The 231,668-nt window shown below is 46.7% G+C and overlaps 3 protein-coding genes across 14 annotated transcripts; 2 read left to right on the forward strand and 1 right to left on the reverse strand.

The window, feature by feature from the left end:
* Window positions 1-218: 218 nt before the first annotated feature.
* PRR14L (proline rich 14 like) lies at window positions 219-57,497 on the reverse strand. 6 transcript variants are annotated; one of them, XM_060028410.1, is made up of 10 exons: window positions 57,372-57,497; window positions 49,548-50,071; window positions 37,771-37,843; window positions 27,291-27,347; window positions 22,172-27,035; window positions 18,770-18,841; window positions 17,969-18,140; window positions 17,327-17,433; window positions 5,755-5,826; window positions 219-4,533 (listed from the first exon to the last, which is right to left on the reverse strand). In XM_060028410.1, exons 2-10 carry the CDS (start codon window positions 50,019-50,021, stop codon window positions 4,254-4,256), a joined length of 6,171 nt encoding a protein of 2,056 aa, XP_059884393.1. In that variant the 5' UTR covers window positions 50,022-50,071; window positions 57,372-57,497; the 3' UTR covers window positions 219-4,253. The 6 variants fall into 6 exon arrangements, with proteins under 6 accessions (XP_059884393.1, XP_059884391.1, XP_059884390.1 ...); XM_060028408.1 differs by having other exon boundaries at window positions 219-2,784; window positions 4,242-4,533; window positions 22,172-27,347; XM_060028407.1 differs by having other exon boundaries at window positions 22,172-27,347.
* A 3,340-nt stretch (window positions 57,498-60,837) lies between these two features.
* DEPDC5 (DEP domain containing 5, GATOR1 subcomplex subunit) lies at window positions 60,838-153,302 on the forward strand. Of its 7 annotated transcripts, none has more exons than XM_060028416.1 (43): window positions 60,838-60,975; window positions 61,665-61,782; window positions 65,196-65,283; window positions 65,678-65,724; window positions 67,195-67,280; window positions 67,952-68,035; window positions 69,599-69,648; window positions 72,939-73,008; window positions 76,952-77,030; window positions 77,904-77,965; window positions 80,563-80,632; window positions 80,979-81,051; window positions 85,019-85,122; window positions 85,778-85,852; window positions 87,350-87,484; window positions 88,279-88,340; window positions 88,482-88,555; window positions 89,338-89,407; window positions 89,602-89,638; window positions 90,510-90,630; window positions 93,119-93,339; window positions 96,954-97,157; window positions 99,013-99,148; window positions 100,144-100,241; window positions 108,377-108,442; window positions 111,801-111,984; window positions 112,178-112,338; window positions 115,453-115,570; window positions 116,044-116,211; window positions 118,127-118,346; window positions 119,881-120,014; window positions 125,309-125,417; window positions 128,277-128,342; window positions 134,300-134,454; window positions 136,666-136,743; window positions 137,216-137,348; window positions 138,446-138,554; window positions 139,933-140,157; window positions 144,728-144,897; window positions 147,779-147,950; window positions 150,728-150,788; window positions 152,750-152,832; window positions 152,979-153,302. In XM_060028416.1, exons 2-43 carry the CDS (start codon window positions 61,725-61,727, stop codon window positions 153,269-153,271), a joined length of 4,809 nt encoding a protein of 1,602 aa, XP_059884399.1. In that variant the 5' UTR covers window positions 60,838-60,975; window positions 61,665-61,724; the 3' UTR covers window positions 153,272-153,302. The 7 variants fall into 7 exon arrangements, with proteins under 7 accessions (XP_059884399.1, XP_059884397.1, XP_059884400.1 ...); XM_060028414.1 differs by lacking the exon at window positions 128,277-128,342 and adding an exon at window positions 128,343-128,486; XM_060028417.1 differs by having other exon boundaries at window positions 111,828-111,984.
* A 27,755-nt stretch (window positions 153,303-181,057) lies between these two features.
* On the forward strand, window positions 181,058-192,529 carry YWHAH (tyrosine 3-monooxygenase/tryptophan 5-monooxygenase activation protein eta). The gene is made up of 2 exons (XM_060028422.1): window positions 181,058-181,376; window positions 191,089-192,529. The coding sequence occupies exons 1-2, from the start codon at window positions 181,290-181,292 to the stop codon at window positions 191,740-191,742; spliced, it is 741 nt and encodes a 246-aa protein (XP_059884405.1). The 5' UTR covers window positions 181,058-181,289; the 3' UTR covers window positions 191,743-192,529.
* The last annotated feature ends 39,139 nt before the right edge of the window (window positions 192,530-231,668 follow it).

Genomic DNA, 231,668 nt, shown 5'->3' on the forward strand with positions numbered 1-231,668 from the left:
CCACCCAGAGGTGGAGCTCTACACATGTTCTGAGCACAGCGCCGTCCTCAGAAAATGGTGACCACTTTGGAAGAGAAAATGCTTGTGGGATTATATATGTAACTTTGGAATGTTTTATTAAAAACCAACAACAGCAACCTCATGATATTACAGGTAGAATTTTAACTTATTATGAAGCCATAAGAATAAAGTAACAGCCTTGAGAGTTATTTGAAAGGTTTTCCAAAAAAAATTCCTTTTTATTTTCATAAATTAACACACATAACAGTGGGAATTTTAGAGTCACAAACTACCAAACAGAAAAGGAACTGCAGGGGCATCATGTATGCCAATGTTACCAAAAATGTACAAATTTCACTGAACTATTGACCATGATAATATACAAACACTTCAGGCAGCTATTTACTGGCCTAGACCAGCCCAAGGAAATGATGCTGAGGCCTCTTGCCAAGAATTAAAATCCGATTCAGCACCAGAGAGGGGCTCGTGGAGACACACAATGAACAAACATCCAATCTGAGAGAGTGCTGTGCTAGATGGCAGGCTATGTGGGGGCCCTCACTTCACAATAAAAATAAATAGCCTTTGCTGATCAATTTGTGGCTAGATAATAGTACTAAACTTTGATTTCAGTAAATCAAGCCTTCTTCCCGGCCAGCTTTTTATACAGGAAGTTCAGTCGTGGCAAGGAGCCCTTCCCTCGCATGAATCCAGGAAAGGATACTCCGCACCTCTGGCCAACTACTTAAAGACTTTGGATACAGCCACCCATGATGTGGTGTTTCAGAGGTCCTTTCCATGATACCGGGGTGAGGGAAGCTTACAGAAACAAAACACAAGGGAATTAAAGAAAGCACCAACTGCATACTCTGCCCCCAGGGAATGGGAGAAAAGTACCACCGTCTAAAAGTTCGTCTTTCGCGGATCTTGATGTACATTGATTATGAGATGAAATCCCAGCCTGGAGACGGAGCACTGGCTCTGCATTCCATCAGGCCGCACCAAGCCTTGGACCGGCAGCCCCAGTCCTGCACTCTGTGCAGCCCTTAGCCTGGCAGACAGGGAACCAGCCACAGGGGTAGGATCATGCCCAGAGGGTGGGATCTGGAATCTACCTCAGGTTGGCTCTGGCACTCGCACAAAGACCCTTTCAGGCAAAGTTGTGACAAAGCGTCATGTTTTTCACAGCTCTTGGAGGAGCGCTGTTTCAGGATTCACAGCATGAGTTTCTGAGCTCTTCAGGCTCCGAGTAAGGCAAACGCTGTATGTCTCTCCACTGTACCTCCCTCAGCTGTAGCTCTTAGAATAAGGTCAGTAAAAAAAAGTGGACATAATCTGCTTGAACAGGTGATGAGGTACATTTAAATTAATAGAGAAATGAAACCAAAAGAAAAGAGGAGGGGGAAGGTGGGGGGGCAAATATAGCTATAAACTGACAGATGGAAAACACTATAGTTGAAAGTTTCAGTGAAAAGCTGACGTGCAGAACCCTGATTGGACCTGAGATTTCTCCTCTCTTTCCCATATTAAAAACACTAAGTGTCTTTGGGTGGTAAGTCCCCATACTCAGAAACTGTACCAAGTCCCACCCCAGAACCAGACCTCCTGTAGCTATGGGCAGGTGGCTGGCTCCGAGGACCACAGACAGCACTGCAGCTGGCTAGGCCAATGGTAAAAATGGATGTTAAGACAGGTATTGCTGAGCACGGCTAGAACACGATGTGGCAACTTCAGGTACGCAATTTCAAGTTTGCAGTGGGGGCCCCTTCTTAACTTTGGAATGAGGAAGGGCCTCGGCCAGATGCATGCCAAGAATTACAAGGAGAGGGTTGGCCTCAGCGGAGCTTTTTCCTATGTTCCCAGGACAAGGAAGGAACCCAGGTCTCCACTTCCCCCAAGCCCCCATTCCAAACGCCAATGTTCCAAATCATTGCTCCTGGCCCTGACAAGTGCCACTCCTGCAACGGGCAAACTTGAAATTGTATCTCCGTAATGTTGGTGATGCCACAGCTGCACCCACGTCAACTTCAGTCTGCCACGCTTGCCACGTTGCAGACCCATCTACACTGGCAATGGAGCTGGCAAACAGGGCTCTGTAGATTTGCTGGGAGTTTGCAAGCTGTGCGGCAGAAGATTCCTAAAAACGTTTGTACAAGGGCACAAATTCATCTCACTCCCTTAAGCAAAAAGACAGAGAAAAGCATTTGTGTCTAAGGACCCTGTCCCAGGAAGGGAGAGGTACTGAGGGGAAACACAGGTCGTGTCTACACAGTCTGGGCAAAGCGAATGCACGATGGCAGCATCTGGTTTGCACTGTTCAGAGCTGGTGCGGAAGCCAGGCTCCCCTCTAATGCTACGTGGCTGTGGCCTTAGAAGCCTCCATGGATCACCAGGTGTGTATTTCACTTACTAAATGCTCTGTCTGAGGCATTGGACCTACAAGACAGACGTGGCACTTCGTTTTTCTCGCACTGTCAGTTTTTCTGCTCCAGTGTGGCACAGACTGTCAACCTGCAAAGGAAAGGCACATAGAAACCCCCACCCCCACCCCATCCTCCCATCCCCTGACAGACAGGGAAACCAAAGGGACCCAGGAGACATGATCCAGGACGGCACCACTCACTCCTCTCACAGACTGACTCGAAAATGTCTCTGGAGCTTTGACAGTTCCCATTGGTGCTGCTCCACGGCAGTGGCTCCTGGGAGGATGGGAGAGGTGACCAATGTCCTGAGGCTGGGCTTAGCATCCCACTCACCAGCCAAGGAATGTTAATTCTCTGCACTCTTGTTTTGAGAGAGAGAGAGAGAGAGAGAGAGAGAGAGAAAAGATAAAACACAAGGGAAGGGGAGGAGGGGAAGCAAGGCAAGGGCACATAGGCCTTAAGTGGGAAAGGAATGAAACTTCCGGGCTTGTGGCCTCACACAGCACGCTTCTGGTCCTCTGCCCACAGACTGCTGCAGGCAGAAACGGAGAAACCCAGAGACCTTTGTCTGGCATTCTACCAAACTTACAGTAGGTCTGACGCAGGAGCCCAAAGTACAGTGAGCTGCCCTCCAAGAGGGCTGGCCATGGAACTTCGTGACCCCAGACTGTCCTCCTCCCCACTATGGAGCGGGCTGCTCTGGCAGCTGCAAACGCTCTGGGTTGGCTTAATCACCACCTGAGCCATCGTGGATGCCTCTGTCATGGACCACCACTTCAGATGAAACCCACTAAGACCACACCCAAGCTTCCAACTTTTTAAATGACTGGGGGAGAGACCTGCTCTTACGTCCGTCATTAAAATAAATACAACTACTTAAGCAAGAATGAGAACCCAGATGAGAAATGAGTCGCACTAGGAGCTGGAGGCGGGGAAGGGGCTGCCTGAACACGTCAACGGGAAAACGGCTCTCGGCCGCCCCACACCACGCACCGACAAACCAGGTCAAATGCCTGTCATGTGTTCTGAAGACGTGTACTGTCTTTCTCCTTGATGTCTTAAAAAACTGCTTTAAAATCACATTTAAAGGCTCCAAACATGCAGCAATAATTAAAACAAAAAAAGGGAAATAAAACAAATGAAAATAATCAACACTACCACATTAAAAAGTGCAACTTACTTCGAATGGGGCCTGGACGGGCTCCTCTGGCACTAGTGACCCACAGTCACAGAGGGGAGAAAATGATGGGGAAAAGCCACACACACACACACACACACACACACACACACACACACACACTCACTCACTCACACACACACACACACACAACCTGGTTCTGGACAGATGGGCTCAAAGGATTAGAAAACACAGCAGCTCATCTTTCCTCAACTACTGAAATGAGCCGGTGAGACATGGGACAGGACGCCAGGTCCCCCTCCCTAGGCCACATGTCTAAATAACCTTGGTCTAGCACCACCGTAAACAACGCGGAACTTTCACATGGACGTGCAAATGCTGTGAGTCCTTGGAAACCTAGTGTTACTGAAGGTATGTGGTGTCCTCCTCCGTGGATGGCAGAGAGTGTGGGGAGGAGGCCGACATCATTCAGGACCATTTCCAGGAGAAAGGGAGCGTTCCTGAGGTTCTATACTCAGCAGTACAAGTTAGAGGACCCTCTTTCACCAGTTCCTAAAAAGGCTGCACCTTGAAATAGGTAAAAATCCATAGTCTGCATTTTGAGTGGTTTGGGCAGTAGGGCAAAATTAGGCAACCTCTTCCAAGGAGGCCGGGAAAGTCTAAAGTTGAGACCCCCCCACCTGAATCGCTTCTCAACAACCGGATGACCGCTCCTGCTCCTCCTCTTCCTTGGCAAAGAAGGTCTCCAGTTCCATCAGTTTCTGTATCAACAGAGCATCCAGCTCTTGACTCTGCAGCGCCGCCTTCTGGGCCCGGGTAAAGCTGCCTGCCACCTTGACCTTACCGCGAGCCCTCCTCTTTCGTGGGACTGTGAAATCCTGAAACTCCAGAACTCGCTTCCTCTTCTGTTGGCTGATTGAGATGAGCGTACCATTCCGTTCCTTAGGTTCCTCAAAGATGGTCTCTAAACACCTAAGGGTGGAGCACAAAACAGAATCACCAACATGCTCACCCTGGGGGCCACCAACCCTCCCAGTCAATGGGCGCTAAAGGCTAACTGCTCCTGACAGCTCTTTCCTCTGGTCTGCAGCTATTTTTTGATGACAAAACACATATATCTATGAATATGTAGTACAAGCAACATAGTGAAGAAATTTAAACTGGACAGGAGGGTAAAGAATAAAAGTAAGAAGAACCCCCCCCCACTCCCCACCCCGGCAACAGCAGCAACAGTGTTTTGTGTATCCTCCCAAAGTCACTCAACGTACAGATGTGCATAGGTAAGCATGTATCATCAGAGGTCAGCCCTTTTGGGTAAAGGGCCAGGTAGTAAACATCTTAAAATTAACGAGGCACACAAGTCTCTGCTATATATTCTTTTTTGTTTTTTAAACAACCCTTTAAAAGAATAAAAACCATTCTTAGCTCACAGGGCTGGAAAAAAAGAAAGAAAGAAAATGGGTTGCTGGTTGGACCCGGCCTGTAGTTTGCTGACCCATAGCATCTATGGTTTCTTCTTTACTCAAATGGCAGCAAACTACATGCACTGGCCTATGCATTGTGCCACTCTGACCTATCAATAACGTTTAAGATTGCCCCAGCTGGGTACACAGGTATCTGATTCATTCTTTTAAATGGCTATGCAGTGTATCCCATTACAAGGATGGACTATAATTTAATGAGAACCCTATTAATGGATATTTTAAGTTGTTTCCAATCCTTTCCTATTATTTAGCAATGCTGTAATGAATAGTCTTATATCAATGCCTCAGAGTTTTATCTCTAGGATAAAACTCTCCTGCTACATCCTGGACGCTACAGGAATTTAATAAATGTTCAATGACTTGAACTGATTTAGACGCAAAGGTAGCCAAGTGAAATGCCTTCTGTACCTGGGTTTGGAGTCATATCTGAAGATCAGTGCTTATTGGTCCTGAAGACAGCCGGCATATTTGCTAAAAACCAAGTACAAACGAAAAGGAGACTACCTAACCTGACACACATCTCTTTCCCATCCTACCACTGACCCCAATTCAAGTGCTGGGAACTAAAAATACCAATTCTAGTTATTTTCAAGACACCGGTATTGGAAGAACTGAACATAAAACCCCTTCCAAAGCACAAGGATTGGAGATTTACATCGATCATTTCGGAAGCCCCCCAATCTATTATTTCCTGCTCATAGGTACTTACCTGTTTGCAGGAGGAGATTTATAATTCTTGTTGGTATATATTTCTTCTAAACTAAACTCCTTTTTCTTTAACCTGAAAAGAGAAAAAAATAAATTCTTCATGGTCTCGTAAGAGAGACAAGATTGGTTTCCCAACTCTATGTTTTCCATTCTTTTACTTTCCAAGAGTAAAAGACGAGTCCTAGATGTGTCTCATGAGAACAATGAGTACGGGATCTTCTTTTCCAGGGCATCAATCTTCAACTTTGTGAGATTTGGTCCAGTTATACTTACTTGGAGGGATATAACTGGATTTGTACCTATTATCTTAGTTTACAGCTTCTTCTGGTCCTACTTTTTCAATGTTTCTTCTGCTTAATTGACTGCTCTTTTTATATTCTCCTCTCCTGGCTCGAAATTTATACATATTCTGTTCTTTTAGTGGTTGGCAAAAATTTTAATGAGCATATTTAACTTATAAACCCTTCTCTCAAACAACACAAAGTCCCTGGAACCTCTAAGTCTGATCAATACTGTCCCAATTTATGTTAGTAGTGTCCTATTTTGCCTTTTTATTTTGTAAATTTTTGTGTAAGAAATCAGGTCATTTAGTCTGTGGCTTCCCCAGTCTAGATTTTCTTGATTACATCCCACTGATGTCATTTAACATGCGCCTCTGACCCAAACATATGGACAATACTACAGGTATTTCCTATGGACTGGTAATTAAATAGAGAGGTATGATCAGATTTAGGTGTTCTGGGTTTTCTGATAGACTTCTAGGTGTCCATCACGAGGGACATGATACCCAGCTGTCACCCTTTTTGTGTATTAGCAGCCAGCCACTGATAAACATTGAATATATTTATTAGTTCTTTAGGATTGTACATGGTGACAGTCTATCATTCTTCTGGGAGAATTCTTCCATCTAAAGAAAACTTCATGCTCATCCATGCTTTGGTAACCCTGACGTACCGTTTGCACAGGAAAAGTGGGTTGTATGCTTGGTTCTTTCCCTTTATTTACCAGTTTACAAAACAATGAATTGTTTCCCTATTATCATCCAAATACAGCCAGAGTTGTGAACTCATTCATTATGAACTATTGGACTGAAACATATCTCATGTGCTTCAATCTACTGCAGTTATTATTCCTTTTGATGCTCAGACAGTCTCATCTGTGGCAGTTGAGAGTCTCTTCAAACTGGTTCCTGTGTCTCTCCAACATGACCCCAGTCGCCTCTTGAGAGCTCATCACTTTCTGGCACAAGACAGTCTATACTCATGCATTTCCTGCCCTAGACCTGTAGCCAGTCTTCAAGGAGCCCTGGTTCACATATCATAAAATTCACCAATTTATTCATTCATTCATTTATTTATTTATTTTGCAGTGCACAGGCCTCTCACTGTTGTGGCCTCTCCCGTTACGGAGCACAGGCTCCGGCCGCGCAGGCTCAGCGGCCATGGCTCACGGGCCTAGCTGCTCCGCGGCATGTGGGATCTTCCCGGACCGGGGCACGAACCCGTGTCCCCTGCATCGGCAGGTGGACTCTCAACCACTGCGCCACCAGGGAAGCCACCCTATTATTTATTTTTATGAGTGTGCTCAATCTGTTTGTTCACTCTTAGTTTTTGGTACTATGTAGAAGATAATAGCTTCAACCTTCAGGCCACCACTCTTAGTAGAAACTTATTTTCAGACAGCACAATACCTTTATTACAAAAGAGCAAATTATTATAAAGTTTCTGTGCTTTAAACCTTTTTCAGATAAGTTAAGGAGTGACTGAACAGCACAGCAATAAACTTTTCAGCATTGTGCTTTAGTTTCTTCCCGGCTTTTTGAAAATCTTAATTGAGGTTCAGTTTGGTTCAATTCCAATTCAGCAAAGAACACACTTGTGGAAAAAATACATAAATAATAGCATGGATACGATTTTTCACAGGGATTTCCAACAAACAACTGTTACTTTGCTTCTTAACGACAGCAATAGCTACGTTAGATTAAGGATGTCGGATGGGTAGTTGGAAAGTGAAAGATTAGGCTTCTGACAGTCATTCTGACGAGCAAATCAGGGTAGTGTGCACCCATGTCCAGTTTCTGAGCTGAGGTGACTGCTGAAGCGCCAAGTTCAGCTTCTGGGACTCCTAGGCTCTCAACAAGCTTTGCCTTCCTCAGAGGGGCTTCACTCACTGGAGGTGGTGGGATGTGTAGATGTCCTCAAAAGTAGACACTTCCTGTGCAGATGCCACTTTGCCCAGAGTGGCTCTGGCAAGAGTCTACGCTCGAGCATCTTCTGTCTGGTGGTTCCTTGCTCCCTCCGCCTCTTGATCTGTTTTTACGACTTGATTTCCCCCTGGTAAAGAAGCATCTTGACACAATTCTGAAGCAAGGCTGTGCTATTCTAGTGTTGACAAAACTGAGGCTCTGAGGGGCTCGCTCGGGGGTCAAGCCCTGGTCCCAGGGGTCTCCTGTGAGGACCATGCCACTGTGACCCCCAAAGCACATTGCTGTGCTCATGCCGTGGCAGATCTGGCTCCTGGAAAGATGTGGCGGGGCCTGGTGGTCAGTGGGTGCAGCGCCCCCGATCCTGTGCTGGAGCACCTATAGGCTCTCCTCACAGCCAGGTGATGGTGGCCCTAAAATTCACCCTTTAAAGTTACGGTTCAGTGGATTTCCGTAGAGGCATAATGTGATTCATCACCACTAATTCCAGAACATTTTCACAACCCACAGAAGAAACCCTGGACCAACGAGCAGTCACACCCACCCTCTCCTACCCCAGCACCTGGCAACCACGTATCTACTTTCTGCCCCTATGGTTCTGCCTATTCTGGACACTTCATACAAATGGAATCATACAGTATGTGCTCTTTGGAGTCGGTCTTCTCTCACTTAGCACACTGTTTCCACGGTTCATTCATGGTGTAGCATGTCTCAGTATTTCATTTTAACATTCTATGGATAGACCACCTTTTCTTAATCTATTCATCAACTGATGGACATTTGGATTGTTTCTACTTTTTAGCTGTTATGAAGAATATTGCTATGAACATCCATGTACAAGATTCTGTGTGAACATGTTTTCAATTCCCCTTGGACATATACCTAGAAGTAGTGATATAGTAACTCTAACATTCTGAGGAACTGCCAAACTATTTCCCACAGTGGCTACACTATTTTAGATTCCCACAAGCAATGTATGAAGGTTCCAATTTCTACCCATCCTCAATGCAAACACTTATTTTGTTGTTTTTATTTGTAAAAAAATTACTGCCATCTTAGTGGTGAGAGCCATCTTGTGGTTTTGATTTGCAGTTCCCTAATGACTAATGATGCTGAGCAAAATTTTTTGGCCATTCGTCTGCATCTTCTTTGGAGAAATGCCTGTTCAGAATCTTTGCCTACTTTAAAAAATTGCATTGCTGTCACTTTGTTGTTGAGTTGTAAGAAGTCTTTATATATTGTGCATACTAGAGCCCTATCAGATATATGACTTGCAAACACTTTTTCTGATTCTGTGGGTTATCTGTTATCATAAAAAAACAAAACAAAACAAAAAAGACTTATTTAGAGCAGTTTTTGTTCATAGCAAAACTGAGTGGACAGAGTTCTCATAAACACCCTGCCTGGAAGCCCCTGCAACTCCCCTACTAAGCACAGCAACCCCTATTATCAACAGCCTGCACCAGAGTGGAACATTTGTCACAACTGATGAACCTGCAATGACACATCATAATCACCCACAGTCGATGGTTTACATTAGGGTTCACTCTTAGTGTTGCACATTCTGTGGGTTTGGAGAAATGTATGATGACATGTATCTACTATTACAGTATCATTCAGAATCATTTTCACTGCCCTAAAAATTACTGTACTCGCCTATTCCTCCTTCCCTCCTCCCTATTCCATGGCAACTATTGATTCATTGACAGTGTCCATAGTTTTGCCTTTTTCCAGAATGTCACATAGCTGGAATCATACAGTATGTAGCTTATTCAGACTGGCTTTTCACTTAGTAGTATTTCAGTAAGGTTTCTCCATGTCCTCTTCATGGCTTAAGAGCTCATTTCTTTTTAGCATTGAATAATATTCCATTGTCTGGATGTACCATGATTTAGTATCCATTCACCTACTGAAGGACATCTTGGTTGCTTGCAAATTCTAGCAATTATGAATTAACCTGCTGTAAATATTTCTGTGCAGGTTTTTATATGAATATAAGTTTTCAACTCATTTGGTTAATACCAAGAATGATTGCTGGATCGTATGGTATGAGTATGATTAGTTTTATAAGAAACCACCAAACGCTTCCATTCCATTGGTTTACTTTTTATTTTTTTGGCTACACCACATGGCTTGGCTTATGGGATCTTAGTTTCCCAAACAGGGATTGAACCCGGGCCCTTGGCAGTGAAAGCATGGAGACCCTAACCACTGGAGCGTCAGGGAATTCCCTATTCCATTTTTTAAAAATAAATTTATTTTATTTAGTTTATTTTTGGCTGCGTTGGGTATTCGTTGCTGCGCGCAGGCTTCGTTGCAGTGCGTGGGCCTCTCTTGTTGTGGAGCATGGGCTCTAGGCACGCGGGCTTCAGTAGTTGTGGCACGCGGGCTTCAGTAGTTGTGGCACGCGGGCTTCAGTAGTTGTGGCACGCGGGCTTCAGTAGTTGTGGCACGCGGGCTCAGCAGTTGTGGCTCTCGGGCTCTAGAGTGAAGGCTTAGTAGTTGTGGTGCATGGGCTTAGTTGCTCAGCGGCATGGGGGATCTTCCTGGACCAGGGCTCGAACCTGTGTCCCCTGCATTGGTAGGCAGATTCTTAACCACTGCGCCACCAGGGAAGTCCCCTCCGTTGGTTTTATGTCAATCCTTACACATCACCACACTGTTTTGATTACTGAAGCTTTGTACTAAGTTTGTGTTTTGTTTTTTTTTTACTGTGGTAAAATATACAAAACAATTTCAATTATTATTATTATTTATATTTTAGTTTTTGCGGTACGCAGACCTCTCACTGTTGTGGCCTCTCCCGCTGCGGAGCCCAGGCTCCGGATGCGCAGGCTCAGCGGCAATGGCTCACGGGCCTAGCCGCTCTGTGGCATGTAGGATCTTCCCGGACCGGGGCACGAACCCGTGTCCCCTGAATCGGCAGGCGGACTCTCAGCTGCTGCGCCACCAGGGAAGCCCTCAATTATTTTTAACTGTGCATGTAGTAAGTTTTGAAATGGGTTAGTGTGAGTCTTCCACTTTGTTCCTCTTTTTCAAGGTTGTTTTGCCTATTCTGGGCCACTTGTATTTTCAGGATTTTTAGGATCAGCTTGTCAATTTCTGCAAAAAAAGGTAGTCGACATTTTATAATACGATTGCAGTAAGCTGTAGGTTGCCTTGGGTAGTACTAACTTCTTGACAGCATTAAGTAGCCCAATCTATGAATGGATGTCTTTCCATTTATTCAGATCTTTAATTTCTTTCAACAGTAGTTGGTAGTTTGTAGTGTTTACTGAACAAGCCTTACACTTCGTTTGTTAAATTCATCCCTAGGTTTTTTTTTTTGATGCTACAGTAAATGATGCTACAGTAAATGATGCTACAGAACTGTTTTCTTAATTTCATTTTCAGATTGCTCATTGCTAATGTACAGAAATACAATTATTTTTCTTTTTCTTGTATCTTGATCTTATATCCTACAAACTTGCTGAATTCATTCACTAGCTCTAATAGTGGATTCTTTAGGGTTTTCTATATACAAGATACTGAAAAGATAGTTTTACTTCCTTTCTGAGTGCTATCTCATTTTCTTGCTTAATTGCCCTGTCTAGAACCTCTAGCAGAATGTTAAATAGAAATGGCTAGACTGAATATCCTTGTCTTGTTTCTGATCTTAGGGGACATCTTTCAGTCTTTTACAATTAAGTAGGATTTCTGCTTCGGGTTTTCCGGTAGATGCCCTTTATTCATTTGAGGAAGTTCTTACTTCTCTCTCTCTCTCCCTTTTTAAAAAATATTAATTTGGCTGCACCAGGTCTTAGTTGCGGCACGTGGGATCTTCGCTGCTATGTGTGGGATCCTCGCTGGGGCATGCGAACTCTTAGTTCCAGCATGTGGGATCTAGTTCCCTGACCAGGGATCGAACCCAGGCCCCCTGCATTGGGAGCTCGGAGTCTTAGCCACTGGACAACCAGGGAAGTCCCTCTTATTTATTCTGAAGTTCATGGAGTGTTTTTATCATGAAAGTGTGTTGGATTTTGTCCAATGCCTTTTCTGCATCTAATGAGATAATCATGTGCTTTCCCCCCTTTATTCTATTAATGTGGTATACTCCACTGATTAATTTCCTGTGTTCAACTAACCTTGCATTCCTGGCATAAATCCCACTTGGTCACATGTATAATCATTTTTTAATACGTTGCTGGATTCCATTTGCTATTATTTTGAAGATTTTGATGTATACATTTATAAGGTTCCCTGGCTTCTTTTAAGGTTATCTCTTTGTCTTTGGAAGTCTGAAGTTTTCATACTTAACTTCTTTCTGAAGTTAGGTATGAAATTCTTTTATTGATCCTGTATGGGATCAGTATCGTTTTTTGCCAGTATACTAAAACACACGGAATTACACAGTATGTGAACTATTTCTCAATAAAGCTGTTTAAAATTTTTCATTTAGATGCTGCTTTACTGAGGTGTAACTGACACACAGAACTGTAAGACATTTCAAGTGTACATTGTGATGACCTGATATATGTATACACTGTGAGAGGATTCTTCCTATCTAGTTAATTAAGAGTTTGTGTTTTGACTTTGTTTATAGTTGGTTTCTTTTTTTCCCAGCAGAAGTGATAGATTTTTATGACATATTTTTCAGGTTTTTACTTTATGGCTCTGAATTTTGTGTTATACTTAACCATTTCCTACAGTTTCTTCAATTATTCTTACGGCTTCATTTGTTTACATTTAAGTCTGATTTTATTTGGAAGACATTCTGATGAAAGGTCTAAGGTAGAGATCCAGCTTTCTTCTTCTTTTTAATATTTATTTATTTATTAATTTTGGTCGCGCCAGGTCTTAGTTGGGGCATATGGACTCTTAGTTGCGGCATGCAGGATCTAGTTCCTGGACCAGGGATCAAACCTGTGTCACCTGCAGTGGAAGCGCACAGTCTTACCCACTGGACCACCAGGGAAGTCCCCCAGCTTTATTACTCCTAGAATGGCCATCCAGCTGTCCCAGTAGCATTTTACTGAATAGTCCATCTTTTCACCACTGATTGGAGGGGACACCTTTGTCACATACTAAATTTCTCTATGTATTTGTATCTAATTATGGACTTTGCTTTACCAATTTGTATATTTATGCTCTGGCATCATACTGTCTTAATTACTGAGACGACAATATATTTTAAGATCTCTTAAGACTAGTACTCTTATTTCACTCCTTTTCTGAATTTTCCAGGCTATTCTTGCTTCTTTATTTCTATAACTGTGTTAAATACATTCCTTTCCATTTATTCATATCTCTTCCTAAAAGAACAGTTCTTGGTCAAGTGAATGTGTTTAAATTTTTACCGTTTACTGGAATGTACCAGTTATCTAATTACTGCTTCTCAGCTCAGAATGCACCCTCAGTACCTGCTCTGTGACAATGGCATCTTGGACTCCTAATGCATTTCTTCTTCACAGTGAGTTGGTGCTGAGCTTCGGCAGAAGGAGGCACTGGAGGACACTGGAGGAGCAAAGGAGCTTTTCTTCTTGCTGCTGCCACATGGCCCATCATGGGTGCACATGTACTGGGATGTCTGGGGCGGGGCTGGATGGGGACAGTTGCCCCAGCTGTATAGCCAGAGCGTGGAGCCCTCCCCAATGCCCCTGCAGCACTAACCTGGTGACCACCACACCACAGATGGGGCATTCGGGGACTGAAGCCCATAGTGGGACCCCAACATCCTGAGGGTTGTTTCCTGTGACTCTCCTGGAGCAAACGCCACATGCCCCAGACCACACACCTGCAGCAGCACCCTGATACCCCGGGTGCCTGCCCTCCAGCCTCAGCTCAAGCCCTGGAAGGCTACTGTTGTTGTTTCCTGCTCGCCCAGCTCTGGCATTAGCAACCTGGCTATCCGATGGGCTGCAACCACACCTTCTCCAACAAAGTCAGACTCCAATCTTGGGGAGAGGGCCCCCTTCTCCCTTGGCCCTAGGATGCCCTTCAGAATTCCCAGTACACCTTAACAGTTACTCTCCTGTTATACTTTAACACTTTAAACTTCCCCTGTTTAAAATACTGTGTGGTTTCCATCTCCTGACTGGACCTAGACTAATAACATGATACTAAGGTAAAAGCCCTAAGGTTTTGCTAGACCAGGGGTCCTCACACCAGTGTACTAGAAGACTTTCCACAGACACACTGAAACCCAGCTCTAGGGTAATCAATCTCCTGATCTTTAAACTCCTGCACGTGACACACCTGAGAAGTGTCCTTACACTCATGTAAACGTCTCCATTCCCACAAATTCTTTTTTTTTTTTTTTGGCCACGCCACACGGCACGCAGGATCTTAGTTCCCCAATCAGGGATCAAACTCATGCCCTCTGCAGTGGAAGCGCAGAGTCTTAACCACTGGACCACCAGGGAAGTCCCCTCACAAATTCTTTTAGAACAGCCCCTATCCACCCTGAATTCTACTTTGGTATCTGAATAAAATCACTGATCTCACTAGGCCCTCCTCAGATATTAATGAAATCACCGTAAACGTGTTTTGGACGTGTCTTTCCCCACCTTACACACGGTTCCGCTAAGAGAAGAGCGGCTTTAGCAAGAGGGGACTCAGCCTAATTTCAGATATGGTGTGGAATGGGGCTGTCAGAGGGACTTGGCCTCACTCACCTCCTGACTATCATCAAACAATGCCTACTTAAGAAAGAGAGCTTCAGGCTTCCCTGGTGGTGCAGTGGTTGAGAGTCCGCCTGCCGATGCAGGGGACGCAGGTTCGTGCCCCGGTCCAGGAGGATCCCACATGCCACAGAGCGGCTGGGCCTGTGAGCCATGGCTGCTGAGCCCGCACGTCCGGAGCCTGTGCTCCGGCAGCGGGAGAGAGGCCACAGCAGTGAGAGGCCCGTGTACCGCAAAAAAAAAAAAAAAGAGAGCTTCAAACACCAAAAATAGCTTGGTCATGTATTTAACCGTACACAATGTCTTTTCAAACTATTCTCAACTCTCATGCACAGTCTGTTATCACTTAGAAGAACATTAATCAAATCATATAAGGAAATATTTAAGTCAATCATTCATCTTACAAAATATTATAACTTCTACTTCCTGTTAACAACAAAAATTATATGAGCTGCCATGCCAATTGGTTTGCAGTGATACACTTTTCTCCTACATTAAATATTGAAGCAATCATGAGATTTACATAAATTGATGGATTTATTTCTGATTTTTTACATGATTCTTAACTGTTCCTAAAAGTCTAATAATGAGTATTCATGCATGTATACACATTTACTGAAGCAATATCATGCTTTCTAACATACTCACTTCATAATTTATTATTTTAGCTATAAATTACATTGCTTTATTACAAATTCAAAAAATGGGAAATTCTTATACATAACTTTAATTTTGACTTACGGCTTTTAGAAATCTACGTTACAAAAAGTGTACCATAATTTATTTTTCAATGGTCTGTATGATTTTCTTGAAGGTAAATATTAACATATTTACTGTTTCATACCCACAGACATGGAGGGGAGGCTGTATTCATTGTACCAGGTCATTTTAGGTAAGAGACTTGAGCATCTGTGGATTTTGGTATCGGGGGGTCTCCTGGAACCAATTCCCCGAGGATACTGAGGGATGACTATATTATAATTGGAAGGCAGAAAAGTTAGGAAGTAAGAATGATTTGGCCAATGGGCTTGAATAATAAAAACTGCCTTCACCAAGTAAGCTGTATTTCAAAAATTTTCCATAAATTTAATGCCCTAAATCGGCACCTTCAAAGTGTCTATACAAAAGTGTATTTGAAGTAATAAAAGCATTTTACCAAGATGTCTTAGGTAAAGATTTATTGAAGATCTTGTATTTTTCAACCCTTTCATTATATAGGATTAAATAAAGTGCCCTTAAGTGAGAAAGTAACATAGAATTCTTAGGTATCTGAAACTGGTCAGATCCTCTCGGTGCACGTCCCATAAACTGAGCCACTGCTGGCCTCCAAAGGCTGGGTGACAGAACCCAAGTGAGTCAGCACTGTTTGATTCTTTGCTTTCAAAAAAGATTAGGTGATAAATCATTAAATATGATTTGATGATAGATCACTCTGTGATTTTTTGATATTACTTGACAGAAGTTGAAAGGATTGAATGTCATTGTTCTATTAAAACTCTTTGCACTCCCAACTACCTATCTTTATTAATAAGGTTTTCCAGAACTTCTATCTACACAAAAATTCAAGAGAGAATACCATGATTCTGAACCCTATTTCATTCTAGTAAAAAGTACTATTCAACCCAGGACATCTGAAATACTTTAAAAATTTCTCTTGAAAAGACATGGTAGGATGATCAATAAAAGAACTATAGTATAAAAACACAACACGTTAAGATAAGAACCACGTGGGAAAAGTGGAACGTAAATCATAGTAACAGTTAACTATCACATTTGTGTTGTGTGAAGCAATAAAATAGATACAGTGCACATTTTTTTCTCAACTGGACTGTACAGCAATCTTAAGTGTTGGGAATTCTTACTCACATTCTACAGGTAAGTCCTTGAAGCTCAGGAAGGTGAAATAACTTACCTTGGGTTAATCAAGGGACACAGGCTTCCATTTGCTGATGAGAAATTAAGGAGTGAAATCCATCACAAGAAAACATAACTCTGGAGATCTTTTAAAAATGTTTATATCTTCATAGTATCTGTGTAATATACATCATCCCCAAACTGGAATCATGTCAAATACACAATTTGGAATCACGCCCAACCAATATATAATTTAGTAATCTTTTTCTTTCCACTTCACTTCATAGGAATTAGCAATCAGCTTTGTCATAAAAATCTTTAGAATCCAAATTTTTAAAGGCTATACTATGGACCATAACATGGATCTAGCATTTTCTTGGGAAAAAAAAAAAAAAAAAGACATCTTTCCTTCATGATGCGTAGGTCCCTTCCCAGTTTTGTGCACAGAATGTTGTGAGCCTGGGCTGTGGGGTCGGGTAAGACCTGTGAGAGACAGGAACTACCTGTTCTGTCATGAGGGACACTCAGGCCTAACACAGATTTCTCAGCTACTGAGCCTTGGCACCGTCACCTAAACCTGGGGACGACGGCTGTGCCTACCTTCCAGCACCCTTGGAGGATGAACTGGGACTGTGTACACAGAGCGACAGCACCCGGCATAGAGAGCTCAGGAAAAGTGATCGAGAACGCGTTCAAATATCCCTGCACACAAATCTCTGGCCACAGTACCGATGAATTCTTTTGGATAAATTCCTAGAAGTATAACAAAAGCTCAGAGTATATGATCATTCAAAAGGTCATTATATTCTGCCAACTTCCAAAAAAGTGCACACATGCATGTTAGAGGAGGCGCTCACCTTTTGGGTCGAGGAAGGCCCATGGGGGTAAGGTTAGGGTCTGGCTTAGGAATGGTTTTCCGGATGCGAATCTGTGAGACCTTCTTTGGCCTCTTCTCCGGCTCAGTCTATTTTTAAGAAGAAAGATGGTCAGGTTGTAAGACATTCTAAATATATGAAGTCCCCTTTCCTGACACCCATCGCATTGCTTCCTCAGTGTACAGATGACTTCAGGAAGTAGTTTATGACAAAGCTCCCACCCCCCGCCGCCCCCACTCCTGACAACAGCGTTTTCAGCAACCACCCCCTTTATGTTACTGTACATGCAGTTCAGATACTGAGATTATCAATATGAAAATTTGCAACTGTTGGAGATAGCAGATACTGCAAAACTGAAGCACACCATTGTTCACTCGTCTCTGAATGCATGAAGCTTCTCGCTCTGTGGTTCGGTTCTCTAAACACTGTTAAATGTGTCATCAAGAGAAAAGGGTCTGGAAGGCGACGAGGAAGAAGAGATTCAAGGTATCCTTTAGTGTCTTGCTAACCTCCCGTACTCAGCTGAAGGTAAGGTGGTAGCAAAGAGACTCAGGGGCCCATCTGTACCTGTCACATCATCTGTGGTGCTACCGCCACCTGACCCCACAGGCACTTTAAATTTACCTCTTTCTGTCCTGGGGGGCTGCTCTGTGGTCGGGGGCACGGGGCTGTCACACCATCCAGCTCATCAAATCCAGGAACCGGGAACTCGGAGGCTGAAAGCAGGAGCTTGCTGACAGCTGAGTCTGTTACCAAGCGAGACTTTGGTACCAAGGCAGGGAATGGAGGCTCTAGCCTAGCACCACGGAGAGAGAGACAGAGAAGAACGACATGGGATGGGTTCACCTTCTATGTTGGCACATTCGTCTTAACATCCAGACAAGAGCTGAATGACGTTCCCAGTAAACCTGTCCTCCTGACACTTCTGGACACACCTGTGTCTATACATGTAAAAAACGACGAGAATGTGGTCAATCCACTTCACTGTGATGGAATAACGAACAAGGAAGATGCAGTGAATAAGGAAAAACGTAAAAAGGAACAGGTTTTTTGTGGGAAGAAGACATTTAGTGAACTGAACAAAGGGACTGTGCTCAGACGACATCAATCCCATCCGGGCACTGAAATCGGCTAAATGACTGAGCAGTATCTTAAGGGGACTTGTGGTACAATGAGCTGGCTAGGGATTTTGACGTTTTTCATAAATGGGATTGATCACACAACTTTAGTTACACAGGTTGAACCTCAGATTGTTCATCTGAGAGATGTAGATCAGGCTTAGAAGGAGAACAAGACGTCAGAATTATACCATGCCCGACCCACACCAGCCACCAGTGCCCTCGTCCCCCACTTCTCTCTCTCTCTCACTCACACACACACTGCAAACCACAAGCCCTCACGTGCCAGGCGCCACTGGAGCCTCACCTCATATGACTGCCGCTGGTGCTGTAAGCAGCTTCCAGGTCCGGAAGAGGCACGGACGGTAACGCGGTGTGGCTGAAGTGGAGCAAAAGTACACGAGAGGCAGGTTAGGGCAGTGGGATGGCAGGAGAGGCTCTGGTGTACCGTGGGTTTGGAAGGATGCTCAATCAGAGCCCAAGGAAGACGAGAAGTGTCAGTCACCCAGGAAGACGAAAACCTCCCTCCCAGGCATGAGAATTGCATGTACGTGCCCATCACTGGAATGGAGGCAGGCTGACAGGAGGATTATATTCTAACTTAAATGGAAAGAAGGCAGGGAGAGATATACAGAGGACAGTAAGAGAAAGGAGGAGGACAAGAATACCCTTAACCTTATACCTTTTAATCAAGTTGTTGAACGTGTATGTTAAAGTTTTTAAAAAGTAATTTAAAGATAAAAATACACTCCTCACTTCTGTATTAACCGTATTAAAATAAAATCTGCCAATTTCTATAAACTTACAAAAAATTGTGAAGAAACCTTATTATCTTTAAAGCCGAGTTCCATGTAAAACATGGCCATGTAGATGAAAACTGTTCACAGGGCTAGTTCCTTTATAATTAAGCTTTGATTTTTATAGATGAAAAATGGTATTAATCACTTATAGATACATTAATATGCATTGATGGAGAGCTTTTGGTACCCCTCAAAGTAAAGCTTGTATCCATTTCTACTGAATTTAGACACAGTACAGGTTTAATTAATCAGATGTTTATATAATGACCATATAATCCATCTCCTCTGGGAAGTTAGAGAAATTTGTTCAATGGCTGAAACACAGATAAATCAGATTGTTAGAGAGCTTAGCACCAATCTGGAATACTGCGAAAAGGGCTGACCAAATCAGAGGCCTCATCTGGGTCTAGCTCAGCTGACACAGCAACCAGCTGAGTGACCCAAGTTAGAAAAAACCATGTGCCTCAGTCTCATCATCTATAAAAAAAAGGCAAAAAAGATGTCTGTTTGACCCATATTACGGAGTGCTGGAGGATGAGGTTCAAATGAGAAAACGCTGTGGAAACATAAGTTAATTTAATCTTGGTTAAGTCTTGCTTTCTGCGGCTCCCCAATTTATCACGCTTAACATTTCTAAGTGTGTCTACAAACACAGCAAACTTCTAAGCTCTAAGCCAAGGATATATATGATGTTAAGGCACTTTTAGAGCCAATGAGAAAAAAAGTTCCCACAAACACCACCCCTACCACTTCAATTAAAAAATAGGGACTTCCCTGGTGGCGCAGTGGTTAAGAATCTGCCTGTCAACAATGCAGGGGACATGGGTTTGATCCCTGGTCCAGGAGGGTCCGACATGCCGCATAGCAAGTGGGCCTGTGCACCACAACTACTGAGCCTGCACTCTAAAGCCTGCGAGCCACAACTACTAAGCCCGCGTGCCACAACTACTGAAGCCCGTGCACCTAGAGCCCGTGCTCCACAACAGGAGAGGCCACCGCAATGAGAGGGCCGCGCACCGCAACAAGGAGTGGCCCCCACTCGCCGCAAATAGAAAAAGCCTGCGCACAGCAACAAGGACCCAACGCAGCCAAAAATAAATATATTTAAAAAAAAATTAAATCTTTAAAATACAGGGACTTCCCTGGTGGCGCAGTGGTTAAGAATCCGCCTGCCAATGCAGGAGACATGGGTTCGATCCCTGGTCCGGGAAGATCCCACATGCCACGGAGCAACAAAGCCTGTGCGCCACAACTACTGAGCCTGTGCTCTAGAGCCCGTGAGCCACAACTACTGAGCCCACATGCCACAACTACTGAAGCCCACACGCCTAGAGCCCGTGCTCCGCAACAAGAGAAGCCACCGCAATGAGAAGCCCGCGCACCGCAATGAAGAATAGCCCCCACTCGCCGCAACTAAAGAAAGCCCGCGTGCAGCAACAAAGACCCAACGCAGCCAAAAATAAGTAAATAAATTTTAAAAAATAATAAAAAAATAAAATACATATATATACACACATATATGTAATTAAATTAAAAGTAAACTAAAAAATAAAATAAATGAAATGTCAGATACAGGATCTAAGGGAGAGAGAAAATATTCCCCACCAGAAAACAGAAAAGTCAGGTGGGAAAGAGTTCTGGAAGAGGGAAAAGGGTCATAGGGTCATTCACCTTCACAGGGTGAAATGAATAACTACCCTCCATGCTACCTTAGGACTGGACATAGTTTAAAGAAGATAACATGATTTAAAACTGAGTGTTACAGACACAGAGCAGAGTTTGTTGTAGAGGCAAACAAACTACGCAACAGAAGCAGTGCACCATCATTTAAAACAATTTGATTCATCCTGTTTTATTTTTATGGCTGCCTGATAAGAAGTGAACATTTTCCTGTTTTCCTACAGGACAAGACTCACAATCAGCCACATTCAGGTTCTGGGGTGCCTTTCTGAAGCTCTTTTATTTAGTTAGTTTTCTGCTAAGATGCTGGGTAACTTCACAGTATGCCCCAGAAGCTTTTCAATGACAGAATGATTCTGCATGAGAGACTCTGCCCAGACACACAAACAACAAGGCCTCTCCCAGGCCGTTTGGAATTTTAAGGCTTTTTTGGTGTTGAAGTTTTAAACTACAGCAATGATAAGGGCAAACCAAATGATGTTTAAAGTTTCTGTTTATCTAGAGGATTACAAATAGGAGGATTTAACTATTATGCCTAAAGCAGATCTTCAGGGATGTAACTCCCAAATTCTTTTTCTTCTCTCATTTCCTATTAGAAGGTAAAATGATATTGGTGAAATTATTTTCAACTATTCTCAGTGGTCAAACCACAAGAACTCTTTTCCAGTTCACTTAAAATTCTATAAATTCTATAGCTATTAATATGTAAACACCAATCTCTGAAGCTTCCCTGCTCCAGAAAGAAACACATAGATTCCTAAACTAGATTTGGTGATGCCTATGTAATTAATTAGTTTATTTAAAAAGTATTTCTTCTGTATCCTTTACACACCAACCACTGAGTTAGGTGCAGGCTGTTATAATACCTTGTGAACAAGTAATAGTTACAAGTCACAAGTCACTACTTATAGTAATGGGATATGTTCTTTGCAAGGTGAGAGCAAGAGGAGAAAAGGAGAGATTCAAGATTTAATGGTTCACAGAATTAAATGGACAGAACAAAGGAAGGTACAAAATAAAGGGTTCTGCAAGAAATCTAGACCCTTCAGGAAAATTAGAGGGGGCTACACTTCAGAATTACTGCTGCATGTTCCTAGCAGAGATTGGGCAATAAACAGGAAATGGCAGGCACAGACTCTGTGCCCTGAATTTTCAGGAGCGCCCTTTCCTCCCCCCAATGGTAGGATGCAAACATGGGACTTCAGCAAAGAACAGGGGACGGATTTTACCTGCTCATGGTGCCCAGAGGTGGCTGCCGCTTGCTGTGAGAGGAATCAAGAGCAGAGATTTCGAAGGGGCAGGCAGAAGGCCCGTGCTGGCTCCAAATGGACAGGACTCGGCCCACCGAGTAGGGCAGAGAACAGAAGACCTTGTCTGCTATGGAGGTGGGAGACCGTAACCCTTTCAGACCCTGGGTAAACTGGGTCAGGAAGAGCCTCTGCATGGTGGGCATGTGGCTAGAGCAGCTCCGTTTTTTGGTCCAGATTCGGTAACATCCTGGGGAACAAAGTGCTAGGAGTGTGTGAAGGCCAAGGACGGAGCAGCCCGCTCTGGTCTGGACTATGGTGGTGGCTCCATGGTCTTGGAGGGGAACTGGAGGCTGCAGTGGAGGCTGGGCGCCTGCTTGACAGTACAGGCCAGGGTCTTCCCTGAACATGGCCACCCCAGGGCAGTCGTGGGCCAAGAAGAAAGAGAAGGTCCACTTGGGAGGTGAAGACGGGCACCGGCGGGCCTCTCCTAAGGCGAGCCTCGCGGGTGCACAGTGCTCGGGAAAAGTCCTTGGGGACTCGGTCCCGCACTCGGAGCCCGACTTCACGTGAAAGGATACTGGGAAGATTTCGGAACCAAACAACAGGGATGGCATCTTGTCGCTCAAATCTATGAAGCTCATTTTGATGGCTTCGAGCGAATAAAGCGTCAAGGGTTTACTGTTAGGCCTCCTGTCCCAATCACCATGTGCCAACCATGGATTCAGCTGTGTTGTGCTGTAGGAAAACCCATCCAGGAGCCTTTTGTATCTGAGCCGCTTGTAGCTTTTAGCCACTGGAAGAAGGTCAGAGGAACACCGCCGATACCGCAGCTTCTGGGTCTTCGTGGCTGGGGCCAGTCTGGAGGCAAGGATGGACAGCTTGCTGAATAAGGCTGATTCTTTGGTAGGCTTCCGAACATTCAGGCTACGCGAGGGCTGGCCTGGAGTGGCCTTCTGCTTTGGTACGTGGCTAACAAGGCTCCTGGCAGGGGCTGTTTCAGGTTCCAGTTGCGTGGGTGCAGACACAGTATGTGAACTGAGAAATCTGTATGCGTTTGTGGGGATGGTTTCAGAGGAGCTCCTTAAAAATGTAGAATTTCTGATTTTACTTATTTTCCTCCCCATGTTGACTAGCTCCTGGCAGGAAACTTTCTTACACGTTCGGTGGGGCTGCTTCTTTAAGGGAAGCACTCCTTTCTGATGTGAAGTGTTCCCAAAGGCACCGTGTAGTTCATCACGCCCAGCGGAGTTGGGGTCTTGTGCTTTCCGGGGGACATCATGGAGGCAAGGGCCTGCGCAGGACTCAATGTCCTTTTTTGATGGGCGACACAAGCTTTCCTCCTTTGGGTCTTTCAGCTTCTGAAACCCTGCAGCAGTGTCGCCGCCTGTGGCTGGCTTTGCTAGGGTGATATTTTTCACCACGGTGGGCTCAGCTTTGCAATCCTTAGGTTGGCTCTTACTTTGCGCCTCATCTGACAACATATTAGATGATGTGCATCGTTCCAAAGCTGCATGTGCTTCTTTTTGATGCATCTGTTCCTCTTCCTTGTAGTCCGAAACCTTCTGGCTCTGTTGGTCCTCAGCAACACGCAGCACCCTCGGGGGTTTAAGATGGGTCTGAGACACCTGGCTCATGTTATCACCATGAACACCTTCTCTGACAGTCATCTCTTCGGACTCCTCCACAGCAGGAAACTGACCCCGTGGTCCCCTCTGGTGTTCTGTAGTTTCTTCTCTTTTCACTTCGGTTTCTGTTTCCATCGTCAAAGGCGAACTTTCCGCAATGAGGGCTGTGCCGCTTTCTTTGCTAGGATTACTCTTATCCCTTGGTGCTCTTCCTTTCATCTCAGGCAGGACCATGCAGTCCTTTACATTCTCACAGGGCATTTCACCATCTTTTGGTTTAAAAAGGTTTTTCAGGTCAGTTTCCTCACTATTCATAATTGTTTCTGATTTTTCTTGAGACAACGGATACAAAGGAATTATCTCAGTGGATTTCAGGCTTCCCGGGGGAACAGAGTTCTCATCTTGGTGTCCAGAAGATGTCAGTTCTTCTGAGGAAATTCCAATGGCATTTCCCTTGTCGTGCTCAGAATTTATTTCTAGTCTTGATCCTTCAATCATTCCTTGTGTTTCTCTCAGAGATGCTTCTTTAGCTTGCTGTTCAAGATGAATATAATTTAAAGACACATTTATTCTATCCAATACTCTTACATTTGGTTTATGATCTGCCACAGACCCTGTCTCAGGGGCACAAGAGTCTGGACACACTTCCATTTCACAGTCTTTTAACAATCTGCATACTTTCTCTTCACGTGATTTTTTAAGTTCGAGAGAGTCTGCTGTCGAGGAAGCAGCATCTTGGGAATCTGAATCCTGGTCCATCCTTCCCATAAATGCAGCAATAGGCTCTCCTCTTTGTGACAGCACACTCCTTGAGGTTTCCTTTAACACTGGCCCATCCTGCCTTGCACCCCCATCAAGAGTACTAGACGCCCTTATGTCCAGAACGCCTTCTGTGTCCTTAACACTACAGCCTGTGGAGACCATGTCTGCCATACCGTCTATGGGCTCCTCACAACCAGAAATCCTTTCAAAGGCCCCTTTCTTCAGGCTTCCACCAGACGATGAGCTGTTATTGCCTGAACCAACTGGCAGATCCTTCAGGCTATGGCTCACCTCTCCATTAGGTATTGCGACCACCTCTCTCTGGTCGCTGCCTAGTGTCTCCTTAGCTGGGTTATCTTCACTTCTGCATTCATTGGATCTGTTTGGGTTACTCTGGCAGCCGAGGGCTTCATCTGCCTTCTGCTCAGGAGTTTCAGCTGCTTGGTTCATGTTTTTAACACTGGGGAACATAACAGTAGGAAACTGGTCCAACAATTTTTCAGGACTTGGAATGTTTGCAGGTTGGTTTAATTCCTGTGCGGCACAATCACAGATGTTATGTTTACAAAACACAGTCTCTTTGGGTGTGTCCTGTTCTTCTTCTTCTAGCCCTTCCTCGCTGGGATGGATGTGACAGGTGGAGTGGATGGTCCTGTTTGGAGCTTCACTATTTAACATGCCTGCCGTCATTTCGTTTCTGATCTTACCTCCTGGAAGCCTGCCTTCAGTTTCTCCCCCATCTGGCTCACTTTCCGCCGATGTACAACTCACTTTATGGATGCAACTTTCCACGGAGGCTTCTCTCCCTTGGGGGCGGTGATCGCTGTGCTGAAATGCATTTTCATACTTGGTTATCAGACAGTTCTCAACTCCCAGGATGGTTTCGCTGGGCTCCAGGGCAGCATGGGCAGAACACGCGCTCTCCTCTGGGACGTTTTTTCTTACACAAGGGCAGCTAGAGAGATCCCGAGATTGAATGCTTTGACATTCCATGGCAGAGACCTCTTGAGGCAAGCCTGCTGCTTCTTTCTGATTTGAGAGAAGTCTGGAATGCAGACCTTCTGCTCCTGAATCAGCTGTTTCAGTTTTTCTTTCTAGGCTTTCTGATTTGCTGTTTAAGGTGGGATTGTTTGAAGAGGCACCACAGGTTCTGTCACCTGGTGGAGAGATGTCTTTCATTTTTGTCTTTACAGGAACAGTCTGGGTACCAGCAGTGACATCTGCTCCATCCTCTGACGGAGGGTGCTGGCTCTGTCGGGAGCCCACGCTCGCTGCTACAGGCATCTCTTTGTCAGTTGGCAACTTCGCATGGTTTTGAGAATTAAGGGACACTTGATTTAAAACACATTCACTTCCTATTTTGTTTACAACTAGTTCGTTGGCATAAGGAAGTTCATCCACCTCCCATGCAGCGCTCTGTTTCTCTAAATGGGGACCATCGTCCTGGGAGTTCTGTACAGCTATTTCTGACTCAGGTCTGTCATCAAATTCTAGGGCTGGCAGTAACGGAGCAATGTCTTTCTTGGGTTTCAACACCTCATTTATAGAACTTATCTGGTCCTCTGGCATTAAACTCACAGGGGATTTTCTTTCAATCAGAAATCCATCATGTGATGCTTCATTTAACTGGGTGCTGCCTTCCAGATTTCTCTGGGTGCTGACTAAGGAGTCAGAGTCTTTACTGTAAATCTTTTCCCTTAACATACCAGGCTCTATAGTGGTTGTCTGTTCTGGCTCTTCAATCTGCATCGAGAAGGAAAAATGGTTCTCTTCAGAGTGTGTGCCTGGATAGCTTATATTAGCTAAAGTTCCTCTATGGTCCTCATGATTTGCCAAGTTATCTTGAATGTCTAAAGTGATTTTTAAATCATTTTTTTTAAACATTATTTCCGTGGCTTCAGTAAAAGAATTGGGCATTAAAGAACTAGAGCAGTCTGTACGGATACTGCCGTGAGGGCAGTAGTGATCGTGGATATTTTCTTTGGGGAAGTCAACAGCCTCTTTTTTTCCAGAATAGTGACCACTAGCATCCTCTTCTGCTTGCCTGGCATTAACAAGAAACAGTTCCTCTCTTTCACTCCTGGGGTTCAAAGGCTGTTCATTTTCTTCTCTAGAAGCCAAGTTCTTGCTTTGATCGTCCCCATCAAAACAGGAACTGTCTGTCTTTTTAGCAGATCCCTTTGGCAAGCTATCACCATCAAAACCACACTTTTCTGAGGATGTTGTTCTGGATTCTGGACCAGACAAACATGATGTGAAATGTGAAACTTCAGAATTTTCTTCTAAGGGTTCTACAATAACCACCTTTCTCATGGCTTTGGGACTACCATGTGCAGAACTGTGTCTCTCACTATGGTGGCCAGGAACCTGTTGGCGATTGTCATCTGCTTCACAGACAAGTTTTAATGTACACAACTCTTTCTTTCCATCGTCCACTTTGGAAATGGCACTCTTCCCTGGTAATAATGACAACCAAGGAGGACAGGTTTTTAGTTCTTCACATTCTTTTTCTTTAGTTGCTTCTATTAATCCAGGGTCCACAGAGTTTAAAGGCTCTAGGGAAACTAATGTGCTAGTCTCTGAAACCTCACCACTGGTCGTGATTTTGTCTATTTCTGGGTATCCGCTGCACCCAGCTGAGAGACCTTTACTTACATGGCCATTCTCATGTCCTTCATTATTATCCGTCTTAGTCCCACTGACCTTCATACCTTGTACTTCCTCAGTAGATTTTAGCAGAGTTTCAGCTGTAATTTGTACATTTCCTTCTGCACAAGAGAAAGAAATCCAAATCAATATGTAATCATTAAAAGAAACAAACCATTTGCTATATCATCATAAATTTAATCATGCACCAAACGGCAGCAACAAAAAAGACCCAACTCACAAAGAGAATTGCAAAGTTAGTGTTACAATACCATTGGCCTGTTCTTCTCTGCAAAATATGACAGAGGGCCAAAAGAGTACCTGGAAGAAAGAGGTTACTCTGAACAAATGCTTTTCTTTAAATGTTACTTACTTAAATGCACTTACCTAGCTGGACAAATGAATATAATGGGGAGACATATGCCTAATTCAGATCTTAGGAAGCTTCCATCCTAAAGCATTAATAAAGTAGACTCACAATAAAATAGCTTATATTACTAAATGACCATCTTCTTAATACTTGAGTAAACAATAGATAAAATTATCTCTTTGACAAAGAACAGTTATACATAAAACCTATGTAAAAGAGATTACTCTTTAAGTTGAATATTAGTCTTGAACCCAATTACCTGCAACGCTTGCCTCCCTACAGGACTGGTCATTAGTTGGTAATTATTGAAGGTAAGTGATAGGTACACAGCGGTTTAATACATTCTCCTTTCCACTGCTGAATAAATGTGAAATTTTCCGTTACAAAATGTTAAAAAACAAACAAAAAACCTTTCTAAGCAGAATATAAACACATTCATAAAGAAGGAGTTTACTGCACAGAGTTTCTCTGAAATTCTAGGCACACGATGTAATATAAAGAAGTTCCCCAAACGTGCTAATCTACAAAAGATTTTTCATCCTTCTCTCTTTACAGAAAACAAACCCGAAGCTATTCACATTAACGTAAATGTAAATGTGTACATGCATGTGCGTATACATGCATGTACATAACAGGACACCTGCATTAAGCAGATAAAGCAAAATGCAAATCCATCTACAAATCTAATTCCCACTAGAACATAAACTCCACGAGGGGAAAGATCAAGTTTGTTTTAGTCTCTCCACCTCCCTACTGTCTAGCATAATACCTGGTATGTAATAGCACTCAATAAATATTTGTGAAGTTAATAAATGACTACAGTTGGGTGACATCAGCAAATGCTATTAATAATGTCTTCCTAGGGCTTCCCTGGCCATTTCTTAACTAGTTCTGAGAGCAGCAATTTTGAGAGAAAGAGCAGTGACTCTGAAGGCAAGCCAGCTGGGCTCTGTGATGTCACCCACCTCTCTGAGTCTCCTTTGTAAAAAGAGGGTAAGTATACTTACCTCAGTGTTACTCTGAGGATTAAATTAAATGATACATATAAAATACCACCTGGGGGCTTCCCTGGTAGCGCAGTGGTTGAGAGTCCACCTGCCGATGCAGGGGACACGGGTTCGTGCCCCGGTCCGGGAAGATCCCACATGCCACGGAGCAGCTGGGCCCATGAGCCATGGCCGCTGAGCCTGCGTGTCCGGAGCCTGTGCTCCGCAACGGGAGAGGCCACACAGTGAGAGGCCCGCGTCCCGCAAAACAAACAAACAAACAAACCACCTGGTACAGTGCCTGCCATATAAAGGAGAAGTGTTTTTCCTTTGTTCTGCTCTCTCTGATTCTTATTTTACTGAATCTGAGAATAGCTTAAATGATAAACTTAATAACTAGGCTAGGACACAGCATTTAGAAATACTCAGAGTCACCAAATACTAGATACATAAATGTGTGCTGCATTCCATAAGTGTGCAAAGCTACCAATCACTGACAAAAGGCAGCCTTGAAATCCTAATGGTCCACTGAGTATTTATCTTTGAAACTGACCCACTTTCCATATCATAGCAGACAATTCTAACCTATTCATGAATTTCTAAGCAAAATACTCCAAATGGTTTTACTATGTCTCTCTGCTGGACGCAGCAGCATTCATGAAACCGGTCATGTATATTCTGGCCCCTCCCCCACTCCCCTCACCACACTAGTCCTATCCCTCACTATATCTACTCAGGAAAACACTAAAACTCTTCATCCAACCCCAAACCATTTACTGTGCAAGGCACTTAAGGCAAGATTCACGCTTAGAGCCCCCACCTGCTGGAAGACCGCCTGTTTTCCACACGTCCAGTCTTAGTGGGGAGGCCGGGGAGCAGCTACTTCCCAGGTGGTGAGCAGAGGGGCAGGTGGGGAAGAGGGGTTGTGGACAGCACGAAAGCAAAATGATACTCTGCCTACTCTTTTGGCTTGTTTTTAATCACATTTATTGTGAAATCACAAAGAACTTTAAAGGAGCCTTTCAGAAAGTTTTCTATTTATTAGTAAGTTTTCAAAAGGCCATGGAACACTGACCTGGGTACTCATCTGTAATGTGGGAGAAAAGGAGTATCCACATCACAGGACTTGTAAAGATTAGATGAGTCGGTGACCTGTCCGTTACTTCTGACAGGTAAAACTGTCAGAAGTGCCAGACGGAGTCCACGCTTAGTGAGTGCGAACCACTCCCCTGGAACTTCACTCCCTTGTACAACATCTCTATCAAAGCCTCTGTAAGGCTGTTTCTCAATTATGTGTCTCATTTATCCGCTCCATGAGACTGGAGGTATGTGAGGGCAGAAACTGGATCTTAATGATCGCTGTGTACTCAGTACCCAACCGTGACCCTGGAGACTAGCAGGTACATACAGATGTTAGCAGAAAGAAGAATTAAATGAGGGAAGGTGTTAGAAGTATTCGGTACACTGGAGGGTGAAATGTGTATTCTGTGAGGTATGTGCCCACTTAAGAAGCACAGGAGTTTCATGACCTCAGCTGAAGATCCTGGATTTGTAGTTCTATGATAACTGCTTAATGGTGCTTGTGTTCTCAGAAATTGACAAACATCCTAAAACTGGTATGAAAATGCAACGGACACGTAACAGCCAAAACAATCTTGAAGAACAAAGCTGGAAGACTCATAATTCCTGCTTTAAAAACTTAACTACAGGGCTTCCCTGGTGGCGCAGTGGTTGAGAGTCTGCCTGCCGATGCAGGGGACACGGGTTCGTGCCCTGGTCCGGGAAGATCCCACATGCCGTGGAGCGGCTGGGCCTGTGAGCCATGGCTGCTGAGCCTGCGCATCCGGAGCCTGTGCTCCGCAGCGGGAGAGGCCATAACAGTGAGAGGTCCGCGTACCGCAAAAAAAAAAAAAACAAAAAAAAAACCCCGACTTACTACAAAGCTACAATAATCAAGTCCGTGTGGCCCTGGCGCTGGGGAGACATAAAGATCAATGCAGCAGAACCCCGGGTCCAGAAACAAACTCTAACATTTATAGTCAGTTAACTGATTTCTGACAAAGGGACCAAAAAGAATACCTTTCCAACAAATGGTCCTGGAAAAAGTGGATATCCACATGCAAAAGAATAAATTTGAACCCTAGCTCACATCACACGAAATAATCAACTCAAAGTTGATCATAAACTTAAATGTAAGAGCTGAAACTATAATAAACTCTTACAAGCAAAACACAAGAGTAAATCTTCATGACTTTGTGTTAGATAATGATTTCTTTCTTTCTTTTTTAAAAATTTATTTATTTATTTATATTTTTGGCTGCCTTGGGTCTTTGTTGCTGCATGTGGGCTTTTCTCTAGTCATGGCGATTCACGGGCTTCTCATTGGGTGGCTTCTCTTGTTGCAGAGCGTGGGCTCTAGGCGCACAGGCTTCAGTAGTTGTGGCACTCGGGCTCAGTAGTTGTGGCTCAAGGGCTCTAGAGCACAGGCTCAGTAGTTGTGGTGCATGGGTTTAGCTGCTCCGCAGCATGTGGGATCTTCCCAGACCAGGGCTCGAACCCGTGTCCCCTGCATTGGTAGGCAGATTCTCAACCACTGTGCCACCAGGGAAGTCCCAGGTAATGATTTCTTAGCTAAGAAACCAAAAGCACAAGTGATTAAAAAAAGGAAGACTGATAAGCTGGACTCCATCAAAACTAAAAACTTTTTATACTTGAAACTAAAATAATATTGTAAATCAACTAGACCTCAATTTTTTTAAAAAAAAGTTAAATTAATCAATTTAAAAAAATTTAAAACTTTTGTGCTTTTTAAACATTTTTTTTTAATTAAAAAAAAATTTTTGGCCGTGCCATGTGGCATGTGGGATCTTAATTCCCCGACCAAGGATTGAACCCACACCCCCTGCAGTGGAACTGAAATCTTAACCACTGGATCGCCAGGGAAGTCCCAAAACTTTTGTGCTTCTAAGGACAACATCAAGAAGCAAAAAGACAAACCACTGGTGGGGAGAAAATATTTGCAAATCAACCATCTGATAAGGGATTTGTACTTAATATATATAAAGAAGTCTTACAACTAATTTAAAAATAGGCAGAGGGAGCAGAGCTCCCCATTTCTCAAGTGTTGTCTGTACATAGTGACTTCCTTCCAAAGAGCTGACAGTATGGAAAGGGGGAGGGGGAGTAACCTTACAAACACCACTTCACGTTTATAGTAAGTACCCTTGATATGTGATGAAAGTGGCACTTTACCTGTGGGAGTTTCCTCTCCCAAACCCATAAATAACCCTAGTCTTAATGAGAAAAACATCCGACAAACCCCAATGGAGAGGCATTCTACAATACACTCGACCAGCATTCTTCAAAACTCTCAGCATCACCCAAAATAAGAAAGTGTGAGAAACCATCATAGCCAAGAGGAGCCTAAGGGGTTAAGAGGACTAAATGTGAGGTGGGATCCTAGATGGGACCCTAGAACAGAAAGAGGACATTAGGGAAAAACTAAGGGAATCAGAATAAACTATGAACTGTATAACAACACTGGTTCATGAGCTGTAACAAATATACAATACTGATACGTTAACAATAGGGGAAACGGCGGGGGGGGGGGCGTGGGAGGGCGTGGGGTGGGGAGGGGAGTGAAGGTTGGGATGGAAACCCTCTGTGTCATCTGCTCAATTTCTCTGTAAATCCTACACTGCTTTACAAATAAAATTATTAGTTTTTTAAAAAAGAAAAACAAAAGGGAAAAGGACTTGAATAAGCATTTTCCCAAAGACATATGAACGGTAATGGGCACACAAGAAGATGCTCAACATCATTAGTCATAAGAGCAATGAAGATCAAAACCACAATGAGATGTCAATTCACACCCATTAAAATGGCTATTATTCAAAAGAAAACAAAAGATAACTGTTGGGGGCTTCCCTGGTGGCACAGTGGTTAAAGAATCCGGTTGCCAATGCAGGGGACACAGGTTCAAGCCCTAGCCTGGAAAGATCCCACATGCTGCAGAGCAGCTAAGCCCATGCACCACAACTACTGAGCCCGCATGCCACAACTACTGAAGCCCATGAGCCTGGAGCCTGTGCTCCGCAACAAGAGAAGCCACTGCAATGAGAAGCCCGCACATCACACGGAATAGTAGCCCCCGCTCGCCACAACTAGAGAAAGCCCGCGTGCAGTAACCAAGACCCGATGCAGCCAAAAATAAATAAAATATAACTGATAAAGGATGTGGAGAAATTGGAACATTTTGGGAATTCCCTGGTGGTCCAGTGGTTAGGACTCGGCACTTTCACTGCTGGGGTCCGGGTTCGATCCCTAGTCAGGGAACTAAGATCCTGCAAGTTGCAGGATGCAGCCAAAACAAAACAAAACCAAAAAGACCATATGTTGTAAGGTCTCATTTATACAGTGTCCAGAACAGGCATATCTACAGAGACACAAGTAGATTAGTGACTGGAGGAGGCTGGGGGTATGTGGGGATGGGGAATGACTGCTAACAGGTACAAGGTTTCCTTGGGAAGTGATAAAAATTAAATTATTGAAGTATACACTTTAAATGGGTGAAAATTATTGTCTATAAATTATATCTCCATGAAATTGTTTTTTCAAAAAGTGCTCATACTCCAATTATAATAAAAGTTACATCAGAAAACTCAGACACCTTTTTGGTGTTATCTCCAAATGACCCTACTTCAGGATAGACATGCTGGAGGTTGACAAAGATTCAATAGCATTTCCATGACAACATTTTCCTGGATCAAAATTTAAGTGGCTAGACATGGAAACTAAATATGACGTAAGTTTTGGTTTATCCTGCATCTTGTCCTTGGAAAGATGTGTAATGGGTTAGCAATGTTGAAATGCCTTATAAAAGGAAGCTCTCTGATGGAGGTTCACAAAGGCTGCCTACTGGTGGTAGGATTGCGGCAGAGAGCCCTATAAGTTCCGTCACCTCCTATGCTTGTACTGCCCACTGGACACCTGGCTTTCTGAATTCCAGATAAGTCAACAAACAATGAGATAGCATTCAACTCCTCACCTGGAACTCTTATATATTGCTGGTGGGAATAAAAAATGGTACAAGCACCCCGGAAAACAGTTTGGTAATTTCTTGTAAAATTAAACACATACTTCCCAAATGACCCAGGAGTCCCAAGCCTAGGTATTTGCCCAGGTGAAATGACAACTCAAGTTCACACAAAAACTTGTACAAGGGACTTCCCTGGTGGTCCAGTGGGTAAGACTCCATGCTCCTAGTGCAGGGGGCCCGGCCAGGGAACTAGATCCTGCATGCATGCTGCAACTAAGAAGTCTGCATGTCACAACTAAGACCCAGCGCAGCCAAAATAAACTAAAAATAAATAAATAAATGAAAGTAAATTAAAAAAAAAAAAACTTGTATGAAAGTGTTTACCGCAGCATTATGCATAATTACCAAAACTGGAAACAACTCAAATTTCCCTCGAATGAGAAGCAGATAAATTGTGATACAACTAGACGACAGGATACCTTTCAGATGTAAGAAGCAATGAGCTACGATACACACAGCACTGTGGATTAATTGTAAATGCACTACACTAAATGAACAAAGTCAGGCTCACAGACTTCCCCCGCATGATTACGTGTATAGGGCATTCTAGAAAAGTCAAAACGATAGGGAAATAACATGGATAAGTGGTTGCCAAGGGCTGGGGGTGGCAAGGACCGACTATGAAAGGGGCCTGCAAGAGATTGCTGCATGATGGAAATGTTCTATTTCTTGATTGTGCTGGTACAGTTGTGATTACACAATTGTATGTATTTTTCAAAACTCACAGAACCATATACACACCCAAAACAAGGGTGAATTTCAGTATATGTAAGTTATACCTTAATTTTTTTTTAAATGAAAAACTAGTTCCCCAAATGTCTACACCTCCTCGTTGTAGCCTATTAAATGGGTGTGGTACTGGCTGATTTTTCAACTTTCCACTCCCCAAAATGTAAATTATAGGAGCATAATGACATAAACAGGGAATACAAAACATGAGATAGTAATTCCAAACTATACAAACAGATCAGTAAACTCCAAGAATCTGGATGCATATACCACCTAAGGGCTTTATTGATAGGTTCATTCCATCTCCTTAAAATGCTTAATTTATTCACATAATAGAAATAGAGGCTATGAAAAGATTGTTTCAACTTTAGTTATTCTAAATAATTTAAACTATCTAGTTCCAAAAATTATATAAGGTAGCTTTTCCCTCCTTGATGCTTTCACCTCTGCATCAAAGTTTACTTCCTCAACACTCTTCCAATTTCTGGTGACCCTACTATTTCAGAGGATTCCCACATAAGCCTTAACGGAGACTGTTACTATGGGAACTAAGTCTCACAGTAATTAGTGGGAACTAATATTTGTATTTTTCCTGGAGCCCATTCCATCTTTCTTACGCAACCTTCCCAATCAAGCCCAGTTACAAGGAAAAAAGAATTGATAACATTAGTTTTATAAAATATTGAACAGAAAATTATGGTGAAACAGCCAGGTTAACACTCAGAACAGCAGGGAGGGAGAGGCACAGTCAGAGGGCCTGATGGGACATTCTTCCCTTGTGAAATGGCCTCTTGACTAACACCCAGCACTGGTCCCCATGCCCGCTTCTCTCGGATCTGCCTTACGGCAATCAAGAAATAGGGAATGATATGCAAAATAGCATTCTACAAATTAAAGACTCCTTTTGGTTAACACAAAGGTCCTTTTTATTAAAGAGTCAATCGTGTTCTCATTTTACTTCACTGAACCACAGCAGACAGAACGACTGTAAAGAGCCTCAAAAGCCTGGAATCCCATGTGAACCTGGGAGTGTGCTGTGAACGGGACATTTATAGAGAGAAGGAAAAACAACACAGAGAAGGGAGCTGTAAGAGGGTCACTTACTAGATAGCTCAGTACGGGGGACCCAAATTCACCCCTCAGCAAATTTATAAATTATTACAGAACACTGACCTCAGAGGTGCCCCCATTTCAGAATAAGCAAAACTTAGTATAAACAAAACTATGTATAGCAATTTGCACAGTGCTCAACGGTACAAACGCTCACAACAAAGGTAGCAAGGATCCATTAGATTTCCATCAGGAAAACTTAAAATATCTAACATGTCTAAAACTAGGAGCTACAATCCGCGGCAGAGTGAAAATTTTGGCCGCTGGGGCCCCTGGAGAGACAGTACAACCAGATTTCCAAGAAACATCATTTACTTCTCAATTCTGTAGTAAATGGTAAGTTAGTAAATGTTTGACCTTGACCTTGGCAAAGCAAGCTGAAATGCTGGTCACAAGACAGTAGAGCATGTGCATCTGTTTAACTCAAATCCGTGGTGGCAGCTGCACGGCCTGCTCGCACTCCCAGGGCTCAATTCCTGCGGAGACCTGCCTGCTTAGAACCCTCCTTTCTGCCTGGCCATGCCTGCCTGGGACACTGGACAGCCGAGCTGGTTCCCGCAAGTGTAACACAGGGCCAACTTGCAAGGTTCTCGGGGGCTGCATGGAAGAACGTCTCACAGTCGGGCACTAGGCCATCGCTGCTAAAAGTCAGGCAGAGCTGCCATTTCCAGGCTCCCCCACATCAACCTGAGAACCTTCCCTATGGCTTGGGAGGAAAACAATTTCATTTTACCAACTTAAGTCACTAAAGAAGAATGGCATTAGGACAGGAAGAAAAGTGCCACAGAGCAGTTTATCTAAGAACACTTTTCAGAAGAGCTCAACTTACCCAGGTCCAGTGGGGACCAGCTTTTTAGGTGGAGAGTACCCAGGTAAGTCTGAGAATGCAGATTTCGTCATAGAAAATAACTCTGGTTCTCTTGTTTAAAAGGTCCATTCAGTGGTTAAATGAAAGTAGTTAAATGTAGTTCATAACATACACAGTGAATTTTGTGATAAGATGTGGGTGAAAATACACCAACACACCTACGACTCAGTATACCAGTACTGGAGCCCCACTAAAAAGATCCAGGTGGGGGCTTCCCTGGTGGCGCAATGGTTGAGAGTCCGCCTGCCGATGCAGGGGACACGGGTTCGTGCCCCGGTCCGGGAAGATCCCACATGCCGCGGAGCGGCTGGGCCTGTGAGCCATGGCCACCGATCCTGGGTGTCCGGAGCCTGTGCTCCGCAACGGGAGAGGCCACAACAGTGAGAGGCCCGCGTACCGCCAAAAAAGAAAAAAAAAGATCCAGGCGGGTACAGGTGATGGCACTAAACTGCATCCCTAGTAAAGCCCTGAGACTGGGTGAGACATGCACAAAGCGACATTTCTCATCTTCAGAACTTTACTCTCTACTGGACAGCCAAGGCTTTGAGCCACAGAGAGAATCTCCAGCAGCAGGAAGCAGGGTGATAAACTGGGACAAGCGTCCTTTCTCATAGGGATGGTCTGTGCTTCCTTTTCTGTCCAGGCTGCCAAGAAGCAGAGTCAAATCTGACGTTGTATCACAGTAACAAAATGTTCACACAAACATATTTGCTGAATTTTTTTTTTGCAGTTTTGATTATTCTACATTGTTAACCTTAATTATAAAATAGATACACAGAGTCCTCGCTAAAGTTGCCTAAGATTATTTTCAGCCTGGGGCAGTGGGAGAAGAATCTTGGCTCAGCACTCTTCTGGGCCTCGGCTTCTTCCTCAATCAAATCAATCAAGCAATCAATCAATCAAATTAAAGGCAGTATCTCAGATGCCCATATTCAACAATGGTTTTGAGGAGTAAACGAGGTAACGGAAGTGAGAAACTGTTCTGCAAACTCTCATGGTGACCGGGAGTGGACACGCCGTCCACGAGAACAGAGCAGGATGCCCTACACAGCCAGCGGTGGTTCCTCCCCGTCCACATGAACCCTTCCACACAGCAGTGCAGCTTTATAAAGTCAAATGAAAGATTTCACACCAGCATTAAGGTTCAACTCACAGTCAATGGGGACTCATTATAGAAAAAGTGGGAAGCAAACTTTTGTCACAAATGAGGCATCGCTCTATCATACCAGGGGCCTCCGAGTACGTCCGTGGGCAATGATATCAAGAGCTGCTACAGTGAAGTCCATCTGGCAAGGCAGGGACCTAAAATCCTCACGTTCCCAGTGTGAACTAAAATTGTGTGTTTAATAATGGAAGAAGGAAAAGATGTGAGAGAAATAAATACCTTTGTTCCTCAGACCATCTTCAGGGAGGTCCGTGCATAGATGTTCTTTGCTTGCCTGCATCAGGAGGTCCTCCTGCGGTAAGAAAATCCAGCCGTCAGGGAGGATCCAGAGACACCCGAGCTCACCAATGCCAATGATTCTCTGAGAGTCTTCTTTCCAACTCCTGGAAATTTGCTAGCAGTCACAAGGACTGGGAACTGAAGCAAACCTCAAATTCAAATTAATATAATCAATAAAACTTCCACTTCTCTAGAATTTGAGCTTGAAAAGCCAAGTCTCCCAAGGTCTGGACAATAACAGAGGTTGAGAATGCTGGGCTGCAGATCCAAACAAAACCCTGTAAGTATCCTCCGAATCAAGAAACACACTGATGCAATGTGATCTTAATTAAGTGAAAATCTGAATGGAAACTATCAGGAAGTTGAATGTAACTCAGTCCCTAACCATTCTCAGCATCACATACTCATTTTTTTCTCAAACTTCCTGGAAGGGCTATTTTTCCTTTTCATCCCTGTTCACTGGAGGAGGGTATAAGGAGGAACACCATCAATGACAACCTACAGAGGGACTTCAGGAAAATGGGAAGGGGCAGCAGCAGCAGCGCATGTGTGGCATGGGGCCCCGTGAGGAAAGGGTCCGACCAGGCTGACCAGCTGGAGACACTGACAGACCAATGATGGCTGCTCACATCAAAGTTTCCTTCTGGGTCACCTTTTTCTCTGTCCGAAGATTTTTTTTTTCACATGGATTTAACTGGTAAGTAAAAGATTCTGACACAGCACTCACTTAAACTGACAGATGGTAAAATCACTGCTACAATGCTTGATAACTTTTACAGCACTTAAAAAAAAATCACTGCCCACATTCTCCACCAAAAAAAATCCCCCCCCAAAAACCCCAAAACAAAAACAAGAACAAGGCTTCCCTGGTGGCACAGTGGTTGAGAGTCCGCCTGCCGATGCAGGGGACACGGGTTCGTGCCCTGGTCCGGGAAGATCCCACATGCCACGGAGCGGCTGGGCCCGTGAGCCATGGCTGCTGAGCCTGCGCGTCCGGAGCCTGTGCTCCGCAACGGGAGAGGCCACGGCAGTGAGAGGCCCGCATACCAAAAAAAAACAAACAACAACAACAACAAACAAGCAAAACCATTTCATTTCTAAGCAAAGTTCTGTGGTGGAAACAGAAGATCAAAGTGATGGCAAATACAGGAGGACACAGGAGGAAATAAAGCATCATCACTGGAAGTGAGAGAAGAGGCCTGGCGTGGAGTGTCATGTACAAAGCTGGACTGTTCCTTCACTTTCTATTGCAACTTCAGCGTGGAATGCTTTTGCACAGCATGAACTTAAAACAACCATCTCCCACAGAACTTACGTGTTACCACGTTTGGCCAAAAGAGTATAAATTCTAGCGTGATGCCAGGTCCAATTTATTTGTAAATGGGGAGAAGAAAAGCTCTTACTTACTGTAGAAGGAATGATGGAATTAGAAAATCACCATTTGGCAACCATCACAGTGATAATTATCTCAAGAATCATCAATGGATGTTAAAACTAGTTGCTAAAAGTTTGAATGAGAAACAGAAATATTACATAGTTTCAAAATATCTCCCCACGAGATACTTAATAATTATGAAGGGGAAAATAGTACCTTCACAGTGGAGAAGCCTGGCAGACCCCACCTGAACCAGGTGATGGCAGTTCCCCTGACCAGGAATGAGGCACCTCAATGCCAGGCGCTTGCTGAGAGGATGCACAGGAAGAACCACATCACTTCTGTGGGGTTCCTGCCCCCCAAATGCACAACCAGGATCTAATCATGAGGAAACATCAGACAAACCCAAACTGAGGAAAATTCTACAAAATAAATGGCCTGTACTCTTTCACGTGCCAAGGTCATGAGCTGAGAAAATGTTACAGATTAAATGAGACTAAACAAACATGACAACTGAATGCCACAAATGATCCTGGACTTTTCCTAGACCAAGAAAGCATTTTCTTTTCTTTTGCTACAAAAGACTTCAGTGGGACAATTGGCCAAATGTACTCTGATCAGTGTTAATTTCTTGATTTTGATTAGGGTACTGTGGTCACCTGACAGAATGCCGTTGTTTGCTAGGAAATACACAGTCAAGTATTTAGGCATCACGTCTGCAACTATACGCTCAAATTATTCAGAAGGGAAAAAAAGCAAATGTGGTAAAATGTTAACATGTGAGGAATACACGTGAAGGGTAATGGGAATTCTTCACACTACTTTTGCAACTTTTCTGTAAGTCTCAAATTATTTCAAAATAAGAGGTTAAGAAAACATCATTATTTGTAGTTACCTTTGATCCTTTCTCCAAAATGATACTACCCTCCACACTTCCAGTTCTCAGACTGAATGTCTGAAGTGTTAGATTAGATGCTATTTAGAGTATTTCTTCAGGTTAATACTTTATGGGAAAGGCCGGGTGCTGGAGCAAAAGCCAAGGGGTGAGGAGTCAGATGCAGCTCTGTTCCAGCCGCAGGACTCCCACCTGCTAGCTTTGCTGCACAGAATGCATGCTTACACGTGGTTTTATAAATGGGGACCACAGACACCTCGCAAGATGCCCCGTCAGGACGGGTGCTCCATGAGCAGAAGCTCTCACCATCCAGTAGACCTTAGACCTTAGATCTCACTTTCCTGTGAGAAAAGCCAATAGGACTGTCACCAACAGAGCCCAGTGTCATCTGGAGTGACCACCCTAAGCTCTTCTGGGCCTAAAAGAGACTGCAGTGAGAGCTGACCTGCCAGCAGCATACAGGTCCCCTCAGATTCCCATGGACTCTGGTGAGCTCATATGATGAACCCTAAGGGCTCCGGCTCCTGGAGGGACTGCTGGGATTTTAGTCTGGCCCCACCTGCTGCTCTAAGGAGGTGTCTTAGCTGGAGCCTGCACACACCCTGGTGGAGTGCCTACCTGACTGCTTCAAGCCATCCCCCCCGCCCCCCCGCCGCCGTCTCCCTGCTTAGCCACGACTCCTAACAGTGAAAGGGAGCAGCAGAAACCAGGAGTGACAGACTCCTCTCTCCCCCTGCCTTGCTGACTTCTCCTGAAAGGTTCTGAGTTATGAAAAACAAGTTTCCCCTCACAGAGGGCTGTGGACCCTACAAAGTTTTAAGTCTAGATATGATCAGGAATTGACAGGGTTGAAAAACAGTGTGAGGCTGAGTTCAGATGTGAGGGACCCCCAACCACCAGCACCACGGCAGTGGGTGATCTTCAGATCAGGTGGGAGCTCAACCAGCCTTGGGTCCCAAACGCAGATGAAGGAACAGAACAGACCACTTGCGAGCAATGGCCGTGTAGCGTAAGCATCCTGTGTGCAACTAACTCCCTCCATCCCCTCGAGCCAACCGACCATGTAAGAAACACTTGCAGAAATTTATCAGACACAATGTCCGTTTCCTACAATATTTTATCAGCTAAGTGTTCTAAGTTTCAGGATTCCTAGAGGTAAAGTCCTAAACACTTCTCTCTACCATCTAGATTTTACTAAATCTTGACATCTGATCGTTAATATCCTAACATTCCTTGCAAAATCTGTTTCCAAGATAAAAGTTCATGTGGATGCCTCTTGCAAAATCAAATGAGATAACTGCAGTAGTTTGCAGCATTATATAAACTATATAAAATACGAAATGCCACGTAATAGTGCAATTTGTCAAACTGACAGCAAATTCTCTGCCTCAGCCTGGCACAGCCAACATGTCATCCTCTTGCCCACTGCTTGGAATCAAAACCAACTTAAAATACTTCTCCAAAGTTTAGGCAGATTTTAGGAGGGTCTTGAAAACCATTCTTACTGTTCGTCTATAATCTTATTTCCCATTAAAAGCTGACTGTGGGGCTTCCCTGGTGGCGCAGTGGTTGAGAATCTGCCTGCCAATGCAGGGGACACGGGTTTGAGCCCTGGTCTGGGAAGATCCCACATGCCGTGGAGCAACTAGGCCCGTGAGCCACAACTACTGAGCTTGTGCGTCTGGAGCTTGTGCTCCGCAACAAGAGAGGCCGCGACAGTGAGAGGCCCGCACACCGCGATGAAGAGTGGCCCCCGCTCGCCGCAACTAGAGAAAGCCCTCGCACAGAAACGAAGACCCAATACAGCCAAAAATAAATAAATAAAATTAAATAAAATAATAATAATTAAAAAAAAGCTGGCTGTTTATCCTGGAAAAGACGCAATACTGATTCATTCCTATGAGGCTAGTATTGAGCCAGAAAAAAAAAACCCACAAATATCTTTAGGAGGGAAATGAACATGCACCAGGTCCTTCAGCTTTTATAAGCAGGGTAGTTATAAGCTCCTCAGGGCCTGAGGTACACCTGAGCCATGAGCCCTGGTTGTAAGCAGATCTCGCCGACCGCCTCCAAGACTGAGCTTCCTAAGCTGGAGCAGTGGTGGTCCCAGCTTCAGGTGGGACTGCCGACACACTGAACACACAATAGGGCCCCAACACAGAGCAAATGAGATACCTCCTATTTCCTGGCACTTGTGGGAACAGCAGTGATCATGTTCACAGTGAAGAACACTGAAAATAAACAAGATGTTGGATCTCTAGATGGACCTTTCAGTTTCTTACGCTTGCACATCTAGGAAGGAAGAGCTGTAGGACAGTAACTTTAAATCTTTACTGAGCCTAAAAAGGAATTTTCCTCCATGTATCTCAATTCAGAGAAACTTTAAATGAGGCACCAATCACGTTAGCTGGGTAAGGCATTTAGTAACAGTCCGCCACAAGGATTTATCTAAGAGAACTGCTAAACTAATGAGGAGAAAGTTCCACCTTAAGTCCCAGCAGTATGTGAATGGTGCTTTGGGCACTTGTTTGTCACACACTTTTAACAATATGAGCTGAGAACCACGGCAAACCATCACTGTGGGGACCATGGTACCCTGGCAGACCGGGAGAACACCTTATGGCCACCAACTGTACTACTGAGAGTGTGAAGTTCAGATTTTTTCACCTTTAAATCACTGAAAATGAGTTATTTCCAACAAGATTTCCTTTTAAGCAAACAGCAAGCTGCTTCACACTATTGCAAATTTCCCTTAGGATCAGAGACGCTTAGGGTGATGAGGAAGGAAGCTTAATGGGCATTTAGCATAACAGCCTTTCCCTTAAGTAAAGTCACATAAATTGCACAAGATTGGGTCTTTTCTGAACATGCCATTAAATAAGAAGTTTCTCCAATAGCATAACATGCCTCGGGTGATCAACTGCGATTGTGCTTCCTGACTTGATGTCTCCTGTCCATATGCTTTCAAATATCTGTCAAAAGATGCATACTGAGTCTTCATATGTTTCCGCTAACAGACAATTCAGAACTTTTTCTGTGTCTGTGTTGAGCATGAATGATGTATCTTGAAGCCAAAGCTTTTACAACACGTTCACCCCGGCAGATCTACCCCTGTGTACAGCTTACATCTAAGCACCAAGAAAAACAAACAAAGCATGGTATAAAGAGTTTTCACAGATACAAGGATGTAACGTTCAGCACAGGGAATGTAACCAATATTTTGTAATAACCTTAAATGAAGTATAACCTATAAAAATGTCAAAAATCACTACATTGGGCAATTCCCTGATGACCTAGTGGTTAGATTCCAGGCTTTTGCTGCCATGGCCTGGGTTCAATCCCTGGTCAGGGAACTGAGATTCCACAAACTGCGCAGCCAAGAAAACAAAAATGAAATCACTACGTTGTACACCAGAAACTAATATAACGTTGTAAACCAACTATACTTCAGTTAAAAAAAAGAAAAAGAAAGTTGGTTGTTCAAATCAGGAAAAAAAAAGTTTTCAATGTCAAATCACCTGTGTGGGATGTCGCATACCCGTCTTTCCACTTTATTCTTAAATAAGACCAGTCTTTTCCGTATCCTGGTCCGTAACCTCTGTGTGCACCGTAGTTCTTGACCTTCCTCCTGTGAGTGCAGAGGTCACAGCTGAACGGTTCTTTCACCACTCAGCGTGGCTCCTGCAGCTGTCCCTTCCACGCATCTGTTCCCAGACTCTTTCCCCTTCTTGTTTTTGCCTTTCTTCTCCCCTCCCGATAACAGAATATCCCAGATCAAAGGACAAAAGTACCAGTTACAGGTCCTTATAACTTTTTGACACAATCATAAGGCAGGAAAGAATGATTTTTTTGCTGGTTTAACTTTTCATGATTGAAATATTTCATGGCTGGAATATTTATTTTAACTGTTTAAGTGGATCTTTATTTTTTTATTTTTTATTAAATTTTTAAAAAAATATTTTGGCTGCACCACACAGCATGCAGGATCTTAGTTCCCCAACCAGGGATTGAACCCTTGCCCCCTGCAGTGGAAGCGCAGAGTCTTAACCACTGGATCATCAGGGAAGCCCCACGTGGATCTTTAAAGAAAATGTCAAGTACAGTCACAAAAGGACAAAGACTGTATGATTGCACTTGTATGAGGTCCCTAGAGCAGACAAATTCATAGAAAGGTGGCGAACGGGGGTTACCAGGGGCTGGGGGAGAGCATATGGGGAGTTATTGTTTAATGGGGACAGAGTTCCAATTTGGGAATATAAAAAGAGTTCTGGAGATGGATGGTGGTGATGGTTACACAACAATGTGAATGTACTTAATGTCACTGAAGCGTTACAAATAATAAAAATGGTAAATGTTATATGTATTTTACCACAGTAAAAAAAGCCAAAAAAAAAAGTTGAGACCAACATTTAAAAATAAGTTGCTTCATAAAATAACATGTACTTTGTTTTTCTTTTACAACAACAACCAAAAAAAAACCAGAAAAACAAAAACACAACTAATAATGACCTTGAGAGGTTAAATGAGTGAATGAAATGAATATTTAACAAAAACAGTTTAGGCTTCATCAGGGCCCAAGGTACAAAAAAGCGTAAACTTCTAATTCTAAATATTGGTGCTGTTCTTCTCCATGAACTGGGAAATTCACCAAGCAGACTTAACTTCATTAAATTCATTTAATTCATGCAATCCACGCCGGAAAGTGTAGGTGGCCGTCCTTCACAACCACAGCAAGTTCTTATTCCTGGAGCCGAGCTCTGTTGAAGTCAGTACCCTTCCGCCTCGACTGATTTTGGTTCAGAGGGAACAGAGAAGAGTGGGTTAAGTGATAACCTCTGAGTACTTTTCCCCAAACTGGAGCCAGTGCACGATTGTGGGCCCCTTTGTTGGTTTGAGACGAACAACAGCTGAAGGAAAAAGCTTTGTGGAATGCTGCTAAAGGCAAATCAACTATTAGAACAAAATCACAGAATGTCAGCATGGAAAAGAACACCTCTGAGGTTGCTTGTCTGAGTTAGAATCCCCTTTGCTATATTCCTGACAAACAGTCACTGAGCCTCTTCATAAATAGGACTTCCCCGAGTAACCTAAGCCATGTCTAGACTGGTCTAGCTGTTAAAAAGCACCTCTCATACTGAGTTAAATTCTGTCTCCCTCTATCAAGAAGAGGTTTTTGTTTTGTTTTTTAATTGTTATAATATTTTTAAAGTTTTTAAACATTTGATTTAGAAATATCTTTTACATACACCAAAAACTTGCAAATATTGATCAAAAAAATTTCTTGTATAGTCTTCATCCAGCTTTCCCTAATGTTAACATCTTAAATAACCACAGTATAGTTATTAACACTAATAAAATACTAACTAGTCTTAAGACCTTATTCAAATCTTGTTAATGGCTCCATAACACCCTTTTTCGGGACCAGGATCCAATCCAGGCTCCCAGAATGCATTTAGTCATCATGCCTCCTCAGTCTCCTTTCAACTGAGAGGGTTCCATACGTATTCATCTTTCATAACTTTTGGAAAGAAAGTCCCTTGGTTTGGGTTTCTCAGATGTTTCCTCATGATTAGATCCTGGTTGTGCATCTGGGGGGCAGGAACCCCACAGAAGTGACATGGTTCTTCTCTGGCTCATCCCTCCTGTGTGTACACATGTGTGTGTTTTATACAAATGAGCATATACTTGTACACTTGCTTATTTCCCCTTCTTTCATGCATGAAAGGGAGGATACTGTAGAAAGTCCTTCACAGTTTGCTCTTTTCACTTAGTATATCCTCCTTTGCAGAAGAGTTAACAGCAGCAGGCCTAACTGTTATTCTAAGAAAGGCATGCTTACAAGGGTAGCCTTGGCTAGCATCTGGGAACTTAGATTGCAGGAGAGTCTCCACTATTTCCTAAATGATCAGAGTGGCTCATGACACCTATACAACAACGTGATTCATAGGGAACCCCTGCTTTCCTCCTGTGACGTGTGGGATTTTGGTATGTGCCAGCCAGAGGATGCCCATGTGACCAGCCTGAACTCTAACAAGCTTCTATGGTAGACATTTCACGTGTATGAGCAGAATTTGTTCCCAGAGGAAGTGAAGTGTGTGTGACTACACTCGGAGAGGAGTCCTGGGAGCCTGTGCGTGATTTCCTCTAGACATTGCCCCCATGCCCCTCTTCCCTTTGCTGATTGTTTTGTCCTTACACTGTAATTAATCTTAGCTGTGAATATGACCATGTGCAGTGTCCTGTGAATTCCAGAGAATCACCAAACACAGAAGCGGTCTAGGGGACACCTGTACCTGTACATGGAGATCTCCATTCTTTTTTTTTTTTTTTTTTTTTTTTTTTTGCGGTACGCGGGCCTCTCACCGCTGTGGCCTCTCCCGTCGCGGAGCACAGGCTCCGGACGCGCAGGCTCAGCGGCCATGGCTCACAGGCGCAGTCGCTCCGCGGCACGTGGGATCTTCCCGGACCGGGGCACGAACCCGCGTCCCCTGCATCGGCAGGCGGACTCTCAACCACTGCGCCACCAGGGAAGCCCGAGATCTTCATTCTTTATTACAGTTGCACAGGGCTCCAGGGAAGGATGTTTATATACCATAGTTTATTCAACCTGTCTCCTATATGTGGGCATTTAGGTTGCTTCCAACATTTTGCAATAATAAACTACGCTTCAAACAATACCCTTGTGTATACATATTTTTATGCTGTGGGAGGTGTATCTTCAGGGTAGATACTCTCTAGAAATGAGAGTTCTGGGTCAACAGGTCAGGGCATAGTTTTGTTAAGAGTAGCCCAATTCCTCTTCTGCAAGGTTGTATCAGTATGCGTTCCCACCAGCCATGTGTGAGAACAGCCCTTTTCCTCACAGCCTTGCCGACCAGGTGTGTTGTCCTAATTCTTCATGTTCACCAATCTGATAGGTTTCATAAAAGTAGTATCATGGGTTGTTTAAATTTGCATCTCTAATTATGAGTGAGGTTGGCCATCTTCATGTGTTTAAACACAATACACACACACAAACACACATGCACGCAGTGACTTATCTACTCAAGTGTCTCCTCCATTTTTCTATTGGGTTTTTTCATTCCCCAATTTAAGAGGTCTTTATACATTAGAGATATAAGCCCATTATCCATGATATACGTTGCAAATATGTCCTACCAATGTGTCAGTTGTCTTTTGACTATGTTTGTGGTGTTTTTGCCATCTAGCAAGAGTTAACCTGGGGTCCAAAGATGTCTGGAGTCTGCAGACCTGCCGGGATGGCATGTCTGCTTTTCTGAGAGGCCTGCAGCATTCATCCAGATTTCCAATGGTGCTGTGACCTAAGAATGTCAGGAGCTGCCACCATCCCACCCGTCTTCCCCTGAGCTTAACTGTGCCCAACAGAACTGCTCTGCTCAACCCTCCAAAGTTGCAAAGGCTTCTCTCATTCCTCCTGATTTTTCAGGAAGACCCAGCAACTCGGCTTCCAATGGGGTATTTTCACGTTGTGTCCTTAGTGTGAATTCTTATCCATGAATACATTCCTCCCACATGACCCCAGGCTCAATGTGAAAAGGAAGGGACAGGCTCTGCTTTGGCCAGGAACCCCAATACTGACTCATTCCTTGCTTCCCCTCTGCTCCCCACCCCATCCTCCCTGTATCTTGAGCTCATCTGAATGCTGGGGCGGGTAGGGGAGAGAGAACCATGAGGATGATACTCTAGGTACAGGCGAGCCAGCACACAAGCACACAACCACCACCTCTGTCCAGGCAACACATTTTGTTAATGTATATTAAGAGCAAACTGGCTTTTCTTGGCAGCTACAGAGTCAATTCTAATTAACCAGTTAAAACGTGTAGGGCTTCTGTTTTTCACTTCTGTTTTCCACTTGTGTGTAGTTCCCTTTATGAAAACCAAGTACAAAATCTTGCATTTATATCTATTAAATTTCATTTTGCTTTACACAATTCAAAATAGAATTTACCTCTGGTGGAGTTAAAAGGGAGAAAGGGAATGGTTTAGAAAAGGAATAGGGAGACAGTAATCTTCTAGTTCTCGAGTTGGGTGGTACGTATATATGTATGTATATACATGTACTAATATAAGTATGTTGTGTTCATTTATATACTCATAATTTCATTTTATATCAAATTCTACACGAAGAAAACTTTCCATCTTGTTAGATGCAGCCCACCATAGCAAGGAGTAAGGAACTTTGGGTCTGTTACCTTGCTCATTTAACTATATTTTTAAGGATAGGGCATCACAGCATAAAATCTGGTATTTTTTTCAACTATTACTTCACGCTTTATCTATTCTTAATTATGGTTAATATACGCAGCCTACTAATGACAGTCAATTGCCCTGCAACCTGTGTAAAGAAATGATGTATTTTTATCAGGTGGGGAATGGGCTTCCTAGCCCAGGAAGCCCAGAGAATACGAATTTATTAGTACATAGAGCAGGGGTTGACAAACTACAGCCTGTGCTTATAGACAACACTTTACTGGAATACAGCCACACTAATTTTTGTAAGAATCACCTATGCCTGCTTTCAAGCAACAATGGCAGAGTTGAGTAGTTTCAACAGAGGCCATATGGCCTGCAAAGCCTAAAATATTTACTTTACGACCCTTTACACAGAAAGTTTACTAACTCTTGATCTAAGGCACCATCCAGGGCAAAGAGTAAGCTTTCTAGTCCACTTGGCAGGTAAAACTTCCTTTAGGAATTGGGGTCCATCAGGCTACCTTAGCTCACTAACCATTAGTCTCACCTAACTAATCCCTCTTATTCCAATATCAAATTCACAGAGATGCGATTTTCCATGCCACACCAAGCAGTGATTCCACTTTTCACTGTGTATTAGTTAAAGAACTGGCTTTCTGATTTAAGCTTCAACCTCTCATGAAGGGGGGTAGCTTGGATCAGTCTTTTGGAGATCATCACCTCTGACGTACAAAAGATATAAGTCAAGTTTCTAGACCTGCAAAGCTTAGGACTTACTTCTGAAATATGGAGACCCTGCGAGGGTATCCATCCTATGAAGCCCTAGCTGGGTCAACAGCCTCCCTCAAAGATACCCCTGTGACACCTCACTCTATCCTAACCATGACGCTACCAAAACCCAAGGAACGAGTACACATCGTTCCTTAACATCAGACACAGAAATCCCACACGACCATCACAAAGAGACTCAACATTCCATATACAGTAGCTGTGTCAGAGGACTGACACGTTTTCATGAGATAAGCACTTCCTCTCCTCAAGTGTCTGATGCGACACGAATGTTTTTAAAAATCATCAAAAGAAAGTTAACATCAAAATCAACATTTTGGAAATGCTTCAAGAATAAATCATAAGCTACCTGTCAGACTCTGTACTTTATTCTAAGAAGTGTTAGTCCAGTTGGAAAGATGCCATTCCCACTCAACTGATCTGCATCAAGATCTCATTTCTTACCTGGCTGGGGCAGAGCTTCTCTTCAGCAGCTGTGGAATATTGACGTGTGTCTTCCTTTGCTCCCTCACAGGGGTCTCTTACACTCTCCGCCTGGTCCCCTCCATCTCTGAAGACCTTTTGCTCCATGCTGTTGGCTTTCACTTCCCTATCCAAGATCCCAGAAGCCACAGAACCTTCTGCTGTGGGGTCCACCAGCCCACACCGCCCAGGCTCACCCCCATGGTCCAAGGTCTCAGGGGTTTCTTCGCGACAACTTTCCACAGGAGTCCTCTGCAGCTCCAAGGGCACTGCCCTACTCTGACTTATACGAGAGCTTGAGGCTCCAGGTTTTACATCTGGAATCGCACTTGGCTCAGGGTCAGCATGAAGCTCTTTGGAGACACTCACTGGGAGTTCAGAGTATAATTCCTGCACCTCGGCAGACATGGAGGAATCGAGTGGAACGGGCTGGGTCTCTACGCCGGATGACAGCATGGGGGCAGATGCAGATATGGAGTCAAGTCTTTTACACCAAACGGCTCACCCTGACACAAATCAAAGGAAGGGATAAAAGTTTAAAACCTTGCACGGTAGTAGAAAGCTGTCTCAGCTTAAACTGGCTAAAACAAAGGCAAAAAATTCTAACTCAAATGCCAACATTATCTGGCACCAAAAAATTCTCTGTAAGAGACTGAGTTTGAGGAAAATAAATACCTTAAACCTTTAATAGACATGTCTAATTCCAATGCAAATACTGCCTTGTGAACAATTCTTAGTATAAATCTGGATTTAAGTGAGATCTCATCAAATGTAGATGAGAATAAGACATGTCTAAGTCCAAGGATAGACCCAATGTAAATAAGAAAATAAAGATTGTTTTTGAATTGTTTTCAGGTTGTGAACCTTGCGCGTTTTGTTCGCTGCTATATCCCTGTTGCCTGGAATAGTTGTTTCACACATAGAAGGTACTCAGAAAATATTTGCTGAATTAACATATACTGAGGGACTCTGAAGAATTCGATTCACTGACTTTTCTTCATTAAGAATTCTCTTTGGAAGAAGATATAGAGAAAAGTGCTCACTAAACACCTGAGCTGTGTCTACGCAGGCTGGCACCCAACACGACTAAATCAGCTCTTGGGCAAATCCCTCCTGACTTCAACTCAGCACCTCGAGATTTTCCAAGTGCCTTCACAGACACCACTCATTTGATTCTCATAACAACCCAGTGAGCTAAGCAGGGCGGCTGTTGTCTTCCTCTTACAGGTTCTAACACCACACCTGAAGAGGGTAAAGGTGACCTGCCTAAAACATTACATGGTTAACTGAGGGATGGAGGGGGGACACCCAGGGCTTCCACTGTGTTGGTCATGTTTCACTTCTCACATTGGGTAATGGGAACATGGGTTATTTGCTAAAATGTACATATTTAAGTTAGTTCATGATACTGTATTATTAAAGTAATCAAAACAAACACACACAGATTGGGAATGGTACACCCAAAACCAGGGTCTCCTGGCCGGTAACTTTTCCATTTTAGTCTACCAAACGCATGTGGTTTCCACCACAAAATCCACTTGACCTGACCAAGGCGGAAATGATAACCAAATGAGATACTGCACACTTTCGTTCTTGATGTTTTCCTTAACCCTAAACAGGAGGAGAGAGAAGATGAGAAATCTTTGGAATCTCCGAGTTCATAACAAGAATTTATCGGAAGTACCCACAGCAGATTCCTTTGGCCGATATGTACATAGGAAAGGATGTTTCAGATGTACTCTCACCACTTCCTAATGTCCATCTTTCTCCAAAATAAACATGTTACATACAAGTAATACCCAGAGCTTGCTACTGAACTGTTTTGACTGTTAGGCTGTCTCACCGTCTCTCCACCGACCACGATCAGATTTTTAACCATGAGGGACTCTCCGAGACACCACGTAACTAAACTCCCTCCTTACGACCCAGCGGCCCTGGGCCCTGTCTGTTTGTACCCTGATTGTAGGGGAAAGTCCACCGATGCCGCTTACACAAAGGCACACGCTCTGCCTCCCCCGTCAATGAGCAGCCCGCTCCTTGAGCACTCCTGGGTTGACGACTGTTCCTCCTTGACAGAAGGTCCCCTACACTGGCTTGTGCTGTCTTGACTGGAGCTGGGGCTGAGGAAGGGCAGATGACAGGTCCTCTCATTCCAGACCATTCTGCCCTCCTCCTGGTTTTCCAACCTGTGGTGGCTGGTTTACTCACGTCCCTATGCTCTCATCTGCTGAGCGAGCGCCTTAGTGTTTTCAAGGAACCCTACTCAAAGGTGAAAGGACATAACGCAATACACTAACTTAAATACGAATACTAGAAATTACAGGAAAGCTGACTGCTGGTCCATAAGGTTGAGGTAACACAGGAGGGCTGGTGAAGAAACTTGAATCCAAAGGAGAAGCAAGGAGAGATGCACTGGCGTGCAAAGGAGTGAGGTGAGACTCACAGGGGACTTTCATAAACCGTGCTGACAAAGGCATCCTTTCTGGAGCTAGTCTTCCCCTTTCTCCTCTAGCTCCTGGATTTCTAGGGGTACTTTAGATTTTAAGCCATTTTGTGTGTGTGTGTGTGTGTGTGTGTGTATACGTGGGGGTTAAGGGATAAAGTGAAATTGCTATTTGATGCCCCCGCTCCCAAAAGGCTGGAAGTGCTCCATTTTAATTTGGTTCAGTTTCCCTTTCCCATCGACAGATAACAATCCAGCTTTTAGTTGTCACACCACATATGCACCAAAAGAGTAACTGCAGGAAAGACTACTGTAGAAGAGAAGGTGGAGACGAGCTCCGTGGGTCTCCCTGCCTGCCAGGGTGCGGGTGTTCTCAAGTTCAACCCTCGATATACCTCCCTTCCCAGGATTCACTTTTTTGATGACCTCACCTTTTCGTGCAGCTTCTCTGCTAACAGGATGACTCAAAACTGTCCCTTTAAGCACAGAGTAACCACATGATCCAGCGACTCCACTCTGAGGAACATGTGCAAAAACCACCTGCCCACACAAAAACTTGTACACGGATGTTCACCGCAGAACTGTTCACAAGAGCCAAAAAGTGGAAACAAATCAAAATGTCCATCAACTGATGAATGGATCAACAAAATGTGGTCTATCCACACAATGGAGTATTACTTAACTATGAAAAGAAATGATGTGCTGATTCATGACACAACATGGATGAACCTTGAAAACCTTATGTAAGTAAAAGAAGCCAGGCACAAAAGACCACGAAAGATCTCACTTACACGAAATGTACAGAGCAGGCAAATCTGGAGTCAGAAAGTGGATTAGTGACCACTTACTGCTGGAAGAGTTGGAGAAACAGGGAGTGGCTGATGGACAGTTTTTCCTTTGGGGGCAATAAAAGTGTTCTAAAATTGATTGTGGTGATGGCTGCACAACTCAGACTATGCCAAACACTACTGAATTGTACAATTTAAGTTGATGAATTACAAGTTATATGAATTACATCTTAATACAGCTGATTTTTTTTAAAAGAAAGAAATCTGTCCCTAGCCCCAACTTTTTCTCAAGCTGTGACCTACGTTTCACTCACAAGGATGGCACCCCCCCCAAACGTAACAAGCCTAAAATAGAACCCATTCAACGCAGTGAATAATCAAGTATTGCTACATGCAAGCAGCTATGAGAAACAGGATGAGTAAGAGGCTCTCGGTAGCATTATATGCTTATTTTTGATCCCACTGCCTCTCTTAGTAATGGCACCCGTTACCCCAGAGCTCAGACTTGAATCCTCAGACGTAATCATGTCTGACCATCCACATGCCGTTCAATTAGCGCTTGTACCAACGGTCCCAACTCCAGCTGTGTCTCTAACAAATCTCACTCCTTTCCAACCCCACAGTCCTAACTCAAGATTTTGTTCTGAACACAAAATCACGCACAAATACATGCTTCCTAAGCAGATGCTTATCACAAAGAGGCAATGTTGATAATCACATACAATGGCTCAAAATATTCCTCAGGAGAAACAGTGCCATTACCTTTCCTACACCTCCATCTATGTTGTAAACTGGTGTGGACCAAAACAGAATTGTAAAGCTTGGTCACCAAAAGATAACTTCCAATATACAAAAGCCAAACGCCACAAAACTACCATCTCTTGATACGTTTGTTTGGTAGAGACATAATTATAAGACTTTTCAACCTGTAAAACAACTAGGCACGTCGGCTGTCGAAGCAAAACAGACACTCCCTCCTTTTTGCAGCATGATTCTGGTCCTCAAGTTTCTCAGCAGTATGTGAAGTGGAGTCACCAAGAACAGCTAAGTGCCTCAGCTGGAACCCTCAGAGGTGAAGTCATATTTAGATGCAAGCCTAGAGCAGCAGTTTACAATTATTCTCAACTCACTAGCTCGCATCACTAAACTGTCCTCTCAACTTTCTCCCTCTATCAAGACATTGGTAATGCCACAAGACTGCAGAAACGACAGAATTCTACCATTCAAGTTCTTTAAATTTCTGAATGCAATGGAGCAATTAAAAATGATGGTACAGAAATATACCTCTCCATAGAAAGCTGCCTGAGATGTCTTATCAAGCTAGATAAATATTAGGATTCTTTTATTTTGGAAAAATATATATCCATATAGGAAAATTGTTTTAAATACTATAAGCCAGATATTAACAGTGTTACCCTGGGTGATGGGACCATGGATAACTTATCTGCATGCTGTACTTTTTTTTTTTTTAACAATGAGCGTCTATCACACGTGTTAAAATTTTTTTAAAACGTTATATCTCAAGATCCAAATATGAAGCAATAAAGAATAACCGGTAAGTATATTATCCCTTTATCAGTATCTTTCCAAATGTCAGCTCTCTCCCTCAATCATAAAAGTTTTTACACTAAAGTGTTAAATAAACTTGAAGTAAGCGGAAAGAGTAACACATGCTTATAAAATGTAGACAGGGATTTATGGCTTAATCCTTACTAATGATTTATAACCAAGCTACTGGGTGAAGACACAATTACCTAGTTTGAGGTGTAAGCAGAAAATAACCCATAAATTCACAAACAACTCTCTCCTGCTGCTATTAGCTTGTCATATTTACCATTAACACAAATAAGAATTACATTGTTTAGGGGATGGATTTATCCCAGGGGTGGGGATGGGGGTGAAGACTAACGTTTATAAGGAGTATTCAGTATAATTATTCCAATAAAAGAAGAAAGCCCTTTGAATTGAGAATTATCATCTCCCAGTCTTTCTGCTTCAAATGCAGAATCAGTGCTGGGAAGCAGTCTAGTTGTTGGTCTCCAAGCTGGGAGATCAGGGTCCCTATCCTGCCTCTCGCTTACTAGCTGCACGGCCTTGAGTGTGTCACTGAACTTTCCTGGGCTTGTTTTTCACATGCAAAATGGACAAATTCAACAAAATAATCGCAAAACATTGTGTTACCCGTAAAAATCCCAAGACTCTAAATAACTTTTCTATTCCAGTTTGTTTCAGCACAGCAGACCTACAGACACCAACAAAAGTGGTACAGAGCTCAGACTAATCCCCACTGCAAGTACTCAAGGGCAAACGAGGTAATTTAAGAACACTTTACATACGAAAAAGATAGAAAGCTGTTCTTCAGTGTGTCTTCAGGCAATCTGGAAGTGTTAATTCCCATCCCACCAAATAACAAAAGCCAAGGGGAGGATGGGGAAACTACGAATGAAAGATTAACATTGTAGCTCTCAGCCTCATTAGAATACATTTTATAATACTAAAAACCTGACAAAGGGGCAACTTTCGTCATTCAAACATGCCCCAAAACAAAAGTTCTGGGGGTACAAAGTTTACAGCAGTAAGCAAAAGAAGAAAAAAAACCAAACAAAGAAAACAACAGAACAGAAAGCCATGTGCCCCAATAATCCCATCTGATGGTCTCCCTTCCCTTTAATTCCAAAAGCAAAGGGGCTGCTCTTAACCAAACGAAGCAGTTAATAACACTAGGCACTACCACACTTGTGACAAGGGACAATACTCACAATAACGATCAGGCCCTCAGAAGTTCACCACACTCCTTTCACCTTGAGAAAGGGGCTTTCTTTTCCAAAGATTCGGACACTGTAGCCAATCCCTCCCTGAGGGAATTCGGAGAAGGGGGCCTCTTCTTGAGTAACAGATAAAGAAGAATCTTTGAAGAAGATCTCTAGACAAACTGAAAGTGGGGCAGGGAAGTCCATATACCGAACAGGGCCTGGCTCTTCCCCACGGAGTGCACAAGAAATCTCAATAGCATCAAGCACGGCTTCCCCCATTCCTCCCTTTATCAGCATGCAGAAAAAGGATCCCTCTGTCTCCACATGGGGAGTGAAACAGTGAAAATGCTCCTGATTTCTACTGACAAAGAGTCTGCATAAAAGATTTTCATTCCTTTTTCAAAGGAAGGGGAGAAAAGAAACCATCTGTGCCACTCCAAATATACAGCAGGAAAGCGTCCTTCTCTCATAGGTCTAGAGTCTTATTTTTCTTGGGAGAGCAAGAGAAAGAAGTTGGAATCTCCATCTTGGGTGTAGGGGGGTGTGCACATCAGATAGAAGGAAGCTTTTTCGTCACTAGAGCAAGTAGGGGGAGTGGGAGAGGGCATCTCTAACCAGTCGGGAAGGAGTGATAGCTTCTGTGGACAAAGGAAAGGTTGGCTTCTCCTATCAGGTCTCCCTCTTGGAGTACAGACCTGCTTCCAAAAGCAGTCTTTTTTGCAGATTATTCTAACTGAGGCCCTCTTTGTTAATTTGGGAAGTGTGGTCGGATCTAAGACAGTACAAGTGTCTCTCTGCCCCGGGGAAATGCCTCCTCAGAAAGTGATGGGGGTGGGGAGGGATGAGAGGAAGAGACATGCATGGAAAAATCTGTGTTTCTCTGTGGAAGATACTAGTTTCCTTTAAAAAAAAAATTAAGTAACAGTAATAGCAACAGTTTTCCAAAAGGTTACTATGTACTAAGCACTTACACAAAATTTCCTTTAGCCCTTAGGACAATTCTTTGAAGAGTACTGTACCCAAATTAGAGATGGGAGGACTGACAAAAGGTTAAGAAATGAGTCAAGGTCACAAAGGTGGGAAGTGGGACACACGCGGGCTTGCATCCATCACACTTCAAACGCCACGCTCTTCACTGTGCGAGGGAAAAGAGCTCCAGGCACACCAAGAAGCTCGGGGGCGGAGAAGCGAGGCTCCCTCTGTGGACACGACTGGGGGAGGGGAGAAAGGCTGACTAACACCATAAAGTAAATTCAGGGTCTTCCTCCCTCTGTATCAGGGTAAAGATAAAAAATAAATAAGGGAAGATAAATCTATCTTTTAAGGGAAGGAAGAGCCCCCTGTCACTTTTAGGCAACTTGAGTCTTCCTCTCCACCTGGGGGGCGCTGACCAAATCGAGAGCGATCTTATCCCTCCTGAAAATAAGTTCAGAATCGCCCTCTCGCACCCCGGGAGCGAGTCTCCCTCTGCTGACAAGAGCGCCGCAGCCGGAGAAGCGCGTTCGCCCACGACGAGGGGCGTCGCCCGCCCCGAGGAGAGAAGTTGGGGGTCCCCCGCCGTATCGAGGTCGAAGAGGAATCGTTCTCCCCCGCCGGAGCCATGACTCGGAGAAGCCGTTTTCCCCTCGCGACGCGGGGCCTGGTCTCCTCCCTCTCCCCGGGTCGCTCCGCGCCCGCAGCGCAGCCTGCGTTCCCTTCGGCGCCCCGAGAGGGCGGGGGGCCCGGGCTCCCCTTCAGCCTGCACCGCCCGGCGAAGGGTCCACTCAGACTGGAGTGCGGCGGGGCGGCTACGCCCGAAGCCTTCCCGCCCCCGGCCTCTTACCCTCAGGTCGGCTCCGCGGCCCGCGCTCGCCCCGCCAGCCCAGCCTCTGCAGCCACTGCCCCGTAGCCTCCAAGTCTACCTGAGCCTGCGGAGCCGAGAGCCCGGGGGCGCTCCGGCCGCCGCCGCCTCTTCGTCTCTATGGTCGCCCCGCACTTCCTCATCCGGGGCCCCGAGCTAGCCATGCGGACTCGCCCAGGTCCCGCCCCCGCACTGCGCGCGCGCTCTCCTGGGGCGGCTCTTCCCGCGTGGAGCCTCCCGCCCTCGGCTAGCTCCAGCGGCCTCTGCCCCGCCCCTGCGGCCAGGACTCTTAAAGGGGAACACATCTTTTGACTCCGCTCCTGCTGAGCTTCAGGTCCAGTGTCTGACTCCACTGAGACCACTCTGGTCCAGTCTCTTTTCTGGCCCGAACGGCTGCAACTCTCCGGGCCTCCCGGCTTCTACCCTGGCAGCCCAAGATATCTTTTTATACCTGGAATCAGTATTTTAGATCATGTCACTCCCCTGATACATCTCCTTTCTGGCATCTTGTTTTAATTTCTTCATAGCTTTAACAGTAGCCAAAATTGCCATTTCATGTTTATCGACTTGTTTATCATCTGTCCCTCGCGCCCTTGTCTGTTTTGTTCATCATTCTTTGCTCAGCACCTAGAGCAGTGTCCTGCACAAGCAGGCACTCAACAGATATTTGAAGGAAGGAAAAGAACGTTTATTCAAGAGAGAATTGAGACGGTCCAGAGAATGCAATCAATCCCCAAATCACACAGCCCTGTATTAAACAGAAATCTGTTGTCTCTTGGAGCTTATCAACTTGGCTGAGTAGAGAGCTAGAGGTTTGGTGGTTTGTGGGAGATTTTAACTTTCTCCTCTCTAATCAACGTATCCTTGAACCAGTCAACATGTGGACCATTTTATCTAAGACAGTGGTTTTCCCAGCTTTAGTTAGGGCTGGAGATATACACACCTAAAGGCCAACCCTATTGTTTACAGCCTGTAAGTCCATCCATCGTCTATATACATACACAGTTCACATACAGGCTACCACAGATGCTATTGGGATGAATTAACTAGAAATTCACTTTAGAACATTTCTACACTTATAGTAGCCAAGTCCTCAAGTTCTTTCTCAGGCAACTATGTGCCTATAAAAGAGGATCTGAGAAACTCAGTATTACTGGTTTGTCTTTTCCCTCAGGATCTAATATTACTGCACAGCACCATTATTGATCTCGTCTTTAAAAATGTGATATTTTGTTCAACGTGGATTTTTTGTATTCTTTTTTTAAAAACAAAAATCACATTATTTACATTGCTGAGTTTTTTGGGACCCCCTTAGCATTTTGTGCTCTAAATAAGGCAAGTGTCTCATTAGCCCCACCTACCACACCCTAGTCCCAGTCTTGCTCCTAGCTCTGTGTTAAGCACAAAGGGACCCCAAAGAAGCATCATATATATATAATTCAATCCCCTAAAAGTCGAGAAGAGCCAATTTCCTGACAAATTCCATGCTTTTGGTGACATTTACTTGGCACTTTAAGTTCTTCTAATTTCAAAGACTTAACATGTCCCTCACCTTGCTTGGCCCTCAAACACCTTGTGAAGGAGGAAGAACACGTACTTTTTATTCCCATCTGTCAGGGGAGAAATTTGAGGAAAGAGAAGTATCCTGTGCAAAGCCACACAGCTAAAAACAGGCAATCCTCCATGTGGTTGTAGCACAGTGATTGTACATTGTAGAACGAAGGCCATTGGCTCTCCAGTCTGGGAGCTACCCCCTCCAGCCTTCCCTAACCCCTAACTTTGACCAGCTTTAGACTTTTTTGGCCACATGGCTTGTGGGATCTTAGTTCCCTCACCAGGGACTGAACCCATGCCCTCGGCAGTGAGATCATGGAGTCCTAACCACTGGACCACCAGGGAATTCCCTAGGCAATTTTTTAAAATCTCAAAACTCGTCAAGGTTTTTTACAAATTTTTGCCAAATTAAAAAGTGAAATATTTGTATTTCCAAGATACGACACACCAATCTCTCAGGAGACGGAATCAAATTCCCCTGAGGGCCAGGGACAGCGAGTCCCCTAAACTCTGGGATGGAAGGACTTCAGCTACTGAAAAACAGCCTGGGGGATCTGGGTGTGCCCCCCGAATTGGCAACATAAACATGTATTTTATATTTAACATTTTATCCTTGACAGGTTTTGCAACTGTTGCAGTCTGCTTGATTACATGTTTTTCTTTACTATTAAAAAATTACAATTAGATCTTCCCTGGTGGCGCAGTGGTTGAGAGTCCGCCTGCCGATGCAGGGGACATGGGTTCGTGCCCGGTCCGGGAAGATCCCACATGCCGCGGAGCGGCTGGGCCCGTGAGCCATGGCCGCTGAGCCTGCGCGTCCGGAGCCTGCGCTCCACAACGGGAGAGGCCACAACAGTGAGAGCCCCGCGTACCGCAAAAATAAATAAATAAAAAAATAAAAAATTGCAATTATTTAAGAGTTAACTTCCGAATCGAATCCTTCACTCACTCCCTAGTCCTTCTGTGGTATGTGATGCTTTTTTTATTTCAACATTCAGAAAATTTCTGAAAACGGTTGGTCAATTAGATGGAGCTGGCAACTTGCCAGCAGCCCTTGGCCAGCTTCAGGCACTGCCCACACAGCTCTGATTTTTAACTGGAGAAGAGAAAGATGTCCCAACAGATAAGGGCTTAGGCTGAACCCTTGGGTGAGACACGAGGTTGCTGGTTAAACGCTCAGCCTTCGGAGCCAAGTTGGACTCCACTGGGTCAAGATCTGTCCTTGAAGGAGTTTGGTGTCCTCAGCCTGTTCCCCTGTCTGTGAAATGAGATAGTATATGCCACCTAAAAGAGATGTGACGATTACATAAGAATGTCTGTGACAGCTCTGGTAGCTATTGTTAACAACCAGAGAAGCACGGAACACCACTTGGGGTTTGGAAGGATTTGAAAAGCCCCTCAAGTGGATACTTCCCAGCAGGGGCCATCGCACGTGCTTAGCCCTTTGCATTTTACAAACGTTCTCCCAGAAACTCTATTTTGTGCCTCTCAATAGCCCTGAGAGGCCTGGTGGGGGTCCATAACATCGTTTACAGATCCGGGGACATTCGCCCGAGTTTGCCCTGTTGAGGAAATCACTAGGTCGGAAGAGAACCGCTTGTGCTCGGATCTATTTCGGAACGTCTGGAGGAAAAGGACTTCCTTTCCCGGGACGACGGCCCTCAGGCTCGGGAGCGGGAAACGCAGGTGGGCAGCCCGACCTACAGGCCTCACGCGAGGCCCCGCCCCCGGCACGAGCCCCGGATGGGGAAGTGGCGCGGACACCGAGACGAGGCGGAGGCCCGGCCAGAGCGGCCCAGGGCGGGTGGGCGGGAAGGGGGCGGTGCCCCGGGGCGGAGCCACCGGAGCCGCGCGGCTTCTCAGGTGAGCGCTTGGTGGCCGGGGCGGGGCGGCTGGCGCCTGCAGCTCTGGCTCGGGATCTGCACAGGCTCTGCGGGCGTAGGCGGGGCGTCCCGAGGAGGCGCGGGGGCCCTGGCCAGGGTCCGGACCCCGGAACCCCGGCCTCAAGCGGGAAGGGGCTCCGGAGCTGCGGGTGAGTGGAGCTGCCCGCCCGGGGCCCGGGTTTGGGGAGCAGGAGGAAAGGGGCCGGGGCCCAGGTTCGAAACCTGGCCCCACCCCCAACCCCCTGTGTGACCTTAGGCAAGTCTCTCTCCGTCTCTGAGCCTCCTTGGCTTCAGCTATGAAATGGGGGTGGAGGGTGCGGGGAGGAACCACTGAGAGTTTGTGCAGATGGAGGTTTGGGTAATGAGCCTTCCTCTGTTTACACTCTTCTTGCCCAGGACATCGATGGCGAAACGTGAGCAGTGGGAATGCCTCTCTGTCTCAGAGACCTTGGGCAAGTCCCTTGCGCTGGCTCTCACTTTCCTCATCTACAGATTGTGTGCCTAATCTCTCTTAAGATCTCTTTAATATTTGGGTGTTATTGGTTTATATAGAGGCAAGGTAATGAATGCCTCATTCACTCCAAGTTTTCCCTTTAGGGTGTGATAAAATATCTTCTTGGAGGTTGGACTAGACCCTGGCCCGAATTCCCTTTCGTTTCCAGATTCACTGGTTCTGTTTGTTCAACGTCTCTCCTGGTAATTGGAGGAGTGATTTCATCCGAGGGTTGGTGCCACCTCTCAGCTGAGCAAGGGCAGTATTTTCACTGCCCTGAAATCAAAGAGCAGTTACAAAGAAAAGTCTGACATTCCAGCCTTTTTGTTTGTGTTTCACTGGCAGGGAGGCAAGATGATTTCTCTCCCCCAAGCTTGGAACAGCTGAAGGAAACAACAGTACAAGATGAGAACAACAAAGGTCTACAAACTTGTCATCCACAAGAAGGGCTTTGGGGGCAGTGGTCAGTATTGATTGGTCTTAGGGGGGTTGCGTAAGTTGGCCGAGGTTCTGATGTGTCCGGTGCCTTGAAATTTTCAAACTGACTCGTGACAATCGAGGCTAAGCAGGTAGCTTAACTGAGTGAAGCAGCAAGTGATACTGTAGTGGGGAGAGTAGCAGGCCCCTTCTAGAAGCATTTGCATCCTGCATTTTAACAAACTTTGTGAATATTGCCAGCTTACTACTCTTCATTTGTTTTTGTTTTTTAAATGTTTTTATTAATGTATAGTTAATTTACAGTGTTGTGTTTCAGATATATAGCAAAGTGATTCAGATATATAGATATATATACCTATATATAGATTTTTTTTTTTAGATATTCTTTTCCATTACAGGTTATTACAAGATATTGAATATAGTTCTCTGTGCTAGGTCCTTGTTGATTTGTTTGTATCTTTTTATTACTTATTTACTGTGTATGTTCTGCAAAATTCCAGTATGCACTGGTTTGGCAGATAAGAGAAACTTATGTTTAATGAAAGAAGTAGTGGATGTGCATAAGACAGGTATGATCAAAGCATGAACCTTTGCCTGGCTCTGAAGCACGGTGAGATGGGGCAGGACACAGCATCTTGTCCTGTGTTAAACATGAATCCGGGTATCAGCTCTGCCTCTAACTTTCCCTGTGACCTCAGGCAAGCCCCTAGTTTACCTTAACTACAAATTCCAGCTCTTTAGAATAATTTCTCCATTTCTCTTAGCACCTTGAGTCTATAAACCTGTAGAATAGGAAAGCACCTACTCATATGATTTTTTTTTCTTTCGTAAAGGAATAAATTTCCCTCTGTCCTAACAACCTTATTTACTTCAGAAATTAGAATTAACAACACAGTGAGTGTTTTTAAAATTGTATTTTAGTATGTATTTGCTCCTGTGTTATATATGTATAAGCCACCCAAAGGCCAGGACTGCCAAAAAGGGAAAATAATAGTTTCTATATCATAAGGTCTTACGGGAATAAAGTAAAATGATGTATGTATAGTATTTAGTAGAGTACCAGGCTCCTTCTACCTGCTTAATAAATGTAACCATTGTAATTACCAGGAAGGATATACTAAGCATTGCTATATTTAAAACACTATTTCTGCTAAAACCACAGTCTGTTGTTAACACTGTACTTTGTATGCAGCTGAAGCTGCCTAAACGTTTGTGGAGCAGAATTGAACGCACAACAGAAATAACTTTTGACAGAGGAGGGAAAGATACAAGGCTACAGTATATACAGTGTATATACAATGTATGCGAGTCTTCTTTTTCACGTGTACAAGACAAAGGTAGCTCTGTGCTGTACCCAGTCTGCTGCAGGACTATAAAGAAAAATAAATAAATAAAATACATCCAGCAATATTACTCAGTCATAAAAAAGAATGAAATACTGCCATTTGTAGCAACATGGATGGAAGTAGAGAATATTATGCTTAGTGAAATAAGTTAGACAAAGACAAATACTATATTATATCACTTATGTGTGAAATCTAAAAAATAATACAAATGAATGTACATGTAAAACAGAAACAGGGCTTCCCTGGTGGCGCAGTCGTTAAGGATCCACCTGCCAATGCAGGGAACAGGGCTTTGACCCCTGGTCCGGGAAGATCCCACATGCTGCGGTGCAACTAAGCCCATGCGCTACAACTACTGAGCCTGTGCTCTAGACCCCAAGAGCCACAACTACTGAGCCTGAGAGCCACAACTGCTGAGCCCGCGTGCCACAACTACCGAAGCCTGCACACCTAGAGCCTGTGCTCCGCAACAAGAGAAGCCAACGCGATGAGAAGCCCACGCCTGCAAGGAAGAGTAGCCCCCACTCACCACAACTAGAGAAAGCTTGCACGCAGCAACAAAGACCCAATGCAGCCATAAATAAATAAATAAATAAATTTATTAAAAAAAACAAACAGAAACAGACTCACAGACATAGAAAACAAACCTGTGGTTACTGAAGTGGGGAGGGACAATTAAGTGTATGGGATTAACAGATATAAACTACTATATATAGATAAGCAACAAGGATATACTACATAGCACAGGGAATACACTTGTTATCTTGTAATAACCTATAATGGAATATATTCTGCAAAAATACTGAATCACTAGGCTGAACAACTGAAAACTAACACAATATTGTAAATCAACTGTATTTCTATGAGTACAGTAAAAATCAAATTTAAAAAATACATCCAAAAAAAAAATACATCCCACAAGTATTTATTAAGTACATACCTGTACCAAACATAAAGATTTTGAATATGACAAGGTCCCTTCTCCCTACGGAGCTTTCAGCTTGATGAGACAGACATGCAAAAAGGAAATGATAAAATGGAGCAGGAAGGAATATGTGTTCAGGGAGCTTAATTCAGACTGTGGAAGTTAGGGGAAGACTTCATAGAGGATTTGGTATACATCTGTCAATGGAAACAATATACAAAAAAAGCAACTGTGGGATTAACCCAGTACTTCGCTTTCCTAGGCTGAATTTTTGTTGGGTCTGATTATATTTGAAATCTGGACATACTTATTTGTCATGGTTTTAGCATAACTGAAGGCCATGTCTTTCCCTAAAAGCTAAAACAGAAAAAAAAAAAAAAAAAATCACCCTATCTTTATGATCCTGAGTTTGTTATATTTGAAAGAATTCTCCCCCACCCCCAGTGGGGGGCAGGGGTAGATAAACATATGAAATCACATTCTCCTTATATTTTAAGGGTCTCATTGGACTCTAATGTGAACTGATATATGAAGTTTTCCCCTGATCAGGTGCTGCCCTCCAAAGTCCAGGGTGTTTTCTCTGGCTTGATTTTCATGTGTGAGAGGTGGTTTGTTTAGGAACCCTGGACTAGTAACCAGTCCTGGTGTACTGTTACTAGCTATCTACCCTTTGGCAAGTTGCTTTATCTCCTAGGTCATTTCCTTGCTTCTGCTAGATCCAAATATTTATTGTGAGGGTCACATTCAGACAGTATTTTTAGAAGTTCTGCGAACACTGTAAATAGAAAGGATTTTGCTGTATGTGGGACCCCGGCTGTTTTGTTCCTGGCATATGCCAGATACATGCTATTTGAGGGAGTCAAGGATTGCCGCAGAGACCTAATTCCCAAAGAAGAGTTACCCTCTCCTTGGGAGCAGTGGGCTAGTAGGAAAAGCTCTGGAGACAAAGGTCCCTGAACACCGGCCCCCTCAACTACTCACTAGCTCTGGATTCCTGTGCAAATCCTTCAGTTGAGCTAAATCTCAATTTTAAATGGAACTTCATCTTGCGAGATGGGGTCATAATACCAAATGATGGGGTTGTAAGGACCCCGCGTGAAAACATACACAGCAACCTGCTGCCCAAGTGAGTTCTTTGCTGCCTGAGATGGCTGAATTGTCTTTCAGATGATGAGCTAGTCGTGAACCCCAAAGTGTTTCCTTACATCAAGCTTGGAGACATTGTGGAGATTGCTCACCCCAACGATGAGTACAGGTGAGCTTCCGACAGGAGCAGGGAACTAACTGGGCAGCCCTCTCTTTCCAGGTGATATTGTGTCTAAGGGGATTGAAGGGGAAGATGGCTCTTTGCCTTTGGATAAAAATGCTCCTGCCCTCCAGGATTTGATAAACCAATCATCTTTTAAAAAGTGGTCCATTCTTTTTGTTTTTAAAGCTGAGATGACAACACTGAACAATTCTGTAGCATTTATCCATTTCCTTTAATACAAGTGCAGGGTTTGTTTTCTAAGGGAACTTTCTCCAATTGTTGTGCTGCCAGTTAGAATATGTCCAGAGTGATCTGTTTGTGTTTTGTGGGTGGTGAAGAAAGCTGGTTAGTTACTGCTGACAACATCCCTTCTCTCTGTTGCTTTTCTTTTTTTCCCCAGCCCTCTGCTTTTGCAGGTCAAGTCACTTAAGGAGGATTTGCAGAAAGGTAAAAATTCCGTCTCGCTTCTCTAAGATTTTTACACTTTACTGTTTGAGAAACTGTAAGAAACCCCTCTTCACAATCTCTGGGAATGAGGGCACAGTACTTCTCTCCTTATCAAATTGTGTTCCTGCTAAAAAAAAATATTGTCAGATATCAAAATTGCCAAGGAATCTCATTTGTTAGCATCTTGAGGGCACTGAAAAAACTATATTTAGAGTCAAGAGGACGGTTAATCTGAATAGGTGAAGGTTTACACTTAAAGATTGTTGGCAAAGCATGCTTTTCTCAATATTATATTTTCTTCACAAAATATTTAAGTACCTACTTTGGGTTGGGGCAGGGGAGGAACATATATTGTTGATTACCTGCCACTTGTGCAAGGCACTGTGCTGGGAGCTGTTTGTCATTTTTTTTTTAAAATTAATTTTTTTTTTTTTTGCTGTGTTGGGTCATCGTTTCTGTGCGAGGGCTTTCTCTAGTTGTGGCAAGCGGGGGCCACTCCTCATCGCGGTGCGCGGGCCTCTCACTATTGCGGCCTCTCTTGTTGCGGAGCACAGGCTCCAGACGCGCAGGCTCAGTAGTTGTGGCTCACGGGCCTAGTTGCTCCGCGGCATGTGGGATCCTCCCAGATCAGGGCTCGAACCCGTGTCCCCTGCATTAGCAGGCAGATTCTCAAGCAATGCGCCACAAGGGAAACCCTGTTTGTCATTTATCTTTCTTGATTTTCCCACCAACTCTTGAGAGAGTGAGGAAGCTTTGTCTTACCGGTATGAGTGGGCTTGCCTGGAGTCAGTAAGTGAAGGAGCCAGAGCAGTGATTCTACTTATTCATTCTGGATCCAAATCCTTTCTTTTTTCCTCTAATGACTATACCGTACTGATCAAGGAACTAAAATGTTTATTGATAGCTAATAAAGTATTTCCTTAACTGGCACTTAAAAGAAAAGGAAAAACTTTTAATTTGCTCTAAAGGATTTTGGTGTCAACCACTTCTTTTGTTATTTTTTAACTTGTTGGGAAAACAGTCAGTAAAATCTAGACCCTGAGTGTCCTTCTTACTCTTACCTCATCTCCTGCCACCTGTTAAGTTTCCTACTTACCAGACTTAAGGGCTCATTGAAAAGTTTATTTCTTCCTTAACTACCCCTGCTACTTTCATTCCAAAAGAATGATTTCCTCTTCTGAATTTTCACAACCCTTCGAACTTTCTTATGTTGCTTCTTAATTTCTTTCCTTTCTCTCTCTCTGTCTGTCTCTATCTCTGTCTCTTTGTATTATTTGTTTGTCTCTCTCATTTTTTAATTGCTTGGGTTCAGGTCTTATTTCACCTGAAAAGCAGAGAACTCTCTAAGTTTTAAGCTGTTGAAGGCTGACAACATGTCTTGCCCTTGGCAAAGGATGTTGTTTGTTGAATGTCTGAGCAGTTATGGATTCAAATATATTTACCTGATCCAGGTTCCTTCTCCCGTTTCAGAAACTATCAGTGTGGACCAGACGGTGACTCAAGTGTTTCGGCTAAGACCTTATCAAGATGTGTATGTGAATGTCGTAGACCCTAAGGTGTGTCTTTGTTCTGGATTTGAATATCTTTTGAGGAATGATTAACACCCTTCCTCAAGATTAGGTCTCTAAGGAAATAATGAGTTACTTAAGTATAGTGTTAGGCTATTAAATATGTGGTCATACATAGGTCATTTAGATTATAGGTAGAATGTAGGTTGCATTTAAAATCCTCACCCCTTTTTAAAAATCTTGTCCTAAAAAGATTCTGTATGTATATCTGTGTTTGTGAAGCTAAATGTAAAATTATCTATAAAAATACTAACATTTCTTTATGTGTTCTTTTTTTTCTTTGAGAAATGATGCTATAAAATTAAGAGGTAAAAATCATTGTCCAAAAGATATTGTTGACATTATCTAGGGAAATAAAGCCCACAGTTCAATGTTGTGTTTGTGTGCCAGAATCAAGACTAAAACACAGAATCACTACTCTGGTGCCCTTTGCACTTAACCACACATGATACAGCAGCTATAGTATCTGTTGGAGACTTACCTGTCCTCCAAAGCCTTCTTGGGCAGGGTAAAATTCTGTTTGTCAGGGTTCTACTACTGAATGGTCTTCCAGTAGTTGTCCTTTTGTCAAAAGGTTTCTCCGTGGTGAGTGAGTGTTATCTTAGACTATAAAGTATGGCAGAGAAAAGCAGAGACATATATTTGATTATCCCTTTTAGGATGTGACCCTTGACCTAGTGGAATTAACCTTTAAGGATCAATATATTGGCCGTGGGGATATGTGGCGACTGAAGAAAAGTTTGGTAAGATATTATTTTTTAAAAAGTGTGTTACTTTTTCCATTATGTTAATAATCCATGTCACCAGGGAGATGTAGATCTGGTATGGAGAAGAGTATAAAATCCTTTCTGATTCCAGCATCACAGACAATTACTGTAAACATGTTGTATGTCTCCTCCCATTCTCTTTTCATGGTTTTTATAAGCTTTGTTTTGCTTGTTTGTTATCAGAGAGTTTTAACTCTGCATTTTTGGTTTGAATGGGGAGAGTGTAATATTATTTTACATTTGAACTTTGGTTTTCAGGTTTTCACTTGATCTCTTTTGCTCCTCGCATCTCCTCTTGTGGACAGGCATTTATTATCCTGAATTTATAGATGTGAAAACTGAGATTGAGGAGTTAAGATGAGAAAGCTAGTAAGCAATTGACTCTGGGCTGGAACCCAGATCTTTTTAATTTTTTTTTAACATTTTTAAAAATTAACTTATTTATTTTGTTTATTTATCTTTGGCTGCATTGGGTCTTCGTTGCTGCACGCGGGCTTTCTCTAGTCGCGGCAAGCAGGGGCTACTTTTCATTGCGGTGCGCGGGCTTCTCATTGCGGTGGCTTCTTTTGTTGTGGAGCATGGGCTCGAAGCGTGTGGGCTTCAGTAGTTGTGGCACACAGGCTCAGTAGTTGTGGCTTGCGGGCTCTAGAGCGCAGGTTCAGTAGTTGTGGTGCACAGGCTCTTCCCGTACCAGGGCTCGAATCCGTGTCCCCTGCATTGGCAGGCGGATTCTTAACCACTGCGCCACCAGGGAAGTCCCTGGAACCCAGATCTTGTTCCTTCCAGGTTAGACTGCTTTTTTGCTTTATCCTCCTTCCATTTTCCTTGTGTATTTATTTATTTATTTATTTATTTGCGGTACGCGGGCCTCTCACTGTTGTGGCCTCTCCCGTTGTGGAGCACGGGCTTCAGCGGCCATGGCTCACGGGCCTAGCCACTCCGCGCATGTGGGATCTTCCCGGACCGGGGCACAAACCCGTGTCCCCTGCATCGGCAGGCGGACTCTCAACCACTGCGCCACCAGGGAAGCCCTTGTTTATTTATTTTTAATGGACATTTTCCGCTGAACATGATCAGTTCATCAGAATTGTGAGCTGCTGCTGAAAATTCTCCTTTTGGACTTTTTGACTATTATGAAACAACAAATCATAGGTAGAATGTCCATACAGTGTATATTTTCAGAAAGAGATATCTTTGCTCATGTTTTATTTGGTGGGAGAAGGTTCCATTTTCTAAACTGAGAAATAAATGTTCCATATGTAAATGTACATATGTATGCAAGTGTGTGTGAACATAAGTATATTACTGAAGCTGGCCACTTATTATCCACTTGGTCTTTACTATTGTCTATACTTGCCAAACCCGTGAGAACCTACTGTTATACCTGCCCCAACACGTTTTCCTATGGGATAAATCTGTTACTCCCATGTTAATTGAACTTTGGGTTAATAGAAGAGATTCGAAAGCCAGGAGATGTTCTTTGTGACCTTTCATGGCCTTGATGTATTGTTGAATCTCTCTCTCTCTCTTTTCCCTTAGGTCAGCACATGTGCCTATATCACTCAGAAGGTGGAATTTGCTGGCATCAGGTAGATACTATGTCACTCTTGATTTATTAGCTTGTAACTGGGAATAGCATGTAGTGCAGTAACTGCTACATACAACCTTTGAGGCATGAGGACATCCTTATAATAAAATACACAATAGCTTAAAACGTTAGATTGTGGTAGCTAAAACAATCCAAAAGACCCCGAAATGCACTATAGTAGTTTTAAGATGGGTGGATGTTGCTGAAGCCGCCTTGTATTCTGAACAAAGGAGGGATAGACTCACAAGTTTAGAACTGGAAAAAGCCTTAGATGAACATATTTCATCAAACTTTCTTGTTTTACAGTTTAAGAAACAGGTTTGGAGACATAAAATGACTAGCACAATAGTTCCTGACTTGCTGCCTTTTTAGAGATATCACACTGCTCTTGATTTATTAAAATGATTTCTGTATTTCAGTTTGTGAAGAAGAGAGAAAAGGGGACTTTTTGAAACCCCCTCTAAATTCAAAAATCAAAATATCCACATAGTGAAGGCTTAACAGCACCAAAAAAGTGTGTTAGAAATATGTCCTTTTCCCTAGAGGAAACTGTGTCTTTCTTGAAATTTACTGTATATACTCAAGCATATTTACATCTGGTTGACTCACTTTTAATGTGAGATTGACCACTGGATTCTGGTGATGCAGCCTGGTCCCCTGTTATGAAATTCCCCATCAGGTTTTCACAGAATGGTTTCATCTGTTGATGATTATTGCAAGATGTTGATTTTCTAATTCAGCCATTCCTCCTACCTTTATTGTCCAGAATCCTTTTGTAAAGACCTTTCACCAGCAATGAGGGCTATTTGGTTAGTCTGAATTACTGATCCTGAAAGAAAGAAAGGATAAAAGATTCATTTTTTTCTTTCCGAAAGGGGATGTTTTAGAAGTTGTTATAAGGTCAAAAATTCTTTGAAAAAATTTTAGCAACTAAAGCACAGTTCAAGAAGTGATGAAGTCTCAAGCAGAACAAGAAATGCAACCTATTTATGCCATCAAATACAAGCTGGTCTCTCCCAGGTGGTGGGCCAGGAGTCAGGAAACCTGTATTCCATCCTGCAGCACCAGTGGTTAGCAGGGTGATGCTGTACAGCTCAGGGAGTCTCTGCATCTGTTCCTCTGCAAAATGAAGTGGTAGGTTTAGGATCTTTTTCTGTAAAGGACCAGATAGTAAATATTTTAGACTTTGGGCCACGTGAGTCTCAGGTCTCTGTTGCAATTTTTTTTTTTTTTTTTAACATTTAAAAATGTAAAATCTACTCTTAGCTGTGGGCCATACGAAAACAGGAGATGGGCTGGATTTGGTCTGCAGGCTACAGTTTGATGAGTCCTGGTTTAGAAACCCTCTCAGAATCCCTTTCATAATTAAATTCCTTGTTTCTCCATGTAAGTGCCTTCATACACCCTGACATAATGTCAGTTTTAGACTTTTCAAGATCTGTCCTAATATTTTGCTCATTCATGGTTAAATGTAAACCACAAAATCTTCTATCATTTTTCCAAAAAATTTATAGTCTTTCTACATTGAATCAAAAGTCACTTTCTTTTCCAAAAAAAAAAAAAGTGTTCTGGGCCTCATATGAGAAAATAAAATCAAATCATAATAAATTATTAGAGAATTTCCCTGTAATTTAGCCTTTTAATCTGGTAATTTAGTCAACAGTTAAGGACGTAGTTTTATTACCTTGAGACCCTACCTTTGAAATGTTATTTTTCCTTAAAGGTAAACATTTTGTTTTGCTCTCAGTAAATTCACAATGTATTCTTTAAAAAAAAAACAAAAAAACTTCAAAATCAGTATTTTAAAAAATTGAAGAAAAATTTTAAAGAAAAATATTGCACTAAAATCTATCTCCTAACAGCACTCTGCTTTTTTAAAATATTGAACTTAGATGAAATAAGTCAGACAGAGAAAGACAAATACTGTGTGATATCACTTATATGAGGAATCTAAAAAATACAACAAACTAGTGAATATAACAAAAAGGAAGCAGACTCACAGGTATAGAGAACAAACTAGTGGTTACCAGTGAGGAGAGGGAAGTGGGGAAGGGCATTATAGGCTGGGGGGGAGTGGGAGGTACAAACTATTAGGTGTAAAATAAGCTACAAGGATATATCATACAACGGGGGGAATATAGCCAATATTTTATAATAACTATAAATGGAGTATAACCTTTAAAAATTGTGAATCAGTATACTATATACCTGTAACATATAGTATTGTACAGCAACTATACTTCAGTAAAAAAATAAATATCTTTTAAAAATTGAACTTAGAAACCTAGTCTATTTGATCTTATTGTGAAGAGATACCATTTTCCCAGATATAATTTTGGAGATTACTGACTAGCTGCCTACTTTTTTTAACTTAAAAAAAATTTTTTTTGTTGTTTTTTTCTAACTCACACGCCAGAGGGAGCAACACTGAATAATTTCTGGCCCTGACTTCCCAGCTGTCCTGGGGCAGACAGATCTGTTTGAGAGTCATACTTAAAGCCCATTGGAACATCCAGTTTGGGTGTTTTCCTGCTAGATCTGCCCCACTGCAGAGGATCTTCTGGGATCTTCTCTGACTTGAGCTCTGATTCTATGGTGTCAAGTCTCAACACACCTGTCCTGATTATAGAATTAATACTGTCAAGTACCACTTGTTCAGCACATGCTATGTGTCAGGCCTATGCTAAGTATTTTTACATACAGTGCTTGCTCATTGTAGACAATATGAAAAACAGAATAAAGAAGCAGGGGGAAAAGACATAATATTACATTACTGAATATTGACATAAAAATTTTTCAGCAAAATGGCCTTCATTGAATAGGGACCCTGTCCCTTTGTGCCCCCTGACTTCTTTCTTATCTTCTAATTTGATACTGCAGTGGATCTTGTTTTTTTTGAAACTCATTGACTCAAAGCTGGGGTTAGCAAATTTGTTCATCAGTGCCTCTTAACTGTTTTTGTGACGTGTGCCCTTTTGAGGTTTGCCAGAAGGTACCATTCTGTGCTCAGGAAAGTTTGCATCATTTCAGAAGGTTCATGGGTTCCCCGAAGCCCTTCCTTAGACCCACATGTTGTCTGCAGACCCCCAAATTAAGAGCTCCTGTTGTACAGATTCAGCGTACTCTGAGAATTCTTTATGTTGTGTAATCTGTTCATGGCCCTCTGGAAATCTGTAACTGGCCAGGTCATTTGGGTGTAAATGATAGAGTAGAGAGAGACACCCCAAAGGCACCCCTGTTTCTTCTCGGTTTATGTAGGACTCGTAATAACGCGTGTGCCTCTCCTTTCAGGGCGCAGGCCGGGGAGCTGTGGGTCAAGAATGAGAAGGTCATGTGTGGTTATATAAGCGAAGATACCAGGGTAAGGGTGATAAAGTGCTTTTTTCGGTTTGTTTCCCCGTGGTATTATGTCTATAAGTTGTGAAATCAAAAAACAAAACAGAAACCAGCAAAAACTTGATCTCATGATCAAGCTGGTGACCAGCTACTATCTGCTCAGCTGGATAATATTGTAATATAGTTGGGGACTCCTGAAATTCTAGTGTTTTACAGTTGGATCTCTCCAGTTTGGGGTTGATCTTCATTTTCTTCCGTTTAATATCAGATGTAGAGATGGAACATCTAGCTTGCAGGTTTCTGTGCCCACTAATACATAGCGAAAGTTAAATTCAGTTTACTTCAGAAAGTTAAAAAAGTTAAAAACTTCAGAAAGTTAAAAAAGATTGTGTTGGTAAACACGAAGAAAGACCTTTGCCAAGGAATCTCCTCCTGTGACTCTGTTCCAGTTGGAAAAATCCAAACTGAACAGCTGTGAACGTTACCCACGCTGGTGAAAGCACCTGTCTTCTCTTCCGTGTTCCTATCCCCCAGCCTCCCTTTGGTTCTCAACCCAGGGGTGATCCTGCCTCCCCAGGGGTCTTTTGACAAAGTCTGGAGACATCTTTGGTCGTCACAACTGGGGTTATGTGGAGGATGCTGCTGAACGCACTACAGTGTAAAGGACAGCCCTCCAGAGCAAAGGGTCACCTGGGCCCCAAGGGCAGTAACATTGTGCGGAACTGTCCTGTGCATTGTGGGGTGTTCAGCATCCCTGGCTTCTACTCACTAAGTGCTAGTAGCGCCCATCCCCACCCCTTGCAAGTCATAACCACCAGAAATGTCGCCAGACATTACCAGATGTCCCCTGGGCAAGCAAAATAGTTGAGAACTTGGGGCCATTTTTAGAGGTAACCACTATCTGAATTTTATTTTTGTAATTCCCTTGTTTACATAGTGATAATACATATGTATTTTACCCTACACAGTATATTATTTGTTTTGCTCATGTTTAAGTTTTATTAAAGTGGATTAAAATGTATTCTCTTCCCCCCCCCCCCCACTTTAGCTATCTCGTTTGTACTCACTATATTTTTCATCATTGATTAGGAGTATATTTGTTGGGTCATAGGTTCTACTCTGTAAGGTAATGCCAAATTATTTTTCAAACTCTTTGGACCATTTTAAACTCCTAGTAGCCATATATAAAATCTTGTTTTTCACTTTTTACAACACCAGGTCTTAGATTTTGAAAGTTTTTGCCACTCTACTGGGCATACATTGGTATTTTACAGTGATCTTTCCCCCAGTTTTCTGGGAATTGACTCTTAAGTATGGCTTATAAAGACCATGATAAGTTGGCACATGCTTACCCACTGAGCGGCTTGTGGGATCTTAGTACCATGACCAGGGATTGAACCCCGGGGCCATGGCGGTGAGAGCGCCAAGTCCTAGCCACTGGACCGCCAGGGAATTCCCCATTGAAGGATTTTAAGTGGGGGAATGATACCTGAATTACGCTTTTAAGAGATCACTTATTCATTCAGTGGATTTTGTTGAACAAAACTCCCAGAGTGGGCTTCCCTGGTGGCGCAGTGGTTAAAGAATCCTCCTGCCAATGCAGGGGACACGGGTTTGAGCCCTGGTCCGGGAAGATCCCACATGCTGCGAAGCAACTAAGCCCGTGTACCACAAGTACTGAGCCTGCACTCTGGAGCCTGCAAGCCACAACTACTAAGCCCGCGCTCTGCAACAAGAAAAGCCACCGCAATGAGAAGCCCGAGCACCGCAACGAAGAGTAGCCCTCACTCGCCACAACTAGAGGAAGCCCGCATGCAGCAACGAAGACCCAATGCAGCCAAAAATAAATAAATTTATTTAAAAAAATAATACTGTATAAAAAAAATAAACTCCCAGAGTTACGGTGGCAAATTGATACTTAAAGGTCAGCTTTATTCTCTCATATAAAAGAAGTCCATGGGTACGCAAATTATGGCTGGTGTGACAGCGTCACAGTTACTGGTGGTCTAAGGCCCCTTCTGCCTTCCTTTTCTGCCTATCAGGATTGGGCTTCCGTGGTCTGGCTGGAGCTGCTGTGACCACATCCATATGCCAGGCAGAGGAGGGAAGAAGGGAAGAAAGACAACAACGGGGCACGCTCCAGCCGAGTCAGCTTCCTTTCAGGACACACTTCCATTTATACCTTACTGACCAGGGTTGAGTCATGTGGAACTGCTCAGCATGCCTGGAGGTCTGGTCTCTTGGCGGGTCCCTTGCCTCCCAGAATAGAATCAGCTTCCTCTGACTTAGAAAGGAAGGATGTTGGCTAGGCGTCCACAGTACCCGCTGCAGCCCCTCTGGCTCTGGAGCAGAGAGTTGATTGTCGGGGCAAGAGTGGAAGCAGAGAGATGAGTTAGGAAGTTAGAAGGTGGTGGCGTGGGCTAGGCTGGGCACTGGAGCAGGGGAGAGATGGGCAGATTGGTGAAACATTCTGGGGTCGAGTCCATAGAACTTGCTAATGTGTTGGGTGTGAAGAGTGAAGAAAGGAATAATTGAGCAGCTGGTGGAGAGATGGCGGTGCCATTTATCATATGGAGAAGGCCAGGGAGGAGTCGTTCAGGGGAACTTCAGTTTGTGAGATGTCTGGACAGCCGAGTGGAAAAATCAGGGGAGGCAGTTGAGTCTGGAGCTAATCTGTCACTTCTCCCATGTAGCCCCCCATCCCATCCAGCCACGGGAACCGCTCACCATCCCTCCAACATGGCAGCGTGCTCTCTTGCCTCCGTGTCTTTTTGCGTGCTGCTCTCTCCCGCCTGCGGTGCTTGCTCCTCGCCTTCCCCCTTTCCCAAGCCTCTCATCCATCCCTCAGCACTAGTCTCAGGCTTCCCTGCTCCTGGAAAGCCTCCCTGGATGCACCAGGCTGGAAGTGCCCCCGTGGCACCTGGGACATATATCTATATCAGCACTTGTCACACTCCGGTGAATGCGTTTCTTACCTGCCTTGCCACCAGACTGCAAGCGCTTTGAGGGCAAGGACTGTGTCTTTTACCTTTATATCCCAAAGTTGTCTGGCATACCTCCTGGCACTTAATGTCCCAAGGCTCTTTTACTTGAGATAATCTTTATAATCAGTTCAATTACCTGGCACACAAAAGATTCGAAGGAGCAAATGTAAAAGGAAAGGGAGTATTGATGCCTGCAACTTACACATTTTATACATTTTGCTTTCCCACCAAAGCTCTTTAAAGTCTGCTGGAGGAGGGAAGGGCTGGGTAAAGAAAGGGCTTTGTGGTAAAGCACACAGGCCAGGGAAACCACTAGGGCTTTTCCTGGAGGCATTCTGGGTATGGAGAGGGGTATGATGTGGATTAGTTATTAGATCAACAACTCATCAACTGGTGCATCTTAGCCCAAGTTCTCCTTCTGTAATGAGGTCTCATCGACTTTCCCAGTAGATTCACTGCCCCTTCTCCAACGTTTCTTGTGGGAAGCTTCAAGGAATGTTTGTATATAGTTGCAATGTTTTGCATGTCTTTATCCTCTGCCGTGAGCTCCTAGAGGGTAGGGACAGAATCTTCCCCTCATGGCCTGTGATGCCAGGGATGGAGCTTGCTTTTAGAAGTTCCATGTCTCACAATTAAGAGAAATCTTCCAGCATTGCTTTTTTTTTTTTTTTTTTTTGTAAAAAACATGTACAATTTAGCTTTTTTTTTTTTTTTCCCTGGGCTGTGCTACGCAGCTTACAGCATCTTAGTTCCCTGACCAGGGATTGAACCCGGGCCCCAGCAGTGAAAGCACCTTGTCCTAACCACTGGACTGCCAGGGAAGTCCTAAAATATAGCATCTTATCCATTTTTAAATATACAGTTCAGCAGTTTTAAGTATATTTACATCATTGTGAAACAGATCTGCAGAACTTTTTCATTTTGCAGAACTGAAATTCTATCCATCATTGCTTTTTAATGCAATTATGTCTTTGTTTCTTTCAGGTGGTATTCCGTTCTACGTCAGCTATGGTTTACATATTTATTCAGATGAGCTGTGAAATGTGGGATTTTGATATTTATGGTACTGTTCCTAAGTGCGGGTCATAACTGCTAATGGGGAGAAGTTTCTGGTTTCCCCCAAGTTGGTATCATTTACAGCAATCTCTTAGCATTCTCTGAAGATATGTCCTGAGATCTTAACAAATCCTCAAATGCTAAAATAGATAAATATTTTATATATCTAGTGAATTGCATGAAATGTAGTAAAGCATTAATGAAAAATCTGAATTCTCATATCTTCAATTATTCTATAAGCATAGATCAAAAGTCATAGAGGGAGTGACTCTATGGCCAGGAACCAGCACTTCTTTGATATCTTTCATCTTATGTCCTATCACTCACAGAAATCACCAAGTTTGTCTCATTTTATTAGAATTACTACACAATAAGTGGAGTACAGTAAAGCTGCTATGAGGTGTGGACACTGTGCCCGACACACCAGCCTCATGGTGCATGCAGTTCTAATTTGTGTTTAGCAAAATTACAAATTAATTTTTGATGTAGGGCATCTTGGATACTCAAGAACAGCAGAAACTGCAAATGGTAATTTAGTGAAGGCCCAGGGGCTACCAGATCACCTTCAAACAAACTGGAAGCGTCACTGTGAGAATAATTATATTTAAAAGTTAGACGGTTCTCTCATTTTGAAGATACACTGTCTTTTTCAATCATCAAAGCTTTTCAATCTTGTATTTTACCTTGAAGCTATGACCTCTTACTGAGTGAGGTAAATATTAAATTTGGCTCCATAGAAAGTCTAGGTTGAAAATGCTTTTAGGATGTAGCAGTACCACCTTCTCTTTGACTAGTCCTATTCCTGTTAATTTACTGAGAGAAGAAAATGTAAGCAAGAAATAAAGATAATTCCCACCTTCTTTCTATTGTTTCTTTTCAGGGGATCTGTATTTTGAGAAAGCTGTGAATGGTTTCCTTGCTGATCTCTTTACCAAATGGAAGGTACGTTTCTTCTCATGCACTAAATCTCATTGCGTAAACATTATTCAATTCAGATTTTAAAAACTTACTCTTTCTATTAAGCTGAATTTAATTGAGGTACCTTAGCTAAAGTCTAAATTGATAAGACTCTAGATTTAAATTACCTTCATCACCTCAACATGGTCAAGTATATTTATGAAGAACACACAGCTAACATCATACTCAATGGTGAAAGACCGAAAATGTTCCACCTTAAGAATATCAGGAACAAGATAAGGATGTTTGCTTTCACCACTGGTATTCATCCTTTTACTGAAAATTCTAGCCAAAGCAAGTAGGAAAGAAAAAAGGAAGAAAAAAGAAAGAAAGAAAGGAAGGAAGGGAGGGAGGGAGGGAGGAAGGAGGGAAAGAGGAAAGAAGGAAAGGAGGAAAGGAAGAAAGAAAAGAGAAAAGAAATAGCATCCATATTGATTGGAAGAGCAAAAGCAAAACTATCTTTCTTCACAGATGACATCCTGTATGTAGAAAACCCCAAATATCCATAAAAAAACAAAAACAAAAACTATTAGAGCTAATAAATTCAGCAGAGTTGCAGGATACAAAATCAACACATAAGATCATTTGTGTTTCATCAGCAGTGAACAATCTGATCAGGAAATTAAAACAAGGAATAAAAAATTTTAAAGGGAATTAAATTAAAAAACAATTCCATTTACAAGAACATCAGAGAGAATAAAATACTTTGGAATAATTTACCCAAGGAAGGGCAAGGTTTATGCACTAAAATCTATAAAACATAGCTGAAAGAAATGAATGAAGACCTAAATAAATGAAAAATAACTCGTGTTCATGGATTAGAAGACTTAATATTGTTAAAATATTCTAAAATTTATGTGGAATTGCAAGGGATCCTAAAGAGCCAAAACAATCTTGAAAAAGAAGAAGAAAGTTGGAGGACTCTCACTTTCTAATTTCAAAGCTTATTACAAAGCCAAAGTAGTCAAAACAGTGTGGTACTGGCATAAAGGTATCTATGTAAATCAATGGAATAGAATTGAGAGTACAAAAATCAACCCATACATCTATGGTCAGTTGATTTTAGATGAGAATGTGCAGTCCACTCAATGAGGGAAATAATAGCTTCTTCCACAAATGGATTCAAGACAATTGAATATCCATATGCCAAAGAATGAATTTTGAGTCTTACCTCACATGATACACAAAAATTAACTCAAAGTGAATCAGAGACCTAAATATAAGAGCACATACCAGGTATTGTGGGAAGTGTTTTACCCTCCTTATCTCACTTCATCCTCTTGTCACTCTTACACAGGTAGGGAAAGTACAGCTGAAAGAGGTTAGGTAACTTGCCTGTGATCGATAGCCCGAAAAAGCAGAGCGAGGATTCTAATCCAGTTCCATCCATTCATCCAGTGCTCACCTGAGGTCGTAACTCCTGGCCCGTCCTGTTTGTTTCTGTAATCCTGAGTCACGTCACCACTGTTGTATGTTACCTCCTCCATTAAACATGAGTTGAGAGGCTCTCATGCCCACACCAGCCCACTGTCAGGCACTTTTCCTGTGTAAAACTTACACCAAAATCAGATGAGTTTGGAGCTGTGTTTGGAGCACTAGGCGTCCAATAAATTAGTTGGTGGCTAGTGAAGGTCTGCTCTTGGTACTGTGGCTTGTATTTAGGAATTTCTGTCTACTTGAGAGATATCGGTGGAAGAATATAAGGTGACATGTTATGTTCATTATGTTGTTTTATACGGTGAATGCTGAATTATGTGGTTAGTAAGTTCAGTTCGAGATGGGGTTGGTCAGTATAGGCTGTTGTCTTCAAAGACCCAGGAGGAACTGAAACTGAGCTTTCTGGCTCACTGGTGCAAGCCAAATTTCATGCCGTCTGTAAACACCCTACTTGTAGAATGTTGAACTCCAGACTGCATGGAAATGTGTATTCTCACTCGTCCCCATCGCAGTCCAAAGGTAATTACCTTGGTTTCAACCTGTGCATCTTGAGCAGCACCCAGTCCTCGTCCTATGGCCCTGGCAGTAGGTGGGAGTGTCTGGTGCTTACATCCACCACCATGGGTTCCATTCTTCCCTAAACCACAGTCCTGAAGAAATTAAAAAACACCATGAAGCAGGTACAAATACCATGATCCTCTGACAATGGGCTGATCTATTTTATGCCAAATCAAGAGCTGGGAGACAGCACCCCCAACTTATTGGTGATTTGCAGGGTTTTGTTTGTTTTAATGGCCGTGCTGTGCGACATTCAGGATCTTAGTTCCCTGACCAGGGATGGAACCCACGCCCCCAGCAGTGGAAGCATGGAGTCTTAACCACTGGACCGCCAGGGAAGTCCCGTGATTTGCAGTTTTCAAAACACCTTCCACATTCCTAGGACTTTAGATAACTTGCCCAAGGTCATGTAGTGGTAGTTTCAGAGGCAGGAGTCAGTCCCAGCCTTCTGACTCTGGCAGAGCTGTGTCTACTGCATTACGCAGTCTACAATTACATGATGCTACCCAATGCCTGAGCCCCCAAGCCTCCCAGAATTGAAGTAAATGGAATAAACTTGAGTCCTCTTTTTCTCTACTCATCCCTAGGAGAAGAACTGTAGTCATGAAGTGACAGTGGTCCTATTTTCTAGGACTTTCTATGATGCAAAATCTCTTGGTGCGTAAGTCTCCTACAGTTATTTTTTTGTTAAGCTTTCCACACGCCCATCCCAATTCATTCCTTATCATTTTCTTTCCTTTGGCACTGCTCCATCTGTCCCATCTTTTCTGTTAGAGGGTAAGGTAGAGTGGAAAATGACACAGTCCATTAGCAGATTCAAGGAGTCTGTGGGCTGTGATTCATCTTAAAACCAACTTAACAGATACATAATTGTGTGTGTGTGTGTGTGTGTGTGTGTGTGTGTGTGTGTGTGTGATGTGACTCTTCAACCCAGAAGGGGGAAACGGAGAAACTGAATTTCTCTTTTTAATCTGATCTGTATATGTTGTTTTCTCTATTTCAGATGAATTTCCTGAAATAAACCGAGCCTCAATTAGGCAGGATCACAAGGGGCGATTCTATGAAGACTTCTATAAGTATGTTTGGGTTGCTTTTGCCTTTTGTTTTCCCTTGGTTGTTTCTTCCCTAACTTAGAAAAAAAAGATTAACCTTTTTACTTTGGAATCATTTTAGGTTTACAGAGAAGTAGCAAAGATAGTACAGAGAGTTCCCATATACCCTTCACCCAGTTTCCTCTGTGAATATTTCCTAACCAAGGTACATCTATCAAAACTACGAGATGAGGACTGGTACATTGCTATGAACTAAATATCAGACTTTTCTCAGATTCATCAGTTTTTCCGCTTATGTACCTTTTTTGTTCCAGGATCCAATGCAGGATACCACATTGCAATTAGACTTTCCAAACTTTTTATTGTGAAAAGTTTCAAACTCACAGAAAAGAATAATGAATTAATATAATGAACCCATATACCCAATTCCTGGATTAAACAGTTATTATCATGCCATATTTGTTTCATTTTTTTAAAAAAATTATTTATTTATTTTTGGCTACATTGGGTCTTCGTTGCTATGCGCGGGCTCTCTAGTTGCAGAGAGCGGAGGCTATTCGTTGCAGTGCGCGGACTTCTCATTGTGGTGGCTTCTCTTGTTGTGGAGCACAGGCTCTAGGAGCGCTGGCTTCAGTAGTTGCAGCACGCAGGCTCAGTAGTTGTGGCTCGCAGGCTCTAGAGTGCAGGCTCAGTAGTTGTGGCACACGGGCTTAGATGCTCTGTGGCATGTGGGATCTTCCCAGACCAGGGCTCGAGCCCGTGTCCCCTGCATTGGCAGGCGGATTCTTAACCACTGCGCCACCAGGGAAGCCCCGCTTCATTTGGTTTTTGGCTATATTTTACTTAAGAGCAAACTATAGATATTAAAACATTTTGTTCCTAAAGAATAAGGGCAACCATGGACTTTCAGTGATTATGGTGTGTCACTGTAGGTTTATTAATTTCAACAAATGTACCACTCTGGTGAGGAATGTGGATAATTGGGTGAGGGGGGCATGAAACATGTGTTAAGGGAGGGAGTATATGGGAAATCTCTGTACCTTCCTCTCAATTTTGCTGTGAAATTAAAACTGCTCTAAAAAAAGTCTGAATTAAAAAAAAAAAGCAGGAAACACTCAGGGATGCATAACTGTGTATCTGTCTCTCACAGTGACATATAATTTTAAAAATTAGAAAAAAATTAAATATCAAACAATAAAGAATTAAATTATGGTAGAATTTCAGACTGACAAAATATTATACAGCCATCCCATTAAAAATGACGTAATCCTCTTTGATAATTGTTGGATATGAGTGGTAGGTACATGCAGGCTCACAGTGCTATTTTCTCTACCAAAGTATATTTGATTTTATTAAAAACAAAAATTTAAAAAGAGGAACGTCCAATTTTAAAACAGGCTAAACTGAAAAGGGTCTGGAGAAACACATATCATAGTGTTAAAAGTACTTCCCTTTGGATTGCAAAGTCAGACCAGGGGTAAGACCCAAAACAAACAAGATGAAAAAATGGGCTTCTTGGTGGTGTATATTCACTGCGTTTGGACAAATGAATAATGACAGGTCTCCATCGTTATAGTATCTTACAGGGTATTTCCACTGCCCTAAAAATCCTCTGTTCTCCACTTACTCATTCCTTCCTCCACCCGCAACCCCTGGAACTATTGATCTTTTTACAGTCTCCATAATTTTGCCTTTTCCAGAGTGTCATATGGTTGGAATCATATAATATGTAATTTTTTCCTATTGGCTTCTTTCACTTAGTAGTATGCATTTAAGGTTCCTTCATGTCTTTTCATGGCTCGATAGCTCATTTCTCTTTAGCGTTCAATAATGGACCTTTGTCTGGCTGTACTATCCACCCCTTGAAGGAGTCTTGGTTGCTTCCAAATTTTGGCAGTTATAAATAAGGCTTCTGTAAACATCCATGTGCACGTTTTTGTGTAGACATAAGTTTTCACCTCATTTGCATAAATAACAAGGAGCACAATTGCTGGATTATATGATAAGAATTCTGTAAGAAACCACCAAACTGTCTTCCAAAATGGCTGCACCAGTTTGCATTCCCACCAGCAACAGATGAAAGTTCCTGTTGCTCCACATCCTTGTCAGCATTTGGTGTTGTCAGTGTTCTGGATTTTGGCCTTTCTAATAGGTATATAGTGTTGTCTCATTGTTGTTTTAATTTGTATTTCCCTGATGGCGTATGAGGTGGAGCATCATTTCATCTGCTTATTTGCCATCCGTCTATCTTCTTTGGAGAGGTGTCTGTTCAGGTCTGTTGCCCACTTTTTTTTTTTTTTTTTTTTTTTTTTTTTGCGGTACGCGGGCCTCTCACTGTTGTGGCCTCTCCTGTTGTGGAGCGTGGGCTCTGGACGCACAGGCTCAGTGGCCATGGCTCACAGGCCCAGCCGCTCCGGGGCACGAACCCGTGTCCCCTGCATCGGCAGGCGGACTCTCAACCACTGCGCCACCAGGGAAGCCCTGTTGCCCACTTTTTAATTGTATTGTTTGTTTTCTTATTGTAAAGTTTTAAGGGTCCATTGTATATTTTGGATGATAGTCATTTATTCAGATGTGTCTTTTGCAAGTCTTTTCTCCCAGTCTGTGGCTTGTCTTCTCATTCTCTTGACACTGTCTTTTGCAGAGCAGAAATTTCTTAATTTTAATGAAGTGCAGCTTATCAATTTTTCTTTCATGGATTGTGCGTTTGGTATTGAATCTAAAAAGTCATCACCATACCCAGGGTCATCTAGGTTTTCTCCTGTGTTATCTTCCAGAGTCTTATAGTTTTATGTTTTGTATTTAGGTCTGTGATCCATTTTGAGTTAATTTTTATGCAGGCTGTAAGGTCTGTGTCTAGATTTTTTTTTTTTTTTGTAGAGAGTATGTTAAATATCAGCTCAGTAGAGTTATTTATAAAGCACCTTTTTAGTGTTTGTGGTCCACTGTACTAGTGCTTCTAAAACCGCTGTGTACAAATGAATCCCTGGGAATTTGTTAAAATGTAGGTTCTGATTCAGTAAGTTCTGGGATGGATCCTGAGAGTTTGATGATCCCAATGCTGTTGATTGGTAGACTGCAAGTAGATTTTTTTCTTTCTTCCCCTTTCTTTTTTTCTTTCTTCCTTCCTGCCTTCCTTGTTCCTTCCTTCCTTCCTTTTTTTTTTTTTTTTTAAGTGGACGGCCAGTTGTTCCAGCACCAGTTGAAAAGACTATCTTTGCTCCATTGTATTGTCTTTCTCATTTGGCAAAGATCAGTTGACTATATTTGTGTGGGTCTATTTCTGGCTCCATTCTGTTCCATTGATCTATTTGTTCATTCACAATATCACATTGTCTTGATTACTGTAACTTCATATAAGTCTTGAAGTTGGATAGTGTCCGTCCTCCAACTTTGTTCTTCTTCAGTACTGTGTTGGCTATTCTGGATCCTGTGTGTTTCTTTAGGATAAATTCCTAACATTAAATGGAAATGTATCTTTCTCTTCTTCAATTTAAATTTTACTTATTTTTTGGAATACATTCACATGGTTCAAAATTTTAAAGGTTCAGAGGTATACAGTAAGCAGATTCCCACCCATCCTTTTCCACTGATCTAGTTCCCTGACCTAGATATGTTTATTGGCTGTCTGTGTAAAAACACATATATGGATGTTTTCATTTAAGGCTTTTCGTATATGCTATCTAATTGTAATTCAGTCTGTAAGAATGTTCATTTCCCTGCACAGCACTGGGCATTTATATAATCTCTAGGCAATTTTGAAATGTTTTTATATTTTTTGTTTTCAATTTTTAATTTTCACTCTCTTGATGCAATTACATTTCTTTGTTAACGTTTGTTAAAGGCATTCGACTTTACTACATATTGCTGTATGATAAATGACCCCAGCTCCAGGCGTCCCCTCTTCTCCTTTCCTTGAACCCAGTAAGGGACCCTATGTCCTGTGTGTCATCACTGCTCGATACCTATTTTGTGATCGTGCTCCTTTCAGGGTGGTGGTGCAGAATGAGAGGAGAGAAGAGTGGACCTCCCTCCTCGTGACCATTAAAAAGCTCTTCATCCAGTATCCAGTGCTGGTGCGACTGGAACAGGCAGGTACTGCATTTATGTGCTGGAAGGTGCGGCAGGGGAGGAGGTGTCAGATGGAGGCTGGGGGACCAAGAGGTTCCTGCTTGCTTCCCTTCCAGTGTTGAGTATGGCTTCTGCTTCTGGCCGGGTTTCTATGTCTGGTTGGGTCCCGCTGGTCATTGCATGTGCAGTAAGTTCAGTCACGTCCCTTCTGCAGGGGGAGGGGCCTGTGGATCAAGGCACCTTCCACTTGTTTCTTTTTTTTTTATATATAAATTTATTTATTTTATTTTTGGCTGCGTTGGGTCTTCGTTGCTGTGCTTGGGCTTTCTCTAGTTGAGGCGAGCAGGGGCTACTCTTCGTTGTGGTGTGCGGGCTTCTCATGGCGGAGGCTTCTCTTGTTGTGGAGCACGGGCTCTAGGTGCGTGAGCTTCAGAAGTTGTGGCGCATGGGCTCAATAGTTGTGACTCGTGGGCTCTAGAGTGCAGGCTCAGTAATGTGGCGCACAGGCTTAGTTGATCTGCGGCATGTGGGATCTTCCTGGTCCAGGGATCGAACCTGTTTCCCCTGCACTGGCAGGCAGATTCTTAACCACTGCGCCACCAGAGAAATCCCCCCACTTGCTTCTTACGAGTCCATCTTTCATGAGATGTTGTTCCTTCTCTTGTGTCTTTTGCTTCAGAGGGCTTTCCTCAAGGAGACAATTCTACCTCAGCACAAGGAAACTACCTAGAGGCCATCAATCTGTCATTCAATGGTGAGTAAGGGCGCCAGCCACAGTGAGCGGATGTCTTGCTGACCACATGGCTGTGACCTTCTTTTTACTAATGTGCAGAGACCCAGACCTAGCTGGTGATGCCCCCACCTACCTACCCCCCAGATTAACTGAAAGCAGTAACTTCTGTTTGGATGGTTTTAATGGCCACCATGTAGCTCTTGGGTTTTCTGTTGGGAATCAACTTCCTCTTCTCATCTGCTTCTCATGGTGATCCAAGAGTAAAGAGCTGGAGAAAGTCCTCCTTGGGCCCTTTGTTTTCCTAAAAACTGCGTTCTTATTATTTTCCACTCCATCCTTCAGTTGCTTCCAGGTAATTTTTTTTAATTTACTTTTTTTTTTTTTTAAATTACAGAAGGAGCCCATTGTTCCTAGAATTCAAATACTAGAGAAGTATATCAAGTACAATGAAAATCTCCCCCTTCCCTCCACTGTCAGACCCTTCCAAGAGGGACCATTGTTAACAGCGTGATGTGATTTCTTCCAAACGTTTCTCCCTGCATTTATGTGTTAGCTGAGATACTTTGTTTGCAGATAACAGAAACCTACTGAATTCAAACAAAAAAGGAAGCTTACTCTAAGGATACAGGGGCTCTTGGGGCAGCCAGAAAAGGCTTGAACACCTTGTTGAGGAAGGTGGGAATGAGGGTGGCTCTGGGAACCGCAGCAGCAGGAATTCCTAGACACGAGTTCAGCTCCCAGTGACCCTGTCTCTGCTCTCTGGTTAGAATTCCATATTCCCAGCTCTGGTTAGGTGTCTGTCCATCACTGGCAACTGACAGAAGAGATGGTGTGTGGTCACTTTACTGTGTGTATCGCCTGCCCCTGTGTCTGTACTCAGGTGCTAGGGATTCTAGAGCATGGGGTCTTTTATTAGTAAGCCTTTTTGTCACATTTGAATGGCACTAAATTTCCATAGTAAAAACCGCACAGCTCAGGAATAAGAATTAGGGAATTCCCTGGCGGTCCAGTGGTTAGGACTCTCTGCTTTCATTGCTGAGGGCACAAGTTCAATCCCTGGTCAGGGAACTGAGATTCTGCAAACTGCGTGGCATGGCACGGCCAAAAAAAAAAACAAGAAGTAAGAATTAACTTGCCAAATTTAAAAAGTCATCACAAGATTCTGGTCAACTCTCTCAAATATTGTCTTAAATCAATATTTGATTCTTCTAAGTTTCAATACAGATCCATTTATGGATGGTTTAAATTAGCGACATGAAATTTGGATATTTAAGGCTACACAAGGCAAGTATTCAGCCTTGAAGAAGGGTATTAACAAAGGCAACAGGGACATAGACCTGTATTCAAGCAGTTCTTACTGTAGAAGGGGAAGGACAGAAGTGAATTCAGGCCGGGAGGTGACAACTGCTCTAACAGAAACATGGACGAAATGGTCCGAGAGCATGGAGACGCTTGCCACTGGCTGGTTTCTGATAAGCTGTAGCATCTTCACAGGAGGACTTTTTACTTTGTTTCAAGTGTTTGACAAGCACTACATCAACCGCAACTTTGACCGAACTGGGCAGATGTCTGTGGTGATCACGCCCGGGGTGGGTGTGTTCGAAGTGGACCGGCTACTCATGATCCTGACCAAGCAGCGGATGATAGATAACGGTAATGCTTCCAGGGCGCTGCTGTGTTTATAGCCTGATTTACCCTTACCCATCGGGATCTGGGGACATGAGTAATGTCAGGTGACAAAAAAGAGTTCCATGGTCAGTCGACTTGGGACATGCTGGGTCATGCACAGTTCGGCACAGTTCCTAATTGCCAGTTTGAATATGTTAGTGTATCTTGTTTATCTCTAGAGGACATAACTGGCACTCTGACTTTCCCAAACATACTTGACGCTGGAGAACCCCTTTGGGGGATTGTTTCCGGGATCCAGCGTCCATCAGCCCATCCTGGGAAGCGCCACAGGATCATCCAGTCCTCCCTCTGTGATGTGCCGTGCGTCTCCGACTTGCACCCCCTCCCCCTATTTGATTTGTGTTCTAACAACAAGATGGAGTTGGGAACGTAAATCCCGGTGGCCAGTAAAGAAACTCTGTTGAATGATGTGGATTATTTTGCTTTTTACTGAGATGACAAGGTTCCCTTTCCTTTCGGGCCTTGAAACTGTAGTCATGGAGGCCTGGCGGTCTGTTTGACAAATCACGATCTGCAAGGCCGTCAAAAGCTGTCAAGCACTGATTAGTGGCAGATGCGGTGGGACTTGGTAAAGAGGACACAGACAAAATGCACCTATTTACTTCTTAACCACGTGGGCAGAGCTGGTGAGGAGAATAAGTCAGCTGTGCCTTGTACCCTGACCCACTTAAATCACACGGCTAATAGATTGGGCTACGTATCTCTACACTGCCTGCCCCCCCCCCCCCCACCAACTCTTTCTGTCTTTCCTTTTTTAGGAATCGGTGTGGACTTGGTGTGCATGGGGGAGCAGCCACTGCATGCTGTCCCGTTGTTCAAGGTGATTGATTTTGCAGTGCTCACTAAAAGCCAGGTTCCAGTGCAGGGTGATCTTGAGAATAGTTAGAATCAGAGAAGCTGGAACAGTTCCGGGCCCTACCTGCTTTCCAGCTGACCTGGGCCCTGCCTTTTTCCCTTTCAGCTGCACAATCGGAGCGGCCCTCGCGACTCTCGCCTGGGTGACGACTACAATATCCCTCACTGGATAAACCACAGGTGGGTGAGATCTGGATTCGCCGTAGAGGATCAGGGATTCCATTAGCTTCCTTGCCATTTTTTTGTTCAAACCTGTTAAGTTCTTACTACAAAATCTTTTGTGACGAGAATGTGGAAACCAAAGTTCTAACATTTGTTTAAAGCATCTCTATATGCAAAGCCATGGCTGTGACATAAGAACAGTCTATGGCGAAAAACATAAAAACAAGTTTGAAGGACTTATTTCCACAACTATTCCCAATTCCCCCTGTTCCCAACTCACGCAGACCATAGTGGACCAGCACAGGGCCTGGGCCTCTCCATTTGTAGAAAAATCCCCATGCCTCCTCTTCGCATGAGACCAGGCCTCAGTGTTCCTGCTAATTTCAGCTCAAGGAGGAGGTTCTAATCCAGTTAGGAATCAGGACTAGCGCACATGAGACAATTTATAGGAAAAAAAGGAATAGAACAATATTTTAAAACATAATTAATGTTTTGTAGTAATTACAAAAGAAAGAATTGGGAAGATCAGTGAGGCCTGAGACAAAGGTGTTCCTGGGAGGGCTGATCCATGGCTGGGATTCCAGCTGTGTCTTGAGGTTTAAAATGAAAGGGGTTTAGGGACTTCCTCAGCGGTCCAGTGGTTAAGACTGCACGCTTCCGCTGCAGGGGACACAGGTTCGATCCCTGGTCGGGGAACTAAGATCCCGCATGCCGTGTGGCATGACCAAAAAAAAAAATTAATTAAAAAAAAAAAGAAAGAAAGGGGTTTAGATGAATGACCCTGTCTGTTTCTTTTGCAGTTTCTACACATCCAAAAGCCAGCTCTTTTGTAATAGTTTCACCCCACGAATAAAACTGGCCGGAAAGAAGGTAGGTTTCACCCACCAGCAGAGCCTTTAGGGACTGTCACTGATGTTGTTATTTTGGGCCTAAGAAACCTCCTATCCCCCAGTGGTCATGAATAGCATTTGAGAAATTTGTCTTAGTACTTTATAGTTTTCTGCATTAAATAAATAAACAACAAAGCAAATCCCAGGAGTGATAAACTCTATTTAATTTTGCAGCCTGCCTCTGAGAAAGCAAAAAATGGCCGTGATACGTGTGAGTATTTTTTTCTCCTTTCATCACTTTTAGAAAGAGTCACCTAACCCATAGGCAACAAGATTTTGTGAGGTTGCTTAAAAAATTCACAGCCAAGTTTGGGAGACCAGAGTTCCCCTTGTGTGATCTTTGGAAGGTCCCTTAGTGATCCTGTATATTTTTGTCCTGTCAGCTGCAAAATGGGTGATAACAAAACCTTATTTTTCTTTTCCATAGGTCAATTGTAGGGATCGGGTGGAAAGTTTTAAAGGACTAAATATACACATTAAGATGATATTTTTATTTTTTTAAAATTAATTAATTTATTTTTGGCTGCGTTGGGTCTTTGTTGCTGTTCGCGGGCTTTCTCTAGTTGCAGTGAGCGGGGGCTACTCTGTTGTGGTGCGCGAGCTTCTTAACGCGGTGGTTTCTCTTGTTGCGGAGCACGGGCTCTAGGTGTGCAGGCTTCAGCAGTTGTGGCTCACAGGCTGTAGAGCGCAGGCTCAGTAGTTGTGGCGCACGGGCTTCGTTGCTCCGTGGCATGTGGGATCTTCCCGGACCAGGGCTCAAACCCGTGTCCCCTGCATTGGCAGGTGGGTTCTTAACCACTGCGCCACCAGGGAAGCCCAAGATGATATTTTTAAAGTGGGATCACAGAAGGAAATGCTGCCATCATCTTGCCTTTACTTAATGCTAGTAAATAGTAATCTCTATATCGCTTTGACATATAAATCATTTAATCTTAGTAACCTGACGAATGGGTTATTATCCCATTTTTTTCAGGGGGAGATGGTGATGATGACCTATATCTTGCAGATTTTCATGAAGACCATCCGAAGGCCTCTTGTTGAAATGTGTTTTGAGGACAGTTTGTATTATTTGTGTGTTTCAGCTCTGGGGACTCCCAAAGAATCTGAGAACACCCTTCCCATCCAAGTGGATTACGATGCTTATGACGCGCAAGTCTTCAGGCTGCCAGGCCCATCCCGGGCTCAGCGCCTCGCCACCTGCAGGTTTTCTGCCAGATGCACTTTGGGGTGGATGTAGAAGCTGATTAGGAAAACCTGAGGCCCAGTAGGGACCTGCATGAGAGCAACCTTGAAAACATCTTAAATTAAAATTAGCCAAGTGGAAGCCATAGTATGTGGATCATTAGGGAGTCTGTTTTCTGGTTCTCTGGCCCAGCCATTTTGTTAGCTATGTTTGCTATGAAGTATTGTCCCCTCATAAGGAGAGCATTCTGCTTTTTCTAGCCAAGAGAAGCAATTCGTGAATTCTGGAATTTTCATTTCACTGGGAGGCCACTAATGATAGATAGATAGATAGATAGATAGATAGGCAGCCACTAATAAATAATAGATAGATAGGTAAATAGATAGATTGATCAACCGATCGATCCCAGGGCCCAGAGTTTCTTTTAGGTTTATTATTCCCAGAGGGCGAGAGACTTTTCTTTCTTTATTCCTGTTTTTAAAATTTGCTCCATGGTATTTTGGTCATGTAGTAGTTTTTCATTGTGATATAGTCAGATTTACCAACATACTCATTTCTGGGTCTTGTGTAAGAAAGCCATCCCCACTCCAAGGTTAGAAACGTGTCTTTTGTATTTTCTTCCAATACTTTTTCGGTCTTGGTTTTTATACTTAGTTCTTTATATAGAATTTTTTTTTTTAATGAAATGTGAAACAGAGCTCTAGCTTATTTTTTTCCCTAGTTGACCAAGTACCGCGAGTCCATTTTCCACATTTCTTAGACATGGAAAGTGTGCTTTGATTGGAAGAATCACTGATTGGAGGAATATTCCGTCTCTTCACATTGTGACAAATGGGCTTAGAGTGGCCACGTGCTCTTCTTCTGTCCTTTCCCCTCATCCCATCCTGATGTCTGGTCCCGAGAATGCTTAGAGCTCACAGTGAGTGCTGTTAACAGCAGCTCCCCTGCACATAGATGCTGCCTAGGGCCTCGGCGGTGCTTTTCTTCTGAGTGTCTAAGAACCCTTTCATGGTCCAAGATCCTTGGTTTTCTTTCTTCTGATCAAAGACGGCAAGACCTGGTGTCTCAGAGACTCAGGCTGTGTTCCTTGAGGGCACAGACTGTGCCCTAATCTGTGCTCTATCCCCACGCTGGGCTGAGCATATGCTGGCGCTTAAATATTTACTGTTGAAATAATGAAAAGTGTAGTCAGCCCATGGGATCTATTTTCATGTTCCATTTAAGCTCTCCCTTAAAATCCTTCCAGGTGGAAAGAGAACAGCTCTGATGCCAGAGCGGTGGCCCTATCGGCGGTTGCTGACTCTTCCATTCTGAAATTTTGTACCCCATTGGGCTCCTCTTCTGCTGATCCTTCTTCCTGCTGTTTCCAGAGGTTTTCCCCTCAGGGAGTTTCATGTTTTAATAAGGGCATACGTTTTTTAAAATTTTTATTAAGGAAACATTCAAACAGACCAGTGAAATGAACAGTTATCAGTGTGTTGTCAATCTTGTTTTATCACTTCTCCCACATTTGAAATTTCGCTTGAGTATTCTAAAACAGATATCAGGTATCCTTTTCTTTTTTTTGCGGTACACGGGCCTCTCACTGTTGTGGCCTCTCCCGTTGCGGAGCACAGGCTCCGGACGCGCGGGCTCAGCGGCCATGGCTCACGGGCCCAGCCGCTCCGCAGCATGTGGGATCTTCCCGGACCGGGGCACGAACCCGTGTCCCTTGCATCGGCAGGCGGACTCTCAACCACTGCGCCACCAGGGAAGCCCCCTTTTCTTTTTTTTTAAACCTGTAAGTATTTCAGCATGTGTCTCTCTAACAAATAAGAAATAAAACAAAAAAAATCTGATCACAGTACCGTTGTCACTGGTAACAAAATTCACACTAATTCCTTAATATCCCTGATAGCCAGTCCCTCTGTAGATTTCCCAATGGTCTCAAAACTGTGATTTTTACAGTTACTTAGTTTGAGTTGGGATCTGAAGAAGATGCACATGTTGCATTTTCTCTTATGTCATTTTCTGTGACTGCAGAGTGTCTTGCTTTCTTCCTTTGTTTATTTCCATATGACATTTAACTTTTCCTGTTGTCTCTGAATCTGCTGTAAACTGGCAATTATCTCTAGAGGCTTGGTTAGATTTAGATTCAATTTTTGATGCCGGAAGACATCTCAGGCTGTGCTGTGTGTTTCCTCTTGGGTGACATCGGTTCACAACCCCATTCTCAGTGACACGAGCTTGATGGTGGGATGAGGTGGGGTCAGGCTGAGCAATTGCTTCTTTACAACTCTGATCCTGGGACTCCGGCCATTGGATGACTGTCAGTCATCTCCCCTGTTTCTTCCACGACGTCTCCAGCTGCTCAGGGCAGAGTCCCTCCTACATTACCTCCTCGGAGATCCCATTGGGGGTTTTCGTTATTGGCCTCCCATGTAGCCCAGGCTGGGGATCCATTTGGGAGTTGTAACTCTAGGTCGGACAGCACCCGCCGCTTGGTGTGACTTGGTCTCTACCCACCAGGTCCGTGCGAGAGCGGGAGAGTCACAGTCGGAAGAGCGCCAGCTCCTGTGATGTCTCATCCAGCCCTTCCCTGCCTGGCCAGCCGCTGCCCACAGAGGAGGTGAGGAGCCAGGCTTCTGACGACAGTTCCCTGGGCAGGAGCGCCAACATCCTGATGATCCCTCACCCCCACCTGCACCAGTATGAAGTCAGCAGCTCCTTGGGCTACACCAGCACTCGAGGTCAGAGGGCAGGGCTGGGCAGGGTGGGGATAGCCGCCTTCCTGTAGCGGGGATGGGCGGGACTATGGATAGGTGTGGGCTGTAAGTCCCATGTGTTAATTATTTCCATGCAGGTGCAGTGAGTACGAATGGCCTTAGCTGTTTGTGTGTGTGTGTGTGTTATACTATTTTCATCTTTGCCCTTTCTTCTCTCTTCCCTATAAATGTCTACCTTTCCATATGTTAAGGTAGAGCTTTTCTTAGGCCTAAGGTTAAAGTGTTTACTTATTTCCTTAGCATTTCCATTCGAGCCACACTTAAAACAGCCTCTTTCCTCTATTCCACTTCAAGTGACCTGTTAACTTGGCATGGCCCAGGGAGCACAGGTGCTGCTTTTCCTATATCTTATCTTACCCATCCAGTGGCATCTGCAACTCAAGTATACAGCCCCCTCCTGCCTGTTTGGAAAACTTTCTGTTGTGAAATAATTATGGATTTATAGGAAATGCCCCAAAAAAAAAATCCAGGGAGGTCTTGTGTAGCTTTCACTCATTTTCCCCAGTGATAACATCTCGCATAACTAGTACAGTATTAAAACCAGGAACATGACCTTTGTACAATCCACAGAGCTTATTCGGAGCTCACTGGTCGTACATGCATTTGTGGGTGTGTGTGGGTGTGTGTGTGTCTGTGAAGTTTTAGCACATGTGTAGACATATGTAACCACACCACAATTAAGATATTCCATCCTCACGGCCTCTCTTCTGCTACCCCTCTAGAGCCATACCCTCCCACTAATCATTCTCCTCCATAATTTTGATATTTCAAGAATGTTTTCTAAATGGAGGAGTAGCCCTCCTGACTTTTAATCACTGATTTAGGACTGTTGTGTGCACACAGCTGCCTCCTGTTGCCCTGGAAGGATTCCCAAAGGGTGAGGGGTGTTTCCCAGCACTTTGAAGGGGAAGCTGGTGACTCCTGGGGCCTGAGGACCGAGGAGCAGGGCGCTTTCATCTTTCATTCATTAGGCACCATAGACACTGAGCCAACAGCCAGAAATCTTTTGACTGCTGAAAAAAGTTTTTTTTTTTTAAACTGGTTCAAAGTATAAAAAGGAAATTCTGAAAGAGAAAGGAGATATTTAATTACACAACTATAGAATATAACCTATGTCACCTACATTAATTAGGGTTAGTATTCAAAAGAATTTTAATACATTTGAAGATTTCTAGGAATTCCCCGACTCCACGCTTTCACTGCTAAGGGCTCGGGTTCAAACCCTGGTTGGTGAACTAAGATCCCACAAACTCTGCGGCCAAAAAAAAAAAAAATTCTAGGTTAGCTTTTTCCCACCTTCTGGAAATTTCTGAGTTTGCATGACAGTTATATTCCCATTCTGTTAAACATATTCTTAGAAGGGTCTGTAGTAAAAGTTAAACTACACATTAATCCTTTAAAAACCTTTGTTATTCTAAAAGCCAGTTCTCCTCTGAGGAGATAAATTTGCTCTTAATCCAAGTAGCTTTTTATTTTTTTAAATTATATATATATATATTTATTTATTTATGGCTGCATTGGGTCTTCGTTGCTGCATGTGTGCTTTCTCTAGTTGCGGTGAGCGGGGGCTACTCTTCGTTGTGATGCGCGGGCTTCTTATTGCGTTGGCTTCTCTTGTTGTGGAGCATGGTCTCTAGGTGTGCGAGCTTCAGTAGTTGTGGCACGTGGGCTTCAGTAGTTGTGGCTCATGGGCTCTAGAGTGCAGGCTCAGTAGTTGTGGCGCACAGGCTTAGTTGCTTGGCGGCATGTGGGATCTTCCCGGACCAGGGTTCAAACCCGTGTCCTCTGCATTGGCAGGCGGATTCTTAACCACTGCGCCAGCAGGGAAGTCCCAATCCAAGTAGCTTTGAAAACAAGTATTTCTTTTTTTGCGGTGCAAGGGCCCCTCACTGCTGTGGCCTCTCCCGCTGCGGAGCACAGGCTCCGGATGTGCAGGCTCAGTGGCCATGGCTTACTGGCCCAGCCGCTCCGTGGCATGTGGCATCTTCCCGGACCGGGGCACGAACCCATGTCCCTTGCATCGGCAGGCGGACTCTCAACCACTGCGCCACCAGGGAAGCCCCTGAAAACAAGTTTTCTTAAAAGTTATCTGAATGGTAGAATTGATTTCAACATCCTTAATGATATGTGAGAGTTTATTGGAAAAGCCAAAAAGCAATTCACTGGAACGGTGTCAGGCAATGCCATCCACATGGCCTTTGTTTCCAGTTTCTCTGTTATATTTAGGGCTTCTCACCCATCCACCTACCCAGTGTAGCATAGGAAACATTTCCCCTTTCCTCTACCCATATTTTTGACCCATTTTAGCCCTTAGTCCTATTTCTTATCCTTTTCAAAGTGTGTACTCACATTTTTTAAAGTTGAGTTCTCTCCTTTTATTTCCATGATAACTAACTAGACTGTATTCTTTCTTATTTGATAAATTGGACCATCAATTTCATTAATTTACAGTGAAAAATACAGTTTTCATGGAGAACTGAATGTTCTCTTCTTGCATGCACAATGGCTTGAGGAATTAAATATTACTATGTACCACGTTCTTTGGTAGGAATTGGGTAGATAATGGTGGACAAGACATTCCTTGATGCCATGGAATTTGTATCTGCTGGACCCACTTTCTAACCTGGGTGTTTGCTTAGTAAACATGGGATGCTCACCAACAGAGTTGGTTGTAGGTTTCAGCTCTTTGATCTACTCAGGTTAGGGACCTGTCTGCCATTGAATGGGACAGGTTGAGTCTAAATATCATGCCATCTCCTTACCTGGTCAAGGCTGGATGCATCCATTTCTTCATTCTTTTCTCCCAAGAATTTAGTTTTTTTAACACAGTAATGTTTGATTGCTTACTCATGTTCCAGGCCACTGCATTAATGGGAGGGGGTTCTGATCCACCCAGTCACTCAGGGCCCCATGGTCCTTCCATCCCGGGATGCCATGGTCATCAACACTGGTCTCCAAAGTTTCCACAGCAGGGCAGAGGAGAATGGAGATCATACGTGGAGAGGTTTGTGGTCCAGGCCTTCGGGTGGAGCATGTCACTTCTGCCTGTGTTCTCTTGGCTGGAACTCAGTTATTTGGCCCCAGTGCAAAGGGACTGGAAACTACAGTCTCCTTGTGTGTCTCAGAGGAAAATCAAACAGGTCTAGTGAACACATGGGCTATCTCTGCTAGGGTCTGCCCTTCTGGTCACCAAATATCTACATGTATTGTTCCTCCCACATGCAGAATGCACCCGCCCCATCCCCAAAGGGAGACAACTCAAGACCCACTATTGAGTCATTGCATCCAGCTCAACATCTAAGGTCTCCAGGCAATGTGTGGTCCTCCCCATCAGGTTTGGGTGTGGCTTCACTGGGCCAGTAATTTAGGAACCAGAACCCCCTTCTCCCAGGTATTTAAAAAGTAAACCCATTATTTCATTCCTTTATAGTTTGGCGATTTCACTCATTTCCCTCGTTCCCTAACATGTACGCTCTCCAAGGTCCTTGTCAGCCTCCGCAGATTGTCCTCCTAGTTCTGCTTTCACCGTGATCCTGTGCTTTCTCTCTGTGCCTCCCCCACCCCACGGTAACTGGCAGATGTCCTGGAGAACATGATGGAGCCACCACAGCGGGACTCCAGTGCGCCGGGGAGGTTCCACGTGGGCAGCGCAGAGTCCATGCTGCACTTTCGACCTGGGGGATACATGCCCCAGCGGGCACTGATCAACCCCTTTGCACCCTCGCGGATGCCCATGAAGCTTACGTCCAACAGGAGGCGCTGGATGCACACTTTTCCTGTGGGTAAGTTGGGCGCTCGGGAAAGAGCCCTGACTGGGAACTCCTAGTCCTGGCGTCCCCTGAGTGGCCTTGGTCAAGGGTGTCATCTTCTCTGCACCTGTGGTGCCCCACCTGGAAGATGGGGTGGCCACGCCCACTTTGTCTGTCCCAGGGCTCTTGTGAGGATCCTTGAGGACTTTGTAGCTAGCCAGCTGTGTAGACCCAAGGGCTCCTTTTTCTGTTTGACAGGGACTGTGCTTTGCCACCTGCTTTCTTTCCTGAGACGAATGTCCCTCTTCTTGTTCACTCCTTCCTTTCCTTACTCTCTGGATGTCAGTGTTACAGTCTTGGTTACACGGAGTTATGTTACTTTGTTTCCTCTCAGGGTCTCTGACAGCAGAAAAAAAAATTTTTTTTTTTTTGAGAAATGGGTGAACAATTTCTTTTTTTTCTTTTTCTCTTTTTTAGTTTAAATAAATTGGGGGAAAAAAAGCTTAAAATAAACGAGTTCTATTTTTTATAATGGGAAGCTGAAATAAAAACAAACTACAGCCATATTCCAAACCATGTTTAAATTTACAAACATAATGAAAGAAGCCTGCCATAAAAGTGTACTTTCTGTATGATACCATTTAAATAAAGTTCAAAACCAATCAAAACTAAAAAATAAATTTTTTTTTTTCAAATTCACTGTTTCTCCGAGCTCATCCTTTTTGATCTGTGTTCTGTCCTAAAGAAGATGACAGTAAGGTTTTATAAAGCTGTGGCTAAAATTAAACTTCAGCTTGATGGGCTGTTACTGGGCTGGGGAGGAACAGGTACATTAACCTCCTGGGTGTTTTCATGAAGCCATCCTGCTGAATGCTTGCAAGTGTCTAGTTATTTTCTTTGGTATTTGCTTTCGGAGTTACAAGTTAAATAAGTGAGCAATGAATCTGGTTCTTCTGGCTGTAATTGGGGGTCATTCCCAACCCCCTTTTTGCCCCTCTTATCTCTATCCTAATCTGTCACCTTACCTGTTTCTTTCTGGTGTCCCTTCCTCCCCATCATCATCCCCACCGGCTCCCTTCAAGTTCTCTTACGAGAACTATTGATGTTTCTTCCATGACCGTCAGCTCTTCCTGCTTCTGTGCTTCCCCCCACCCCCATCACCCATGCTTTGCTAAAGCTAAATGCGTTTACTAAATACTCTGCCCACCTGGCCCTCTAAGAGCCGAGGCCCTCCTCTGCCAGGCTCCCCACCTCCCGCCTCCTCACCCCCATCCTCAGAGGTTTTTCTCTTTCCCAAGCGAGTTTGTGGCCTCCAGCTTGTGTTTTGCCTCTTCCACGTTTGGGGTTTGCCCAAATACCCTCTTCTTCAATCCCCGCTAACCTGGTTGGACAGTCAGCTCTGAAACCTATCATTCTCCAGGAAGCATGTTTCCGTAGACGCAACTAATTCTCACTTAGCTCCTGCTCGATGTCCGTTTTGCCCTTGTGCGTCCTCTGCTCTTGAAGTAGGAGCTGTTATCATCTCAGGTACTAACAGAGTCATCGGTGTTTCTCTCGTGTGTCCCTTCTCGTTTCGCCCATGTTGACCCTCCTGGGAGGGACCCTTGTCTCCCATACTGTTATCTTTCTTTACTGTGTCTCAGTTGACATGTGCGAGACAGAGGACCCCAAAATATTTTTAGACTGAAGCCTCACAGGAGGATGAGCCTTGCTTGGAAGAGGCGATGTCCCATCTGGGAGCCAGAGGGTCACAGACAGGACATGCCTCTGTGGTGTGGTCGCCTTTCAATCACCCGCGTCCCAGCAGCGGGAAGGAAGGAAGGTTGAGGTGAAGTACACAGCACTGGCTGTCGGGGGAATGATGCTCAGTGGATCTTTGTCTGGGCAGGACCATCTGGAGAGGCCATCCAGATCCATCACCAGACCCGACAGAACATGGCAGAGCTGCAGGGCAGCGGGCAGAGGGACCCGACCCACTCCTCTGCAGAGCTGCTGGAGTTGGCATACCATGAAGCCACTGGAAGGTGAGGCCGGGCACGGGGTACTGGGTGGGAGGTACTGCGAGAACGCGCTCGGGCACCCAGGGCAACAGCAGAATAGACTGCCCGCGAAACGTCACGTCACGTTCGTGAGACTCGGAGACACCGTGTGCACGCGTGCGGGCCTTTCCTTTGTCAGCGTCGTCCCTGCCACCAGGCCAGTGCACAGCAAATAGCCTGAGATGCTTTTGCCAGAGATGTTCCCCAGGCCCTGCTTTAGCTTCTGCTTTAAGTCAAAACACGCTTTGTCAACCTCAGACATGAGTTTCTCCTAATCCTCAGTCATGGGAGAAAACGAGTTCCAAGGCAGGTGGTTCCGGCTGTGTGTTTTGGGCAGTCAGTCTATGACTTTTGTCATTTTGGTCATTGAGGAATTCCACTGTTGGGTTTAGAAGAAGTTGATGCTAAAAGCAATGGAAACCAAGGCCTGTGTTTATAGAAACAAGTCTTTTCAAACCAGGATCCTGAATGTGTTACAAGGCATCCGAGGAGAGTCAGCCTAGGAAGAAAGTCATTTAAGCCTTGACATGCTCGAGTCCATGCTACACTACCCGCTGTTGCTGTGATCTGTTACCTTTGCAAAGAGCAATCTTTGATCCCTTTTCAGTCATCCCAACATCCCATGGGATGGATGAGGGATACAGGCAGGGCATAACCTCTTTCCCAGGTTAACTTGGTACCTCTATTCAAGCACCTCACGTTGTCCTGTGGGTATCAGCAAGGGGAGGCTTAGGACGGAGGGGGCAGGCATCTGACGTGGCAGTGGGGAAGCAGCTGGGGTGCCAGGACAGGAGACCAGAGCTGGCACACACTCCAAGCCCCGCAGCCTGGCGGCCGTGGTATGGGTCTTAGTGTTTGCCAGCCTGTGTGGCCAAATGTTCAGGCCTGGTTTTGATGAAAACCCCCTGGAGACAGGGTGAGCAGGATAAAAGAGGTGATGATCCACATTAAGCCAGGCGGCTGGGCTCTGTTCTCTGCAGGCACAGCGCTTCCCACCAGCCTGGCGATGGCACATCCTTCTTGAACTTCACTGGAACAGAAGAGCTTCCTGTCAGCCTGCTCAGCAGCAGTGGTGCAGGTAAGCAACCCAAGAGGTAACAGAGTGGGGATGCTCAGAGCAGGCCCACACCTAGAAGCGAGGTGGGAACCAGAAAAGCAGGGCCATGTCTATTTCCGGATCATTTCAGCCACAATTTCGGGTGACCTATTTAGAAGCAGTGCTGTATAATGCATGGAATTATAAATGGGCTGCACTTTACGTTTTTAGCCGAGAACGTGTTGGTCAAGAACACATTTATCATTGGACTGTCAGTGAGTCATGATTGAGGGCTGCTTATGAGATCACTGTAGTGGGCAACACCAGGCCTGAGAGCTTTAAATTACATGTGTGTGTGTGTGGGCAAACCCACCCCCATAAAAACAATCAGGAGAGACCCAGAGGGAGCAGTGTGGTTCCACCTACGAGTTCAGAGAAGAGAAGGGTGACGTTGTTGCCTACAGAAGTGGGCACGCATCTCAGACGCGAAGGGGTAGAATTTGGTCAGGAGGAGAGTGAGAAGGTAAGGGATTCTAAGTGGAGGGAGAGTAGGAACTTGTATTAATACAGGGTTTATGCTTTTTGGAAGCACTTGTATATCTGTTATCTTACGCGATCATCCCAGTAGGGAGTAGGTTATTAAGTATATTTTACATATATGGCAGCATAGCACCCAGAGGTGTGGAGATGTTACACTAATCGCTCAAGCCAGTAGCCAGGTGTCCTGCTGTTTCTGATTTCAGCAGCAGTGTTCAGAGAGCCTTTACAGGGGTAGGGGAACATGAATTTGGATGGGTGGGGGGCAGATTTTGGAAAGCCTCAAAGGGCAGATAATTATACAAAATGAATATGAAAAACATTAAAACTGAAAGAAAAAATGGTGCTGCTACTCTGTGTCTTAGTTTTCTATCAGTTAACCTGCATTTGTGGAACTTGGCTTAAGGAAGGCGTAATGAAAGTGAAGTTGTGTTAAGTTGGTGAATGAAGTTTTCCTCCATTCACGGGTGGATTCAGCCAGCGACGTTTCTAGAGGCCTATAGCTAAGGCTCGGAAACTGGACTGGCAGTGAGAGAATTACTAAAGGATTATACTTATTTCCTTCCTATTTCTAGTGCATCTTTTCTGTCATTATTTTGAATGAGAAAACAAATTGAATAAAAATTTGGGGGTGAGTAAGATACTTTTTATCCCTGTACTCAGGGGGCTAAAAATGTTACTTGTCTACCAGACTCTTTTAAAGTACCTTCAGAATATGCTAAAGGCAACGTTTCTATTGTTTTGCTAAAAGAAGGAGCCATTTTATAGGAACCCAGAGTTTGACCTTCCTGGCTGTTTGGGGTCAGGTTGTACCAAGGAGGGCTGCTCTGGGGCTCATGGGACCACACTTTGAGCGAGTTTCCTGGTGACCTGAAGCTGGGGAACCATGGGCTCAGGTGGTAACAGCACCAGGATTTGCCCACAGTGGTCGTGGAGTGCTTCCGGGCCTGGGGTGGGTAGCTCACGTAGACCAGATGATTCCTCAGAAGACGAGTCTTGGAACTTTACAATCTAGTCTGGGGAAAAGCAGGAAGTTGCAAAGAATCCTTATTCAGCGATTGGTGTGGAAGATCCTCAAATGACACCATCCTAGAGGCCTCTGAGCTTAAGTTCCCTGGTGCACATGCATTGGGAAAGCGGTTGCTGCCCCCTGCACCTCGGGCTCACCTTCTCCCTGTTGGGCTCCTGAGTCATAGATCCATCTACCTGACGGGCCTCCCCACCTGGATGACCCCCGGCTACCTCATCCTTAATTACCGGCAGCTGAGCTCACGTCTTGCTGTCCCCCCCCGCCTGCCCACCTGCCCCTCCTTTTCTGACTCTGGGCCACATTCTCCATTCTCACCACCGTTGCTTTGTTTCAGACCCGTGTCATTTCTGGCCACGATTGTCACCGTAGCCTTCAAATCATCCTCCTGCTCTGTTCGTGTCCCCTCCGATCCATCTCCTGTACTGTCACCAATGGGCCATTTCCAAATGCGGGTCTGGTCTGATCACCCTCTCTGTCCCACATATGAACCGTTTATTGGTTCTTCACAGCTTGTAACGCCTGTCGTCACCTGGGCCCCACCTGCCTTTACACCTTCACCTGCCTCTACTCCCACATAGCCCTGCATGTGGGAAGAACACAGGCTCTGGAATCTTAGGACATGAGTCCTGACTCCACCTCTAAAGAGCGGCGAGGCCCTTGGGCCAGGTACTTAACTGCTCTGTACCTCGGTTTCTTCATCTGTGAGGAGGGTTGAGTATTAAGTGTGATAATAATCCACGCAAAGCGCTAAGGACAGTGCCTGGCACGCATGGTGAGCACTCAGCAAACGAGAGCTGTTGTTGTCATTACTCTTATTAGATGAACACAGTTTATATTCCAGCTGTTGTGCCTTCTCAGAAGATCTTTGTCCTGATGTTTCTGTGCATAGACTAGTCCGTCTACAGAATATGCTTTTTCCTTTATCTTCAACCCCTGATTCTGCCTTGTAAACATCCACTTGGTCTTTATGGATCAGCTCCAACACCACCTCCTCCTTGGAGCCCTCCCTGGTGGTTTTGCTTCCTCCCAGGAGGTGTGAGGCACATTTCCACGTAACTCCAGATGCAGTTGTACACTTGGCATATCCTGGGCCCACTGTTTGTTTCTGCGTCTGCTTCTCCACTAGACTGAAAGAGCTTATCTTTATTTATCTTCTCCTCACAGTGTTTAGTGTGTTTATTGACAAAGACATTTATACTTCTAAAACCAAGCTGCCAGAATGACAGCATTTGAACAACCCACATAATTATTCTGTTTAATTGGTATACGAGCTATCAATTCGTAAATATGTCCTACAGTGTTTAGCTTCTTAGAGCAGGTGTCGGCTCCTTGGGTTCTTTCTCCAGTCAGGGTGATATAGTTAAATAGGGTCATCCTTACCCTTGCCCAGTCCCTTTGTGACCAGGAGCATGTGTTTTCTAAGGGGCCAGGGTTGGGACTTCCCTGGTGGCACAGTGGTTAAGAATCCACCTGCCAATGCAGGGGACACGGGTTCGAGCCCTGGTCTGGGAAGATCCCACATGCCACGGAGCAACTAAGCCCGTGCACCACAACTACTGAGCCTGTGCTCTAGAGCCCATGCTCCTCAGCAAGAGAATCCACCGCAATGAGAAGCCTGCACACCGCAACGAGAAGCCTGCACACCGCAACAAAGAGTAGCCCCCACTCGCCACAACTGGAGAAAGCCCGTGTGCAGCAACGAAGACCCAACGCAGCCAAAGAAAAATAAATTAATAATTAATTTAAAAAATTAAGGGGCCGGGGCTCGTGAGGAGGTGGTCTAGCACTGGCCTCGCGTGGGAACTGACTCTAGTCTTTGCTCCTGTACTTTTTCTTTTTTTTTTTTTTGCGGTATGCGGGCCTCCCACTGTTGTGTCCTCTCCCGTTGCAGAGCACAGGCTCTGGACGCACAGGCTTAGCGGCCATGGCTCACGGGCCCAGCCGCTCTGCGGCATGTGGGATCTTCCCGGACCGGGGCACGAACCTGTGTCCCCTGTATCGGCAGGCAGAATCTCAACCACTGCGCCACCAGGGAAGCCTGCTCTTGTACTTCTTGATCAATTATGTCAGCTAGCCACAGAGAGAAATTAGGGAAAATCATTCTAATTTGTATTACCGTGTGCAATGACCAGTTACTGTCAGATCTACCTTCAGGTATATCCAGAATCTTAGCATGTCTCATCACTCCACCAGTCATAGCCCAACCCAAGAGGCCTTCATCTTTCACCTGGATTGTTGCAGTGGCCTGCTAACTGGTCTCTCAGCCTCCTCCCTTTGCCCTGCCGTAGAGTTTATTTTCAGCACAGTGGTTCAGAGTGACCCTTGGAAAATAGAAGTTAGATCATGAAATGGACATAAAGATCTTCACCTGCCTGCCTGCCTCACAGAGTTGTTGAAGGACCAGAAGTAGATCGGGTTCCTTCAGGGCAAAATTATCACACTGGGTCCTTGTCTGGGGACAAAGTGGGGGCCGAAACAAAACTAGTGAACATTTCCCTCATTAAAAAATGGAAGAGAAACGGGAAAACCTCATCTGTGACCCACCTCTGCCTTCTGGCCTTGGCGGTTTGCACCATGAGCAGGCATGCAGGCGTGACTCCGATTTCGCCTGCATTTGGACCTGACTCATAGGTGAGTTGTGATTCACAGGGCTGGCATCTCTGCGGGTTTCCCTCCTGGCCCTGTGCTGCCCAGCAGGAACCAGGTTGTTGGTTGGTCTGGGCAGGCAGCGTTTATCCCTCTGTTTCTTTAACTGGGCACCCGTTTATAAGACTCGTCAGTGTCATCCCGCTGATGGGGGTAACTGTGCTAGAGAATTTTGATAAAGAAAATCAGTGGACGCCAAGTTTTCTTTCTCTTTACTGTCGGGACTCTGAATCTGCAACTTGGTGTTTGTGTTGAGTTTTAGATACGTGCAGCAGATTTGGACCGCGAGCTACCAGGCAAAGTAAATCAGAGCGCACAGTTACTCACCCAGGCCAGGCTGGGTGTTTGTGGGGAAGTACCATCTCTGTAGCCCAGAGAGAAGAAGTGACTCGCCCCAGGCACAGGTGTCCCCTGGAAGCAGCCCCAAAGGCCCCACACGGATTACCTTTTTTGGCCAAACGTTAGCAACCAGAGAACACATTCACACTGCTTGACTCCGAACAGCTGTGAAAAGAGACAGAGCTGAGTTGGCTCTTCTGAGCATTGGCTCCCCGAGCGGTGCGTCTGGCTTTCAACTTTGAGAGTGAGGTTCATTCCCAAATGTTGGGTTGGAGCAGAGCCGCCCGCCCAGGAGGTCTCCCCCCGCCCCGCCCTCCCAGGTCGTTGGGTTCTTCACATGCCAGTGGTGAGTCTGCGGGCCTAAAGCTGAGCCTCAGAGGCAGAGCTGCAGGGAGAGGCTGTGTGCTGGGCTTGAGCTGCAAGGAAACTGTGAAAGTAGCTTCGAAGAAGCCTTTAAAATATTTATTTCTTCTAATTCTTTTCATTAAATTCTTTTCATTTCTTTCAAATAAAATGTGTTTGGGGATGGAAGACAGGGGAGGCACAAAAGGCTGAACATGCTTTATCCCTTAGAGATGGGCAGGTCTGCTCTGGGCCTAGAAGCCAGAGGTGCTCCGAGAACCCTTTGATGGGTTGCCTCTTTGAACTCAAACAATTGCTCACACAATTCTTAAGTTGAACTGTTTCTTTATGAGGGTAAGAATTTCAGTTCTTGTAGACAAAGTCTGGATTGGGTTAAAAAAAAAAAAAAAGGGTGCTCTGATGATGAAATTTAGAATCCAAACCCATGAGGCGATGTATTAGTAATTCTCCTATTGCTCGCATCGCTCGGAGAATGCCGGTTTTATAATTGCCTTCATACCAGTTCTCAGGCCAGACAAGAAAAACCACCCCATTGCTTCCTTGTTATGCTTTGTGTTTGTGTGAAAATGGATGCTGTCAGTCAGGCTAGCTTTTTCAGAAAATTTAGCTACAAATGGCTTTTGGCTGTTGGCAGAGAACAGATAACGTTTTCAGTAGATGAAAACTGGTGACCCATTTGGATAGTCAGGAAATAAAGCATCTGTGGAGTTGCACAGAAAGAGTCTAAATGCAGGTGTCACTTCCTTACTGTGTGATCTTCAGTTACTTACTTAACTTCTCTGTGCCTCAGTTTCTTTATCTGTGGAAAAGGGATAACACCTACCTCACATTTGCCTCAGTGTGGGTTTGAATAAAATGAAGCACTGTTATTTTTCTGACTTAATAGATTGTATCTTCTTATTATGATGGCTAGTAATTTTTAAAAATCTACTGAAGGCAGCTCCAAAAAAGAAGTTCTAAAATTGTTTTGGCCAAGTGACATCATCTTTCTGAATTAAAAAAATGTATATTTACTTTTAATTTACATACAGTAAAATTCACTCTGTTTAGTGTACAGTTCTATGAGTTTTGACAAATGCATAGAGTCATAAGCACCAACAAAAACATCAAGATACAGAACATTTCCATTACCCCTCAGATTCTTTGTGCTGCTTCTTTGTACTCAATCCCTCCCTCCTCCCCTGGCAACCACCGATCTGTTCTCTGTCCCTTTAGTCTCTCCCAGCAAGTCTTGCACATGGAATCATACAACTTGAAGCCTTCTGAGTCTGGCTTCTTTCACTGAGCATAATTCGAGATTCATCCAAGTTGTTGCCGGCATCCCCAGTCGTGTTCAGTACTTTTTATTGCCATATCTTATTCCATTGTATAGATGTATTAGTTTATCCCTTCACCAGGTGGAAGACATTTGGGTTGTGAATAAAGCCACACTTACATAACTTACATAACAGGTTTTTGTGTAAGCATCAATCTTCATTTCTCTTAGGTGAATTTCTAGGAGTGGGATTGCTGGGTCAAATGGTCAATATATGTTTAACCTTTAAAGAAAGTGCAAAACCGTTTTCCAAAGTGTTGTGCCATTTTGTATTCCTACAGTCAGTGGATCAGGGTTTCCGTTGCTGCACATCCTGGTCAGCACTTGGCTTGAGCAGTCCTTCTAGCCATCCCCAGAGACCCGGGTGCAGCGGTATCCCACCGAACTTCTGATTTGCCATTTCTCTAATGACTAATGACATTGAGCATCTTTTCACGTGCCTTCTGTATGTGTGTCCATATCTTTTGCCCATTTCCTCATCAGGTTGTTCTCCTGCTCTGGAGTTTTTAGAGTTCTTTATGTGTTCTGGATACATGTCCTCTGCCAGAGGTGCGATTTGCAAATACTTTCTCACAGGTCGTAGCTTGTCCTTTCAAAAATTTCACAAGGGATTTGTAAGTATTTGTTCTTGTTAGAAAAGATTCAGCTGACACGAAAGTATTTACAGTAAAAAGCCAAAGATCTCCTTTCCCTCCCACCACTTCCTCCAGCTTTCTTCCAGGAGATAGCCACTGTTGACAGTTTTGTGAGGATCTTTCCAGTCCTATCCTAATTTTCTAGTAAATGTAAACGTGCGGCTTTCGGGATCTTAGTTCCCCAACCAGGGATTGAACCCCTGCCCTTGGCAGTGAAAACGCGGTGTCCTCACCACTGGACCGACAGGGAATTCCCTAGTAAATGTGTTTTGAAAGGGACATTTGATTTTTTAATTTTTATTTATTTTTGGCTGCGTTGGGTCTTTGTTGCTGCAGGCGGGCTTTCTCTAGTTGCGGCGAGAGGGGGCTACTCTTCATTGCGGTGGCTTCTCTTGTTGCGGAGCACGGGCTCCAGAGCGCAGGCTCAGTAGTTGTGGCGCACGGGCTTAGTTGCTCCGTGGCATGTGGGACCTTCCCGGGCCAGGGCTCGAACCTGTGTCCCCTGCACTGGCAGGCGGATTCTTAACCGCTGCGCTACCAGGGAAGCCCTGAAAGGGACATTTAAATATTGAAATGTGTGTTTTGAAATTAGTTCTATTACTTTTCAGTCAATAAGTTGCATTGAAATGCATTGCATTTCAATGCATAAGTCATATTCCAGGAAGCCATGATTCAGGAAAGAAAATTTCAGAGGATGACTGTTAAGTGGACTAAATTTAAATAGGTCATCCTGTGTTTGCTAAAGGTTGCTCTAATTAGTTGAAATTACTTTGAAATTCATCCTGTTTCTGTTTTTTTTTCTTTTTTTTTTTTTTTTTTGCGGTACACGGGCCTCTCACTGTTGTGGCCTCTCCCGTTGAGGAGCACAGGCTCCAGACGCGCAGGCTCAGCGGCCATGGCTCACAGGCCCAGCCGCTCCGCGGCATGTGGGATCTTCCCGGACCGGGGCACGAACCCGTGTCCCCTGTGTCGGCAGGCAGACTCTCAACCACTGCACCACCAGGGAAGCCCCGTCCCGTTTCTTATTCTAAGTGGTGGGTTGCTGTTTGCTTTTGTGCATGTGCCCTAAAGGTCCCATTAGGCGAACGGTATTGATAACCTCAGAGTAAAGTTCTGGCTCCTTCCCGAACTTTAGATTGCTCGTTTTTCTTTGATGGATTCTTTTGTGCTGTTGGAGATACTCAACACAGAATTTGTACTTGGTTTTTTATTTTTAGCTACAGTTTGGGGCTTTTTTTTAAAACCATAACTGGTCAGAACTTTTATTGCAGAATGAGTCTCACTGACACAGATTCTTTTCATCTTTCCACAGGTATGAATCCTAGGACCCAGAATAAGGATTCTTTAGAGGACAGTGTTTCTACCTCTCCAGACCCAAGTAAGAGGGGCCTGCTGACGGGGGAAGGTGGCAGGGAGGTGGGGGCGTGGGGGTGGATGGTCAAGGCACTGGGGGAGCAAGAGGGAGCCCTTTGGGAAGAGAATGGTCTGGAAGTTCACATGTCTCTGGGTGGTGAGGGGAGAGGGGAGACTCTGCAGCCTCTCCGATGGAACATGAGTGGCAGGGAGGCCAAATGACCTGTTCTGGAATGTGATTCGGGGCCACACAGGAAGGGTAGCGGAATTCCCAGAGCTGGCCTTGGCTCTCAAATGCTTAATGATGGCTCTGGGGAGAAGTCGGAAGGAATAAGACCTGAAACTGTTTACATCCCTGTAGTTGGAAGTGTTTGTCTGGGTTGCATTTGCTTTGATCATCCTCGTCTATTGAAATAGCTGAATATCTAAATATCAACAACAGCAAAAGAGCAGAAAAAAAAAATTCTACTGCTTGGTCGATTTTGCTTTACTTCACTGTGACCAGTGGATATATGTACATCACCAAGTCTTTTTATCCCCACTTTTAAGGAACTTAACAATCATTTCACTACTTCTCCAGGTCCGGCATACTGGTCATTTTTCATGGCAATATCAAACACATTATTAAATCGTGCTTTGGATAATCATGTCTTAATGGTGGCCATTCGGGTGATTTCTAGTTTTTTAGCATATAATGCATGGTGCAGTGGGTGTGTTTTTTTCTCTTGGTTCAGATCCTCGGAATGTATTCCAAAGAATAGTTGGCAGATTGATTGTTTTCTAGAAAGCTGCCGGCCCTGAATAGATGAGCCTGTTTCTTCTCTACAACCCCAGCACTGGATTTTGTCACCTGTGTTTATTACTGTTAACTGAATGATTCTGAGGTGGGACCTCCTCAGAGGCCTCTGCAGGGCCTGAAGATACTGGAGGTAGAAAAGAGGCCACACAGACCTTTTACCCATGAAAAGAACATCATCAAGCTAAGAATCGGGAGCTTTTCTCACCACGGGGTTTGAATTCTCCGTATCTCAGTGTGTGCCCGCAGACACCATTTCTAAAAGGTTTTTATAATCTTGAGGGTCAGGAAGCTGGTGACGGCCAGAACGATGTAAGAAGGCACAGTGATAGAGTGTCTTCTGTTTCTGGCCTCCCCACGGGGGCTGCATTGTGTGCCCACCTTCTGCTGCTGGTTCTAACCAAGAAATGTGAACAAATTCATCCCTCGTCTGCCCTATGGGGAATTGGGGTGTTAACTAGGTTATCGTGGGCTGTGTCGTTTTTTAAAAAAATTTATTTATTTTTTAATTGAAGTCTAGTTGATTTACAACATTGTGCCAATCTCTGCTGTACAGCAAAGTGACTCGGTTATACACATATAGACTTTTTTTTTCCGTATTCTTTTGCATTATGGTTTATCACAGGAGACTGAGTATAGTTCCCTGTGCTATACATTAGGACCTTGTCGTTTATCCGTCCTAAATGTAATAGTTTGCATCTACCAACCCCAAACTCCCAGTCCATCCCTCTCCCTCCCCCCTTCCCCCTTGGCTGTGTTTTGAGTTCTTGAAGTATTAAGGAGTTAACAAGACCTGTATAGAGTCAAACGCATAGACTCAGAGAGTGGAGTGGTGATTGCCTGGGGCCTGTGGGGAGGTGGGCAGTAGGGGGGGTGTTGCTGATTGGTGGGCGTAAAGCTTCAGTCCTGGGAGATGAGTAAGTTCTGGAGACCTGCTGCTCGGCACTGTCCTCAGTTAACAATACTGAATTGGACACTTACAAATTTTGTTGTTGTTGTTTGTTTTTTTAAATTTTATTTATTTTTATTTATTATACAGCAGGTTCTTATTAGTTATCTATTTTATACATATTAGTGTATATATGTCAATCCCATTCTCCCAATTCATCCCACCCTGCCTCACCCTACCCTCCACTACACTTAAAAATTTGCTAAGATGGTAGATCTCACGCTAAGTGTTCTTACCACAATAAAATAAAATTCAAACCAACCAACCAAAAGTCAGCCCAGGACCTGGAGTGGAGACGGTGGAGTTAGGCCTGTTGCAGGTCAAGTCATCTTCCCCAAAGCAGGGCTGCCACACAGGGCATGTTTCCTGCTGGGACTCAGGGTGCAATCCCCTTCTTGTCCCTAACTCCGGGCTCAGGGAGGCTCTGTTGCCCTGGGTGGTGTGTGTCGGTCACTGAATGGAGGAAAGATCCCTGAGCAGAGTGACTTCTGGCCCTGTGACCTGTGGTGGGTTCGGCTCGGCCAGGTGTTTAAAGGGGCCTATGATGCCTCCACACCTGCTCGGAGGAGGTGATGTGAGGGGGTACAGCACACGGTAAGTCACAGGGCACCACGAGAAGTGAGGTGCGTGAGGGTCTCACTGGGAATGCAGAGGCAGAGGCGCGGAGTGTTTCTGTTGCTCGTTGCTCCCTCGCATGGAGATTTGACAAATAATTTTCACTTAAATGACTTAAGAGAGAATACCGCCCCATTACTTTAACTCTGATTCTCAACCGGGGAATATTTTGCACTTCAGGGCACATTTGGTCATGTCTACAGACATTTTTGGTTTTCACAACCGGAAGATGTCACTGGCATCTAGTGAGTAGGGACCAGGGATGCTGCTCACATCCTACAATGCCCAGGACAGCCCCCACAGCAAAGAGTTATCTGGTCTAGAATAGCCTTCATGCCCCGAGGTGGAGAAACCCTGCTTTACCCAAAGAGCAGGAGGTTTTGGACAGACCCCTGTGGTCGGGCCCACTCTGCTGATGGCAGCTTTCATTTCTAGATTGTTAAACTCTGTCTCCTAAAGTTCCGGCCTTGTAACTCCCAGACATCCTTCCTTGATTCCTCTTCCTACCCTTTTGGATCTGTGACTTATTTTTGCCATCCTGAAAGCGTTCCTGAATTCTGCTCCCGTGTGCTATTCGCTCCAAAATCCAGCTCCAAAATCCGGCTGCGCTCTCCTCCTCTCCCCACCCAGCCTCTCCATCAGCCCAGGGGAGGCTTCCAGCTCGAGCCTCTCTTCCGGTCTCGGAATGTTGATTTGCTTCGATGTGTAACTGCCTGGCCTGGCCTGCCCTGCGGTAACCTCACTGGCATCGCGGCTGTAGCTCATGATCAGCAGAAAATGAAAAGTATCGGCTGTGCATCCCATTTGCATGATGGGATTGGATAAGCACTGCGTTGTCTAACAGCCTCTGTTTCTCTCTCTTTCTCCCCCCCCCACCCCTTTCCTGGCAATTTTATCACCTGTCACCACCTACTTTCTCCTTCCCCCTCCCTTCGTCCCTCCCCCTGTCCCCCACCCCCCACCCCGCCATCCTACACCTGCCTGGTGACTACACGTACCTTCCTCCCTGTTCACACGAGGCAGTTCTGACGCTGTCTGCTCCCCCTGTAGTGCCAGGCTTCTGTTGCACAGTTGGCGTGGACTGGAAGTCTCTCACTACTCCGGCGTGCCTTCCCCTCACCACGGACTACTTCCCCGACCGCCAGGGCCTGCAGAATGACTACACAGAGGGCTGCTACGATCTCCTCCCAGAGGCCGACATCGACAGGTTGGTGGCAGAGGAAAGGCGCGCAGCTTTTGTTTCTCCCAAGACTGGTTTACAAATCGTTAGTTTCACTTAACCACCACAGAAGGGTCATCAGGGCTGGCTCATGGGGATGAAGCCAAGGACCGGGGGACTCTATGAGTGTCACACGGCCCTGGGCCAGGCACGTCCTGTGAACAGCCGTCTGTCTTTTCAGGAGGGACGAGGAAGGTGTGCAGATGACGGCTCAGCAGGTGTTTGAGGAGTTTGTCTGCCAGCGGCTCATGCAGGGCTACCAGATCATCGTGCAGCCCAGGGCACAGCAGCCCAGCCCCGCTGGCCCGCCCCCGCTCAGCAGCAGCCCGCTCTATGGCCGTGGTGAGCTGTCCTCTTTGGATTGTAGTTTCTCTTCTCTACTAAGTTTGTGCAAGCAGGTTCTCAAGATAGTAGGGAATACATACATTTAGGAGTCATTGTTTTTCAACACACACTTTTTTTCCCTCTAAATCTAACTTTACATGAGAATTAAACTCTCCACTGGGTTCGGAGTTATGTTAAAACTCTCCTTTTAAGGTAGAGGGTATGACCAAGTTCAGGAAGTTCCAGCCTGGCTTGAGCAGTACCTCGGGGTCCCAGGCAGCCAAGCAGGGGCTGAGCTGTCAAACTACAGGGTGAATATTCCAGACCCAGGAGCCTGGGTTTATGTCTCACACAGGGCCTGACACAGTAGGTCTTCTCGTGTTACCTGAATCTCAAGTTTATACTTGTTGTTTTTTGGGTTTTTTTCCTATTCTGGATTCATGTTCTCTTGTTTGTCACTGCAGCTCAGTGACTTGAAGCCGGGATGGTTTGTCCCTGAGTGGCAGAGGCTAGTGAGTGGCGGAGACTCAGTGGCACCGGCTGAGTCAGAGCTGGGCTCTGGAGGGCTCCTCTGAAACAAGTCAGGCAGCGAGAATTACATGCAGGGGCCTGGAACCACACAGCGGCGGTCACTTCCTGGAACCATCACTGAGCATCTGATAGTCCCCTGCTTCCTCCTTGTAGATAATGAGCTCCCCTCCTCCCTAACCAGCCAGCACCAAACCTCAGGCCATCTTTGGCTTCATTAAAGTTCCTCTGGGGACTCCCCTGGTGGCGCAGTAGTTAGGAATCTGCCTGCCAATGCAGGGGACACGTGTTCGAGCCTGGTCCGGGAAGATCCCACATGCCACGGAGCAGCTAGGCCCATGTGCCACAGCTACTGAGCCTGCGCTCTAGAGCCCGGAGCCACAACTACTGAGCCTGCGTGATGAAACTACTGAAGCCCACTTGCCTAGAGCCTGTGCTCCGCAACAAGAGAAGCCACTGCAATGAGAAGCCCGCACACCGCAACTAGAGAAAAGCCCGTGCGCAGCAGTGAAGACCCAAAGCAACCAAAAATTTAAAAAAAATCTCCTCTGGTTAGAGGATCAAAGAAGCGTGGACCTGTTAATGGGAGCTTAGCAGTCCTCCGGTCCAGGTCCTGTTGTTCACGACAAAGCTTTGGATTCCCTCTGGATTTTCTCTAAAAGCCCCTTGTGATATGTATCACGTGATGCCTTTTTCGCACATTATAGACTGTACTGAATAGTAACCTTTCTGAGTGCCAGGATGATTTCAGCTGCATCTTGTTGTCCTCCACCACGAAAACCACTGTGCCTGGTGTACGACAGTGTGCCTTGATGAATATATGACTGTGTTCATTCATTCGTTCATTAGTATTTTTTCTTTTGGCTCTGTTGGGTCTTCATTGCTGCGTGCGGGCTTTCTCTAGTTGTGGCGAGCAGGGGCTACTCTTTGTTGCGGTGCACCGGCTTCTCATTGCGGTGGCTTCTCTTGTTGTGGAGCACGGGCCCTAGAGTGAGTGGGCTTCAGTAGTTGTGGCACGTGAGCTCTAGAGCGCAGGCTCAGTAGTTGTGGCGCACGGGCTTAGTTGCTCCGCCACATGTGGGATCTTCCTGGTCCAGGGATCGAACCCGTGTCCCCTGCACTGGCAGGCAGATTCTTAACCACTGCGCCACCAGGGAAGTCCTCATTAGTTTTTTTTTTTGCGGTACGCGGGCCTCTCACTGTTGTGGCCTCTCCCGTTGCGGAGCATAGGCTCCGGACGCGCAGGCTCAGCGGCCATGGCTCATGGACCCAGCCGCTCCGTGGCATGTGGGATCTTCCCGGACCGGGGCACGAACCCGTGTCCCCTGCGTTGGCAGGTGGACTCTCAACCACTGCGCCACCAGGGAAGCCCCTCATTAATATTTTTGAAGCTCCTGCTCTGTGGGGGAAAATAACATTAGTCAAACTATGATATACAATTCCACGTTGCAATAAAGACTGTGAGGGGAAAATCAGAGGGCTGCGAGAATATTTAATACAGGACCTGATCTGGTCTGGAGAGTCAGGGGCGGCTTCTTTGAGGAGTTGATGTTTGAGCTGCTGCTGTACCTGAAACACATGCAGGAGTTTTTAGTGAGAGAGGAGTGGAGGGCAGGAACAGGTGGGCCAAGCATGCCAGGCAGCAGGGTTAGTATGTGCAAAGGCCCTGTTGGCTGGAAGACCTCATGAGACTTTCTAGGCACCCGAAAGAAGACTGGCGTGGAGAGCACTGGGAATAAGCCAGCAATGTGGCCGGAGATGTCAGGAGACCCAGTCTGCACAGGCCCACGTGAAGGATTTTGTTCTTATCCCAAGAGCAGTGGGATGAATCTGCTTTTCGTGTCAGTGGCTCCATCCAGGTTGCCTACTTCCTTTTCTGTGAAATAGCACTTTATCAGGTGCTACTGAAAATACAAAGACGAACAAGATTTGGGTCCTGGCCTCCTGGAACTTTTGGTTTGTCAGGGTGTGAGACAGAGGCACACAAAGAGCTACATCCAGGGTAGAATTCACCGCTGATAGGGTCTGATAGCTTTCTGGAGGAAGTAGCATTTGATGGTGACCTTAAATGATCCCTAGGATTTCGACAGTCGCCCAGGAAGAGAAGGCAGAAGAAGCAACAGGAGCAAATGTTTGGAGAAGGAAATTCGAGCAAATAAGTCTGAAACGTGGTGCAGCAGTGTGGGCGTCATGGGGGCTGAGGGCCGAAAGCTAGGTTGGCCACCCCCGCGGTTGAGGGCCTCAGATGCCGGGTGGCAGCTTGTGCCTGAGGGGAGTGGAGTTCCATTTTAGCCAATTAACATCTACTCCGGAACTTTCCTTCACAGAGGACGAGGCATTGGGCTGTTCGGCCAGCTGTTGTAGGCACCCCCAGGCTCTAACCTCCTGCTGGCTGGTTCAGTAACGGAAAAATCTGCCCACTTCAGGACTTTTTTTTTTTTTTTTAAACCAAGAGTATTTCTTTTCCATGAAACTGCCCCTGGAAAGAAAGTGTTGCCTCTTTTGTTTCTCCTTTTCTAAATCTATATGGAAGAGAAGCAATTGCCTGTTAAAGGAATGACCCTCAACCAGATGGAGGAAATTATTTATTTTTTTCCCTATTAGGCCTTGTGTCCCGAAACCGCCCTGAGGAGGAAGACCAGTACTGGCTGAGCATGGGCAGAACTTTCCACAAAGTCACACTGAAGGATAAGATGATCACAGTGACACGATACCTTCCCAAGTGAGTCCTTGGGTATTTAAAGTTTCCAGCTCTGTCCTAAATTATGTCAAACTACTAAGTTATGTTTCTAACACATACTGTCCACATACTGAATTATGTGTATAACATGTAATTCAAACCAAGGAGGTTGAGTAATTGGTTTTTCTTTCAGAGTTACTGTTTTGCTCTCTAGGGTTGTATTTTATGGTTGTAGCTCACCTACTTCCAAAAGGGATTTGATCCAGCTTATAATGTTTAGCATGAGTCTTAACATGCCAATTAAAAATAAAGAGTATGAGGCTAGAAGAATGAGAAAGTTTAAGAAGAACTGAGACATCTCCATTACCAGTTCCCTGGGATGAGTTTTGGTTACTGTGGTCGAGGGTTGAGTGCCAAGGATACTGCTAAGTGTCTTGAGACAGAAAAGGTACAGGAGACTTGGGGGGAGGGGGGGATCCTTGTTTGGACCTCAGGCCACACCCTTTGTTTTTCAGGTACCCTTACGAATCTGCCCAGATCCACTACACCTACAGCCTCTGCCCCTCCCACTCAGACTCGGAGTTTGTCTCCTGTTGGGTGGAATTCTCGCACGAGCGGCTGGAGGAGTACAAGTGGAATTACTTAGACCAGTACATCTGCTCTGCCGGCTCCGAGGACTTCAGGTCAGAGACCCCGATTTCACTTTCCATCCTCGCCGCCTTGTGTGTGTCCGTATTTTAATGTCTCTGTCCTTTCTCCTGATTGCAAAATGATGCCTGTTTTAGAAGAAAAAAAAGAAAAAGAAAATGGAGGGAAATAGCACATCTGCATTGGGTTAAAAACTCAGTGCTGAGATGGACGTGGCTGGTTGTGCAACAGTGTGAATGTACTGAATGCTGCTGCATTGTGCACTTAGAGATCATTAAAGTGGTAAATTTGTTATGTATATTTTACCGCATGAAACAACAAACAACAGCAAAAAACCTGGTGAAGATGTGCTCTTTCTTTAAAAAATATTTATTTATTTATTTGGTTGCACCGGCTCTTAGTTGCAGCAGGTGGGCTCCTTAGTTGTGGTTCATGGGCTCCTTAGTTGCAGCAGACGGGCTTCTTTAGTTGAAGCACATGAGCTCCTTAGTTGTGGCTCTCTGGGTCCATAGTTGCCACACACAGTCTCCTTAGTTGTGGCATGTGAACTCTTAGTTGCGGCATGCATGTGGGATCTAGTTCCCTGACCGGGGATCGAACCTGGGCCCCTGCAATGGGAGTGCGGAGTTTTAACCACTGTGCCACAAGGGAAGTCCCAAGATGTGCTCTTTGGTGGAATGTCAGTGCTCTTCACATTTTCCTGACTGCTTGTGACATCTTTTTTTTTTTTAATTGAAGTCTAGTTGATTTACAATGTTATGTTAATTTCTGCTGTCGAGCAAAGTGGTTCCGTTATACACATATATACATTCTTTTTTTTTTTGTATTCTTTTCCATTATGGTTTATCATAGGATTTTTTAAAAATCGTTTTTCAGCTTTATTGAGGTATAACTGACAAAAATTGTACATATTTAAGGTGTACAATGTGATGGTTTCATATAAATATAGATTTTTTCTTTCTTTTTATTGGAGCATAGTTGATTTACAATGTTGTGTTAGCTTCTTCTGTACAGCAAAGTGAATCAGTTATACATATACATATACCCACTCTTTTTTAGATTCTGTTACCATGTAGGTCATTACAGAGTACTGAATAGAGTTCCCTGTGCTATATAATAGGTTCTTATTAGTTATCTGTTTTATATATAGTAGTGTGTATATGTCAATCCCCGTCTCCCAATTTGTCCCTCCCCGCCCCTTTCCCCCTTGGTAACCATAAGTTTGTTTTCTACATCTGTGACTCAATTTCTATTTTATAAATAGGTCCATTTGTACCATGTTTTTTTTTAGATTCCACATATAAGTGATATCATATGATATTTGTCTTTCTCTGACTTACTTCATTCAGTATGACTATCTCTAGGGCCATCCATATCCCTGCAAATAGCATTATTTCACTGTTTTTTTATTATTATAGGATATTGAATATAGTTCTCTGTGCTATACAGTAGGACCTTGTTGTTTATCCATTCTATATATAAAAGCTTTGTGACCTCTTGTTTTTATTTTATTTTATTTTATTTTTTTGGCCATGCTACGAGGCATGCAGGATCTTAGTTCCCTGACCGGGGATTGAACCTGGGCGCACAGCAGTGGAAGTGCCGAGTCCTAACCAGTGGACCACCAGGGAATTCCCTGTGACATCTTGTTTTTAATTTTTCATTTTTACGCATGATTTATGGTTGTGATGATAAAAGGCCACAGCGGCACTGGGCCTGGGTGCACAGAAGCATTCTGACGTCTCTGGGATAGAAAGTAAAAGCAGCCTTGGAGTTCTTACCTCTCAGCCTGCGTGAAATGCAGCATCAGATGAGCACGTGCTCCTGGGCAGATGGACGCTTGCACCCTCACTCCTGGGGGCGTGGGCGTTGAGATGGGATGCTTACTGGGGTGCTTTTATCATCTACTTTTTCTCACCACCACCCCTTTTCCCCTCTGGCCCTCTGTAGCTTAATTGAGTCTCTGAAGTTCTGGAGGACCCGCTTCCTGCTGCTGCCAGCCTGTGTCACCGCCACCAAGCGCATCACAGAGGGGGAGGCCCACTGTGACATCTACGGGGACAGGCCTCGGGCAGACGAGGAGGAGTGGCAGCTCCTGGATGGCTTCATCCGATTCGTGGAGGGCCTAAACCGGATCCGCCGGCGGCACCGCTCCGATCGCATGATGCGGGTGAGGCACCACGGACCCCTTGGGGGCTGGGCCCGGTCTGGGATGCAGGGACCGTCTCCTCCTGTGTCTGAGGCCTCTCGCCGGCCAGTTTCTTTACTCCACAGCTGCCCAGCGTTTATCTTCAGTCCAAAGAAGTGGGTTCTCCTCCAGAGCAGGGTGAAGCAGGGTACACAGCCAGCCACCGGGCTGGGGCCACGCATCTGACCCGAGGATACAGCCCTTTGTGAGCTCCCCACTGGGGACCCGGCGTCAGGCACAGCTGCTTATGTGACTGGATTGCTGGTGCTGGATTGCTGGATAGAAACTCGCTCAAGAGGGTGACAGCGGCAATGTCACTTGTAGTGTTTCCTGCACCCTTGGGCCTTCATTCAACCACTCACTCCCCAGTGAGGATGCTGAGGCTCGTGGGGGTGATGGGATGTGTCTGAGGACACCGAGCTAATAAAGGGCTGATCTGGGATGATTCAGAGTGTGTGTGTGTGTGTGTGTGTGTGTGTGTGTGTGTGTACACATACCGCTCTGTGAATTTTACAAATGTATAGATTCACATAACCACCCCCACCACCACAATCAGGACATGGAATAGTTCCATCAGTGCAAAAAAACTCTCACACTACCCTTCAGAGTCACACTGTCCCCCATCTCTAACCCCTGGCAGCCACTGGTCTGTCCTCCATCACTATACTGTTGTCTTTTCCAAATGTCCTATAAGTGAAATCATACGATACGTAACCTTTCGAGGCTGCTTTCTTTCACTCAGCATAATGCCTTTCGGGTTCATCCAACTTGTCGCTGAAATCCACGGTTCATTCCTTTCCATTGCTGAGTAGTGTTCCATCATCAGCCGTGTTTTTATTTTTTGTTTTTAACCTCAAGTTCAGTGTTCTTTAACCCAGGCCAGCTGCCTCTCGTACACAGCATCATTTCTGGGAGAGCTTATGTAGTGGAAAGAACCTTAGTTTTTTTTTTTTTTTTTGCGGTACGCGGGCCTCTCACTGTTGTCGCCTCTCCCGTTGTGGAGCACAGGCTCCGGACGCGCAGGCTCAGTGGCCATGGCTCACGGGCCCAGCCGCTCTGCGGCATGTGGGATCCTCCCGGACCGGGGCACGAACCCGTGTCCCCTGCATCGGCAGGTGGACTCTCAACCCCTGCGCCACCAAGGAAGCCCAGACCTTGGTTTTGAAGTCAGTTAACTGGAGTTTGAATTCCAGCTGCCGTGCGATTTGGGATAAGTTACTTCACTTCTCTGAGACTTAGCTTCTTTTTCCATAAATTAGATGTGATGTTATTTACAAGGAAATCCTTGAGCCATTGATTGAGAATAAAATGAGATGCTATACGTAAACCGCCTCAAGGAGGCAGTGTGTTTTGAGTCCACAGCTATTTGGGACCTTCAGTTCAAGCAAAAAGCCGTTTCCTGGCATTTCCTGATCCTGAGACCCCATCTTCCCCAACTGCACTGATGGGCTCCCAGAGCCTGAGGCACAGCAGACGCAGCAGCATCTGATGGCCTGTCTCCTCCTCTATGCTTTAGAAAGGGGCCGCCATGAAAGGCTTGCAGATGGCTGGGCCCATCCCTACCCACTCCCTCGAGTCGACCGGCCCCCCGGTTGGGAAGAAGGGAACCTCAGCTCTGTCTGCCCTGCTGGAAATGGAAGCCACTCAGAAGTAAGTACCTGGTGGACAGAGACTCGTTCCCATCCCCCAGGCCCCAGTGCGGTGAAATGTGACTTCTGTCTACCAAGGAGCCAGTAACTGACAAAAAGACACATATGTGAAAAGAAAGCTAGGTTAATACCTGGTAAGTGTCGAATGTCATGAAGTAGGTCAGAAGTTAAAAACTTGCAGTCTGGGACTTGATTTGAACTACAGATACAGTTGGTTTGGTCCACAAGGTGTTTTTTTGTTGGTTGGTTGGGCTTTTGTTTGTTTTGTATTTTTAATAGACTTTCTTTTTTAGGGCAGTTTTAGGTTCAAGGCAAAACTGAATGGAAGGTACAGAGAGTTCCCATCTACACCCTGTCCCTGCACATTATCCACATCCCTCACTGAACGGTACATTTGTTGCAATCGATGGACCTGCATTAACACATCGTAGTCACCCAAAGAGCACAGTTTATTTACATCAGGGTTCACTCTTGGTGTTTCACATTCTATGGGTTTAGACAAACTTATAATGACATGTAGCCACCGTTATAGAGTAGTTAACATTGCCCTAAAAACACAAAATACTTTTTAAATATTTGAGCCAAATTTTTTCGTTTGAAGATTTCATATAAAAATCTTGATTTCTTAATGAATTCTTACATGAAAAAATATATAACATGGTTATATTGTATAAAAAATATAGATAATGTAATACGAAATTATATTATGGGTAATATGTAACATCCAACTTTGCTCTAAGTGGTGGAGGCTCAGTTACCACTGGGTCCACGTTCAAGCCCAGCCACGACGGGCTGGCACTTTAGGTGGACTAGTGCCCCTGGTTTACTGTAGAACCAGCACGCCGTCTGCTCTTGGACTTGTCTTGGCCCCTCAGACAAGGGCCACCTGACCAGCTTCTCTAGGCATTTGAGTGTGTGGTCCCTTTGTAAACAGTAGGTGCTGCAGCTCTTAGGACCCCCGTGGGACCACATCTTGCTTTGGGAGGGCAGGGACGGCGTCACAGGAGGTAGGATTTAAGATGTCCTTGTAGAAAGGGATGCATTTATATGGGGGGTAGGGGGAGGACTTGGGGAAAAGGAGAAAACATTGCCACGAGCAGGTGGGACCTACTCTGGGAGGTCTTCCCTGCCCCCTCCAGCCTTCCAGCCAGATCAGATCCCTGCTGTACTTCCTGGTGTCTGTCTGGTGAGGGGGTCCGTGCCATGCCCACAGGAGCCCAAATATGTTAAGCTTTCAGAAGGTAACATGAGTGAGCCCGAGGCCCAGTGGGAGATGCAGTTGCAAAGACAGCATGGGAAATCGGATTCCAGGCTCTTCTTACACATTCTCATAGCAAGAGCGACCCTTTGAAAGTTTATTTTAATGGAAAATTTCAAACAGATTAAAAAAAAGTAGACTCGTGTATTAAATCCCTGTTTACCCATCACCCAGCTTCAATGATTATCAACTCACGGCCAATCTTGTTTCATTTATATCCTGCTTGCTCATATCTTCCTTTTTATTTCTTATGAAATCCCAGACATCACACCCCTTTGTCTATAATATTTCAGTGTGCATCTCTGAAAGATAAGTACTCCTAAAGCAAAACTGTAATACCATAATTTACCTCAAAAGTCACAGCAGTTCCTTAATATCATGTAATATTCATTCAGCATCTCTGGCAGAAGTGGTGTTTGCAGAGATGGGTCCTGTGTACAGGAAGGCCTGGTGGGTGGGCCCAGGAGGCAGAGGCCTCACTAGTCCAGGCGAGAGGCAGAAGAGGCTAGAGGGTGAGGATGGGATGGAGAGGAAGGGATGCGGGGAGAGAAGGGAAGAGCGTGGCCATGGTGACAGGGGAGCAGATGAGAGGAGGAGAGCTGGGGTAGGTCGGGCTCATTACTGAGGGCGCTGGGGCCTCCAGAAAATACCTTTATCTGACCAAGGAAAGACCCCAGAACTCCACCTGGCAGGTTGTCCCTGTAGCTAATCACAGACCTTTCCTGCTGGAAAAAAGAACAAGGAACATATGTTGCTGGGAGGGGTGTGAAGTTGGGGGCAGGGGAATCTTATTTTAATGTGTCAGTGAGTCATCGTTCAGTGCACCCCAAGGAGCCTCTTTCTGCTCAGACTTGAAGAGGACGGGTACTTTGGGGTGGCAGTCTCCCTGGGTGTGTGTGGGGAGCTCAGCTGACCCCACAGCAGGAGGCAGGACAGATGACCGCTCCTAGGTGATGTGGTGTGATTTCTCAGAGCCGGAGGCCGAGCAGAGGGAGCGAGACCTTTACATGACGTTTGCTCACACAGCATTTTTTACTTTGTGTTTTTCTTTATTGTTTTGCTACACCAAGCAGATCCAATTTTATTATGGAAAACTGTTATAGCCATACGAAGAAGAGTTTCAGAAGTTTCACCCGTAGTCCTGTCATCTTACCACGCGTGTCTGTTTCCTCCATTTCCCCTGGGTCTTTACCTGGAGGCGTGCACCTGTTGTCAGGCTCTCGTGGGAGGCAGGGGCCCTAGGAGCGTGGCTGTGGGCAGTCTGGGCTGCAGGTGCCAGTCCGCAGCTCTGCGGCTCCTGTTAGTTGGGGATAAACTGATGTCAGGGAGTCAGAGCAGGGAGAGAGCCCACGTGGCAATTGTCGCGGCCTCTGGGAAGAAGGCAGCGTGCCCCATGCGTGTTCTCACGTGTGGGCTTGCACAGTACAGCTAGTCCTTTTGTGACATCCCCCTCCTGAGCCGTGAGACAAGGAACCTCCAAGGGCAAGGACGGGTCCTACTTGTCTCTGAATCCCCGACTCCTAGTCCACGGGTCAGCACGTAGATGGCAGCTCAGTACATGGGGGTTGTCATGTGCATCAGACGAGGGGACCCTGCGGGGCAACCGAGGCTTCCTGCCACCACCGTCGCAGCCACGGGCTAGGCCACAGCCCCCAGGAGGCGCAGGAGAGCGTCCCAGTGTGTGTTTGCGGATGAGGCCCAGAGGAGCACACCACGATGTGGTGCAGAGACAGTGCACTGTACGTGGACCAGGTAGAGTCAGGCTTTTAGTCTGCTTTTCTTATATGAATTACACCTCTGAGTACCCAAGTGATTGGTGCAGGAGGTGTCTCTCTCCAATATTCCAGCTAATGGGTCCAGAAGGAGCGCTGGAACATTACCACATGTGGGCTCTGATGCGCTCACGGACCTAGCAGAGATCACCAGTGACCGCTCACATCGCCAGATGCTGTGGGCCTCCATGTAGAAGCACACAACACACTGAGGAAGAATTACTGCCCCATCAAACCTAAATGTGCTCAAACCTCTAAATATAATTTCTAGTGCTCAGGAAGTATGGGGCGCAGAGGAACACGATAAACAATAAAGGGATATGATCAGCATATCCAGACTGTAAATTTACAGGACGAGTGAGCTACTTTCTTCCACAAATAAATTGCAGGGAGATGGAGGGATGAGTGGAGCTTTTAGCTTAAAGAATACTTGAGAGACATAACTGACTGCATGTAGGGATTTTAACTGAATCCTGTTTTGAACAAACACACAGTAAAATCTTTTTTTAAAAAAATTTATTTATTTGGCTGCGTTGGGTCTTCGTTGCTGCATGCGGGCTTTCTCTAGTTGCAGTGCGTGGGCTTCTCATTGCGGTGGCTTCTCTTGTTGCAGAGCACGGGATCTAGGTGCACCGGCTTCAGTAGTTGTGACTCGCGGGCTCTAGAATGCAGGCTCTGTAGTTGTGGCACACAGGCTTAGTTGCTCTCTGGCATGTGGGATCTTCCTGGACCAGGGATTGAACCCGTGTCCCCTGCATTGGCAGGTGGATTCTTAACCACTGCGCCCCCAGGGAAGTCCTAAAATCTTTTAAAGATACAATATATACTAAAGTGTTTGTGGATGAAGTAATAGCATGTGTGAGTTTTGCTTCCAAATAATCGGGTGGATAGGGATAGATGAAACAAGATTGGCTCTATCAATAAATAATTCTGGGGTCCAGGTAGATAAGAGTTCGATTACATTATCCTCCTTATTTTCATATGGGTTTGAAAATTTTCCATGACAAAAACCAAAAAGGGAGAGTGTAACAGGTTACTATGGAAACTGATTTTTAATCTCCGATATGAGGTTACTTCACCATCAGTAAGAGATGTGTCAGGCTTTAAGATGAGGGAAATGTCACAAATTGGCTTCCCGGGGAAACGGATGGAGACAGAATTTAGTCGTGGGCTCAGCCCCCGTGGGAGGGAGGGGGCGGAAGGCGGAGGGGACAGAGGGAGAAGCTGAGATGCAGGAAAGCCCAGTGACGGCCTCGGGCAACTCCCTCAAGCCCTGGAGCTAGAGCCACCTTCGGAGATGAGCCGGGTTGGACCAACAGGGCCAGGCCTTTACACCCCTTGGTGATGTTCACTGTCCACAGGCAGCCCAGGGAGGGGCTCGGGCTCTGCAGCTGGGCCGTCTCTGGAGGGGGACAACATGCCCAGTTCCCGTGTCAGCAGGGCCACGGCAGAGGGTCTGGGTGGCGCCTCGAAGTTCCCACCACGAGAAGTGTGTGTTATGGTAACAATGAAGCACTTTAGACTGTAATGTGAGTCTCCTGGAACTTACCAAATAAAAATTCAATGGTATATTAAAACAGTCTAATTTGGGGGTAGCATTTACGTTACCATAGTTCATGGCTTATCTTAGTACGGAAAAAAAAATTAGGAAAATATATGTGAAAGTAGGCATTTATGGATACCAGAACTGAGATGGGAGGAGATGTCATAAGAAAACCATAGTTGTCTTGTGTCTGAGATAAATGCCTGTTAGATTAGTGTGTGGCATTTTTTTGGGGGGTGGGGAGGGCTCAAGTGTGTGCATTTGCAAGATTAACGGATCTTCAAAATGTATAAAGAGTCGACACATTTCACCCTGTTTAGTTAATGCGGAATGGTAACGCAGCCCTAACGTTCAGAATGTGCTTCTGCTGGTATATTTAATAAAAACTGAGAAAAAGTTTCTCCCAGAGAGTTAAAAAAATGGTGTTCATGGACAGAGTCACTCAAACCATGTCACTTGCCTTTTCAAAGTAATACATAAGCCCAGGTGCTGCCAAGAGGCTTTTAAAATTGAGCTGTTTTCTGATTTTCCGTGGCAGCTGGTGATTGTTCAGGACAATGAATGAAATTAAGGGCACCACGTAGGGCCTGAGGATTAACAAAGCGGAAGAGCGTGTTTCGAAGGTGTTGGCAACAGAGCTGCCTTCGCTTCGTTGTGGTTAACATGGGTCCTTCCCCAGGGGGCTCTGAGCAAGGACCGCCCTGTGTTTTCCCCCCTTTCAGGTGCCTGGGAGAACAGCAGGTGGCGGTGCATGGGGGCAAGAGCTCCGCCCCCCCAGCCGAGAGCAGCGGCGTAGCCATGACTCCCACCTACGTGGACAGCCCACGAAAGGTAAAGGAGCCCCTCCAGTGGGGGGGCTGGCGTGTGCGCTCAGGGACCCAGTATGGAGGGTAACACGCAGCCCATGAGTCCAGGACTAAGTGTGCTGAGGATTTGGAGGAATCCTTTGCAGCACTGCTATTTTGATGCAGGGACTTGCCTGCTCACGGTTGTAAGGACGCTAACTGCTAGATGAAAGCAGATGTAAATCAGTCAAGCTAAACTCTATCTATCCGAGATCTGGCTCAAGCTGTGACACTGGCCTCTGGTTTTCCTTCAGCCCCATCTTCAGCCCTCCTGGTGGCGGGAGGGAGGTAGAAAATGACTGAAGCAGCTTCTGGGAGAGCTCACTCTTTGGTGAATGAAATTCCCATCAGTTTGCTTAGACTCCTAAGAAGTAGTCAGACGGGAGCATCCTGGGAGATGGAAACCAAAACCTGAGGCTTTGGCCTCTATACGGAATAACAAGTACAGTAGAGGAGCTGAAAGCTCCACAGGTCAGGCTTGTTGTAGCTTTTAAGACCAATAGATGTGTCTCTGCCAACTCCTTCTCCTTGGAAATTCAGAATCTGATATCGTTCTGATGTGGCAGGGTGAGCTGGCTACACATTCTCTTACTTGGTTTCTCTCACTCGGAAATGAAGGAGATTCAATAGATGTATTTTATTTTTCAACATTATGGTCAGCTTGTATATCCATCTGCATATTTATTTATTTTACTTTCACATAGTGAAAATTTCCCCATGTCATTATTTCTCCAAAGTTTGATTTTAAAAAATAACTATATAATATTTCATCGTATGATTAGACCTTTGTTTATAACTTCATTTTTTGTTAAAAAAATGGTGGTTTCAGATTTTTAAAAATAGTTTTTGGCAATTATTCCATAAGTTTGTATAATTATTCTGCAGTGTATCACAATTACAAGTAATACTGCAAACATCCTTGCACATAATTATTTGATCACATCTCTGATTGTTTCTACAGGGTAAGTTCCTAGAATTAGACTTCTAGGATGGAGGGATTAAAATCTGAGAAAAAGTAGCAACTGAGGCTGCAGGCAGTGTGTGGCATCCATAGGCCAGAGACAGCAAACCTCAATAAATATTTTAGGCTTTGTGGGCTGAGAGGGAAGATCAAGGCTATTGTGTGGGCTCTTCTGTAACCATTTAAAATCTTAATGGTTCTCAGCTCACAGGCTGGAATAACCAGGTGACTGGATTAGGCTGTAGGCTGTCGTTTCCGCAAACCCAGCTCTAAGGCAGTGACTCTAGGTACAGTCCCAAGGATAGTCTGTGCGTCAAGAATGACCTGTTGGTGAAGAAAGTCTTTTCACCTGTCCTCACTCACGGGTACATCATCTCAGCAGCGTGAGCACCTCTGCTTCTGTATGTTCTGGCAGAGAAGGGACGCAAATAGAACGTGAGAACACACAAGTGCCTGTGTGCTGTTCACTAGCTGTTACGTCCACCCACTGCCATCTTTGAGGATTAGAAACAGTGCGGGGGACAGTACTGAGAAGTACAGAAATTACAGAACCACAAGCATTATGGTTAAAATACACCAACAGCCAAATAGGAGATCGTGGTCTAGAACACTCCCTTCATCTTCCAGCTGGACACTGAAATCCATGTGGATAGCCATCGGTCTGCTGGGTGTAGATTCCCAAGTGGTCCAGGAGAAGCAGAGGTGTTAGGAGATGGCCCAGCACTCTCCAGGCAGCAGCTGTGTCAGGATGTGTAGAGGGTACCCGAGTGTGCATCTCCGCAGACATGTGTTTCCTCAGCTTGTTACTTGAGCTCGTAGTGGCTGATGGGCGTGGCAGCAGTCCTGGTAAAATGGACACCGAGATACTTCAGTGATTCTACTTTTAGAATTTAAAAAGTTTTAGGAAAGCAGGGACCTTCAGGTGTATCAAGTGGCATTTCCGAATTTCAGTGATAATAAAGCATAGAAAGTAAAAAGATTTTGAAGGGACAAGAGGACACTTCTTGACCTTAAGAAAGAGGGAGGGAGTGGGTCTTTGGAAAAGTTCTCTCTGTCATTTATGTTTCAAGTACACGGCAGCTTGAACCCCACAAGAATAGGGTGGGGAGGGGAAAGCTGCTTCAGGAGCCCCTCCTGGGGACTGCATATGATTTTGTTACACAACCAGTGGGGGAGAAGGTATTGCTGCTCCTGTGTTCCCAGGTTGCTCAGAAAATTAAACAAGAACTTTTCCTGCATAATGTATCCAAAATATCATCACTTTCAATATATGATCTATATAGAAAATTAAAAAAAAAAAAAAAAACTTTTCCTGCAGTGAATCCTCTTCTCCCATCTGGCTGCCATGTTACAGGCGGAAACGCAAACGTCAGGCCTCCGTGCGTCTCCCAGAGGCCTGCTGGTCACCCAGCCAGGCGGGAGGCCAGGACGCTGCCCCCAATCCTGCCCCATGCCCCCCTCTGCAAGCTGCCCTGCGGCCTTCTCCTCCCTTCGACATAGGTCTGAGGATGTTCAGAGCTATGTGGAAGGACGCAAGCAGCCAAGCCAGGCTCTGATGAGATCTGAGGCGCTTGGACACACCTTCTCCCCCAGGTGCTGGCTCCCACACCACTGGGATATTCTGCCCAGGAAGGTGTGAGTTTCTGCTAATGCTTCGCATTTGGATATTTTCCTCCTGGGTGGATCTCTCTCTCTCTTTCTCTCTCTCTCTCCCTCTCTTTTTTTTTTCCCTTTCCCCTCATGTGCCCTTCTTTCTCTCCTTCCCTCCTTGTTTTTGTTTTTTGCTCTCGTCCCCCCCTCCTTCCCCGATGGTTCGCTGCTGGGCCACGTTCCGTCCCTCTGCCCCCTCGCACCTGCTGCCGCTTCCTGCCGCTCTGACCTCAGGACGGGGCCTTCTTTATGGAGTTTGTTCGCAGCCCACGCACAGCATCGTCCACCTTCTACCCGCAGGTCAGTCCAACCCCAGGGCCCCGAGGCCCGTGCATGCCTGTCCGTCGCAGAAGCCGCGACCTGGCCTTCAGCTCGGCTCTGAACGCGTGGAATTGGGCCGAAGCCGAGTTTGAGGGGCAGTTGAAACTGAATTCAGTCTCAGAGGTGCATTTCCTTTCTTGGTGTTTGTGGTGACACAGGGGGATGAGGAGATTAACGTCAGAAAACATGCTGGCACGTGTGGCTTAATGTGTTCCCGTCTTTGTCATGTGCTGCCACTGACTCTTGGCCACGGGGCAGCATCTTCCTATTTAGGTGTTTTTGGCCATATGACATAAGCAACATGATACATGCTGACTTAAGGACAGAACTCTTATTTTTTTCTTCCTAGTACAAGCAGATAAATTTATAGCAGTGCGGCAGGAAGTGGGGAAGAACAGAGCAAGCAATTACTACCAGGCATGTGCTTTGTCATAGACTGAGGGTGTGCGTCCCTGGGCAGCTTGCCTCTGGACTGTCCTGAACTCACGTGTCACATAAAGGGTTTGGACCCACCTCAAGGGGCTTCCAAGCCTTAAAACTCTTCACTTACTATGTGCCAGGCTCATAGTATTATTTCAGCTCATCCTCACAGCGTAGCCTATGAGTTAAGCAGAAGTTTTATCCCAGTTCTACAGATGGAGAAATTGAGGGCCAAAGAACTGTGCTTCACACAGTACAGGGTTGAGCTGGGATTTAAATCAAGACCAAGATGCTTGATTCACTACCCCCACCCCATAATTAGCATCGGTCATTGCTGTGCTGACAGATCTTGGTGAAGAGAACCTGGGCTCCCTGCCCTTTATTGAGGCCCCTGAGTATATGTGATTGACCTGGTCACAGAGATTTGAAAGGGAGGAGAGGGTTTGTGCAGAGCAGGGCAGGCTCAGGAGGACGGACGTGGGAGGTTCAGGGCAAAGGTTTAGGAACCCTTATTTGATGGAAGTGAGAAAACCAACATGGATTGAGGACCTGCTCTGCCAGCTACTGTGCAAAGGGCTTTGCAAACAGCCTGTGAGTCCATGAGGTACATATACTATCACCCCATTTTCCAGATGAAGAAACTGAGGCTTAAGTATGTTGCCTGGTCAAAGGGCCCGGAACTAGCAAGTGGCAGAGCCCCTCCACTGTTCTGTAGTTCACACTGGTGTCTTCCCTTTCTTGGGAGGCCAGAGGGCATCTTGGGTCTGTGCTGGGCTCTTCCCAGTGAAAGCGCGACCCTGGGCAGGTCCCCGTTGGGGCCTCTGAGTCCTAATCCAGCAATCACCATCCGTAGGAGGCAACCTGCCCTTGTGGTTTAAAACAGACTCCGGTTGGAGTTTTTAACCTTTTACTTTCTAACAATAGACCCTCTTGTGAAAAGCTTCAGACTTAGATTAGAACTTAACCTAAGATAAATCAACAGAGCGGGAGAGAATTGTTTTATACATCCTATAATACTCCACACAGGTTCACGTGGTGGAGTTCACCGGAAGAACAGAAGTGGATAAGTTCCTGGAATTGGAAACAGCAAACAGAGATGAGGAGTTTATGTTACCCACCATTAAAAAAAAAAATGATCCTGTGTAAGATGTAGTAAGGGAGCGCTCTGTACTGATATGAAATTAAATTGAGCTGTGCTGAGTGCCGTGGGAGATACAGGGATGAACACGACACCCTGTGGTTGTTGCTTGTTTGATGTCTGTTCCCCCCTCCTCACCCCCAGAGGGTGAGCACCGTGAGGGCAGGGGAAGTTTGTTTTTTGGGGGTTTTTTTTTGTTTGTTTATTTAACATTTTATTTTATATTGAAGTATAGCTGATTAACAATGTTGTGTTACTTTCAGGTGAACAGCAAAGTGATTCAGTTATACATATACATGCATCTATTCTTTTTCAAATTCTTTTCCCATTTAGGTTGTTACATAATATTGAGCAGAGTTCCCTGTGCTATACAATAGGTCCTTGTTGGTTATCTATTTTAAATATAACAGTGTGTACATGTCAATCGCAAACTGCAAGGGAGGGTTTTGATGAGGGGTGATATTCCTTCCTTCTCTGATGATATAAACCTTGGAAAACATCCTGGCTGTGGGGCTGGGGTTATTCTCCAGCTCTGCAAGGTATATGGGATTCCGTCATGAGTGCTTTTACGAGGCCTCTCTGTGCCCGGATGGTGCTGGGTGGCTGGAGGCCAGGAGCCCTGCTTAACCCACCTCGTCTCCAGGTGGGACACTGGCCTCAATGCACAGTTGAGGGCTGGGCTGGCGGGTCCTGCTGTGTCCTGGTGGCTGGTTGTCCTCCAGCAGGAGCAAGTAGGGCTCTGACAGGCATGGGGTTGGGGGCCATGCGGGCACGTGTTGTGGTTGATGCTCATCTCAGAGGCGTCCTTGGGAAAGCCCCCTCCCTCAGCTTCTCCCACAGCTTTGGGCGTGTGGGAAGGTGGGAGGAGAAGGGGTTGGTGTTGCTGCTGAGGGTTGTTGGTTTGTTTGTTTAATTAACTAAATGCCAAACTTTATTTGGATTTCACTGGTTTTTCTGTGAACGTCCTCTCTGTTCCAGGGTCCAATCCGGGGCACCATGTTGCATTTAGCTGCCATGTCTCCCCAGTCTCCTCTGGTCTGTGACATTTTGTCAGTCTTTTCTTGTTATTTGGGTTGGTTTTTTTTTTTTTTTTTTTTTAATGACCTTGATGGTCTGGATGAGTCCTGGCCAGATATCCTGTAGAAAGTCTCCAAATCTGGGTTGGTTTGATGTTTTTCTCATGGCGAGACGGGAGTTATAGGTTTTTGAAAAGAATCCTCAGAGGTGAAGTACCCATCTCATCACATCCCATGGAGGCCCACAAGGTCCACACAACATCATTGGTGACGTGAACCGTCATCGCTTGGTGATGTGGTACTTGCCAGCTGTCTCCACTGTGAAGCTGCTGTTTCCCCTTTCTTTCTATACTCTGGAAGCAGGTCACTAAATCTAGCCCACTCCAAAGAGGAGACAGGAGATTAAACTCACCTCTGGAAGGTCCCATCTGCACAGGTTTAATGGGGTCCTTCTGTAAGGAAGGTTTTGAATGAGGTTCCTAATACAAAACCCATCCCAGACCAAGCACCTCCCTCTGATTGGCTCTTTTCAGCTCTCCGTGTGAGACAACGGCGGTTCTGTCCATCTCTTTGTCTGTCTTTTCCCACTGGTCTTATTCTAAAAAGTTTCTTCGGGTGGATTATGGAAATAAATGCAACCTCCAGAATAAAAATGTGACTAGATGGGGAAATTCAGGAAAAGAAAAAATAAGACAGGACATCCTACGAGGTCTTATAACGTACTTAGAGTTTCCTGCTAAATTCAGCTCTGCACTTCCTGGTAGCCAAAGAAAAGTGGGAAACATCTGTTCCAGGATTCAGAGTGGTCATGAGATAAAGACAAACCAGTTGTTGGGGAGAAGCATAACTTTTCCTGGTATTAAGATCTGAGCAAAATGCCTTTCTCTGTGGCCTCTTTTTTATTTTTTAAATATTTGTTTATATAGGCTGCACTGGGTCTTAGTTGTGGCACACAGGATCTTCATTGAGGCATGTTTAGTTGCAGCATGCAGGCTCTTAGTTGTGGTATGCATGTGGGATCTAGTTCCCCGACCAGGGATTGAACCTGGGCCCCCTGCATTGGGAGTGCAGAGTCTTACCCACTGGACCACCAGAGCAGTCCCATCTGAGCAGCCTCTTGAAACATGGATGTTGTGTGATATGGAGCAGGGGTGGGGCAAATCTGGCCCACCATCTGCTTTTGTCAATAAAGTTTTATCAGGACAAAGCCACACCCCCTTCATTTACATCATTGATGGCTGCTTTTGTGCTTTTTCACTTATACAGAAACTGTATAAGTTTCAACAGGCTTTATAGCCCACAAAGCCTAAAATAATTACCATCTGGTCCTTGACAGAAAATATTTGCCAATTTCTGATTTAGAGGATAATTCTTAACCACTTCCTGGCTCAGGCTGGTGGGGCAATTCTCAGGGGCAGTAGACGAGAGATGACCCCACCAGAGAGGCAGCACCTAGAGGCTTCTGTGCCTGAGAACTGAATCTAGTCCCCTCCTTTAGCTTCTAACTTAATTTTTCGGTGTAGCATCTATTCCTAAGTCTTACTGGTTGGGGGCAGGTGGTGGCTGGTAATTGCAAACTGCTTCTTGCTGCATTTCTCAGTATTTATGGTGCTGGCAAAGACTTAGTGGTCCTTTTTTTTTGGCAGTTCATTGAACCTGATGTAGGAGAGCCAATTGGTTCTTTTAGAACCAGGGGTGATTTTGTCTCCTAGGGGACGATTGATAATACCTGGAAACATTGTTATTTGTCACAGCTGGAGCAGAGGGCGATGATAAGGGGGTCATTACTAGCATCTGGTGAGTAGGAGCCAGGGAGCTGCTCAGCACCCGAGGATGCACAGGACGGTCCCCACAACAAAGGCTTATCTGGCCCCTAACGGCGATAATGCCGTGGTTGAGATGCCCTGTTTTATTTATTTTATTATTATTATTTTTTACCGTTTATTTATTTGGTTGAGCTGTGTCGTAGTTGCAGCAGGTAGGTGGGTTCCTTACTTGTGGTTCTCCAGGTCCTTAGTTGTGGCATGTGAACTCTTAGTTGCAGCATGCATGTGGGATCTAGTTCCCTGGCTAGGGATCAAACCCGGGGCCGCTGCATTGGGAGTGTGGAGTCTTAACCACTGCGCCACCAGAGAAGTCCCGAGATACCCTGTTTTAGAAGGAGTGATTTTTCCATCATCCGATAGAGTATCTGATAATATAAGGCTCCATTCTGGAAGTACTCTAGAACCCCATGTAAGAGGGACTAGGAGTCTTAGATTTTTCCAAAAGTGCTCTGGAAGGGTTGCTGTTCTCTCCAGATGTTTGCTGTGGGGTGCAGCCTCTCTAGGTGGGCAGGTCATAGTCCTGCCCTCCAGGCCGTTTAAAGGGAATGAGACAGATAGAAAACCATGACATGAAGCAAAACCTGGCAGCTCCCAGGCAGGGGTCAGAGACCCAAAGTAGAGAGACAGTTTCTGTTTGGGGATGGGGGCAGAGTGAGTCAGGGAATGTTTTACTAAGGGAGCAGCATTTGAAACACAGCGTTTGTAGCCTGTGGTGGTGGGGAAGGGCGTCCCAGGTTGGTGGGGCACACAGACAGTTTTAAACACACAGGGTTGACTCGGCTGGAAACAGAGCCGTGGGTGAGCGTGGATGGGGCAGTTTGAGCCAGAGCTCCGGTGCCGCAAGTCGGTTCTCAGTTCGGTAGCTTGTGGGGAGGCTTGAAAGATTTCAGAGTAACGGAGTGATGAGATTGGAGCTATCCTTTAGGAAGATGAAGCTGGAGTGCTCACAGGTAGGGTGTGTGTGAGGTGGGGGGGTCAGTGGGAGCCAGGCGGTGGGGCAGGCACGCCTGAGGGGTCGTGGGAGTCGGCAGACGGGAGGCCACAGGACGAGGCCTCTAGAGGTGAAGCTGGAGAAGGGAGCTTCAGATGCACCTGAGCTGTGAACCTGGGCAAATGGGAAGACTGATTGCACCTGCGACAGGCGCGAGTGAGGAAGACTGGGGGCCAGGAGAGCTGCTTGTCTCTAACCGTGCTCTCTCCCTTCTCCCAGCCCTGAGGAATGATGTTGACTTCTTTACTCCCTTGGTGGGGGTTTTCTTTAGTGTAAATCTTGTGGTTTGAGTCAGGTCCTGGTCCCAGGGGTTCACTGTGCACCTTGGCCTCCCGTGGCCTCAGTTTGCGGCACAGGAATCCCCCCCGCCACTGGCTCCGATAGAAGGGGGCACACGCCAGCAGGGTGGTCCCTGGACTCCTTTAGCTCCTCAACCAGGGACTAGTGGGGACTGGGAATGAGAGGAATGGGTAGGACCGTGCGTGTGAATAGCCTGAAAGATTTTTTTTTTTTCCCTTTGGTGTTAACTTTTAAATCTCCTACAGGTGTCTGTGGACCAGACGGCCACCCCGATGTCGGACAGCACCAGTCTGGGGGTGAGCACAGGCCAGTCCGTGGACAGAGGCAACAGCCAGACCTTTGGGAACTCGCAGAGCTCAGGGGAACAGGGCTTCCCCTCTGCAAACTCCAGTGACAGCAGGTGAGACCCAGAAAGGCCAAACTCATGCTCCTGGGCAGTGAGGCTGGTCTGACCTCAAAGGCTGCAGAGACCAGGGGTCCAGATCCCAGGCCCGAGGTCTGACTCGGCCAAAAGTTATATCTGGGAGCCCAGACAGTCGGTCCTCACCAGCACCTTTCGACAGGGCTAGTGGTCAGTGCCCTGCCTTCCTCACAGGACAGCTAAGAGGTTGCCGCAGAGACACAGAGAAGCAGCAGGCACTGTGCAGGAGTGGGCTTCGGGAAGGGGGCCCAGAGCGAACCCGTCCTGCTGCACGGGGCGCCCATGGCCCAATGCCTTGCCTATGTCAGGTGCAGTCAGTCCACGCCACCTGAGGAAATGGACGAACAGTGAATGGGTCGATTATCGTGCCCCAATGTGGCTCTTTTCTTTTCTTTCTTTTTTTTTTTATTTTGGCCGCGCTGTGTGGGATGTGGGATTTTAGTTCCCTAACCAGGTATGGAAACCGTGCTCCCTGCAGTGGAAGCGCAGAGTCCTAACCACTCGACTGCCAGGGAAGTCCCTCCGTGACTCTTTTCTTGTTCCTGAATAACCAGGGGGAAAAGAAGCTGCTTGGAGCTCACTTGCTGGAGGAAGTGCCCAGCTTTTAATGCTGTTGTCAAATCTGAGAAACTTCTTTTTTATATCCTTCCCAGCTGCGTTTGGTTTATCGTAATTCTGTCCAGTCTGCTCTTGTTCCCTCACTGCACTGACTGAGTGGTCCTCAGCTAAATGGTCTAAGAGACATGACTTTGGACCTTTCACCTGAGCGCAGAAGGTCATCTGAGGCAGCTCACCTGGCTGGTCCCCGTCAGCGGCCACGCAGTTTCCTTTGCACGTCACACATCCTGTGCTGGATTTACCTGCATCTCGTCTATACTGGCTGGTAGAGGTGGTCAGTTTGGAGGCGGCCGCAGGCCTGACCTTGTCTGGCCTCTGTCGTCTCCCCAGGCCCACGTCCCTGCCAAGTCTGGCAGACGCTTCGGCTCCGGCAGCCCAGGGCACAGGAAAGGCGTGCACTTCTCTGCTTCCTTGTTGCTCACGTGGCAGGTTCTCTTCTGCTTTTGGAAGAGGAACTGGGAATGTTTAGGCTGGAGATGAGAAGGCCAAAAACAACACGAATCAGGACCAATGACTGAATTACAGAGAACACACTCCATCTCACGATAAAGAGCTCCCAAGCAGCTGGTTCTGCCACTGAAGATGTTCACACAGTGGAGCGGCCTCTGTCCAGACTCTTGTCGCGAGGACTCAGGCATTAGTTCACTTCCAGGGTCTTTAAAGTCTTCTTTAACCCTGAGATTCTGAAATGCTCCAGTGGGTCCTGGACCTGCCTAGTAGGAAGAGGAGGCTGGGACTGAGGAATGGGAGGGGTTTAAGGAGCTTCCGGATAAGCCCCAGGTTTGGTGTGATGGGTGGCCCTGTGTGTCCCATGCCCAGTAATCTGGGCTCGGTCGCTGAGTATTAAGCATGTTTAAGGGACCATAGTACCATCGAGGAAGAACTCGGGCAGCAGGTGACTGAAAGATCTGGGCGCTGGAGCAGACAGACGGGATTCAAATGATGACCCTGACGCTTCCCAGCTCTGACCTTCACCAGCTCCTTTTACATCTCCAAGTTCCAAAGGGTGGATGGTACTGTTACTGTGTTTAGTATGGTCTACCATTTTGGACTTTGTGGGTGTCAGTCCCATGCACAGTATTTTACACACACTAACCTCACAGCAACCCTGGAAGACAGGAACAGTATCATTCCCAGTTTTCAGATGGGGAAACTTAGGCCAAGAAAAACCAGAGGCCCTCCAGCTGATGGTGATGATCCTGGGATTCTGCCCCCTGTGCTCTGACCATGTTACCTAGCGTTCTTTGGTGAGATTAAATGATGTGATGTGTGAAAGGCCCAGAGCATTCTTCTAGAGAGATTTCTTGGAAGGGGTCAAGCCTGACATATTATTCAGAGGGGAGATGCTTATTAAAGGAAGCAAGTTTGGACAGAAAACCACTTTGAATCCTTTTTTTTTTTAAATGTATACATTTTGGAAGCAGGAACCCCCCTGTGAGATATCTCCAGGATGTAACTGTCCAGAATTTGCTTGAATGCCTTCAGTGTCCATATCAGCCTGGTTTCCAGCTCTGTAAGAAGCAAAGCAAGAGGGTCAAGACTCGGGAATTTCACTCTGCTTCTCTGTTACAGCTCTCAGCAGTTGGCGGCCAGCTCCTTGACGTCCTCCTCCACCCTGGTGGAGATCCTGGAGGCCATGAAGCACCCCTCGTAAGTGGCTTCTCTCATGAATGAGTGCAGGGGTGGGAGGATCCCGTGGCCCAAGCTGGGGTGGTGCTCAGGCAGCGTGGTTTGGTGGATTTATACCTGACTACTGCTCAGCAGCTGTGAGACCTTGGGTGAGTTACTTGATCTCTCTGAGCCTCTGTTACCTTGTTTGTAAAGTGGGATTATAATGGTTGATTCACAGGATCGATGTGAGGATTGAATGAAATAATCATGTAAATTACCCAGTTTGATGCCTGACCAGCATAGGTGTTCTCTGAAGGCCAGGTTCTCTCCTCCCCCTTCTCCTTTTCCCCTGTAACACCTTCTTTTGTCCTGTCACAGGGATTTCTCTGAGTCTAGGATTAATGTGGAGAAATTGAGCTGTGGGGATCCTCACTTCAGATATCAAATGTTTTAGTAGGGGTCCCTTCTTTTTTAACCTTCTCTTTCTGCTTGTTGCCGCCTTGGAACTCAGGACAGGAGTCCAGCTGCTCCCTGAGCAGAAGGGCCTCTCACCGTGCTGCTTCATCAGTGCGGAAGTGGTACACTGGCTGGTGAACAACGTGGATGGGGTGCAGACGCAGGCCATGGCCATCGACATCATGCAGGTAAGACCACAGAGCGGGGGCCCTCACCAGTAACGAGGTCACCAGGTGGAGTAAGAGTCTGTTTTTAGTCAATGTGAGGCCTGTCTGGGATCAACAAATCATAGAGCAGGTCTTGGTTCGAAAGGCACTACTTTACCTTGACTTAAACATCGGGCATAATCTGCCACCGGAATTGAAATGTTTTGGGCAGAATCTGTGCTTTTGAACCTTGGGGGAGTCTCTGTGAAGGATCCCCAGGCAGTGCCCTCCCTCTGCCTCAGCATCTTCCTGGCACCCCGCGCGTCCTCTGTCGAGCACTGGGCACAGCAGAGTGGGGTCCACATCTCATTCGTCCTCCGCCCTGACCAGGCCCCCCGAGCGCAGGCCATCCCTTACTGTGCGTTTCCACATCACCAGTGCCCGCCGTGTTGCTTGGCACATGGTAGGCACTGAGCAAGCACTCGCTGAATTTAATGACACTGTTCTGAACTGGAATTAAACTCGAGAGAAGGGGAAAGGGAGAGGTCGGTTCACACCGTACTGTCCACACAGAGGCCCCCATGGGGAATCAGTGCTGTTTGATCAATACTTGTCTATATAATAAAATTATTAAAAACATGCTTGAGAATTACATTTCGCTAACCATTTATTTCTGGAGAGAGAGGAAGGGGAGTGAGACATGGGAGACTCCATAGAGATTTTTTAATTTTTATTTTATTTTATTTGGCCACGCTGCACAGCTTGCGGGATCTTAGTTCCCTGACCAGGGATCGAACCCACACCCTTGGCAGTGAAAGTCCTAACCACTGGATTGCCAAGGAATTCCCGAGATTTTTTTTTTTTAAACAAAAATCTCTGAAGTCTGTATAGCAAAAAGTTAAATTAGTTGAATTTAGCTGATGGCATGACCTGGATTTTCTTTATACTTTTCTGTATGTTTGAAATATCTGATGATACTGTATTATGCATTTGCATTTTATAATATAATTTACACCAGGCACAGCATTTAACACAGCGCAGTCGTCACCGCTGATGGGGGTGGAGAGTGGGGTTTGAGGGCTGCACCTCTGAGATGTTCCCCTGCAGGAATTTCAGAGCTTCGTTGTCTCTCCTTCTAGAAAATGCTGGAAGAGCAGCTCATCACACACGCCTCTGGTGAAGTCTGGCGGACCTTCATATATGGCTTCTATTTCTACAAGATAGTGATGGACAGAGAGCCTGAGCGAGGTGAGGCGAACTGTTGCCCGTGGGGCAGGTGTTTCCTGGTGACATGCTCCGTTAAATGACGGTGCTTCTCGAGCTCCTCGTGTGATGCTGTCCCCTAAGTTGACGGATCCGTCAGCCTCCTTGAGCATCTGTACTTACTTTGAGCATCACCAGAGTGACGAAGGGTTTCTTAAAGCCACAGTACATTCTTGGTGAGCACAGTGTGGATGGAAGATAAGCCTAAAAGAGGCTGAGGGAAATGATGAGGAAATGCCCGCGGCTCATTTGCTGGTCACTGTTTTTACTCACGGCGCCCCCGACCCCCACCCAGTGCAGGTGGGTCTGAGTATAACATGACAGCTCTCATCTGAGAGCACTTTTTACTTGCTGGGCCTTCAGACTCCATCTCTTCCTCCAGGAAGACTAGCAAGCTTTCCAAGATAAATTTCAAGTATTTTGTTTTTTAATGAATAAAAGGAATTCCCAGAAGGGGAGCAATTTCCAGCCTGGTCAGAGCTGCAGGCACCCAGGGTTCCGACCAGCATCTCCAGTCCCTCCCGAGCACACAGGGACCTTGGAGGGGAGTGACTCCCACCCTTCAGACAGACAGCTTCTCGGCCTCTGGGCTTCGGGAATACTCCATCAGATGAAGCGGCTGGTGCCACTCACTGGCGCTCTTATCCAAGCATGTATTAGAAGTGGATCCGTCTAGGTTTTTTCCTCGTAGACACCAAGTGTGTCCATCACCCCTCTTCGCTTAAATTCTGAGTTTGACCAGTAGACACCCACCTTACCTTCAAGGTGAAAAACCCCCAGTTACTGTCACATGCTCTGAAATTAGAGGTCTGAAACTGGGGATAAAATATTTTTTTAATTGAAGGAGAGGTTGCATAACATAAAACTAACCATTTTACCATTTTAGTTATTTATTTATTTGGCTTTTTTTTTTTTTTTTGGCCGTGGGGCACGGCTTGCGGGATCTTGGTTGAATCTGGCTGGGCCACTGCAGTGAAAGCACTGAGTCCTAACCACTGGACCACCAAGGAGTTCCCAAAACTAACCATTTTAAAAGGCAGTGGCATGGAGTATTCTAAGTGTCATGCAACCACCACCTCTATCTGGTTCCAGACCTCTTCCATCGCCCTGAAAGGAAACCCCGTCCTCATTAGGGCTCCCTCCAAAACTCCTCTTCCCCCAGGCCCTGGCCACCACCAGCCAGCTTTCTGTCTCTGAAGACGGGCCTGTTCTGGACATTTCACCCAAGCGGGCTCACACACTCTGTGGTCTTTTGTGTCTGGCTCGCTAGCGTTGTGTTTTCAGGTTCACCCGTGTTGGGCGTGAACCGGTGAGCACACGAGAGCTTGTGCTGAGGGCTCCCCCTCCCCTCTGCCCTTCCCAGTGGCCGTGCAGCAGCCCACTGCCTGGCACACGACGGCGGTGGACGACTTCGCCAGCTTCCAGCGCAAGTGGTTTGAGGTGGCCTTCGTGGCCGAGGAGCTCTTGCACTCGGAGATCCCTGCCTTCCTGTTGCCCTGGCTGCCCAGCCGGCCAGCCTCGTACGCCAGCAGGCACAGCTCCTTCAGCCGCAGCTTCGGGGGCCGGAGCCAGGCGGCTGCGCTTTTAGGTAGGTGCCCAAGCAGATGGAGCCCGGGGACACACTGGCGGGTGGCTGAGCAGAGGGGCAGCCAAAGGGGCGGTGCCACGGGAACCAGGGTTAGGGCCCCCGTGGCTGTCACACTGTAACTGTTAGCACCGCGGCTCCTGTGTGGCTTTCACCAGCCTAGTGGGTCGAGCTCATCATTGTCCCAACAAACCAACAGGGCTCAGCAGTTGTCAGATCAGGGCAGGACACTAATCTTCTATGGATAGGAGAGGACAGACAGTGTGGTCACTTTTCCCAAGAGGCTCAGGACACAGGGGACGTGAGCTGGTGCTCACTGCTGGTTTAGCTCTTGCCAGAGGCTGTCCCATGACTACAACATCCTAGGACCTCAGAAGAAGAAGGGACCTCAGAGGTGGTCCACTCCAGGCACTCACCCTGTGCGTGACCCTCCTCTCTGCCCTCCCTCCCCAAATGTGCTTACCCCATCAAGGGATGCACACCGGGATTCTTCTTTCCCTTCCTCGGTTCCTGCAGCCCTAAGATGGGGTGAGCACCTGCTTATTGAACAGTGGTGACCTCTGCTCTCAAGGACCGGACTGATGGGTCGAGATGTGAGCGTCTTTAGAAAATGCGTGCTCTAGGCAGGGCGTCGTGAGATTTCCCTCAAAGGCAGGTTGGAGAGACCCTCAAAACCCTCTGGATGGAGGGAAGCAAACGTAACATAGGCCAAACTCCAGGGAAATTCCCCATTCTACTTGGTTAGCCCAGAAGTGCCCGGCTAATTGGAATGCTTGCCTAGCTGGTGGAATGGAAACGTTACAAGTCGTCACAGTTTCCAGATTCTCAGAGTTGCTCAGGGCCAGTGTGGCCAGTGCTTTGTGCGAGAGGCAGGGGACAGACCACCGCTTCTCACCAAGTTCTCCACGGGGGTGTGTGCAGGGTCCCAGCCCGTGTGCTGCACTTACCCCTTGGTTAGGGTTACTGCTTCTGGGAAATGCGTCATCATTTTGGTTCTGGAGGCTATCTTGACAGTCTCTCTAGGGACATCCTCATTTCCAAAGTCTTCTCCCGCAGCCGCTGGTACAACCCTCTCGTGACTGCCATCATCTGAAGCTCAGGATGAGATTTGTGTCATTTGGTTTAGCTTTGGTTCTTAGTTACTTCAAAAAGTGTGGTCAAAAAGGAAAAGCATATGGGAAAATATGTCCAAAAAAGAGGAAGAGTAGGGGCAAAGAGACTTATGTCTACAGCAGGTAGTTTATCAACCTGGGGTATTCTTCACCCTGTGCCGGGGTGTCAGGAGGGTCGGTGGTTCTGAAACAAGGCAGAATCTTTCATATGTGCATGTTTTCTGGGAAAACATCCACTTACTAGGTTTTCAATGGCTCCCATGATTGTTATAGTGGAATTTTACTCCATCAGCTTCCTTTCCCACCACCCCTCCCACAGGAAGTGGGTTTCTTTTCCTTTTAAACCCAACACGGCATTATTACAGCTACTTCTCTCCAGTAACACCCTTCCCACCTCTGTGTTAGGACATGAGATCCTTCTTCCCAGCATTTTTTCAGGTTAGAATATAGACTTTTACTGTATTGTTTACTTAAGTGAAATTGGTCTATCTATAGTGTTGAGTCTTTTTCTCAGAAAAAAATCAAAATGACATAGAAGGGGAAGAAGGCCTTTGTATCATTTATGACCTGCTCCCTTTTTCGTTCATTCAGTTTGATGTGTTCCTTTTTAGACATTCCTAATTCTCAGTTGGAAGTTAGCAGCAGAAAACTGATTTGAAATGCCTGACGGTGGCACATGGTCCTGTCTGGCTTGGTCTGTGGTAGCTCCACTTCCCCACCCCTGTCATCTTGTGTCACTGAGCCGTGAAGCTCAGGGGATCCGAGACCCCGGAAGAGGCAGCGCTGCATCCCTTGAGCCAGTCCCATGCCTTTTACTTCTCAGCCTTCTCTTGTAGCCCACTGGATCTCAGGCTCAGAAGGGACTGTAGGGCACCTCGGTCCAAACCCTGATGTTTGAATGTCTTCCACAGCAGCCCTGAGGAGTGGGGAGCCAGCCGCTCTTTGAAAACTCCCACCCACGTGGCACTCACTCCCGAGATCGCTCGTTCTGTCGATGGGCAGAGCTGGTTGTTACCTTTACCTTCACTCCCCTCCCTGAGATGCTGTTCTTTCTCCTCCTGTGACACCGATCCCCTCCTCAGGTCTTTGGCAACCCGTCTCTGTCACACGGGTGAAGGATGCTCAGCCTGGTTTGTCCTTATTCACTGGCCTCGCTATATCTCCCTATCCCAAGGGGAACAAGCCGGTCCTCATGGAAGTCGAGAAGAGATGCAGAGAATTGGCCAGGGGCTGCACCTCAGCTGGGCTCACACCACTGTCAGCATCCTCAGCCCGCAGTGTCTGCACTGTCACCTCCCCTACTGAGGGGTGAAGCCAGTGGTATCTTGAGCCCGTAACCACTAGGCTGAACAGTGCGCTTCCTCTGGCTTCCTCAGACCAGCCTGTTCTGAACTTGACGTGCCACATGGGAGAGGAGACATGTGCAAGGTCACTGCTGGTGTTTTCTGAGTGCCCTTTCTTTTGTGACTGGGGCTTTTCACCTACAGAGAACACACTGTCCAAGCCCAGAGAGCAAACTTCCTTCCTTGAGTTTGGGCTGTTCAGTAAAGGGTTCCTCTGGTGGTGTCAGGAGTCAGGAACACGAGGCAGAGACAGAAACTCGTTTTGATGAGACTTTTAGCACCAGAGCCACCTAGTTCTTTAGGCTTAAGCAGCGTCCATGGGAGTCTTAGGCAGACCTCTGATGGAGCAGTGGTGATAAGCCCGTGGCTTAAACTGGGAGGAAGGAGTAACAGGAGGAGGAGGAAAGGAGGAGAGTCACAAGGGAGGGTGGCCAGAGGAGAAGGCAGGAGGGGGGTCCGAGAGCCCTTCTCATCCATGTTTCACTTGACCCTCCCCTCTTCTCTGCAGAGCAGCTGGACGGGCGCCCTCTCAGTTTGCAGACGAGGAGCCAAACCAGGAGGGGTGGAGCAATGTTCTCAGGGGTGCAGGGCTTGGACGGCAGGGCTTAGGTCTTCCCAGTCCAAGTCGACAGTGTCTCCCACTTTGCACGTTCTGGTTTTTTTTTTTTTTTTTTTTTGCACGTTCTGGTTTTGAGAGAATGACAAGCTGTGTACCTCGCAGCTGAGTGTTGGTCTGCCCAGGTCCCGTTCAGCGTCCGAGCGGCAGCTCCACTGCCCCCCCAGCACAAGTTCATTCAAATTGCTGACTCAAGAGCCGTTACTTGTGTGTGATAAAAGCCACTCGGGGCTTCTACCTGCAGAACCCAGAACTAAGCTGACTGCCGCAGAGAAATGTCACTGGGTTCAAGGGGGCAGGGGAGAAAGAGGGTCCGATCGTAGTCTGCGGAAGCCCCACGTGTGTCAGTGCCCAGCCAGGCGGAGCAGAGCCCTGATCTTACTTCTGAGCCAGCTTTGGGCCTTTAGTCTGGTCAGGAACTTGACAGTCTGACCCGTCTCTAAAACACCCCTGTCTTGGTTGAGAAGGATTTCTGAGCAGGAGCCCAGATTGCATGAGCCACTTTGGCACTGACCTGACATCCTTGGGCAGCACACGGTTGTTGGGACAGAGCGTTAGCCTTCATTAAGAGGTTTCATTTCTTGAGAAACGATTATAGAACTATTGCCTTCCTGGGTTGAAACCAGAAAAGCAAGACCTTCTCCTCACTGTGGTCCGGGCTGTGTGTCCCATCATGTCCCTTCGTGGTCACTGGAATTGGAAGATCTGGGGCTCAGCCTGGCTGAGGTTCTGACTCTGATCTTGGCCAAGACGTTTTTCCTCCATGGGTTGCTGTTTCCTCATCTGTAAATCAGGAATTGGATTAGATTAGGGGAAGCGAACTATGGTTTAACCAGCCACATCTGGCCTGTCACCTGTTTGTTCATTTGTTTGTTTTATAATAAACTTTATTTTTAGAGCACTTTCAGGTTCACAGCAAAACTGAGCAGAAAGTACAGTTTCCATATACTCCCTGCCCCGCCCCGCACAACCTGCACACATGCACAGCCTCCCCTGCTATCAGCGTCACCACTGGAGTGGGATATTTGTTACAATCGACAACCCTACACTGACACATCATTATCACCCAAAGCCCATGGTTTCCCTTAGGGTTCACTCTGGGTGCTGTGCATTTTATGGGTTTTGACAAATGTATAATGACATGTATTCACCATTATTGTATCACACAGAGTAGCCTGACTGCCCTAAAAATCCATTTGTTTTTGTAAAGTTTTACTGGAACACAGCTGCGCCCACTCGTTTAGGTAATACCTGAGGCTGCTTTTGCACTGTAACGGCAGCATTGAATAGTTGAAACAGAGACCTTGTAGCCTGCAAAACCTAAAATATTTACTACGTGGACATTTATGGAAAGCATTTGCCGAGCCCTGGACTAGCTGATTTCCAGGAAGCATCTGGAATCTGCAGTTTCACATCTGGATGCTCAGTTGTTTTCTCTTCCTCCTCACCCCCTGCCTTCCTTTCCCTCCCCCCGGCCACCAACCTCCCCCCCTGCCATGTAGCTGCCACTGTCCCAGAGCAGAGGACCGTGACCCTGGACGTGGATGTGAACAACCGCACAGACCGACTGGAGTGGTGCAGCTGTTACTACCACGGCAACTTCTCACTGAACGCGGCCTTCGAGATCAAGCTGCACTGGATGGCGGTGACCGCCGCTGTGCTCTTTGAGATGGTGAGACCCCCTTATGTGCGGTCAGGCCTGGGCTCACCTGGCAGACGGGCACGCGGGTGCTCGGTAGAGATTCACGTCACTCAAAAAATGGTTTTCACTTCAGGCTCCTATTACCTTCACGTGGACCGTTGGATTAGCCTCTTTCAAAAAATTAAGCATAGTGAAAAATTCAAACAGTCGAAAAGGGTGTGTAGATCAGGGTTTCTGACCCTTGGTGTGCTACTGACACGTAGGGCCGATGGTCCTGTCATGGGGGGGCCTGGCCTGTGCATTGTAGGATGTTGAACAACATCCCTGGCCTCTACCCACCAAATACCAGTAGCATACCCTCCTGTGACAACCAAAAATGTCTCCAGATATTGCGGATGTCCCCAGGGAGGGGAGGCATTGCCCCCAGCTGAGAATCACTGGTGCAGAGCAGAATGTAACCCTCTCTCCCACCCTCACCCTGTTCCCTGGGACTTCCATCTACTGCCCTGCCACTTTGCTGGTACTTGAAGAGAGATTCTGTGCATATAGAGGCCCTGTTACTTTTACTTTTTTTTTTTTTTTTTAACAGACATAGTAGCTCAGAATATTTACTATTCATGTTGTGCTTTTCCTATCACCTATATATCTTCTGTATCAATATAAATAAGTCGGCTTCGCTGTAGTTGTTTTTTAATTTGTTTTGCCTCATTTGGGGGGAAAGTTTTTAAAATAACATTTGTTTCTTAAAAGTTAACATGTGCGTAATAGGAAACTAAAAAACACAAGAAGTAAAAAATCAAAGTCATCCGTAATCACAAGTATTTTATACATCATGAATATTTACCATTTCAAATTTCCAAAGCTACCTGAGTATTTTGGTAACCAAGAACACACTACATCAGCTCAATTTGGAAGACATTGCCTCATTATTTTTAAGGGCTGCAGAATACTCTGTTGCTTGTTTGTATCATAGTTTATCTACACAATCCTCTGTTCGTGAATATCACTGCTATTAACTGGTTCTCTACAGGGGTGGGGGAGGTGTGTGGTTGTGACCTGTTAGGAGCATTTGGCATATCTGGAGACATTTTTACTTGCCCCAAATGGTGGGGGTGCCCCTGGGGTCTAGCGGGTGATGGGGAGACCAGGGATGTAGCCCATCATCCTATAGCACAGAGCACAACACAGCCTCTACGGCAAAGAATCCCCCAGCCCCAGTGTCTCAAGTGCCAAAGCTGAGAAGCCCTGTTTCAGTTGGTCTCCTGACTGTTTCTGCTTCTCGTCCACCGTGGTCCAGCTGCCTCATCAGGTCACTCATTGCTCCTGGCCACCCCCCATCCCAGGCTGTGTGTCTAAAATAAATGCTCCTTAGCCGAGCTGTCAGTGTCTTCCAGGAGCCTTCGTGAGCCATCTTTACGGTCTCCTACCCTTTTTTATATGCTCTCTCCTTCAGCCCCAAAGAGTATTTCTCTGTGGCTTCAACTGAATCCCACGCCCCTCCAACACTGGTCCAAACATCTCATTGCACAGCTGAAAGCAGCTGGAAAGTTCAAAAAGAGTTTGGAAGAGCCTAGGAGATGACCAAAGGGAAAGGAGCACAGCGTCGGCTGGCAACGTACAGGTTTTTTTGTCCGGGGCTCAAAAGCCTAGTTTTATCCCTATAAGACGTGGAAGAGATTGGTCTACGTCTCTGTCTGCCCAACCCCTGTCTGCCTCCAAATGGCATTACTGTCTTTGAGGACCCCTCCCATGGAGACACTCCCATCCAGGGAACATTGTTAAGGTCCAAATCAAAAAAGACGCCCAGCTGCCCATTCCGCTCAGCTTGCAGGGGACACCAGCTCTTCCCCAGCGGGTCAGCGCTGGGATGACCACTCCCTCCAGCCAGAACTAACCCTCTGGCCCAGTGCGATAGCGTCCTCCTCAGAAGCCCCACCAGGTGACACTGTCTCAGAACCACACAGCCACAGTGTTCTCTCTCACTCACACACGCGCACACACACACACACACAGAGATACAGTTATAATTTGGCGGGAAGAAGAGTATTTATTTCCTCAGAGGAGTTTAGCATCTATCTTTTAAAAAGTACACTTTGCACATCAATTCCTGTAAAACCCACTGAAAGCTGCTCATTTTTATCATGATTTTATTAAGTTTTTAAGAATCTCGAGTGTAGGTTAATTATTATTTTAAGGCCATGTCCACATTTGTTATAAACCACATTTTATTTAGATAAATATTACATAAGCCTTAGAAATTACTTGGTCAAACAGAGACCTTGGTGTTTTGGTCATGGTTAGGGGTGTTCCTGGGAGAAAAGCTAAGAGTGGGGAGGTTTGTCGTTAAGCCCCAGTAACTTTTATTCTCGGTCAGTCTTCAGACAGATGGCGTTTGGGAGCTTGCAGAGAGCAGCTCTCATTCTGCGAGGTCAGCGCTTGTCACTTTTGGCCAGAGGCCACCATGATCATCTTGCAGCCCGCGTCTTATCTCTCTCAGCCAGCCTGAGTGGATTGTTTTCCTATTTGATACTTTGGACTTAGTAAATTTTTGATAAAGGACAAAATTAGAAGGACTTAACCTATATCCTGTGACTTTCCTCCAACATCCTATGGAGCAAGAAGAGGCAGGACATAGCTCTCTCTAGCCTGTTCCTCCCGAAAGAGCCCCTGAAGTTGCAGAAACTCAGGCTGTGAGGAGCCATGCGCTTACCTCCCGGTCTTCCAAGGATTCACAGGAGGTTCAACTGTGTTTCCTCCTCCCAGGGCGGGTCTGGAGCCGGTGGACATTAATCAGTGAACCTGTGGATCAATACGCAGGCCATCACTCGGGTGGCTTCACTCCTCAGGAAGTTACTTCTCTTGTCAGAATGAACTTGGAGGTGACGCTGTGTGTTTCTGTGCTTCCCACCAGGTCCAAGGTTGGCATCGCAAGGCCACCTCCTGTGGCTTTTTGTTGGTGCCGGTTTTGGAGGGTCCCTTTGCGCTGCCCAGTTACCTGTACGGCGACCCGCTCCGGGCCCAGCTCTTCATCCCACTCAACATCAGCTGCCTGCTCAAGGAGGGCAGCGAGCACCTGTTTGACAGTAAGAGACACCCCTCTCCGGAGGGCCTGTTACCCACGTAGACCCTTCCCCCAGGGTCGCCTCTCGAGGCGCCTGGAGGCCAGCTTTTTTTTTTTTTTTTTTTTTCAATTTGGTAAAATGGAGGCCAGCTTTTCACGGGCCAGTGAAAAGAAGGAGCCTTGTAGTCAGGGGGCTAGAGGGTTTTGTTTGTTTGTTTTTTATAAATTTATTTATTTATTGGCCACGTTGGGTCTTCGTTGCTGCGCGCGGGCTTTCTCCAGTTGTGGCGAGCGGGGGCTACTCTTCGTTGCAGTGTGCGGGCTTCTCATTGCGGTGGTCCCTCCTTGTTGCGGAGCACAGGCTCTAGGCACGCAGGCTGCAGTAGTTGTGTCACTCAGGCTCAGTAGTTGTTGCTCGTGGGCTCCAGAGTACGGGCTTAGTATTTGTGGCACACGGGCCTAGTTTCTCCATGGCATGTGGGATCCTCCTGGACCAGGGCTCGAACCCGTGTCCCATGCACTGGAAGGCAGATTCCCAACCACTGCGCCACCAGGGAAGTGCTGGGGCCAGAGTTTCAATCCTGATTCTTCACTTAGTGGCTGAGCAACCCTGGGCAAGTCACTTAATGTCTCTGAGCCTCAAATGCCTTATTCCTGAAATGGGGGTGACCAGAGCTGCCTCACTAGCTCAAGAAGACCCTCGTAAGGCCTGGAGGGGACGGTGGGTGGGAGAGGGCGCTGTGCTCTGTAAATCTCGAGCAGCACCAGGCTTCTCCCTACACCCTCCTCTCTCTGCTCCAGCCTTACTGGTTTGGGCAGCAGGAATCTGATCCTCACTGGAGGCTTGGATCTGCTGCTCCACGAATAAAGGCCAGAAATGGGAGGCACTGAAAGCAAAAACAGGACACAGTGTGCTGTTGTGCAAAGCTGAGATGCGTCAGCACCTGGAGGACGCGGGACCCCCTCAGAGTGCTTCCCCGGAATGGAGACCATGGGGCCAACCCCACCCGCTGCTCCACCCTCGTCTACCAGACTCTGAGGGCAGGTGTAGACAGATGGAGGGATGAGCTGACTTCACACAGCATGGACTTTTCATCACCAAGCACTCATTTCAGTGAGCATGTAATTAGCTCCTACAAAGCACCCCATGAGCTCATGGATGATCTTTTTATAACGAAAAGCTAGAGTTGCTGCTGGTGTGTCAGAGCCCTGTAGACTCTCAGGCGTAGAAATTATCAGTGTGGAGAAAAAAACTTTTGAGGTGAAGGAGATGCTTTTTCCTGAGTTCTTATGAGTCTGTGCTGTGTTTGGTGGCAGAGAAACGGCCCCCCCACCCCCGGGGTGCAAAGAGCTTTTGTTCCAAAGGCCCACCTGTACATTCTTTACATCTTGGAAGACATTTGTGAATAGACACAGTGTTTTAAGTGATAGTTGGGGTTCCAGGTGAGCCCCCCAGCCCCTGGAGGCTGAAGATCCTGGGATCTTTAGGGTTTACAAAGCACCCCCCAACCCCCCCCACACACACACATTCTCATTTACCCTCACGGTGTGGCCGAGGGGGGACTGTTTTTTGCCGTCCTGAAATGGCAGGTGATTATGTCTGCATCTGATGACTTTAAGCCAGGCACCGCCTCCTACTGCTGTTTTTAACATGTTGAGGGGAAGGCGAGATCTCCCCCCATACCACCCAAAGACTCTTCTGGGGTTTTCCACCTTCGCTGTAACAGCGCAGGGGTGCTCGCAGGGCTGGCACTGGAGGACATTTCTGTGTGAACCGATGGTTTTCCCTGCCAGTCGTAACCCAGTCTTCAAGACCAGCATCCTCTGTTGGTTGCCATGGTTACAGCTGAACGAAAGGAGTCCTAGTTGAAAGGAATAAGGACTTGAATCTAAAAATCAATTTTCTTGCTTCTGTGCCACCTCTCTTCCTGTTATCTCCCGTTCTGATAACAGGGAATTCAAAATCTTAAAAATCTGACAAGAATACACTGTCTGTTTTTATCTGTTAAAGCCAAAGTCTTTTCTCTTTTCTGCTCTTTGGTTACCCAGAATCCTCAAATCTAACCTAGATATAAAATTCCAAATACAGAAAGAGCAACAAAGCCCCTGCAGGCACCCCTGGCCTCTGGGACGAGGTCTCATGTGGTTGCTGCCCCAGCCCTCCACACCTTGATCCCGAGAGCAGCCCCGGCCTGTTGCCTCTGCTGTGTGACAGCTGCCTCAGCCCTGCCACCTCCTCACCCTGCTCCTGTCCTCACACCAGCCAGGCTGGAGCATGAAGTGGGCGGTGGGGGCAGGCACTCACCTGCCCTGCCCCCTCCCCTCCCCTCTCCTCCCCAGCTGATCACATTTCCAAAAATCATTTTATATTGATTTGCTTCAATTTCCCCACCCCTAAAATGGAAGATTGGGATTTTTTTTTTTCTCCTTAGAAGCAAATGACATTCATTTCAAGCTTATCTCTTGGTTGTATTTTAATATCCTGCTCCTTTCCGCTTTTGGCACAGAAGGTCATTAGAATGAGTCTTATACCAAGTTCTAGTAGCTCACACGGGTCGCTGAGGACTCATATTCCTCTCCTTTCTAGACCCTGATGAAGCTTGAGGGCTGTCACTGTCTGTAGGATATCCCTCCTTGGGGTGGAGGCTGGTCTTTCTGAAAGCAGGTGGTGTGAAAAAGCAGAGCTCAGGCTCAAGGGGGGAGCATTGCCAAGAGTAGTGAAGGATACCCAAGGCTGGACCCAGGGAGATTTGCAAATCTTGGAATCACAACTTGGCATTTACTCTTTTTTCCTTTTAGGCTTTGAACCAGAAACATACTGGGACCGAATGCACCTTTTCCAGGAAGCCATTGCACACAGGTTTGTCCCTTAGCAAGAGGGAAGCATGGGGAGGCATCAGTGTTTGTCTCAAATAGCAGTTACCACAGCGAAGCCCAGTTCATTCCCTTTCTGGGGAGATGGACCCAGTCCACCAGTGACAGATTCACTGCTTATCTCCGACTAGTCCCTCTGCCTTGGTTTCAGAGATGAGCACCACCTGTCCGGTTCCTGGAGCTGTACTTTTTCAGACTTGCTTCCCTCTTCTTCCAGTTTGTAGGAGAGCAGAGAGCTCTCTCCTCAGCCTCCTACAGGACCTGGAGCCAAACTCTCCAGGAGGTGAAAAACTGTAGAATCTGTCAGGAGCCTCTTGACACATGTTGAGAAGACAATGAATGGTTAAAAAGCAATAGATACGTTCAGTAGATATTTACTGGTACCTAATATGTATACCAGGGAGAGCCTTTCCTAGGCTTAGCTGTATCCCCCAGGCCGGTCCAGCTGGGTCTCTAGAACATCACTAACTCAGTGTCCGGTTGCTGCCTTGTGTTATTCATAGAAAATCAGAGCCTCCTGTGCCTGCTTCAGTGTCATATCATCTTGTTCAGGCGCCTTCAGCTGTCCCCGCCCCACCTGGCACACCCCCCTCCGTGCACAGCCCCCCACCAACCGCAGGATAAAGTCTGGACTCTTCAGCCTCCCCCACCCAAGCCAGCCCAGGCCTGCCTTAGACCTTACTCAGCCCTTTTCTTCAATGCTTGGTAAAGGCTGTGAAATGAATGCCAGGGCACCTGACTTCCTCCGTCCAGTAGGAGGGGGTGCGATTTGGGGCGGTCAATGAAGAGGTAGGTGGGAAAGGACTTTGATGTGGGAAGCGGACAGGCCTGGTTCACCTCGGCCTCCACCGGCATCTGGCTGAGGAACCGTGAGGTGCTTTGCCTTCGAGTTCTCCCCCTTCACCGGGTTTGTTGGGAGGGTTCCCTGACGTTCCCAGCACCTAGTAGGGCCCCAGGAGATGGTAGTTATTATGAGGAAGACGAGTTTGTCAGCAGGTCCTGCTGATCCACGCTGAGTAAATAGAGAGCCTTGATCGGAAAGTAGAGAGGAAGAAGGGCAGACTCCAGAGCCGTTCCTGCATGTGCTAGAACCAGCTGACAGTGATGAGCTGGCAGTGCCCATCAGCCGATCTGTTTATGCGTCTGACTGCACATGTTCTTCAGTAAATAATTATCAAGTGCCCGTGTAAAGCCAGCAGCTTCTGTAGAGGATGCAACACAGCACCTCCCTGGAGCTCAGTCCAGGAAGGGAGACAGGGTTTTCCCTGCTATAGTTCTGCCTCATCACAGGCTTCATTACATAAACCCCTCAGACTCAGGGCAGGGGCCATATCTGCCAATGCATCCTTTACAGCACTTAGCAGGTAAAGTGTAATACATGCACTTTGTGGAAATTAAAAAACCAGGAATAGAACAAGCCATGGATGCCTGTTTCCAGAACACGGCGAGGCAGGGCCCTAGCTTTCCTCGCCTTAAGGAAAGGACTCCAGTTATGATATTTCTCAATGCAAAACCTTTATTGAGAACTACTGTGTGCTTAGTGTGGGAGAACTGAGAAGAAGGGGAGAGGGGCCCGGCTCAGCAGAGTTAAGATAAGGGCCTTCCCCGGGGGAGCTGACAGTCTTGGGGGTGGGCGTAGGGGGGAGGGCTGATGCGATGGAGTGGGGGGTGGCTGGGTGGAGATGAAGGCTGGAGGAGGGAGAGCTGGGCAGGTGAGAGGCTCTCAGCACCAGAGAGGAAAGGGGGCCGGGATGGTGGGAAGTGGTGAGGACAGTGAGGAGCAGCCTGAATGTTCCACCTGAAAGAGACTTTCCAGATCCCATGGCCGTCGGAGAGTCGTGTTCGCCACACTCTCGCTCCCCCCAGCACGCCCCCCCGCCCCCCCCCCCGCCATGTCCCTGTAGCCCAGGGGGCCCTCATCGGCCTGTCTCCCTGTCCTTCCCTTAGGTTTGGGTTTGTTCAAGATAAGTATTCTGCCTCTGCTTTCAACTTCCCTGCTGAGACCAAGCCTCAGTACATCCACGTCACAGGTGAGGCGCTCCAGGCGCAGTGTGGACGGGGCGGGGTCTGGGGCGGCCGAGGTAGGACCGGGAGCCCCAGAGTGGGGGCGGGGGGCTGGCCCGGGCACCCTCCCTCCCTCCTTCCCGGAGCTGTGACCTGGCCCCTGTCCCCACAGGCACGGTGTTCCTGCAGCTGCCCTACTCCAAGCGCAAGTTCTCGGGGCAGCCACGGCGGCGCCGCAACTCCACCAGCTCCGCCAGCCAGAGCCTGTTCTGCGAGGAGAGGGTGGGCTACAGCTGGGCCTACAACACCATGCTGACCAAGACCTGGCGCTCCAGCGCCACCGGCGACGAGAGGTTTGCTGACCGGCTGCTGAAGGACTTCACGGACTTCTGCGTCAACCGTGACAACCGGCTGGTGACCTTCTGGACGAGCTGCCTGGAGAAGATGCACGCCAGCGCCCCGTGATGGGTGGGGGGCGAGGGGCCGGGGGATACTGTCCTGCTGCTGATGGTACTCGGTGGGGTCAGGCAGGCTGGGGTGGTGGGGGCTGTGGGTGCTGCTTGGCCCCCGCCAGCCTCTATCCGCTCCAGGAGAAAGACTGCGGAAGCCTCCGGCACCCGGGAGCAGGTGGGAGGGCGCCCCCGTGCACGTCCTCAGCAACAGAGTGGCTCCCGTGAGCGTCCTTTCCTCCACCGCCCGCAGGTACTTCTCGCCCAGGAGGAGTGTGCACAGGATGTAAGATAACTTTGTGAAATAATGTACCATAGGCTCACACCAACTGTATATACCTGTACAGAGCAGTAACAGGAATAAACTGGCCCGTGTGGCATCTCTGTCCCCAGCCTGGTACCGGGCAGCAGCAATCCTGTCTTCGGCTGGGCAGTCGTGCCCTGCCGCTGGGGCCCTGGAGGCCGATGAGGCGGCCACAGACGCTGGGGAGGACTCCAGAATTCACTTGGGGGTCTGGCTGTGAGTTTACTGAAAGGTTTCTCTTCACGGGCCCTCGGGCAGGAGAAGAGAGTTCCGGGCAGGCCTCATGAGCAGACAGGACGAGGTGCTGGGATCCCGCGGGCCTGGTTGTGGGAGGCGAGTCTTGCTAAGTAGGTGAGCCTGGCATGACGCACAAATGTGGCATTCCGAAAAAAATCCAAGGAAGCCTCTGTTGACTCTGGCTGAGGTTAGGACCCACTGCTCCGTGGGATAAGACTCCGCATGGTCCTCAACCGCAGCCCCGCCCTCACTGGCCAGGGGGTAGAGGGTGGGGGACCTGACAGCTCCCACCACTTCCCCTCCCGCCACTTCCCCTCCACCCCGAGTTAATCACAAGCCCTATTGATCTACCACCTCAATGGCCTGCAAGTCCGTACCACTCTCCCAGGAGCCCTGCAGCCGCTCTCAGCCTGGCCCTCACCTCTTCCTCCTCCTGCATGGCTAGGAGCACCTCCCACCTGGTCTCTGCTTTCCCTCCAGGCCCTTCTCCACTCGGCAGTCACCACTCTGATTGTTCCTCCCACCTATTTAGACCTCTTTGGTGACTTGAACTTCAAAGCTCTTAGACATAGCTGCACAATCTGGTCCCAGGCTTCCTCTCCAGCCACCAGGAACGTCAGAAACTCTTTATGGGCTCAGACCCTTGGCACACGCTGTTTCATCTGCCTGGAACACTCCTCACTCATCCTGACCGTCATCCATCCGCCCTCAGCTCAAAGGTCCCTTCTCCAGAGAAGCTCCGTGGGACCCCGTCATGTCTTCCCACGGCATCTTGCCCTCCTCCCACCACACGCGGCACGTGGCAGGGGGCTTGACTATTTTGTTCATCCTTTTTTCCTAAATGTTTGGCCTAATGGAAGATGCTGGAGAAGTGGTTGTTGGCCCAGCGCATTGGGTGAATGAATGAGCTCTGGGCTCGAGGGCCAGGCACTGGGTGTCCCATCTGAATTTCTCCCTCACTCCCTGGGCTTCCAGCTTATTTAATGGAGCCTGTTTTCTCCTCTGCAAATGCAGGTGTTGATGCTGCCTGTAGAGATTTTGAAAGAATAGGTCTGTTAACATATGTGAGACCGCACTTGCTGATTCCTGGCATGTAGCAGGTCCTCCATAAAAACCCATTTTCTTTTCCTTTTTCGCCTTCCCTTCCCTCTGCTGAATCTTTGCTCCTTTCTAAGCATCAGTGTCCTTCACTTATAAAATGGGAGGGTGTCTCCCAGGGTGGTTGGAGGATCTAAAGACAGATGTATATGAAAGAGCTGACTTACCAGCAGGCAGTACACAAATGCAGGCTACCCACCCTCATGTCCCCAGGCCGGGAGTCTTCATGTGCTTCCGAGCCAGCTTCCTGAGTCATTGTGTGGACACGGCAGCCGCTGGCCCATTCAGATCAGGTCACCCACCGCCATACCTGTGATCCTTGGTGTCCTGCGTGTAAGGCCAGCAATCGCCCCTGCTTTCTGCCCTCTTCCCTCTTCCAAAGATGACCCGGGAGAAGGCTCAGAGAATGATTTGGTGGGAGAAGGGGCAGCTGACAAGTTAGAATCCCGAGTCACCCATCCTTGGGAGCTGGGCGTGAAACACGTGCCCTCGAACTGCTCCCCCCGCATCCCTCCTCCCGCTGCTCCACACCTCCTTCCACCCACTTGTCCAAGACCGAACCTGGGAGTCAAACTCAGTCCTCCTCCATCAGACTCCCACCTGTCCCTCAGGCCCGCCCACCACCTCCCTCCCTCCCTGCTGCCCAGGTGCGGAGCCCGGCCTTTGGGGAGGGCAAGGTTTGATTAGACTCGGAGGACAGGTGCGGATCGCAAGGCCACCACCGGGTGTAAGGATGTGATAGCCATTATTTGGTGGAAAGAGAAAAGCAGTGGGCTTGGGCCCCAAAGGACCTGGCTTTAAATTCCAGCCCTGCCATCTCTTAGCTGTGAGAACCAGGGATGGTTCTGTCCCTTGATCCTGTTTCCTCCCCTATTAAATAGGAATGGTGTGGCCTCAGCTTCTTCCCCAGCCCCCACCCAGACACACAAACCTGCGAGCATGCCTCTGAGTGTTTCTCTTTTTCTGTGCTTGCGACACTGTCATTATTTGCTGACCCGTTTCAGCTCACTTGCTGGGACTTTCTTCTGGCACATTCTTCAGCTAATGAGAGAAGAATGAGTTGGTGAGATCAAGGGAGCTGGTGCACGCTGCAGGGCCCCTCACGGGGTCCAGCATGTAGGAGGGACACAGAACTGTGAGAAACACCTTGAAAGGATCCCCGGTCTGGCTTCCTAAATTGACTCCTGGAAGGCACTCATTCGTGTTGAGAATTGACGCCATTGAGTCCCCAACACATGCGTGACATGCCTTGGGTCACCCCACTGCGGGTGGAGATGAGGCTGGTCCCATAAGGCAAGAGCCCCAGAGCAGGAGGTTCTTGGACATCTGGTCCAACCTCTTCATTTTCTCCCAGATAAGACAGTGACCTGCCCCAGGCTCAGGGTGGGACCAGCAGGAGGAACCAGGACCTCCGGCTCCTGGCCTAGTACCTTTCTAGGCACCAGATCCAGATTCCAGCAGGGCCACCTGCCAGCATGTGATCCTGAGTGAGTTACTGTGCCTCTCAGAGCCCTGGTTTTCTCATCTGAAAAATGAGACAATAATACCCTCATGGGGTTGTGAAAATTGCCCGAGAGAATTCGCATAAAGAGCTAAGACGGTGCCTGGAAGGTTGTGAGCCCTTCCTAAACATGAGCTGTTATGACGATGATGATGACTGCCTGGGACTCTGTGAACCCCAGGGGATTAGAGATGGGAATGACCACAGAGGGCAGGAATGGACGAGGCAGTCTTTAAAGAGGAAGGAGCCTTGGGCCTTGTAGGATGTGTAGGAGTCGGTGTGGTCAAGAGGCTGCACTCTAACAGCTGTGGCTGTTCTGCCTTATCTGGGTCCCAGGAACTTCTGCTGGGAAGTTTCCTCTGTTGGCAGAGGTGCCACGTTGCTAAGAGCAGGAAGAAGGGCCTCCTGGCTCCTGCCCACTGGGAACAGGGTTGTGGCCCGAGGCTGGCAGCTCTGGAGACATTTCTCAGTTCTGTGGTTGTGCTGGGGGCAGGTGGATGCACATGGGCCCCTGTACACCTGGGGCGGTGCCAGTCAGCCTCCTGGACGTAGTAGTGAGTCTGGAGTGAGGAACCACACAGGTGTGGGTTGCAGAAAACATGATGGGGAAAGAAACACATCACTTTACCGAAGGAACGAGAAATCAGCCAAAGGGGCTTCAAAGCAGAAGGAGCTGCGTTAGTCCCACCCATGATTCCTCAAGGCTCCTGTGCCTAAGAGCTGCTTAAATCACAGATTCCACAGCCTACCCCAGAGATTCTGATTCAAGGGGTCTGGACTCTGCGCTGTAAACGGATGCTCGAGTGACTCCGGTCTTGGTGGTCCATTTGAGAAACCCTGCTGCAGACCCCTTCTCTGGGATTCTTCCCTCTTACTTTACACGCAGGCCTAACCAGCCTGGAAATCTGGTTCTCAGACCAAAGCAGAACAGAGGTCGCCACACACCGGAAGGCAGAGAACTCAAGAGCAGGGTGAAACGACAAGTGACAGCACGATGGCAGCAGGGGTGGACAGAGAACCTCCCAGGGCACGGGACCCCTACAGGCACGGGACCCCCAAACGATGGGCCAACACTGCCAAATTCTATGTTGGAGAGGCACGGAAGCCCGTCTCCCATTTGTAGGAAGAGACCCATCAAAACAACATGGAAACTTCAGGTATTACGAGGAACAAGTACACAATACACACCTGAGACACCACGAGGTTTTGCTAAAGTGGAAAGAGTGGGAGAGAAGACTGAATAGTTTCAGATGCATGAAATAAAAATGGTTGCCCCATTTCTCGAGGGTTCCCTGCGTTCTGGGCAGTGTAGCATACTTTACATGCCTTTCCATCTTGTAATCTTTGGCGGAGTCACACCAGATGTGGGGTAGGAGCCCCAGGTGGCGGAGCCTCAGGCTACAGAGCCGACAGCGGCTGGAATCAGGTCTGTGGGGCCCCAGAACCCAGCCCTGCCCGCTGTGCTGTCCCCCTCCCCTCCGGCTGCAGCTGGGACAGTGAGGTGTTGCCCTCTGCTCCGTCCTGGGGGCCCCTCTCTCCCTTTTGGCTGACTATGCTCCGTGTGTGGTGCGGCCCTGCTGGGGTGCAGGTGTGGACATGGCCTCAAGGCTCTGGTAGGAAGGGGGCGGGGTCTTTCCTCTCCCCCCAGGCTCCTCCCCTCTGGCCCCTGACTTCAGCCTGCAAGTGCTTCAGGCAGCTCCTGGCCTTCACACTGGCCCCAAGCCTGGCCTGGAATGTGTGGGTACCATGAACTCAGTCACACCAGCCTTTAAATTTGACCTCCACCTGCTTCTCTGGCTGCAGCAAGATCCATCTGTTTCTCAGGGAATCACGACACTGTCCTTCCAAGAAGGTGCCCTCTTCCCCCACGAAGGTGAGGGGAGGCCCCTTGCTCTCTGAGTGCTGTCTCCCTTGGCAGCGAGTCTGGGTGAAACCTGGGGGCCCACAAGATTCCAGACCTCCCCTTCTCAACTGACGGGAAGCTGAGTTCCCAGAGGGCTGGCGTCCCTGTCGATCCCTCAGCAGCTTGTGGCGGCTGTGACTGGAATGGAGTCTCACGTACCAGGTTGTTTATCCAGGTTCCATTCCCGTCCCCCTGCCCCCACCCCTGTTCATCCTCAATGTCTCTTAAGCAGCAGAAAATTTTATTTTTAAGCCCGTGGCATCCCAGGAGAGAAATGTTTCCCTAGTGCCTTTGATGTTCATCCAACCCTAGTGGTTCACATCCTGGGTCCTCCTCCTACCCAGGATGAGAGCTCTGGGAGGCGTGATCAGCTGCTGTCTTGGGGAAGGGGCCCCTTTTCAAGGTGTCATGTCCTGCCTTTCCTCAAGCCCTGTGTCCTCAGAACCTGAGCTGACACAAGCTCAAGGGGGCGAGCAGGGCTCTGCCAGAGGCAAGCCCGAGAAACATTTGTCCAGCCCCTGGCTACAGCGCTGGAGGAGAATCAGGAGAGCCATGGCCTCTCAGCTGGCGGCAATTTTGACCCCCAAGGGGCATGTGGGGACAGTTGGTTGTCACACTGCGGGAGGTGCTACCTGCATCCAGTGGCTGCTTCTGGACACCGTATGGTGCACGGGACAGCTCCTGCCACAAAGAATTATTCAGTCCCAAATGTCAGTAGTGTTGATGTTGAGAAGCCCTGAACTAGATTCTGATGGGGAAAGCGGTCCAGATGGGGGGCCCCTCCCTCCTGTGACTTTGGAGGAAGAGGGCCTGCCACTTGCCCCTGATGGTGGAGATCTGAATCCTTTCTTGATGGCATCCCCATCCCCAATGTCCTGTAGCAATTTCTCTTGCTGGGTTCCAAGACCAGAGTGGCTAAGAGACCTGCTTAGAGGCACATAGCAGGTTATCGACAGAACCAGGGTCAGAATCCTGGTTGTATTTAGCGCCCACGTGCTATGATGCGGCTCTTGTGTTTCCCTTCCCTTGTACATGTGGCTTGCCTCTCCAGCTGTATCTAAGCTCCCCAAGAGCAGAGAGCACATCTTGCTCATCTTGTATCCTCCACTGAGGGTCTCCATCCCACAAAGGTGCTCATTTAGAATCGGTTGAATTCATTTTTTCAGCCCAACGTTTATGCAAAGCCGAACCAAGGTGGCCCTGCTTTCTTGGTGGAGGGCAGCAGACATGTAAAGCACTACAGAAATAGAGGAGGGGACTTAATTCTGCACAGGGGGGCTGGGGAAGACTAGAGAAAGGGGCATTGAGGCCGTCCAAACGTTCTGATTTGAATGTGTCTGGAGGTCCACTGAGAGCCTGGTACACCACCAGCTGGTTGGAAGCTTGAGAAGGGAGGGAAAGAAAACAGAAGAAAAGTAACATTGGATCCCAAGCTAGTGTGCATCCATTGTCCTAGTGCTGGAGCCTGAGGGCAGTTCCCCCGCTTCTCAGGGAAGTGGAGGGACTTACCCTGGGTTACTGAGCACACACATGGCAGAGGAAAGATTGGGCTCAGGGATTCTCCACCTCACAACTCTTCCCTTAGAGAGAGAAGGGGGGGATGTGGGAGGAAGCAGCCTACCAACAGTGGCTTTCAGGGTGGGGCAGCCACGTCCTGGAAGTAGGGAGGACAGGGCTTGTGGCCTAGACTCCCTGCACAGTGATGAGGGCCGTGTCTGGCCTCCCCAGGGCCTGACCACCGCACTAGCCACCGTTGGTTGTTGGCGCTCGGAGGATGGGAGCACTCCAGGGTGGTCTGACACACGGGATGTGTCTCACCTCAAAGCAGAAGTGAAATGGGGCACACTTCCCCTTGCAAGAGAGGAGGCAAGTCCAACCACCCCCTCACCACCACCTCCTGCAGGAGCCTGGCTGCCACCGCTGGGATCTGAGACTGGGGGACGACAAAGAGAAGCCGGCCTGGTCTGGGGAACCACACAGGGAGCTGGGGTCTACTTCCCACCGTGCACGCCTCCCTGGGCAGCATCCCTGTGATTGCAAGATACTGTTTCCAGTTTTTATGATTTAGGCTCTAAGGGAGACGGTCTCCCGGCAGAGCCACAGCCAGCCCATCGCTGCACGAGGGAGGTTCATTTGTGGTTTGTTCACTCATTCATTGTTCACACACTCAACCTCCACTCTCCCATCAACCAATATATTAAGAACCATCTGTGTGCCAGGCATTGTGTGGATACAGGAGGGAGAAGGGCATGAACAAAAACCACACAAATAACTATGGTTATGGCTGTGGAACAAGAATAGTTGTGAAAAGTGCTCCAAAGACCACGGAGAGGCCACTGTGGGAGGTCTGACGGGCCCCCGACCACATATGGGGCTCAGGGGAGGCTCTGGGGCATTTCTGTGGAGGCCTGTTGGATGGCAGGGCTTGCAAACAGCAGAGACGACAGAGAGGGGGAAGAGCTGGCTGGAAGAGGCTGAGACCCTGTGATGGAAAGAAGCTTGGGGGGCAGGAGGGAGAGGGACAGGGGGACTGGTGTCACTGCAGAGACCGGATCACGCAAGATCTTGCAAGCTATGTAAGGGTTTCCGCCTGTTGGATGCATCCTCAAGAGGAGTGTTGAAGGCTGGGGGACCTTGGGCAAGCCTTTCTCCTCCTCCCTCTGCCTCAGTTTCCTCATCTTTTCAGTAGGAACATGTTTGCAGTCCTTGCAGGGGTGTTGATGAGCCTTTATGGAAAGCACTGGCGCGGCGTCTGGCACGGTGGAGGTGCCCTGTAAGGGCAGCCATTAGTCTAATTGTGACCGAGGCAGGCCAGGAATCCAGGCTCCAGCCCGACTCCCCCTCCAATGGCTGTGCCTGCAGTTCCTGCCTCCCCACCCCCACCCCCCGTCCAGGGCTGCTTCTAAGAGACACGGAGCCAGGAGCCGTCATCAGGGCTGAACACATTGGCCCGAGTTCCAACTAGCTCTCTGATAAAGCATTTCCCTGCTGTCATTTCACTGCCCTTTGCCAGCCACGCTAATGCAGCCTGGGAAGAGGCTCTGGTCCACAGCCATGGCCAGCCTAGGAGCCGATGTCCTCTCCCACCTCCCAGCCCCCGCGGCGCCCCAGGTTCCGGCAGATGACTGATCAGCTAGTCTCTGTGATGGCAGCCACGTGCCTGCAGGCGAGGGGCGGGGGTGACGCAGAGCTGGCAGCCCCCGGGTTGACCGGCAGCAGGACTGCATTATTCTGCAACAGTAGAGCCACCCTGGAATCCCTCTCTTCTCATTCAGGGAAGGAATCTCCCTAGAGGGGAAAGGACCTGACCCGGGGCACACGTGCCTGGAGCCATGCAGGTGCTCTGCTTGCTACCTGGCTTTGTTCTAGCAACAACCCCTCATGCTGGGTATTACTGGCCACTTTTACAGATAAGGAACTGAGGATTGGGGTCACCCAGCTGACAAGTGGCAGAGTCTGGATTCTACTCCAGGTCGCCGTGACCTTGCCCTGCCCCCTGCCCCTTGGTAGTGGCCCTTTGGGCTGGGTTTTGCTGTATTTTTGTATTTCATCTGGTGTGAGGGTATCGTAGGAGGCCTGGAAACGAGGTGGGCAAGGCTGAGCTTTGGTTTCTTCATCCGGCAAGGGGCTGCGGGAATGTCACACAAGCTAGAGGCACCTCAGTGATGGGTGGGGCCACCCTTCTGGTTTACAGAGAGGAAGCTGAGGTCTGGAGGGGGAGAGCAGCTTGCCTGAGGTTACAGGGTTGGTTGGTGCAGAGCCGGTGGGCTTTCCTTGTGCCTCCTTCGTGACCTCCCTTGCTGGCCTCTGGGCCCCTGTCCAGTCTCCGCACGTTGGAGGATCCCAGCCCGGAGCCCCTGGACCTCCTTTCTGCATCTCATTCCCTGGGCAACCTGGTCCTGTAATTCTAATTACCATCTACATGCCTGTGGGTCTCCATGTAGACCTCTAGCCTTGAACTCTGAACTCCAACCCATTTGTCCAGCTGCCTTCTTGGCTGGTCTCTAGAGACCTGAGAGCATAAAAAACTGGTTGTGTCTAAAACACAGCTCTTGGGAATTCCCTGGCAGTCTAGTGGTTAGGACTCCATGCTTTCACTGCCGAGGGCCCGGGGTTCAATTCCTGATCAGGGAACTAAGATCCCACAAGCCGTGCCACAGGGCCAAAAAAAAAAAGCAAGAACAACAGCAAAAAAAAACAGACACAGCTCTTGATTTAGCTGCGTCCTCCCAGCTCCCAGCCAAACCTGCTCTACCTACAGTCTTCCCAGTTTTAGTCACTGTACCATCATCTACCCAGTTTTTCAGGCTGAAAGCCTTGGAGTTATTCTGTATTTCCTTCTCTCAACCCCCAGATCTAATCCATCAGCAAAAATATATTGTAATCTGACCCTTCTTCCCATCTCCACCTTTATCTGATGCAGCAGCCACCAAACTGGTCCTCCTGCATCCTCCTTTGCCTTGAAGAATTTATTCTCCTCACAGCAACCAACATACTGTCTTTCAAACACATAACAGGTTGCATCCCTCCCCTGCTTGAAAACTCTCCAGTGACTTCCCAACAATTTGGGATGAAACCCCAACTCCTTGCCCTATGGGGCCTGGGCTTCTGGAAGCCTCCACCTCCGTTTTCACCTCCTCTTGTTCATACTGAACCATGCAGTGTCTCCTCTTTCTGTTCCGTGGAAGTCCCAAGGTTGCCCCCGCCTCGGGGGCTTTGCATAACTCTCCCCTTCTTGGAATCCTCCTCCCAAGATCATGGCTCTGTTGCTTCCTCATTGTTGGTGTTGCTTGTCGCCCTGCCTGACTCCCATGTCTAGAGAAGCACCACCCCTCTGCCCGCCACTGCCCATCACACTGCCTTGTTATCTCCCCCGCACAGCCCTTGTCATCACCCAAAACCACCTGCATCACTGGCACACTTGTGCACTGTCTTCTTTCCTCACTGGAATGCAGGTTCCAGGACTGTTTTTCATCCCCTCCACGTCCTCAGTACTTACTACAGTGTGCCTGGCATGCAGTAGGCGCTCAGTGAGTGATTGTTCACAGAACCAACCACAAGGGCCTAAGCTACAAATCAGGTTCATCCCGGGTTGCTGTCCCCGGACTCTCTTGTAGGACAGCAGTTCCCTGTCCTTTGACTTCTTGAAGACAGTAATTTCTTTAAGTGCTCAGAGGTTGCTCATTTACCTGCCCGCTCTACCACCTACAAACTACGTGACCTTGGGCAAATTACTTATTCTCTCTGTGCCTCGGTTTTGTCGGCTGTAAAGTGGGGATAGTAACAGTGCCCGCCTCATAGGGCGAATGTGAGAATTACATTAATGCAGAAAGAGGCTTAATTGCAGTGCATGGGACCCAGCGTTCAGTACCATTAGCTCTACTGCCATGATCACCACCGTCATCACCAGTTTGACTGGTGTTTCCTCTCTGCCTTCAAGTAATAACACTTACCGGGCCACTTTGCCTGCTCAGCACCCTTCAGTGGCTTCCTAATCCACTTGGGAAGAGACCAAGCCCCTGGAAGCAGCCTGGCAGCCCCACCTCCCTCTCCAGCCTCACCTTGCATGACTTTCCCCCTTGCTCCATTCCCTGCAGTCACATGGGCCTCATGTCAGTTCTTCGCGTGATTTATGCTCGTCCCATGCCAGGCACTCTGCCTGGCATGACCTTTCCCTCCTCTTGCCCCTGGTTGATGCCTCCTCAGTGTGGCCATTGCCTCTCAGCCTCCCTGCACGCCCCCAGGCACTGTGAACCTGCGCTGCAGCCCTTTTCATAGCTGTGAGCGGGCACTCATTCCTTCCCTGGATCGATCCGTGCCTTTCCTACGAGACCCTAAGCTCCACGAGAGCAAAGACCCAGTCATCCTTTGCCCACCTTTCTACTCATGGTGTTTGCACATGGTAAGTGTTCAGTAAATATTAAGTGAAGGAGTGGGGAGAAAGCCTTTGGGCTGGGCACACAACGCCCCAAGAGAAAATCTGCTGCCTTTGCAGAACCAACCAGCCTTTCTCACCGGCCTCTGGCCACAGAGCTGGAACAGCCCTCCTGACTTCCAGTAGGGTCCACTTGCTTGCAACGTGGCCTGGGGCAGCCGCTGCTTGCGTGCTGCCTTCTTTCACACAGTGCCCACAGAGTTACAGAAGTTGGGAGAGCCTTTGCTCGGTGAAGCCAAGATAGAAACTGGATGTGAAGCAGCGACGCGATGGGGAAGTCTGTCTGGCTTCCTGAGCTCTGCTGGCTCATGGCCAGACATCCAGCTCTTCCTTCCCTCTCAAAACAGGGTAACTCTGGGGTCCTGAAGGCCGAGTGCTCTGCTCTGGTTTTTCTGGCTGACGGTATTTCCTTTGATTGCTTGGAACAGAGGTCCCCGCAGGCTTCAGTCCTGGGCCAATCCCCCTGCCTCGAGTCTGAGACAGGACATGGCAAAATGAGAAAAATAGGGACACTATAGGGTGTTCTCATAAGGCTAAATTAATTCTCAGATTGTCCTCCTTTTTTGTGTGTCAGGATGCCCTTTCGTTTATGAAATAAGGTTGATGGAGGTAGTGATAAGATTCTCTCTCTCTTTTTTTTTTCCTGCACGGCATGTGGGATCTTAGTTCCCAGACCAGGGATCGAACCTGTGCCCCCTGCAGTGGAAGCATGGAGTCCTAACCACTGGACCACCAGGGAAGTCCCAGTGATAGGTTTTCCTTCCTCCCTTCCTCCCTCCCTGCTTTTCTTTTTTTTCTTTCTTTCTTTCTTTCTTTTCTTTCCCTTCCTTCCTTCCTTCCTTCCTTCCTTCCGTCCTTCTTCCTCCCTCCCTCCCTCCCTTCCTTCCTTTCTTTCTCTCTCTCTTTCTTCCTTCTTAATGTCCTGGCTTGTCAAATCACCTACTTAATTTCTTTTGAAATTTCCTGGTCCGTGGACAGCAGCTGAGCAGAGATGAGAACCCAGGTTTGCTGGTTCCAGTTTAACTGTCTCTCCACTCTGCAGCCCCTCCCTGGAGAAGATAAGATGCAGGAGAGACATGAGAGCTGGCTGTAAACTACCAAAGGGCTGCCATGTGGAAGAGGGGACACGCTTGTTCTACCTGCACCCCTGGGGTCTCTGGGGAGCAGTTTCAGGTGGGCACGTTCATGGCTTAGAATAGTTTCTGACAGGCAAGTATTCAACAACAGATAAGGCTGCCCCACCCGGCAGTGTTCAGGCACAGGTGGGGCAGCTCCATTGGGGCCTGGTGGAGAAAATATTCGGGCCTGGGGGGGTACCAATTAAGGGTCTTGGTCTTAGATTCAACCTGCTTTCAGCACCGGTTTCACCACTTACTATCCGTGTGACCTTGGGCAATTCTGTTTCCTCTTATTTAAAATGGAGGTAAGTATTACCACCCTCAGGGTCCTGTGAGGATTAAAAAAGGGAGTGAGGCCTTTAGGAGCTGTGAATCCTGCCCCCAGGGAGCTTACTTAGAGTCTGGTTGAGAGCAGCAGAATCACAGAGAAAGGATAATGTGAAGCAACTTACGAGAAAGGACCGGCAAGAGTGGCCCCGACGGCTGTGCTGGGGCGTTTCTGAGTATGGGCGATCAGGGAAGTAGGTAACACTTAAACTGAACCTTGAGACGCTGCCTGGGTCTGGATAAGTAGAGAGGAAGGAGTGGGGAGCTTCCAGGGAGGAGAGCATATAGTGATCTATTAAGTATGGGTCTAGTAAGTAGCTATTTTTTTAAAATATAAATTTATTTATTTTTAATTTTGGCTGCGTTGGGTCTTCGCTGCTGCGTGCGGGCTTTCTCTAGTTGCGGCGAGCGGGGGCTACTCTTCGTTGTGGTGCACGGGCTTCTCACTGTGGTGGCTTCTCTTGCTGTGGAGCACGGGCTCTAGGCACGTGGCCTTCAGTAGTTGTGGCTCAACGGGCTTAGTTCCTCCGTGGTATGTGGGACCTTCCCGGACCAGGGCTTGAACCCGTGTCCCCTGCATTGGCAGGTGGATTCTTAACCACTGCACCTCCAGGGAAGTTCAGTAGCTATTATTATTACCTAAATTTCAAGGGCATGGCAATCTCTTTCCTTGGGCTCCCATGGCTCTGTGGGCACATTCCTGGCTCATGAGAGATGCTTGGTGCATGTTGTATGCGCAGGACTGGCTGCCACAGAATAGAGGGAGATATGATTAGATTCTAAGTGACCTGGGGAAAATAAGAGCATCCTTCCATATAGCCATACACCTGTCCATCATCCAATAGCACGCACATACATACATACACATCCATCCATCCACCCATCTATCCATCCATCCATATGTTTCAGGCAGAGAACAAGACAAAGCCACTTGAAGCTTACATCAAGGGGGGCAGGGCTTACAGATATGAATCAAATAATGACATGAATAAGTGTAAAACTGCAACTGTGGTAAGTGCTACAGGTCAAAGGGGTTCATGGTGCCAGGAGAGTCCAAAACAGAGCAATTCAACCTATACAGGGAGGTCAGGAAAGTCTCCCCAAGGAAGTGACCACTGAACTGAGAACTCACGGGCAAGCTGGAGTAACTAGAAGAATTGGAAGTGTATTGGGGGTGGGGAATGTTTCAGGCAGAGAGGGCAGAGCACATGCCATGGCAAGATGAAGTTGGGGGGGCGTCAGCCCGATGACGCAGGACCTCCTGGGCATGTTCAGGATTTCGATTTTTATCCTTAGAGGTTCTAAGCAAGCATCAGGTGACATGATCAGATTTGTATTTTTTAAAGACCGTCTGGCTATGGTTATAGAAAATGGAAGTGGGGGGATGGGACGGGCAGGTGTAAAACAGGAGACCTGTGAGAAGCCAATGTAGTTGTCCAGGAAATCCATGATGGAACCTCGGACTGGGAAGGGGTTGGAGAGGGGAGGAGTGCATGAGGCCATTTAAGAGATAAATGGACATGATGGGGAGATGTGTGTGGTGGGAAGAATGAGGGTGAGGGAGTTGCCTAGGATGATACCCAGGTTTCTGGATGGAACTGTTGCCAGGCAACAGAGCGAAAGCCAGGAGAGCGCAGGGAAGGGGTGGGACACACTTTCCCTTGCTGTTGTTAAGTCTGTGTTTGCAAAATAATGGTGTCAGGAGTGTGGGTGTGCACCGCTCCCTGAACGCCTGCTCAGGGCTGAGAAGGCTGGTTTAAGGAGGCTGCACGTTGCAGGCTGAAGAGCTGGGCCGGGGAGCTAGCCTTCCAGTCTTGGCTCTGCATCCAGGTAGCTGTGTGACCTTGAGGGGGCAGCTTCACCCCTGTGGGCTTCAGCTCTACAACTGACAGCCCTGCTGGTCAGGCATTTTAAGGGCATAACGCAATCTGAGTCTTATTTGTGTCCACTGGCATTACTTACAGGGCTCCCCCTTGGAAAGTTATTCCTTGTAGATCCCCTTTATCCAGAGCCTGAAGGTTAAAATAGCATTGAGTCTAGAATGTGAGCTCTGAAAGGACTCACAGAGCCCGCTTGCCCCATCCTCTGATTTTACAGAGGTGCAGCACCTGTGTCTGATCCTCCTCTCTCTCTTCCTGCCCGACCCTGCACGTAGCAGAAGAGAAGGAACAGTTTGTGTAGAGCCACAAAGCTACAGGGAAGAAGAGCACCCTTTGGGGTGAGCCCCATGGTCCTCTGCTTACTTTGGGGGTGGGGATTTTTCTGCAGCCTACCTCCATGTCTTAGGACAGATGGGGGCTAGGCAGAGCTGTGGGGATGGGCTAAGATCATAGACACAGGTGATGCTGAGCATCTGGGAGAAGAGTGATGAAGGGACATCTGAAGCTGTGTCCTGCTGAGCTGGGGTCCTTTCTGACTTATTGAAGATGCCTCTGGTCATGCACCCCTGCTGTGACCCCTGGGTGTCCTCCAAGGGCTGCAAGATGCTCTTTGCAAAAAAGGAATGTAGAAAACCCAGCCTACCCCCTGCAAATAAGGCATGGAGACAAAAACCCAGTTGGAATCTCGCGGCTGAGGTTTCCACGGTGGCTCCACTCTGCTGCCCTTCCCATTGGCTGGGCGTCCTGCTCCGGCTTTAGCAACAGAGGCTCAGATACACATCTCCTTCCTGATTGGCCAGGCTGTGCTGCAGCGCCATAGCAACAGGGGCAGAGGGACCAGTCTCTGCAGAACAACTTGAGTCACTATCTACCTGGGGTGGAGCTGAGATCCAGAGGGCTGCTTGCAGGGGATGCAAACTGGAACAGGTAGCCCCCACCTCAGCTCAAATTCAGGTGGGGAACCCTCCTCCCTGGTTGTCCAGGGTGTTGGGAGGCTGCTGGGCTTCTCTGCCTCATCTCATCTATCCTGTATCTTGCAGCATCTTCCCAATCCTTCTCTTGCTCCAGGGCTACTGTCTCTGCAGAAGGAAAACCAAACCTCTGGCAGTGCCAGCGGTTAACTGATTTGCCCAAAGTCACGCAAGTTACAAGCTAGAACCTGAACCCGCATTATATTGCCTGACTTAAAGGCTTTAGAGGGTCTTTGGTGGAAAATCTAGGGTTCCTTTTTTTTTTAAAATGGACTTTGTTTTTTAGAGCACTTTTAGGTTCATAGCAAAGGCACAGAGCTGAAGGTACAGACATTTCCTGTAGTCCTTTCAGTTTTAGTAACAATCTTCCTTTAATTCATCAAACAGCTAATGCTTTCTAAAACACTCTCCTATCTGATCCTCCCAACAATTCTGTGAGTTTGGTAAGTAAGGGAGGAATGACCCATTTTATAGATGAGGACACCAGAGCCCAGAGAGGGCAAGTGATTTGTTGCATGTCACACAGCATATTTGTGCCAGAGCTGGGACTCCAACCCAGGCCTCCTGAATCCTTGTCAGGGCTCTACCCACAAACCATTGACTTATCCATACCAGGGGGCCTCCAGGAGGGTTGGAGGGATGCTCTGAGGGGTCCTCTCATCTGTTTAGAGAACAGTGGCTGAATAGAATCAAGCATTCCAATGTCTCCAACATGGACCAAGGGTTTCACATCATAACCCCAGTCCCTGCCAGGCAACTCCTAAATTTGGCTCTAGTCCCCAGGAAGGGTCCTTGTTTCATTGCAAACCTCGCTGTCCATTCCCCTACATGGACAGGAGAAGAAACACTAGTAAGTTAACTACAATCAGTTCAACATTGCTCTGTGCTTGAAGCTGTGCTGAGGGCCTGCCTGACTCTTCATTGCAGCCTTGGGTCGTCACTGTCCACTGTTTACAGATGCAGAGGTTGGTGCTGAGGAAGGTCAGGCTGCGTGCCAAGGTCACACAGTCAACAGTGCGGCCACAATTCAGACAGGAGGCCCCCTGACTCGAAAGCAGGCTGGCTTGAACAGTGTGATGGGCTCTCTGATGCAGAACAGTAGCTCTAAGAGGCATTGGAGAGCAGAGTCTTTTGCTCTTGGGTGTGCATTTTTCCCTCAGTGGAGGCAGTGGCTGGACCTATTTTTTGTTGCTGGAAAAGACAAGCTCAGAGGATCTGCTTTGTGTTAGGGATTTAGAAATCCTTGGCTGCCAAGGAGTGACTCGGTACCCCCAACACTGTCTCCCATTGCCTAGTGTCCCAGGTTTGCGACCCTTCAGGAGGACGTGGCTGGGCAGCTGGCACTTGGCAATCAACACAGAGGAGAGAAAACCCAATGACTTCCTTGCTCTGAATTTGAGCCCCCGCCGAAAATGAATGTTTTGGCAGATTTCTTTCCTTCCTGCTCAGCTTGTGCTCCCAGAAGCTCTTGCCCCTGAAACAGAGGCCAGCCACCTGGCCTGCCCTCCTGCCCTCCCAAGGGTACTGATTTTGGAGGACACGGAAGGTGGGAGCTCATGCCCGCCACTCTGCTCCCCTAAGGCCCACACCAGCAAGGGGCAGGCCCACGAGTTCACCACGAGCCATGGTCTGCAGCATCTTGCCTGGGCTAGACACCCCACAGATGCTAGGGAGACAGCAAGGAACGAGCCATTATGGCCCCTGCCCTTGTGGAAGCTGCTGCCCAGTGGAGGAGAGGGACGGTGGGTCCATAAGTGAATAAATCGTGATTCCCGAGAGCAGTAAAAGCCGTGGACAGGATGAGACAGGGTAACGGGACAGGGAGTGACTGGTGGGGCCGGGGCAGGGTGGGGCGGGACAGCAGGTGTGTGTGTCCTGTTTCAGCCAGGATGGTCAGGAAAGGCCTCTCTGAGGAGAGGTGACATCTGAGCACATAGGACTTGGATGAAAGAGGGGAAACTTTTGCTAGGGGAAGTGCGAGGGGCTGTGGAATTTAGCAAATGCAACAAATGTCTGCTGAATCCCTACTCTCCATCAAGGGACCAGAACAGACGGAGGACCTGCCCAAGGCACGGTGGCAACCCAGAAGAGGTACTGCCCAGGCCTGGAGAGCCAGGAAGGCTTCCAGGAGGAAGCAGCAACCCTTCGGAGGCCTGAAGGATGTCAGGTCAAGCATGGTGGGGCAGCAGGAGGCGTGGAGGCACTGAGATGGTTCCAGCGGAAGGAAGCATCTGCAAAGGCCAGAGGAGAGGGAGAGCCCGGGACTCTCAAATAAAGGCAAAGAGCCATTTCTGAAGCAGAGCGTTCATGTGGAAGAGAGGGAAAGGATGAGCTTGGGGCCCAAATGGGCCTCGGAGGCCAGTTAAACACTCCAACATTTTCCTGAATGCAGTTTGCGTAGGGTTGCCAGGTTTAGCAAATAAAAATACAGGTTGTCCTGTTAACTCTGAATTTCAGATAAACAACAAGTATTTTTTTTTAAAGTAGTTATGTATTCAGTATTTTATTTATTTATTTTTGGCTTCGTTTGGGTCTTCGTTTCTGTGCGAGGGCTTTCTCTAGTTGCAGCAAGCGGGAGCCACTCTTCATCGCAGTGCGCGGGCCTCTCACTGTCGCGGCCTCTCTTGTTGCAGAGCACAGGCTCCAGACGCGCAGGCTCAGTAGTTGTGGCTTATGGGCCTAGTTGCTCTGCGGCATGTGGGATCTTCCAAGACCAGGGCTCGAACCCGTGTCCCCTGCATTTGCAGGCAGATTCTCAACCACTGCACCACCAGGGAAGTCCACAACAAATAATTTTTAAGTATAATTATGTGCATGCAGTATTTGGAACATTCTTATACTAAAAAACCATTGTTTATCTGAAATTCAGTTTTAATGGGGCCTCCTGTATTTTCTCTGGCAACCCTGAGTTTGGGCCCACAGAAGCGTTTTAAGCAGGGAATGACGTGGTCGGATTTACATTTTGTGAAGCTCCCGGGATTTGTGGGGAAACACGCTGGAGGGAGACCAGGAAGCGGGTGGGGAGGATGAGGCTCCTGCCTTGTCCAGGCCAGAGAAGCAGAGGCCAGGGAACAGAGCATCTTATCATGTCACCTGCCTCCTCCACTGAGAGGGTGGCCTTGGGTAAATCCCTCAGTGGATGCAGTCTCAGGCCGGTGACTGCAGACCAGGTCAGACCCCGGCTCTGCAGCATGAGCCTCTGGGCTGGTCTGCTCCCTCTGGGGCCCTCAGCATCCTCCTCTGTCAAATGAGGGGTTCAATCAGAAGAGATGGTCCAAAAGGGCCCTTCTGTTCCTGCCATCTTGGGCTCTCTGTCCATCCTCTGTCTGATGCCTCTCTGGGGTGGTGCCCCACCATGGTGACAAGTCCAAACCTTGCTCCTTCTTCCCTTCCAACATCACTTCAGCCGATGAATGCAAGAAACACCCACACACCTGGTTTGGGAGAAGGCACTCCAGAATCTGCTGAGGTTCTACTGTGTGATGAGCTGGGTCCTTTACACCATTCGTTCATGTTAATTCTCACAAAAGCGTCTCAGGGAGGGTATCATTATGCCCATTGCACAGATCAGAGAACTGAGAGCTCAGTGGTGCAGCTGCTGCCCAGGTCACACAGCTGCGTAGTGCAAACCTGGGGTGGAGTCCAGGTCTGGCCGGCGCCAGGGCTCTGTCCTCCACTGTCTCCAGGAAACGTCCCCGGGAGTCCCTAATCCCCCACATAGTTATCACCAGGGCTCAGTCAGCAGTCTCCTTGTCCCATGGCAGGCACGTGCTGCCCTGGCTCTTTCTGAGTTAAGCCAGGGGCTAAAACGCATTGGTGTAATGCTCATCTGCTGGGGGATTTCCGGTTTAGGAAGCCCTTTCCCATCTGTGCCCTCCTCACGACCCTTTGGGGACTCTGCAGGCCCCTCAGCCCTTCTAGCCTGCCGCTCTGCCGCAGTGGAGTCTGCATTAAATATTAACGGGGCAGCTCCTGGCACCGCTGTGACGTCAATTACCGGGCTGCTTGATGAGGGCTGTGGCTGCCTTTCCAAAGTGAAGCAGTGCCTGGAATTCAGCTGGCTCAAATGGCATCCCAGGGGGCTGGCTGCCGGACTCAGAGAAGATGCCGCTAATGTAAGGCGTGGCAGGAGTCCAGGAGTTTTCCTTCCATCTCCCCTGCTCCCTCGGGGCCCGGCTGGCATCCCGATGCTGGCACGATGCCTTTAGTCATTCGGCAAATATTTATTGAGCACCTGGTGTATGCCAAGCACAGTTCTAGGCTCTGGGGATACAGTCATGAGCGTGATAAGGTCCCTGCATCATGGGATTCCCCGTCTGGTGGAGGAGAGGGAGAAACAGTCTCAACGCAGAGGGGCAGACCCAGCACTGTGCGCCAGAGCAGGTGCCCGACCCAGCTTGTGGCCGAGGGATCCTTCCAGAGGAAGCTACGACTATGCTGAACCCAAAGAAGGAGCCTGAGTTAGGTCTGGAAAGAGGAGGGGTGAGTGTTTCAGGAAGAGGGAACAGGATCGGAGCTCAGACCCTGGTTCTACCCCTTCCCAGCCATTTATCTACAAGCTGGGTTTCCGCTGTACAGGGGTGTTATGAGGACCAAACGAAGCCATGGCGAGTGATGGCACAGGGCTTGATTCAGGACAAGAGCTCAGCGGTAGCTGTTATGAAAATAGCTCTGTGCCTTCACAGAATTCCTCACCGTGCCACGGAGGCTTACTCTGATTTGGCGAGATGAGAAACTGAGGCTCAGAGGGGTGACATCACAAAGCCCTGGGTAATATTGTGGATCAGACCCCAGGCTGGACACACAATCCCAGGCTCTGACGCAGGCTTTTTGACATTCTCTGGCCATAGGCAACCCAAGCAGTGGCCTCAGCTCAGCGAGACACAGAATATCACAAGAGATCTCAGTGTGAATTCCTCGGCCTTCAACACTCCCCATCTCGGCCTTCTTTGAGGTAAGGCTGCAGCTGTCCAAGGACAAGCCCAGGCCTTGGCTTTGGGGGGGAGCCTGGGCATAGACCTTGTTCTGCTGCTAACCTACTGTGTGACTGTGAGTGAATTTTCTTCCTTCTCTGAGCCTCAGTTCCCCATAGTTAACACTAAAACCAGCTCTCATTGCCTGGGTCTCTGATCCTCCCAAAGAGCTGTGGCAGAGGAATTATTTTTAATTCCATATTGAAGATGAGGAACCAGGCCACATACAAGTGGGGGCTGGATTTGAAGCCAGGCCCATCTGCTGGCAGAGCTGACTAATGGCCCATCATGCAGTGCTGTCTCTCAGAGAAAGAAAGCCAGCCTGAGCTGTCTCCAAGATCCTTAGTGTGAGTCTGTGATTCTGTGAGTTCCATGCTGCCCCCAGGCCTTCAGGGCCCAGTGGTTTCACAGGGAGGGCATTTCAGCTTGGGCTGATTCTCCAACTGCCCCATATAAAGGAGGTAACAGGGGACTTCCCTGGTGGCGCAGTGGTTAAGAATCCGCCTGCCAATGCAGGGCACATGGGTTTGAGCCCTGGTCCCGGAAGATCCCACATGCCGCAGAGCAACTAAGCCCGTGCGCCAGAACTACTGAGCCTGCGCTCTCAAGCCACAACTACTGAACCCACGTGCCACAACTACTGAAGCCTGCACGCCTAGAGCTCGTGCTCCACAACAAAGACAAGCCACTGCAATAAGAAGCCCGCACACCGCAACGAAGAGTAGCCCCCGCTCGCTGCAGCTAGAGAAAGCCCGTGCGCAGCAACGAAGACCCAACGCAGCCAAAAATGAATGAATGAATGAATGAATAAATTGATTAATTAAATAAAGGCAGTAACAGCACTGTCACAGGCTTCTGGCAGGCAGCACCCACTCTCTCCCTCATCCACAACCTCTTTCCTCCTGGCATCAGCCCCGGGGGTGGGAGGTTCAACGTGAGCGACAGGCCCACTTTACGGATGAGGAAACTGAAGCTCAGAGAGGTGCAGCGACTTGCCCAGGCTATCCCAGCTACTGCAGAAGAGCTGGGATTTGAGGCCGCGTCTGGCAACTCCAGATCTTATACTCCAAGTAACTGCAAGGTGGCCAAATTCATCCGGGAGACTTCCTCCTCCTCCTCCTCTCAGCCCCCTCCTAGCCCCTGCAATCTTGCCTCCCTCCCCCTGGCTCTCTCCCCGGTCTTATCTTCCACGAGGCTGCCAGTCAGTTAGCTATCAGCCAATTTAAAGCGTTTCCCTCCTGGAAGGCCTTGGCCACTCACAAAGAGGGCTCTTGTGGTGGCATTTCTGCAGTAGGCACAAGGTGTGATCAGATTCGATTCAGCACTCATGAAGAGGGGCACCCCAGGGCCTCAGATGATGAATGAAACACAGGCCCTGTCCTCCAGTGTTTACATTTTACGAGGGAAATGCCAACTTCCTTATGAAGTGGGAAGCAGGTGGTATAAGTGACAAAGAGTGACTCTGCCCCTATTAGCTCCAAGACCTTGGGTAAGAGAGCTTCCTTTTCGCCATCTGCTTAAATGGGTACAAGAGGAATTCCCCACCTCACAATTGTCATGAGGATTAAATGAGATCGTGGATTAGATGAAATTGCATAGCACAGGGCTTGATGCCTAGTAGCTGGCCAGGAAACACCAATCCTACCAAAAGAAGTCCATGAAGGTGGTGGATTCCAGAGTCACAGTGGGAGTGAGCAGAAGGAGAGAGTGCTTCTTGGTGGAGACCTGGGAAAGCTCCTTAGAGGAGGTAAGATTTCAGCTGGGTATTAAAGACTTAGAGGAAGAGGTAGAAGAATGGGAAGGTTGGTAGAAACTTGTGGGCAGGCTCTGTGAGCCCGGTGGTCCTAGGATGTCCAACAAGTAGGTGTTGAGCTTGGAAAGGTGGGCCAGGGCCAGGCCATGAAGGGCCAGGTGGAGGAGCTTGTATCTTTTAAGGGGAAAAGCGTGTCCTTCCTACCTATGACCCCAGCGGCAGCTCAGGGCTATCTGCAGAGACCAGCCCCCTGGAGTCAGCCTTCTCCTCTGTCTTTGGTGCTGCCAGATCCCTTTGTCTCCTGAGTCAGGGCCAGCCCACCACTGTTGTCTGGAAGAAGACAGAAAGCTGTAGAAATCTGCTTGCCTCCTACTAACATACTGGGGAGGAAAAGCTGTTTTGTAGCATAGTTGCCTGGCAGGGAACCTTGGTGGAAACTCAGCAAACCTCACCCTCACTTCCAAGGTTATGATTTAAGCAGCAGTTGATGACAGCTGTTGATGTGTGCAGCTCAAAGACTGAAAGAACGTTTTCAGGTGCTCAGAAGGTCGGGGTGGGCATGGAAAGAATGGTGATGGTGGAGTGGGTCTGGATCCGGGTTCCTGCTCCCTGCTCTCTGCATTGCAGTTGGGCAAGATACTTAACCTCCCTGGGCCTCAGCTTCCACATCTGTAAAGTCGGAACGATAACACCGACATTTCCTTGACCAAGTGGGAGTGTGCTGGCCACCCGCTGCCTGTGGCCTGCTGTGGAGTAGGTCCTGCTACTTTCCTCCACTCCTTGTATGGATGTGGTCCAGACACTGGGCCTGTGAGGCATCCCTGCTTCACCCTCTTGAGCTGCCATGTCATTTGCTGAACTTCCAGTGGTGACATACCCTAGAACTTCAGAGCTGGAAAAAAGACAGAACTCTGCCATCCAAGCCAGTGTAGTCTCCCATTTCACAGACAGGAAATCCAAGGCTCAGAGACTGGAAGTCACCGCACTCCAGGCTCTGACCTCCAGCTTTCCCTGGACCACCACAGCCCCTCCCACCTGGGGCGACCTAGTGAGAACCACACAGAAGCTTGAGGCAATTATCCAGATGGTTCCAGCCAAAGGATCTAGAAAATTCTGGCTAAGAAACACAAGTTCCTTGACCATCTACCGAACTGAAGCAAAAGCCTTTTTCACCCTCATTTTAACTGCGATTCCATAGGCAACAGCTTCACTTTCTCCCCCAGAGCTGAGCTCCTTTGAACAAACTTGTGTGTGTGTGTGGTGGGGGGGTGGTGCTGAGAACGGGGCTCTGAGCTCTGCCAGCTCACAGATTGCAGCTACCAGGACATTTTCACACTTCTTAATGCCAAAAGCTGCCATGGAAGCCGATCTGCTCCCAAAGCGGGCTTTCAAAGAGTGGCGGGAGGCTCTGGCTGATCCTAAAATCTGTGCACTCAGGCTGATCTTAGACACAGGGGGTGGAAGTTGGTATCAGTGAAAGGACACTGGGGCCCAGGCAGTTGGCAGAGAGTGGCCATGAGTGGGAGGCCGCGGGTGACCGCCTTGACCACTGAGTAAGCACCTGACTGTTCTAGGTCTCCCTTTCCATATGATGGGGTTAACAGCCTCTTTCCCAGAGTTGTGAGGATTTGGGGAGCTGGTACAGGCGGGTCAAGTGTTTACCCCCAAGCCAGTCAGACAGCCAGCAATTAACAGCAAGAGCTGCTGCTCCTGGTGGTGGTGCTATCATCACTGGCTTGGGATCAGCTGGCTCACCCGGGCAGCAGGAGGTCTGCATTTGGGGGGGGGGAGGGGAAAGAAAATTCTATCTGGGTGACACGAACCTGTGGGTGGGTGGCCCCTCCGTCTCAAGCCGGTAACCACGCTGACAGTGTGAACGCCATCTCTCCAGAACAATACCAGGGCTTCTTTGTAACACGTCCCTTGGCACCCAGACTTCGCAGGGAGCTCAGAGTGTCCCAGGACACCCAAGGAAAAAAGCAGGACGTGCCTTTTCTGGGTCACCTATTCACGGGGCTCTGGCAGAGGGCTCTGGCAATGCTTTGGAAATCCAGTCCTGCGTGAGAAGCAGTCATTACCACTGGCTCAGGGTGGGGTGCAGCAAGGAAATTTCTACAGTTGTGATGGCTGGTGCAGGCAGGGTGTGAATGTGCTCTTGCCGAACCCCAACCCTAAGAAACAGGATGGTCAGTCCCATTTAAAAGGGGTTTCCTGGGGGTGGGGTGCGATGAATTGGGCGATGGGGACTGACATGTATACACTGATGTGTATAAAATTGATGACTAATAAGAACCTGCTAAGGACTTCCCTGATGGCACAGTGGTTAAGAATCCACCTGCCAATGCAGGGGACACGGGTTCGAGACCTGGTCAGGGAAGATCCCACATGCTGCGGAGCAACTAGGCCTGTGTGCCACAACTACTGAGCCCGCGTGCCTAGAGCCTCTGCTCCACAACAAGAGAAGCCACCACAATGAGCAGCCTGCGCACCACAAAAAAGACCCAACACAGCCAAAAATAAATAAATAAATAAAATTTAAAAAAAAGAGAAGAACCTGCTGTATAAAAAAATAAATTAAATTCAAAAATAAAAGGGGCTTCCCCAAGGGTACTCAGCTGGTAACCGGCAGAGCAGGATTTAGACCTGAGTTCAGATCCTCTTCCCCATCACATCACACACATGTCCTTGGATAGCTGGGGGGAGAGTGTTGCTCTGTTCCCTGAGTGAGACCCTGCCAGGTAAAGATGCAGCGGACTTGGCCCCTGCTCTGGGTACCTGCTCGGAGCTCTGGGGGCCACACAGTGTGTCTGACCTTGATCATCAGCCCCCTTGCCTTGGTTCAGAGGCCCTCTTGGAAATTGTTCAAAAGCTACATTGCTTGATAGGACTTAGACCCCTGGGAGTAGGTGACCTATCCAAGGTGGTCATCCTGGCTTTATTTACAAGACTTTGGGGAGTGGGCAGCTCTCTCCCAAGGGTGAAGGAGATGGATGCTGATAAGTGTATAAGCTACAAGAGGGAGGCTTGTGTGTGCTTTTTACAATCTGAATGATCCCCAAAGGGGAGTCACACCTTGATCCCTTGTCAGCTCACACCTCACGACATCGTGGGGCCATCAGGCCTAGGAGTCTGACAGAACTGAGCTTGAATCCTGGCTCTGCTGATTACCAGCTGTGTGATTTTACTCAAGACATGGAACATCTTCAAGCCAGTTTCCTCATCTGTAAGATGGGAATGGAAATCCTACCTACCTTACAGGGGTATCTTGAGGGAAAAAATATGCCCATCTCTGCAAAGCACCTGGCCCAGTGCTGGCAACGTGGTAGATGTCCCCTTCCGTTCAAGAGTGGGCGTGGATAAGGTCGCTCAGGATAAGGCAGAGGGCCTGGGCAGAGCTCTGAGGAACCCCCGAATTTCCGGGTAGGCTGAGAAGACAAGCTCACACAGGAGACAGAAGAGGAGTGGCTGGAGCAGCAGAGGGGAGCCAGGAGACTGCAAGGTCATGAAAGCTAAGAGGAGAGCCTGTCAAGGAGGGGCGAGCAGTTGTGCCAAGTGCAGCCAAGAGGGCCAGGAAAGTGAGGACTGTGCAGTGACCTTGGATTGGTGGCCACAGCAAGGGCCATCTAGATGGAGGAGTTGGGGTAGAGCCAGAGTACACTGAGCTGAGGTGGGGGTGGTGGGTGGGTGGTGAGGAGGTGGAGACAGTGAAGTTTGGTGAGAAAGAAAGCAAAGCTTTATGGGCGAACCAAAGTTGTCCCCCATTTGACATTTATGAATGTCAAAATCAGTTATTTAGAATGCTCCAGTCTATCTGATTTTTACTGTTTTGAAATCAATCTCAGTCCAACATGATAAGAAGTTAGAAGGGCTCTAACCCCTCTAAGGGCTGGAAGGAACTGTGGAGGTCCCCCCAGTGCTGGCCCTCCTCCACCTCTCATGGGAATCTGTCCTCATCAGGCCCACGGTGGATGATAAGTTATTATCTACCACACCCTTTAACGATATTCACTAGGGGAAAGATCAGCCTGGTTTGTTAACCTCGATTCCATTTGTAGTTAGCAAAGGCGAATCCTCAAAGCATGGAGAAGCCTGGGGTGGGGGTTTCCTCCCAAATGCTGTGTCATGGGTACTGAGGTCCTCACTGTAGCATCACAGCAGGTAGAAGGCAGCCCAGGAAGCAGGAGACCTAGTATGAAGGTCCCAGCTCTGCTGGCTGTGCAAACTGGGGTCAGCCTCTCCTCCCCCTGATACCTCACTCTCCCCTTATGTAGGATAAGGGGTTGGACCGTGGTGAGTCTAAGGGTCCTGCCAGCTCTGACATTCCAGGATTTCTCCTATTCTACAGTGATTTAAACAGTCCTTCAAGTCCAGTGCTCCAGACGGTGAAACTGAGGTCCAGAAAAGGCCCATTCTCCAGTCCCTCTCTCTCCCTTCTAATGCATCTAACTCTGTGGAGCAAGATTCTGGGCCTGAAATATGGCTTCCATGCCTCTGGTGGCTCCTGATTACTTAAGGATAAAGCCTTAAATCTTCAGCCTGGCACTGAAAACATTCCATGATCTTGTTCTATCCCACCTCATGTCCCACTGCCAGGCCTCTCTTCTCCCCATTTTGTTTCTATCCTCACTACCAAGCCCTCACCCTTGCTGGAACCCCCTCCCTAATACCTTTTCGCTGACTCTCACCTCCTTCAAGGTCCAGCTTACCTGCTCTTCGGTTTTTAGACCTCCACTTCTCAGAGGCAGGGGCTGTATCTTAGTTATTCTGTGGCTACTCCTTCCCCTAGTGCTGAGCATGCAGTAGGTGCTCAATAAAATGCTCAGAGAACATAAGGCCCCTTCACCTGCACTCTCCTTGGCATGTTGTACTAAGTCTGGCCATGCTTTAGTGATTGGGATTTTCCTCCCTTGTCCGGGACCCAGACCAGCGCCTGGCACCAGGGGTCCTCAGCATGGAACGCCAGGACTGGGCTCAGTGACCAGCTAGTCCACTCTCCTCTTTGCCACAGGAGGAACCTGCCACCACTTACAGGCTGTGTAACGTTGAGCAAGTCACTAGTCTGGTTTTGACAGACGGGGAGGCCAGCAGGGCCCACCAAGGGTGGAGGGCTGTGAGCATTATATAGGATCATACCTGGAAAGGCCTAGCACCGGCCCATCTCCTAGCAAGTGTGTGGTGACTCTTACCCGTCCCAGCGGGGCCACTCAGTCTCTCCTCCCGTGGAGGGCACAGTCTGCACAAGGCCACTTCCCAGGAAGGGGACGCAGTGAGTGAAAGTACCTGGGGCTGTCCCCAAAGGCCGGACCTGATCCTGCCCGGCCAGTGTTGACCGAAGCTCAGGGTGTGGCCCCTAGAAACCCATCGGCCAGGCTGGGCGGGGGCGGGTCCGGGGCACGTCCGTCCCTCCAGCACGCGGCCTCCTGGCTTCCCCAAGCACTAGGTTTATTTGCTTTGGGGGCCCTTCTCAAGCCAGACCTCTAACCTGGACTCAGAGACGCCTTTCCGGGTGGGGTCGTGACAGTGCGCAGACTGCACGGCTGCCATCACCGAGGCCCCCACCCCCACCCCCGCTCCGCCGTCCCAACCCCAGCCCTCCCCTCTCCCACCTCCACCTCTGCGGCGGTAAAATGCAGCACTCGCTAGGCGCCTGCGCGGCTCTGGGGCGGGGCGGTGGCCTCAGCTATTTATAGAAGGTGACGTCACCTTGAAATAGACCGTTAGGGCTGGCCCGCCCTTCCCCCCCCCCCACTCGCGCAGCACCGCGCCGCCCGGCCCGGCCGCTCCCACTGCGCAGGCGTCCTCTCGTCCTCCCATCCCCCCGCGCGGCCGCCTGTCCTCCCTAGGCGGCGTCCGCGGCGCGAGCCACAGCGCGCGGGGCGAGCCAGCGAGAGGGCGAGCGGCGCTACCTGCTGCCTGCAGCCTGGGCCGGCCGGCGAGCCAGTGCGCGTGCGCGGCGGCGGCCTCCCCTGCGACCGGAGAAGACGAGCGGGCGAGCTAGCGGAGCGGGGCGCGAGGCGAGGCAGGGCTCAGCGACATGGGGGACCGCGAGCAGCTCCTTCAGCGGGCGCGGCTGGCCGAGCAGGCGGAGCGCTACGACGACATGGCCTCCGCCATGAAGGCGGTGAGCGCGCCGGGAGCCCGGGCGGCCGGCCGGGGGCCCGGCGCAGGGGAGGGGTGGGCAGCCGGGCGGCGGCCCCCTCTGGGCCAGGGGCAACCCCGCCGCCCCACTGGGCGCGGCCGCCCGCTCTCAGCCTGCTTTTCCCGCGCCCGCCGCGCGCCCCGCCATTTCCTGCGGCCGGGCCTGGGGGGTGTCCAGGGAGGGGGCGCGGCGGGGACCCCGGGGGTGGGCGGGGGTCGCGGCATCCCAGCTCGGAGCCGCGGGTGGGGGAGGGTGCTCGAGGGAGGGTGAGGGAGCCGCATTTCTCCTCCTGGACCGTTCTGCCAGGCTGGGTCACCCCTTCTCGCCTTCCTCCACACACCCCAACTTGTAATAAAGAATCACCTAGTGAGTGGCGCCCTGTCTCTCCTGGTTTCCTCTGCCACGACCTGAACTCGGTGTAATGTCGATCCGCTTTTGCTCTGATCGCCGGCATCGTTCTGGTTCCATTCTCCCGCGCCCGGGGTCCGCTTTGTGTGCGGAGACCCCCCATCCTGAAGTCCGACGAGGACGCGGGCGGGAGCGCGGCGGGCCTGGGGCCCCCTCCCAGGTTGGATGTTGCGCCCATCTGCCCGGAGACTAAAACGGGTCCTGACGCCTGGGGGAGGCGAGCCCTTGTGCCTTTGCCTTCCCGAGACCCCTGGAGACTCGTCTGCAGCTCCATTTCCGGGGAAGGAGTCGCGGCCGGCCACACCCTGGCCAATGCGGTGGATTAGATACCACCTGCGTGTCTGAGACCTAGAGTTCCGGTGACCCTCCCACTGTCCCTGTCTCCTCACAGTAGTTCACGTTTTCTTTTAATAAACATTACTTATCTCTGCGTCAAGGTCACAGAGGGGTAGAGCCACAGCTGCGGCCGCCAACGTGCCATGTTCACCCAGTGCACAACCTCCGGAGACGTGGGAGGATCCGCCGGGGCCCCACCCTAGACCTACAGACTCAGAAACTCGCAGGGGTGGGACTCATATCTGCACTTGAACCAGCCCTCATGGCAAGTGCTATTGGGTTTAAGTTCAAGAATTACTGCCCTGGGTTATAGAACTCATTTGCCCTTCTTAGGGCCTTGGGAGGGGATTTCCTAAAGAAAAAACTACAAATATCGAGGCTCCGTAAAATTTCAGAGTCATGTGAAAAATTCCTTTTAAAGTTTTTGATATTAATATATGAAACATGTGGTTGAGGTCCGTGTTTAGGATTATCCAGGTAAGAAGTGTTATCTTTTCCATGTCGTTCACGTCACACGTTGAACCAGGTGTTTGGAAACCACCACCACCCATTTGTTGATTCATTGGTGATGCGGAGTTGATCATGGTGTTGTGGGCCAGGTAGGAGCTTTTCATCCAGACCAGGGACGATTTAGGTTTGGGACCTGAAGTCTGTGTAATTCTGGGGGTCTTATAAGAAAAAAAAAGTAGGGTATATGAGTTTAGCAAATTTCACAGAAACAGGACTGACTGAGTGCATTTCCTTGGAAGGGGTCCTGAGCTTAATCTTCTTTGGGATAAAGCCACTTCTGTCCACACAGCAAGTGACACTTAAGTGCGCCTCTTCTCCCCAGTCACCGAGTGGAACTGGGATTGTGCGGTTGAGGCCGCTTTCTGGACATTTTAGCGAGGCCCTCGCCTATCCTGCAAGTGGCACTTTGAAGGCCGCAGTTTTAGGAGCCTTTTGGGGAATAAAGAAGGGATGGGGCTGGAAGCAAAGTGAATTGAGGCTAAGGGAAAATGACTAGAATGTAGTTCTGGAGCTATAGGAAACCCGAGGCAACTTGCAATTGGAAGTAAGGAAAGAATACAGAGATGTAACCGAATGGAATACAGTTTGTGGAGAGAAAATAATTGGTTTTCTGGTCTTCGAAAGCAGGCTTGAAAGATGCTTTCCTGCAGCTACCTACTTGTGTACACAGATTTTCTCTGAGACATTAAGGTAGGATTTTGCAAACTAATGGACCCTTTCATGTATTGGGAATATGTAATATCTGTATCTGAGATGATTGATGGGTTGGATAGGCCATTGAAAATTCAGTGCATACTCTAATTATGTCATTTCAGAATTGTGATAAACATTCCCTCAAGGTAACTCCTATTAAAAAATAAGAACTTTTTTGGTCAGTATGCCTGTTTCCTCTATTAAATAATTTTTTTTTGGTCATCTAAATTAATGGAATATATTAATTGGAAAGGACTTGGCAAGGGTCAGTGGAAAACTGTTTCTCATGTTTTACCTGTTAAGTTGATATTTGTATGTTAAATTCTTAATTTTATTGAGAAGACTCAGTCCCTATTTCATTAATATCATAGACCTAAAATATAGCTTTTGGAAAGAGTTGGAATTCTGATAACCCTCTGGGCTTGTGTGGGTTTTCTTCAGGGCAGGTAAGTAGGCTTCTCTACCGCACCTGAGTGAGGGGATGTTCTGATGCCACCACTCTGTGACCTTGAAGCTCACATCTCTTGTCTTCTGGTCCTCTGAAGTGTGTAAGTTGTAATGTTCGTGTTACTATCAAGTGGGCTTTCAGCTTTCATTCTTCTAACTTGTTTTCTGTTTCCTTTATAATTTAAATGGTAGCTAATAATATTGCCTGCCTGTAATGATTGATGTTCCGTATGCTACCAGCGTCACCTGGAGGATGCTGTCAGTAAGGCTTTAAGAAATCACGCATGTTGGAAACAAAGGTGTTGGCTCACATCAGTTGAGAACTGCAGTTCCCTGCCTTTCGTCCTAATTTGAAGAGGCAAGAAATGTTTTTGAAGTGAAGTAAAGACGTTTCTTCCAGCTCTCCCCCATCTCGTACCTTGTCCCTTAACTAGAAAGAAACACTGTGAAAGATTCTCGAACCCAAGTCCTTTCTAGACCAGGCTTGGAATGCCCTTATACAATTCATAACCTCTATAAAATGAGTACAGTACCATCTTATGAGAACTACGAGATAAACCCATAAAGTGGCAGAAAAATACTTGTGCATAATACTAAGTGATTCTAAGGAAAGAGAGTAACTAACCAGATAGATTTCTAGTGAATATTCATGGACAGACATAATTCAGTCATGTCACTTATTGCCCTTGGTCATCTTTTATATTAAAACATAGGGGCAATCATGAAGTTTTAAAATGTCAAAATTGTTTGGGATGGCATGGTGTGTTTTAACATTGATTACAAAGTTGACAAAGGACGGGGAGAAATATGTCTGAAGGACTTGAAGAATATCTGTAGCAATCTTAAGTGCAGGCAACAAAGCTGCAGCTTAAGGAAATGGGTCGGAGGGGAAGAGGTCCAGCCAGTGGCCAGAGGCTGTTATTCCAACAGCTGTGAGATCCTGGGAAGTGGGGAAGTGAGCAGGTGGTATGTAAAAGGAGAGCACAGCTGAGTGGCCCAGGGTGAGACCTAACCCGTGTTGCAGTTATTGAAACTAGGGATGATTTTGAGGTGTACCAGAATTGTGGTTAGTGTGACATCTTAAAGCCACATTGGTAGGACCGTTTGAAATCTATGTAAAATAGCAAGTCGTGTTTCCCATGTAAGTATCGCTTTGTCACGTATTGACTGAGGAAGGAAGAAGTCTCTGCATTATTCTTGCAATATCCTCAGTTAAAAGACACTTCAGTTGGTGAACAGTTCACATAGCTTTGCTGCACTGACGTGGGAGTTGTCCCCATCTGGATTTGGGGTTGCTGCATTATCCCCGGAAGAGCTCCCACAGTCAAGGACCTCACTACTCCCTTAAGGAAACCAAAAATGTATTTTCTCATCATTGCCTGGAATTTAATATTAGTGGTAGACTGCAGTGTCACACTTTTCCAGAAAAACGGTTTGGGAGGGGATACCCCAGATGTGTTTTCCATGTTACAATTCATCAAGTTTATGAAATTTATCATTTTACCTATTAGGCAGTTAGTAAATGGTAGCTTTTATTCCATGTGTACATTTTCATTTAATCTTGCGAACAACTCTGGATGGATCCTGTTATTAACTCCATTTTACAAATGAGATTTGAAGAGATTAATTTTCTCAAGGTTGAGTTGTAAAGGGAAGATTTGAACTCTCAAATTTAGAGCTATCACTTTAACCACTGTGACAATGCCCCATGAGGCTAAGGAACCATATTTCTTTCTAGTGTACTTTCTGGTCTATTAGCCATTGTCATCATTGGTGACTAAGTTCCAGGCCATTAACATAAGTGGGCTTACTGAACAAATAATTCCCTCTATTAGATGTAAGTCATTTTTGCCAAGTTTGATTAAAAACAGAATCTACCACTTACGGTTCTTAGCTGCAGCAGGGGAGCATGAAAGGCAGACTCATCTGGATTGTGCTGTTCTCTTGAAGACCAGTTTTTTTGCTTAAGAAGCAAAGTGTTAATTGAATTTGAGTTCTTGCTATGAATTGAGAAGTGCAAGACTATGTTACATTATAGTTGTGGTGTTTTAGGAAATTGTTTTTCCATATTGCTTTTAGTATATTTTGTAAGCCTAGAGGCCCCCAAATTTCAGTGTCTAGGTTGTTGGTGAGATGCTCCCAGGTGTCCAGGTTGAGGCTGCCCCTCCCACTCCTCGCCGCAGTGGCATCCCCTCCTTGGTGGTGGGTGTTGGCACTTCCCTGTGATGGGAACTGGCACAGCTTCTGAAGCCTTCGGTCCTGGTGCCTCAGGGGCAGTAGGGTAGAGTGACGCTGTTCAGATGGGGTTATATATAATGCCTGCCAAGACCTGTGAAAATGTTTACTTATGTTCAGAGCAAGACAAAGGTGGTCTCTTAACGATACAAAGCGAGCTATTTTGACTAATGTTAAGCTTAGAGTGAATATTCATAACCTGAACTCACCTGCTCTGAGCTTGAAGCTGGCCCCTCTCCCAGCCTTGCAGAACTGCAGTCTCGCCCTGGTTTAGACAGAGGGCAGTCTTTCCAGGCTTGGGCAAGTGGTGACCAATGGCAGGTGCTTTGCCAGCTGGGGTACAGGCAGAATCCTCACTTTTGGGGCATTAACTTGGGAAACAGCCAAAAAAGCTTTCATCCCTCAAGCTCACTTTTCTTTTTTTTTTTTTTTTTTTTAATATATACAGGGTTCTGCCAAAGAAGCTTAAAGATTTTATGATGTGGTTATGTTTACATAATTATTCATGAGGATTGTTTTTTTCTGTTATAAGCTCTTATATCAAAAGCAAGCTTGCTGGTAGCATGTGGGTGTGGGTAGCTATAAAGTTCGGGGTGGTGGCTGTGCTGTGTGTGTGTAGCTGTGAAGGATGAGAGCGCTGTTCAGGAGGAGTCGCATCAACCCCAACTTGAGCAGTGTGGCTTGGCAGCTCAGGGGTGATGTTTTTTTGTTTGCTCAGTGTTCCTTCTGAGGTTGGATGTTTCCCAGATTGAGAACTTTAAATTTTCCCAAATAGTCCGTGGGCTGTTTTTGGCAGTGGGTCTATTTTTACTCACAAACACATAGTTTATTGCCTTGTGAGTTAGTGGGAGGAGGCCCTTAGGGATTTTTGAGTAAGCCAGTGGTGTCATAGGAAGATAAATGAATTCGTAGTCGACCAGGTTGTTCGTGACTTTCAGAAATGCTGTGTAGTCCAGAGCAGAGAAAATGGGTGAAAGGAGTTGGTGCAGCCAAAGGCTGCGTGGTGAGGATGTACATGAGCAGAATGGCTGGCAGGGAGTCCAGTCCTCAAAGGAGATGAGAGGAGAGCCTTCCTGAATGGGAAGGGTCCATCAATTTAAGGTTTTCAGGAAGCCTGTAAGTAGGATTACCTGGGGTGGGGAGGTGGACAGGAGAACAAGACAGCAGAGTGGCTGCAAGCAGAGGTGGTGGAACCCCTTGCAGCTGATATAGCCACGTGAAGATATGATGTCTGGGGTGGCCGCACTGGGCGCACCTGGTGTGCGACGGAAACGAGAGTGTTGAAACTGGAGTTGGAGTAGAAAGAAGGTTGAGAACCTTTGTCTGGGTCTCTTCTATCTCGAGAAATCCGTGTTTAGTCTTTGTTCCTTATTAGAAACCATTTGGAAACTTGTGATTATTGAGATGCAGTAAATCATCTCCGTAGACTCCGCAGATGGCCATCCCGCTGGTTTAGTCTTAGGGTGGTTGGGACCCGTTCCTGCTTTCCTTTCCCTACACCATTTGCTTCCCAGTGTCTGCGCCTCTTAGTGGGTGACGAGACTTCTCTTGAAGTCTCCTGGCTCCCGTATTTTGGAATTTGAAGTGTTGGGAACTCGTGCTAACTAACATTAGCGAAGGTTATTTGCAGTAAGTATCACCAGCCAAGACTGGCTGTAAATCTTGTTTTAATAGACCATCTGATTTTACTTCAGTCCGTAATTTTCCAATCTGGGGAAAACTCCCAATTTTCTTTAGTTATCCGATCAAGTAATAAAACTGTCTTCCTCCCATAAGTTTCCTTTTGTTAACCGAGCTGTAATCCAGGAGTATTAAAACACACTATATTTAAACGTATCCAGTTATTTCCTAGTTAGGCCCTGGCTGGGGTTCTGAGAACAATGCTTGTGTAGCCGTTAGTCACACTCAGCTGATGCCGATAGTGATTCATTCAGACTGGCAGGCCACCAGGTGATCGTTACATAAACACTGACACTCCTAGTCAATGATTTTTCTTGTGAAGGTGTCATAAATATTGTCCAGTAGCCTTTTTTGGCATTTTATTCCTGATGGAGCAGGGATCCTCGGATTCCTGGAACCTACAGATACACCCACAGTTATGTTGATATTCAATAGTATTGACCTCAGGCCTTACCACACCTGTTATAGTTGCTCAGGAAAAATGGAATCCTAGGATTTCAGAGCTGAAGAAGTCCTTGGAGACTGTTTGGGCTAGTCCCCCTTATTTGACTTTTGATGCCCAGAAAAGCTGTGTTCTGTTGAATGTCACACAGCTAGCTCAGGCTAAACTGTAGATGTCTTAAGATTTTTTGTTTTTTTTGCGGTATGCGGGCCTCTCACTGTTGTGGCTTCTCCCGTTGCGGAGCACAGGCTGTGGACGCGGAGGCTCAGCGGCCATGGCTCACGGGCCCAGCCGCTCCGCGGCATGTGGGATCTTCCCGGACCGGGGCACGAACCCGTGTCCCCTACATCGGCAGGTGGACTCTCAACCACTGCGCCACCAGGGAAGCCCTTAAGATTTTTTTTGAGTAATGATACCACCCCTTGTGCGAACACTGTGTGATATATAAATATTTCAGATATGCACTCAATTTTAATGATGTGCTCTGGGGACATACTATGAGGTGTCTTTGCAGTAGTCCAACAAAAGCAGCTTTACTGGTCGCAGGATGAAGTATATAGTGGCTCCTTATGGATGTCATTTGCATTTTAACATCAAGTGGCCTTAGTTGGATTTACTTATTGGAAGATCTGAGGAGCTTTTCAAATTCTTTTCTTGCCTCATGTTTTGTTTTACTGAATATTGGCCTAGAAAAGTGTCATGCTAAAGGATTCAAGCATTCTGAGATTTGTCTTAGTATTTGAGATGGAATTTTGATTTATAAGGGTTGCTTCCTTAAAAGGCCAAATTATCAGAAAAATATCTACAATGTCTCTTTATACTTTTAGTAAGCAAGTGTGTTTAAGGGCACTCCCTGAAGGAGAAAACTAGTGGGGTTACAGGTCTTGAGGGGAGCATGGATTGTGGATTAGTAGAGAGGAGGGGATTGCCCCAGACCAGCGTGGAGACCATTCCTGTCTTTGTGGGGAGGAATGAGGAGCCGGGCTTGCAGGCAGCCCTCCTGGGGAATGTCAGGGGCGGCTTGTAGCTGAAGACCACGCTGAAGGAGGAAGTGGGTTGGGTTGATTGACTAGGCAAAGAGGGAGAGGCCATCCCTGGCTAATGATTTGCAGCAGAAGAGTAGGGGTTCTGGGGACAGGGAAATGGGGAAGTTAGAAGAGGGAGCTGGTATTTTTATTTTGTCTGGGATTTGTTGAGGAGGGAGGTGGTGGTAGACAGTTGCGTGTTTCACTTTTAAGAACTTGGCACAAGTTTTCTAATTTTACACGTTTAATGATTACATTTGTTGCTTATGTTCTTGAACTACTAATTTTTCAAATAGACCTATCATCCTTTTTAATTCATTTTTTTTAAACTTCTGATTCTCTGCTGCTCAGTCTTCTTAATCCATGGTAAGCGTGTCTGTTTTATTATGTTGTTAATAAGTTTCTCCATCAGACTTGGCTTTTCCCTTCCATTGGGGCAAGTTCTGTCCTTATAGTTTGATTTAAGTAATGCCTTTTTGTTGAGTTTTGTGGTTTTCTAAGTGCTCTTCTTTTTTCTTTTTCTGTTTTTAAAATTAAAGACCTTTCCCAGTAGGTAACATAGTTGAGGAATCCCCCCATTTTATAGAAGATACAGGCCAATTTAGTGTGTTAGTGGCTTTGCTGGGGCCCAGAGTTTTCTGATTCTAAGTCTGTATTAATTTCCTAGGACCACCAAACAAAGCCACCACAAACTGGATGGCTTACAACAAGAGAAATGTATTTTATCACAGTTTGGAAGGCTAGAGTCTGAGATCGAGGTGTTGGCAGGGCTGTGCTCCCTCTGAAGGCTCTAGGGGAAAATCCTCCCTTGCCCCTCCTCGTTTCTGGTAGCTCCTGGTAATCCTTGTAATCCTTGGCCTTTGTAGACACATCACTCCAGTCTCTGCCTCCATCATCACATGGCAATGGCTTTCGTCTTCAGATCTCCCTTTTTCTTATAAGGACACCAGTCATTGGATATAGGATCCACCTTATGCAGTATGACCTCATCTTGACTTGATGACACCTGCAATGATCCTGTGTCCAGATAAGGTCACGTTGATGGGTACCAGGGGTTATGACTTCAACATGACTTTTTGGTGGCACAGCTCAGCACAGCAAAGTCCAGTGTTCCTTCTACTGATGACACAGCTGGCTTGCTTGCAGTTGGCATCATGAAGAATTTGAAATTTAACGTTTCCACTTAAAATAATTGGTGCTTCCATCCTTGATGGGCAGTCAGGGTTTCCTGTCAGGTAGGTCAGAGTAAAGCTTGCTGCTGAGTAGTTATGCCTCCTTTCAGCAGAGGCTGGGGACACCTTATTGTCACTAATGCATCTGTTTTGGGTTGGAGGAGGGCTGGGTTTACCAGTGGGTTCCACGTGTAACCAGGGTGAAACTCTGGCCACTAGATCTGTGTGGTGTTTGAGCTCATCTGGGAAACTCTTCTTTGTTAATAAGTGTTTGAGGGAGGTGTGATTGGTTCTTTCTAGAATAGAAAGCTGGAAGTGGACTTCCAGTCTGTGATAACCTTTGGATATTTGACAAAGGAATTGTATGATTTTACTGTGAGAATATCTTACGCAGAATAGCTGAGCCTCAGGGCTTTTCCCCACCACCTCCTTGTGCACCAGCACCTCACAACCTTCCATCAACATCTTTATCCCCACACCTCCGCCAAGGTGAAGGCGGCATCTTAGAAGGCCTAAATTATTGTGACTTTTTCAGAGTCCTTATCACTAATATTTTGAGTTAATATCTATCTCTTCTGTTAGACTGCAGTCTCCCTTCAGATAGGATCCTTGTCCAGTTGGTTTTTCTTGAGTGGCTTGTCCGTAATCCTGTTTTTGAGGAGGATTGTTGACTGGGTTGAAGGGAAGATCTCTCTCCAGGGTTTTCAGACTCGGGTCTCAGTGTTTATCTTTTGGGGATGTTGCAGGTGACCGAGCTCAACGAACCTCTCTCCAATGAAGACCGAAACCTCCTCTCTGTGGCCTACAAGAATGTGGTCGGTGCCCGGCGGTCTTCCTGGAGGGTCATCAGCAGCATCGAGCAGAAAACCACGGCTGACGGGAATGAGAAGAAGCTGGAGAAGGTTAAGGCTTACCGGGAGAAGATCGAGAAGGAGCTGGAAACAGTGTGCAATGACGTGCTGGCCCTGCTGGACAAGTTCCTCATCAAGAACTGCAATGACTTCCAGTATGAGAGCAAGGTCTTCTACCTGAAGATGAAGGGCGACTACTACCGCTACCTGGCAGAGGTGGCTTCTGGCGAGAAGAAAAACAGTGTGGTCGAAGCTTCAGAGGCAGCCTACAAGGAAGCCTTCGAAATCAGCAAGGAGCACATGCAGCCAACACACCCCATCCGGCTGGGCCTGGCCCTCAACTTCTCCGTGTTCTACTACGAGATCCAGAATGCGCCCGAGCAGGCCTGCCTCTTAGCCAAACAAGCCTTTGATGACGCCATAGCCGAGCTGGACACACTAAACGAGGATTCCTATAAGGACTCCACGCTCATCATGCAGCTGCTGCGAGACAACCTCACCCTCTGGACGAGCGACCAGCAGGACGAGGAAGCCGGAGAAGGCAACTGAGCGCCTCGGCCCACCCCCGCCCCGACCCCATCACCACTGGTCCTTCCTCACCACAGTCACTAAGTATCTAGTGCTAAACCTATCTGTATGGCAGCACAGCTACTCAGATCTGCTCTCTGCCCCCGGGAAGCAGTTCCAGATAAATTTATGGGCATTGCTGGACTGATGGTTGCTTTGAGCCCACAGGAGCTCCCTTTCTGAATTGTGCAGACAGGTGCATTCTGAAGGAGGCATTTTCCTATGCCTGCTGATCTAGGTGAAGTGCAGGCGAAAGCCTCGGGGAAGTTAGGAGAATTAACCACACAGGCTACAGTTGGTATTTAAATGGTCCACTTAAAACCAGCTGCTAGTGTTTTGTTAAAGCAGTACATCTGTGCATGCAAAAGTGAATTCACCCCTCCCACCTCTTTCTTAGCTAATGGAAAACTGTTAAGGGAAGCTGATATGAGAGACCACTTGCTCCTTTCCATCAGCTTAATAATAAACTTTAACGTGAGGTTTCAGTAGCGCCTTGTTTGCCTCTTTAAATTATGATGTGCACAAACCTTCTTTTCAATGCAATGCATCTAAAGTTTTGATACCTGTAACTTTTTTTTTTTTTGGTTGCGACTGTTTAAGAATCATGGATTTATTTTTTTGTAACTATTTGGCTATTGTCCTTGTGTATCCTGACAGCGCCATGTGTGTCAGCCCATGTCGATCAAGATGGGTAATTATGAAATGCCAGACTTCTAAATTAAATGTTTTGGAATTCAGTGGGTAAATAAATGCTGCTTTGGGGATATCATCTCTGTGTGTATGGTCTTTGTTTTTCCTGCTCTCAAGGAGCCCTATCACGGCTCACCGCTTGGAATCCTGGTTTGATCTCTCAAACCCTGAAGCATTTCTGGAATAGCGAGTCTTGGTGCCCCCTGATTCCATCACACGTTTTGCAGTGTACACAAAAGACTCACGAATTTTAAATAGTTTTGTGTGAACCCAGCTAACAGCCTCTCTGATCCCCTCTTCCTGTTGCTGGTGCCTGTACGGGAGGGGCCGAGCAGACCCCAATGCCGTGTTCCATGGCACAGCCCCTCTGGAAGGGGTGTGTGTCTGACTTTGAGGGTGTAGCTCCACTCGGCCTACTGGAACATTGGTTGCTAGGTATCACCCAAAGTCGGTACATGTTCTCAGTTTTTCTTAATATTCTTTTGCACTAGATGGAATAAAATGTTAATTAGGGATCCCTGAAATAAACTTTAGTGATCATTATTAAGAAAGCTTTGAGTATTCTTTAAAAAATAAGACAGCAGACCTCCCTCTGAGTTTAAGAAAGAGAATGGCCTGGCCTCTAGTGCACTTTCCCCATCTGCCTGCACCTCAGGCCGCTCCTGAGGCCCTGCATCACCAAGTGGACTCTTCCTTCCCCGGGTGATGTGGACTCCAGCCACTCACGATTTCTGTCCCCTCCAGCGTGGTGCTCGGGACCGGACATGCTTGTCGAGTGGATTGGTTCAGGTACACAAAGGCCCTAAACACCTTATTCTTGACTGAAGCTTGACACTAGACTGGTGGAGGTGGCCACGCCCAGCCTCTGTCCTTGAACCTACACTGTGGTGGAGCGTGGACATTTAACCTATTTTCTCATCCTGAAGTAGAGGGATGACCCACATGCTAATAAGTAGTCCTTAGGAAGCCTATTTCAAGTTGACCTAATTGCCAGCAAAAATCCTTACGGGTTTTGCTTCAATTAGCAGGTCAGGTATTTTAAAGCCATGAGCTTTATGTGCCTAAGGCATTTGGCTTTGATAAAAATTCGTAGACGTTGAAACTTCGTCCATTTGGAGTGCACTTCACAGAAAGGGCTTTAGAAAAAGCACTTAACGTTTTCATTTCACAACCATCTTGTGGAAAGTTTTGTCCCCACCTTACAGAGGAGGAAACTGAGGTGCAGAGGTGGTGGACCTCTGGAATCAGCTGGTGCCACAGGACGGCCTCTGCCCACGACCTTTAAATTCAGAGTCCTAACTGCCCTCTGGTAGGCTCCAGGCAGCCGACAACCTTTGAGGCTCAGGCCCCTCGTTTTTTAAGAGTAGGATTTGGAATATAACATTTAATTCAACCCAAAGTACCATGTGCAAGGCATCCTCTTGGGTCTTGGAATGGGGTGTGGGGAAGTATGGGCACACAATTCCAGTCAGCCCTACAAGTGGTAAATGGGGTTCTTTGAGAGGACTTGAAATTACACGTGGCGTAAAGCTGAAGCCTTCCTTCCCTATTGTGTGATCTCAAAGGCTTCCTTCCAGTTCTGCACACTCTGATGTTTTAAAACTTGTCAGTATCAAAGTAAAAAGACAAAAAAAGCTTGTCAAGATAAATTTATGAAATGAGATGGGGTCATCTCAGTGTTACTGCAAGGGAAACAAGACCAGAGAAATGAATGGCTTTCCCAGAGTCTCACTGCAAAGTTAGTGACAGAACCTAAACTAGCACTCAGGTCCCCTAAATCCTTGTTTATGGTTCTTTTCACCAGGCCACAGTCTTGGGGTTGAGAAGAAAAAATGGATGTGACACACATCCTATTATGGGGACACTTTCAGTGCTTTTAATATTTTCACTTAGAGTTGAATGAATTATACTTGGAAAGGAAATTTAAATATATTGATGCTAACTAATGCTCAGATTTTCAATTACTCCTCAAACCCTGCTCAAAGGTCCATTTGTTTGAGTTGGAGGAAAGGGTAGGATTCTTGATAATGGAGCTATTGTCGGGTAAATACTTGGCCATCTTAAGTCACTTGGGATTGGGAAGCTCAGGATACCTCTTGGTTCTGTAAAATAGGCTATGTTCAGCAGTCAGGACGTGCCGTTCAGAGGCTGAGGGGGTCCTCAGTTCTCAGGAGACCTCCAAACTATGGGGCAGGCACAGGCACTGAGTCACAGCTGAGTGGGACGGAACAGATCATCTCCTGTTACAAAGAACAGCCGTTGGGCTGATGGAAACAACCATTTCAAACGCCTTGTGTGTTCTGGGCACCTTAAGTGCATGGTCTCTGAGTCTTTACAGCAACCCTGGACGGTAGGAATGATACAAGGGCCTCGCGGCTTTCAGGATCTTAGTTCCCCGATCAGGGATCAAACCCATGCCCCCTGCAATGGAAGCACAGAGTCGTAACTACTGGACTGCCAGGGAAGTCCCAGAATGATACTATTTTTAACAGTTTAACAGATGAGGAGATGAGGTATCAGGTGGTATACGTAGCTGGTAAGAGGTAACACTGAGATAAAACCGGGTCAGTCCTACCTCAAGGCTTTTCCCACCATACCATGGGTTTTTTGATCCCCACCTGGAGAAAAGGAATTCTAGAAAAGTCATAACAATAGCTAACCCCTCTGCCTTTCTAGTCTCTGTCTTTTCTTCTCCAGCCTCTGTGACATCCTACCCAAATCAAATCCTTCCTTCAGGGCCTAATGAAATGGCGTCTCTTATGAAACCTCTGATTTGGTTGAGGCTTCCCTGCCGGGCGGTTGTGAGTCAGACTTGACTGATTATTCCTAGTCACCGGGCACCTCTCCCCTCCACCTCCCCTGGACCGTGGGCCCCTGTGTTGCCAAGCAAAGGAAGGGCTCCAAAAGACTGGGGAGCTAAAGACGAAGGAATCCACTGTCAAGTTCATCTTCCCAAAATACAGCTCCCATGTTGGTCTGAAGGGCAGAGGCTGTACCAGGAGGGAGAGGGAAAGGACATTTGCCGACTGCCTTCTGCGAGTGACTCAGCGATCACCTGCAAAGTGGGGCCTTACATGCATTTCAATTCAGAGCTAACATTCTTGTGAACTGGGCTGTAGCTCCAGTCAGGAGGCTCCGAGAGGAAAAGTGACTTTCGTGCGGTCACGCAGTTGGGAAGGGGCAGAGCATCTGTGTGGGGCTCCAAGGCCCTTGCTCTTGTCTTGAATGTGTCACCTTCAGGCAGAGGCTGGAAGCCTGACAGTCCAGGTCTCCATTGATGGGACCTCTTCCTCCCTCCAGCCCACTTCTCTGTTACCTTCTTTACATTTGCCTCTGCAGCCGGATCAGCCTTTTTTTTTTTCTTTGCTGCCCCACCCCCACCCCCAGGCATATCCAGGGACATGGACCTTGATGCTTGTCTTCCTCCGATCCTCGGGGCTCCTTCTACCAGAAGGGAGGTACCTGTAGGGGCTACAGCTACAGGATGACTGAAGAGGTGGACCACAGCATGCCCAGCTGGACCCACCTGTTCAGCCTGCTCTCACTTTGGCTCAGGTCTTTACTCTGCCTTCCTGAATGGCTTTCTGATCTTGGCCTCTTCAAACTCTACCTAGGAAATCCCAACTCCCTGCCAGCTACTGTGAGCCCCTCTCTGGGCTCCTGTACTGTGGGTCTGCACCACATGATGGCATTCATCACCTGTCTTGTTAACAAACATGTTGAGCTCCTGTGTGGTAGGCATTGGGCAGGGTGCTGGGGGTGGATACCTTGGTGAATTACCTGTCCTTGTGGGGCTAACACTAGTGGGGGATACAATAAAAATATAAAATAATACAGTAACTATGAAAATGCCACTCAGGTTCTTCTCAGCATCTAGCACACAGCTCACAGTAAGAATTTGTTGACTTCATGAGTAAATGACTGATCTGAGGCCGGAATTTTGACAAAAGAAATGACCAAAAGGAATCCTTCATTTCTGCGCCCAAATCTACCAATGAGCCATGTAAGAAACCGAAGGCCATGAGCCCTTGAGCTTGGTTCTAACATCACCTATAAACTGGTGGTGTGACCTTGAGTGTGTCCTCACCTCTCAGCGGCCTCTAAAAACGAGGCAGATGCTTGGGGTGGTCTCTGGGCACTTTTGCATTTTGGAGATTCTGTGATTCTCTGTTATTTTCAACTGCTCTGGGATGGTCCCCATCCTCTTCCTGGCCTTTTTCCTGCTCTCCCCCCTCCCTTTTCCTTCCTCCTTTCACATCTGTCCCTTTTGCATCCGCCCTCCACCCCTCCTTCACTTTCCTGGCCACCCCCTAGTTCCAAGAGGGTTTCCATGGCAGTCATCTCCTGGAAGTGACATCACTCATCTCCTAGGCAACTGTTTCCAGGGCAGTGACATCATTCGGTCACCATGGCAACCCTCCAGGAGGACAGTTCTGCAGTAAAAGGGACAAATAGAATTCTTATTTATTTCTGGGGGCTTGGGGACAATGTAGGGAGATTATTAACAGAAGAAAAAGATCTCAAGAACAAGAAGTAAAAGCTTTGGTCTTGTAGGGAAAAAATGGGAAGCCAGGGCGGGGGCTGGGAAGGAGCAGAAGCTCTGGGGTGAAGCCCTTCTCCTCTCTAATAACTAGGCTGACCATTTAATATGTCACCAGATTGGGACACTTGAGATTGAATAAGGGCACCATTATTATTATACTGGATGACAGATGAAAACTGGGCCTCCCCCAGCAAACCAGGGCATGTGTCCCCTGCCCAGGTCAGGCAGGTGCCTTGCCTCACTCCCTCACCTATGGCTCATCCTATAAGCGTGGATTCTGCTCTTCTGTGTGCGGGCACCAGGGATACCACAGTGATCAAACCGGCCTAAGCGAGCTCACAGTCTTGTGTGTGTGTGTGTGTGTGTGTGTGTGTGTGTGTGTGTGTGTGTGTGGTGGGGCCGAGGTAACGGCGCAGTCACCCGGTGAGTGTTGCTGTGCAGCCGGAGTTTAGCACTCAGAAGGGAAGGCAGAGAGCACCAGGGGCGTGTTCAACACAAGTGCCCAAAGCAGCCAGGGCGGGAGAGGAGTTAGTAAGGGGGTTGGAATGGCGTGGGGAGAAGTCTGTTTGGCAGGGGGAACAGCATCTGCAGAGGGAGTGTGCTGAGCAGCAGGAACCGAAAGGAGGCTGGTGGCCCATTGCAGGGCAGGAGGGAGCGGGCAGGTGTAAAACGAGGGTGGAGAGGTGGTAGGGACCAGGCCTCACAGGGTGTTGGAGGCCAGAGCCCTGGGCAGCCCCATGGACATGTTTTGAGCAGGAGGAGACACAATCCTGTTTGCATCTTCAAAATCTGTGTGGGGCAGAGTGGAGAGCAGTTTGCCCAGGAGGGAAATTGGGGGGTGGGGAGCTGAGTGGCGACAGGGAGATGGAGGGATGAAGTGCATATATTTGGGAGGTTGAGCTGACAGGATTTGCTGGGGCACTGGTTAGGGAGTGAGTGTCAGGTAGGGTAGACACCTGGATGGCATGGTGTCAGGTAGACACCTGGATGGCATGAGGGCCTTGGGGTGGAGAGTGACTGCTAAGGTGGGCAAGAGAAGAGTCCAGGAGTGAGGGTCAGGTAGGGTAGACACCTGGCATGGCATGAGGGCCTTGGGGTGGAGAGTGACTCTGCTAATGTGGGCAAGAGAAGAGTCCAGAAGTGAGGGTCAGGTAGGGTAGACACCTGGATGGCATGGTGTCAGGTAGACACGTGGATGGCATGAGGGCCTTGGGGTGGAGAGTGACTCTGCTAAGGTGGGCAAGAGAAGAGTCCAGGGTGTGACATTTAAGGAGGCATGAGGGGCAGGTGTAGGGGCGGCCTCTAAAAGGAGTGCCTCCTTAATGCCGTGACCTCAGAGGAGCAGGCTTTGGTTTGGTTTTAGGGGGTGTGGGACCAAGTCTCTGGAGCAGTAATAATGACCACCTCTTGTGTTTATGACAAGGGCCTTCACTTCCACTAGCCCCCTAATAAAAGTGGGGAGAACAGCCTGGAGGCCTGAAGCCTGAGTGCCGACGAGTACCAGCTGCTTCACAGTCCCCACAGGAACCCAGGGCAGGAGCTCCTCACTGGCCCATCTCACAGATGGGGAAACTGAGGCTCAGACAGCTTTCAGAACTTACTGAAGGACTCACTCACGTTCGCAGGTGGCTGCACCAGGCCTCAGACTCAGGCCTGCTGACCCCGGAGTCCACCCCCTGGCCCCCAGACCATGTTCCACAGCCTCCCCAGTTTCCTGGTGGAAGAAGGAAGGAAGGGAAGCCAAGCACCTTCAGGCCTGCCACCTTCTTCATCTTCATCTGTGCTGAGGCACGAACAGAGGGTCTGAGAAGGGACAAGACCCCTCAGCTCTGCAGAGCTTCATGATCAGAGCCCCTTTCTCTCTACCACAGGTGTTCTCAGTGGATCTTCAGGGCCCTTCCTGGGGGCTGTTCTCCCCAGGAGGAGCCACCTCTGTGCCTCAGCTTCCCCCTCTGTACAATGGGAATGACAGTAGGAGTTCCCACCCCATCTGTTTGTGCTGAGGCTGAATGAGGTGAGCAAAGCACTCAGCATGGTGCTTCAGTGTAGACTGGATGGATGGATGTCAGCAGCTGTTGGGATTAGAGCAGGAGGGTGGGAATGTGGGTGTGCGTGTGACACACGGCCTGTGCTACAGAGGTGGGAGAGACAGGGTCGGGGACACGAGGACTGGCTGGTGACAGAGGGAGAAGCCTCCTCACCAGCTGGCTCCCGGGGAGACAGCACGGTTTATACCTTTCCTTCCAATCCTACGCCCGCTGCAGGGGGAGGAGGATGAGCCTGGCCTCCCTTGGGAAAAGAGGATCTTAGAAAAAGCCTGGAAACAAGCAGGTCGCACCCTTGAGGCCAAAGCCTGGGGGCAGGGGTGGTGCAAGGGAGTTAGAGGCCTGCACCTGGGCCCTCTGCTGCATCCACCTCCTGGCCCGCCCCCCAGCCCTGCCTTTAAACAGCCATGGTTTTGCTTTAGCCTCCAACTACAGACCCCTAAAGGCACAGGCTACCTTGACCTTATTTTTTTTTTCTTTCTTTCTTTTTTTTTTTGTGATACGTGGGCCTCTCACTGTTGTGGCCTCTCCCGTTGCGGAGCACAGGCTCCGGACGCGCAGGCTCAGCGGCCATGGCTCACGGACCCAGCCGCTCCACGGCACGTGGGATCCTCCCGGACCGGGGCACGAACCCGTATCCCCTGCATCGGCAGGTGGACTCTCAACCACTGCGCCACCAGGGAAGCCCCTACCTTGACCTTAAAAAGGAGTGAATAAACATGAGGATTGGGCCCTGTGATTCCAGCACACACACACACACACACACACACACACACACACACACACACACACATACACACACACCCTTGCTTCCTCTGTGTATTACAGGGTTCAACCAGAGAAATGGTACCAATAGGAGGTGCAAATTAAGAGATTTATTGCAAAGAGTTGACTTATGTTAGTATGGGGCTGGTGAGGCAAGTTTGAAATTGTGAGGCTCAGGCTGGAACTCTTTCTCTTTTTTTCCAATCCCACAATCCATTATTTATTTAAACATCTTTATGGAATATAATTGCTTTACAATGGTGTGTTAGTTTCTGCTTTATAACAAAGTGAATCAGCTATACATATATCCCCATACCTCCTCCCTCTTGTGTCTCCCTCCCACCCTCCCTATCCTACCCCTCTAGGTGGTCGTAAAGGCAGGTTGGAACTCTTGCCAAGGGTGGAAGCTGCTGTCCACAGGCAGAATTTCTTCTTCCTCAGGGAAGCCTCAGCTCTAAATATTCATTTATTTATTTGGCTGCACCAGATCTTTGTTGCAGCACGTGGGATCCAGTTCCTTGACCAGGGATCGAACCTGCACCCCCTGCACTGGGAGTGCGGAGTCTTAACCGCTGGACCACAGGGAAGTCCCCTCAGATCTGTTCTTAAGGCCTTCCAGATGGGACTGTATCAGGCCCATCCAGATTATCCAGGATAATCTCCCTTAAAGTCAATTGATTAAATTGACTACCTTCATCACAATACCAAGATTAGTGTTCGATTGCATAATTGGGGACTGTAACCTGGCCAAGCTGACACATTAAACAAAGCCATCACACTCAGGTAGCAGCTAGGTATGGTCTTGGAGGCCTATGGGAGCTGCTTTACGTTTATTAATGTGACTATTTGCTGAGCACTTACCATGTGTCAGGCACTGTGCCAAGTGATTTCTCTGCAGCATATCATTTAATCTTCAAAACATCCTGTGAAGCAGGTGCCCTTCTTGTCCCTAATTCTACAGGTAAGGAAACTGAGCCTCAGACAGGTGAGGACACCCTTTGGGTCACATGGTTGGGATGGCAGGTCTCTGACCCCTCCTTGTTGTCCTCTTCTCCTGTGTCTCTTCTCCTGGGACACAAGTCACAGTTCAAATCGCTGCGTGCTGTGAGCACGGTCCTGCCGCTCTGGACTTCAGTTCTCCTCTGCGAGGTGGCTCCATTCTACCCTGCCTTTCTGGGTTTAGGGCGGAAGGGAGGGTCCGTTCTGGGAGCACTTTCTCGGGCCTTTGCTGCCACCTAGGGGGCTTGCCGGTGTTCGCCACGCTCCAGACAGGCCCTTGAAAGGCAGGTGAGGGGGCAGGTGAGCTGCTGAGAGGCAGCGGGATGGTGGTAGGGAGCAACTCGGGGTGAGGACTGGGCCCAGTAACAGAAACAAGGCAAATTCAACCGGTTCTTGTCCCCACCTGCTCACTCAGGTCCCCCAGGCCCCTCAAGAATCTTCTGGGGCCCCGCGTGTGTAGAGGTTTCACCCCTGCGGAGCTCTGCGTCGGCCCGGCCCCCGAAGGGTCCCGCCGTCCCCTGCCGCAGCCGGGAGGCCCAGGCTGCTGGCGGGAGCGGGTCTAAGGAAGCCGGGAACTTCGCTCCCCCATCAGGTCGCCTGACAGACCTGCCGCGCGGCTCAGCCTCCAGAGGGGACCCGCGCGCTCTGCCGGGGAGGACAAGAAGACCCAGGGGCAGAGCGAAGGTCCCGCCCCTCCACTCTCCAGCCGTAGCCCCGCCTCTATCCCCGCCCACCTACGCTGCTCACCATAATCACGCCCTACCGTTATCCCCGCCCACCACAGCCCTTACCCCGCCCCCATCGCCCCGCCCATCACAACCCTTTACCACCACCCCCCCGACCCCTCCGCTCCGTTCCGGGAGCGGCCACCAGGTGATGCCGCGGGCTGCCTAAGGGCTCCGGCTCGGCCTCTGAAAGACGTCGGGGCCGCCCACCTCGGCGCCTTTTGGTTCAGGAACCCGCTGGTGGTGCGTGAGTTGGCGTGAAGTGAGCGGGAGGCGGAGGCCGAGGCTGAGAGGCCACGGCAACACCCGCAGCTGCCAACCTGCCAGTCAATCTAGTCAGCCGTCCAGTCACTCGGCCTGTCAATCCTGTCGGCCAGCCTGTCAGTTAACCTGTCAGTCTCGTCAGTCAGCCTGTCAGTCAATCCAGTCAGCCTGTCAATCCCATCAGAAATCCTGTCAGTTTGTCAATCTGTCGGTCCAGTCAGCCAGTCAGTCAGCCCGTCAGTAGGTCAGTTGGTCAAGTCACACAGCTAGTGGGCCCCGAAGTTTCTCGTCAGCCACTGGGCCTCTCGGGCCACGTCGGGGCTCTGTCGCCGTGTCGAGGCCGAGGGGGCGGGAGGAGCCGGGCGGCGGCACCTTGACGGGACGGCGGGGCCTCTGGGGGCCGGTGGCGGGAGCTCCGCGCCGTGGGTGGGAGCGGGCGCGGAGGCCCGGGGGCAAGCGGGTCACCACCTGGCTTCGGTGGCCTCCCTGGGGCGACGGAGGGACGCGGAGGAGGAGGAGGGGGCGGAGGCGGCCTGACTTGGGCTGCAGGGGATACCGTCGCCTTTGAAGGTCGCCCGGGGCCGACGGCGTGACCGGGGCCGCGTCCCTGCCCCTGCCCGGGCTTCGGTGACGACGGGGCAGCCGGACCGCGAAGCCCGCGGCCCGAGACTGAGGGGAAGGAGAATCGCCCTGGGACGCGGGGGCGCTCCGAGCAGCCACGGCGCGGGGCCGGGGACGGGCCTGCAGCTTTGACCCGGTGGCGGAGGTTCGGCCAGGCGGGGCGGGGTCTCCGGGGCGGAAGGCGCCCGCAGCGCGGCCCGTGGGCCTTCCGAGACCTTCTCAGGGAGGAGGCTATGCCGGCGCGGGGAGGGAGGGGGGCGAGGGGGTCTCAGCCTCGGCCCCGCTCCGGAGACTGGTGTCTGCTCCATCTGCCCCGGCCCGTCCCCTTTCTCCCAAGCTGGGGGCCCTGCTCCCGTCAGGCGCGGGGCCTGTGGTCCACGAGGTGGGAGCCGCAGCTCCTGGAGCCGGAGAGGGCGGGGCCGGCAGGACACCCCCGGGTGGGGGCTGGGAGGTGCCAGGAGGCTGTCTGTCCAACAAGCATTTGTGGGCCGTCCACAAGTGCAGCTTTGAGCTAGGCGGTGAGAGACGGGAGCGAACGGTACAGATGCTGCCCTGTTTCTGGGGTGCAGAGTATAGAGTGGTCGTAAGAGCGGTCAGAGAAGACAAAAAAGGAAGTAAACAAGTTGACTGTCGTCAAAATCGTGCTATGAGAGTAGCAAAGGGGTTGCTGAGATAGAAAATAAAGAAGGGCAGTTTGGGAAGGCTCCCTGGGCAGGTGACACTTAACCTAAGACCTGAAGGAGAAGGAACCAACCATGTAGTGGAGAGAGTGTTCCAGATGGAGGGAATAACATTCACTCACTCACACTTTCATTCCTAGGTTACTATGTGCCAGCTACTGTTCTAGTTGCTAGAACAGAAGTGGACAACAGAAGGGAAATTCTTTCTCTCGTGGAGCTTATGTGCTAGTGGAAGGAGACAGAAGGCAACTTCAGGGAGTGATGAATGCTATAAAGAAAATAAAAACAAGGTTATGGGATAGAAAATGACTAAGGATGAGGACACTTTGGCAGATAGGATGGTGAGGGAAGGCCTCTCAGAGACCCGAATGATGAGCAGGAGCCAGCCATGCAAAGGTCTCGAGGAAGAACATTCCAGACAGAGGGAAGTGGGAATGAGTTTGGCATGTTTGCAGTGTAAGTCTGGTGGGAGAGTGATGGGCAGCGAGGTGCAGGGGGCAGTTAATGAAGGGTGTGGCAAAGCAAGGAGAGTTTAGATTTTATTAGAAGGCACTGGGAAGCTGATGGAGAGATGTGAGCAGTCTGAGGGATGTGAGAGGTCTGATCCCTTTGTGCTCCTTGTGGGTGTGGAGTGAGGGGGTGGAAGGGTAGGAATGGATACAGTTTAGAGGAGAGTGCAGTAGTCCAGGCAAGATGATGTTGGCCTGGACGAGGGTGGTCGTAGTGGAGATGGAGGCAAGTAATCGGATGTATTTATGGGCTGAACCGATAAGACTTGATGACTGCTTGGATGTGGGGTGGGGGTGAAGAAAAAGAATAACTCTTTGGATTTTAATTCCAGCAACAAATGGATGGTGATGTCATTGAGTTGAGTGGGCTGTGGAGATAGGTTTGGGGGTGGAAAATGAGAATGCAGTTTTAGAGAACTTACAGAGATTTGTTAGGCAAGTGGAGGGGCTGAGAGGGCAGCTAGCTCTCTGAGCCTGGAGCTTAGGGGAGAGGATTGGTCTAGAGTTACCAGTGGCTTGGGACACGAGACAGTGTTGGTTAGGCCAGCAGGGACAGTGCTGGTCAAGGCACTAGAGCTGAGCTGTCCAGCACAGTAGCCCTAGCTATGTGTGGCTGTTGGGCACTTAACATAAATGGTTTGTCTGGGGACTTCCCTGACGGTACGGTGGTTAAGACTTCGCCTTCCAATGCAGGGCGTGAGGGTTCGATCCCCGGTTGGGGAGCTAAGATCCCACATGCCTCGGGGCCAAAAAACCAAAAAACATAAGACAGAAGCAATATTGTAACAAATTCAATAAAGACTTTAAAATGGTCCACATCAAAAAAAGAAAAGGAAAAGAAAAAGGCTTGTCTGGGGCTTCCCTGGTGGCGCAGTGGTTGAGAGTCCGCCTGCCGATGCTAGGGGACACGGGTTCGTGCCCCGGTCTGGGAAGATCCCACATGCCACGGAGTGGCTGGGCCTGTGAGCCATGGCCGCTGAGCCTGTGCGTCCAGAGCCTGTGCTCCGCAATGGGAGAGGCCACAATAGTGAGAGGCCTGCGTACAACAAAAGAAAAAAAAAGAAAAAGGCTTGTCTGAATTGAGGTGTCCTGCAAGTGTAAAATACACATCAGATTGTTTTTTTAAATAAATATATTTATTTTATTTATTTATTTTTGGCTGCTTTGGGTCTTCATTGCTGTGCGCGGGCTTTCTCTACTTGCAGTGAGCAGGGGCTACTCTTCGTTGCAGTGCGCGGGCTTCTCATTGCGGTGGCTTCTCTTGTTGCAGAGCACAGGCTCTAGGTGCACGGGCTTCAGTAGTTGTGGCTCATGGGCTCTAGAGTGCAGGCTCAGTAGTTGTGGCTCACGGGCTTAGTTGCTCTGTGGCATGTGGGATCTTCCCAGACCAGGGCTCAAACCCGTGTCCTCTGCATTGGCAGGCGGATTCCCAACCACTGTTCCACCAGGGAAGCCCACAGCAGATTCTGAAGATTTAAAGTGGAAAAAAGAATGTAGACTATCTCATTACTAATTTTTTATATTGATTACATGTTGAAGTGCTAATATTCTCGATATACTGGGTTATATAAAATATATTATTAAACTTAATTTCACCTGTTTCTTCTTACCTTTTAAAATGTGGCTATTAGAAAATTAAACATTACATTGTGGCTTGCATTGTATTTCTGTTGGGCAGTGCTGCATTAGAGGTTTGGGCGGGTGGGACATTGTTGGATGTGGCCAGTCAGGGCACAAGGGGGCAGTGGTGGTTAGGAAATTGCAGGGCACCTCTGCTGAGGGCAGCCCTACATTACACCCAAAGTGGGGGTTGTTGGCTTGGCTCTCCCTTCCTGGGACCTTGTCAGAGCAGAATTGCAGCACACCCTTTGGGTTTCCCAACTCCTTGGCTGTCTCAGTTGGAGCTGAGGAAGAGGCAGGAGGGATCCCAGCGAGCTCAGGAAGATACTGATACCTCAGATGTTGATTTCTCATCCCCTTTGTATCACCCCTGGCTGACATCACCTGGCAGGGGAATAGTTCCACTCCTTGAGTTGAGCAGGGTATGCCACCAACAGTTGTGTAGTCAAAGCAACCAAGGCCATAAAACTCACAGCGATTAATTTATATGAAATAGACGTGGCTGAAAGCCATTTTCATCCATTAGTATTCTAAATACCTTCTTCAAATTGCCTGTAGCATTTCTAATTGGCAGGAAAACTGCCATTAGGGGAAAAAGGGAAGTGAGGTGATTGGGAGTGAGACTGAATTCACTTCAGTTAGTTGAGCATGACTTTTGTGAGTACCACTGTGTGCCAGACACTGGGCTGGGTGCTCTGCGTTGTTTATTTTGCTGTTTTCAAGGAACATATGTCCAAATACCTTAACACAGGGACAAATGCATAGAGGTGTAAATAGAGACCTGTGAGAACTAGAGGAAGAATTAATGCCAGTACGTGTGTGTGTGTGTGTGTGTGTGTGTGTGTGTGTGTGTGTGTGTGTGTGTAAAATTTTGAACTCAAAGAAGCTACCAGGTGGTGTCAGAGCAGAGGGGCAGGATTTGGCTGTACTGTAGAGGGGTGGAGAGAGGGTTTTCTAGGCACATGGGACATCAGGAAAGGATATGATTCAGGGAAGGGCAGAAAGAATTGTTTGGCTAGAATGTTGGGGGTGTGGAGCAGAGTACTAGAAAAAGAAAGCTGGTGCTAGATCTTGAGAGGCCTTGATTTCCAGGGTGAGGAGATTTGGCTTTAGATTGTAGGCAATTGGGAACAATTGAAGAGGGACTGCTTAGAAAGAAGAAACCACTTAGAAAGAAGAAACTGCTTGCCTGGAGCTTTTGGTGTTCAGAGGGCAGGACAAGGTAGGGAGTGAAAAAGGAGCTTGTATGGGGAAAGGAGGGAGATAAAGAGCTCTTCAGGGACTAGTCAGCCTGCAAATAAAGCTGGGTCATGTCATGGTTAAAAGAATTTATTTGGGAATGGGAAGACCTGGACTTGAACTGTAGTCTTGTAATTTTTTTGTTTTTGGCTGTGTCGCATGGCTTGAGGGGATCTTAGTTCCCTGACCAGGGATTGAACCCGGGCCCCTGGTAGTGGAAACATGGAGTCCTAACCACTGGACTGCCAGGGACAGTAATTTTTTTGGTAATAGCTTTATTGAGATATAATTCACATACCACACAATTCACTCATTTAAAGTGTACATTTTGATAGTGTTTAGCATATTCACAGTTATACAACCATAACCACAATCACTTTTTTCTTTAAAAAAATTTGAGATTAATTCATATACCTGCCATAAATTTGGCCATTTTGAAATACACATTTCATTGTTTTTTAGTATATTCACAAAGTTGGGCAAACATAACCACTATCTAATTCCAGAACACTTCCATCACTCCAAAAAGAAACTGTTAGCAGTCACTCCCCATTCTCCTCTCCCCTCAGTCCCAGACAACCACTAATCTGCTTTCTGTCTCTATGGATTTGCCTGTTCTGGACATCTCATATAACATGGAATCATACAATATGTGGCCTTTTGTATCTGGCTTCTCTCATTCTGCATAATGTTTCCAAGTTGCATCCATGTTGTAGTATATATCAATAATTCATTCCTTTTTATGGTTGAATAACATTCCATTGAGTAGATAGAATATATTTTGTTTATCCTTTCATCACCTGATGGACATTTGGGTTGTTTCCACTCTTTGGCTATTATGAATAATGCTGCTCTGAACATTTGTGTTCAAGTGTGTGAATATATATTTTAATTGCTTTTGGGATATATTTAAGAGTAGAATTTCTGGATCATACTCTATGTTTAACTTTTTGAGGAACTGCCAAACTATTTTTCCAAAGAGGTTGCACCATTTTACATTCCCACCAGTAACGTATGAGGGCTCTGACTTCTCCATATCCTCACCAACACTTGTTACTTCCTTTAAAAAAAAAGCCATCCTAGTGAATGTGAAATTGTATCTCATGGTTTTAATCTGCATTTCCCTAGTGGCTAATGACACTGAACATCACTTCACATGTTTGTTGGCCATTCCCATATCTCTGGAGAAATTTCTATTTCCTTTGTCCATTCTTAAATTGGGGTTTTTAATTGTTGTGAAAGTTTAAAAAATGTTCTTATCAGGGACTTCCCTGGTGGTCCAGTGGTTAAGAATTGCCTTCCAGTGCAGGGGACACAGGTTCGATCTCTGTTCGGGGAACTAGGATCCCACATGCTGTGGGGCAACTAAGCCCACGTGAGGCAACTACAGAGCCCATGCACTCTGGAGCCCATGCACCACAACTAGAGAGAAGCCCGTGTGCCACAATGAAGAGCCCGCGCACTGCAACTAAGACCCGAAGCAGCCAAAAAAAAAAAAAAAAAAAAAAAGAGTTCTTAATAGATAAGTGATTTGCAAATATTTCCTCCCATTCTGTGGATTATCTTTTTACTTTATTGATAGTGTCCTTTGAAAAACAAATGTTTTAAAAATTTTTGATGAAGTCCAATTTGTCTATTTTTTCTTTGGTTGCTTGTGTTTTAGGTGTCATATCTAAGAAACCATAATATTATGAAGATTTATATCTATGTTTTCTTCTAAGAGTTTTAAGTTTTAGCTTTTACAGTTAGGTTTTTGATCCATTTTGAGTTAATGTTTGTATATTGTGTGAGGTAGAGGTCCGACTTCATTCCTTCGTATGTGGATATCCAGTTGTCCCAAGCACCATTTGTCGAAGATGCTATTCTTTCCCCATTGAACTGTTTTGGCACCTTTGTCAAAAATTAACCGACCATACACCTATTCCTACCACTTTTTAGCTCTGTAATTTAAGCCTCAGTTTTCTCATCTGTGAAATGGTGGCAGTAATATCTAGGACTGAATTTATCCATCAGGCACAGAAAGTACAACATCTAGGACCCATGATATTTTTAGGGGCTCATGGAAATGTTTTAGTTTCTTTTCAAATTAGAAAAAGATAAACTTTTAGGTAAAAGAAAATGTCTTAATATACAACATTAAGACAATGTTAATATATTTATACCAATGCAGTCATTAAATACAATTTTAAACATTTTTTTGTTCAGGAAGGGATCCCTGAGGGCAACAGTGCCTAGGATCCATGAAAGTCCTACTGTGGCCCTGATAATATCTACTTTATAGGCTTATTGTGAGGTTTATTATGATAATCAAGTCAAATAACATGTGCTGTGCTGGCCCATAGTAGGCCATCAGTAAATGGTCATTATCTGTTGGAAGCAGAGAAAGTCTCCTTCACCAGCCTGGGCCCCTTTAACAGGACCAGTGCTTTGGGCAGCTGGTGAATTATTGGCTGTGGGAACTGTGAAGGAGCCACACAGTGAGCTCAGAGGAAGGTCAGTGCTCAGGAGCTCCCTTCCGCCCTGATTTTCTGCTTTGACACCTTCTGAGGGCTCTGGGGGCACCCGTGGCCTCATTAGGCAGAGAGAGAGAATTGCTGAGGTGGAGACAGTGTGAGGAAGAGGAGCCCTGCCTCACTGCCTGGCTGGGTAGAGAAGGTTCCTAGCTGTGACTCCCTGACTTTGTTAAGCAGAGGCACGGTGTCCACTTTGGTGAGAAGGCAGTGCCTACGCAGTGATTTAAATGGCCTTGGTAGCCCAGATCTTTTTTTCTTAATTGAGGTGAAATTCACACAACATAAAATTAACTATTTTAAGGTGTATAATTCAGTGGCATTTAGTACATTTACAATGTTGTGCAGTTATCACCTCTATCTAGTTCCAAAGCATTTTTTATCACCCCAAAGGGAAACATATACAGTCACACCCTATTTCTGCTTTCCCTCAGTCCCTGGCAACCATTAATCTACTTTCTTCTCTATGGATTTACCTATTTTGGATATTTCATATACATGGAAATATGTGACCTTTTGTGCCTGGCTTCTTTCATTCAAGATAATGTTTCCAAGGTACATCCATGTTGTAGCATGCATCAATATTCCTTTTTATGCTGAATAACATATGCCACATTTAGTTTATCCTTTCATCAATTGATGGACGTTTGGCTTGTTTTCACATTTTGGCTATTATGAATAGTGCTGCTATACACATTCATGTACAAATTTTTGTGTGGACATATGTTTTCAACTCTTTGGGGTATATACCTAGCAGTGGAATTGCTGGATCACATACTAACTCTACATTTAACTTTTTGAGGAACCACCACCCTGGTTTTCACACCAGCTGCACCTCTACATTCCCACAAGCAATGTATGTGGGTTCTGATTCTCTCCAATGCTTGTTATCTTTTGTTATTTATTTGGATTATAGCCTAGTGGGTGTGCAGGGGTGTCTCATTGTGGTTTTGATTTGCATTTCCCTGATGATGAGTCATGCTGAGCTTCTTTTCATGTGCTTGTTGTCATCTTTTTTTGAGCTGAATCAAGCCCTGTTTGGATAGAATCAAGCCCTGATGGATAGAACTGTATCATCCAGAGGAGTTTCTTAGACATGCCTGTGGCACAGTCTGAGATTCTTTTGCTCTAAGCCTGGTGAATTCGTCCCCAGGTTCCATAAGAAAAACCTTGGAAGTTCCCTAAAGGGCTCTGGGAAAAACTGTGGGAGTTCCCTAAAGGGATCTGGGAAACAGCTAGACTTAGATGTTAAACATGCAGTCTAAGAGCCTTTTTTGCCTCACACATCCTGGTGACTCCTTCTCTACCTGGCCGCATCCCAGTCCTTGCCTCAGGCTTCTGGCTTTTTCTGCTGGCTGTGCCATTCCCAAGGGGTAACAATTGTGTCTCTGGGAGCTCTTATCCTCTGCCCTGACAGGTTCCTTGTTGTTTATTTATCTGGAGCTTACCCGCTGTAGCCTCTGTCCGTTTTGGCCTCTCTGAATTCTTCTGTCCACAGTCTACTCATTCCCAGTTATCTAGATTTCTTGGCCTCCAAGGTTTCCTAGACTCTCCGTCTTAGTCCTGGGTATATTGGGTTGGTAAACTTTCCAACTGGGGGGCCCCTCCTGTTTGCACAGCTAGAGGAAGGGTGGGAGACTGGCTGGCCGATCTCCCCAACGTGAAGGGTATTAGAGTGGCAGGTGATTCATACTTCAGCTTTCACCAGAAACGGTAGGGAGGTTTCTGGAGGACCCTGGCTGTGGAGAATAAGGAGGTTGCCATCCCAATCCTCATAGTAGTAGTCCATGACAGTGATGACAACCTACACGTCATTTGTGGGGTACCAACTCCTGGTCCGGTTTGGGCTCAGGGGTTCCCTTATTTCCACAAGATGGCCCTCACTTTCTCTGATCTCTCACTCACTGACTCACTCCCAACATATGTTCATTGAGTGCCATCTCTGCAGGGCATTGTCCTAGGCCCTGAGACTATAAAGCCCAGCATTTGAGGGCTGCAGTCTAGAGAGACAGACAGACAAATACAACATGATGTGATGTGTGTTATAATCGAGGTGTGTGTGAAGTTCAGTGGGAACACAGCTGAAGGAGGAATAATTCTGCCTCGAGAGAAAGAATGGGTAGATGAACTTCAGGGAAAAGGTGACATTCGAGTTGGATCTTGAAGGAGGAGAGGCTGACATGGGAGAGAAGGGCATTCTAGGTACTCAGGGATTGGGCAAAGGTCAGAAGCTCACCGCATTTCCTTTCTTGTCTCTCCCTCCCCAGCTATGCTGGGGAAACCTTGAAGTCAAGAGTTCCTGTCTTCCGGTGAAGTGGCCCAGACCCCAGACTGTCTCCTTGTTCTCTCTCTTCATTTGTCCTACATCTCACCCATTCCAGATGCAGCCAATTAATGTGATAAACTCACCTATTCTAAGTGTTACTGGGAATGGATGGGTTAGTTAATTAATTAAATGAATAATTCACTTATTTAGCATTTATTTTGGTTTACTGTGTACAAGGCATATGAAAGATTATAGTGTGCTTAATAGGACATGCCTAAAATCAAAATGACCTGGGTTTGAATTCTACTCATAGCTGGGAGACCTCAATTGAGGTATTGAGGTAATCTGTTTTCTCTTTGATATGATAGGAATAATAGTGCTCTATAGTGCTGTGGAGATGAAATAAGATAGTATGAACTCTGAGCATGGTCCTTGGTATGGTAAACATTAATTAAATGGTGGTAAATACATTATATATGTAAACATACACACACACATATATATAGTATATACATAGAAAGTATATTATATATATATCCACAGTACATGTAAAATATGTACACGGTGTGTACATGTATATACATAAAAATACATCCATATACATACATACTCTTAAGGAGTTTAAAGACTTCAAATGGGAAAGCAAAATACTCAAATAAACTATAAAATAATACTGTATTTTTCCCAGGTTATGTATTAGCATTTGAAACCTTCTGGAGACATTAATCAAAGGACAGTTACTCCTAGGAAGACTAATTTTTTTGAAAGGGAATGTAGGACCAATGAATGAAAGTTGCTAGGAGGTAGATTTTTGTCCCAGTATAAAAGAGAAATTTTCAAGAGAGCATCTTGGAGGTCGTGAGCTTCTGTGTCTTGAGAGGTGACCACGCAGAGGCCGGCTGACATGTTGGTAGAGGGACTTCCTGCATCCATTTGAAGGCTGCAGAGGGGACACTGGGCTCCTGAGGTGCACTTTGTAAGGGCTCTCTTTTCCACCCCTGTCCCCAGAAGCCCTTGCTCTCTCCTGTTTGGGTGGCTCCCTCCTTTGGTAGGGCCTGGAACACTGCAGGTATTGTGGTGCCAGAGGTGACTGCTGGGGTGGGTGCCTCTTGCAGGTGACCTGGCACCTTATCTCCCCTGCCTCCATCTCTCCCCTGCCTTTTCCAGCTTACCTCCTAGAGTAGAAATAACCCAGGGCCAAACATTAACTATGAAACCATAAAACCACGTGAAGCTCAGGTGGTTTCCAGCAGCCTGGACTCTCGGTGCCCTGTTATCAAGAAATGTTGCCTCACCTTCCTGTGGGTGGGGAGGGTGGCATGGCTGGAATGTTGAGGGGGACCCAACACTTCAGACTTCTTCCCTGGTAGAGCAGTGGGCAGAGGATGCCTCTCTTGCCCAAGGCTCAGGTGAGGGCTGTTTAGATCTGATCCCTGGGGCTCGGGGAGAGAGCATAGCAGCATCTTGCAGCATTGACAGAAGAAGCACCCTCACTTATGCAATCCTAGCTTGCTGTAGGCCCTGATGTACACATACATATGTGCAGTGATTTCATAGACATCTACATAGTACTGAAAAACACACCTACCACTCATGTACTCTGGTGTGTACCTATCCATCTACTGTGTCTTATTCATCCCAGAGCCTCACACAGTGCCAGAAACACCAATACATCTGTGTTGAACTGATGGGTGAATGGTGATTTCTGCCCACCCACATACTCATCTACATGTGTATGCATTTTCAGGAGGGTACCTGCAGATGTCATCCACGGATGTCCACATTATACCTACACAACGCACCCCCCTCACCGCCCCACCCCCAACACACACTAGCATAAATGCACCTGTCTATAAACACTGGCACCTAAGAGTCCTATGCATATGAATATGTGCATCTATTTACAGATTCCTAAATGACCCTGCTAAACTGCAAAGGTGGTGGCTGTGAGGAGAAAGTATTTTTCCATGGACACTGGACAGGGCAAAGATATTTTGACTGGGAAGCTCAGCTCCCACTTGTGTGCTTGGATGCTTGCCCACACTCTAAAGCTTTTATGCCTCTCTTCTCCCTGCTAAGCAATTGGTGCACAGGGAGGGGCTGAGGAGAGCATGTCAGAGCAAGTGGGACCAAGTTCAGTGTCTCCTGGCCCTTTGTATTCTCTTTGAAAAGTGTATTGATCTGGCTGGGAACTGTGCTGGACTGTTAAATAGTGATGATGAAAGTGGGGAGAGAAATAGCCCGAGATTCTAAAGAGGTGAAGCCCTGAGCAGCCTGGAGCCAGTGTGAAGGTATTTATAAAGTGTGTGTGTCCACATGTTGGTATGGAGGCTGCAACTGGCTGCAGTTTCTTAAAAAGAGGGTGAGGCTATGGTTTTGCTGCGTGCCACACACCCCAAAGCCCAGAACTCGTAGGCAAAATCTCTGGCATATGCTTGTGCTCTACCACCAACTTGCCACGTGGCCTTAAGGAGATTGCTTCACCTCCATGTTAAATGCTTCACACTCCAGTTAAGTGGTTGGCTGGTTTCACAGGTTTCCCATAAGGATCCAAGGAGCTAAGAGAGCTTACAAGCACTCTGAAGAGTTAAGAACATTTCCTCGTTGTCAGACCTTGTTTCTCAGCTCAGTGAAATGCATTTCAAGTGTTCCAGCATCCTCAACAATGAACCTGTGCATAGGATAAAAGATTGAACACAGCACAGTTTCTACCCCCAAGGGGAGTAGCCAAGTAGGAAGAAGTGGCTATAGGAGAGGTCACTACAACCCCAGGTAGTCTGTGCTAAGCACCTTCCCCTGGGATATAGCACAGTATATAGAGTTGAACAGAGGGCTGTGGTCACAGGGCCTTGGGAAGTCAGAAAAGATTTGGGGGGGGAGAGGATTGGCATAATTTAGTTAGGGGGAGGGGGAATTGAGGGGGCAGGGACTGGCGCACCCTGGGTAGGTGGTTGCAGGATGGCACCCGGACCATGCAGGCAGGAAAGGAACGATGCCTCACCAGAGTGTGGACGGTAAAGATTAAAGGGGAAAACAGGAGTAACCAGGTTAATTTTTGAGTCCTTTCTGGAAGTGACCCAGCCCAATGGTTAATCGTTTGACCCTTGAGGAATTCTTTGGACCCTGTCCCAGGCCTACACACACAACTGGAGGATCCAGAGTAGCCCAGAGCGGAGCTGAGGGAAAACTTGGAAGTCACCCCGTCCAAGCCTGGCCCTTTACCAGAGGCAAAACTGAGGCGAGGAGAGGAAAAATAGAGGGACTGCTGTTTCCCAGGGAGTTAGTGGCAGAGCAGGAACTTGAACTCAGGTCTCCTGAGTCTAGGTCATCATCAACTGGGTCTTAACAGTGGGCTGGATTTCAGAGGCTTTCTGTCTAGTGTTGCATAAGCCTCAAGCTTGGATCCTGCCTTGTAAGTGTAGCTGTATGTATTTGTTGATTGTTCTGGAAGCAGAGGCTAAGTTTGCACCCTGGCTAGGCTCCTGCATATAACCAAGGTGGGCAGTTCCCTGTGTCCAGGGATTTCAGGGGTGACCAGAAGGCCCTCTGTGTTCCTACCTGGCTACTGATAGTTACCATTCCACTGGTAGAGCTTCATGCCCACAGCTCTAGGCTGTTCTGCCCTGAGAGGAAGAATATACGTAGTCACCTGTGAGTCAGTTGACAATAGCTCAGTGTAAATGGGGCAAGCAGAGCCTTTCCTGAGAGTCAGTACTGATGGGGAAAGAAAGCATGAAGGTATTCAGAGCTACAAAAAGATAAGGGCAGACCAGGAGGCCCAGCCTTTACAATCTGGTATAGAGGTTAGGAGCTTGGCTTTAGAATCAGGCACATTTTTTTTTCTTATGAAAAAAGCAGTATCTCCTTATTACAGAAGAATCAGAAAATACTGAGGGCAATAATATCAGAAGAAATAAACTCCACCGTCCCATTCTCCCCTCCCCCATTAGAGGGCTATCATTAATACCTAGGTGAGCCAAAAGGTTCCTTTGTTTTTTTTCCATAAGATGGCTCTAGTAGCACTTAGTTTTCTTTAACTTCATTCGAAACAATTTTGTTAGATTGTATGTGACAGCTGTCATGTCAGTGTGCATTTAAAAAAAGACATCAAAATTGGTGAATTTTTGTGTTGCCATTTTAATATTGAAAATGGAAGAAAAAAGCAACATTTTCGGCATATTATGCTTTATTATTTCAAGAAAGGTAAAAATGCAACTGAAATGCACAAAAAGATTTGTGCAGTGAATGGAGAAGGTGCACGTGACTGATTGAACCTGTCAAAAGTCGTCGGTGAAGTTTCGTGCAGGAGATTTCTCGCTGGACGATGCTCCACGGTTGGGTAGACCAGTTGAAGTTGATAGCGATCAAATCGAAACAGTAATTGAGAACAATCAACGTTATACCACACGGGAGATAGTCGACATACTCAAAATATCCAGATAAGTGCTGAAAATCATTTGCACCACCTTGGTCATGTGAATCGCTTTGATGTTTGGGTTCCACGTAAGTTAAACGAAAGAAACCTTGACCATATTTCCTCACGCGATTCTCTGCTGAAACGTAACGAAAACGTTCCGTTTTTAAAACAAATTGTGACGGGCGATGAAAAGTGGATACTGTACAACAATGTGAAACAGAAAATATCGTGGGGCAAGGGAAATGAACCACCATCAACCACACTAAAGGCTGGTCTTCATCCAAAAAAGGTGATATTGTTGTGTTTATGGTAGGATTGGAAGGGAGTCCTCTATTATGAGCTCCTTCTGGAAAATCAAACGATTAATTCCAACAAGTACTGCTCCCAGTTAGACCAACTGAAAGTGGCACTCGATGAAAAGCGTCCAGAATTAGTCAACAGAAAGTGCATAATCTTCAATCAGGATAATGCAAGACCGCATGTTTCTTTGATGACCAGGCAAAAACTGTTACAGCTTGGCTGAGAAGTTCTGATTCATCTGCCATATTCACCAGACATTGCACCTTCGGATTTCCATGTATTTTGGTCTTTACAAAATTCTCTTAATGGAAAAAATTTCAATTCCCTGGAAGACTGTAAAAGGCACCTGGAACAGTTCTTTGCTCAAAAAGATAAAAAGTTTTGGGAAGATGGGATTATGAAGTTGCCTGAAAAATGGCAGAAGGTAGTGGAACAAAAGGGTAAATATGTTGTTCAATAAAGTTCTTGGTGAAAATGAAAAATATGTCTTTTATTTTTACTTAAAAAACTGAAGGCACTTTTTTGGCCCACACAATATATGTTCCTCCAGTCCCTTCTCTAAGCATATTCTGTGTGTATGTGACTGTGTATAATGTACATGTGTGAGTGTATATATGTGGCTATTATTTATATGTATACTATATGCATATAAATAAAAGATAATATGTAATCTCCTTGATTTTTCTCTGGTCTGGGAAGTATATACCGATGGACATCTCAAAGCGAGTCTCTCAGTGCTCAACATCATGCCAATTTGTTCCAGTATCCTCTCCTGACACTCTTCATTATCCTCTAGAGCAGCATAAACTTGCTCTAGAAAAAAGTAGGGCAAATGTTTTCTGAAAAAGACCAGATAGTAGATATTTTGTTTTATGGGCCATATGATCTCTGTCACAACTACTCAACTCAGCTGTTGTAGCACAAAAACAGTCATAGTATGTAAATGAATGGGTGTGGCTGTATTCCAATAACATTTTACATATAGACACTGAAATTTGAACTTCATATAATTTTTACATGTCACCAAATATTATTATTCTTTTAATTTTCCAACCATTTAAAAATGTAAAAACCATTCTAAGCTTGTGGGCCATAGCAAAACAAGTGGTGGGCTGGATTTAGCCCATGGGCCACTAAGGCAGTGGCATCCAATAGAACTTTCAGTTCTGATGGAAATGTTCTATATTTGTGCTGTCACATACAGTAGCCACAAGTCACATGTGGCTATTGAGCACTTGAAATGTGGCCAGTGCAGCTGAGGAACTGAGTTTTTGATTTTATTTCATTTTAACTAACTTAAATAGCTGCATGTGGCTTGTTACTCTTGTATTGAATATGAAATTATTTTCTGAGGGCTGTTATAACAAATTACCACAAACTGGATGGCTTAAGACAACAGAAACTTATTCTCTTACAGTTCTGGAGAGTTGAAGTCTGAGATCAAGGTGTTAGCACGGATGGAAGGCTCTAGGGAGGAATCCTTCCTTGCTTCTCTCCTAGCTTCTGGTGACTCCTGGTAATCCTTGGCATTCCTTGGCTTGTAGTCACATCATTCCAATCTCTGCCTCTGTTGTCACATGGTGTTCTCCCTTTGTGTCTGTGTCTCTGTTTTCTCTGTTAGTCATTGGGTTTAGGGCCCACACTAATCCAGTATGACCACATCTTAACTAATTTCATCTGCAAAGACCCTAGTTCCAAATAAGGTGACATTCTGAGGGTCTTGGTGGACATGAATTTGGGGGGGACATTAGTCATCCCAGCATAGATAGAGTAGCTCTTAAGCATGGTTCTCAAGTTTGGTGTGCATCAGAAGTCACCTGGAGGGCTTATTGAAACATAGTTTGCTAGGTCCCCATCTCAGAGTTTCTGGTTGGTAGTTCTTGCCTGTCTAACAAATGCCAGGTGATGCTGATTCTACTTTTCCCTTGTTTCCCACTGGGAGACTGCACTTTGAGAACCACTGCTCTAGAGGGCTTCTGTCAATTTGTTACTGCTGCCATAACAAAGTATAGTTGTCCCTTCATATCCATGGGGGACTGGTTACAGGGCCGCCCCTGCCCCCACCACGGATACCAAAATCCCGGGGTGCTCAAGTCTTGTATATAAAATGGCCATCTTCATGTTTTCACAGCGTTCTCCCTGTATATGTGTCTGTGTCCAAACATCCCCTTTTTATAAGGGCACCAGTCATATTGGATTAGGACCCACCCTAATGACCTCATTTTTTCATTTTAACTTGATTTGGTTGGAAATTTGGTTCTTAAGGGACTCATTGATTTTTTTTTTCTGTGCTCTATCATTTTTTAATTCACTCTTTCACCAAATACTCACTGAGCATTTGTTGTGTACTAGGCATGGCACTCAACAGGGCAGTATCCCAGCCCTTCTGAGCTCAGTCTGGTGGGGAGATAGATATATAACCAAATAATCAGGAACATGTTTGATGAATGCTATAGCTGTCTTATAAATATCATGTGCTATGGGTCCTGGGAGAGTGAGGTGGATAGTTCTGCCTGGAGGCAATCAGGGAAGGTTGTAGCGAGGAGATGAGCTGTATCTGAAAGGTTGAATAGTAGTTCTTCAGGGAGAGAGGAACAGAAGAGGAATTCTAAGCAGAGGGAACAGAGTGTGCTGTTCCTGGTGGTATGAAAAAGTAATTAGATATGGCTGGTGCTCTGAGACATGTGGCTGACTAGTGGGAGATAAGGATGGAAATGTGGCTTCAGACCTCATTATGAAGGGTGTTATCTGCCAGGCCAAGGAGTTTAGACTTCATCCTGAGACTACAAAGGAACCCTGAGGGTTTTTACACTGGGGGAGTTATATGTTCATGTTTGTTTTTGGAAGATCTCTGGCAGCAGCCGGAGGGAGCTGTTGGAAGTGAAGAGGCAGTTAAGGGCCAGTCTCACAGCTCAGGTGAGTGATGATGAGGGCTGGACCAAGGCAGGATCATGGCGATTGAGAAAGGACAAATTCAAGAGATGTTTAACAGGTCTTTAGTTTGGGCCACTGGATGTTTAGTTGTGCAGTGGCTGCTCAGGGAAGAGGAGGGGGATTTGGCTGGAAAAAGTAATGACTTCTGTTTTGGACATATAGTATTCAGGGGCTCTGGGAACCACCAGGGAGGTGTGTGCCATCAGCTTGTGAACTGGAGTCCAGGGAGGGGCAGGAGCCATCTCCTCCCGCTCACTTCTCCAGCCCCTCTGCCCTTCTGATTCTTCTTAGCTCATGCCAGTCATGCTCATTCCCACTTCAGGGCCTCTGGTTTTCTGCATGACTGGCTCCTCTCATTCTTCAGTTCCCAGCTCCCTAAGGGCAGGAACCTTGACTGTTTTGTTCAGTGCTGTATCCTCAGGGCCAAGCACAGTGCCTGGCCCATAGTAGCTGCTCAGTGAATGTCTGCTGAGTGAATAAATGAGTGGTAGCTAAAATCTGGAAATGAAGCAGGGAGAAAGGATGAACATTAACATTAACGTAAAAGGGATCTGCAGGGAATCTGAGGGAAGAGCAATTCCCTCCACATTTGGCACTGGAATCCTTTCGGTGTTATTATTTTTGCTGATAACGATAATATTGAAAATGACAGTGTAAGAGTTAGAGTACTTGGGCTCAGGTTTCCCTCTTATTACTTGTGTGACCTTGGGCCAGTGCCCCAGTTTCCTCATCTGTAAAATGGGGATAATAATAATGTTATCTACCACTCTGGGTTGTTGTGAAGGTTAAATGAGGTGATGCCTGTGTAGACAGGCCCAGAGCAAATGTTCAATAAATATTAGCTATAGTTATTAAATGAACATCACCTTATGTCAGGCACTTTGCTAAGGATTTTCCCTTCATGTTCTTAAATAATTTCCCCAATAACCTGGTGGGTTTTATTTTTTTTTAAATCTATGTTTCATCGTTTAGGAAACGGAGGCTCAGAAAGAGGAAATCACTGAGTTACCACCTGGCAGATGGAGGCATTGAGAGTTAAACCCAAGTTTGTCTGACTTTAACGCTGGTGCACCAAACGATCGCATCATACTGTGACCCCTCTGCAGGAGTGACCTTGGAGTCCCGGCATGGTCAAGGGAGTTGGTTACAGAGGCTGATCAGAACTCAGGGGTCCTGCCTCCTAGACTTTAGCCTTCCTGAGCTTGAGTGGGCCCCTGTGGAAGGGCAGCAGAAAGGGTATCCCAAGACAAGGGATACCTGAAGATCAGTCTTCTTACCTCTGACTGGGAAGGCTGGGCAGGGGACCTGGGAGACCTTGTGACATTTACAGTCTGGTGACCCACACCAATCTATAGACCAGAATGTTTATAACCAGTCATCACATTTATCTCCAATATCTAGGAGATATTTGGGTAGAATAAGAGGTTTCAATCAGAACAAGAGCTGCCCCTTTCAGCAATCAATCTTTAATTATCTTGCCACTCACTAACCTTGGCTGATATCATGATAAGTAAGAGGAAATGACTTTTTAAAAAATTTTTTGAATTTTATTTATTTATTTTTATACAGCAGGTTCTTATTAGTTATCTATTTTATACATATTGGTGTATATATGTCAATCCCGATCTCCCAATTCATCCCACCCCCACCCCGTTTTCCACCCTTGGTGTCCATACATTTGTTTTCTACATCTCTGTCTCTATTTCTTCCTTGCAAACTGGTTCATCTGTACCATTTTTCTAGATTCCACATATATGTGTTAATATACGATATTTGTTTTTCTCTTTCTGACTTACTTCACTCTGTATGACAGTCTCTAGATCCATCCACGTCTCTACAAATGACCCAATTTCATTCCTTTTTATGGCTGAGTAATATTCCATTGTATATATGTACCACATCTTCTTTATCCATTCGTCTGTTGATGGACATTTAGGTTGCTTCCATGTCCTGGCTATTGTAAATAGTGCTGCAATGAATATTGGGGTGCATGTGTCTTTTTGAATTATGGTTTTCTCTGGGTATATGCCCAGTAGTGGGATTTCTGGGTCATATGGTAATTCTTTTTTTTTTGCGGTTCACAGGGCTCTCACTGCTGTGTGTGGCCTCTCCCGTTGCGGAGCACAGGCTCCGGACACGCAGGCTCAGTGGCCATGGCTCACGGGCCTAGCCGCTCCGCGGCATGTGGGATCTTCCCGGACCGGGACACGAACCCGTGTCCCCTGCATCGGCAGGCAGACTCTCAACCACTGCGCCACCAGGGAAGCCCCGGTAATTCTATTGTTAGTTTTTTAAGGAACCTCCATACTGTTCTCCATAGTGGCTGTATCAGTTTACATTCCCACCAACAGTGCAAGAGGGTTCCATTTTCTCCACACCCTCTCCAGCATTTGTTGTTTGTAGATTTTCTGATGATGCCCATTCTAATCGGTGTGAGGTGATACCTCATTGTAGTTTTGACTTGCATTTCTCTAATAATTAGTGAATTTTAGAGATTTTCATGTGCCTTTTGGCCATCTATATGTCTTCTTTGGAGAAATGTCTATTTAGGTCTTCTGCCCATTTTTGGATTGGGTTTTTTTTTTTTTAATATTGAGCTGCATGAGCTGTTTATATATTTTGGAGATTAATCCTTTGTCCGTTGATTCATTAGCAAATATTTTCTCCCATTCTGAGAGTTTTCTTTTTGTCTTGTTTGTAGTTTCCTTTGCTGTGCAAAAGCTTTTAAGTTTCATTAGGTCCCATTTGTTTATTTTTGTTTTTATTTCCATTACTCTAGGAGGTGGGTCAAAAAAGATCTTGCTGTGATTTATGTCAAAGAGTGTTCTTCCTATGTTTTCCTCTAAGAGTTTTATAGTGTCCAGTCTTACATTTAGGTCTTTAATCCATTTTGAGTTTATTTTTGTGTATGGTGTTAGGGAGTGTTCTAATTTCATTGTTTTACATGTAGCTGTCCACTTTTCCCAGCACCACTTATTGAAGAGACTGTCTTTTCTCCATTGTATATCCTTGCCTCCTTTGTCATAGATTAGTTGACCATAGGTGTGTGGGCTTATCTCTGGGCTTTCTATCCTGTTCCATTAATCTATGTTTCTGTTTTTGTGCCAGTACCATATTGTCTTGATTACTGTAGCTTTGTAGTATAGTCTGAAGTCAGGGAGTCTGATTAAGAGGAAATGACTTTTGAATTAGTTCATTGACAACAAAGTCTTCTAAGGAAATCATGTTTTATGTATACACAGATACACATGCACACACTGCTCAGCTGCAAACATGTGAACACGTGCCTCCCAAGGTGTGTGTCTACACTGGTCCACATACTCCTGGAAGTAGAAACCATCTTGTGAGGAACTTGCCCTATGTGCAAGGGCTCTTTTCTATCCAATTGTGCACACGTAGCAAAAATCAAAACAAAGCAACCACATACACACACACATAAGCCTTCAGATGACTCAAGTTTCGTAGGACAGAGACTAAATAAAGGAATAATAGGAATATTATTTTCCTTCATTGAGTGCTCACTGAGTGCTGGAGATTGTTTTAAGCATCTTACATTATATTGTTTCACCTAATCTTCATGGCAGCCCTCTCACCATTCCCTTGTTTCTCACTGGGAGACTGAGGCTGTGGTGAAGTCTGGATGCCCCAAAGGTTTGTATGCATATCAAAGTCTAGACACCTTGTGGTATAGCTTGCTGGAGGTTACACAACTAGTGTAATCACAGAAGCAAACATTGAACTCAGTTGTATCCTGAATACAAATCTTTGTTCTTAACTACTAAGATCTTACCTGTCTATATGTCCCTGATGGCGACAGAGAGAAGAAACATAGATTTAATTTTTACTGAATAGCAGCATAGGACAATCATCTATAGCCATCATCCTCAGCTTAGATGGAGCAGATATTTTCACAACACTTATCATTTTAATGGTAATTTATTTATTACAGCCTTTCCCACTAGGTTGTACCTCCAGCTGGACAGGTACCTAACTGTTTTATCCTCGGCTCTATCCCTAGGCTTAACACAGAACTGGCACATAGTAGGTACTCAATAAATATATGTAAAATCAGCAAATGAGTGGATCCTTAATAAGTAATTGTTGTGTGAATTAATCTAAGGGTCTTTCAATGATTCTGTTTGATATCATTTTTTTAAAATTTAAATTTATTTATTTATTTATTTATTCTTTTTTTGGCTGTGTTGGGTCTTCGTTTCTGTGCGAGAGCTTTCTCTAGTTGCGGCAAGTGGGGACCACTCTTCATCGTGGTGCGCGGGCCTTTCACTGTAGCGGCCTCTCTTGTTGCGGGGCACAGGCTCCAGACGCGCAGGCTCAGTAGTTGTGGCTCACGGGCCTAGTTGCTCCGTGGCATGTGGGATCTTCCCAGACCAGGGCTCGAACCCATGTCCTCTGCATTGGCAGGTAGATTCTCAACCACTGTGCCACCAGGGAAGCCCTGTTTGATATCATTTTATTCCATTCTCTGGGCCTGAAAAAATTGCAGCACCAGTTTCACAGCTAATGATTTAAACTCTTTAGACCCCACCTTAACCAATTTGTTTGGCTTAGTGTTATGATCTGGTTGAGCCCCTAACATTTTTCAGACAATGTACTTCAGCTCCTTCAGTCGTGTTCAGGTTGAGAAAGGCAACTAGCAACTCTGGCGTCATCAATTCTCTTGCTCATCCAGGAAAGTCAACTGAAATACTTGTATCATCTCATACATATATTCTTAGATCTTTCAAGACCTTTCAAACCCATGGTCTTCTTTTTGTGAAGTAAGCCTAGGAGGCATAATTATCCTCATTTTATAACGAGAAAAACAGACTCAGAAGTTAGAGCTACATAGAGATCTACAGTAACAGAACCTTCCCTAGGAGAGGTGTATTGTTACTCCTCCCTCCTGTATCTGAGACAGATGTTAATTATTAATGACGTTCTTTCCACTGAACTCAAACTCTACCTCAGAATCCTACTTAACACAATATTCTAACTAGCTACTACCAGTTAACTGAAGTTGGCACTTGAGATGAAGACAATTGGCCATCTGTGGCTGGTGATCCTTGCTTCTGTGATCAGGCAGTTTTATAGAGAAAAAGGTTAATTTATTTTTCTTCTTCTTTTTTTTTTTTTTGTTGCACCGCACAGCATGCGGGCAACCAACCAGGGATTGCATCCACGCCCCCCACAGTGGAAGTAAGGAGTTTTAACACTGCACCACCAGGGAAGTCCCAAAAGGTTAACTTATTTTTCAAGAAGGCCTGAGGCTCATAGATAATCAATACCAGCTCACACCACCACCTGGGAACATCAGTGGTATTATACTATTCCTCCTGTCTTCCCCCATTTCATTCACCTTCAGGCTTTCTGATCTAGGTGGTCCTGATCTTGCCTGAAGTATGTTAGGAAGAAGGGAGGCCTGCAGGACTTCAACCCCAGAACAGGGTCTCCTGATTCCTGGTCATGTCTGTTGTTTACTCTAGTTCTTAGCTTCCGATGACCCCCATCCCTCTCCAGTGATTCCACACCCAGACAAGGTACAGCCACTGAATAGTCTTGAGAGGAACCATCTCAGCACAATGCTGGGTCTCACTACAAGGTGGAGCTGTAGCCCTCTTTGCTTTTAGCTTTTATCTTGGTGGAAAATGTCTAAATTTGCACTCTGTCATTCAACAAATAGAACTGTGACCAAGGTGTGGCTTCACAATTTAAATAGATAATTTAATTGACTCTCCTATTTCAAGTTCTATTACGTTTCAGATAGTTACAAATAATATTGTTTCTTTGCTGTGCTTTTAAGATGATGGCAGTTTTGTGTTTTCCAGAATGTATATATTAGAAAGTATAGGGGCTGTAAACCCTAACTCTCACCTTATACATATGGACTTTCCAGAAATTTCTGCTAGGTTCCTTCTTATAAGGTCTCTGAAAAAGAGGCAACTTGGAGGAAATAATCTGGTCTTTCCTTCTTCCTGCAAAACTCTAGAAGCCCTAGGCCCCTCTTGCCCCTTAGATGACATTGCTTTCATTCTATCTTTTTATTAGCTATTTGGCCTATATAAGATACTAGCATATATGCAGTGGGGCCATGAAAAGGCAGGACTTAGTCTTCAGGTTGCTCTTAAAGCCTGTGGAGAGTTTTCCAGAAAAAGAGTATGAACGTAAGAAATCTTTAGATATTCTGGGTGTTTATTTTTATGTGTATGTTTATTCCCTGTCCTCACAGACTTCACAGTCAAATGAGAACAGGCAATGAAGTATGATGGGTGCTGTGAGAAGTACCCAGGGCTAAAGACACATGGGGAGGATATAAGCCAGATTTTAGGAGGAATGGGAGGCTTCCCAGAAGTGACATTTAATCTGAGATCCTGGGGGATGAGGTAGCCAGTTGGGGAACTGGGCCATATCTTCTTCCTCTTTTTATCTCCCCAGGAACACTTTTTCCACACAGTACCTCCCACGTGAGCACTATTTAGTGTTTGTGGAAGTAAAAGGGAATTTCAGGCAGAGGAGAGATTTGGGGCAGGTAGGACCTTATAGTATCTCTCAAATTTTACTCAGCTAAAGAGTTCAGGGGAATTCAGCTTCCACTGTGCAGTGCTTGGGAATTCATGAATTTTAGAATTGATCTAGAACTAAGAGGCCATTGATTCTAATCTTTTACCCAGTGCTGGAATCCCCTGTATGAAATCTTAGATAAGTGGTCAATCCACTTCTGTTGTTTAGTCCTTGAGGCTGAGAAGTTCACTCCTTCCATGAAGCATCCCATTCTATTTGCAGATTAACTGGTTGTTGGAAATCTCTTATATTGGGCTCTGTGCCCTTTCCACACATTGTTTCCTGTCTTCCCACTAGAAACACAAAAACTTCTGTTTTTTCCACCTGATCACCCTTCAAATACCTGAAGACAATAACCTTGTGTTTTGAGTCTCCTTTTCTCCAGATGAAATATTCCTAGTTCAGTCAACCTCCACTTTCATTCTGAGGCATTCGTGGGTCACTTTTTACGACTCTGTGAGTCTTTGTTAATGACCCACTGGGGTGGGAGGGGAGCCTGGACTTCTCTTGAGAAGCCTGGGAAGAAAAGGTAGCCCTAGGGGATCTATGTACACACATGTGTGGGAAAATCACTGCCTGGGCTATGGTTCTTAACCTTGATTGCATATTGGAACCACCTGGGGGATTTTTCCTTTATTACACCGTAAAGAAATGGTAGTTTATTAATTCACACTTTATTGGAAATCATAGATCTTTCACTGGTGTTTAGTTCTATGAATTTTGACAAATGCAGAGTCATGTAACTACCACACAATCAAGATACAGAAAATTTCCATCATCCCCACAAATTCCCTCATGTTGTCAGTTTGTGGTAACCCCTGCCACCCTTAACCCCTGGCAATCAGTTCTCCATTGCTAAAGTTTTGTGTTTTCCAGAATGTATATAAATGAAATAATACAGTATGCAGCCTTTTGACTCTGACTTCTTCCATTTAGCAAAATACATTTGAGATTCATCAGTGTTGTTGCATGAATCAGCAAATTGTTACTTTTTACTGATGAATAATAATCCATTTTATGTTTATAGTATTATTTGTTTATCCATTCCCCAGTTGAGGGACATGTTTCCAATTTTTGGCATGTACCGCTTTTTTTGTGAACGTAGGTTTGCATTTTATTTGAGTAAATAGCTATGAATGGGTTTGCTGGGGCACATGTTAATTATATGTTTAACTTTATAAGAAAATGACATTGTTTTCCAGAGTGGCTGTACCATTTTACATTCCCACAAGCAATATATGAGAGTTCCAATTGTTCTATATCCTCTCCAACACTTGGTATTGTGCTTTAGGTGTCAAGTATAAGAACTCTTTGCCTAGCTCTAGATCTTGAAGACTTTCTCCTATGTTTTAAAGTTTTGTAGTTTTACATTTTACAATTACATCTATGATAGTTAATTTTTATATAAGATGTGAGGTTCAGATTGAACTTCATTTTTGTGTGTGTGTAAGGATGTCTAATTTTCCCAGCACCATTTGTTTTATTACTTTAAATTTTAATTAAATTTAATTTTTTTAGTCAAGTAGAAGTAACTTTTATTAGTCTAATGAACAGGGAGCAGCGACAGTGTCCCAACTGTGCCTTCCTCTAACTCGGTGCTTCCCAGACTTTCAGGTGACCATGTCACCTGGGATTTGTTAATGCAGCTTCTTATTTATTTATTTATTTATTATTATTTTTGGCTGGGTCCAGTCTTAGTTGCGGCATGTAGGATCTTTGTTGAGGCATGCAGGATATTTCTTTGTGGTGCGTGGGCTTCTGATCCAACGGTCTGGGGTGGGGCTGACACCCTGCATTCTTTTTTTTTTTCAGCACCATTTAAAAAAATGTGCAATTCCCTTATGACATATAATGTTAGACATCTTTTCATATGCTATTTTCCATCTGTACATTTTCTTTGGTGAGGTGTCTGTTTATGTCTTTGGCTTATTTTATTTTATTTTTTTTCTTTGGCTTATTTTAAATTGAGTTGTTCATTTTCTTACTGTTGAGTTTTATGAGTTCTTTGCATATTTCAGATAACAGCCCTTCATCAGATGTGTCTTTTGCAGATATTTTCTCCTAGACTGTGGCTTGTCTCCTCATTCTCTTGACAGTGTCTTTCTCAGAGAAAATGTTTTTAATTTTAATGAAGTCCAGCTTATCAATTATTTCTTCCATGGATTGTACCTGTATTGTTGTATCTAAAATCATCACAATACTGAAGGTTACCTAGGTTCTTTCCTGTGTTGCCTTCTAGGAGTTTTATTGTTCTGCATTCTACATTTATTTAGTTCTATGATCCATTTTTGTGAAGGGTGTAAGTTTTGTGTCTAGATTAATTTTTTTGGTATATGTGTCCAGTTTTCCAGCACCATTCGTTGAAAAGACTGTCTTTCTCTATAGTATTGCCTTTGCTCCTTTGTCAAAGATCAGTTGACTATGTTTTTTTTTAAAAAGTATTTATTTATTTATTTTGGCTGCTCCGGGTCTTAGTTGTGGCATGCGGGATTTTGGTTGCATTGTGGCATTGTGGCATGCAGGATCTAGTTCCCCAATCAGGGATTGAACCCAGGGCCCCCTGCATTGGGAGTGCAGAGTCTTACCCACTGGACCACCAGGGAAGTCCCCAGTTGACTATGTTTATGTGGATCTATTTCTGGGCGCTCTATTCCATTCCGTTGATCTATTTGTCTATTCTTTTGCCAATATCATGCTGTTTTGATTACTTGATAATCAAATTACTTTATAATTAGCTTTATAATTAGCTTTATAATAAATCTTGAAGTTGGATAGTGTCAGTCCTCCAACTTTGTTTTTCACTTTTAACACTGTGTTGGCTATTCTGTGTCTTTTGCCTGCATACAAACTTTAGACTCAGCCAGCCCAACAGGTGTAAGTTGATATCTCATTGTGGTTTTGATTTTCTTTTCCCTGATGATTAGTGATGCTGAGCATCATTATATACCTGGTTGTAATCTGTATGTCTTCTTTAGAAGAAATGTCTATTTAGGTCCTTTGCCAAAATTTAAAATCAGGTTTGTTTATTATTATTATCTGGCTTTGGGACTCCAGAATAAGGGTAGAATCCTTGCTGGGTGAGGTAAGTTAGGTAAGACTTGAATCATGGTTATGCCAAAGGCACAGACTCAGATTTAAATGCAGATTCCAGCTTTGCCTCTTACGACTTCTGATTTTGGGCCATTTACCTCACTTCTGTGAATCTCAGTTTCTTCATCTGTGAAACCTGGTAATAGATCTCACCTTATATAGGATTCTTGTGAAAATTAAACTAGCCAATATATTAAAAAATGCCTAGCCCAGTGCCTAGCACATGGTAAGTAGCTGCCATGATATTAGCATGGCAGTGTCAGTATTATCATTCATATTATTATTAAAGGGCAGGGCATTCCAGGCAGAAGTAAAATTGTTGAGGAAGGAACAGTGAGTTATGTGAGTGACATCTCTCCAGTGAGATGAGGACCGTATCTGATTATCTTTGGACTCCCCAGTGTTGAGCTATGTGTAGAATGTTGTTCAGGGCAGGCTGATGAGAGTCACCTATGAAGTGGGCAGGGAAAGAGAGCTCTGTCAGATGAGTAGTGTCTAAAACCAAGGGCGGTGGGCTTCATGGGTGGTTTTCAGCTGGTGTTGTGAGGAACCCTAGGAGGAGGAGGGGGCCCTTTGCAGGAGTGAGGGGGCAACAAAGTTTACCAGGCTCTGAGACTCCCCTCCACGAGTTTCTGCTTTAAATGTATGGTGGGGGTTCATGGGAGAGTTTATTTAAACCACAAACCCATGATATTGGATGGTGGCCAAGAGTTTCAACTCATGTCTTTCCAGAAGAATGTGGGATGTGACTCTAGTCCAGCAACTGGCTTGGCTGCCTCCTCCTCACTGGGCCTGAGTGTGAGACGTGTCTCCTCCTGTCAGCTGCCGGTGGCTTCCCTGTGGTGGGAGGCTGAATAATGGTCCCCCCAAACATTTATGTCTGAATCCCTAGAACCTGTGGATGTTTCCTTATGTGGGACTTTGCCGATGTGTCAAAAGAATTTTGAGATGGGGAGATTATCCTGGATTGTCTGTGTGGGCCCAATGTCATCACAGGTGTTCTTGTAAGAGACAGACAGATGAAGACTTGACAAAGAAGGCTTTGAAGGTGGAAAAAGGGGCCATGGGCATGTAGTTCTAGAAGCTGGAAAAAGCAAGCAAACAGATTCTCTCCTAGAGCCTATGGAGGCAGGGCAGCCCTACTTAATTTCAGCCCAGTGAAACTGATTTCAGACTTCTGACCTTGGAGTTAAAATTGTAAGAACAGGGCTTCCCTGGTGGCACAGTGGTTGAGAGTCCGTCTGCCTATGCAGGGAACACGGGTTCATGCCCCGGTCCGGGAAGATCCCACATGCTGCGGAGCGGCTGGGCCCGTGAGCCATGGCCGCTGAGCCTGCGCATCCGGAGCCTGTGCTCCGCAACGGGAGAGGCCACAACAGTGAGAGGCCCGCATATCGCAAAAAAAAAAAAAAAAAAAAAAGTAAGAATAGATGTGTGTTTTTCTCCACTTTCAAATAAAATTTAATAACAAGGAAAATCTTCATAAAAAAGTGCTAAGTAACAAAAGTAGCCTACAAAGCCGTATGTACACAATAAATGCTCCCTAAATAATTACGTATGCTTGTGTATGTGTGCGTGAGCGTGCATGTGAGCACACTCATTAGGACGTGTCATATGTGTGTACAATAACATACATAAAACCTGGAAGGAAAACTGTTAGCAGTGCTTATTTTTGGATCCTGGATGACTTAAAAATACTTTTCAATAGTGATCAATAGCTAGATGGGAATGCTCAGCTACAGTTTGACAGTCAACATAGAAGCAGAGATGAGGCACAAAGTTAGAATGAGGAAGTCTTGACATCATTTGGGTTTCTGGATGCAGTCATGCATAAACCCAGCTCCCCATTGTCCTCACAATTTTGTTGAATATACAAATACGTTACTCACACTTTGATTTTTGCTTGTTGTGTTTTCCCTTACTTAAGCTTAGACTAGATTTCTATCACTTGAATCAAATTTGTGTGTTGTTGTAAGCCACTAAGTTTATGATAATTTGTTAGAGAAGCCATAGGCAACTTGTACACCTGCCCTCTCCCCATCTTCCCTCCCCTCCCTTCTTGGACCAGCTGGATGTTCAGGTTGCTGCTCTCGAGTTTGTCAATCGTTAATGTGCGCTGTGGTGGAGATCTGGTCTATCACCTCTTCTCTAGGACCATACACAATACTGAACCAATTAAAAATGCAAAGAATGACCAGATCTTTGGGGTTACATGACGCAAATAATTCAGATGGAATTTTTTCATCAAATGACTTTTTTGATGAAGTAACTAATTTAATATTGAATTGAACTATAGTTAAAAATACTCTGTTATATGTTTGAAAGTTACTAAGAGAGTAGATCTTAAATGTTCTCACCAAAAAAAGGTCACTGTGTGAGGTGATGGAAGTGTTAACTAACCTTATGTGGTTATCATTTTGCAATATATACATGTATCACATCATCGCATTGTACACCTTAAATTTACACAATGTTATACCAATTGTATCTCAATAAAATTGGAAGAAAGTACTGCATTGACAAAATTGACCAGTTTTACATAAATCAGTACTTTTCTATTCAAAAGAATTGTTTTAAAATGTAGTTTATTTGTTTCTTACCAGATTAACAAAAATTATACTCACTGAAGCTGCCTATTTTTGCCTTGAATTCTGTGATTGCCCCCACTCCGCCCCAGGTGTCCTGTGGATAGAATCTGAGGCCAGGTAGCTCGCTGGAATTTTGGGCTCCCCACCCCAGCTGTGAAAAGGAAAATTTCCCAGGAAGAGGGTGTGACAATGCTCCTAAAGTGATTAGTGTTTCTTGCTTCAGAGACAGATATGACCTAAAGAGGGTGGTGCCAGCCTCTTAGGCCAAACTCCTCCTGAATTGAGCAGGTGAAAACATGCCCCTACATGACGCAGCTGGAGGAACAAGGGAGCACCAACCAAAGCTCAGTGTTCCTTCCCAAACCTTGATATCAGGGAATGGATCACCTGAGGATAGTGAGCTCAGGGCAGGGATGAGACTTACCCAAGGTCACATGCCATGACTGTTGTCAGAGAATCCCATGGCTGTGCCCTTCACCCCAGGCTGCCTCTTATTTGGCAAATACTTATCAAGCACCAGCTGTGTGCAGGGTGCTGTGGTGCTC

This window comes from Delphinus delphis, chromosome 13, assembly GCF_949987515.2.
Source record: "Delphinus delphis chromosome 13, mDelDel1.2, whole genome shotgun sequence".
NCBI lineage: Eukaryota > Metazoa > Chordata > Mammalia > Artiodactyla > Delphinidae > Delphinus > Delphinus delphis.

Coding starts and splice junctions, on each gene's coding strand:
- DEPDC5 (XM_060028414.1), top strand. CDS start 61,725: ATGAGAACAACAAAGGTCTACAAACTTGTCATCCACAAGAAGGGCTTT. Junction 108,443..111,800: donor TTCTACCTCTCCAGACCCAA/GTAAGAGGGGCC, acceptor CACACGAGGCAG/TTCTGACGCTGTCTGCTCCC. Junction 128,487..134,299: donor AACTGAATTCAGTCTCAGAG/GTGCATTTCCTT, acceptor AATCTCCTACAG/GTGTCTGTGGACCAGACGGC.
- PRR14L (XM_060028408.1), bottom strand. CDS start 50,021: ATGCTGTCATCCGGCGTAGAGACCCAGCCCGTTCCACTCGATTCCTCC. Junction 17,434..17,968: donor GCCCCCCAGGACAGAAAGAG/GTAAATTTAAAG, acceptor TCTTAAAAATAG/ACTGAGCCGGAGAAGAGGCC. Junction 4,534..5,754: donor AAATCTCCTCCTGCAAACAG/GTAAGTACCTAT, acceptor CTCCACCCTTAG/GTGTTTAGAGACCATCTTTG.
- YWHAH (XM_060028422.1), top strand. CDS start 181,290: ATGGGGGACCGCGAGCAGCTCCTTCAGCGGGCGCGGCTGGCCGAGCAG. Junction 181,377..191,088: donor TGGCCTCCGCCATGAAGGCG/GTGAGCGCGCCG, acceptor GGGATGTTGCAG/GTGACCGAGCTCAACGAACC.